The 264126-nt window shown below is 41.6% G+C and overlaps 8 protein-coding genes and 2 pseudogenes across 14 annotated transcripts; 5 read left to right on the forward strand and 5 right to left on the reverse strand.

The window, feature by feature from the left end:
* The first annotated feature begins 2514 nt into the window (after positions 1–2514).
* LDHA (lactate dehydrogenase A) lies at positions 2515–13646 on the forward strand. 2 transcript variants are annotated; one of them, XM_047877546.1, is made up of 8 exons: positions 2515–2633; positions 4662–4811; positions 7398–7515; positions 8463–8636; positions 9081–9254; positions 10563–10680; positions 12218–12341; positions 12892–13646. In XM_047877546.1, the coding sequence occupies exons 2-8, from the start codon at positions 4686–4688 to the stop codon at positions 13054–13056; spliced, it is 999 nt and encodes a 332-aa protein (XP_047733502.1). In that variant the 5' UTR covers positions 2515–2633; positions 4662–4685; the 3' UTR covers positions 13057–13646. The 2 variants fall into 2 exon arrangements, with proteins under 2 accessions (XP_047733502.1, XP_047733501.1); XM_047877545.1 differs by lacking the exon at positions 2515–2633 and adding an exon at positions 4169–4492.
* A 4120-nt stretch (positions 13647–17766) lies between these two features.
* Positions 17767–59061, forward strand: LOC125176309 (L-lactate dehydrogenase C chain). Of its 2 annotated transcripts, none has more exons than XM_047877547.1 (8): positions 17767–17929; positions 18179–18313; positions 25926–26043; positions 34555–34728; positions 47174–47347; positions 48345–48462; positions 51923–52046; positions 58380–59061. In XM_047877547.1, the coding sequence occupies exons 2-8, from the start codon at positions 18188–18190 to the stop codon at positions 58542–58544; spliced, it is 999 nt and encodes a 332-aa protein (XP_047733503.1). In that variant the 5' UTR covers positions 17767–17929; positions 18179–18187; the 3' UTR covers positions 58545–59061. The 2 variants fall into 2 exon arrangements, with proteins under 2 accessions (XP_047733503.1, XP_047733504.1); XM_047877548.1 differs by lacking the exon at positions 17767–17929 and adding an exon at positions 17961–18094.
* LOC125176329 (twinfilin-1-like) lies at positions 21928–24641 on the forward strand (annotated as a pseudogene).
* On the reverse strand, positions 57272–58342 carry LOC125176330 (WW domain-binding protein 2-like; annotated as a pseudogene).
* A 19178-nt stretch (positions 59062–78239) lies between the features above and the next one.
* Positions 78240–117012, reverse strand: TSG101 (tumor susceptibility 101). Its single transcript, XM_047877543.1, has 10 exons — positions 116860–117012; positions 112349–112433; positions 110277–110342; positions 107513–107676; positions 101100–101226; positions 96836–96902; positions 91919–92010; positions 80917–81119; positions 79846–80085; positions 78240–78579 (listed from the first exon to the last, which is right to left on the reverse strand). The coding sequence occupies exons 1-10, from the start codon at positions 116899–116901 to the stop codon at positions 78490–78492; spliced, it is 1176 nt and encodes a 391-aa protein (XP_047733499.1). The 5' UTR covers positions 116902–117012; the 3' UTR covers positions 78240–78489.
* Positions 117013–121691: 4679 nt separating this feature from the next.
* Positions 121692–174576, reverse strand: UEVLD (UEV and lactate/malate dehyrogenase domains). Of its 2 annotated transcripts, none has more exons than XM_047877542.1 (12): positions 174451–174576; positions 166611–166695; positions 162284–162349; positions 156327–156490; positions 152660–152795; positions 151121–151239; positions 147234–147336; positions 136107–136277; positions 134209–134382; positions 127764–127827; positions 125180–125303; positions 121692–122412 (listed from the first exon to the last, which is right to left on the reverse strand). In XM_047877542.1, exons 1-12 carry the CDS (start codon positions 174496–174498, stop codon positions 122245–122247), a joined length of 1422 nt encoding a protein of 473 aa, XP_047733498.1. In that variant the 5' UTR covers positions 174499–174576; the 3' UTR covers positions 121692–122244. The 2 variants fall into 2 exon arrangements, with proteins under 2 accessions (XP_047733498.1, XP_047733497.1); XM_047877541.1 differs by having other exon boundaries at positions 174019–174468.
* Positions 174577–174627: 51 nt separating this feature from the next.
* On the forward strand, positions 174628–190199 carry MISFA (mitochondrial sheath formation associated). Of its 4 annotated transcripts, XR_007156215.1 has the most exons (6): positions 174638–174819; positions 184135–184353; positions 184761–184853; positions 186634–186671; positions 187313–187410; positions 190130–190199. XR_007156215.1 is itself a non-coding variant. In XM_047877549.1 (5 exons), exons 2-3 carry the CDS (start codon positions 184285–184287, stop codon positions 184851–184853), a joined length of 162 nt encoding a protein of 53 aa, XP_047733505.1. In that variant the 5' UTR covers positions 174638–174819; positions 184135–184284; the 3' UTR covers positions 186634–186671; positions 187313–187424. The 4 variants fall into 4 exon arrangements, 2 of the variants coding, with proteins under 2 accessions (XP_047733505.1, XP_047733506.1); XR_007156216.1 differs by lacking the exon at positions 190130–190199 and having other exon boundaries at positions 174628–174819; positions 184761–184865; positions 187313–187424; XM_047877549.1 differs by lacking the exon at positions 190130–190199 and having other exon boundaries at positions 187313–187424.
* Positions 189203–211089, reverse strand: SPTY2D1 (SPT2 chromatin protein domain containing 1). The gene is made up of 6 exons (XM_047877540.1): positions 210833–211089; positions 199420–199534; positions 197077–198657; positions 195477–195648; positions 193617–193694; positions 189203–192430 (listed from the first exon to the last, which is right to left on the reverse strand). Exons 1-6 carry the CDS (start codon positions 210890–210892, stop codon positions 192337–192339), a joined length of 2100 nt encoding a protein of 699 aa, XP_047733496.1. The 5' UTR covers positions 210893–211089; the 3' UTR covers positions 189203–192336.
* A 25527-nt stretch (positions 211090–236616) lies between these two features.
* Positions 236617–240190, forward strand: TMEM86A (transmembrane protein 86A). Its single transcript, XM_047824077.1, has 3 exons — positions 236617–236786; positions 238927–239191; positions 239557–240190. The coding sequence occupies exons 1-3, from the start codon at positions 236766–236768 to the stop codon at positions 239991–239993; spliced, it is 723 nt and encodes a 240-aa protein (XP_047680033.1). The 5' UTR covers positions 236617–236765; the 3' UTR covers positions 239994–240190.
* A 2150-nt stretch (positions 240191–242340) lies between these two features.
* IGSF22 (immunoglobulin superfamily member 22) lies at positions 242341–261759 on the reverse strand. Its single transcript, XM_047823893.1, has 22 exons — positions 260313–261759; positions 258104–258235; positions 257740–257876; positions 256518–256617; positions 256397–256436; positions 256019–256193; positions 255249–255362; positions 254595–254757; positions 253681–253953; positions 252448–252732; positions 251577–251701; positions 251339–251480; positions 250885–251181; positions 249500–249802; positions 248342–248515; positions 248003–248131; positions 246860–247156; positions 246320–246408; positions 245947–246139; positions 244909–245208; positions 243813–244142; positions 242341–242554 (listed from the first exon to the last, which is right to left on the reverse strand). The coding sequence occupies exons 1-22, from the start codon at positions 260419–260421 to the stop codon at positions 242484–242486; spliced, it is 3978 nt and encodes a 1325-aa protein (XP_047679849.1). The 5' UTR covers positions 260422–261759; the 3' UTR covers positions 242341–242483.
* Between the last annotated feature and the right edge of the window lie 2367 nt (positions 261760–264126).

The following is a 264126-nucleotide window of genomic DNA, read 5'->3' on the forward strand; positions in this document are numbered from 1 at the left end:
TAGAAGATAAGGCCAGAGAGGGGTTGTGGACACTGTATTGTAGAACATCTGGTGTGCCTTCCAAGGAATTCGGATTTTATTCTTGATGCTGTTGAATGAGGAACTATTGAACTTTTTTGAGGATGACTGTAACAAATACTAAATGAAGGAATGACTCAGCACTGTATTTTGGGTGGACATCATTCGTTGGCCAGGTCCGTTTTAGGAAAATCTTATATTGGTTGCTGAGCACCACCCATTCTCTGAGGTCAGACTATCCCCTGGTCAAGCCACCTCTTTTGTGAGATGTTCCCTTTCAAAGGGGCCATCCTTGAAGAACACTTGGTTAGTTTGGAGAAGTCTGTTCTGCCCTCTGAAATAGTGCTTTCTGATCCATCCCATGGATCCCACATTCGGCTTGGGCTTTAGTACAGAAATTCTTCTCTTTGGGCTGTATTAGTCAGGGTTCTCTAGAGAAACAGAACCAATAGGAGGTATAACAAAATTTATTACAAGGAATTGGCTCAGGCAATTATGGAAGCTGAGAAATCCCAAGATCTTCCATCTGTAAGCTGGAGACCCATGACAGCAGGTGGTGTAAATTCCGGTCCAAGTTTAAAGGCCTGGAAAGCAGGAGTATGGATAGTAAAAGTACCAGTCTGAGGGCAGAGAAGACTGATGTCTCAGCTCAACGGATGGGCAGAGACACCCAGTAACATCTACTAGCTCTCACAGAAAATGAAATTTACTGAGCCTGGGACTAGCTTCGGCCCCCACCATGATTTCTTAAAAAAATTTTTTTTAAAGCATGTATTCATTTTTGAGAGAGGCAGAGTGTGAGTGGGGAGGGGCAGAGAGAGAAAGAGGGTGGGGGGGGGAGACACAGGATCTGAAGCAGGCTCCAAGTTCCGAGCTGTCGGCACAGAGCCTGAGGCGGGGTTCAAACTCACTAGCCCTAAGATCATGACCTGAGCTGAAGTCGGATGCTTAACCAACTGAGCCACCTGGGCGCCCCCCCACCCCACCCCGCACCACAATTTCTTGACTTTTGTGGAGTCAGCGGTGAGGGGTGGAGAAGGGACAACAGGAAAAATAAGAGGTTGGAGTCAGTTGGTCCTAAAGAACCAGCTGAAATCACTTATTAGTTGTCTGACCTTGGCAAAATAACTAATTTTTCTGAGCCTTGGCTTCTTAACTGCAAAATGGGGATAATTATGCCTACTCCAAATAATTAGAGTGAAGGTATTACCTGGCTTGCTGCCTGACACGTAGGGGGTGCTCAGTAAATAGTACTTGTTTTATTCACATTTGTAGAGTTAAGTAGAGGATATTGTTCTGCATAAGAAGAAGGAAGCTGTGTTTGGAGTGAGCTGTTATGTGCCTTAATTTAGGGAGCTGTAAACTTTCCACCCAGATTATTTTTAGAGGTCATCCCAAGGTCCTCCTCCTGAGTTCTTACCTGTCTCCCCAGCCTACCTTCCATTCTCTGAACTCTGCCCTCTTGCCAGCAGCTGTAGTCACATCTGATAAGCAGGCAGGGGCCCAACCCTGACTGAATGAGGATATTGTTGCAAAGACTGGGGAACCTCGAGAAGTCAGCCCTGCCCTGAGAAACAACGGAGAATTTGTGATTGGCCTTCAGCCTGTCCAGCTGTGTGTTTGAGGTGAGAGCCTAGGTTTCTGGGATTCCTAGAGCAATAGGAAAACTATTACAACATGCTAGACAGATACCCTGCTTTTCTGGAGCTGAGGTTAGCTTGTTCCCTTCAAAACCAAGAGACCCATAATTATGGATCTTTCTCAGAACTGGACTCCAAGTTGGTACCAGGTTCAAAGGAGGAAGTAGACTGATCCATGCCCTTGAAAGAATCGCTGTCAGGTAGGAGAGCAAAGTGACACACGTGTCTAATGCAAGCCAGTTTGAAGGAGTCACAGCTCAGCGGATGCAGAGACAAGGCGGATACTAACTCTGTGTGTGTGTGCGTGTGTGTGTGTGAGAGAGAGAGAGAGAGACAGAGGGAGAGAGAGACAGAGAGAGAGAGAGACAGAGAGAGACAGAGAGAAACCAGATGATGGGTGAGATTTAAAGAAGATAGGGAGGAGGAAGGCAGGCTGAGCAAAGGGGGGTGGGGGGTGGGGAAGCAGCGTCAAGTTTTGGGAACCACTCGACCTAGGTAAAGAGACTGATGCCGTGCTAGGCATTCCCCCCCTTCCAACAAATTGAGTGCCTAACGGGCCAGAAGCTGTTCTTTCCGGTCAACTGGGAAACAACGGTGAAGATTCAGATTAAGCCTTTCCGGAGGGTAGACTTGACTGGCTGGTGGCTCTAGAGGGCCGGGGCTTTTGTGGCCGGAGGCTGCGCGGTTCCGGCAGCCCCTTAGGTCCTCAGGCACACGTGGGTCTGTCCCCAGATCTTCGGTCCCGCTGCGCGCGCCGCCTGAGCCTCCCCACAGCCCCGCCTGGCTTCGAGCCCGCCCCTAGCCCGACCCACACGTGGGTTCCCGCACGTCCGCCCGGCTACCCCCCTGACGTCAGCCTCCCGGTTCCATTTAAGGCCCCTCCCGCGCCCAGCTCCGAGTACGGGAGCCACTGCCGCCAAGTCCGGACCCGACACCGCGCGCCGCCGACGCCCGCCTGCTCGACGTGCACTCCCGGTACGGTCGGGCCCCGAGCGCACTGCGCGGGAGGGTCAGGAGAGCGAGCTGCCTCCGGCTCGCTAGCTCGGCGCTGTCCGCGAAGGGATCTCTGCTCCCGGGGAGTCGGGGGGAGGCAGGGTCCGCACGTGGACTCGGAGGTCACCGCACTCTGCTTTTGCTCTAAGTGGGCACCATGGCCTCTGGTCCGGCTGGGGAACCGAGGTGGCCGCAGCTATCCTGTGGCTGAAAGCCCAGGTGGATGCAGAAGGACAAGGAAATGACAGATCTAAAGGGTGGGGCATACCTCCGGGCTTAAAATAGGCAAACAACGCAGAACTGGAGGTCGGATTTCCAGAGCCCACCCAGCCTAAAAACCCTCAGCAGTCGCGGGTGAGGGATAGAGGGAGGGGGTCGAAAACCGCGGAGCGCTGCTTGGGTCGCTTTTTAACCCTGGGACTCTTCAAGAGGTGGACTCCATGGGGCGGCTACTGCCTGCGGATTATAGGGCGCTCTTTGCGCAAATTACACTTATTAAGCAGATGCTGATGTATCGGGTGCTACGCAAGGCACGGTGCATGCAAAGATGAAGCAGGAAGAGTCTCAGCCCTCCTGCCGATGGTCTTTTGAGAGCAGGCTATCTGGTACCGTCCCCTCGTCTTGAGAAATGGGGGAACCTAAAGCTGGGAGAGGGTTAGGGCATCTCTGAGGTCACAGAGTGGGTGGCAGAGTTGGGGGAGTAGACCCACTTTCTGCAGTGCTCGTCCCTCACTCGTGCCCCCACGTTGAAGGGAGCGCTGGATCCCAAGGTTTAGGTTCTGGTGAGGCCAGGTCTAGAAATAGCAGTGATTTACACGGAGAGATCTGATTCCACCTTAGTGACTCTGGGCTGCCTGCCTGGAAGTCCTCTCGGATATTTTTGCCCTTTGGGGTGGTGTCAAGACCAGACGTGGTGCTTCAGGATGCAACCTGTGATAATCTTTCCAGTGAATGCAGTGCAGGGTTGGATTAGCAGGGCGAAGGCCCCCTCCCCGACACTGGGAATGGAGGATTCCACCAAGTATCTATTAACTTTAGGGCTCCAGGCCTCTGCAGCTATTTTTGCACTTCCTGTACTGACAAAATTTCCTCATATCGGGCCTCACGCCTTTGCAACATGGATCACGGCAGAAACCACACGAGGCGCCTCCCTCCCTGTTGGTTAACAGCTCCTTGGGTCTAGTATTCCGATTTAAAGTCTGGCTCTGCCCGCGGCCAGGGAGGCTGCCAGCTGGGGCACTAGTTAAGTCTAAAGTCCACCCCGGGGCTCTCTGCCTCGTGGCTCTCTCCCTTGTACCCTAAGAGCAGGACAGTTCCCAATTATTTCCGCTCTTGGGCGGGGCTTTCCAGACTGGCGCCTCTGCGCCAGCACCCAGCTCTCGAAAGCCGCGGTCTGTAGGCTCTACTCTTGTCCCCGCCCAGCGCTCGAAATGAGCATGCGCTCAAGTGTCGCGCCGGGCTGGGTGGGGGAGGGGCGGAAAACCCGAGGGTTCCCTGCCAACAGAGCTGTTGGTCTGATCTCCGCCCCATCTTCTGGGGCTGGAGGAAGGAGTGAGTGCGCATGAGCAGAGGTTTTTTTGTTGTTGTTGTTGTTGTTGTTGTTTTTAACATCCTACGGCGTCGCGGTGGTTCCAAGAGGCATTTATGGGAACCTTCCTCACATATCTCTCTACTGTTTTTGAGGGTTTGCAGGACTGGTGATTGGAGTACATTTGGGCAGGCAGTCACAGCGATTTTGTGTGAGGAAAGGCAGCCCCGCTTGGGGTTAATAAATCAAGATGAGTGAGTCCTCAGGAAGTTATACTTACACCCAAACGTCAATATTATTTTTCCACGCCAAGGTGAGATCCTTTACACCAAGATCCTAGCCAGACCAGACCCTGGCTTTAGGCCTTTCAGTATCCCTTTGGCCATCTTTAGGTTTGTTCCTTCCCTCTTTTAGAACAGCCTTTGGTTAATGAGCGTTAATTTAAAGAGGATGCAGTGACAGTGTGTGTTTCCCCCCTATAGATTCCTTTTGCTTCTAAGTCCAATATGGCAACTCTCAAGGATCAACTGATTCAGAATCTTCTTAAGGAAGACCATACCCCCCAGAATAAGATTACAGTTGTTGGGGTTGGTGCTGTTGGCATGGCTTGTGCCATCAGTATCTTAATGAAGGTAAGTGAAAGCCCATCACTCTGAAAGCCAAGGATACCTTGACCCCAACGATCTCCCCACACCTCCAAGAATCGCATTATTACATTGTATATACAAATACTTAGGTTCATGCATTCATTTGAAGAACTTTATGTGGAACAAACTTTAGTAATGTGATGCTATACCGAAAGGGTATCTGTACTAAAAACATTAAAAGTTATAAGGCTGGTGACACAGATCCTTAAATTCACTGTGCTGTATTAACATGCATGAATTGCCTACAAATGAAAACATAGTCTATATCTTTAAGTTAAACATGCCTTTATTTTAAAGTAATTTTTGAATTGAAAATGATACATACATTTGGTAAAATTAAAATCACATGAGAGTGCCTGGGTGGCCCAGTTGGTTGGGAGTTCCACTCTTGATCTCTGCTCAGGTTATGATCATGTGGTTGGTGAGTTCGAGCCCCACGTCAGGCAGGCTCTGCATTGATGGCATGGAGCCTGCTTGGGATTCTGTTTCTCTTTCTCTCTGCCCCTCACCTGCTTGTGCGCTCACTGTCTCTCTCAAAATAAAAAAAAAATTTTTAATTACACAATGTGGGGAATCTTAAGTCTTTCTCCCACAAAAATCCCCAGTGCCCCTCACCTTGAATAATAATTTTGGTTATGGAGTTAAAATTTAGATAGCAAAATATAATTTGAGAATGAATAAAGAATATGTTTTATAGTAGTTGAGCCTGGTTTAAAAAAAAAAAGAAATTGAGGCAGCTTACAATATTAAAATATTTTAAGTTTAGATTTGGAGTTACTAATAAGGGAGTGTAATGATGAATTCTGGGTTTTGAACAGGAAAGGATTGAAATAAGGAACCGAAGGCAGAAATGAGCTATGCAGAGGTTGTGTAACAACATAGGCTGTTTTTTATGTGTTCTTAGGAGGGGCCACATAGTATAAAGGTTTCCCCCGCTATCTGAAAGGAGAGCATTCCTATGAAACCTTTCTGAAGCCTGGTGTAAAGCAAAGAAGCAATTACCATTAATTAATGTGGACAAGTTTTGAACATTCCCAGACCCAAAAAATAACCTTAGGATTTTCTGATATCTTAGGACACATCTTGCTAATGCATGCACAAAACAGAGATAAGGTACAGATGCTCACAAAGTTCAAAGCTATGGCAGCTTGATGCTGAGATGCTGAGTAAAGTTCCTGAGGAACTTGGTTCATCAGGTGGAAGGAACCAAGGTGGTAACTAGGATATGTGCTGCCTCTGTAAGGGCTCACTGCAAAACAAACACTGAATGCTGTTTTTTGTTTTTTGTGTTTTTTTGCCTTATTTCCTAAAGGCAGAAATCCTCTTTGGATTTATTTCAGTTAGGGAAAACAGGTACTAATGGTAGGTCTTTTATAAAAGGGAAGTGGCATAAGGCAAACTTCTGACAATCAGGGGATACCTGCACCAATTTTTACGGCTTTCCACTGGATCAGGAATTGATGCCATTTGTTTTTTCCACACCTATGCCCTCTAACTCAGGTGTGTATAAGGTTATTATATTACAGATGACTTGGGGGGGTAGATCTGTTGCTCAGCTAGTATAACTTACTTGGTTATAACAGTTCACACCCCATGTGTATTAAATCTGTTGCTGGTGCTCCTGATCTGAGATGCACCTATAAACATTTACAGATTCAACTGAAAGGATATTTTTCACCAATATTATTTTGCAAGTGGACAAATCTGTCTTCTTGGAACACTGTTAATGTTGGTTAATATATGGAAAACATATAAAGGAATGATCCAGAATATCACTTTTTAATTTCCAAGTCTTAATACTGGTCAACATCACTTATGTAATGATTAATGGCCTAAAATTAATGTGTAAAATTGAGAGACCAAACAGAGCAGTCTTATGTAATTGGATGTTATTCCAACCATTGCCATCTAGTGTTCTGCTACCACACAGTTGAATGGTGGAGTGCTTGCAGGAGTTGCTCTAGTGAAGGGGCGCCTGGGTGGCTCAGTCAGTTAAGCATCCGACTTCAGCTCAGGTCATCTCACGGTTTGTGAGTTCGAGCCCCGTGTCAGGCTCTGTGCTGACAGCTCAGAGCCTGGAGCCTGCTTCGGATTCTGTGTTTCCTTCTCTCTCTGCCCCTTCCCAACTTGTGCTCCGTCTCTCAAAAAATAAATAAATGTAAAGAAAATAAATTTAAAAAAAAAGTTGCTCTCGTGAAGAGAGAGGATCGGTACTTTTTCCTATGCATGGGTCATCTGTGAGTCACTTTTTAAAGTTTATTTATTTATCTTGAGAGAGAAAGAGAGCATACACACATGCTAGTGGAGGGGGTGGGGGGAGCAGAGAGAATCTCAGGAACTGTGAGATCGTGACCTGAGCCACAATCAAGAGTTGGATGCTGGACTGACTGAGCCACCCAGTCACCCCCGTGAGTCCGTTTTTAAATGGGGGCCTGCCTCTACTTTGAGGTATGTCCTGATACTAATAAAGTGGCAGAGCTCTCCTATGCTAGAAACATAGAAATTTTGCATCCCTTTCTAAAATTTGGAAGCAGCTCTTTTCTATTTGACTAAAAATTTTGTATCTTTTAGGACTTGGCAGATGAACTTGCTCTTGTTGATGTCATGGAAGACAAATTGAAGGGAGAGATGATGGATCTCCAGCATGGCAGCCTATTCCTTAGAACACCAAAAATTGTCTCTGGCAAAGGTTGATTTCAACAAGTTTATATTGTGATCTATGCTAGATTTGATTTTTTTATCAGGCTTGAAATCCTTTTTCAAAGATTTATTTTTCGTATAGGAGCAAAGAGTCTTTGAGCCATTTTGCATTGGCAACCTGTTTATACCAAAGTTTCAATTTCTCGTAATGGAAACCCAATAGTCTGTAATGTGGAAAGCATCTGAATTAGAATGTAATTAGTAATGCTTCTCGGGTCCATATTTAACCACATTGCTTCAAATATTTAAATTTAATATAAATATAAATTTAAACTTCCCCTACTTCCTTTCAGACCCTAAGACAAGGTTGAGAATAAGGTAAATGAGCCGGTTCAGACTTTTCACACTTACGAGCCCTAGTCAGGAAACCTGGCATGTGTACAAATAGTGTTTCTTTTGACACCTGAAAATCACTGACCACTTATCTATGGGCTGGGTTAACCATCCTGTGCCATAGGGTATCTAGAAGCAAGATCTTGATAAGTGTAAAGTTGCCTTTGCTTAAAAAAAAAAAAAAAAAAAAAGGCGCCTATCTCTGTGCTGATATGATCACAGTCAAGTAATTAAGTAGAAATAGGGGTATGGAAGAGTCTGAGCATTGAGCTCAGGTGGCAAAAAATTGGGGGATAATGTCTCACTTGGTTCTTTCCAGCTCCTCCCAACTGTGGTTATATAAAGTCACAGTCTAAACCAGAATACAAGGAAGGCGTTGATGTACTCTTCCTCCATGTTAGGTGGCCACAGTGAAAAAACCAAAAGTTAAAGGAGTCATGGGTTGGGGGGAGGGGTGGCATTAGTGTCATTTATCTTTATTTACCTATGCGTGAAAGGAAGTAAGGGAGGGTAACAAAACACTAATAAAATTGCCCATAAAAAAAAAAAAATGTATGGAAGAGATTAAGACCTTAATCTGGTTTTTGTTTCCCCTTTGTCTAGACTATAATGTGACTGCAAACTCCAAGCTGGTTATTATCACAGCTGGGGCACGTCAGCAAGAGGGAGAGAGCCGTCTTAATTTGGTCCAGCGTAATGTGAACATCTTTAAGTTCATCATTCCTAATGTTGTAAAATACAGCCCAAACTGCAAGTTGCTTGTTGTTTCCAATCCAGGTGAGACCTTTAATTGCACAAATAGATGAGCTTGAGTAACACTGATGGCATATGTCATATTCTGTATATACATATTTATTTCTCGTATTTTTCATTTTCCTCTTGTGAATGGATTTGGTAAAATAGTTAAATTTAACATAGTAAAGGGGTACAGTGCCCCTCAATGTAGTTAGAACTTAAAAATTAGTTATTTTCCCGAGAAGATCTTCGATAAGGGAAAAGGGTATGAATAAAGTGTTCTTGATGCACAATTTATTTTCATTATACTACACTTCTTGAATACTTAATGAATTTGCTATATTATACATACAGGTTTAAAAATATTGACAAAAATACTGATTGGTTATGATCAATATCGAGATTCCTACAGAGCCATGTATCTTGAGTAGCCAAACATCATCTAATGATTTACCTAATATTTTTGCCTAAATGTTTTCTTCATAGTGGATATCTTGACCTATGTGGCTTGGAAGATTAGTGGCTTTCCCAAAAACCGTGTTATTGGAAGTGGTTGCAATCTGGATTCAGCCCGGTTCCGTTACCTAATGGGGGAAAGGCTGGGAGTTCACGCATTAAGCTGTCATGGGTGGGTCCTTGGAGAGCATGGAGACTCTAGTGGTAAGCATAACTTATTTCCTATTTTTGTTTTCAAAAAGATTGTGTAAGATATTGATAGAAGTTTTATTATTAAATCAGAGCTGAAATTAGATATCCATTCATTAGAGTAGAATGATTTCTAAAAATCTATCTATTCAGATTTTAGCTATTTTATGTGACCTCTTATGGCATGGGGGATGGGGAATGAAATTTCTTTTACTTAAGATGATAATTCTTAGGATGACCTCAGTCATTTACTATCACAACTGTCTATATGAGACTTGAACTGTGAGGCTGTGAAAAGGTTAACCAATCCAAATGGAGTGCATGGAAAAATTCTATCACAGTTGAATTCAGTTACTTATACCAAGAAAATTCCCCTTACGATCTCATACTATCTTTATATTTCAAATAGGATTAAACATCCCAATAGGTTAGGAAAACAGGTCAGAATATGGTGAAAATTCTTAGTTTCACATAATATAATCAATGAAAATCTAAGAGTAAGGGCATTGGTAGTCTTTACCATCTACCAAAAGCAGATAATCCTCCTCAGATAAGAAATGAGGATTAGAAAAATGGGTCAAAATAACTAGTCTTGTTACCGAAACCCAAGTTTGGCGGCCTGTTGCTCAAAAGGCCAGCACTCAAGAGCAGAGTTTTGACTGGAAAAAGAATATGAGCTTTATTCAGGAGGCGGGCCATGTGGGGAGAAGGCAGACTCTTGTCCAAAAGTCAACTCCAAAGTTTCTGCCAGGCCCAGAGATTTTTGAAGGTGTCTAATCGGTTAAGGGAATGCAGTGGTCTGTGACATTTCTTGATTACATGCAGATTTGATGATGCCAGTTACAGAGTTACCTCAGTGCTTGGAGTTTGTGCAAGGTCTTAGTTCCTTGGTGCCTGGGGCTGGGGGTGGGGGGTTGTGCAAGAAGGTCTGGTTCCTTGGTACCCAGGGGTTGTGCAAGAGTATTCTGTTCTTTCTACAAAGGAGGGCAAGGTCTACAGATGTACAAAAGGAGGTCAGTAAAGTCATTTGTGTGACCTTAAAAAAGAAAAACATTTTGTTGAAAGATTGCTGGGCTAATCAGAAAGGTGAGGTGACCTCAAACAGACTTGCTGGCCTCTGTGGCCTGGGAAAGTTCTGGTCTTTTATTCTCTAAGGCCAGTGGTCTGCAAATCTTAAAGAAAGTAAATTAGTTCTGTTAAAGATCAAGGGTCTTAAGTCAGCAAACAAGGAGTGAGTTAACTTGAAGCAAGGCTGGCTGGAGTGCTATTATAGTCTGCTGGATGATGTATGGAAATAAATGTATTGTATGCTATTTCTTGTAGTGCCTGTATGGAGTGGAGTAAATGTTGCTGGTGTCTCCCTGAAGAATCTGCACCCTGACTTAGGCACTGATGCAGATAAGGAAAAGTGGAAAGAGGTTCACAAACAGGTGGTTGACAGGTAATAGATTCCATAGTTTGGCAATGTAGAAGATTACAATTTATTATTTTTATTTTAAAGTTGGAAGTTTAATAGCATTTGAGTACTTCTTGTTAGAAAACTTTTTTCTAGGGATGTCTGACTGGTTTAGTCGGGTAGAGCATGTGACTTTTTTTTTTTTTAATGTTTATTTTTGAGAGAGAGAAACTGAGTGTGAGTGGGGGGGGGGGGGCGGGCAGCGAGAGAGGGAGATACAGAATCTGAAGCAGGCTCCAAGCTCTGAGCTGTCAGCACAGAACCTGACATGGGGCTCAAACCCAGAAACCGTGAGATCATGACCTGAGCCGAAGTTGGATGCTTAACCAACTGAGCCACTCAGGCGCCCCAAGAAGTTTTTATTATTTTAAAAGTTTTAGTGAAGTAGTCTTTACACCCCATGTGGGGCTTGAACTCACGACCCCAAAATCTAGAGTCACACGCTCCACTGACTGAGCCAGCCAGGTGCCCCAGGAATAAGAATTTTTTTTTAACATTTATTTATTTTTGAGAGAGAGTGGGCAAGCACAAGTCGGGGACGGTCAGAGAGAGGGAGACAGAGATCCAAAGCAGGCTCAGCACGGTGAGCACAGAGCCCGATGCGGGACTCAAACCCACAAACCATGAGATTAAGGCCTGAGCCGAAATTAAGAGTCAGCCACTTAACCGACTGAGACACCCAGGCACCCCACCCCAGGAATAAGAACTTTTAAATCCAATTTCCTGTTATGGGCTTTATGAATAGAGACATTTGTTTATCCAAATGATTATGAAGTTTCCAGGAACGTCTAGATTTGTAATGGTACTAAAATGTAAATATTAACTCTTAGAAATTGTTGAAACAAGGAAGCTTTCATGCTTGGTGGCATTATTTACTTATTATAAACCATGTGGTCATGTGTGGATCTCAGGTATATAGAATTGAATAATGAATCATGATTGGTTTAGGCAGGGGCCTCTTTGTATTCGCTTAATTAAATAAAACCTAAGAAACGTTGACAGTAGCTGTCCACTAAGTGTAGTGTTTGTTGGAATTAGAATTATTAGTATGTTGGTACTTGGAAATGAGTGAGTTCTGAGCTCCTTCTCCCACTCACCCTTCCACCCATCCCTTACTTGACATAATCTTGAGTCAAGCATACCATACATAATCTTGGATTTATATTCCAAAATTCAGTATTACATTGTAAGAATCATTTATTTTGTTGCATGTCGATACAGTTATTTTTGACCATTATGTAACATTCCACTGTGTTGAATATTTCACTGTATGTACCACAGTTTATCCATTCCCCTGTTGGAGAATACTGGGCTTGTTGCCAGGCTTTTGCTATTACTAACAATACTGTTGTGAACATCCCTGTTCATAATATCCTGGTATACATGGCAATCATTACTCAGGTATATAATGCAACTTTGTGCCATTGTTTGCTGTAAAGCCTGTGTTCAGTGAAAGCGTTGTTGTTCTTCGTTTCTCTTACCCTACTTTTTCCTACCTTCCCTGCCCTTCTGTACCCTACAGTGCCTATGAGGTGATCAAACTGAAAGGCTACACTTCCTGGGCCATTGGACTGTCTGTGGCAGATTTGGCAGAAAGCATAATGAAGAATCTTAGGCGGGTGCATCCAATTTCCACCATGATTAAGGTAGGTCTGTGTAGTGATACATTGTATTTAAATGCCATTATTTTCTGGTTTTTAAAAAAGAGTCTTCTATGAAAGCAGATTAGTCATCAGTCCTTGATTTAAGTGAAATAAATTAATGCACTAACACCTTTCCTTTTTTGGAGAGACATGGTTGCACTTTAGGAATAATGTCTACTAGTACTATGTTCACCACATCGATACTTGGTAACTGACTAATAATAAATTGGGGTAGGTGCACGACCATGAACGAAAAATTTTTTCTTTGAAGAAAAAAAGAAGTCATACTCAAGTTAGAGTTACCAAGATGTTATCCATAAAAATGTGACAGTACTATGGATAACAGCAATAGTTTAGATTTTCTTTTACAACAGGAATCTTGCCAGTATTTTGATGATTTGCACTGTTCATCACATCCTAACTGAAAATGTGGAAAGAAATTTCTACTTACCAAGTTGTATTAAATAAGCATACATATTTGTAGAGCATGGAAGTCTTGGGAGACCCCAAAATGCATAGACAAAACATAAAATATCTTTCATTTTGTCTTCAGGGTCTCTATGGAATAAAAGATGATGTCTTCCTTAGTGTTCCTTGCATCTTGGGACAGAATGGAATCTCAGACGTTGTGAAGGTGACCCTGACTCCTGAGGAAGAGGCCCGTTTGAAGAAGAGTGCAGATACACTCTGGGGGATCCAAAAAGAGCTGCAGTTTTAACGTTTTCTAATGTTGTACCACTTCACTGTCTAGACTACAACAGGATTTTTAGTTGGCGGTTGTGTATATTGTCCTTATTATCTGATCCTTATTCAAGTAATAATATTAAAAATGGCCTAGGAAAAACATCAGTTTCCTAAGTTACAAATAGGAATGGTTCACAAAACCTTGCGGCTACATCCTGATGCTGGACGGTACCCATCTTGCCTCGTCCTAAGTTGGTTAACTTAAAATAGTTCCACCACCTCAGAGACACCACTGCCAATGTGGCATATGCTGCAGTTGCTATTCAAACCAGACGTGTATTTACTGCGTGTTGTATTACTTCTGGTTCCTTCACCCAACATGCCTAGACCAACTTTTTTTTTTTTTCTCTAGCCAATCACCTCCTGGGATCTAATGTATAAATTCAGTATTGCATGTATTGTGCATAACTGTTCTAAAGGATCTTATTTTGTGTCCTATATAAGTCAGAATATAGTGTACATTGCCATATAATGTAAAAAGAAAGATCTACGTATAAACAACGCAACCAACTATCTAAGTGTCATACCAACCAACTAAAATATCAAATAAACTTTGAACAGTGACTTCTCTCTTACTATATTAAGATAAATAAAGCTGCGACTTACTCATTACATTATTGGGACCCATTAGGGTATTCATGGGCAACACTACAGTGGTATTTTTAAGGTGTGTTGTTTACTAATGATCAGACTTTAGTTTAACATGATTTAATATAATTAATAGATGACTAGATTGAGTAGGTTGTTTTGGTACCATTTCCATTATATTCAATCCTTTTACTATGCTAAGCCACAGGATATTAAGAGATAACTTGATAATAGGGCTAATCATAACTGGTACCCTACAAGTCATGTAGATGGCATTCTACACCTGAATGTAAAAATAGCACTTACCAACAACATAGGCAGTGGTAGTTTGTCACTATAGGGAGACACAGATTTTTAAGAACTTTTGCTCTCTGGAGGCCGGTAACTTGATGGTACTTAACAGTTTTAAACCAAATAGTCTTGGTGGTTTGTCCACTCAAAAACTTTTAGATTTTCCTCAAAATAGATCTACAACTATGATCCTTATTCAGGCCCGAATACTTCCAGAGGTTAACTAGAACAACTTTATTGTCATCACTTCTCCAGGATCTTTCACTAAAGTTTCCTTCCTGAAAGCTAGTGAAGAGAAAGAATTATGCTTTTTTTTTTCAGTGTGTCAAATGTAAAAGGAAAAGAATGAACTATGTAGTCTTAACAAGTACTATAATATGATTTGCTTTTTACACAGGCTTTAAAAAAAATAGACAAGCTACAATTTACACATCATAAAATTTACATTAAAAAAAAATTTTTTTTAATGTTTATTTCTGAGAGCCAGAGCACGAGTGGGGGAGGGACAGAGAGAGCGGGAGACGCAGAATCCGAAATAGGCTCCAGGGTCTGAGCTGTCAGCACAGAGCCTGACGCGGGGCTCTAACTCATGAACTATGAGATTGTGACCTGAGCCAAAGTCGGACACACAATCGACTGAGGCACCCAGGCGCCCCTAAAATTCACCTTTTGAAAGGGTGCAGGGGTGCCTGGGTGGTTCAGTCCGTTAAGTGTCCGACTTTGGTTCAGGTTATGATCTCAAGAGCCCTACATCGGGCTCTATGCTGACAGCCTGGAGCCTGCTTCGGATTCTGTGTCTCCCTCTCTCTGTGCTCCTCCCCTGCTTGTGCTCTGTCTCTCTCTCTCTCTCTCTTTCAAAAGTAAATAAACATTATAAAAAAATTTTTTTTTAAAGAGCGTATAATTCTGTGAATTCACATAGTTGTACAACCTCCACCACTACCTAATCTTAGAACTTTTTAATTACTACAAAAACAAACCTGTACTTATGCCTATAGCCTCTTGTAAACTTTGGGGCAACTTTAGTCTAAAAAAATTTATTTACATTTATTCATTTCATATCTGATAGACTAAATTAGTCAATGCCAACATGGCTGAAAAGTCATGCTTAAAGATATATTAACCTAATCTTCCATGAATTTTTAGATTTAATCTTCTAAAGCTTCCTCCCTTTGTGGCACAAAAAGTGTTTCAGGATTACCTTGTATCTTCCTGTTCCAGGCAAGGAATGGGCCAATTCTGCAAAGTCTTGATTCTTTTAAATGTAATATGATCTCAGGGTGCCTGGGTGACTCGGTTGAGAATCCAACTAGGACTCCGTCATGATCTCACAGTTTGTGGGTTCAAGCCCCGCGTTGGGCTCTGTGCTGATAGCTCAGAGCCTGGAGCCTGCTTCAGATTCTCTGTCTCCCTCATCTCTGCCCCTCCCCAGCTCATTCTCTCTCTCTCTCTCTCAAAAATAAATAGACTTAAAATTTAAATGTAATATCTCATTTTAGTCTTAATAACCTTGGGGAAGTGGATTAAATATGCCTTAGTTCCATTTTACAGAAGATACCAGTTAGTGGGGAAGCAAATGGGATGTTCAGAACATAGTCTTCCTTCCTTCCTTCCTTCCTTATTATACATATATAATAATGTATATTATGTATACATAAATAACGTTCATATATATGTATATAGACAGAAAAATGCACATATGTTTTTCACTGAAGCCCATGTTGCCAAAGTATCAGGACTTCAAAGCCATGCTCTTTCAGAATTCTTTACCGCATTTATACTAGGGCAGATGTTGGAATGTACAGATCTTGCCCCTCCTGTATTTTCATTGCCGCACAATCAAGCTGTACAATCAAGCAAAATGGCTTAGTTTGGACTGTAGCCACCCAGAGAGCCCACTCAGGCAGGGGACCTCAAGGGCCAGCCCTGCACTTTGGGTAGGTATGAATGAAGAGCCTTTTTCTTCATCCAGATCAGGAGTTTGGTCATTACCTCCTTCTGCCACCAGATGATCATCCACGCCAGCAGTGTCTCCCTCTTAACCTCCTGGTAAATGAGGTGCAAGCGTGGGGAGTTGCTGTGCAAGGAAGCATACAAGCAAGTGGTAGGACAGGACCAACAGTGGCTACTGTTCCTGTCTACTACAGGGAACCTGTTTCTTGGAGCTGGTAGTTTGTGAAAAGTGCCATGAGAGAAACAGGAGAGATGTGAGGAGGTGGTCCTTGGTCACACATTGGTCAAGGAAAGCTAGAGGAAGTGCCATTTATGTTCCAAACCGAAAACGAGAAATCAACTTTGAGAAGGGCTAGGGAAGCACTTTTTTCTTTTTTTTTTTTTTTTAACTTTTTCTTAATGTTTATTTTTGAGAGAGAGAGAGAGAGAGAGAGAGCATGCAAGCAGGGGAGGGGCAGAGAGAGAGAGAGAGAGGGACACAGAATCTGAAGCAGGCTCCAGGCTCTGAGCTGTCAGCACACAGCCCGATTTGGGGCTCGAACTCACGAACCGTGAGATCCTGACCTGAGCTGAAGTTGGACACTTAACCAACGGGGCCACCCAGGCGCCCCAACAATTTTCTAAATATAGGGAACAGCAAAAAGTCCTGAGCCAAGAAAAAGCAGTCCAAAAGCTGGTGGGGAGTGAGGAGAGAATGTCTTGAGATGAAGTGGGAGAGCTAGGAGGCCAAATCTTTTTTTTTTTTTTTTTTTTTTTTTTTTTTTAGGAGGCAAATCTTGAATGTCTTTTAGGTTATGGTATAAATTGGTTATTTTAAATGTAATGGAAAGCCATGGAAGAGTTTTAAGCAGGGCGATTGATTGCATGGTCTGAAGTACATTAAAAACAAACCATAGGCTTTGAAACAGAAAATGGAAAAGGATTTCAAATGCAAATACTCAACAGAAGATGACCAAGGAGGTTGGTTCCCCTTCTGTGAGTTATAAATTCATGGTATAAATTAAGAACACCCTTAGAAAATTACACATGGCTTTTCCTTTCCATTACTACTTTATGTATGTATGTATACATGTATTACTTATTCTGAGAGAGAGAGAGAGAGAGAGAGAGAGAGAGAGAGAGAATATTAGAGAATCCAAGCAGGCTCGTGGAGCCTGACTTGTGGCTCAAACCCACCAACAGTGAGATCATGACCTGAGCTGAAATCAAGAGTCAGATGCTCCACTGATTTAACCACCCAGGTGCCCCTCATTATTACTTTAATTCAAACTTTATTTCAGCCCTCTGTCCTGAAGTTTCGGAGCTCAATAATAATGTTTTGAATTCCTGCAAATAAATGTATGCACAAGGGCGTGAGAAAGCACATCAAAAAATACTCGTCAAATTCAGGTTGGTCATTCCCAAGCCCAGCCTTAAATTCTTAGTCTTTGGGGGCTCAGGTCCTTTCAGCATGCCCTCTCAGAAAGAGGCAAGTTATCTGGAAGCAGTTTGGAAGCTATGTCATCAGGACGCGGTCTTAAGATGGCACCAACGTAAGAAAATGAGGTGCTCCCAAGAGGGCTTTTTGCCAGTGGGGCCTGAAGTCTCCAAAAACTCGACGCTAAACTCACTCCCAGGCCTAGGCTGGCTGAGGGAAATGAAACGATACCCCAATATCCCTCTCTTTCACACTCTTAAAGAACGCCTAGAATTCTTCACAGGGAAGAGGGCTCAACCCCAGCCACCTGGAAAAGTCCCCCTCCCTCTCCCCACAGGCGGGGAGGATAGTTAACAGCCTGCCTGGGTGCCTGCCCCTGGGCCCGCGGGGGGCGGAGCTTGCGTGCTGACGAAAAGGAATCGTGCGTGGGGGCGTTCGTGCGTGCGTTGGCCGTCCAGAGAGTAGCCGTTACAGGGCTCCGCACTTCAGCTGTCCTTGATGTTTTTCTTCTGATGTTACTTTTTTTTTTGTTTTTTTAAATCTTCCTTAAAGGCGGTGTGTTGTGCCTTCTGGCTAAGTTGTGCCAGGCAAAGCATTTGTAAGTGTCTAGTACTGGGGTGAAAATGGTGGCTCGAGGGCAAGGAGAAAAAAAAGCTTATTGGTTCCCCAACCCCTACTACTGATAGGTAGACTGGTCCTGGCTTTACCTCTCCACACCCCTTGACCCCCCACCCTTGGTTCCAACTTTCTGCAAACCCAAAAGGTAGGTCCTTAGGTCTTCAGTGTAGTTATGACAGTGATCAATTTAGGGAATTTGATTCCACTGAAATTTCATTATCCCTATCAGGTTCTCAACATGTCAACTGTCAAGGAGAAGCTTATTGAGAATCTAATTGGGGAAGAGAAGATCTCCCAGAGTAAGATCACCATTGTCGGAACTGGTGCCGTAGGCATGGCCTGTGCTATTTGTATCTTATTGAAGGTAAGTAAGAAGTCTTGTAGGTGTTGATGAGTTCAGGGTTGTAGGGCTAATCTTTTGATAGCAAATATATATTCACTTATCTGATTTTGACATAATTTAAGAAACATTTACCTGGAGTTTACCATGTAATAAAGTACATGGTCTAGGCAGGCATTGCTAGACCACTTAAATTTATTCATAGGAGACACATTGATTGCGTTATTTCGTTAATATTCTGTTTAAATGATTCCATACCTTGCCTTCCTGGAAGAGTAATGGGTGAAAATCGTATTTCCCAGAAGCTTATATTTAAAAAAGTTTTTTAAAATTGTAAGTATTACATGCTCATTATCCAAGTTCCAATTTGATAAAATAACAATGGAATTCCTTTAATTTTCCTTTCTGTTTACACAGCATCTTTTCATGTGGCTGTTGGCAATTTGTATATCTTCTTTGGAGAAGTATTTATTCAAATTCTTTGCCCATTTTAAATCAGGGTATTTGTTGTTGACTTGTAGGAGTTCTTTTTCTATTCTAGGTATTAATCTCTTATCAATTATATTATTTTCCAGTGTTTTTTTCCATTCCATGGTTTTTTCACTCTGTTGATAGTGTTCTTTGATGCACATTTTAAAATTTTAATGTGGTTCAATTTATCTATTTTTACTTTTGTTGCAGGAGCTCTTGGTGTCATATCCAAAAATCATTGCCAAATCCAATGTCATGAATCTTTTCACTTTTGTTTTCTCCTCAGAGTTTTACAGTTTTAGGTCTTACATTTATATCTTTGATCCATTTTAATTATGTATATGGTGTAAGGCATAGGTCCAACTTCATACTTTTGCATGTAAATATCCAATTATTCCAGTATGATTTATTGAAAAGACTCTCCTTTCTCACATTGAATGGTTTTTGACATTCCTGTCAAAAATCATTTGACCATATATATGAGAGTTTATTTCTATTTTTTAAAGTTTATTTATTTTGAGAGAGAGAGAGAGAGAGAGAGCATGCATGCCAGCAGGGGAGAGGCAGAGAAAGAGAGAATCCCAAGCAGGCTCTGTGCTGTCAGTGCAGATCCCAAAGTGGGGCGTGATCTCAAAAAACATGAGATTATGACCTGAGCAAGATCAAGAGTTGGGCATTTAACCAACTGAGCCACCCAAGCACCCCTGTGAGAGTTTATTTCTGGGTTCTCTATTCCATTGGTCTATATTTCTTTATGCCAATGCCACACTATTTTGATGACTATAGCTTTGCAATAGGTTTTGAAGCATGAGACCTCCAGATTTATTCTTTTTCAAGATTGTTTTAGTCATTTAGAGCCCTTTAAGATTTTATATTAATTTTAGCATGGAGTTTTTTCTATTTCTTTTAAAAATGCCATTGGGATTTCATAGGGGTTTGCACTAAATCTGTAGATTACTTTGGGTATGTTGACATCTTAACAATATTAGGTCTTCCAACCTGTGATCATGCGATGTCTTTCCATTTATTTGTGTCTTCTTTAATTTGTTTCAGCAACGTTTTGTAGTTTTCAGTGTACAAGTCTTTTGTTTCTCTAAATGTTTTAAAGATATTGTTTCATCTTTATAACAACCTTGGGAGGTATGTACTGTTATCTCCATTTATAAACAAAAATACTGAAATATAGATATTAAGTAACTTGCCCATGGCCAAGTGGCTAGTAGGTGAAGGAGTTAGAATTCAAACCTTGGCAGTCTGGACACAGATCCTGTGTTCTTAAAAGCTTTATGATATTATATAGACTTTTTTTTTAAACTGGCAGAGCGAGATGACAAAAAGCCAAGCCAGTTAAATTCCAGAACCCCAAGAAAGGCTTAGGAATCGGAAGTACCAGTTGTCTCACAAGGTGGAGGTGAGGGATGGGAAAAACATGGGAGAATTGGTTAAAAGTTTATATGATGAGAAGGAAAACCACCAGATTCTCTTCTGCACCTTTATCAACCAAGTAACTGCCTCTCACATCCCAGCAGGCAAGGGGGAGGAGTACATTCTTTGGAGTAATTGAATCAGGCATGTTCTACACTTAAGACATCAAGGACAGTAAAGACAGGCATCTTATTCAAAGCAGTAGGATCAGGTAAAAATCTGTATATTGGACAGTGAGGCAAGAATCCCCCTTACTTCTACTGGGCTGCTGGAAAGAAGAATGTCAACAATGGAATACACAAAAGAGATGAAATTAGAGGACCGATCCGGAAGTCCAGTCACTCATGGACGTTTCTAGGAAGCGAAAAGAAAGAGAGGGAAGAGAATTATTCAAGAGATAAAATTATAAAACTGAAGGGTGTGAGTTTGCAGATATAAAGAATTTATTGAATGGGGTGCCTGGCTGGTTCAGTCAGTGGAGCACGCAACTCCTTATCTTGGAGTTGTAAGTTAGAGCCCCATGTTGGGTGTGGAGATTATTTAAAAATAGAATCTTAAAAAAAAAAAAATTTATTAAGTGCTTAGTACAATGAATCATATAAAGCCTCCTCCAAGGCATCATGGAATTTCAGAACTCCAATTGTGAGAGAAGGTCAGTTGTCGGAGCCCATTTATTTCCTGCTAGAATCCACAGTACACTGGAAATACCCAGGTCACATTGATGCACATTGTGGGATAAATGGAAAGTGATGAAGGATATTAAAAAAGATATATTTACATAGTTTATTGACTTCAAGGGACATATGGGCTGTCATGAGTACCATGACACCTGCATATATCATTGAAATGTGAACCTTATTTATTTATTTTTAATTAAAAAAAATTTTTTTTTTCAATATTTATTTTTGAGAGACAGAGAGAGACAGAGCATGAGTGGCGGAGGGGCAGAGAGAGAGGGAGACACAGAATCCGAAGCAGGCTCTAGGCTCTGAGCTGTCAGCACAGAGCTCGATGTGGGGCTCGAACCCAGGAACCTCGAGATCATGACCTGAGGTGAAGTTGGATGCTTAACCGACTGAGCCACCCAGGCACCCCTATTGAAAGGTGGACTTTAAAGCATAGCAGTACAGCCTACTTCCTTGTCCTGTACAGAATTAAGTGGCCGAAGCAGTTTTCCTTAGATTGATACATATATATTTTTTATTCTCTTACTTTTACCGTACCATTCTCTTACCTTACTATAGTTATTCTAGAACTCCCTGGAGAAAAGATCCTGGGATGCTCATAACTATTCTTGTTTTTTTTTTTTTTTTTTTTTTAATGTTTATTTTTGAGAGAGACAGAGTAAGAATGGGGGAGGGGCAGAGAGAGGGAGACAGAATCCAAAGCAGGCTCCAGGCCCTGTCTGAGCTGTCCACACAGAGCCCTTACAGGGCCCCTGAACCCATGGACTGAGAGATCATAAACTGAGCTGAAACCGGATGCTTTACCGACTGAGCCACCCAGGCGCCCCCAAATAACTATTCTTAAAAGATTGTAACAGGCTAAACAAACCCAGACTCTCTGTTTGGAATTCTGTTTAAGAAATGACTCATAGTTAATTCTTAAAAAACAACACTTTTGCAATTATTTGAGTTCTGCCTTTGACAGTCCAGACAAATGGAGCTGGGAAGATTTCCTTGAAAAGAGTATTGTCTTGGCTGTCTGCACTAGATCCGGAGCCGGGAGCCCACGGCCCGGCCATGTCCCATCAGACCGGCACCCAAGCAAGTGAAGATGTTAAAGATATCTTTGCGGGGCGCCTGGGTGGCGCAGTCGGTTAAGCGTCCGACTTCAGCCAGGTCACGATCTCGCGGTCCGTGAGTTCGAGCCCCGCGTCGGGCTCTGGGCTGATGGCTCAGAGCCTGGAGCCTGTTTCCGATTCTGTGTCTCCCTCTCTCTCTGCCCCTCCCCCGTTCATGCTCTGTCTCTCTCTGTCCCAAAAATAAATAAACGTTGAAAAAAAAAAATTAAAAAAAAAAAAAAATAAAATAAAAAAATAAAATAAAAAAAAAAAGATATCTTTGCAAGAGCAAGAAATGGAAAATACAGACTTCTAAAAATATCTGTTGAAAATGAGAAACTTGTGATTGGCTCATATAGTCAGCCTTCAGATTCCTGGGATAAGGATTATGATATCTTTGTTTTACCCCTTTGGCGGACAAACAACCGTGCTATATATTATTCAAGTTGGATTCTCAGAATTATGGATATTCATTCCTTGATCTCCAGATCATTCTCATGTTTGTCAAAAAATGCTGTATGCAGCAACAACAGCAACTCTGAAAAAGGAGTCTGGAGATGGCTACATTAAAGATCAAGTATTTGGAACAGTAAAGGAAGATGTATCATTACATGGATATAAAAAGTACTTGCTCTCACAATCATCTCCTGCCCCATCGACTGCAGCTGAGAAAGAATTATGACAAATTAAAATGAATGAGGTACAAACGGACGTGGGTGTGGACACAAGCATCAAACACTACAAGGAGTAGCATTTCCTATTTCTCAAGCTTTCCAGGCTTTGGAAAAATTAAGTAACAGCTCAACTATGTGCAATTAGAAATAGATATAAAAAATAAAATTATAATTTTGGCCAGTACAACAAATACAGAACTAAAAGATTTGCCAGAGAGGTTTCCCAAGGATTCAGCATGTTACCATTTCTTTCTGTGTAAACATTCCCATGAAGGAGACTGTTTGGAGTCCCTAGTTTTTATTTACCCAATGCCTGAATACACATGCAGTATAAGAGAATGGATGCTGCATTCTAGCCGCAAGAGCCCTCTGCTAGAAATTGTATAAAGACAATTACAAATGGATGTCATTAGAAAGAGCGAGAGGGGCGCCTGGGTGGCTCAGTCAGTTGAGCGTCCGACTTTGGCTCAGGTCACGATCTCGCGGTATGTGAGTTCGAGCCCCGCGTCGGGCTCTGGGCTGACGGCTCAGAGCCTGGAGCCTGTTGCAGATTCTGTGTCTCCCTCTCTCTGCCCCTCCCCCGTTCATGCTCTGTTTCTCTCTGTCTCAAAAATAAATAAACGTTAAAAATAAAAATAAAAATAAAAATAAACTATGGGGATCCAGGATTTAGAATTTCTTCATCTAAACTTTATGCTGCATAAAACATATTAGAAATGGACATTTCATAATACAAATATGAAACACCTTTTTATGCCTTATTATCTAAGGTACTATATGCACCTTTCAAAAATTCCATGTGTGTTCAAGTAAAGCATATTAGAATAATTATAGGTTGACAGGATTTTTTTCTAGAGTTAAGAGTATTTGTGTGGGGTTTTGTTTGTTTACAGATAATCAGATTGTAATATTTAAACATGCAAAATAACTGGCAGTAATGTTGCACTTGTTTTCTAAAGATAAACTTTAACTTGTTTCATGGGTGCCCACATAGACACATACAGACACAAATTACTGCATTGAGAATCCTAGAGCTGTGTTTCAGAACATAGCTGAAGCTGTATTTTCAATCAGAAAGAATGTTAAACCTGTCATGAAGGTATAAAATAATTTGGTAGTGAATGTCTTTTTGTACCATTCATGTGCAATTATAGTCTAAATTTTACACTACATGAAAGTAAATGGACATTTCAGAATATAGATGTGATTATATAGTCTTTATTATTAAACCAAGATTGCTGGAAACCAGTGATACATTTGTTATAGAGTATAACTCAGTGTTTACAGTATGTTTTAGGTGACATCATAACAACCAAAGGTGAATAAGATATTCCCAGTAAATTTATATAGCAGTAAAGAATTACATGCCTTCTATGGACATTTTATAAGTGCATTTTATATTGCAATACAGTTTTTTTCTCTTTAAAAAAAAGGAAAAGAGAATTGTCTGGTAACTTGTTAAGAAAAGAAATAATTCAAGTTGGAAATATAATTTAAAAGCAGACTGTGTTGGTTATTAAATTATTGTCACTCAGCTCCAAATCCAACTTTCTTTACTCTGTGTTGCTGGTGCTGGATCTCTGTGTAATCTTTTTTCTCCTTTACCAGTCAGCATCTTGTTAGGTTCTGCCAATAGGGGGCACTAGAGAGAAGTTGGAAGGTAGGAGTGGAGACATGACCACCTTCTTCCTGTTTGCTTGTTGTGTTGGTCACAGTAGTCCCCTTTGCCTCAGTGGTAGCAGTTGGTTCTAGATTCTAGTTTCTTTTGGACTGCCCAGCCTCATTTTGCTCTTTCAGTGGTATCAATAGCAGCCAGGTTTTGCCTCTTCCAGAGGTCGGAGCCTGGATCCATGAAGTGCCTCCTTTAGTCTCTCTCTTTTTTCCCTCAGTCTTAGGGCTAGTAGCTTCAAACTGTGAGTGCTAGCTCTGGGTTACCTCAGATGTTCCCTTTTTGTCTTTTCAGCCCTCCAGCAGCTGTCTAACCAATTCCCTGTATTAAATACTTTCTGTTGAAATGCTTGGAGTGGGTTCTGTTTTCCTGTTCAGACCCAAACATATACATGGACTAATGTAAAAACTGGATCCATGAACATGAACTCATTTTCTTATCAGTTAGCTTAGAAGTGATATTTGATCCTTCCAGGTGAAACTCCTTATCCTCCTCATAGTCTTTATATATATATATATATATATATATATATATATATATATATATATATGTGTGTGTGTGTGTGTGTGTGTGTGTGTGTGTGTGTGTGTGTGTGTATCACATAATTTAGTATGTTTTAGAATCTACAGTTTTCCAGAAAGGTCACATGGACAGTAGTAAATAGGGACTTTGATCCCTTTCCCTTACTGCTCATCTTTGGAATCTAGCCACTGGAATCTGAGGGGGGAAATTTTCCTTCTATATAGTTCCGTATTCTGTTTCACTTGGTAAAACTGAATTCAAATTAGAGTAAGCAAAAGGGAGACTGTACAGATCTTCCTGGATTTATGATGAGGTTACATTCCAATAGACTCATCATAAGTTGAAAACATCCTAAGTTGAAAATGTATTTAATATACCTATTCCACCTATCATACCTTAGCCTAGCCTACCTTTTAAACATGCTCAGAACAATTATATTAGCTTACAGTTGGGTAAAACCATGAAACACAAAGACTATTTCATACTAAAGTGTTGAATATCTCACAAAATTTATTGAATACGGTACTGAAAGCAAAAAACAGAATGCTGTAAGCGTATTCATTGTTTACCTCTGTGATTGCATGGCTGACTGGGAGCTATGGTCTGGTTATATTCCTGTCTACCCCTAGGTTGGAGGTCTGACATTAAATGTGCTGTTCTGAACCACATAAAAATGTGGGTTCCCACAGGGGAGCACCTTTCTATTTTGGCCATAAGGATGCATACTAAAAACAACTTCAGCCAATTTAAAAATTGGGCATAAGGGTTAAATATAATAAAGTCCTTTGAAAAAATTTAATAACTTTTCATTGTTTTAAAACTATTATCTGAAGTAGAAAAAACCCACTTCTAAAAAACTTAACAATTATATGAAGGCAAAGCAATTAGTAATTTTTGCTACGTTCTATCACTTACTTTGACTTCTGGTCACTCTACGCACATCCACAAACTATCATTTTTATATCATTTTTATACTAAAATATAACTCTATTTTGATTATGAAGTAACCACACAGAAATTTTCCTCAAATTTCTAAAACTGAAATAGGAACATTCTTCCGATCACGTTATTCAAAACTTTGATGTATTTTAGGATTTGGCCGATGAACTTGCCCTTGTTGATGTTGCAGTGGACAAATTGAAGGGAGAAACAATGGATCTTCAGCATGGCAGTCTTTTCTTTAATACTTCAAAGATTACCTCTGGAAAAGGTTAGTTTTAATGAAAAAAAATTTTTTTAATGTTTATTTTTTAAGAGACAGAGAGAGTGTGAGTGGGGAAGGGGCAGAGAGAGGGAGGCAGATACAGAATCCAAAGCAGGCTCTAGGCTCTGAGCTGTCAGCACAGAGCCTGATGCGGGGCTTGAACCCACCAGCAGTGAGATCATGACCTGAGCCAACATTGGACGCTTAACCGACTGAGCCACCCAGGTGCTCCAGTTAGTTTTAATTTTATAGCGTTCTTTTCAGAGCTTTAAAAAAGAGTATGAATTTTACCATATTGATATTCATAAATATAAAGTTAAAAGTAGCACCACTCTCATTAGGACATACAGTTTAAAAGGTTAATTTTTGCTTAAAGGGTTAATTAAAAAAAAGAACATTCCATTCAAATTTGAGGAAACTTGGAAAATATAAAGTATTTATAATGCATAAGAAAAAGGTTTTAAATGTAAAAAAAAATCAAAATCTCTCCTGTTAATGGTTTTGTTTGTTTCTTTTTCCTATTCATTTGTTTTTATGTGTCATATTAGGTAAATGCTTTTTATTTTTTATTTTTAAAAAATGTTTATTTACTTTTGAGAGAGTACCAGTTTGGGAGGAGCAGAGAGAGGGGGAGAGAGGATCTGAAGTAGGCTCTGCATTGAGAGCAGGGAGCCCAATGTGGGGCTTGAATTCATGAACCATGAGATCATGACCTGAGCCAAAGTTGGATGCTCAACGAACTGAGCCACCCAGGTGCCCCTGGATAAATGCTTTTTAAACTTGTCATTCCATCTTATACATTTTCCCAAGGTTATGTCTTGGATACTTTTTGTAATATTGTTGATATACGTATCTATACTCTTTAACCTGGTTTCCTTTTTGTGTTTATAGAGGAACAGTTTTCAAGGCATAGTGTGAGGCCATACTACAGGAAATGGGGAGCTTGGCCCCATTAGCATTAGCATCATCTGTTGACCAAATAAGAAGCCTTAGAGAATTAGGAAAAATAATTATCATACACTAAAGTGCATAATGCACTCTTTGGTGATCTGATTCAATAGATATACTTTCTACTAAAGCCCTCTTACCTAACATGATTGGAACTGAGGGTGGTTACTTAATTTAAAAATGTGTGTTAGGAGCCATCACTGGAGGTATCACAGTTCCAGGTTTCAAATTATATTACAAAGTGGTAGTAATTAAAACAGTGTGGTACCGGCATAAAAATAGGTACACAGATCAATGGAGTAGACAGAAAACCCAGAAGTAACCCCACAATTATATGGCCAAATAACCTTTAACAAAGGAAGAATGAATATCCAATGGAAAAAAGACCGTCTCTTCAACAAATGGTGTTGGGAAAAGTGGATAGCAACATGCAAAAGAATGAAACTGGACCACTTTCTAACACCATACACAAAAATAAACTCAAAATGGATTAAAGACCTAAATGTGAAACAGGAAGCCATTAAAATCCTAGAGGAGAACACAGGCAGTAACCTCTCTGACAGCAGTTGCAGCAACTTCTTACTAGCTATATCTTCTGAGACAGGGGAACAAAAATAAGCTGTTGGGACTTTATCAACATAAAAAGCTTCCAGGAGCACTGGCTGGCTCAGTTGGTAGAGCATGCGACTCTTGGTCTCAGGATTGTGAGTTTGAGGCCCATGCTGGGTGTGGAGATGACTTCAAAATCTGAACAAATAAATAAATAAAACAAGCTTCTGCACAGCAAAGGAAACAATCGACAAAACTAAAAGACAACCTACAGAATGGGAGAAGATATTTGCAAATGACATATTTGATAAAGGGTTAGTATCCAAAATATATAAAGAACTTATACAACTCAACACTGAAAAAACAAATAACCCCAAAATAGGCAGAAGACATGAATTAACATTTTTCTGAAGAAAGCATACAGGTGGCCAACAGACCCATGAAAATATGCTCAACATCACTGATCATTAGAGAAATTCGAATTGAAATGAGATATCAGCTTATACCTGTCAGAGTGGCTAAAATCAACAACACAAGAAATAATGGGTGTTGGCGAGGATGTGGAGTAAGGGCAACCCTCTTACACTGTTGCTGGGAAGGCAAACTGGTGCAGCCACTCTAGAAAAAAGTATGGAGTTTCTTCAAAAAGTTAAAAATAGGACTACCCTACTTTCCAGCAATTGCACTACTGGGTATTTACCCAGAGGATACAAAAATATTAATTCAAAGGGATACATGCACCCTGATGTTTATAGCAGAATTATCAACAATAACCAAATTATGGAAGGAACCCAAATATCCATCAACTGATGAATGGATAAAGAAGATATAGTATATATATACAAGGTAATATTACTCACCCATAAAAAAATATGCAATCTTGCCATTTGCAATGATATGGATGGAGCTAGAGAGTATTATACTAAGCAAAGTAAGTCAGTCAGAAAAAGACAAACATCATAGACATTTTATGTTGACCTAAAACATGGAAATGTACTTAGAAGTTCATTTGTTAGTTTTCTGATTTGAGTATAATTCAGCTAATTGAATTTTGCAGTATCTTTTTAAAAGCACACCAATAGTGATCATTTCAATTTCATTAAAGTACTACAATTAACTTGAAGACATTTATTAAACAGTCACAAAACTCTACTAAATTTTTATTGTTTTCCTTCATTTTTATTTCTCTCACCTAAAAGGACAATTTTTAAACAACTTGATTTTAATATGTCTTTCCAAGGCATTCAACTTAATTTTCTTTTTTCTTTTTTACAGTTTTTAAATTTTTTTAATGTTTATTTTTTGAGACAGAGACACACAGAGAGAGACAGACAATGAGTGGGGGTGGGGCAGAGAGAGGGAGACACAGAATCTGAAGCAGGCTCCAGGCTCTGAGCTGTCAGCACAGAACCTGACATGGGGTTGAACTCATAAACTGTGAGTCAGAGCTGAAGTTGGAGACTTAACCAACTGAGCTACCCAGATGTCCCCCCCCCCCTTTTTTTTTTTTTACAAGTTTTTAAATATTTATTTTTGAGAGAGAGAAAGACAGAGCATGGGGGGGTGGCAGAGAGAGAGAGGGAGACACAGAATCCGAAGTCGCCTCCAGGCTCTGAGTTGTCTGCACAGAGCCTGACACAGGGATTGAATCCATAAATCATGAGATCATGACCTGAGCCAAAGTCGGACACTTAATTGACTGAGCCACTCTGGCGCTCCTCAACTTAATTTTCTTAGAAACAATTATTTGGGGGCACCTCAGTGGCTCAGTTGGTTAAGCATCCAACCCTTGATTTCAGCTTAGGTCATGATCTCAGGGTTTATAAGATTGAGTCCTGTGTTGGCTCCACACTGATAGTGTGGTGCCTGCTTTGGATTCTCTCTCTGTCTCCCTCTGCCCCTCTCCTGCTTGCACACTCTCTTTCTCTCTCAAAATAAATGAATAAACTTTAAAAAGGAAACAATTATTTTAAAAAATTAATTATGGTACTTGACATATAAAAAGAATTTAAGTATAACAAACATCAGTGTATCCAACAGCTAGCAAGAAATAATAAAACATTACCAATTCAGTTGATATGTTCTGTGTTACATCTGTTCATGTCTCAAACCTGAGTATAGTGGTTACCTTTACCATGCATTTCATTCACACTTGTATTTTGGTGACGTACATTGTATTATGTAATTAGAAGATATAATTGGCATAAATACATTTGGATATAAACATGACTAATTCTTGATATGTAACAACTAATGAACAGAAGTACACAGACCTCCCCCATGGAGATGTACTGGTTCAGAGTATTCAGTGTGCCCTGGGTGTCCGTATGTTTTACATCAGTAAATCTACTGAATCAGTTCAGTGGAGTCAGGTTAAAAGAGATCCTGCTGTATTAAAATACTTAAAAAAAAAATAATTCAGTCTTTATTTTCTACTAATGTGGCAAGATAAATACCTGGGTCAATATTTTTGCTATAAATAATAAAATTCCTGCATAAAGTATGAAAGAAATAAATTATCAATCCTTTCAATATTTCAATTTTAGTATATGTGCTGCCGAAGCGAGCACTCCTTTCAATATTTCAAGAATTGATAGGCACTGAGTGAAGTCAGGAAACTAGAGAGTTAGGCCAAGCATTGTAGCTAGTTTTCACTAGCTAGCATTAGCCAAACTCTGAACTTTAATTTTGGCTTCCACTGTCTCATAGGATTTAGGAGACTGGAGACAGAGCTTAATTTGGGGAGTTGCATAGGAGGTAACCCCATAAAGCTGGGACCCCAATGGATACCAGGAGTTAGTCAACTTTTGAAAAAATTATTTATTTATTTTGAGAGAGAGAGAGAGAGGGAGAAAGCAGGGAAGGGGCAGAGAGAGGGGAAGAGAAAGAGAATCCCAAGCTGTCAGCACAGAGCCTGATGTGGGAACCAAACTCATTAATTGTGAGATCACGACTTGAGCCAAAATCAAGAGTCAGAGGCTCAACCAACTGAGCCACCCCGGCACCGCTAGTAAACTTTTTTGTGAAGGATCAGATAGTAAATATTTTAGGCTTTGTGGGCTATACAGTCTCTGTGAAAACTTACTCAACTCTGCTATTGTAATTCTAAGGCAGCCATCAACAATGTGTGAGTAGGTGTGGCTATGTTCCAATGAGATTTTTTTTTACTAAAACAGGTGGTCTGCCAGATTTGGCTTGCTGGCCCTCATTTGCCAATCCTTAATATAAGGATGACCTAGAAATAATTCCTTTCTCCCTACCTCTGGGGACTGACCGTAAAATCAAGTGTGTCAGTTGCTTTAGTAAAGGAGGGAAATAGTGGCTAAGAACTTGTAGCCACCAGCTGGCCCTTATCTGAATTCCAAAAAAACCTCAAGCAGTCTTAGGACTTAAGATAGTCTCTGGAAGAAATCCACTTTATTTCAGGCCTCAAAGAACCTCCACAAGTAAAATCCGCCCCCCCCCCCCACCTGAACATCTTACAGTAGGAATAATTAAATCTACAAAGAAAATACATGAGCAAGAACCAGCAGAGATAACAGAAAAGGCCATCATAGATTTCAGATACTGAAATTATGAAGCACAAATTATAAATTAACTATGATTATTCCATTTAAAGATATAAAGGACAAGCTTGAAAATACCAGTATAAGACAGGAAACTATTAAAAAACACCAGATTTTAAAATAGCCAAATATAACTTCTAAATATTAAATAGAGTGAAATAAAAAACTCAGTTAGTGGGTTTAATAATAGAGCAGATACATTTGAAGAGAGAAATGATAAGTCTAAGGCAATTACACAGACAACAGCAAGAAGCAGAAAATATGACAGGTTAAGAATCATACAGGATAGAGGGATAAAGTGTCATGTGCATTTAATTGGAAAAGTGGGGCAGAGGAAATATTTGAAGAGAGTATGATTGTATAGTTTTTTTAGAGAGAATGTGAGTGGGGGAGGGGCAGAGAGAGAGGGAGAGAGAGAATCCCAAATGGTCTTCATGCTGTCAGTGTGGAGTCCAATGCGGGGCTCAAACTCACAAACTGTGAGATCATGACCTGAGCTGGAATCAAGAGTTGGATGCTTAACCTACTGAGCCACTAAGGCACCCCTGATTTTTGAGAACTAATGAAAAACAACCCATACATTCAAGCCAAATACTCTCAAGAAGGATAAATATAAAATCCTACCTAGACACATTTCTTGTGAAATTAGAGAACACTAAAGGCAAAGAAAAGAAAAAATTGTCACTAGACAAATTACCTACAGAAAAGGGAGAGAGTAATTGATACATCAATAGCACAGTGAAACCAGAATACAGTGAAATGTTATCTTTATTTTTTTACGTTTATTTATTTTTGAGAGAGAGAGAATGAGATGGCGGAGGGGATGGGCAGAGAGAAAGGGGACAGAAGATCCAAGGCAGGCTCCATGCTGATAGCAGAGAGCCAGATGTGGGGCTCAAACTCACAACTGTGAGATCAAGACCTGAGCTGAAGTCAGACGCTTAACCAGCTGAGCCATCCAGCGCCCATGAAATGGTATCTTTAATGTGCTGAGAGAGAGTAAATGTCAATCCAGAATCCCTACATAGCACAAATATCTTTCAAGAATAAGGTTAAAATAAAGACGTTTTCAGACAAAGACTGAGATAGTTGCCGTCAGAACCTTGCTAATAAAAACACAAAAATACATACTTAAGACAAAAGAAAAATGATCTCAGGTCTGAGATGCAAAATATGAAGAGCACAGAAAATGGTAAAAATGAGGACAAATCTAAATAAATGTAAATTGCATAAGACTATAATGTCTTATGGGATTAAAAAATTTTACATATAGCATATAAATCTGGGAACGAAAGGTAGTAGTGGTGAATGAAGTAGTGTTCTAAGTTCCTCAGTCATTAGGGAAAGTGGAAAGGTGATGATTATCTTTGGAGTTGGATAAGTTAAGTATGCGTATTGTAACCTTTTATTTATTTAATTTTTTTAATTTAAATTTTTATTTTTTTACATTTATTTCTTTAAAAAAATTTTTTTAATGTGTACTTGTTTTTGAAGGAGAGAGAGACAGAGTGTGAGTGGGGGAGGGGCAGAGAGAGAGGGAGACACAGAATCTGAACCAGGTTCCAGGCTCTGAGCTGTCAGCACAGAGCCCGATGCAGGGCTCGAACTCACAGACAGTGAGATCATGACCTGAGCCGAAGTCAGACACTCAACCAACTGAGCCACCCAGGTGCCCCACATATTGTAACTTATGTGACAACCTTTTTTTTTTTTTTTTTTAATTTTTTTTTTCAACGTTTATTTATTTTTGGGACAGAGAGAGACAGAGCATGAACGGGGGAGGGTCAGAGAGAGGGAGACACCGAATCGGAAACAGGCTCCAGGCCCTGAGCCATCAGCCCAGAGCCTGACGCGGGGCTCGAACTCATGGACCGCGAGATCGTGACCTGGCTGAAGTCGGACGCTTAACCGACTGCGCCACCCAGGCGCCCCTGTGACAACCTTTAAAAGAATAGAAATGGTGTAACTTCTAAATTAGTAAAGGGGAAGAAGTAAAATTACAAAAACATACCGGGTGAATAAAAAAGAAGGTAATGGAAAAAAAAAACATAACAGGGACAACATATAGAACTAAGTGTTTAGTGAGGGTGCTGGACATGAAGCTATTAATAAAGAATCCATTGTGCTTATGTATGTCAAAAACAAGCAAAAGAATTTAAAGCTATTATTTATGTTTTCCTCAAAAACAGGAAGTGCACGTGAATATATCTAACAAAATATCTTTAAGAGCTTTTATACAGGAAAGAATACAGCCTTATTGGATAATATTAAATACCTAACTAGATAGGCCTTGTACAAAAAAGTCTCAGTATTGTAAGGCGTTCATTCTTTTCATATTGATTATGATCATATGTAACTATAGTCAAAACCCTAAAAAAATCAGTTGTTGTTGTAGATACTAAATTTGTTCTAAGATTCACTTAGAAATTCAAAGGTCCAAGAATAGACTTTAAAAAAAAAAAAATCAAACAGGGCAGCGTGAAGAGGACTTTTTTTTTTTTTAATGTTTATTTATTTTTGAGAGAGAGAGACAGAGCATGAACGGAGGAGGGTCAGAGAGAGAGGGAGACACAGAATCCGAAGCAGGCTCCAGGCTCTGAGCGGTCAGCACAGAGCCCAACGCTGGGCTCAAACCCATAAACTGAGAGATCATGACCTGAACTGAAGTTGGACACTCAACCAACTGAGCCACCCAGGCGCCCCAGCAGATTTCCTTTTTTAAAAGAGTATGGGATTGCCTTGCAGACTCAGTCAGAAGAGCATGCGACTCTTAATCTTGAGGCCATGAGTTCAAGCCCCAAGTTGGATGTAGAGATTAGTTAAAAAAAAACAAACAACAAACAAATAAAAAAAAGCATACAAGTTTTTTAAAGTTTTTTTTTAAAATAGAGATGGGATATACAGATTTTATTTAATTTAATGTTTTATATCCATATGGAAAATAACTTCCAGGTATATAATAACTTTTTAAAAGTCCAGTATGGGATAATGAGCATCATATTATATTATCATTGGATTTAATAGGTGAAACAATTTTATGACTGGTCATCAGACTTATAAAGTAATTTACTTTCTTGTGTGGATCAAGAACTTCTCTGTGATCTCAAATCTCATCCCTTATAATAATTAGAAGTAAATACATGCTTATCCTTAGAATCCTGAAACAGATACATAAATTCTCAGAGTTCTAAGCTTCATAAGGTATTTCTAAGAAACCAGAGGGAGCTGACTTGCATTGACTCAGGTCTTAATAAGAAATGAGAATGTGGGCTAAATGGGTTGGTAGGATTTGTTATTATTTTTTAAAATGTGAAAAATGGTAAGTCATAGTGACAAGGCCTCCTTGGCCTTGGAAAGTCTGGAAAGTCTGTTCATCTGCAAACACGTTTAAAGAAGTAAGGCACAGTAATTATGGCATTCTTGATCCAAGTATTGCCTTTTGTTTCCTTTTTAGATTACAGTGTATCTGCAAACTCCAAATTAGTTATTGTCACAGCAGGTGCGCGGCAGCAGGAGGGAGAAAGTCGCCTTGCCCTGGTCCAACGTAATGTGAACATTATGAAATCGATCATTCCTACCATAGTCCATCATAGTCCTGACTGTAAGATGCTTATTGTTTCAAATCCAGGTAAGTCTTTTATCCTCCCTTTAACTGAATCAAGATGATCTTTCCATAGCATTTTTAAAAAGCAACTTAATTGATGTAACATTTATATACAATAAGCTGCGCCCATTCAAAGTATATAATACAATAAGTTTTTTTCTAGCTTTATTGAGATACAATTGACCTCTCATGAAGATAAAAAGCTTCTGCACAGCAAAGGAAACAACCAACAAAACTAAAAGGCAACCAATGGAATGGGAAAAGATATTTGTAAATGACATATCAGACAAAGGGCTAGTATCCAAAATCTATAAAGAGCTCACCAAACTCCACACCTAAAAAACAAATAATCCAGTGAAGAAATGGGCAGAAAACATGAACAGACCCTTCTCTGAAGAAGACATCCAGGTGGCCAACAGGCACATGAAAAGATGCTCAACGTCGCTCCTCATCAGGGAAATACAAATCAAAACCGCACTCAGATATCACCTCACGCCAGTCAGAGTGGCCAAAATGAACAAATCAGGAGACTATAGATGCTGGAGAGGATGTGGAGAAACGGGAAGCCTCTTGCACTGTTGGTGGGAATGCAAATTGGTGCAGCCGCTCTGGAAAGCAGTGTGGAGGTTCCTCAGAAAATTAAAAATAGACCTACCCTATGACCCAGCAATAGCACTGCTAGGAATTTATCCAAGGGATACAGGAGTACTGATGCATAGGGGCACTTGTACCCCAATGTTTATAGCAGTACTCTCAACAATAGCCAAATGATGGAAAGAGCCTAAATGTCCATCAACTGATGAATGGATAAAGAAATTGTGGTTTATATACACAATGGAATACTATGTGGCAATGAGAAAGAATGAAATATGGCCTTTTGTAGCAACGTGGATGGAACTGGAGAGTGTGATGCTGAGTGAAATAAGCCATACAGAGAAAGTCAGATACCATATGGTTTCACTCTTATGTGGATCCTAAGAAACTTAACAGAAACCCATGGGGGAAGGAAAAAAAAAAAAAGAGGTTAGAGTGGGAGAGAGCCAAAACATAAGAGACTGTTAAAAAACTGAGAACAAACTGAGGGTTGATGGGGAGTGGGAGGGAGGGGAGGGTGGGTGATGGATATTGAGGAGGGCACCTGTTGGGATGAGCACTGGGTGTTGTATGGAAACCAATTTGACAATAAATTTCAAAAAAAATAAAAAAAATAAAGCTACTGAAAAAAAAAGAGATACAATTGACCTATAATGTGTAAGTTTAAGGTATATATACTATGATGATTTGATATACTTGTATATTGCAAAATGACTGCCACAGTAGTGTTAAGATCTGCTGTCTTAACGTTTTTGTTTTTTTGTTTTTTTGTTTTTTTGTTTTTGAGAGAGAGAGACAGAGACAGTGATAGCGGGGTAGGGGCAGGTAGAAGGAGAGAGAGAATCCTAAGCAGGCTCCACGCTGTGAGTGCAGAGCCGGATGCAGGGCTCGAACTCATGAACTGTGAGATCATGATCTGAGCTGAAACCAAGAGTCAGATGCTTAACTGACTGAGCCACCCAGACACCCCTACTGTCTTAGCAATTTTTAAGTATATAATACCATATCGTTAACTATAGTCACCATGCTATATAGTAGATCCTCAGAATTTATTCATTTAATAACTGAAAGTTTGTATCCTTTGACTGACATTTCTCCATTTCTCTCCCTCCCCCAGTCCCTGGCAACCACCTCTTTGTTTTTGAGTTTGGCTTTTTTAATTCCACATGTGACATCATACAGTATTTGTCTTTCTCTGTCAGACTTATTTCGCTTAGTATAATGCCCTTAAGATCCATCCATGCTATCACAAATGGCAGGATTTCCTTCTTTCTTGTAGCTGAATATTAAATTGTGTATATATTGTGTATAGATTGTATATATAAATTGTGTGTGTGTGTGTGTGTGTGTGTGTGTGTGTGTGTGTGTGTGTGTATCTCACATCTTTTTTTTCCCTGGTGCTGTGTCTTTTAATCCCATGACTTATTCATTTCATAACTGGAAGACTGTATCTCTTTCTCCTCTTCACCCATTTTGCCCAATCCCCCATATCACTCCCCTTTTGCAAACATCAGTTTATTCTCTGTATTTATAGGTCTGATTCTGCTTTTTGTTTGTTTATTCTTCTTTTTTTTTTTTTTGGATTCCACTTATGAGTGGAATCATATGGTATTTGTCTTTCAGTCTGATTTATTTCACTTAACATAATACCTTCTAGGTCCATCCATGTTTTCTCAAATAGCACAATCTCATTCTTTATAGCTGTATAATATTCCATTATATGCTGTCTTTTCCTTATCCATTTGCCTATTGGTGGACATTTACCTGGCTTCCATATCTTGGCTATTGCTGCAATAACATAGGGGTGCGTTTCTTTTCAAATAAGTGTTTTCACTTTCTTTGGATAAATACCCAATAGCAGAACTGTTGGACCATATGGTGTTTCTGTCTTTAAATTTTTGAAGAAATTGGTCATACCAACTTATATTCCCACCAACAGCACATGGGGCTCTTCTCTCTCCACATTCTTGGCAACACTTGTTGTTCTTGTGTTTTTGAGTTTAGCCATTCGAACAGGTGTGATATGATATCTCATTGTGCTTTTGATTTGCAGTTCCCTGGTGATAAGTGATGATGAGCATCTTTTCATGTATCTGTTAGCCATCTGAATATCTTCTTTGGAAAAATATCTGCTCATGTCTTCTGCCCATTTTCTAATTGGATAATTCATTTTTTGGGTGTTGAGTTTTATATATTTTGGATACAAACCCTTTATCAGATACATCATTTGCAAATATCTCCACCCATTCAGAGGCTGCCTTTTAGTTTTGTTGATTGTTTTCTTCACTATGCAGAAGCTTTGTATTTTGATGTAGTCTCAATAGTTTATTTTTGATTTGGTTTCCCTTACCTTAGGAGACATATCTAGAAAGAAGTTGCTATAGCTGATGTCAAAGAGGTCACTGCCTGTGCTCTCTTCTTGAATTTTAATGGTTTCCAGCCTCATATTTAGGACTTAAATCCATTTTGAGTTTATTTATGTGTATGGTGTAAGAAAGTGGTCCAGTATCATTCTTGTGCATGTAGCTGTCTAGTTTTCCCAGCACCATTTCTTGAAGAGACAGTCTTTTTCCCATTGGATATTCTTTCTAGCTTTGTCAAAGATGAATTGACCGTATAGTTTTGGGTATATTTCTGGGTTTTCTATTCTGTTCCATTGATCTATGTATCTATTTTTGTGCCAGTACCATACCATTTTGATCACTACAGCTTTGTAATATAACTTGAAGTCCAGAATTATGATGTCTCCAGCTTTGCTTTTCCTTTTCAGGGTTGCTTTGGCTATTCAGGATCTTTTGTGGTTCCATACAAATTTTACTATTGTTTGTTCTAACTCTGTGAAAAATGATCTTGGTATTTTGATAGGGATTGCATTAAATGTGTAGATTGCTTTGGGGAGTATAGACATTTTAACAATATTTTTTCTTCCAATCTATGAGCAATGAATATCTTTCCACTTCTTTGTATCATATTCAGTTTCTTCCATGAGTGTTTTGAGTAGAGGCCTTTCATCTCTTTGGTTAGGTCTATTCCTAGGTATCTTATTGTTTTTGATGCAAGTGTAAAGTGCAAGGACTGATTCCTTAGTTTATCTTTCTGCTGCTTCATTATTGGTATATAGAAATGTAGCAGATTTCTGTATGTTGATTTTGTATCTTGTAACTTTACTGGATTCATTTATCTGTTCTAGCAGTTTTTTGTTTTGTTGTTGTTGTTGTTGGTGGTGGTGGTGGTGGTGGTGTATGTGTGTGTGTGTGTGTGTGTGTTCTTTGGGGTTTTCCATGTATAGTATCATGTTATGTGCAAATAGTGAAAGTTTCTCTTTTTCCTTGCTGATTTGGATGCCTTTTATTTCCTTTTGTTGTCTCATTACTGTGGCTAGGACTTGCAGTACCATGTTGAATAAAAGTGGTGAGTGGACATCCTTGTCTTGTTCCTAACCATAGAGGAAAAGCTCCCAGTTTTTCCCCTTTAAGGATTATATTAGCTGTGTGTTTTTCTTATATGGCCTTTATTATGTTGAGATATGTTCCCTCTAAGCCTACTTGGTTGAGGGGTTTTATCATGAATGGGTGTTGTACTTTGTCAAATGCTTTTTCTGAATCTGTTGAAGTGATCATATGGTTCTTATCCTTTCTTTTATTAATGTGATGTATCATTTTGATTAATTTGCAAATATTGAACCACCCTTGCAACCCAGGAATAAATCTCACTTGATCGTGGTGAATTATGTTTTTAATGTATTGTTGGATTCGGTTTGCTAGTATTTTATTGAGAACTTTTGCATCTATGTTCATCAGGGATATTGGCCTATAGCTCTCTTTTTAAGTGATGTTTTTATCTGGTTTTGGTATTAGGGTAATACTGGCCTCACAGGATGAATTTGGATGTTTTCCTTCCTTTTCTATTTTTTGGAATAGTTTGAGAAGAATGGATATTAACTTTTCTCTAAATGTTGGTAGAATTTGCCTGTGAAGCCATCTGGTCACAGACTTTTGTTTGTTGGGGGGGTTTTGTAGCTTAAGCTGAAGTTTGCAGTCTCTTTCTGACCCACAGATCCAGACCAGCTTTCTGCCTGTGCTCACTAGCTGTTTGACAATGCTCACTCTTGTCAGTGAGAGTGCATACAGGGAGCCAGCCACAGTGTGGGGGCCTGTGGGGTGAGTGTGTGGAATGCTAGGGTTGCCTGTGGGTTAAATAGGGGAGTCCACTAGCAAGGCATCCCCAAGTGGCCCGGGGGCAGTCTTCCTGATAGAGTCTACAACACATTTAGTGGGATCTACGTCCTATAATGCCCCTATGAGAGTCCTGTCTGCCACTTTTAGCTTTTTCTCATTCCTCAGTCGTACAGCTCATGACTCAATACTCTGGATGGGGTGGGAGAGAGATGGGCTTCTTTGGCAGCAATCTGCCTAGCTAGTGAAGGTAGATGCTTACTCACACACTCTGACTTTCATCTGTGGGAGAAATCATGGACTAAGATCTCTTTTAGCAGTGAGCTCTTCTACCTCAGGGGAGGAGTGAGGCAAGTAAAGTCAAACTGTTTCTCTTACCCTCTCCAATACATCCAAACTCATATTATTTTGCCCCAGTGGTGTGCCGGGACTTCTCAGCTAGAACCCTGAACTTCCACAAAGGCTCTCCTGTAGGTGGGTGGATTGTCTAAGACATTGTTTTCCAGGAGCTCCTGAACTTGAGCAGAGTGGGGCTAGAGCTGGCTCATGGGCCATTGCAGGGTCCACAGCTGGGACTGAGGCCCCTTTGCCTATTACATGCCTGACAGGCACGTCTCCTTCTGGGTTCTTTGGTGCATGATGCTGGATCACACAGCTCCAACAAAGGCATTTTGTCCATATGTGGATGCCAGATTGTCATTTTGAGGGTTGGGTGGTGAGTGAGGTATGTCTTATTTGGCTGTATTGCTGACATCATTCCACAGTGAATATTGATAGATGTAATCACTCATGAAACCACCACCATAATCAAGGTAAGTACATTTCTATTACCTCCAAAGCTTTTCTCGTGCCCCTTTGCAGTCTATCCTTTATTCCACCTCTGGCCCCGTTTTCTGGAATCTCATATAATGGAATCATACCAAATGTAGCCTTTTTTTGGTCTGTTTTCTCTCACCCAGCATGATTATTTTGGGATTCATCCATGTAGCTTGGTATTGGTGTTCTGTTCTTTTTTTTTTTTCTCTTTTTTTTTACTGCTGGAAAGTGGTTATTTTTTTTTTAATAATTTTAAATCCTTTTTTGTTTATCCATTCCTATCCATTTATCCATTGGTAGATATTTAGGTTATTTCCAGTTTTTAGGTATTATGAATAAAGCTGCTGGAAACACTTGTAAACAAGAATTTTCATGGGTATATATCATCATTTCTCTGGGTAAATACATGGGAGTAAAATAAATGGTTTATATGGTAGGTATATGCTTAACTCTGTTGAAGCTGCCAAACGGTTTTCCAAAGTGGTTATCCCAGTTTACATTCCCGTAAGCACTCTAAGAGTGTTCTACGTGCTCCACATCCTTGCTGACATTTTGTATTGTCAGTCTCCTCAATTATAGTCATTCCAATAGCATTATGGTTTTTGTAAGTTTATTTACTTATTTCTGAGAGAGAGAGAGAGAGAGAGCGCTTGCACAAATGGGGAAGGGGCAAAGAGAGAGGGGGAGAGAGAATTCCAAGCAAGTTCTGTGCTGTCAGCACAGAGCCCGACGCAGGGCTGAATCTCATGAACCGTGAGATCATGACCTGAGCCACAATCAAGAGTGGGGCTTAACTGACTGAGCCACCCAGGCACTCCAGAGAGTTTTTTTTTTTAATCGTGAATGGGTGTTGAATTTTGTCAAATGCTTTTTTTCTGCATCAGTTGACCCTTTTATCACTGTGTAATATCTTTCTTTGTCTCTAGTAATAATTTTTGAGGTAAAGTATTTTTTATCATGGCAAAATACATATAACATAAATGTTACCATTTTAACCATTTTAAAGTGTGTAATTCAGTGGCGTTAAGTAAATTTTATTTTGTGCAACCACTACCACTGTCTAATGCTCAAGCTTCTTTACCACCCTAAATGGAAACTTTGTGCCCTTAAATAGTCACTTCTCATTCCTTCCTCTCTCCATTCCTGGCAACCACTAATTTGCTTTCTGTATCTATAGTTTTGCCTCTTTTGGATATTTAATATAAATGGGATCATCCAGTGTGTCCTTTTGTAAAAGTATTGCTTCTTTAATTTAATAATGTTTTCAAGGTTCATCCATATTGTGGTATGCATCAATACTTTTTATGACTGAAAATATTCCACTGTGTAATATATCACATTCCATTTATCCATTTATCAGCTGATGGACATTTGAATTGTTTTTACCTTTTGGCTATTGTGAATAGTGATGTTAGGAATATTCATGTACAATTTTTGTTTGAACACCTGCATATATCTCTAGGAGTAGAAACACTGGGTCATATGGGGGTGCCTGGGTAGCTTAGTTGGTTGAGCTTCTGCCCCTTGATTTTGGCTGGGGTCATGATCTCACAGTTGTGGGACTGAGCCCCCCATTGGCTCCCGTGCTGGTCATGGAGCCTGCTTAAGATTTTCTGTCTCCTTCTCCCTCTTGCGTACATGTGTGCTCTCTCTTTCTCTCTCTCTCTCTCTCTCTCTCTCTCTCTCTCTCTCTCTGAAAAGAAGAAAGAAAGAAAGAAAGAAATCAATCAATCAATCCTGGGTCTTATGATAATTCTATGATTAATTAGTAACTGCCAAGCTTTTTTCTTGGTAGCTGTACTATTTTACATTCCCATCAGCAGTGTGTAAATGTTCCCATTGTCCATATCCCCACCAGCACTTGTTATTTTCTTTTTTTACTGCTTATTTATTTTTGAGAGAGAGAGGATGAGCAGGGGAGAGGCAGAGAAAGAGGGGGACAGAGGATCTGAAGCTGGCTCTGTGCTGACGGCAGTGAGCTGGATCTCATAAACCATGAGATCATGACCTGAACTGAAGTTGGACGCTCAATCAACTGAGCTACCCAGGCACCCCAGTACTTGTTATTTTCTACATTTTTTATTTTAGCTATTTGAGTGGATGTGAAGTGGTATCTCATTGTGGTTTTGATTTGCATTTCCCTAGTGCCTAATGATGTTGAGCATCTTTCCTTTTTTTTTTTTTTTTTTTTTTGTATTTATTTTTGAGAGATCACAGCAGGGGGAGGGGTAGAGAGAAGGGGACAGAGGATCTGCAGCAGGGTCTGTGCTGACAGGCTGACAGCAGTGAGCCCGATGCAGGGCTCAAACCCATGAACCGCAAGATCATGACCTGAGCTGAAGTTGGACGCTCAACTGACTGAGCCATCCAGGTGCCCCTTGAGCATGTTTTCAATGCTTGTTGGCCATTTGTATATTTTCTTGGAGAAACATCTATTCAAGTTCTTTCCTCATTTTTAAATTGGGTTGTTTGCCTTTTGGTTGAGGAGTAATACAAGTTCTTTATATATCTGGCTATAGGACTTTTATCAGATCTGTGATTTAAATGTATTCTTCCATTCCATGGATTGTCTTTTTGCTTTCTTGATAGTGTACTTTGTACATAAAAATATTTAATTTTGGTGCAGGCCAATCTATCTTTTTCTCTTTTTGTTACTTATGCTTTTGGTGTCATACCTAAGAAATCATTGGGGCGCCTGGGTGGCGCAGTCGGTTAAGCGTCCGACTTCAGCCAGGTCACGATCTCCCGGTCCGCGGGTTCGAGCCCCGCGTCAGGCTCTGGGCTGATGGCTCAGAGCCTGGAGCCTGTTTCCGATTCTGTGTCTCCCTCTCTCTCTGCCCCTCTCCCGTTCATGCTCTGTCTCTCTCTGTCCCAAAAATAAATAAACGTTGAAAAAAAAAAATTTAAAAAAAAAAAAAAAAAAAAAAGAAATCATTGCCAAATTCAAGGTCATGAAGATTTACCCCTATATTTCTAGCTCTTATATTTAGATCTTTGAGCCCTCTGGAACTAACTTTGTACATGATGTGAGGTAAGAGTCAAATTTCATTCTTTTGCATGTGGATATCCTCTTGTCTCAACTGCATTTTTTAAAAATATTCTTCTTTCCCCATTGAATGGTTTTAGCACCTTTGTCTAAAACTCATTGACCATATATGAGTGGGTTTTCTGGACTGTCACTTGTGTTCCATTGATTGATATGTCTCTTCTTATGCCAATATCATAGTGTTTTGATTACTGTAGCTCTGTAGTTAAGTTTTGAAGTCAGAATGTGAGTTCCTCAGCTGTGTTATTCTTTTTCATAATTGTTTTCACTATTTGGGGCCCTATGTAATTTGGTATGCATTTTAGGATTTTTGTTTTCATTTCCACAAAAAAGATCATTGGAATTTTGATAGGGCTGAGCTGTCAGTGTAGAGCCCAATGCGGGGCTTGAATTCATGAGCTGTGAGATCATGACCTGAGCCGAAGTCAGATGATTAACCAACTGAGCCACCCAGGTACCCCTAGAAATACAAGTGATTTTTGAGTGTTGTCTTGTATCCTGCAACTTTATTGAATTCATTTATCAGCTCTAATAGTTTGTGAGTGTGTGTGTCTGTGGATTCTTTAGGATTTTCTATATATAAGATCATGTCATCTACAAATAGAAATAGTTTTACTTCTTCCTTTCCAATTTGGTTTTTATTTCTTTTTCTTGCCTAATTGCAAGTGGTTCACTTTAGATTTAATGACACAGTAAGTTGAAAGTAAAAGGATGGAAAAAATATTTCATATACACAGGAACCAAAAGAGAGCTGGAGTGGCTATACTGATACCAGAGAAATTAGACTTTCACACAAAAATTGTTACTAGAGACAAAGAAGGATATTATATAATGATTAGAGCGGTAATAAATGCAGAAAAATATATCACAAAATTCAACACCCAATCATGATTTAAAAAAAGAATCAGTAAAGTATGAGTAGGAGGAAATTTCTTCAACTTGAGAAACCTACAGCTAGCATCATACTCAATAGTGAAAGAGTGAAATATTTCTAAGATTAAGAATAAGACAAGATGCCTGGTTTCACTACTTGTATTCAACATTGTGCTGGAAGTTCTAGCCATAATAATTAACGAAGATTTACCAGACAAATACTTCATTTTTGTTTAAGTTTATTTATTCTGAGAGAGAGAGAGAGAGAGAGAGAGAGAGCGAGCAGGGGAGGGGCAGAGAGAGAAAGGGAGAGAGAGAATCCCAAGCAGGCTCTGCACTGTTAGCACAGAGCCCAATGCAGGGCTCCATCCAACAAACCATGAGATCATGACCTGAGCCGAAACCAAGAGTTGGACACATAACTGACTGAGCCATCCAGGCATCCCAGTGGACAAATACTTTAAACCAACCATTTTAAATATATTTACAGCTAAAGCAAGCCATGTCTAAAGAACTAAAGGACATATGAGGCTGAAGTCTTACCAAATAAGAAATATTAATAAATAGAAATTATAAAAAGGAAATAAAATAGAAATTCTGAAGTTGAAAAGTTAACTGAATGTAAATTCACTAGATGGCCCAACAATAGATGGAGAAGGCAGAAGAAAGAACAAGTGGGCTTGAAGATAGGTTAGTTGTTTAAAGTCTGGGGTACTTTAGGAACAGTTTCTGTTGATTGCTTCTTTTCCTTTGTATTGTCTATACTTATTTGTTTCATTTGATGCCTCATAATTTTTGTTGAAAACTAGACATTGGTTTAGTTGAAACCATCAATTGAAAACAAACTGATGGCTACCAGACAGGAGGCGGGTTGGGGGAATCAGTTAAATATGTGATGGGGATTAAGGAGGGCACTTGTGATGAGCACCAGGTGATGTAGGCAGTTATTGAATCTTTATATTGTACATCTGAAACTAATATAACACTGTATGCTAACTGGAATTAAAATAAAAACTTAAAAAGGCAAAAAATTATTTTTTTTAACATTTATTTATTTTTGAGAGAGCAAGATAGAGTGTGAGTGGGGGAGGGGCAGAGAAAGAGGGGGACACAGAATCTGAAGCAGGCTCCAAGCTCTGAGCTGTCAGCACAGAGCCCGACATGGGGTTTGAACTCATGGGCCACGAGATCATGACCTGAGCCAAAGTTGGATGCTTAACCGACTGAGCCGCCCAGGTGCCCCAATCCAAAAGCCAAAAAAATTATAATAATATAATATAATATATTATATATATAATAATCTCATAATATATAATAATATATATTATATATTATAATATAATAATTATAAACTGCAAATCAAATTCTCCCCTTGCAGAGTTTGTTTTTGTTGATGCTTGTTGTAGTAGTTTGTTTCATGACTTTTATGAATTAATTTTGTAAGGTCTATATTCCTTGTTGTACATGGCCACAGTAGTCGTAGGCCACATACATTCATTTGGTGGTCAGCTGATGTTCGAGCAGAACTTTCCTTAAAGTTCTTGTCGTGAACATGCTATGAAGGCACACATGGGTTGTGTCTTTCCACAATGTCAGCTTTATTCAGTCATAAAGCAGGGTTAATGTAATTATAAAGCAGGTTCAGGATTCCAGACTTGATGACATTCACATGTTTAACTTGGCTTCTTGTATGTCACACAAAGCAAAGCACAAGTCACACAACAGACAAGATAGAATAGGGGTAGGAGGCTAACAAACCAAATGGGAAGTCAGTCTGTGGGTGCACAGTTGAGATAAGGCCTTGGTCCAGTCCAGGTCAGCTGTTGGAGTTTAATGTTTATTATGTTCAAGCAGCAAAGGATGTCTGTTCTGTTCAAAGATCAATCAGGCACAACCTTTGGTGGCAGCACCCTTTTTGTTTTTGTTTTTGTTTTTTTTTTAATTTTTTTTTTTTTAACGTTTATTTATTTTTGAGACAGAGAGAGACAGAGCATGAACGGGGGAGGGACAGAGAGAGAGGGAGACACAGAATCGCAAGCAGGCTCCAGGCTCCGAGCCATCAGCCCAGAGCCCGATGCGGGGCTTGAACTCACGGACTGCGAGATCGTGACCTGAGCTGAAGTCCGACGCTCAACCGACTGAGCCACCCAGGCGCCCCATGGCAGCACCCTTTTTGAAGTGATCAGACATAGAGGGGTCAGTGTCTAAGGAGTCTGACAGTTTGCTGCAAAAATCCTCACCTTTTAAAATGATTTAATCACTCTTGGGCCTTTGCATATCTCCTGTTTCTGCTGGTTATCAGTTCTGAGTGCGTCATCAGCTGGTGCTGGTCTCTGTGATATCTGGTCTTAGCTGCACTGCCCATCACTGCTTGACATGAGTGATTCTATCTTGCTCTCTGCAGTTTTAAAACCAAAAAATATCTGCCAGTCCTTGCTGGAGGGCTCTGTGTGCATGCCAGGGCATGCCCTCAACACTAAGCCTGGCAGTTTACAACTGTGGCTTAACCTTCACTTCCTGTTTGCACAAAGCCTCAAAGACAGATGGGGCTAAAGCTTAGGATCTTCTCACATTTTTTCTGAGTATGTTCACATCTGCATATGACCCTGGTCATGCATGTGGCCTTATTCTGGGTAGGAGATGCTGATAGATTAGATGAGGCTGGTGAAGGAAAGGAGAAATTTAAGTGTAGTTAAGGAGGTAAAATTAATTGACTGATTATTAAACAGACAGGTACATGCTTTATCTCAAAAGAGAGATTTTTTTTTTTAATTATGATTGTGAGTAATTTAGCCTTTTAAAAACCCGTATGGGAGATAATCCTTCCTAATTTCTTTGTTGACTTGCTTTACTTTGAACTCTGTAATGAATCTGTATTTGATTTTATGACCATTTACTTATTCAAAAAAGCAAATTGTAGAACGAAGTTACTATTATTTTTTTTCTAACAAATTGTTCCTTCTAGTGGATATTTTGACATATGTGGTCTGGAAGCTAAGTGGCTTACCTGCAACTCGTGTAATTGGAAGTGGTTGTAATCTAGACTCTGCCCGTTTCCGTTACCTAATTGGGGAGAAGTTGGGTGTTCATCCCACAAGCTGCCATGGTTGGATTATTGGAGAACATGGTGATTCTAGTGGTAAGTATAAACCTATTACCATTATGTAATTACACTTCTTATCTACAATAATACGTATTTTCTTTAAAGTCTATTTTTTTTTCTGATATTAATCTAGCTACACAACTTTCAGTTGCTTGGTATTTCCCTGGTGTATTTTTCTATGCCTCTACTTTGTCTTCTGTTCATGGATTTAGCTACCTCTCATAAAACAATGCATGTAACATATAGCTGTTTTAAAAGTCTATGAGTGTTTCTCTTCTCTGGAGATCTTTTTTTTTTTTTTTCTTGAAGTATATCCTGTCAGTTTTGTTTATGCAGAAGTGTTTTAGTTTCACCCCATTCTTGAATGACAGTTTAACTGATACGAGATTCTAGGTTGACGGTTATTCCCTGTCAGCTCTTTGTTACTATTGAGTAGTATTAATTTGTTGCTCTTTTCTCTCTAGTTGCTTATGATATTTTATATTTCCTTATCAATCCTTTTCTTTGTGGATTCTGTATTTGCATCTTGCTTTAAAATACCTTCTAGGGGCGCCTGGGTGGCGCAGTCGGTTAAGCGTCCGACTTCAGCCAGGTCACGATCTCGCGGTCCGTGAGTTCGAGCCCCGCGTCAGCCTGTTTCCGATTCTGTGTCTCCCTCTCTCTCTGCCCCTCCCCCGTTCATGCTCTGTCTCTCTCTGTCCCAAAAATAAATAAACGTTGAAAAAATTAAAAAAAAAAAAAATAAATAAAATAAAATAAAATACCTTCTATACCACACAAATATAAAATAATTCTACTACATATCTTTCTAACACTTTAACAAATATAAATTTTTTAAATATAAAAATATAAATTTTTTAAAATTAAAAATATATTTTTATAATTTTGTTTGTTATATTTCTTTATTTTGTCCATTTAAACTTATTTTTATATTATATGTAAGGTAGTTACCTAACTTTAAAATGTAAACCCATTGAACTCAACTGATACAGTATGAGGAAGAAGAATTTATTCTGAGATCTGTTTCTTTTAGTGCCTTTATGGAGTGGGGTGAATGTTGCTGGTGTTGCCTTGAAGACTCTAGACCCTAAATTAGGAACTGATTCAGACAAGGACCAATGGAAAAATATCCATAAACAAGTTATTGAAAGGTAACGGTACTCATTCAGTGTCTCAGTGCCTTAATAATCAGTTTTAAGAGTAAGATTCACACGCAAAAAGTCTATGGTTGATCTTTGCTTTTTGTGAGATAAAGAATTCTAACTTTTTGGAAATTCCCAAATTTAGACTTATATTCTGCATAGCTTTCTTTGGGGATTATTTTTCAAAAGGAAAATCTGTTTATCATTTTATAAGAACTCATTTGTGTTTGAGGGTAATATATCACAGTGATTTTGATCATGGACTTTGAACCAAGGTGCTCAGGCTTGAAACCTGGCTTCATCATTTATTAGTGGTGTGATATTGAGAACATATTTAAAATATTAAAAGCTCAGTTCCCTCATCTTTTTTTTTTTCTATTGAAGTTTCATTAGCATACAATGTTATACTAGTTTCAGGTATACAACATGCTGATATTGACTGACATTTTTTTTTTAATGTTTTTATTTTATTTTTGAGACAGAGAGAGACAGCATGAACAGGGGAGGGTCAGCAAGAGGGAGACACAGAATCTGAAACAGGCTCCAGGCTCTGAGCTGTCAGCACAGAGCCCGACGCGGGGCTCGAACTCACAGACCATGAGATCGTGACCTGAGCCAAAGTCGGCCGCTTAACCGACTGAGCCACCCAGGTGCCCCTTGACTGACATTTCTATGTATTACTTAGTGCTCCCACAGTAGATATAGTCACCATCTGTCATCATACATTATTATAATATTATTGGCTATATTCTCTATGCTGTATTTTTCATCTTCATCACTTATTTATTTTATAACTGGGAGTTTATATCTATTAATAACTTTTATTTATTTCACCCATCCCTCTACCCACCTCTTCGCTGGCAACTACCAGTTTGTTCTCTGTACTTAAGAGTCTGTTTTTTGTTTGTTTGTATGTTTTGTTATTTATATTCCACATATAAGTGAAATTGTATGGTATCACTATTTCTCTGTCTTATTTCACTTAGCAGTGCCCTTTAAGTTTATCAATGTTATTGCAAATGGTACGATTTCATTCTTTTTATGGCTAAGTAATATTCCACTGTGGTGTAATATTTCACCACATCTTTATCCGTTTATCTATCAATGGGCATTTGGGTGGCTTCCATATTTTGGCTATTGTAAATAATGTTGCACATCATTTTCTTCATATTTAAAACGGGGATAATAGGAGAACCTACCTTAGAAAATTATTATGAAGAGTTAGTAGAGTAAAATGGTTAGAACAGTACTTAGAAATTAAGTGTTTATCAGATGATTTGGTGAAAAAAACATGAAACTGATCAGATGATCAGAAGTTAGCTAATTTTACTTGTAAGTGAAGTGTCTGACTCTATATACATCAGCTTTAATAGCATACATGATTCTTCCTCATGCTTTCGCCAAGTTACATGTTAGTAGAACTTCTAGAACTTAGAAATCACTTTTAAGTTAATGTCTAGCATATAATTATGTTAATACTACAGTATCATTTCCTACCCTTTTCAACACAAGTGTCCTTACCCATATGCCATGTATTTCTAGATATAGGGGCCAGTAAGGGCCAATTCCCAGCAAGTTCAGGAATCAATCTGATACAGAGACAGAACCACAACCCATGCCCTAAGGAATATGTTTTAGCCAATACTGGTTTCCAAGTGTCATGGAGCAGCCCATCTGCTTCTTACAGGGATGTTACAGTGTTAGTCTTTGTCTACCAAATTCCTAATCATCGTACCCCAGGGAATGTTCAATTTGAAACACTGTTGCTATAAGGGAATAATGATTAAGACCACCTTTTCCACTGAAGTCCTGTGTGATTTAAAAACCAAATACTGCAACTTATTACCGATCAGTACTTATTCCAGTTAGTCCTCTCAATAATGCAGTGTCCAAATTAAATTATTTGCCCCTTGGTCATTTAGCAAAGGATCTATAATTATAAAGAATCCTGAGATACTGCTAGTATTTATCTAAAAACAACTCACCACTTTTATGTCATAGCCTCTGATTTTCTAGTGCCTAACCGATTGTAGGGTAATGACATCATGATTTAATAGGATGTCCTTCCAGGTTTCCAATAGAGCAATTAGTTTTTGTCTTAATATAGTAGCCTTAAAACTGCTTGTTCTATATGCTCACTTTGCCTACTTCTTTTTATGCCAGCAGTTTTATTTTCATTAGGATGGTTAGTAACAACTAAAGGATTATATATTTAACTATTCTATTTTCAACCCTTTCTCTTTGTCAATCCATTTTGTTGATTCTTGAAAAAATAAATCTGTCATCCAGATTCCACTGGTAAGATCTTTCCCCATTTATTTACTGCAGAGCTTTCTTCAATTCATATTTCATCAATCAATCAATCAATCAATCACTAGGCAGAGCCTCCCTCCCTTCCTTTTTACTTACCCCACAGAGTCTTGGTCATATTGAATTGAGAGTCTGGAAGTTAATCCTAAATTTGACAGCAATCCTCATGCCCCCTAATTGTGCCCTGGTTTTGGATTGATAGTCAAATTACAATACCACAGTAAGTCCAGTCCAGTCCCAGCTTTTCTGTGTTGAGGGGATCAGTCTTATCTTTTGCTACCAAGTGTATTGTGTGCAGTCCTGGGGCCTTGCAACAGTGCTTCCATGGATGTAAGACCCCCTGATATGCATAATGATGTTGAACATTCTGTTTCCTGTCCTGGATCCTTTTCTGAGAACTAAATAAACTCAGTGCTAAGTTAAAACCTCTTTGTTCTTTGACTTTGACTGTCAATCCAAATCTGTTGGTGGCAGTACAAGAATATGATACATATTCATTGTAGAAAATAAGAAAATTCAGAGAAGTGTAGAGAAGATGATATCACCTGTAATACCACTTAAAAATAATCACTGTTAATAACGTTGTGGACTGATGCAGTTCTAAAGTTCTTATAAATGTGTTATGTTTTTAACAAGACTGAGATAAGAAATTGCATAATGTTTAGAACTTTGCTATTTTCCTTTGAAAATGTGTCATGAACATTTCCCCATATTTCCATATATTGTTGATTTAATGATGTATTCTTATGAAAAATATGTACACCTGACTTACAATTATATAAAGTTACATTGGCACCCTAGTAATAATTTTAAGTGGTCAGCAAGATGTATATGTTAACTTTCAAGATGATCAGATTCTGTGTTTGGACTTAAACAACAATAAAAAAATATAAAAATAGTTTTATCTTTAGTCGCACATATGTCCTAGTATTCTGCCTTTATGATAAGAGAAGGGTGTATTAATTAGTATTTAAAGCAAATAATGTTTATGAGACTAGTATAGAAATTTCTATTGGCTATTGGTAAGTAATTTTGGAAGAAATCTCTGAGAGTGGCATTGACATGTAGGTCGCTTCAAAATGGATGCCTGAAAAATAATATGTGTTCTCTAAGTTGACATCCCATAAATTTGATTTTTTTTTACTTTCTACAACTGTAGTGGCTATCAGATTATCAAGCTGAAAGGGTATACCTCTTGGGCTATTGGACTATCTGTGACAGATCTGGTTGGATCAATTTTGAAAAATCTGAGGAGAGTGCATCCAGTTTCTACAATGGTTAAGGTAGGCTTAAGTCGAATCTTCATTTATCATCTTTTCTTTAACATTTTTGAGTACCTACTATGTGCCAGGCATTGCGCAAGATGTTGAGGATATAGTGAACAAACAAAAGAGAAGCCCTAATCTCCTAGAGTTTAATGAAAGAAATGGACTTAATAAAACAATTATAAAAGGAAATATATGTTAACATATAAATTCTATGATGAAAAATTACCAAGTACTTAAGAGTGTACAAGAAGAGAATTTAGCTACCCTGGGTGGTGGCATGGGTGATGTTAAGGGAAGCCTTCCTAAGGAAGTCAATGTGACCTATTCTGAATGAGCAGGAGGTAATTTGGAAGGCTGAACTAGTAGTCTAAACAGAGGCAATACATGTACAGAGGAACTGAGGTAGATGTAAGTAGAGGGTACTTGAAGTTCTGAAAAAAAGGTCAGTTGTTGAAATGCAGACAGCAAAGGGAAGTGCATGGTTAGGCTGGAGAAGTAAGCAGGGTTAGTCCACTGAAAGCCTTGTAAAAGGATTTGAGTCCTTACCGTAGAGCTATGGAAAACCACTAAAAGAATTTATTTCTTTTCAAGTTTTCATGTTAAAAAGATTTCTATGGCTGTGGTGGAGGGAACAGATTTGAAAAGGACAAGAGTAAACATGGGCAAACTTGTCAAGAGGATGTGCGGTAGCTCAGAATAGAAATGATAGTAGTCGAGGCGAAGAGAAGGGGATAAATTTGTAGATACTGTATTTAGGAGGTAACATTCATAGGACTTGGTAGTGGAATGAAGTGAGAAATAAGGAAAAGAAAGGCCATTTGTGGGTTTCTGTTTTCCACCTTTATATATAGATAGTGGTAGCCACTAAGGAAGGGAATACTCAAGGAGAGCCACGTTTAAAGATCATGTTTGCAGTTATGGACAAGTTCATTTTCAGGTGTTTTGCAATATCCAAGAGGAAATAGGCAGTTGGGTACAAGCTTCTGGAACTTGTAGAAGAGTTTTGGGTTGGAGTTCTAAATGTGAGTCAGTTTGGAGAGAGACAGTTCCTGAAGGGGAAAGAGAGGTTCTGTCAACAACAACAACAACAACAACAAAGGAAGAGAAGCTGGACAGGTACAGACAACAGATATGCCTTACACATAGTAACTGAAGCCAGGAATGTTAATGAACTTGCCTAAGGAGAGCGTAATAAAGTGAGAAGACAGATTGAGATTGAGTCTTGAGGAATTCCAGTGTTAAAATTTGAGTTTAGGGGCACCTCGGTGGCTCAGTCAGTTAGGCATTAGACTTCAGCACAGGTCACGATCTCGCAGTTCGTGGGTTCAAGCCTTGCGTTGGGCTCTGTGCTGACAGCTCAGAGCCTGGAGCCTACTTCAGATTCTGTGTCTTCCTCTCTCTGTTCCTCCCCTGCTCATGCTCTGTCTCTCTCTGTCTCTCAAAAATAAATAAATATTTTTAAAAAGTTGAGTTTATATAGTGTGAGCCCACAAAGTCAAAAAGAAGTGGTGACCAGAGAATTAAAAGAAAAACCAAAAGAACATGGAATCATGGTAACCAAGAGAGAGCAGGATGTTTTAAAGATGAAAGAATTGGTTTTCAATTGTTGATTGATGTTGTGAAGTCATATAAATGAGGATTAAAAATGCCAGGAGGATAGGGTGGCTTAGTTGGTTAAGTGTCCAACTCTTGGTTTCAGCTTAGGTCATGATCTTGTAGCTTCATGGGTTCGAGCCTCACACCGGGCTCTGTGCTGGCAGCACAAAGCCTGCTTGGGACTCTCTCTCTCTCTCTCTCTCTCTCTCTCTCTCTCTCTCTCTCCCCCTCTCTCTTTGCCCTTCTCCCACTCATACTGTCTCTCTCTCTCTCTCTCAAAATAAATAAATAAACTTAAAAAAAATGACAGGGGGATAAAGTGACAGAGGTCATGGATAACCTTAGCAGGAACTGTTTAATGAAGTAATAGGAATGAAAGTCTGATTGGAGCACACTAGGGTTTTCTTAGCCTCGGCACTATAGACTTTGGTCTGGATAGTTCTTCATTGTTGGAGGGCTGTCCTGTGCATTGTGGGATGTTAGCAGCATTCCAGCCTATACTTATTAGATGCCAGTAGCATACCCTCTTTCCCCATTTTTGACAATCAAAAATGTCTCCATATAGTGCCAAATGTCCCTTGGAAGGGTCCCTTGAGAACCTCTGAGGAAACTAAGACAAGTATAAACAGCTTTTTTGAGGTATTTGGCTGTGAAGGTAAGGAAAGAGAGTAATAATTGGAGAGGAAAATCAAGGCCAGGCAAGTTTGCGTTTTTTGTTTAAAAAAAAATTTTTTTTTTTTTTTTTTTTTTTAATTTTTTTTTTTTTCAACGTTTATTTATTTTTGGGACAGAGAGAGACAGAGCATGAACGGGGGAGGGGCAGAGAGAGAGGGAGACACAGAATCGGAAACAGGCTCCAGGCTCTGAGCCATCAGCCCAGAGCCCGATGCGGGGCTCGAACTCACGGGCCGCGAGATCGTGACCTGGCTGAAGTCGGACGCTTAACCGACTGCGCCACCCAGGCGCCCCAAAAAATTTTTTTTTTTACTTTAGAGAGACAGAGTGAGAGAGAGAGCATGTGAGTGGGGGAGAGGGTCAGAGGGGGAGAGAGAGAGAATCTTAAGCAGCCTCCACACTCAGTGTGGAGCCCAATGAGGGGCTCAATCCCACAACCCTGGGACCATGACCTGAGCTGAAATCAGGAGTCAGACACTCAACCAACTGAGCCATCCAGGCGCCTGCCTTTTTTTCTTTTCTTTTTTCAAAGATAAAATTCTGATAGTAAAGAAGATATTGAAGATAGAAGTAATAAGCAGAGGCAGTGGGATCCAGACCATAGATGAAGGTATTAGTCCTAGATAGGAGGAGAGACAGCTATTGTAACAGGAGATAATAAAGAGAGGATAGGCAGTGAATCATGTAGATTTTTAAGTTTGGCATCGGATGCATCTGATGACTTCTGTCTTTTTAGTGAAAGGAGACAAAATCATCTGCTGCTGAGAATCAGGGGATGTGTAGAAAAGTCAGATGTTTGAGAAGATTTGAAGTCTTTGTAGATAGAAAAAGCAGAATTACTGTTAGGTGGATGCTTATTTGAGGTTGGTGTGCATTAATTTGTAATGTGAGTTAAAGATCAACTTTCTTGTGTAGTTTTCTCCAGGGATCTGAGCACAGGAATGGAGAGAGAGCATAGCTGAATTCATGTGGGTGTGGGTTTTACTTGTGGAGTGTGAAAGAGGGGGTGAGGAGAGAAAGAGGAAGGGAAGGGTGGAGGTGTAGCTTTTGGTTTATATACATGTTAAAAATAGGTTTGACTTTCTGCTAAAGCGTCACAGACAAATTCAAGACCTTTGTCCTCAAATATGATCTACATACAAATGAATACATTATAAAAAGAAAATGAATAATAAGGAATTTAAGAACTATTTATAAAATAAAAATTAAAATAAGCAGAGGGTCTTAGTATATGGTGAAAGGGTCACAGAATGAATCATGGGATCTAAGGTGGATATGGAGGAACCCGTAACAATGTCCACAGTAGGATACTTGGGGTGGGAAGAGAAGGTTCTGTGAGATAAAGAAGTCAAGAAACTGGAAAGAAAGGGAATTGGTTATGGTTAGTTTACCCACATGAACAATGAAGTCACCAAGAGTAATCACAGAAACTGGGACAGAGAAGATTGTGAGCCAGGTGTCAGTCTTTTATGAATGAGACAGAGTAGCCAAGAGGTTAGAAGGTGATCATTAAGGAAGAAGAGTTGAATAAGATGAGCCTCGAAAAAATAGGGGAAATGTTAAGAGAGTAGGGGATTACTGTTTTGAAAGAGACAATGAGTACACAATGGATACACACCCCTCCTCTTTTGAGGATACACAGGGGCTGCGGGAGAATAAGCAATTAATTACCCTGAGGTTGCTCCTGAGGAAGAGTCAAGGAGGTGTCAGATGCTCTGAGAAGAGAGTGAGATTGAGTAAGAGGGAAATTTCATAATTTTTACTGAACAAATCAATGGATAAGTTATATTTTATAGGAAAATAAACATTTGACATTAAGAGCATAATCATTCATATACTCTTATTTTTTTTTTACCCAGCTACTTCAGTTTTATTCCTCCACATTTTCAACAAATAAGGGTACAGTTTATTTCATATTAATATGTTGACTGGGGGTTTCTTTTTTTCCAAATAAACAGGGAATTTTCTTAAGTAGCCATTTCCTCATTTCATGGCCAATCCAGGAGCAAATGAGAGCCAATTTTAGTGTATTCAAGGGTCATAGTGTCAACCAGGCATGAAGCTTAAAGAGAAGAGGGGCCTGGGTAGCAGGTCATGGTCATCACACAGGACCAGACAAGGCCAGGCCCCAGGGGCCAGGTGCCTTATTTCCAGCCCACTCAACAGCCCCAAGTGTCATGATGGGATGCACATACATTCTTCAGTTTTAGTCCTAGAAGCCCCTTCTAGACGAAAGAGAAACAGAGAAAGTAGAGGGAAACAAATTCCCAAAACACCAATAGGGAACAGAGGGGCTTCTTCCTCACCTACAGTGGCCTCGTTTCTGATTCCACCCAATCCCTAGCAACTCATGTTAAAGCTCCAAAAGTTACACAGAGGTGGCAACAGAATGACAAAGGACAGGAAAAGGAAGGGAAGGTGAATGTAACTGAAGCTGACCCCTGGCTGGGAATGGAATGTGGGCTGACAGTCTGGTGGGACTGTGGCCTTCCATGGATAGGGACAGACCAGAGTGGAGGGAATGTGAGTATAGCCTGGCTGGGGCCCCCAGAAGAAGACATGTGGCTGATGTGATGGAGCTTGTGAGGTTGAGTATAAAATGCCTACCCAAATGAGGGAGCTGGACTGTGGTGGAGGAGGTGACCAGAGGCCCTCTGTGGGAGACTAGAATGAGATAGGAGCAAGGGGCACACCCTGAGATCCTGAGGAAGTCCCCAAAGATGGGGAGAGGGAAGCTTGGCTAAGTAGCACCTGTGGACTCTGAGCTGTTGTGGGAAGCTGGGAAACACCACTCCATAGTCAAGGGGCCTCTTCCTTCCCTCCATGCTAGTTCCTGGTAATGTTTAATTATAAGGAAGGAAGGAGGAAGAAAAAGACCTTCCCATTGCCTCTTCCAACCCTAAAGTCAACCCCAACCTCTTTCTTGGGAAAGAGCAAGGAGGGATGGAAGGCAGGGAGGTGTGAGGTGTCTACTGGGTCTTATCTTCCATGGGGTAGTAGGAAGGTGGCAGAAACTGGTTTCTGGGCATGTAGGCATTGTGTTTGTTGTCCCGGTTGTAACTGGCTCCAGCAGCTGCTTCTGTGGCCTTGGCTTCAGCTACAGGAGTAGAGGGAACATCAGGGCTGCTGGCTGGAGGTTCCATAAGCACAGAATAGGGTGGTCGCCATGGTTGCAACTATTCCATGTTCATCATGGGAAGTTCTGGATAGAAGTCAGATGGGGGTGATGGATAGAAGTAGCCAGGAGGGTAAGGGCATATTCTGTTTGTAATTGGCAGGGGAAAGACAAAGGCCCTGCTGGGCATATGAGAGTATCTGTAGGCTCCATTGGAGGCTTCACCTTTAGAAGATTGAGATGTCACTTGTAACATCTATTGTCCAACTCAATGGTGCCTGTTGGTGTAAAGGTCAGCTTATACAAAGCGGTCTTCCCAGCCACTTCCTCCTTCAACCTTCACTGTTCTCTTGATGTAGTTTATACCAAACACAGGCTGCTTGATTTTGCAGTCCTTATTAGATAAAATGGCATCATGAAGGACCAGATGGTATCTTTCCTTTGGACAGAAAGATGGACCTGGTAAGGGGTGAAGTAGATGTTGCCTTTCTTGGTCCCTTTGAAGGCCTCTGGTAGGTTCTTTATTTCATTGAACACAAACTCCACAGAGTCATAGGACGTTAAGATTGGTATTGTTTTTTTTTTAAGTTTTTTTTTTTTAACGTTTATTTATTTTTGAGACAGAGAGAGAGACAGAGATGGAGCATGAGCAAGGGAGGGGCAGAGAGAGAGAGGGTGATGCAGAATCCAAAGCAGGCTCCAGGCTCTGAGCTGTCAGCACAGAGCCCGTTGCGGGACTTGAACTCATAAACCACGAGATCATGACCTGAGCCAAAGTCAGACATTTTACGGACTGAGCCACCCAGACCCCCTTAGGATTTGTATTGTTGATAATTACTCTACCACCCCCTGATTCTAGTTGAGCTCCATGGTCTCTCTGGTATCCTCTTATTCTGAAGCGCTTTTGCATTAGCTGTTTTTCCATATCAGGTACTGAACAATAATCTAATTTTGCCTTTTAGGGCTTATATGGATTAAAAGAAGAAATCTTTCTCAGTATCCCTTGTGTCTTGGGACAAAATGGTGTCTCAGATATTGTGAAAGTTAACTTGAATTCTGAGGAGGAGGCCCTTTTTAAGAAGAGTGCAGACATACTTTGGAATATCCAAAAAGAGCTGGTATTTTAAAGCCTCTTAATGTTCCACTGTTTTATAGAAGAAGATATCAGACTGTATATTTTCTATTTTGAAAGTATTGTCATTTGATTTGTAAAAAACTTAAAAAAAAAACATTGGAAACCCATGACATAACTTCAGTCCCTCAAGGCTAGAAAAAGGAAATGGTAAAAATATTTCCCCTCTTTATGAATCTCTTACAACTCTGTTCTAATGATAACCTATACATATGCAAGTAATACTTCTGAAGTATGTAATATATGAGTTGACTTCAAGTTTGGTAGAGTATATATAATAATCCTTTATAATATAAAACTTATGATTCTTCCCATAAAACAACCAGCACTTTTTCTAGCATTGAAATTTCATTCTTCCATTAGGGCACAGGCATATTCAGTTTATATTGCTTCATTAACTTTATGTGTCTATGTGTGATCTGCACCGGGTACGTTAAGTCCATGTATAACAGAAAGAAACAGAAATAAAACTTCAGTGGCATAATCAAAATTAAATGTTTTGAAACCTGTAAGTATTATTCCAATTCATATAAACTCAAATAGCTGATTTGGTGTCTCTGTTGAAATACCACACAGGGAGCTTAGACCATTCTCTAAGTCATTTGTGGAACAAACTTCTGGTACGCTTGTTTGTGTTACGGTCATGAGGTCAATATGACATGATTTATGCCCTCAAGTATCTCACAGTATTTAGGGCACCTCAACTAATTGATTATTGATGTATATGTATATGAGTGCATGTATTTCTAATTTATATATGCATATGCCACACACACATACATGAAATATTTCCTTGATTTCACAATTTAAGGTAGCTATAAGAAATACACAACTGAACAAAAACAAAGAAATCAGGACCAAAGTAATTTATAGACTAGGATGGGACCAGGGCAAAAAATGAGAAGACATATGCAGGCCCTAAGGACTTACAGCGTGTGCTGTCGTGGAGGTGCTCACACTGGACAGAGAGTCACAGTTCATACTCTTATTCTTGCTGTTTGAATAGTTTTCATTCCGGTCCTCTACTGCTGAACATGATTAGTTTCCCAATATTTTGTTCTTTTTCCTTGTTTTCAATTCTTCCCTTGAATGCACAAACAGGATCATCAGAGAGTTTAGTTAGGATAGCAGGGATAGAGGGGTCTTCTGTGGATTTTGCGTTTTTTTTTTTAAAGCTGTTCTTTGTACACCAAATTAAAACTTCATTTTAGTAAATGCTTGCAGGTATTCAAAGCCTGCAAAATATAGTTTCAGTGGGAATACTGTAGAAAGTAAAACTGCTCTACATCGTGTATTCTCAACAGGGGGCAATATCACCCCAAGAGGGTTAAATTGGTTATGGGGTTGGTGGAAAAAACAAATATTACAAGGGTTTCTAAACCCTAAAGTTCAATGCTAGCAGACAACATCTTATTATTATTACTTTTAGATTTTATTTTTAAGTAATCTCTACACCCAACCTGGGGCTCAAACTCACAATCCCAAGATCAAGAGTTGCAGTCTCCACCGACTGACTGAGCCTGCCAGGTGCCCCTGTTATTCTTTAATATTTATTTAAAAAAAAAAATTTTTAATCTTTATTTATCCTTGAGACAGAGAGAGACAGAGCATGAATGGGGGAGGGGCAGAGAGAGAGGGAGACACAGAATCAGAAACAGGCTCCAGGCTCTGAGCCATCAGCCCAGAGCCTGACGTGGGGCTCGAACTCACAAACCGTGAGATCGTGACCTGAGCCGAAGTCGGACGCTCAACCGACTGAGCCACCCAGGCCGCCCCTTTAATATTTATTTATTAAAAAAAAAGTTTTAAGTTTATTTTTGAGAGAGAGCGCGAGCGCGAGCGGGTGGGGGGAGGTGGGGCTAGGGGGTCGAGGCAGAGAGAGAAGGAGACACAGAATCCAAAGCAGGCTCCAGGCTCTGAGCTGTCAGCGCAGAGCTTGACACGGGGGCTCTAACTCAAGAACTTCGAGATCATGGCCTGAGCCGAAGTGGGAGCCTTAACCGACTGAGCCACCCAGGCACCTCTTATTCTTTAATATTTAATTTCATGGTGGGGTGGGTGGAGCTGAACGATTGGGGGAAAATGTCTAAAAAGGCCCTTGAGGGAGAGAGAATGAAAAAAAGTTTGAGAAACAGCTGCTCTACTTCTTAGAAAAGAATTTGTCAGATGTGTATTATGTATTACGATTCACAAATGAGTTAGGAAACACTTAATGAGGTAGAACGTGGTGGGACAAGAGAACAGAAGCCTTGGTGTATCCCAGACTAAAGGATGAGAGGGGAATTTTGGGTTCTGCATTTAACTACCACATAAATGAGTTGAGCTTTCCCATACACCTGTGAAAATTGTTATCAATTAGCCCTGCACTGATCAAGTTCTTAGGGTTTCGTATTTTATTTAAAAAGCCCCTTTGCATAGCAGGTTTTTAAATTTTTACTTATTCGCTTTGTGGGTGGTTAAAAGTAGCACCGAGGTCCCTTTCTCCTGCAGCTCTGGGAAAAAGTTAGCAACGGAGAGTCAAAAAGTCCTATTGGATACATCCAGACAAGGTTTGGTTAGAAATACATTTACTTGGGCTTTCCAGTGGATGGGTTTTGGGCAAGTGGTACCCCATTTGATAGCTGGAGGCTCTCTAATTCATTGTTATCTTTTGCACCTCGTGCTCTTTGAGCCCAGGAGCCCAAGGAGCCTCCCTGAAACCCGCCAACTACAAAAATGGCAGCCCTCCGCTGGTGCAGGTGACAAGCTGCAGGCGCAGGCCGGGCACAGGCCAGGCACGATGCACCAGAACCCTCATTCTGGCCTCGCTTCTGCGCCAGGTGTGCTACGACCAAAACGAGGCCCACGGCGTTGTGCAGCCTCACTAGCCAATGGTTTTCCTTCTTGAGGCCTCAACCAGCTTTTCTGCGGTTTTCCTCCATTCTCTTCAGCTGCCTCTTGAGGGGGCGGCCATGAGCTGGGCTGTGGGAGTTCTGTAGATGAGCTGCAGCGTGGTCGCCGCGGGAGTGAATTTCTTTTGCCTGAGGATGGCTCTGTGTCCCTTGCAGCCTGCACACATCCCTGTCAGAGGTGGCTGGCCCTCTCACCCGCGTGGGTGTGGCCGGAAGTACTGCGTGCTTGGCAGTCCTCGGCCTTGGACTTACGGAGTCTGGGCTGGGTTCTGGAGCCAAGAGCTGGGCGAGGGGGAAAACTGGGGTGGTGAGGGGAGGAAGAGCTGTCCTGACTGTCGTGTCACTTTTGGTGAAGCCGCCCCTTTGCCTTCACTAATTCTTAATCCCTCTTAACTGTTCCACCCTCCTCTTCCTTCCCTTGGTTTACCTCTGGATGCTGGGCAGCTGGCTAGAAACTACCCAGCTTCTTTGCCAGTCAGTTTTGTCATTCCCTGTTGGGTCTGCAGCACCTCCTTCCCCCAGGGGACCCGGGAGTTTTCTATATGCCCACTCTCACTGCAGACCAAATTTGGAAGTGGCTTTGCAGTTTTTCCTCACTCTGTTAGGTTTCCAAGATGGCGACTATCAAGGTGAACTTCTTAAGAATTTCACTTCAGAGGAGGCCATTCATCACAATAAGATCTCCATTATAGGAACTGGATCGCTTGGAACAGCCTGTATAATCAGCATCTTACTAAAAGTAAGTTCTCTGTTCTGTGCCATAGGGTTAACCAAGTTTCCCTTCTTTGGATGTAAGGCTACTGCATATGGTTAGGCAGGTTGTGTTCAGTTAAAAATGGGGTGAGTAGAGGCCTTATTCAGTCCCTGCAGGCTTAGCCCAGAGGCACAGGTGGGCTTTTCTAATTGTTCTACCCAGAGGGGGCTGCTTTCTCTAGGTTTTGGGTTTTTGTTTGCTTGTTTTTGTTTTGTTTTTTGAGAGAGAGTGCAAGCAGGGGAGAAGCAGAGGGAGAGGGAGAGAGAGAATCTAAAGCAGGCTCCATGCTCAGCATGAAGGAAGCCCGGTGACGTGGGGCTCAAGCTCACCACTGTGAGATTATGACCTGAGTGGAAATCAAGGGTCCCATGCTTAACCAGCTGAGCCACCCAGGCGCCCCTGGTTTTTCTAGTATTTATGATGGTATCATATGTGTTAGAATGTTGATATTGCTCTTTCCCCCATGTGATGACAGTATGAAGTACCCCTTTGCTTGGGGTACTTTGTAGGAAACAGCTCATACACGTGCAACGAAGAAATAGGTGGCAGAAAAAAGTGCACAACCTGTCAGTTGTGGTAGGTGTCCTACTACCACAAAATATAATAGTCTTTTTCCTTTAAAAATCTCTCTCTGGTTTCCTCGTCTCTGTCTTTATTCCCCTTCTACCTTACCCATGTTAGGTTAGTTTTAGTGTTTAGTTCTTAGCATTGATGTAGCAGATAAACTTAGCTTCCAGTTAAATGGCTAGACACAGGACTAGAAAGATTCTGACTCCTAAGAATATTACCCTGATCTGAACCCATAATGTTTTAGTAAGTCATAATAAACTCTTGGAGCTATGCTTTGCTTTTATTAGTGGGATATCTGTAAAATTTCCTAAGCTACCTTTCTATAGCCTTTAGTCCTGGCCCTGGGTTTGAGCTAGATGACAGAAGTATCTGTAAGGCACTAAGAACATCAGCTGCTGTTAACTACTGCTGCTAGCAATCATATGAATTCCCAATGGTTCATTTTGTCTGTCAACTATAATGCCTTTGTCAGCGGTGCACCGTTGCTAATGAAGAGTGTGCATACGTGAAAGCCAATACATTTGTTGTCAATGTCAATAATAATGAAAAAGTGCTTTATATATGTTGTCTAATAAAACCCTGAAAGTAATTATTAGATCTGTTTTGTAAAGGAGAAAAAAAGAGCACAGACTATCTCAAGTTGCATGAATAGATAAGTATACAGATCATAAGTGTACAGAAAACCTTGAAGTGAAAGATTTATTTATTACCTCTACTTTGAAGGGCCTTTCTGAGAGGATTTGGGCTCTAGCCCTAAAAAAAAACCAAGATGATAGGCACGAGCTCTCAGAGCTTGAATTGTGTGGTGTGACAATTACAGCATTTGTAGATCTGAGAGAGTGTAGTGCACAGTCCCCTACAAAGTCCCAGGTTAAGGCCCCCGTTCATCTGTCCCTCTTTTGGCCCTAGATTCTGCAACTTCTTCCATCCAAGGAGGTGGTGATATCTTAAAAGCTTCTTGCTTATAAGGAAGGAGTTCTCAGTAGGAATTGTTTAGTACTCTATTGGCAGAAATTTATTGTATAAACCTAGTAGGGAAACAGCAATGTTTTTGAAAATCACTGAATTATACCATAATACATAAGCTTTCACTACTATAATGTGATATTCACAAGGGCAGGCATCTTTATTTCTTTTATTCTTGTATCCCAAGTCTAGCTAGAACAACATCTAGTGTAATAGACAGTAGTTGAATGAAAGAATAGAAGTCAATTGCATGTTAAAAGGGAGAAAGCACCGGATAACGAGTGCAGAGAGTGGATATTTTACCCACTTTCATTTTTATAAATATGGAAAAGGTCCAGAGAGACTGAGTTAAAATATTTTTTAATAGACTTTGTTTTTAGACTTTATTTTTTAAAGAATAGTTTTCGAGTTACAGAAAGGTTGAAAAGATAGTACAGAGTTCTATCTTTATCTCACATCCAGTTATTAACATCATACTTTAGTATGTTACAAATGTATAAATGCTTTTGTAAATGTATAATCATTGTCGTTAACTAAAGGCCATACATAACCCAGATTTCCTTAGTTTATATCTACTGTCCTATCTTCTGTTCTAGGATCCCATCCAGGATACATTACATTTAGTCATCATGTCTCCTTAGGCTCCCTTCGACTATGACAGTTTCTTAGACTTTGTTTTTGATGGCTGGCAGTTTTAAGGATTACCGGTCATGTATTTTGTAGAATGACCCTCTGTTGAAATTTGTCTTGTTTTTGTTTTTGTTTTTGTTTTTTTTTCATGGTTAGACTGGGGTTATGGATTTTAGAGGGGAAAACACAGAGGCCAAGTGCGATTTTCATTGTGTCATATCCAGGGTACATACTGTCAATGTGATTTATCGTGGTTGATGTTGACCTCAGTCACCTAGCTGAGGTAGTGTTAGTGACTCTCTTTTCCCCCTTTCCACACTATGCTCTTTGGAAGGAAGTCTCTGTATTCAGCCCACACTTAAAGAGTGGGAGTTATGCTCCCTCTGAGGGTGGAGTATCTCTATAAATTATTTGGAATTTCACATGGGAGATTTGTTTCTTCCACTCTACTAATTCATTTGTAGAGATTAGTATGGATTCCTGGATTTTATTTTATGTTTTGGGTTATAATCCAATATGTCTTCATGGATGTTGTTTCTCAAATTGTTCAGCTTTGGCCACTGGAAGCTCGTTCAGTTAGCTACTGTGCTCCTTTGACATATCTCATTGTTTTGTTTTAAGTACTTCCTTACTTTCTGGCACTTTCTTCATCTTGTATATCTTCTGCTCCAGGCCCAAAGCAGCCTTTTTTCTAAGGATCTCTGGTTCCTGTTATTGGAGATGGGATTATGTAAATCAAGATGCTGGGCATGTTCTTTGGTACTGGACGTATAGTACATTTTAGAAGCTAGCTTTTCAAAGATAATTTTATCAATACTGTATAATTCTGCTACATACAATTCCAATCACTTTGAATAGTTCAAAGTATCCAGAAAGCATTGGCATCTCATTAAGCAACAATATTTTCCTTGTGATAGAGTTTAGACTTCTAGGCTAATCACTTATGATGTTTAAAATTTAAAGTGCTTGGCTTTGGATTTCCATTATTTAGAATAAAGTAAAATATCCAACAATAAGTTGTAGATGTTTGATCATTTACTTCTCAGTACTAGCACAGTCATTTAAAAATTCTTTTTTTAATTTTTATTTATTTTTGAGAGAGAGAGAGAGAGAGCTGTCAGCACAGAGCCCAACACGGGGCTTGAACTCACAAACTGTAAGATCATGACCTAAGCCGAAGTTGGACAGTTTAAATGTTATTTAAAACATTTTTCAAGAGGTAACACACTCACAAGGTTAAAAAATAAAGCTAATATAAACAGATACTCATGGAGAAGCATGTTTTCATTAACCCTCTCCCTCTATGTCTGTTACAGGCATCCATTTAAATTAGTTTCTTGTGTATCTTCAAGTGTTTCTTTTGCAAATACAAATATGTTATATTCCCTTCTTTCTGACATATAAAGTAGCATGCTAGAAATATATAGTACTGATTGGTTTTTGCAGGTAATATTATCTGATTATAGAACTATAAACTTGTAGAGTTGGAAAGGGCCTTATATTTTTATCCATTTATTTTAAAAACTATTACTGAGCTCTTATGTGCTAGGTAGGTTAAGCACCAGAGTGCAGATGAATAAACACTTCCTATTCTCAAGGAGCTCCTAATTAAAAAAAAATTTTTTTTAATGTTTATTTATTTATTTTGAGGGAGACAGAAACAGCATGAGCAGGGGAGGGGCAGAGAGAGAGAGAGAGAGAGAGAGAGAGAGAGAGAGAATGAATGAATCCCAAGCAGGCTCCACACCATCAATGCCCGATGCAGGGCTTGAACCCACAAAACCATGAAGTCATGACCTGAGCCAAAACCAAGAGTCAGACGCTTAACCAACTGAGCCACCCAGACACCCCAAGGAGCTCCTAGTTTGATGAGAAATTCCTTCTACAGAATCACTGCTTTATCACTGTACAGCCTCAGCTTAAGTTAAAGAGGTGTTCACTACCTTCAGAGACTGTTCTATTTATTAAACGGTTTCTGTTTTTTCCTAATTGTGAACTGAAACGTTCTTCTTTGTAACGTGTATCTCCTCTAGTTGGGGCTTTTGTATCCTGAGATGTTGAACATACTGCGTCTTCTTTGAGCCTAATATAAGATACACAGATGGCCAGTATAACAGTTTTCTTTCACTCTCCACTTAATCAGAAAGTTTACTCCCTCCCTGCTTTTGACTGATTTCTTTTAGGGCTTGAGTGATGAGCTTGCCTTTGTGGATGTTGGTGAAGGCAAACTGATGGGTGGGACAGTGGATCTTCAACATGGTAGCCCTTTCATGAAAATGCCAAACAGTGTTTCTGGCAAAGGTTAATATCATAGTTAAATACTATAAATATTTGAATACTACATGAATATATATGAAAATTGGATCTTTATTTCCCTTTATGAAGACTTCCTCAGTTCTTCTAAAGGTGATTGCTCCCTACTCTGTACACTCATAGCCTCTTGTTCAGATTTCATTAGGTTTTACTTCATTTAGTTTCAAGGTTTCCTACAGCCTCTGAGTCCCTCTGAGCAGCAGTAACAGTGGTTATCATGATAGTTGTCATGAACTGATTGTCTATTTTGTGCCAGAGCTAAGCGCTTTATGCATATTATTTAATACCTAGGACAGCTCTGTGAGGTTTTACAGATGATGCACCTGTGAACTGAAGTTAAATAAAATGGAGTAAGGATTTGAACCCAGTTCTGTTTGACTCAAAAACCTAAGTTCTTGACTACTGTATTTTATTTACTTGGCACCCATGAGATAATCATTTGAAAAAATACATGAACCAAGATCTCCCTGGCCTTTTCACACCACTTCTCTAAGTAAATATTCTCATTTACCAGACTCCTACACATTTTTATCTCTTATTCTATGAAGTACAAGAGGTATGTTAGGTTTTTAAAAAATGTGCAAGAAACATTGAAGTTTAGTAAAACTTAGTGACATTTCTCTAAACTACAAGAGTGTTGTGGGCATTATAGATCCGAGGGAGCCCAGTCTTCAGTAAACACAGTGTGGTGATTGAGCCCTAACAGGAAATGTGTACCTAAATGTCAGATGTTTTCTTCCATAATGTATTTTCTATTCAAATCTTTCCCCAGATTACCTTGTCACTGTAAACTCCAACGTAGTGATTATCACAGCAGGTGCACGCCAGATAAAAGGAGGAGAAACACACCTTGATTTAGTCTAGCGAAATGTGTCCATGTTTAAATGAATGATTCCCAGTATTATCCAATATAGTCACCGCTGCAAACTGATTATTGTTTCCAGTCCAGGTCAGTTTTGTTTTGACTGAATGTTCAGTGAAGAATTCGTGTGTGTGTGTTTGGGGGGTGGGGTGGGGTTAGGCTTGGTAACTTGGTAGAAAAATATATTTAAATTGGAAACTAGTGATATAACCAGAGTCTGTTCTGGTTTTGCTAATGTAACATGTATTTTGCACAGTTGTAATCAATGTATATGTACTATAATGAAGATTTCCTTAAACACTAGGATGTATGATTATATAATTTGCTTAATCATAATGACTTCTAAAGTTTACATTCTAAAGGCTTTCATATCTGAGTTGTTTCCAGATTATTGAGGGTGCAGAAGTGAAAGTAACACTATAGTTTACTGCCTGACTTTCCAAAATTGCACAACTCCTCACTGGTGCATGAATAAAGTGGACAAATTCAAGATATATTTTGGAGATAAAATGTGCAGGATTGTGTGTAGTGAGGGACAGGGAGGGATAAAGACTGACTTCTAGATTATTTCCTCAAGCAACTGATTGGATGGTGGCTCCATTTACCTGGGTTGGGATGCTTTCAAGAGGGTGGGAGTCAATGAGGGAAGTAGGAGAGGGTGTGGGGTTTAGGGGAGAAAAATCAAGACTTCCAATTGGGACATGTTAAATTTAAGATATCTAAAGACATTCAAGAAGAAATATCAAATAGGTAGCTAACTGAATCTGGAGCTCAGAAATCTAGGCTGAGATATTTAGGAAAATTACTGTCATTTGGAGTAGTCATTTGGAATAGTTTTTGTCTGTGGGTAGGCCAAAACTGAGTACCTAAGTTTATTCATTTAATTTTGATACTGAGGAAATGCTTTTAAAATTTTGTTTTATAATTTTATAAAATATTTACATGGCTACAGGAAGTCTAGCTTCTATCTCTGTCCCCTTTTCCCTTTAGTCTCCACTTTAAAATTAGTGGCCATTAAAAATTGTTTAGTTTATAGTTGTGTGTTTCTTTGTACGCTTTTCTCCATCCTCTTCTTTAAGTTTAATACATCATGAAGATCACTCCATATTAGTATTTAGACGTGTCAGTTACTATAGCTTTGTGATAAGTTTTAAAATCAAGGAGGTATTAACTCCTCCAACTTTGTTATTTTCAAGATCGTTTTGGCTCTGGAGTCCTTTGCATTTCCACATACATTTTATTTATTTATTTATTTATTTATTTATTTATTTATTTAATATAATTTATTGTCAAATCAGCTAACATACAGTGTGTGAAGTGTGCTCTTGGTTTGGGGGGTAGATTCTCGTGGTTCATTGCTTACATACAACACCCAGTGCTCATCCCAGCAAGTGCCCTCCTCAATGCCCATCACCCACCCCCTTTCCCCTCTTCCCCAACCCCCATCAGCCCTTAGTTTGTTCTCTGTATTTAAGAGTCTCTTATGGTTTGCCTCCCTCCCTCTCTGTAACTATTTTTTTTTTTCTCTTTGCCTTCCACCATGGTCTTCTGTTAAGTTTCTCAAAATCCCATATGAGTGAAAACATATTATCTGTCCTTCTCTGACTGACTTATTTCACTCAGTATAATACCCTCCAGAACCATCCACATTGCTGTAAATGGCAGGATTTCATTCTTTCTCATTGCCAAGTAGTATTCCATTGTATATATAAACCACAATTTCTTTATCCGTTCGTCAGTTGATGGACATTTAGGCTCTTTCCATAATTTGGCTGTTGTTGAAAGTGCTGCTATAAACGTTGGGGTACAAGTGCCCCTATGCATCAGCACTCCTGTATCCCTTTGGTAAATTCCTAGCAGTGCTATTGCTGGGTCATAGGGTAGATCTATTTTTAGTTCTTTGAGGAACTTCCACACTGTTTTCCAGAGCGGCTGCACCAGTTTGCATTCCCACCAACAGTGCAAGAGGGTTCCCGTTTCTCCACACCCTTACCAGTATCTGTAGTTTCCTGAGTTGTTCATTTTAGCCACTCTGACTGGTGTGAGGTGGTATCTGTTACACATACATTTTAGAACCAGCTTGTCAATTTCTGCAAAAAAACTCTGTAGAGATTTCAATAATGAGTATGTTGAATCTGTAGACTAATTTTGGTAACATTTCCATCATGACAATAATAAGTCTGGTTGATGTCCATAGGATGTCTTCCTTCCCATTTATTTATTTAAACCTTTTCTTTACTTTCAGCAATGTTTTCTAGTTTTTGGTGTACAAATCTTCTACTTTTTTAGATTTTAGATTAGGTTATTAGATCTTAGATTCAGATCTTCTATATACAAGACCGTATTGTCTGTGAATATAGTTTTCTCTTTGTAATCAGAATGGCGTTTCTATTTTTCTTTTTCTTTCTTTCTTTCTTTCTTTCTTTCTTTCTTTCTTTCCCTATTTCTTTCATAATTGCCTTGGCTAGGACCTCCAATACAGTATTGTGTAAGTGGTGAGAGTGGGCATCCTTATCTTATTTCCCAATTTAAGTGTAACGTTAGTTGTATGTTTTTCATAGATCCTCTTTGTTGTATTAGAGATGTCCCCTTCTGTTCTTAGTTTGTTGAGGATTTTTACCACGAATGGGTGTTGGGTTTTAGCAAATGCTTTTTTTGTGTCTCTTGAGACCACCTTTTTTGGGGGGTTTTACTTTATTCTATTAATGTATTGTACCAGTTGGGTTTTGGATGTTAAACCAATTCTGGGATAAATCTCCCTTAGTCATTATGTATAATCCATTTTATTGCTGATGGATTTGGTTTGGTAATATTTTGTTAAGGATGTTCACATTTATATTCTTGAGGGAAAATGTTTTTCCAGAGGAGTCTTCGTCTAACTTTGGGTAATAGTGTCCTCATAGAATAAGTAGTGAAGTGTTCCTTCCTCCATTTTCTGGAAGTTTGTGAAGGACTGGTATTGTTTGACTGTTTAGTAGAATTCCCTAGTGAAGGCACTTGGGCTGAGGCTTTGCTTTTGGGAAGATTACTGATTTGATTTAATCTCACATTTTCTATTTGAGTAGGTTTCAGTAGTTTTTGCCTTTGTAGGAATTTACCTATTTATGTAAATTATCTAATTTGTTGCCTTATAGTTGTTCATAGTACTTCCAAACAGTCTTATTTCTCTAAGGTCAATAGCGATGGCTCCCTCTTTAATTCCTGATTTTAGCAATTTGATTCCTTCTTTTTTTTTGTTCTTGGTCAATCTAGCTTGGCTAGCCTAGGTTTTTCAATTTTGTTGATCTTTTCAAAGAACCCATTTTTGATGTCATTAATTTTCTCTATTGCCTTTCTATTTTGTTTCATTTTTATTTCCATCCTAATCTTAATTATTTTTTTTCTTCTCTCTCCTTTGGGTTTAGCGTGCTCTTCTTTTTGGTTTTTAAGATAGATTAGGTTAATGTTTTGAAATCTTTTTTGTTTTGTAGTGTGGATTAATGGGTATTGATGTCCCTTTAAGCTATGAAAAACTGCATCCCATAAATTTTGGTATATTTTTTGTTTCATTTGTCTCAAGTACTTTTAAACTTAAGATTTTTTTTTTTCTTTTCTGAGGAGCAAGAGCTAAATTTTTTATTTCTTTTCTTGCATTTGAAGTATTCCTTGATGACACCTTTGGCCTGAGATTCTGTGCCATAGTCCTTAACTACCACACAATAGCAACCAGTCTCTTTACAAGGCTTTCCCACTGTCAGTTTTACAGAGGCCTACTCATTACCCTAGTTTCGCATCGTTGTCAACCTTAATTAGGTTAATCTGGTGTTCAGCACAAAGGCGCTCCACCAACTTGACATACATAGGCTCGTCACATTGGAGAAACACACAGAGATGGGCTTAGTGCTTCTCTAAGGCTTCAGCATCTTTATTATTAATTCCACATGCTAGGCCATTGTAGATGAGGGCGGTCCTCAGAATCAGTGCCTGCTATGCCTCCTGCAGCAGAGCCTTCCCGGGCCATGGCCATGGGTCATAGGTGGAGGCAAGCCTTAAGCACACCCGAGCCTCCGCCTCTGTACGACTCGGCAGTGGGGGGAACAGCCTTTTTAAGGTTTTGTTTTGAACCACTCATTACTTAGGGGCATGTGGTGTTTAATTTTCAAATATTCGTGAATTTTTCAGCTTTCCTTATATGTTGTTTACTTCTAATTTCTGTGCTGGCATGAGAATATACTTTGTATTTCAACTCTCTTAAATTTGTTGGGATTTATTTTGTGGCCTAGCATATGGTCTGTCATGAAAAAGATTCCATGTTCACTTGAGAATGTATATTCTGCATGTATATTGCGTCACTTAGTTCTAATTGGTTGATAGTATTTGGTTGTTCAGGTCTTCTGTATCCTTGCTGATTATCTGAATAGCTCTATCCAGAATCAAAAGTGGGGTGTTGAAGTTTTCAATTTTATTACTGAATTTTTTACTTTTCCCTTCAGTTTTGCCACCTTTGCTTCATGTATTTTAGGTGCCTGTGTTTATAACTGTTATAACTTACTGATGAATTTATCTTTTTATTATAAAATGTTTCTAGTTAATTAAAAAAATCGGTATAAATAGAACTAGTTAGGTTCTCATTGGTATGGTGTGTAATTTTCCATCCTTTTACTTTCAACTTGTTTATATATGTTTTATTTTTTAATTTGTTAATAATGTGATATTTGTTTCAGGTGCTATTTATCTCTTTAAATCTACAGTGTGTTTCTTCTACGAAGCAATATAATTAGATCTTATTTTACCCAGTTTGAAAAACTCTGCATTTGAATAGATTTAATTTATTCACATTGAATATTTTATTGATGTTTTGGATTTATTTTGGCCATTTTTCTATTTGCTTTATGTCTTATATTTTATTTTCTTCCTTAGTTCCTCCTTTACTGACTTGTTTGCATTAAGGTGGTATTTTCTAAAGTACCATTTTAATTCCCCCTTTTTTTTTTTTTGAGTGTGAGAGTGTGCAGGGGAGGGGCAGAGAGTCTTAAGCAGACTTCACACCCAGTGTGCAGTTCAATGTGGGGCTTGATCTCATCACCATGAGATCATGACCTGAGCTGAAATCAAGAGTTGTAACTGACTGAGCACCCAGGCGCCCCATCCTTTATTCATTTTGAACTATGGTTTTTGATTTTTTTTTTTTTTTTTTTTTAGTGGTTGCTTTTGGAGTTACAAATAGTTTAAATTTTTTTTTTTTTCAACGTTTATTTATTTTTGGGACAGAGAGAGACAGAGCATGAACGGGGGAGGGGCAGAGAGAGAGGGAGACACAGAATCGGAAACAGGCTCCAGGCTCTGAGCCATCAGCCCAGAGCCCGATGCGGGGCTCGAACTCACGGACCGCGAGATCGTGACCTGGCTGAAGTCGGACGCTTAACCGACTGCGCCACCCAGGAGCCCCACAAATAGTTTAATATACCATGATCTACCTCACATTTTTGCACATTTAATTCCAACAAAATACAGAAACTCTCCTCCATTATAGCATCAATCCCTCACTGACTTTTGTGCTATTTTGTGTCTATATATTACAAATCGACAAGACAGCATTATAATTATTGTTATATATATATAACCTTATGTCTTTTGTAGAAACTAAGAGAAAACTATACATCTGTAGTTTTTATATTAAGCTTTTTATTTCTAGTTTTTTTTTAAATAATGATCAACTCTTCCTCTGCCCCTTGCTCACTTGCACATGCTCCCAAATAAACACTCTTTGTATGCATCAAACTGGTAAGAGATTTGACCAGAGTATTCACTTAATCATGTTTCTCAAAATTTTTTATGGAGTGAACCTACTATGTTTCTGCACAAGGACTATGCAAAGTAGCAACAAAATACTTTTTCATAATATATTTCTATTGGGTAGCTACTGTTGGAATTGTGATATAGTTGGGAGTTGGAATAAAGAACCATGGTTTTTTCCCTCCGATAAAACATCAGATTTAGATAAATCTAAAAAATGTACAATTTTAGATAAGAACTTTTCTGGCATTAACTTTTTCTTCTCAGTGGGTATCTTAACTTAGGTAGCTTGGAAGTTGAGTGCATTTCCCCAAAACCGTGTTATTGGGAATGACTGTAATCTGGACACTGCCCATTTCTGTATCTTGATTGGGCAGAGGCTTGGCATCCATTCTGAAAGCTGTCGTGGGTTGGTCTTTGGAGAGCATGGAGACTTGAGTGGTAAGCCTAAAAGCACCACTGAGCTGTGCATTCTCTGAAAGATATTTAGACTATGTTGATCATAGAGATAGTTCATCATAAAGTAAAATAGTTCCTGAGTGGGGGAAAAAGCACTTTTATTCTACTCTAGACCCTTTTAGTAGTGTATTTAAGCACATTTTTATAATAATCTACCAGAAAAACTCACAAATTTGAAAACAGAACATTATTACAATCCTATGTATGGAAGATTAAAAGACTTTTTTTAAGTTTATTTATTTTGAGAGAAAGCACACACCCGTGAGAGAGTGGGTGAGGGGCAAAGAGAGGGGAGAGAATCCCAAGCAGGCTCTGAGCTCTCCGTACAGAGCCTGACATGGGGTTCAATCTCCTGAACAGTGAGACCATGACCCGAGCTGGAATTGAGTCAGATGCTTAACTAACTGAGCCACCAAGGCACCCCAAGATTATAAGACTTTCTTAATACAGCATTAAGTAATATGATATAGTTTATATTTAACTTGGAACACTCTAGAAAGGTCAGTACTGTAATCCGAGTAACACGAATTCTTTTTTTTTTTTTTTAATTTTTTTTTTTCAACGTTTATTTATTTTTGGGACAGAGAGAGACAGAGCATGAATGGGGGAGGGGCAGAGAGAGAGGGAGACACAGAATTGGAAACAGGCTCCAGGCTCTGAGCCATCAGCCCAGAGCCTGACGCGGGGCTCGAACTCACGGACCGCGAGATCGTGACCTGGCTGAAGTTGGACGCTTAACCGACTGCGCCACCCAGGCGCCCCCCGAGTAACACGAATTCTTAATATTAACAGAGAAAATTACAGAGGAGAGGTGCTGTGATGATAGTGTTTAGTTTTTTCTAAGAACCCTTGAAATCCATTAATATAAAACTTGGTTATGGAAGACTTGAAGTGTTAAAAGTTAAAGCTTATCTCTAGTTGAAAGTTTAAAATTGTCACTTTCTTGTTTGGAGAATCTTCACTGAGATGATACAATTACGGGCTCTATCCCTGGAGATTTTAGTTTAGTAGATTTGGGGCAGGACTTAGACTCTGAATTTTTGACAGTTCTGTCGAACATTGCTATTTGAAAACCACTTGGAGGGCGCCCGGGTGGCTCAGTTGGTTAAGTGTCCAACTTCAGCTCAAGTCATGATCTCACAGTTCATGGGTTCAAGCCCTGTGTTGGGCTTTGTGCTGACAGCTCAGAGCTTGGAGCTTGCTTCAGATTCTGTCTCCCTCTCTCTCTGCTCCTCCCCAGTTGTACTCTGTCTCTGTCTCTAAAATAAACATTAAAAACAAAAACACTCGGCAGTTGTAACAGTTTTGCTAAGGTTTATATAATACCATGTAATAAAAGGACTTTTGATGTCTTTTTCTTAGTTCCTGTATGGAGTGGAGTGGGATCCTTCTGAAGGATCTGAACTCAGATATAGGAACTGATAAAGATCCTGAGCAGTGGGAAAATGTCCAGAAAGTAGTAGTTGCCAGGTAAGACGTTAGTTTTGCATTTTCAGTATTTTGGAAGCTAGATGTGAGCCTGAATTCTGCCAGGGGGATGAGATTAGCTTAAGTATACATTGTTACATTTCCCATACTTTTCATTAGCACTTCTTTCATTTTTGTTTGATCATATTCACCAGATTAAAAAAATTTTAATTTTTACTCATTTTTGAGAAAGTGTGAGCAGGGAGGGGAGGGGGGCAGAGAGAGAGAGAAAATATGAGAATCCCAAGCAGACTCTGTGCAGTCGGCAAGAGCCTGATGTGGGGCTCGAACCCACAAGCCGTGAGATCATGACCTGAGCTGAAGTTGGACACTTAACTGACTGAGCCACCCACCCAGGTGCCCCACCAGATTATAAATTCTTAAGTAGTCCAGGACTGAGTCTGTCTTACTCATTGCTGAGCCTAATCCTAAACACAGTAGGCAATGACTTGTTGAACGACAATATATTCTTTTAAATTGTTATATAGTCTTCACTGTTAGTGGCAAAATTGATTTCATATTAATTATTGTATCTGTATACTTACCTTCATGACTGTTTATCTTAACCAACTGCTATAAGATATTTCTAGGGGAAATTATTGAAGGGAATATTTCAGTTTTGTGGCATTGTCATACCAGCTGCCATACAATGGATGTTCAAATGACAATTATTTCTCCACAGTAGTTACGAGATGATTAAAAAGAAAGGATATACTTCTTGGGAGTGTTGCCCTATCTGTAGCTGATTTAACAAAGTATTTTGAAGAATCTTAGGAGAGTGCATCCAGTTTCCACCATAAGTAAGGTAGGGATGTGCATGCTTGAAAAATTATTTAACGTTAACATAAAATAGGAATAAAAACATTGATGAGAGACAATTTTTTAAAAATATTGAGAGAGAGAGAGAGAGAGAGCGCGCGTGCATGCACGGGGCAGAGACAGATGGAGACAGAATCCAAAGCAGGCTCTGGGCTGTCAGCACAGAGCCCTATGCGAGGCTCAAACTCACAAACCATGATAACGTGATCCGAGCCAAAGTCGGACACTTAACCGACTGAGCCACCCAGGTGCCCCAAGGGACAATTAAAGTCTATTCTTTGTTGCTGCTGAAGAGGCAGAGAAAGGGGGATGGTGGTGGTACAGGAACTTATCTTTGTAGACTTCTGTCCTAGTATTTATTAGATTCAAGTACATAAAAGTGGTTTTTTGTATGTTTATACTGGTAACACTGGGAAACACTGTGGGTAGGTCTTGCTCCATTTTGAACTGCTCTCTAGAGTTCCAATTACGTCCAATGAAGAGACGTAAGAAGGAAGCACTAGTCACAAAAGTATTAGCAGTTAGTCTCCTGGGGAAGGGGAAGTTGAGGCCTGGGTAAGACTCCTTTGCTAGTCTGAATGTGACAGGCTAAAGCAAAATGGAATTACATCACTGGGAATAACATGATAGGAACTTTGAAGTGATTCCCTGAATGGTATGGAGATAGGAAGAGGAGAGTGATTCCCAGCAAACATGGCAAGAGGCTGGGGCCTGTGTAGAAAGATGGCTGGTGGATCTGAACAGTAAATATGTCTAACCGCGTTTTAGATTGTTCTCTGTCCCAACTGGTCTATTTTTCTGCCGCAGTTCATACTACAAAGCTGTTAAATTCTCATTCACCCGGCCGTTTCTCTGCTGTTTCTCATACTGCAGACCTTTATTAGAAGAAAGAAAGGAATAATTTTCAAGCCTTTACTTTCAGAGCCTCTATGGAATAAAAAAAGAAGTATTCCTTGTTGTTCCTTGTATCCTGGGAGAGAATGGTATTACAGATCTCATGAAGGTAAAGGTGACCCCTGAAGAGGAGTCTCGTTTGAAAAAGAGTGCAGACACTCTTTGGGAAATTCAGAAGGAGCTCGAGCTTTCAAGTTACTTAAGGCTGCCATTCTGAAGTTATGGAAGAAGAGACAGTGGTTACAGGATATGTATCAAACTTTCGAATAAACCTGAATTCCTAAAAGTGGAAAAAGGGAAAACAGTGACTTCTCTGTTTAGCAGCTGGGGGTTGGAGGATAGTTTATGCAATTGCTACACGACTGCAGTTCTGGCACACGCAAGCGTGTGTTTGCCATTTGGTCCAAAATGAATGAATGATGTGTGTTTACAGAGGTTCTGATTCTTTTGTCCTGGCTGGCTGATACCTATGTTCATTTATACCCTATAAAAAAGCTACAAGTTCCTCTACAATATAAAAATGAACATACACACAAAAATGGTAGTTCCAAAACTAATATTAAATCAAACCTTGATTTGACCTTGCTTGCTTTTATTCTGGTAATTTTTACAAAAGATCTGAACTGTATAAACCCTTGAGGGATGACTGAGACCAAGGTGGGCATTCTTCTCTTGGGAGAAATATAGGGTAGGATGCCTAGCTTCCTACACATTTTAAAACACTTGAAATTAGAATGTTCCTTTTTTTGTAATCTTGTGAATTTTCTACCTCATTTTGATAGAGAAAATTCTACTTAGAAATTCTGTTCTATTTAAATTCCTGTTTCTGCAGGAAACAGCCCACTGGGTGGTCACAACGTGGCTGTAGAATCACACACCAGGAAGACTGACTTCATGTGACAATAAAAGCAAGGAGGCACTCTACCTTCCTAAACTGTGGCCAGACCGTCTTGCCCAATTAACGTAACTCTCAGGTGTGTAGCCTGCACTTGCCACTCTGTTCCTTTCTTCTTGGTGAGACCGGTTATGGTTTGGTTTGGCCTAGAAAGGAAACAGATCTAGGCAAGGACTGGTAGGAGGGTACCACATAGGACCTTTAACAGAAAAAGCCCCTTACATCCCTCAGTTTCAAATATTTCAAAAGTTAGATTTCCATATGGTATATTCCATATTAAATACAATTCACTTTGTAGATTACAGAATAAATAATGCTAAATTTTAACTTGATGGATATTATGCTTTGTTAGGATTTCACTGATTTTTCCTAAAAATGTTGAATAAAGAGAAAAATTATGCAACAAATTTTATTTAGCATAGTCAGTCCCAACATTCAGCACAAAAAGTTTACAGAGGATAGAAAGTGCATTAATAAAAGCCAGTCTTTACCAAAAGAAAACAGAAAATATATTATTGATTCAAAATATTTTACACTTGAATGATAAACCGCAATAACTTATTCTGGGCACCTACTGATAAGAGAAAGAAAGAGAAGAAAAGAACGCTTTAAGAAGAGCTCAATCTCCAGCTGATATCAGAGAAGTCAGTAGAGGTCACTGAGACCGGCAGTCTTTCTTGCTTTTTGCATTAGTGCCCTCAGCTGGAACTGTTTACGGGACAGAAGACGTACGTGCTGGGAAGGGGAAAAAGTTTCAACAGTTTAGAACGGATTTGACCAAGGCAGGAAGTATCAGACAGTTTGTAACTTAGATGCGATCTAAGAACCCTAAACTTGTATCAACCGTCCTTTGGAACCAATATTTCATTACATGTAGCTTTTTTAAACTCGTTTTTAAACTAGATTGATGCTGGCAGGTTGTGCTATGAGATCCTGTAAAGGATTACTTCACAGGGAAGCATGACATTACAGGATCTGGCTCAGGAGTTTGAACTACATCTTGAGATTAACCAAGATACCAGGGAAACTAGAACTGCAATCCTAACAAAAGTTACTAAAAATGTTACGACCGCCTGCACTTGGCAAAAAGCAGGGGAATGAATGAGCAGCATAAACCAGCTTTTGTCCAATGCCTAGCAACAGCATACCTCTCGGGCCTCTCTGCGTGCACCTTTCCCTAAGCTAGGCCGCCCAAGCAGGAACAGCATATGAAGGGAGAGAGGCCTCATCTTGGGTCTCTGATTCCTAGCCGGATATTCATGTGCTTGCACCAGATCCAAGACCGGTTTGGCCACTTAATCACAGCGAGAGAGGCAAGATCAGCAAGCGACCCAAGCAGCCAGCCGGCCCCGCGTGGGCACTGAAGCAGCTGAATCAAATACCCTAAAAGAGGGCTGCTATTCTCCTAAAACCACACTCCCCGATCCAACAGAGAGCAGTAGCCAAGCTAACTCACTGGCTCTTCACGTCTGTACGTTAGCATTAAGCCTAAAACAACCTTCATTCAGAAGGGCTCTAGTACGAGCAGGGCAGCCCGATACTTTGCAGGGCTGTTCGATCTGGGAAAACAGCTCTAAAGTTAGGCAACTCTAAGAAAATTAACAGGGAAATATGAAAACAGAACCCAAAACGGGTGGGGTCGTCAGTGATCTTACTTTAGATGGTGTATGACTTGAAAGAACCAACGGAAATCTGATTGTATCTGACCCACGCAGCACAGTGGAAAGACACAGGCAGGAATGACTACATTCAGCTTGGTGCTGCCTTGGGGGATGGGAAGTACAGCCACTAGTCCACCTTTCTTCCCCTCCCAGGGGCATCCTCAGCCCTGTGTAGGTGACATCACACTGCTCACAGCCACAGATCTCACTTGCTCTCTTTGGGAACACAAGGGATTTTAACTTCCCCTACGGAGAAACCCTCCTGGTTTGTGGTTTTCAAGGTCAGTGTCTCTAAAGCATGAGTTCTGAGATCCTGGAAAGCAGAGTGAGGAAGACATACCTTCAGGAAGACATCCAGATCTATTACTCCCCGTCTCAAGGCTTCTCCCAGGTAAAAGATAGTGTCTTCAATAGCATTTTCTTCTGCATACAGATTTAGGATTTGTTTGTATAGTGGGGCTGTGGGAATGATAACCTCATCAATATCATTGTTTTCAGACTGATTTTCCATTTTCTCCAGAGCAGAACTGAGTTCTTCATCCTTCTTTCTCAAAAGTTCTATGTTTTTATCAACCTCAGCCTGAAAACAAAACAGTCCAAGTATGAGGACTTCATACGAATTGTACATAAGCATCTACCAGTCAAGCATCTACAACTCAACTCTACAGAAACGGCCTTGCGAAATAAAAAAAGCAATACTTAAACAACACATGGTCGATTTTAATGTTTCAGATAACATATTGGCCACCGGTAGAGGAAAAGGTGTGATGTAATATGCCGAGTGAAGACGGAATAATGTTGAAAACACTACACTGAGCACATCCAGTGGCAGTGATAAGCTTGTCACTTATCAGTGACAGATGATGTTGCAAATTAAGCCATCACACAACGTATTTTCCAGCAGCAGGTTCCCTCCATGAAAATAAAGGACGTCTTTCTTCCAAATAAGTGGGCAGCTGCTACGGAGGAATAACTTGCCTCAGTCTACACGGAGAATGAACCCAAAGAACCCCACACACTTGAACTTTAGTTACAAGATACTGCTGGTGGCTGTGGGCTCCGAACTCGACCAGTCTCTACCCACAGTCTGCAGATCTCCTTCGTGCCTTAGAACTCTCTCAAATTCTTATTTCCCGGTTAACTGTCGGGCATCATCAAGCACTGAAACAATCCTCCACTGAGTCGGAAGCTCATCTCTCAGGGTGAAGGTACAAGTAAAAATGCTCTAAATACCATCTACCTCCCCACTGCAAACACAGGCTCCATTTCTAACAAGCTATCCAGAAGCTATATTCAAATTCTTAACGACCAGAAAATTCGTGTTAATTTTCTCAACTCTTACTAGACCCATAGTCCTGGGTAACCAAGGTGTACATGCCCCAAAATCACAAGTATTCAGTGAGTTACTTACTACTTCTTGATCTAAACGGGTGACCATCTCTTCCAGTTTCTGGTGACCTTTTTTCAGGTCTTCCTCTGTTCGTTTCAAGGCATTGAGCTCGGCCTGGGCGCGATCCATTTCCTCCTTCATTCGCCATCTCAGCTTGTCACTGACTGCTGAGATGAGAGAGGCTCGGATGGTGTCCTCACTGATGGTGCCATCCCTACTGGGACCTGCACAGGAAAAAGGCAGAAACCACTTGCTTATTTCCCAGGCACTTTCTACTCCTTTTGTGGGACAAAATGAGTCGACACTTTCAAAGTGGGAGAAAGGACAAATGGGATAAATTTATGGCAAAGAAAAACACTCGATTCAGGTCAAGGGCATTCTCAGGTATCGCTGCTAAGCTGAAGTAGAGAGGAACCCACCATAGAGGCCAAGAAGAAGACCGAGAACAGGCAGTTTCCTTGATGTAAGGGTAATAAGGCTTCCCTTCAAGACTTTTACTCCTTTACTCTTTACCGAAAGAATAGGAAAGAACAAATGAGCAAGAGAGTGATGTACAGAAAATCCAACAGCTGATAAATGTCCCTTCCTATATAATGTGTCTTCTATAATTTCCTTGCATATTTCATATCAAATAAACTTATCCCTCTGATACTTGCTTCAAAAGGTTCTCCCGATAACAGAAGTATGTGTTTTCTTCATGACTACCAGTGTCCTTCAATTGGGGTCCTGATTCAGCAAATGTGTAAATAATTACATTTATCTGTCACTGCCTGTAGTGAATAAAAACTGAGATTACAGACTAATTTACAAAGTATCACTTCTACTTTGAGCTGAAAATTTTTGGAGACAATTAGTTACACCCACGGGGGGGGGGGGGGGGGGGGAACGACCCCACCCCTTTAATCCGTTTGCAAAATGTATCCAAACTCTTACCATTCATGTTCCCACATCATAGGCCTGTTCCTAGTACCAAAAAGGTGCACTGTTTCTAAAATGAAATTGAGCTTTCCAAATAATAGGCAGCCAGCTCCACATGGGCTCTTCAGTGTCCTGTCTGTCCACAGTTGTTGATGTTCCATAAGCTGGTCGGTCACCCTACTTTTTAATTAGTAAAGCTGTCTTCCTACAGAAGGTGGTTCATACCAGGTTACCCTGAATGTTTTTCCGGCTTTTTGCAAGTAACATTGGGACATTCTCTGGTTTCATAGGTTTTGAAAGGAAGAGTCTAAGTCTAAAGTCTAAGTCTAAAAGTCTAAGTTCTGCTTTTCTTTCTTTTTTTATTTCCACCACAGAAGAACTGTTTTTTCCTGACTTGGGTTTTCTTCTTCTTGTGAGGGAAAATGAGTATAGACAGTGTCTCCATGGCCAGGTTTTCCTAGGAGTGTCCTTCATCCACTTGTCTGAGGACGCAGCTTGCACACAGTGAGAGGGAGAGCCCAGGATCAGCCCCGCAGTGTGCACTCCTTCTCGCTCCAAGGACCTCCCCTCTTCCCTGCTAGAAACCTCTTGCTGAGGACAGCCCAGACGGTATCCATCTTACAGGGTTCACAGAGAGGCAAGAGGCAGTTAATACTTTCTGGCTGATTATTAACATACCAATCCATAAGGTATGTACTTTCCAGAATTCATTTCTCATTTTACAAGAGTATTTCAGCTTATTTTGTATTTCTGAAAAGCAAAAGTGTTAACTCGGGTAACTTGTGCTTTGGAATTCAGAATGGCAAAACAAGAGGGCAACCACATTTCCCCTATGAAGACTGAGCTCTTGTTTTCCACATCCCTGGCCTCTGAATACCTAACTTTTCCAAAGATTCTCATCGATTTACCAACTACTGCACCACCTCTGGGCTCATTCCCCTACTTTTTTCTTGCTGTTTTCCAGTCTGACCGCCTCTGTATTCACATGTTCCCCTACGGAGACCAGGATGACTTGAGCAACTTTCTCCCATTCACTAATTCATGTCTCCATCCATTCCTTCTTGCACCTTTGACCTCTCTTTCTACCACTCCTGCTTCCTGTGAGCAGTTCCCCTCAGCCCTGACTTCTTGCCCATCTCTCAAGTCTCATGGGCAGGCTCTCTGCTGAGGCGGCCTCTCTCACATTCTGTCAGACCACCAGGCCTCCTAACTCCAAAGGCCTCACCTGCCAAACACAACCTGATCCAAATCCTCAATCCTTCTGACTCTTAAAGCTCTAGCCGCCTTTTATCATCTTGCCACAACGGCAAAAAATCCTCAGGACATCTTCAAAGGACTGAAACCATCAGATGGGAGTTCTCCACTCTTCTCCCACTCTCCTTTGAAACAAGAATCCTCACCCCTTTAACTATGGAACTATGGTTTGACTCCTCACTGTTCAGAAGCACTACCTTCCCTTTTACAGGAAGACAACTTGTGTTCCTCTAGATCTTTCCAAAAGACCACATGCTTTTATGCTTTCATCTGTTCTTCCTCCTAATCTGATTAGTCTAAGCACAGTGACTTTTTTTCCCACTCTGCTCTTGGCCAAGGAAAGGTCTGTTTATTCACCTCTCTTCCTAGCCCAGAGCCGTGGACAATCTTTGCAATGCTATTCTCTCTAGTTCTTTCCTCTGAGTTCAAGGCCAGTCTTATCCAGCATCACTCTAACCCATACACATACTCAAGGGGAGGTGATATTACTCCTCTAAGAAGATGAAAGCTGGTTCTTAGAAAGTGAAAACCTCTTGTTCTTTTTATGTATAGAGTGGAGATATACATACAGTATATAAACAGATATATAGTATAATATACAGTATTAACAGTTCACAGGAGGGATGATTAAGGGAAAAAATGTCTAAAAAGGCTCCTGAGGAAGATAATGAAGAAAGAAAGGTTAACACTGCTGTAATCCATCTGTGTGATTCTTGCTTTTCTACCAGATATTTTTCCGGCCTTGTCACCATGTCCCAACCTCATCCCCCAAATTATGGTCTACATTTGTTACAACACTTAAATTATACTGATCACAACCTATGAAAGGCAAACTTCCTGAAGGCCTTGCACGTGCTCTACTTACTTCCCTGCTGGATGATTCCGCTTTTTTCCATAGCCAGCCCTACCTCTTTCATTAACAAACTCTCAAGTCATTCTAACTAACAAAAACAGTTTAATGTTCTTAAATATCAGATCCCACCTTCTACCGTTAAATATGGTTAAGACTAACCCCCCACTAGGTGCACCTGGGTGGCTCAGTCGGTTAAGCATCCAACTTCAGCTCAGGTCATGAACTTGTGGCTCGTGGGTTCGAGCCCCGTGTTGGGCTCTGTACTGACAGCTCAGAGACTGGATGGAGCCTGCTTCGGATTCTGTGTCTCCCTCTCTCTCTGTTCGTCCCCTACTTGCACTCTGTCTCCCTCGCTCTCAAAAATAAAGATTAAAAAGAAAAAAAGACTAACCTCCACTCATGATCTTCCCCCTATTTGCCATAATTAATTCCCAATACTTCTTACTCTATTTATCAGTTTAAGAACATACTTTGAACTTTAAAAATACCCCAGAGTACAAAAAAGAGAAAGGTATATTTTAAAAACTTCCTGAAACTGGAATTTCAAGACGGGAAGGGCAGTGTAGATCTCTGGAAAAGGAGGCACGTGCTAACCTAAATCTGGGCTGGGCCACCACCCGTTACAAACCAGGAATTGGGGATTCCTATACTCTGGAGTTTCTGTTTTTGTTGCAATAGAGACTAGGTCAGAAACTCAGAGGTAGGTTGTTACAGAAACATGTTTATTCCACCCTGTATGAAGTTGTTTCAATAACTTATTTTTCAGATTTAACTGCAATTAGCATTTTTTCTAACCTTTTCAATTTGTTGTGAGAAACCAAAACCATAAATTGGTTTTCACCACCCTGGCAAAAATGGCAGATCAAAGCAAGTCAGAGAGATTGAATTCTGGCAGTATTTCCTGGTAAAAATTTGGCTGTCCCACTGGGGAGAGGAACAGTATCTTGAAAGAATTTGACTTCTGACAGGCTCAGCATTGAATTGTGGTAGCTGCTCAGCCAAAATTATTTGAGTGAATGGAAGCAGTGAGTGTTAAAATGTGCAGTGTGAAATATTTTACTCTATTGTTTGCTTTTCAACACCCCTTCCAACACATGTCCCTTCAAGGCGGTAGAGCGATGTGGCCAATCATATGTAGCACTCAGTGTTCCATTCATCTATGTAGAAGTTATCTGAAGTAATAAAGGATTAAGGGTCTTATTTTGTAACTAGCCAGGGTTTTTCACACACAAACACATCTAATTTTGTTAAATTACACTAAAATGGACCGACTTACACTGATGTGAAGTTTTAAAATTTCTTTTTAAAAATACACATTTAAATTCTGGAATTTATGTTGTTTCTCTTATAAATACACGAGAACAAATGTTACCATACAGCACCAAATAAGGCCACCCAAGTAAGTCTCTAGCTGAAGCCATGAGCACTCAAAATGGCAGCCAAGCTGAGGCAGCAGGTGCCTGCTTTCAATAAAGGTCACAGTTCACCCGAGGCGGGTGGAAATGCCAAGATTAGACCTCCTCCTTTCCTCTACCACACACAGACCTCACATACAGTATATTTAAACATTTAAATCCACCTACTTCCTAAAAAGAAGAGAACTGTAATTAAGATCTGAAATATGAATGCCAAAGAAGAAAATCTATTAAAGTTCAAAATTCGATGCACCTTGACACTTTAAGGGATTGTTTAAACAAACAAGAAAAGAGACTTGATGACAGATTCTCTTCTGCTTGACCACTTTTCAAACCAACATTTTTTTCCTCAAATGTCTTAGGAGAAATTTTAATTTTCTTTGTACCTGCTCTAATAAGCCTTGGGTTAAACAGAGTTTGTGGCAAACGCCATGCATCAAGTCCCCACACAGTGACCTTTACCCATGCAGAGTCAGATTTCAGAAGTGCCCTTCTACAATTGCAGATTAGCAGCAATTGAAAAGGTAACAACGATCTTGGGAAACAGCTGGAAGTAAAACTTCATTTAAATGCCAGGTAGGATTCAATTATTGAACCTAATCCTTAGGAATTACAACATAATTAAAAAAAATTTTTTTTTCTACTATTAGGAAACCAGTACGCTACTCGATAGATCTGATAATTCAACAAATAATTTAGGTTAGTATCTTCAAAGTGCACTAGTATAGACTACTTGATTTAAAACTATCTTTAGGGGCGCCTGGGTGGCGCAGTCGGTTAAGCGTCCGACTTCAGCCAGGTCACGATCTCGCGGTCTGTGAGTTCAAGCCCCGCGTCGGGCTCTGGGCTGATGGCTCGGAGCCTGGAGCCTGTTTCCGATTCTGTGTCTCCCTCTCTCCCTGCCCCTCCCCTGTTCATGCTCTGTCTCTCTCTGTCCCAAAAATAAATAAACGTTGAAAAAAAAAATTTTTTTAAAAAATAAATAAAAAAAAAAATAAAATTATCTTTAAACACTTAATCAGTTTTATTTACCTCCTAACAGTACTTACTAAATGATCACTGTTTCCTGTAACTCAAAAAGATCATTTATATTAGAGAATCCAGGGCAATCCCAAAGTAAAGTACAAGATAACTGAACAGTAAACTTTAAACACATTTAATGTATTTAAAAACAAAAACAGTACATCCCCTTCTCTCTTTCTCCAACTGCTGCCCTCTGGCAACCACCCCTCTCCTGTTCCCTAGATCTGTGAGCCTGGCTGGCTTATCTATTGCTTGGCTTATTTATTTTTAAGATTTCACAAATAAGCAACATCACGTAGGGGTGCCTGGGTGGCTCAGTCGGTTGAACATCCGACTTCGGCTCAGGTCATGATCTCACGGCTCGGGAGTTCCAGGCCTGCATCGGGCTCTGTGCTGACAGCTCAGAGCCTGGAACCTGCTTCAGATTCTGTGTCTCCCTCTCTCTGTCTGCCCCTCTGCCACTCACTCTCTCTCTCTCAAAAATAAGTAAAAAACATTGTAAGCAACATCATATGGTATTTGTCCTTCTCTGACTTATTTATAACTAAACACAGTAAACTTTTCTGAACTCTAACCAGCAAAAGTGAATCACCTGCACAGCATTTTTACTTCAGGATGTTACTCAGTCCACACAATGGTCTTTGGTTTGGCATCTGTGCTACAGATCAAACTATGGAGCCTAAGCAATCCCGAACGGTACTTTACTATCTGCTCAGAAACCGGATCAAGCCCATTTGGATCACTCGATCAAGTCCCATTATTTCCTTTTATAATAAAAACACACAAAAATAGGCCAATCTCTGACATAGGAAGAACATTCAAATAACTATATGGATAAAGGCATTCTGATTCATGCTAGTAAGTGCACACCTGGCAAATTCATTAAGCTGCTTACAAAGGCTTTTATTTATAGTCTTTGAATATGTAAGCTTCTAATACTACTGCCAGCCTCTGTGTGGGTTATGGAACTTTTCTTCCAAAGAAATCAGGGAACCTCAATTTATCTTTTTTTAAAAAATATTTATTTTGGGAGAGAAAGAGTGTGAGCAAGCAGGGGAGGGGGAGAGAGAGAGAGAGAGAGAGAGAGAGAGAGAGAGGGAGGGAGGGAGAGGGAGGGAGAGAGGGAGAGAGAGAATGAGAATCCCAAGCAGGCTCCATGATGTTAGCACACAGTCTGACACGAGAAGCCATCTCACGAACCATGAGATCATGACCTGAGCCGAAATCAGAGTCGGACGCTTAACCGACTGAGCCACCCAGGTGCACCTCAATTTATCTTTTAAACACCGTCAGAGCATTACTCTTTATTTAAGCTCTAGAAAGTCTCTGTAACCACAGTAAGAAAAAAGTGTACTTAAGGAAAACCATCCGTTTACACTTCTTGAAAAAACACACCGCAAAGAAGAGTTTACGTTAGTTTACATAAAAATTCAAGTTTTCAAAAGTAGAGGTGAGTAGGTATGAGCCTCATTAAAGTAGGACGCCAAAGCAGCAGCTACTACAAAAAGACACGGTGCTACCCAATCATTCGATGATCATAAAAACCGAGAGGCGTTACTAGCAGGCGTGAGCACAAAGGCCAGTTAATTTGAAGGACGGTAAAATTCCATCCTTAAAAAAGATGGGTCAGAATCAAAGTCATTCCTTCAGATTATTTTGTGAAAGAGAACAATTTAAAAACCTACAATGTTAGAAGTATCCTATGGAAATAACCCCAGGAAGCCAAACGAATCGGCTACTCATACCCTTCATATACCAAAAAAAAAAAAAGTTAAAATCCAGTATCAATTTAGATAAAGGCCTTTTTTTTAAAGCTTTCACAATTTATTATTATTTTGGATTTCTGCAGCAGAAAAGATTTTAAACATTTAGCACAGCAAGCCCCTTGGCAAGCCCTCACTGACTGCCCACAAGGGAAGAAAATGCTACTTTACCCTGAAGACAAGGCAGGTCTTCCCAAAGGCAGTCTGTGAAAGACTGTGGAGGAGAGGTGCCCAAAGCCACACACAAGCGTGAACCAGTATGCCCACATTGAGCGGGTGCCATATTCGGGAAGGTCAATTTTTGTATGCTGAACTTATGAATCCAGGATGACGAGAGAGGGAAGACCAGTATTAGACAAGACAGTCAAGAAAACCTTGTCATGTTTACTAGTCTCAATCCCCAAAGGAATGTTACTCAATAGGAAGCTTGTTTTCCTTCAAGTTTTTGTTTCTCTTTATTAAATACGGACCAACAACAAATGGAAAAATGTAGAAATAATTCTGCTGCAGCATTTACACGATTTTCTGCTAACATTAAAAAATATATATAGTCTTAATGTTTATTTTGAGAGAGAGAGAGAGAGAGAGAGAGAGAATGAATGAATGAATGAGCAGGGGAGGGGCAGAGAGAGGGAGCAAGAGAATCCCAAGCAGGCTTCGTGCTGTCAGCACAAAGCCTGATGTGGGGCTCGAATTCACCAACCATGAGATAATGACCTGAGCGAAACCAAGAGTAGGGCGCTTAACTGACTGAACCACCCAGGTGCCCCTCTGCTCCTAACATTTCAAAACAAGACTTAACAAACACAAAACCAGCTTCTGAAATGTCTTTTAACAGTACCCTACCAAACTAAATGTTTCTGATCCTTGTTTATGATTGAGTTTAGGAACAAAATCTTAAAAGGATATGACTAAATTCTAATGCTGAGATAATACAGCATTAAGGAAGATTTCCAAAAGAAATTCTAGAGTAGGTATTGGCTTTAACTTTAGGGGTACCATTCATAATTTTCTAGTAAAGAATGGAGGCCAGATTGCCTCCTGTTGTGTCACACACAGCATATGATAACCCAATAATTAAGGACATACTTTTAGTTATTTTAGACAAAATTACATGAATTACATAAGACTGCGTAGGTGTGCTACTTTGGACCTTGCAAACGTATAATAGTTTGTCCAAAATTATTTCACATATAAGGGTATTCATATATTAAAGGCATCAGGGTGAATGTGATGAGTATCATCAATTGAATACTTAACATATTTTCCTAAGCATCTTGTTTAATAACAGCTCCAGCTATCATTTTCCCAAAAGATGACTGACAAGAAACAAAAAATAACGGTGGAGATAAGCACTCATTCTCCAATGTTGCTATTACTAAACTATAATAAACTAAAAATGATACTATATGTATGTTTAAGGGTCTAAAGTCTAGTATTCAGAATTGTAAATTAACTATAATCATCTACATAGCCTCCTGAAATAAACTCCAAAGAGAACTTTCACACTGCTGAGACTAGGATTGAGGGAGTGCCAAACTTTTAAGCCTCCGTGCATTGGACAGGGACAGAGTGGCTGGTGGGGGGAGGGGGGGGCTGGCGTGGGGTAGGGGGGAAGACACCACCTAATGCCTCACCTAGTGCTCCTACCCATCATTTTTTAGGGATCTTGTATGGGTCATTTGTCCTATATCCCACTTGGATATGTCCTATATACAGGATCTTGTATAATATCTATCTTATACACATGTATCTTATATCATGTATCAGTATCATGGACAGAGTCCAATCTTAACTCTGCCAGTAATAAATAAAAATAAAATCTTTGTGCTAAGTATCAATACGTATTACCACTTAGATTTTTTTTTCTTTTTTGCTATGTAAACAGGTTTCTTCCTTCATTACCCACTGACTACCAAAGTATGTAACAAATTCAGTGTGACGTTAAGTAACTTTTCAACAGAGTCTAGACAATGGAAAGAGTCCTCGGGAACTATGGCTTTGAGGTTTTGTGGAAATTCTTTTTGTTTTGTAAATGTAAAATCCATTATAAAAATAAAGTTTGGTTAGCAGACACTGAATAGCTACGGCTAAAACTAATAACAGTATTTGCATGTTCTGCTTTAAAAATAGTCCAAAGTTAAATCTGATTTGGGCCCTAACATACCCCTCTGTGAAATAGAAACTGAAGTCCTATGGCAATGTAACAATGTAAAGGAAATGCTGCGAAGTGCGACCAGTAAGTTAGGATATACCCAATGGCTTTATGCTACTAACTGATAAGATTTTAAAGGAGAAAAACTCTAAGCTAGCCTGCTGGGGTATTTGAAACATGGCTGTGAGATCTAACACATGCAATCATATCACAGGGGAGGGGGACACTGAAGCTAACCGGGCTGGTCAGAAATCACACATAACTGACTCTCCAGCACTAGGATGGCCAAAGCTTATATTGGCCATTATTACAATCAGTTAACAACTCTACCAAAACATTCTGAAACGAGCCCTTGCAAAGTAGCTTAATGTTCTGTTAGGAATAGGAGTAAAGGTATCCAAGTGGGATATAGGACAAATGACAAGATAAACTTGTCCAGTCTCAAAAAGAAACCATGGAAAACAAAGTACACATCATGTGTGTCAAGGGAAAAAAGTTCCTAATACTTAAGATTTATGTAGTTCTTTGTGTTGGAAATACCAAAAGGAGTTGTACATATGAGGCTTGTTCTTTTTGTCGGCTTTTTTTTTTTTTTTTTTTTTAATTTTTTTTTTTCAACGTTTATTTATTTTTGGGACAGAGAGAGAGACAGAGCATGAACGGGGGAGGGGCAGAGAGAGAGGGAGACACAGAATCGGAAGCAGGCTCCAGGCTCTGAGCCATCAGCCCAGAGCCCGACGCGGGGCTCGAACTCACGGACCGCGAGATCGTGACCTGGCTGAAGTCGGACGCTTAACCGACTGCGCCACCCAGGCGCCCCTGTCGGCATCTTTTAAAATAGAGACATTACGTCATATACATAACGCAAAACTTTCCATTTGGAAAGTGGACATGGATTTCCATTTGAATACAGGAAAGGTTAACGACATACATCCTAAAGGCACATCTACCCCTTCATAGATGGATTCAAAGAACTCTTTCTCAAGGTGTGAATTATTACATGATTACTTTCAAGGATGAGAATCTTAACAACAGATCCAAAGTGTCCAAAGAACAGATTCTATTCAGGGTCAAGTCCTAGGCCAGAAGCACCTCATTTTGTTATTTTCTCTCCTCAAAGTTTCAAAACACTTAGGTAAATCAGAGTTGAGACAACTGTAACCACTCTCTGATAAAAGGACATCATTGATATGAGGTAAACCTAGAGACCCTGGCACAAAGCAAGTATGGCCGATAGTACATGCTCTGATAAACTTCATAAAGGAGCCAATTAGTCCACTGACTTTCTTCTCCAAAAGATGCTCATCTGTTTTCACATATATCCAGGCTAGGGAAATCTAAGTACCGTATCTGTTAATAGTTCAACACACGCAAAGTTCATGAAAGAAAATATGTGACCCACAGCAAAGAGTGAAAAGAGTCAATCAGATTTATTTTTATGCCTGGATAGAAGGCTCATTTATATAACGATAGATCAACCACCTACTTCAAGTTCTGGATTATAGGACATTGACCATTAAGAGTTTTTCCTGCAACAAGAAAGAGTATTCTAATATTTCACATGGAAAAGTGAGACGCACTTTTCACAACAGGAGACTCTGACTTTCCTTATGGGAGAAATACAGTTTTGAAGAGTACTTACCAACAGTGGCCACTGGAGGCTGGGAAGGATACTGAGAACTCGCTGTGGCAGGATACGGACCACCAGGTGGGTAAGGACAGCCTGGGTAGCCACTAAAAAGAGAGCAAAAAACATTAAACGTTAATATGACAAAGATAGTAGAGTATCTTTAAGAATCCCATTCAGGAAGTTAAGTTTGACATGTTTTATCAGTTAATGACTTTTAGAGTTACGAGTGTCTTCTCAAGCAAAGTGGTATAGAAATTCCATTAATGACACTGGATTTACTCCTAAGTAAATGGTTAAAATACTCTTGCTTGGCCCTGGTTATTTGAGGGTCATCTTCACAGGAGCAGAAAGCAACTAGAGTATTTCTAAGGGCAGTTCAATGGTATCAGAACTGGAAGCAACAAATATATATATATATATTTGCCTGTGGTTCATTGATAAGCTTTGTGAATATCTGATCTGAAAATTCTCTTTAAAATTTTAAAAATTTTCTTCTCACTCTATGGATAGTTTGTGTCACTCATGTATTTGTATCAGAGAAGGAACTTTCCTTACAAGTATTCTCCTCCAATCTTTTATCCAACACTGTTTTATAAATATCATTAACAAACGATCATCTGACAAATGGTCATACTTTTCTACTCAACACTAAATACCATTTTGATGTCACTTCCAACTAATGGTCCTAAATTTGCATTCTGGAAAACCACTTGAATAGCAGGAGACTTCCAACATTTCCCCCTCTGTCTTGTCTTCTCTTCTTTGGGTGATCTTTTAAATTCCTTCAACCATTCTTCACAGGACACGATTTTTAGGTCTAATCACTCTCCTCTGAATGTTCACTAGTTTGCTAGTGTTTCACTTACGATGGAGAAGAAAAGTAAAACAAGATGACTACTAGCTACCTGTTAGTTTGATAACGAATTGTGATTAGTCACCAGATCTATGACATTTGCAATTCTGATCAATATGCCTTTTACAAGTCCATTAAAATTACCGATTAAAAACAGCCAGTTCAGGAGCAAGAGCTCTGAGTTTGGAGTCAGTAATCCCCTTTCAGTGTAGTGGCTCAAAGATTCTACCAGCTCACACTTTGTAACTTGTCCCCAAGAAAAACATTTTGTACAGTGTGTTCAAGATTCAGTGTAATCACAATACCATCTATCAGTATAAAAACCAAAATCAAAGAAGAAAAAAATGAAGCATTTATGTTCTTAGCAGATACATGCCAAAGGCTACTGAATGGTACTTTTATTTCTAGTCTTTAGTAGCCCTGCTACCATGGTGCAAGGAAATGGTGCCAATCTTACATTTCTTAATCTACAGTTTTGAAAACTGGGATAGCAGTGCCTGGGTGGGTGGCTCAGTCAGTTAAGTGACTCTTAGGTTTCAGCTCGGGTCGTGATCTCATCGTTTGTGAGGTGGAACCTGGCATTGGGCTCTGTGCTGACAGTATGGAGCCTGCTTGGGATTCATTCTTTCTTTCTCTTTCTCTTTCTCTTTCTCTTTGTCTCTCTCTCTCCTCCCCACCTCCCTGCTCACATGTATGGGTGCTGTCTCTTTCTTAAAATAAATAAATGAATAAACATTAAAAAAAAAACTGGGATAAATATGTTTTCTTCTGCGCTTACTCCCATTTTGCACCTTTTTAAAGACAATCTGTGATTACTGCTGAATTTTTCAGTAACTTGGTATAAAACTTTTCTAGGTCTACAGGTATTAGCTTCCAAGAATTCCCTTGTCCCTTAGTTTGTTCCATTTTTTTTCTTCATGGTTATTCTCTATGTTCAGGGTTAATAATTTTTCTTGAGTAAAGAATTAGTTGAATAGTACTATTTTCTATCTTTGTGCATTATTAAACTAGTTGCCTTAGGCAGCAAATCTTTTCCAAACTTTTAAAGAGCCTTTTTTAAACTAAGTATTTAAAAAGAATTTTCCAACATCTAATGTTCCTTTCTCTTGACATACTCCTTCAAATTTTACTTTTTATTATATTTAAGGCACTGTTTCTAAGTGCTTGTGTAGGTGCTAAGATATGAATCCATTTCTTCCTCAGTCCTGATTGGATCAAGGAAACAACAAATGCTAAGTAAAAATTCAAGAGATGTAGAATGGAAAATCACTATCAGAGATCAGGGAAGGTTTCGGGAGATCCGTAACATCTATGAAGGTTGTACCTTTATTCTCTTTAATTCCTTTACTCATAACCCTATATTCTCCAGCCACACTACATACAGTGTTTCCCTATTCTTTCCTGGGATCTGGGGGAGCTATCACACTTTTGCTTACATAAAATGAGTGGGTTGGACTTAAGAATTGGTAAGTATCCCCTAAGTTGTAAAATGTTGTAACTTTTTGCTGCTCTTTGCTTTGGTATTCGGAAATACCAAATTTCCTTTCTTTCTTTTTTTTTTTTTTTTTTAATGTTTATTTATTTTGAGAGCAGGTGGAGGGCAGAGAAAGAGAATCCCAAGCAGGCTCTGTGCTGTCTGTGCAAAGCCTGACGTGTGGCTTGATCTCATGAACTATGAGATCGTGACCTGAGATGAAAACAAGAGTTGGATATGTAACCAACTGAGCCACCCAGGCGCCCCTGAATCTCCTTCTGTAAGGTCATCCTCATGAATCAGTTCTCTCATTTATGAAGCTATTGCTGACCTCCCACTTCTGAAGCAGATGTGAAGTTCTATTTATCGCAGCACTTACCATTTTCTGTCTTTTCTGATACCAGGAACTGGTTCCTAATATCTTATTACATGCTTGCTAGTACACATACCCAAACTGGAACAACTATTCTTGACCTACCTTTTAGGTACCTTGTATACATGCTGCAGGTGCTAAATTAAACTTTCAAAGGATCTTAAGATTTGGAAGAGAACTTAGAGATCATCTAGTCCAACTTTCTATAGCAAGAATAAAGACTCATATTCACTGTTTTAAGATAAAGATTCTTCTTGAGTCACTGATTTATTAATTCTCCTTTAGGACAAAGGGAGAAGAGAAAGAGGTTCTGAAGTTCTTCGGCCGAAACCTTTTATATACAGAAAGAAACAGATGGCAATTTGAATATAGTTACCCTTAATGACTCATTAGCACATTATTTATATTTTGAGATTAAAAGTTACATTTCAAAGGAAAAGACCCATCAAATTTCTGAAAAATAGCTGTCTCAAAAAGGAACTTCTTGGGTGTCTGGGTGGCACAGTTGGTTAAGATTCAGCTTTTGATTTCAGCTCAGGTCATGATCTCACAGTTGCTGACCTAGAGCCCTGCATTGGGCTCTGTGCTGGGGCAGCACAGAGCCTACTTGAGATTCTCTCTTCCTCTCTCAAAAATAAACATTTAAAAACAAAAAACAAAAAACAACAACTTAAAAAAGGACTTCTTACAAATAACCTCACAAAAGACACTTTTATAGTTACCTGAGTAAGATTTACAGTTTTGTAATATTTTCCACCTTCATTTTTATCTATGAGTTTCTTTGAAATGGCTTTATTGTTCAGAAGCCCACTTTCTTACTATACTTCCAACAACCATTTCCTCAGGTCCAAAGTTCTTTCTTATTAGCAACTATTAATTGTAAAGCCTTGTAATTTCAAGGCTTCAGACAAGAAGATCCAATTTCTAGAAGTAAATCGGAAAATTAAAGGCCTCAAGAAATCTAAAACTTATAGCCTGTTTATATATTACAATCATAGGAATCGTTATTGCCCCTGACAGATGTTCATCTAGTCTCTGTTTACATCTCTAATGTAACAGAATGCTTACTATCTTATAAAGCAAGTCTCTGAAATTAAGAAAGACCCAGAAATAAATGAGACTGCCAAATTTCACTTATAAAATCCTGTATATTTTATATGTACATATATCATATATATGTAGCCAGGAAAGCTCGCTACATTTATCTGTGAGGGTTATATGAAGCTAAAGCGTTAAGCAGGGTTAAAAATTTCTTGTTGGGGCGCCTGGGTGGCGCAGTCGGTTAAGCGTCCGACTTCAGCCAGGTCACGATCTCGCGGCCCGTGAGTTCGAGCCCCGCGTCAGGCTCTGGGCTGATGGCTCAGAGCCTGGAGCCTGTTTCCGATTCTGTGTCTCCCTCTCTCTCTGCCCCTCCCCCGTTCATGCTCTGTCTCTCTCTGTCCCAAAAATAAATTAAAAAAAACGAAAAAAAAAAAAAAAAAAATTTCTTGTTAATAAAGTGGCTAGAAATCTCATCTGGGCACCAGTATATGCCAGTCTTGCATTTTAAGTCAGCCCAAAGACCACCTTTGGAATGTATTCCTAGATTACCACTGAAACAAGTACACATGTGAACCATGGGTTAATAATTATTTCTCATTGATTTTCTAGTGTGTCTTACTCATAAGACTGATGTATTAATTTAACTTACCTGAGTTATGTTATCATCAAATGGAAAATAAAGGTTGGTAGTACATGTAGTCTATGAATTAAATAAATAAATGCCTGGGGACAAGACTGACCCTATCATGTAAACCATTAATTCATTCCCTGTAATTTACAAAAAAGGGAAGGTGTTTTTTTTTTTTTTAATAGGGTATTAAAGTATTTTTCTCCTTAGTTGAATTCATTAGAATTAGTATTCCATTAACCTTTCAGCTATCTACACTAAATATATAAAGTTCTTAAAAGGGAAGTAGCAAGCAAGGATTTCAAGGTCCAAAGCCAATCAAAATCATTATCGTTATCCCACGCCTTCCTTCTATGTAAACAGATTGGAGCTGCACTTATCTAGAATTGAAAAAAATCCTGACCTATATACATACGATAACATTTCATCAATAAACCATTTTACCTTCCATTAAACTGAAACTAAGTCTACTTTGGTGCCCTATGCTAGCACCCATTATTTTGATTCTAGAACTAACAGAATTTCTAATATAATTATTCAAAAGATTAATTTTTCATTACCTGGGGTTGGGAGGATATCCAGATGGATATGCAGAGATTCCACTTGGCATGCCTGGTATATAGGAAGCTAAAAATAATTTTTGACATTTTAAAATAATTTGCATAGTCCTGGATACATAGGCTATCAAATAAGACATACATCACTGTCAAACCACTGCAAAATTTCACACAGGTAAAGAATCCAAATCTCAGCACCAAAACAAAACAAACACTCCATCCATATTAGTTCCTTACTGCAAGCAGTAAGTATCTTCAAACCACATAATTCTCAAAGCATTAAATATGAGTTATGACCTTACACATGACAATCCCAACAAGGAATAACTGACAAACAGGTCAACCTGCTCAGCTCTCGACACTCTCCTGAGACAGTAGCTTGTTCAACTGGAATTTAGAGGAAGGTATTTCTGCCCTCATCTGGTCCAAGGTCAGCTTCTTATAAAGTGACCTTTTTATTATATCTAAGAAATATCTTCATATTTCTTGTTAAGACTATGTTGACCAATTTGCACAGCTGGTTTTGTTGGTTTGACTGAGAACTCTCAAACAGTTCAAATTAACTACAAGAAGTCCTTTATGAAACTTAAAAACTTATATTCAGCTAGACTGGTTAAAAACAAAACAAAAGCTTGGAAATACCAGGGGAAAGTTCAAATCTAGCAAGTTTAAGGAATGGTGTATATATATAAAGTTTACTTATTCATTTTTGACAGCATGAACGAGAGCGAGCACACGAGCAGGGGAAGGGCAGAGAGAGAGAGAGAGAGAGAGAGAGGGAGAGAAAGAATCCCAAGCTCTGTGCTGTCAGTGCAAAGCCAGACTTGGAGCTCAACCAGGAACTGTGAGATCATGACCTGAGCCAAAACCAACAGTTGGATGCTCAACCGACTGAGCCACCCAGGTGCCCTGATTTATATATTTTTTAATGTTTTTTTTTTTTAATTTATTTTTGAGACACAGAGAGATACAGAGCGCGAGTGGGGAAGGGGCAGAGAGAGAGGGAGACAACAGAATCGGAAGCAGGCTCCAGGCTCTGAACTGTCGGCACAGAGCCCAACGCAGGGCTTGAACTCACGAACTGTGAGATCATGACCTGAGCCGAAGCTGGATGCTCAACCAACTGAGCCACCCAGGCGCCCCTGATTTACATGTTTTTTAAAGACAACACTAAAGACCTAGAACTAGTTAGTGGTGCCAGGAGACTAATCAACATAGATGAAGAAAAAATTAGTTTTGGCCTTAATTGGAAATGACTTGTCTGAGAATCAATTTATCCTCAGTGAAATTTTTCACACTGAATACAGTGGTGAATTAGCTCTTAATCCAATCATAAATATTCTAGTGCCCTCTATGTGACCGGCACCAGGAATTTGATGAAAAACAAAGAATTCCTGGCTTCAAGTTGCTTATGGTCTAGTGGGAGAGAAAAGCAAGAATAATAGAGTGATAAGTACTATGACAGGAGAAGTACAGAGCGCCATATATGTGTATGTGTGTGTGTCCAACTGAACCACCCAGGTGCCACAAGAAATGAACTTTTTAAGCACAGAATGTTAAGTGGCTGGGAGAAGTATGCTGGACTCTGACCAAGGGCCTTAGAAATCTTTACCAGAGTTGCTGAGTATATACCTACAAGTATCAGTGTTCATAGTCTTCCTGTTAGAATGAACTATAGATATCACAGGTAAATTTCTTCTTAAGTATAATGAAGCTAGGATGGTGATGTTCAATGCTATTTCAGAAAGGGAAATGTACCTCGCAAAATGTCTCAGTTGCTGGATTCCATAAGACATTTTTTCTTCCTGGGCAAAACACAGTTTTGTTTTGTTTTGTTTTAAATTTTGTTTTTAACGTTTATTTATTTTTGAGACAGAGAGAGACAGAGCATGAACGGGGGAGGGTCAGAGAGAGGGAGACACAGAATCTGAAACAGGCTCCAGGCTCTGAGCTGTCAGCACAGAGCCCGACGCGGGGCTCGAACTCACGGACCGCAAGATCAAGGACCTGAGCCGAAGTCGGCCGCTTAACCGACTGAGCCACCCAGGCGCCCTTGTTTTGTTAAGTTTATTTACTTATTTTGAGAAAGAAAGAAAGAGAGAGCACGTGTGCATGCATACACATGAGAGTCGGGGAGGGAGAAAGGAAAGAGGAGAGAGAGATCCCAAGCAGGCTCTGAACTGTCAGCACAGAGCCTGATGTGGGGTTCAAACTCACGAACTGTGAGACCGTGACCTGAGCCAAAATCAAGAGTCAGACACTTAACTGATTCAGCCACCCAGGCACCCTGAGCACAGCTGATCTTTAAGAACATGAAAACATGAGGCTTTTATTAAGTGTCAGCAACACACATAGTCAATTACTGACCCCCATGCTAGTTTCTCTTGTACACATAAACCATCACCTCATGGTTAAAAGCAATTCCGCATAATCATAAGCAATTTTCCTTTTCTAAGTTCTGAAAAGCTTACTAATTCCTTCAAATTTTGATTCTTAGAAACAACAAATGTTATTTGAATCCAAGAGTGTCATGGAAGAAGATAATGAGGTAAAGTAAATTCGCAGCCAGAATAAAATGGAATACAAATACACATAATGTACGGAGTTATTAGAGGGATTAAAGAAGAATGAATACAAAGTGCTTAGCTGTACAGTTAAGAGTATACAGTTATAGTTAACAACTCTGTAAATGTTGACTATCACTGTTAGTTGTCCAAAAAACGAGTTTTGGCCATAACATGTTTTAATGTGACTCATACCTAGCTCAAAGTCATCCTAAAACAGGAGATCAAAAATGTTCTCAGTAATAATAACAGAAGTATACAATTTCTGAACTAGAAGATAATATTTAAGTATATATCCAAATTTCTGGGGTTATTCTTTGGTGTGTGTGGGGGAATTTAGACCTTCATCTCTTTACAGTCATAGCTAATAATTGATATTGTTTAAATGTAAAGAAAGTATTAAAACTGGAATCAATGGACAATAAATTGGTCTCTTCTAGTAATTTATTTACATCAGCTCTAGATTTTTAATGTGATACAGCGAGTGCAAAACTGAACTGCAATAATAATCTCTTTAGTGTGGTCTCTGTCTGGAATGCTGCATTTCCAATGTCAATATAAATAAAACTGGAAGAAACTTAGGAAATTAGAACACTACCTAAACTTCTGAAAAGGTTATCTTAAGTGGTCACTAGCTATGTTATTTGAGCAAATATACATGAATGACAAACTAGGAAGTATTTGCTATTTGAAACTTAAATGAGCAAGAGTGTCTAATCTCAGGTACTAGAGTCAACTGAATTTATTAAGATGAAAACAAATTTCTGGCACAAAAGAATCACACTACAACTTTCAGTAAAAGAACTACTAATATCTAAAACCGAGCTTAATCTGCAAAGGCAGGGAAGGAAAAGAAAATGGGTTCAGAAATTCTTTCTGTTAGAATCCCATTAGGCTAGTGCATTAAGATGGTCCTCAAGACAGAATGGACTAAAAAGAGGATAATTCCCAGTATGAGAAGAATGAAAGTTCACACAATCTAACTTAAGTTTGCTTAATTATAACCTTAAAATTTGTTAAAAAAAAAAAAAAAATCACAGCTCAAAACACAATGAAATCAATACTAAAAGTCAAAACAAATAAGTACAACCAACTCTCAATTATTCTAGGGTGATTTGAAAGTATTAATAAGAATTACTTAAAAAAAAGATATAATAGAGATATAGTCCACTAATTAGGGGAGAGTACTAACCTCATGCTCCCACTTTCTCCACACCAGGTAAAATCAAGAATTGGCTGTACTAAAGAGAAGAAGGCTGAGAGCTAGCTGTCCAGTTGTGTAATAGCCAGAATAGCAGAATGTGGATCATTTAGTTAATTCTGTAATCGATTCTTATCTACAACACTGATTCTACAGTCGCAGAGGAAAGGTCAGACTCCCTTGGAACTTGTATCTGTTTCCAAACCGATCCTATAAGGCTATTCCATGGCATGCATAATTAACAATTCTAGCTCTATTCCAGCATTCTTTCTCCTCCATTCTGGAATCCAGCACACCCATAGTTAGATTTCTACCCACAAACGAAAGCCCAAATGCCAGTCTTTGGTGGCAATCTGTACATGCAGATGTGCGGCCTCAGAATACCTCCAAAAAATCCACTAAATGGGTAAGCTAAAAAGTGAAGTCATTAAAAAAATTTTTTTTTACAAAGTTTTCTGTTTTGTTTTTACAAATTTAAAAATCAAATCTTAATTCTACTTACTATTTGGTGGCCCTGTTGCCTGGTATGATGGATAAGATGCCGAAATAGTAGGACGAGAGAAGACTGGAGGTTCATCTCCAAACACCACAATCATGACCTGAATAAGCCCCAACAAGTCTGACTGTGGCTACAAACAGAAAACAAATTTAAGTCAGCTACAGACTTACTTTTTGGCAAAAAGGAGAAGAGTGGCCATTTCTTACTTGTTTTCAACTGAGCTTGGTAACTTTTTTTGTAGGACCCCAAACATGAAAATTCTACTGAATTAACTTAATAAAGCTAGGTGATTTTCACTTATCACTTATGTGTAGCAAAGCTGTTCCTTCATGTATACAAAAATGACACTAGCCAAAGCAGTATAATGCAAAATTCAGACAGTAGTGTTCATTTGACTCTGTACAGCTAACTAAAACTTATTATATTTCCTATGGACAAATTAAGTTTTCTGGTACCAATTCAGGATGAATGTAAACGCTAGTCACAAATAATATTTAAGGCCTTTAAAAGATAACAATGCTACCTTGGAAACATGTTCCGAGACTAATTTTCATTAGACAGTATTATGAACTCTAAAATTATAGGTATGCTCTGCCTTAAAATCACTAGATCACTGTACAAAAGATACAAATTGTTACAGAATCTTTCCTTCCAAAAATGCTTGTTTTTCCAAAAGGTTGCTAAATTTTTCTCTCAAGTATCTATCGACCACTATTAGAAGATAAACTATGCTAGGCAAAGTTGTTCAGGGCAGCTTATTTGATGGTTCCATTTTCACCCCTTGTTATATTTTGCATACATCTCATCTCATATACTTCATTCACCAGTTCATCAGGTTCGGAAGGATTACTTAATCGTCTCGATCAGCTAATCGTCATCTTCACACCTTCTCTTCTCCTAAGAGAAGTGTTCACTAACAATTTTTAACTTTCCAAAGCACCAAACTCATCTCTTGCGTTTGATTTTCCCCTAACTTACAGACAATGACAATAACACTACGGAAAGCTTCTTGTGAAAACTTGCCAACTCCCACTATTCCCATACCTTTTGTCTGTGAATGTAAAAGCTGAGACTGGGGGTAAGCATGTGCAGTATGTGTAGCACGGAGGGGCATGGGCTAGGATCGTACCTGGCTGAGGCAGCGTGGCTACAGAGGACACTTTTTTTCTCCTGTTAATTATTTGGTTCAACAAAACTCCCAGCCTAAATCATAACTTCATACGTTTTAAAAATTGAGATATAATTTGCATACCATAAAATTTACCTTCTAAAGTACACATAGTTCAGTGTTTTTTTCCATTATCACTAATTCCAGAAGATTTTCATCACCCCCAAAGAAACCCGTACCCATTAGTAGTCACTTCCCATCCCCCCCAAACCCCCACCCACAGCCCTTGGCAACCATTAATCTATTTTCTGTCAATGGATTTGCCTATTCCGCGCATTTCATATAAATGCAATCACACAGTATGTGACCGTTTATATCTGACATCTTTCGCTTAGTGTAAGATTTTCAAAGTTCATCCACTTGTAGTATGAATCAGTACTTTGTTCATGTATTTTCATGACCAGTTTTGCCAGACCTAGTTTTATTTTAATTCTTTATCATACCATTAATCTCACACAAAATTCTTTGAAGGAAGAAAAATTAATCTTTAATATCAGCTTCCTGGCATAATGCAAAGCAAGAGGTCATGAATTCAAACTATTTCAGAATGACTAATTCAGAATGATACAGGATATGAAAAAAGTAGGAATACTGCAGCCTAAGGACCAACTGAAATAGCCCACACCTTTAAAAAATTGCTTTCCCACTGAAACTCCTGCATGTAAAATGCCTCTCTTCTTGAAACCCCCTTTTACTTGTTTTTCCAGCAAGCAATAAAAAGGTCAGATTTTACATTCTAAGTAGTACAGGATACATATTCAGGATTAGGATCAATAAGCAATTTCAATAGGAAGACCAAGCTGAATGACAGCAGCCCCACTTTATGTTCTGTCATGCTAGATTATTGCAGCAGCCTCCCAAGCGGCCTCCAGTTTTACTTACTTAGCACTGGGAATTTTCTATGAAAGTTCAAGCTCCTTCTTCCATAATAGAGAGCTGTTGCTGAGAATCAACTGTTTGGGCAGGGACCATATACTCCAGCCCTTCTTGCAAGTGGGTTTTATCAATGGACCATAAGCAGAGGTGACAACTTCTAAGCCAAGGTGGATAAGAAGGGAGTTGTTCCTTTACCACTCTCTCAATGCTTGTCTTCCTTAACGCAGGGGACTCCTACATCCTGGAAGATGGTGGTACCACAAACTGGGAAGAGCCTCTGTCCCTGGCACCAAGTAGAGGAAAGCTGCTTGCCATGAGGAACACTCTCAGTGGACTATACCGTGGGCAAGAAACTTCTACAGTATTAAGCCTCTTGGCAGTTTGGGATTTACATTTTAAAGCAGTTAGTGACTATTAGAGAGCAAATCAATGTATTCATCTGGTACACTTCATCAGACATTATACCTAATATTCATTGCTTCTAATACACTACTCTTGTTCAAGTCTAAAAAATGACTCCCAACTGTCTACTGAAGGACAAAGTCCTTAGCTAACAATCAGGATACTTCATGGTATAGCCCCGAATACCATAAAGTTAGCCATCGTTGTGCCTTTTCTGTGAGATTTGTGAAATCTGTCATACATACAGAATGTATGACATGTGTAACTTTAAAGAGTAATAATAAAGAAAATGCCTGGGAGCCATTATCCATGTTAAGAAATAGAAGACTGACAGTAATTTAGGAGCTCCAGACTGCATCCCCTCTATCTACTCAAGAGGTAAACCACTTCTCTGATTTAGTGGATAATCATTCCTTTTGTTTTACTTTAAATGTACTACCTTATGAATGATTTCCTAAAGTTTAAACTGGCCTGTTTTTGAACTTCATACAAATTTAACCAAAAGCTGTGTATCTATTGAGATTTGTTGCTTTTGTTTAATGTTTGTAAGATACATTCCTCTTAAAGAGTATAGCTATATTTAACTCGTTTTCATTGGTGTATACAGTAGTAAAAATACAACTTCCTTATTCCTTTTCCTATTCTTAACGGTCAGCAAAGTTGCATCCAATCTTCGGGAATGTAGGCTATAGCGATTCTTGCTGTATTTCTTAGTACGTATGTACAGGGTTACTCTTGTGCAGCGGTTCTCAACTGGGGGTGATAGATTTGCCTCCTGGGGGATCTTCAGAAATGCCAAGAGACATTTTGGTCGTCATGACTGGGCATTATGCTATCGGCATCTCGTGGGTAAAGGCCAGAGATCCTGCATTTTACAACGGACAGGATAGCCCTTCCACAATAAAGAATTAACCAACCTATGATGTCAAAGTGCTGAGGCATATACCTACGTGTGGAACTGCTAGGTCATAGGGTGTGTGGCCACAACTTTACTAGGTAATGCCAAACTGGTTTTACCTCCCACTGGTGGCACTGAGGTATTCTCTTTCTCCATACCCTTTTAGCACTGTCAATTGGTAGTACAAATTTGATGGATATGTAGTGTTATCTCATTGTGATTTTAATTTACATATTTCCCTCACTACTAGCAGGGTTAAACATCTTTCCATGTTTACTGGAAATGAGGATTTCTCTTTTGTGAAGTACTTGTTCAACAGTTTTATTTAAGGGTCCCTGGGTGGCTCGGTTGGTTAAACTTCCGACTCTAGATTTTGGCTCAGGTCATGGTCTCACAGTTCGTGAGATTGAGCCCAACATCTGGCTCTGAGCTGACAGCTCCGAGCCTGCTTAGGATTCTCTCTCCCTCTCGCCCACTCTCTCTCTCTCTCTCTCTCTCTCTCAAAATAAACTTAAAAAAATATTAAGTCTTTAAAAAAAAAAAAAAGAGTTTTACCTATTTTTCTACTGGGTTCTTTCTTTTATGATTCCCAAGTTATTTTTACATTCTGGATGGTATTATTCTACATTATTTTGAGGGTATTAAGTATTACAGATATATTCTTCCAGTTTGTGGTTAGTTTTTTCATACTTTTCAATGTGTCTTTAATAGAAGTTCTCAATTTGTATAAGTTTAAGGTAAAACTTATTATTCTTTCCTTTCCAAAGCATTAGTAAATGCTTTGCGTCTTGTTATAAACAAAAACAAAAACAAAAACAGGGGTATCTGCGTGTCTCAGTCGCGTAAGCAACTGACTCTTGATTTTGGCTCAGGTCATGATCTCATGGTTGTGGGATGAAGCCCTGCGTCAGGCTCCAACGCTGAGCATGGATTCTCTTCCTCCCTCTCTCTCTCTCAAAATAAATAAAGTAAACTTAGGGAAAAAAAAAAAAAAACTTACTGCAAGGTCATGAAGGTAATCTTCTATACTGTTTTTTTCCTTTTGCTTTTCACAATCTACCTAAAATTTTTGTGTATTCTATGAATAGGAATCCAACTGCCCCAGCTCCATTACTGAAAAGTTTGTCTTACCTCCTGTCTTAATTACTAGTTTTATAATACATTGTGACATCTGGAAGGCAAGTCCCTTCTACCTTATTCTTCTTGGAGAGTGCCTTAGCTATGCTCAATCTTTTGCATCTCAATATAAATTTTAGATTCAGCTTATCAAGTTTACAAAAGTAACAAACGAATATACAAAGAAACAAAAACTATTAGGACAAAGACCAAAGTGTAAAGAACCATGAATAAGGTTCTCACTCCTTTAAGTCTTCTTTCTTTAAGGTCTTTCAATAAAATTAAAATTTTTTTCCATAATGGACTTGTAAATCTTTTGTAAGGTTTATCCGTAAGTCATTAGCATTAAAAAATATAAAGTATTCATTTATCAGTTCATTACTTCTCTATTCTGCTGAATCCAATCTGCTACTAAATCTGTGTGTTGAGTTCTTAATTTGTATTATTCTCTTTTCCACGTCTAAGATTTCCACTTGGTTCCTTTTTAACATAATTCTCCACCTTGAACATATTAATCACAATCATTTTCGAGTCTGTGTCTGGTAACTGGAATTCCTGGGGGTTGTGGTGTCCAGTTTCTACTGTCTCTTTGTCTCTTTCCCCCTCTTTGTCCTCTTTCTTGACGTGCTTGATAATTTTAAATTGTATGCTGGACACTGAAAAATTACAGAGGCTCTATACACTATCTTTCTCTAGGAAGGGTTTACCTTATGGCAGGCAGATACTATGAGAATCACCTTAATATAATCAAGACTGAGCTGATTCAAGGCTCTTGGAGTGTGTTCCTCCAGTGACATCATCTAAGAGCCTAGGATGTTTACTTACACCCCTCCTCCTTTTTAAAAAAAGTTTTTATTTATTTTGAGAGAGAGCGAGCGAGAGCATGCGTGCACAAGCAGGGGAGGGGCAGAGAGGGACAGAGACAGAATCCCAAGCAGGCTCCACGCTGTCAGTGCAGAGCCCAACACAGGGCTCGATCTTAGGAACCGTGAGATCATGACCTGAACCGATACCAAGGGTAGGACGCTTAAGTGACTGAGCCACCCAGGTGCCCCCCTCCTCCTTGATAAGGTTCCAAACTCCTAGTGTCTCTTCAACCTGGGACTGCAGAAAACTTGGCTAGGTTTTTCAGAGGCTTCTGCTTAGCTTTTTAACCTGCCTTTGAAGCTTGGAATTCAGCTTATCGCTTGAGGGGGCAACTCAGATGATCTGGTTTGCTTCTTTGTAGCTTCCTCTTCTCCTATTATCTTGGCTCCTAAAGTACTAGCTATGTTAGCAGACTGTCGTCTTTTGAACCCTGTGAAACTGCTAGAAACTCTGTAGGCTTCTTTCCCTCTGAGCTAAGCGCCCCCAACCCAGATTCTTAGTCTCTCACCCTCTATCAAGAATCAGTAAACACCCGTAGGGTAAGTTGGCAGAAGGTTGGTTCATCTCTTTGCAGTTCCCTTCTCTATAGGATCTTGGCCCCTCAAATCCTGATTGCCACAACAGTTCTCCAAAGCCTTCCACAGATGTCTGTACTCTGACTTTTCTAGTTGTCTTTGATGGTAACATTGGTCTGCCAGAGCTATACCAGCAGAGACAGAAACAGAAGTTTCGTACTACTATTCCTACTTGATAGGAATGCTCTGAGTAATGAGATTTGAACAGTTTCACAAATATATGCCACCTACACTACTTGTTAAAATGCATTTCCCATTATGTGAATCCCATCTATTCTTAAAGGTTCAGCTCAAGCAAATAAAATAGTGACTATGTATATTCTGTAAAGTACCAAGCTCTACACAAATATATTGCTTTTGGAGAACCTTTTCCAATCATCCAGCTCAGTGATTGGTATCTCATGTGAACTTCTCTCTCCTCTTGGGAATCCTCTTTGAGTGTTAACAGAAAGTAGATTCTAGGGAGCAAAATAGATAAAATGCAATAAATTCACAGAAGACTGTTAATACTTACGTGTTTCCATTCATGTAGATAAGGAAGATATATCTTCCCGTTTGCATCAACATGCTTTCCTGTTTTAATAGTCATTGAACTAGTAGGTTTAACAAAACAGATAGGGGGATTATATGGGTATGTGTCCAGCAGCCACAGGCATATTGGAATATTATATATATTACCTGAGAGAGAAAGAGAAACTTCAATTACTCTATTATTTTTTAATAATGGCTTAGTAGGTAAGCAAGAGAGAGAGCTACGACTAAGCAACACTTAGAAGGAAAATCACAACAAATATTTTATGTTTCAAAGTTCTGTTTAAGGTGTTTCTCAAATTTTCAGTTTGTAAAATACATCAGCAGGATTAAGGAGCTAACTGATCACTACTCTGCCACTGTCTGCTTGCTGCTATAAAAACATTCTTTGCAAGTTATCTTATGGATAACCTTGCAACTTTAGTCTTGTCATTTCAGTTCATAAGGTTCACTGGGAAGGGATATAAAAGGAAGACTACGGATTATGGTGTCCTATCAGAAAGTGACATAAGAAGCTACACTTGAAACTCCCTTGCCAAAAGCCAGACTATAAGACCCCAACAAACTGCCAAACAGATGTTGATCGGTGGCCACAGCTTGACCGGTCCCTATGGTATCTTCAGCGACAGTTACTCAGAATCAATGTCATCCCTGTTTCTTGCTTTAGGTAACAGAATCTCTCTCAGTTCAGGAATTAGACTCAGTGTAGTCAAACTGAACAGTGTTTCAAAGGAACAACAGTTAACATACTGAGCATAAGCCATCTCCTTTTCTTACTAAGCTCAAAGCCCAATGTCCCAAATAATCATTTGAATCACCTAACATAATTCAGATGCATTTTTCCCCTTTGGAAGCAGTTTCACTTCACATGAATATATACATATAAATTGCACTTAAATCAGACAGCTGTGGGACTTTGGATTTATTTTTTACTCAAAACTACATCTACAATGGAAAAAAAAAAAAAACTCCAATAGAATATATCCTAACATAAAACATAAGTTTATTTCAGTTACCCAGAATTCTCTGCTTTGTGACAATAAAGAATTCTACAGAATTACTTAGGCTTAGGAACTATGCCATATGAACGATAGTAAGGGAAGAGAAAAGGTAGTTTAGATTATATATTTTTCATACATGTTCTAATATATATTTATATATTATACATTCATATTCATATAATATGTATTCATATATACATGAAATATATACATATAATCTTTAATTATGCCATAGTTTCCTGCCTCCCTCTCCCCACCATACGACTATTTCTCCCACCCAAGTTTACTTCCTGAGGGCAAAGTCAATAATTTTGAATTTTACTCAGTCCTTCCTAAATTCATCATAGCTGCTTTATTCAATGCCAATGCTCAAGTGTTTTTTCTCTCTGTCTGGAACATCCATTCTGATATAAATGGTTGACTCATCCTTTTATACCAAATTCAAATTTTATTTCCTCCATGATCCTCCCACATGGTCTTATTCTCCTCTGTAATCTCATTGCACCTTTACATTTTATCATTATACAGCAGTTACAGGACACTGTAAATAACTATTCCCTCTGTTTCTCCTACTTGTGTAAGTTCTTCCCGAGAAGACACATCCTTTATTCACCTTTGTATCCACAGCCCCATCCCCTATGCCTCATGCACAACAGGTACTATATAAAATCAATGGATATATTACAGAGACACAGGTCTTAGGTAGTCACGAGGAATAATTAAGGACAGAACTGTCCAAAAACAGAACAATCGTTTATGAAACTGAATGCTCCCTTATCACTGTAAGTATTCCAGCAGAGACTGGCTAAGAGAGACTTAATTATCCATCATCAGCATTATCACCAACATTATAGCCATAAATAATAGCTACTTTTGATATCGGTTTATTACATACCAGGCTCTGTGCTAAGTCCTTCACATTATCACAATGAATTCGTTTTTTTGAGTTAGTTCTATTATCCAATTGTTACGATGTCCATTGACACATCACAAAACTGACAGGATTACAGAGACAGAAGTGAAACCTCACTCTGCCCTGACTTTAAAGCCTCTACCTTAACCACTATACTATACAGCTTCCCACTGTTGGAAAAGCCTGGACGGGATGGCAGGCTGAACTACAAAGCATCTAAAGTCCCTTTCTAGGGGCACCTGGCTGGCTTGGTTGGTAAAGCACGTGATTCTTCATCTCAGGGGTTGTGAATTCAAGCCCCTACATTGGGCGTAGAGGTTACTTAAGAATAAAATCTTTGTTTAAAGAAATCCTTCCTAGTTATAAGATTCTCTGATTCAATGAAACATCAAAATCTTCCAGTGCACCAAGGCATTTATTTCTTGACATATCTTTATAAAGAAGTCGGGGGGAAAAGGTGAAAGTATTAGGTGCTGCTGCCAAATGAAGTTCAATTAGAAAAAAAGTTAAAAATATCTCTACCCTCAGGGCACCTGGATGGTTCAGGGCATGATCTCACGGTTCGTGAGTTCGAGCCCCGTGTCAGGCTCTGTGCTGACTGCTCAGAGCCTGGAGCCTGCTTCAGATTCTGTGTCTCCCCCTCTCTCTGCCTCTCCCCTGATCATGCTCTGTCTCTGTCTCTCAATAAATAAACGTTAAAAAAACTAAAAAAAAATCTGTATCATCATGAGAGTCATAGAAAGTAGGTTTAATTTACTTGTAACTCTTTGGCAACCTACTAGGTGAATCGCAATGCATCTATACTGGAAACATAAATTACTTAAGATGCTTACCTTTATAAGGCACAGGAATTGTTCCAGTGAGGTTCATTAGTTCCCTGGAACTGCCATCATTAAAAACTGAAAGGAAAAGAATAATGATTCAATCATGAGCATCTTCACAGACACTCCCATATACGTTATTCTTTCAGAAACACTGGTTAAAATTCATGATTACCCTTGAAAGGAGCGAACTTGTTAATGTCCATTAATCATCCATTTTGTCCAACAACAAAATATCCCTTGTTGATTCACTCAATGGGATCAGTTTTTAAATGAGTAAAGAAAAGATCCTTTGAATTACTTGGAAAAAAGAATGTGAGTGCTACAGTCCTGGTCAACATAAGCTCTGGGTCCCCAACTAATATGATTATGAAGTTACTTAAAAAAACACTATCAACTGACACCATACTAAATGTTAATCTAATATCGTTCAGTTTTAGATTGCTCAGATGTTTATCCCTACTCAATGTCATTCCCAATCTGAATGTAGTATCAAAACACAGTATTAAAAAAAGTTCTCAAACATAGTCATCTTTTGATACAAACATTTCTCCTATCATGCAAGTTTTTCTTTCTGTAATTGATTATAATTAAGGCACATAATTTATATTACATGGACTGCTATTATTTGTCATAAGGATTTGGAATTAACACCGTATCACACAGGGGAAAAGCTGTAATGTGCAGTACAAAGACACAGAACTGCAAGGCTGACCTCAGTTCTTTTACTTACTATTGACAATTACAATCTGTGCTATAATTTATCCTGATTTTGTACGTTTCTAAAAACCACCTTATTTAAATTTAGGGCTTTAACTACTTTAAAAGCATGGTGATAATAATGGTTTAGACTTGGTCCAGCCATACAAACCTATATAAAATTTACTGAGTGATGTTGGGGTCTCTGTCAGTTTAGGTAAGCATATTTACTCTTCAGCATCCGGTAAAAACCAAACACTTAAAGTTCTGGCCACAGTCACTTTTTTCCCTTATGGAAGCCATTTTTAAATTAACTCTAATTTTGGTAATATGAGGCTTTTCCCAGATCTAAGTACAACAGTACAGTATGTGGACAGGAAGGAGAATCATGCCCTCGGTTTGGGAGAGGAATTCCTGCTCATGTCTTTGCTATTCGGAAAATTAAGGGCTGACTGCCTCTCTGTTAACCCTCACCTCTTGTCACCAGGCTCCTAATGTTTTCAAAGTCCTTGGAGTGAGTGGAGTTTAGAATGACAGTTTCACCTACAAAATTCGGCTCTTAGCCCTCGGTGCCAAGAGCCTCATGATGGACAGGAGGCAGCATGGGTATTCCCTTGGCCCTGGCATTTTTGGGGTTTATAAGGACACGGAGTTGGAGAGATGACATTAAGATTGGTGAAGAAAAAAAGGTCTCTTAAGAAAAAAAAAAGAACAACTCCAGGTATTGTCATTTCTTACTTAACTTGCAATTTTATTTCATCTCAGTAGAAAGTGGACACACGTTGTCACCTATCTACTCTATAGAATTAAGGACCATATTTAAAAAACTGTTTTCCTCATCTATAAAATGAAAGAGGTAATCCAGAATATTGTTTTACCAAATGTGTTCCTAGGAATATAAACAGATGCTCTGGGGAGGAAAAAAAAAAGGTCCATAGCTAATCAGCTTTAGGGTATACGGTATAGTTGACTCTCTTCTCTTCTCTGTTGGTGAGTATAGGCTCTCAGAAATCTTGCTGCAAAGAAACCCATTTAATTTTGTTTCGTTTATGATTGCTCAAACTGATCCCTCCCATCCCCACAAGAAACAGTCTTCATTAACTGTGGATAAAATTTGGGTAGATGATAAACTAAACTATTTTTAAGATCTCCTCTAGGTCTAAATTTGCATAGTTCTGTTAGAGTATTTTTTTAAAACTTAAAATAGCTAAACAAATAAGTTATTACTAGATCGTGTCATTTCTTGTCCAACACTTGTTTAGGTGGAGGTTCAGTCCTACAAAGGAAACACCAACAAACTTAGAGGAAAATGGGAAACCTACAATTATTAAAGAAAAGAGTAAACTCAAAGGACAGCAATTGATATTTTTATTATATAAACTCACCATATGAGTCCAACACAGGTTTGAGATCTTTGTATAAAGTAATAACATTGACAGTTTCGCGTACAGTTAGGTCTCTGTATTTGTACTGAAAAGCAAAATCACACAGGAATTTAGTTTAAAACCAGTGCACATTATTTTACTGCCTAATTTTCAAAATTCTATTTTCTTAATAGCACTCTTCTTAAAAGTATAATGGTTCTCACTAATCATTAACATTAATTAAAGCCTGAAAGAACCCTGATAGCTTTCTCTCCAGCAACCTATTCAAACCCTTTACTCACCTCCATTTTAGCTCTTCTTTCCAACTGGAAATACCCTCCACCAAATCAAATCTTAACCTTTTTCAAACCTAGCTTTCACCTCTCTCCCCCTTCTTAATGAATCCTTTCCCCAGGGTCCTTTTAGCCCATAATGATCTCTCCCTTTCCTCCAAACTCCATCATTTATTGTCAATACCAATTATTTTGAAAAGTTTTCATTTATTGTACTGTATTTTCATACCCCCACCTTGTACTACTCCACTCCAGGAAAACAAGAACCTGGTTTACACCTTCTTGACGGATTAGGAGAACAGGAGATGGCGACCTCCATCTTCTTACAATTATCGAATCTCACCAACTAACAAGCTCCATCCTTGCACACAAAGCTTTCAATCAGCTTTTAGTACTTCTCGCTTAAAAAGAAGCAATCAGCGGGAACCTACATGGCTCAGTCGGTTAAGCGTCTGACTTCTGTTCAGATCACGAGCTCTTGGTTTGTGAGTTCGAGCCCCGCGTCGGGCTCTGTGCTGCCAGCTGAGCCTGGAGCATGCTTCAGATTCTGTGTCTCCCCCTCTCTCTGTCCCTCCCATGCTCATGCTGTCTCTCAATAATAAATACACGTTAGAAAGTAAGTAAATAAATAAATGCATGCATGCAATCAGTTACTCCAAAAAGAAAGACTCCAAGAAACAGGTCAGAGACCAAAACAAACAGAAAAGAAGGAATTAAGAAGTAACAGAAAAAAATGCAAGGAGCAGAAGAAAACTTCAAAAAGACTTAGCTTTAATACCTTCATTCATGAAATAAGAACACTCGGAGAAGAAAGGACTCTTGGACACAAAAAATGTGACAGTTGGGAAAGAAAGCAGTAGGAGGATTAGAATATATGGTCAAAGAAATCTCACAGAGATTAGTGCAAAAAGACCTAGTGTAGCCAGACAATAAGGGAGAAAACACAAGAAAAATTAGGGAATCAATCCAGAAGGTCTACTGAAAGGAAACCCTTCAGCGTTTCTTGCCTTCTTTCGTCCTGAAGTACCACTTGTTCCATGCTATGGGATCAGTCCTATTAGCACACAAACCTGTTCTCATTTCTACCATCTTATTTGCACAAGCACGCTCCTGACCAGCCCCCTTCCTCAGCAGCTACAACCACACTTCTCACGGTTCCCCTGTATAGCAACTCTTGCGAAGAGCTCCCTCAATTTGCTGTCTGTGGTTGCTCTTTTCCTATTCTCTCTTTTTAGAACTTTTTTATGATGGAACATTTCAAACATATCCAAACGTAGGCAGAATAGTACAATGAGCGCCCTATCTCGTACACCCAGCTTCAATGACAATCAACTCACAACCAATCTTAACCTATCACCTCATTCACCTTTTCCTCCTCCTTTATCATTCTGCAGCAAACTGTAACATCATATCCTGTCACCCATAAAGAGTTGTGTATACCTTTAAACAAACTTTAAAAAACCCACAATACTCTTATTATAGTAAAATAATCCGTTTCCTTAATATTATCAAAGACGCGGTCATATTTGTTTGAATAGAGATCCAGGTAAAGTCCATACATTGCTATTTTGTTTAGATGTCTTTTAGGTGTCTTTTAATCTATAGATTCCCTCTCCCATCCTTCTGTTGATAATAGCTTTGCTGAGATAATCAGTAATTCACATACCCTATAATTCACACATTTAACGTGAATTATACAAAGTTCAATGGTTTTCAGTACTGGGCTGTGCAACCACAATTTTAGAATATTTTCATCACCCCCAAAAGAAATTTGTACCCTGGGGAGTGTGGGTGGCTCAGCTGGGTAAGCGTCCAACTCCTGATTTCAGCTCAGGCCATGGTCTCAGGGTTTGTGAGTTCAGCCCTGCATCCGGGTCTCTGCTGTTGGCGCCACTTCGGAATCCTGTCTCCCTCTCTCTCTGCCCCTCCCCCACTTGCGCTCACTCTCAAAAATAAACATTAAAAAACATTTTTGGGGGCGCCTGGGTGGAGCAGTCGGTTAAGCGTCCGACTTCAGCCAGGTCACGATCTCGCGGTCCGTGAGTTCGAGCCCCGCGTCGGGATCTGGGCTGATGGCTCAGAGCCTGGAGCCTGTTTCTGATTCTGTGTCTCCCTCTCTCTCTGACCCTCCCCTGTTCATGCTCTGTCTCTCTCTGTCCCAAAAATAAATAAACGTTGAAAAAAAAAAAACATTTTTGTACCTTTAGCAATCATTCCCTCATAACTACCCCCTCCCCCTCAATTCACCTTAGACAACTGCTATTTTGTTTCTATCAATTTGCCTATTCTGGACGTTTCATGTAAATGGAATCATATAATATGTGGTCATTTATGATTAGCTTGTAATGTTTATTTATTTTTGAGAGAGAGAGAGAGAGCAAGCAGAGGAATGGCAGAGAGAGGGAGACAGAGGATCCGAAGCAGGCTCCCCTGTGAGCTCCGGGCCTGATGTGGCCCCAAACTCACAAACCATGAGATCATGACCTGAGCTGAAGTCAGAGGCTTAACTGACTGAGCTACTCAGGTGCCCCTACTTTTATTATCCTACTCACTATTCCTACTTCTCTATTCATAGGCTGGATAGAAAAGAAGTTGATACTCAGAACTGACATTACCACTTGTAGGAGACTCAGTTTTTCAGATATTAGGCCAAGAACCAGAAGTTAGGTAGAATGTCCTCTCCCACCTCTTCTCTATGTCCTTTTTTTGTTCTTAGGGAAAAAAGGAGGAGGACGGAGGGGGAGGCAGGTGGAGATACAAAATATCTTCTAAAGATGTTCTGCCTCTGTCTTTGAAGGCAGGTCCCTCTGCAGGAAGTTGAGGAAACCTGATTCATCATGGTTTTTAAAATCCAAAACCATTATTTGAACATTCTTGTCCTTATATATTTCTAGATACAGGCTAAGGAATATAAGTGACTTTAATGACTATGCTAGCAATTTAAACATCAAAAATGACACGGAACGAATACTTGTCAGTTACATCGTATGTAAAACAATGTATTGTCTTTTAAAGTGATGTATAAATGTTTTCAACATAGACCTGGGCCATAATCTACTAGGGTTCCCCCAAATGTCCTCTGCAATTAAGGAGAACTATCAAAAGAAAATCAAGAAGCCTAGAAGATATTAGACAACCAAGAGAAATTTTATTTTGAAAACCAAAACTTTCTCTTTACAGGTTATTTGCTCTTCAATCAATGGCTATGGGGACTGTTTTACTGGGGAGGAATAGTACATTTTTCAAAGAAATAAATTTATACATAATAGTGAGTTTTGTTAATAATGAAAACTGCTTAAACTATTTCGATTCCTACCATTCTTGCTTTGACAAAAGTCTCCAAAGCTAACCCGGTGAACTGGAGAAGAGTCAACTCTCAACCCCCTCACACACACCTTATTCCTAATTAGTAAACTGAAAGAAAAACCCCCACCTGAAGTCAGTTCACTGTTATCAGGGGCCACACTTAAAGTAATTATCAAAATAATTCATGGCTTTAAAATACAAAATGTCTATCTACTTTTTAAGAATTAAAAAAAAATACACCGGTCTTGAACTGTGAAGATTAGAAATTAAGTTCAAAGCAAAGAAGTTCGCGTTGTAAGAAGCCTACAATTCATTAAAGGCGGTTATTCTCAGCAAATCAAAGTCTCTGAGGCGGTCATGGAATTCTATTTATTCCATCGAGGTAGTGAGGTACTGGTATTTAGGCTTCTCTGGACGTTTTTACTTATAATTGAACCGATTCAATCAACAGTTCCTGACCTCCGCGGGTCGGGTGCTGAGCTGTGTGAAAAAGACAAAACTGAAAAGGACACAATCTCTGGGGGCCGGGACGTAAGGGCGAAGACTGACGGATCCCTACACCGGGACAGAAGTGGAGTGCCTCAGACCGAGAATTAAGTCCAACCCCCTCTCTGTGTTTATAAAAACTAGGAAGAAAACTATACTGCCCCACAGACTGTTCCAAACTCTACCCGCAGAGAGGAGGGCGGGCGGCAGGTGGCAGGCGGCCTCGGTTCCGCGCCTTTGTTGACCGTCGCCGCCCCCCAACCTCCCCTGGCCACGTATCGGGGATTCCGGCACAAGGCGACAGGCATCTTGGGGCCGCAAAGGCGACAGAGGACGGCACTGGGCCTCCGGCCGGGGAAGCACTCTGGGCTGAGTCCGGCCAGGCCCCGCCGGGCGCCGAGGGGAGTGGTGGGCGCGCGCCGGGTGGCCGGCGCGCCGAGGACTCACCTTGGACACCATTTTTTTGAGCTGGCTCTCTGACACCGCCATGGCGGCCGCCTGGCGACTCCCGTCCCCGCAGGCAGAGGGTCAGCCGCTCCGGGGCCGCCCCAGGCCGCCCCACACAATCACACACCTAGTAGCCAGCCCCCCACCCCCCCGCCTCTAACAACAGGAAGTCGGCCACCAGGCCAGCTCTTCCGCTTCCCTGACGTCACTTCCGGGTGGCCGGGCGTGGGGTGGGTTCCGACTCGTATCTTGATGGGCTCCGCTCGGTAGGCCGGGTCGGGTCCCAGTGATCAGGACAAACCTGTTGCGAGGGTCGAAACCCTGGGACAGGATAAGGTCAGGTGTTTCACGGTTGCCTTAGACTAAGGGAGCAGGTGCAGGGAGGGGAAGTAGGAAGGTTTTGCTAGTGAGCGTTAATGACCATCAATCACGTGCTTTGGGAATCCTAAAACTGTTGTGCGCCTAACTTGCCCTTGTGAGAATAGAAGGCAAGTGCACTTGTAATCGGGGCTAAAGTTTTCCCCCAACTCTGAGATGAGAGGCTAGCATTACATGATGCCCAGGGTCTCTCTGATTACCAGGTTTTTGTTTTGTTAGCTTAAAAATCTTTCATACTACATTCACAAGGGCAAAGTGCAGAGCCCTGGTTTCCCAGGAATCCAGACGGTGATTTTTTTTTTTTTAATGTTTATTTATTTTTCAAGGAGAGAGAGACAGAGTGTGAGTGGGGGAGGGACAGAGGCAGAGAGACACACACAGAATACGAAGCAGGCTCCAGGCTCTGAGCTGTCAGCATGGAGCCCAACACTGGGCGCGAACTCAAACCGGAAGATCTGTCGGAGGCTCAACCGACTAAGGCACCCAGGCGCCCCCCAGACGGTGATTTCTTCTCTGGGAAACCATTCCGCCAAGTCAGAACTCTGTGCCTAGGCATAAATCTAATACAGGCCGCATTCTGCCTTGCACTACATTTGCATACTAGCCTGCCACTGTCAGAGCCCAAGTCTTGGAGGGCAGGCTCATCTTAAGATCCTCATCCTTGAACAGAGCGTGAGTAGGTGCTTGATCTTAAACTGAATTTCTACTACCCATAAACGTTCTTCATAGTCATTTACATTAGTCATTATTGCACTCACCACCAGTTTTATAAGCACACAGTGTCATTCAAGGTATTTATTTATTATTTATTTTTATTTAAATCCAGATTAGTTAACATACAGTGTAATAATGATTTCAGGAATAGAGTTTAGTGATTCATCATTTACACATAACACCCAGTGCTCATCCCAACAAGTACCCTCCTTAATGCCCATCGCCCATTTAGCCCATCCCCTCACTCAACACCCCACCAGTAACGATGTTGTCCTCTCAAGCTATTTTAAAGCTCGGGTTTGGTGACATGAAGTATGATAATTTGGACGATTTTAGCTTAGTGCCAGTGAGGAACAGGCTGTGGTATTAATTCCCTTCTAATTTTTTTTTTTTTACGGTTTATTTTTGAGAGAGAGAGAGAGAGAGAGAGAGAGAGAGAGAGAGAGAGAGAGTGTGTGTGAGCTGGGGAGGGGCAGAGAGAGAGACACACACACAGAATCTGAGGTAGGCTCCAGGCTCCAAGCTGTCAGCACAGAGCCCAATGCGGGGCTGGAACTCACCAACCTTGAGATCCTGACCTGAGCTAAGCTGGACGCTTAACCGATTGAGCCACCCAGGCACTCTTAATTCTCTTCTAAATTGGCATCTAAGTGAGGTCACAAACACAGAGGGCATAATTGAAACCATGTGGACGTATCATTTTAAATTATTGCCAACACACACATGCACAGGCTATCCCAATAGGTATTATTGTTTTGGATATGGGCACCATGTGTTAGTTAAGCATACAGCACCAGTCAAACCAAATTATAGGGCAGTCTATCCTTCCACTGCACCATTTATGTCACTTAAAAGCAAAGTAGTTTCCAAAGTGGTCTTAAAGCCATAGCTTACTCAGAAGTACCCTCAAAGTAACTGCACTTTATCAACTGGGAGGGTGCAGGTAATACATTGTTTAAAACGTTTTCTTGCTAGGGGCGCCTGGGTGGCTCAGTCGGTTAAGCGTCCGACTTCCGCTCAGGTCATGATCTTGCGGTTTGTGGGTTCCGGCCCCACGTCGGGCTCTGTGCTGACAGCTCAGAGCCTGGAGCCTGCTTTGGATTCTGTGTCTTCCCATCTCTCTGCCCCTCCCCTGCTCATGCTCATGCCCTCTCAATAATAAATAAATGTTAAAAAAAAAAGTTTTCTTGCTAAAAGTAATTTTTAAAAGTTGGAAAACAATTAACAAAAGCTAGTCTCTTACTTTTGCACTTAAGCCACTTAAATATCCTGGGTACTGCATGAAGTGTATAAAAGAAACTTTCTCCTCAATCTGCATAAATTTCCTTCCACTCAATAAGTTAGGCATCTTTGGGTGATTTTAAAGTCAAAGTTTATTTTATTCATTGTTCTTGATATTTGAGGAAAACTACAATGTAAACTGGAAAATATTAATCTCTGCACTATAAAATCAAAGAAGCATTTTAATCTGAGCCCCACTAAAAATCGTAAGAAGAAGACACTGCATGACTTCTGAAAAATTAAGAAGTGAACGTTAATATCACAACCGTGACTGGCAATTATCACCAAATCATAGCGAGGTAATGTGGTGGTACCGTTTCTTACATATGAAACCTACAACACAACTGCTAATAGTCAACACTTAAGGAAATAACTGACAGAATTATTTCTATAAGGTGGGCTTCTGTCGGGCAAGGACTATTACTCAACTTTGAGTACTCAAATTCTAACACAGTATTTGGAATAACAGTAGATGCTCAGTAATTGTTGCATTGCACTGACCTTAATTTGCAATTAACATGGTGAACTCCTGGTAATTGATCTATTACACAGTATCCTGCAGTTAGGTTGTTGTTCAAGAGGGTATTAGAAATTAGATAGTAAAAATTATCTAATTTCTAATTAGATCACAGATATTAGAAAAGGCTAGTTTAAAAAATACAAGAAATGGTTCTTTTAGTCTTACTTCCCTATTTTGTGCAAAAGGATAGTGAGAATACACTGTTAAGAGCGACACCAAAATAATCTACCCATGTAGTGAACTTACACAGAACTAATGCTTATCTCTTCAAACATCCAAGGTTTTATATCCCAGTTGATTCTGGTGGGAATCTTTCCAAACATATTAAATACTCTTCTACATCCTTAAACATGGGACACTGGGTATAATTTCACTTTATCTTTATGATTTAAGCTCATCGTTATAAGCATTCATTACCATACTAGATCAGAATTAGTTTGATTCTTTTTAACTAGGATGTGTCTGCCCTACTGGGCTCCTATCTCTCGACCAGCTTTGGATTTGCCTATTATATGCTTTCAAAGCACTGGGAATTTCTTCACAGTACTTATTACGCTTGCAATTGTATGTTTATTTGTGAGATTTGATTACAATGTCTCCCATACTAGACTGTATGGACCATGAGGGTTTGTACCTAGTCCAGGTTTGCTCACCACTATATTTGCAGTGCCCAGTATGGTGCCTGGTGTATTGTAGGCTTCCAGGCAACACTATATAAATGATTAAATGAACGCCTATTTCATCGTATACTCCTCTCTGCTATTTGCTGAGGGCAAGTATGGGAAGTCAGGGCATCAATCTTTCAAAAAACTCTGTTGGAATAAAAATTAAGTCAGCCTCTACATGAGAACAGAAGTAATCCTTCTATAGTGTATAGAACCCCAGCTTTATGGTCTTGTGGTAACTATTTTGGCTGTTAGGCTTTTCCTTCTAGTGCTTAGAAAAAGTAGAGGCTATGTGTTTAAGTGCCTCTTGGCTGTGACACCTTGGGCACTAAACCTCAATTTTCTCCTCTATAAAATGATAAAACCAACCTCAGTGGATTATTTTCAGGATTCAATAAAATAATAAAATGCTCATCACACTACCTGAAATGTGTTGGGTATTAGTCGTTACTAATTAGTTGTGTGTTACGTCTGTAATAATATGCTACCTTTCATATACGAAGATACAGTTACTGACCCATCACCAAGGCATATGTGCTCTGAATCATTTCTTCAGGAGGGGTTAAAGGATTTGCTCAGAATAGCCAGTCCATCCATCCTCTTCCCCTTACGACTAATGGTTTTCAGGAAAGCCTCATATTTTAAACTTAAATTGCTTGGCGTTTATTCATAATCTGTTTCCACTAAAAATACATATTTCTCGGGGCGCCTTGGTGGCTCAGTTGGTTAAGCGTCCAACTTCGGCTCAGGTCATGATCTCACAGTTTGTGAGTTTGAGCCCTGCGTAGGGTTCTGTGCTGACAGCTTGGAGCCTGGAGCCTGCTCTAGATTCTGTCTCTCTCTGCCCCTCCCCTGCTCATGCTCGGTCTTTCTCTCTCAAAAGTAAATAAACTTAAAAAAAATTTTTTTTAAATACACATTTCTCTATGCTACTAGCAGTATAGTTGGTTTTTGAGATGTTAGAGATCTATTATATATCCCAAGAAGAGGTTATAGAAAATTTCAAAAAGGACAGTCCCACTGGAAATTACTTTTTCTTCAAATATTAAAAATTTTACCTTCCCTTTTAATATTTTAAAATGCACATAAAATTCTTTTTTTTATTTTTCAGTAGCTAGTTAATTTTTTTTAAGGTTTTAAAATTTACTTTGAGAGAGAGAGGCAGGGAGAGAGAGGGAGAGAGAATCCCAAGCAGGCTCTGCACCATCAACACAGAGCCTGATGTGGGGCTTGATCTCATGAACAGGGAGATCATGACCTGAGCTGAAATCAAGAGTTGGAGGCTTAACCAACTGAGACACCCAGGGGTAGCTAATTAATTTAAAGAGGGAAAACAAAATGCTTTCCTATTACTACCGATTTTATTTTAAAGAAGAAACAATACCTTAAGCTGTGGATCTCTTGAAAGCACACCCAGCACAGATTCTGTAAACCAATACTGGACCTTCAGCTTATCATGTTTATTGTAATAAAGAGTAATTTTCTTTTAAAAGTATATTACTTTCAAAATATTCCCAAAGTGCTGAATGTGCTTTTAGATGAGGATCCATAAATTTAAATGATGCATATTGTAGATTGTAGATGAATGTCTACATCTTCTATAGATTTAAAGAACAGTTTAGATATCTCAAGAACGACAAAGAATATTAGATTTCTTCCCCCTCCTTATCTAACTCCCTAAGGATTCAAATTACAGTGCTAACTGGAAACTGTCTACCTTAACTAAGCAGTTTGTAAGGGTAACTAATAAGATACAGAAGTTCTCAACCCTGTATGTGTTGGCAAAATTAAATGACCTTTCCTTTCAGGTAACTCTGTACTTTAGGATCAAAGTTTTAACTGTTGTTGGAGACCATGGATTGATGATGCACTGCTTTGGAGTTTCTCAGTTGCTGTATCTTCCTTCACTGTGCTTTGGATGACTTCAGATACTCCACTGGATCCAAGGATGCAAGGCAAACTTAAAAACACTTCATTGTTTATATCATAATATCCCTGAAATGAAAAAAACCCCAGGGATTATGATAGAGCTAAATCACTGCAAAAAATTAATATCATAAATATGGATAGCTCCTTTGCTTTTCTAGTTCCAGTACAAGTTGAACTTCTAAAAACTTTTTTCGTTATTTAATTTTTTTTTAAATGTAATTTATTGTCAAATTGGTTTCCATACAACACCCAGTGCTCATCCCAACAGGTGCCCTACTCAATGCCCATCACCCACTTTCCCCTCTCCCCCACTCCCCATCAACCCTCAGTTTGTTCTCAGTATTTAAGAGTCTCTTATGGTTAGGGCATCTGGGTGGCTGAGTCGGTTGAGCATCCGACTTCGGCTCAGGTCATGATCTCACGGTTCGTGGGTTCAAGCCCCACGTCGGGCTCTGTGCTGACAGCTCAGAGCCTGGAGCCTGCTTCAGATTCTGTGTCTTCCCCTCTCTGTCCCTCCCCTGCTCACACTTGTCAATCTCTCTCATTAAATAAATAAAAACATTAAATAAATAAAAACATTAAAAAAAATCTCTTATGGTTTGCCTCCTTCCCTTTCTAACTTTTTTTTCCCCATTCCCCTCCCCCATGGTCTTCTGTTAAGTTTCTCAGGATCCACATATGAATGAAAACATAGGGTATCTGTCTTTCTCTGCCTTATTTCACTTAGCATAACACTCTCCAGTTCCATCCACGTTGCGACAAATGGCTACATTTCATTCTTTCTCATTGCCAAGTAGTATTCCATTGTATATATAAACCACATCTTCTTTATCCATTCATCAGTTGATGGACATTTAGGCTGTTTGCATAATTTGGTTATTGTTGAAAGTGCTGCTATAAACATTGGGGTACAAGTGCCCCTATGCATCAGCACTCCTGTATCCCTTGGGTAAATTCCTAGCAGTGCTATTGCTGGGTCATAGGGTAGGTCTAATTTTAATTTCTTGAGGAACGTCCACACTTTTCCAGAGTGGCTGCACCAGTTTGCATTCCCACCAACAGTGCAACGGGGTTCCTGTTTTTCCACATCCTCTCCAGCATCTATAGTCTCCTGATTTGTTGACTTTAGCCACTCTGACCGGCGTGAGGTGGTATCTCAGTGTGGTTTTGACTTGTATTGCCCTGATGAGGAGTGACGTTGAGCATCTTTTCATGTGCCTGTTGGCCTTCTGGATGTCTTCTTTGGAAAAGTGGCTATTCATGTCTTCTGCCCATTTCTTCACTGGATTATTTGTTTTTGGGGGTGTGGAGTTTGATGAGTTCTTCATAGATTTTGGATACTAGCCCTTTATCCGATATGTCATTTGCAATTATCTTTTCCCATTCTGTCGGTTGCCTTTTAGTTTTGTTGATTGTTTCCTTTGCAGTGTAGAAGCTTTTTATCTTCATGAGGTCCCAATAGTTCATTTTTGCTTTTAATTCCCTTGCCTGTGGAGGTGTGTCAAGTAAGAAATTGCTGCAGCTGAGGTCAGAGAGGTTTTTTCCTCCTTTCTCCTCTAGGGTTTTGATGGTTTCCTGTCTCACATTCAGGTCCTTCATCCATTTTGAGTTTATTTTTGTGAATGGTGTAAGAAAGTGGTATAGTTTCATTCTTTTGCATGTTGCTGTCCAGTTCTCCCAGCACCATTTGTTAGAGACTGTCTTTTTTCCATTGGATATTCTTTCCTGCTCTGTCAAAGATTAGTTGGCCATACATTTGTGGGTCCAATTCTGGATTCTCTATTCTGTTCCATTGGTCTATGTGTCTGCTTTTGTGCCAATACCATACTGTCTTGATGATTACAGCTTTGTAGTAGAGGCTAAAGTCTGAGATTGTGATGCCTCCCACTTTGGTCTTCTTCTTCAATATTACTTTGGCTATTCGGGCTCTTTTGTGGTTCCATACAAATTTTAGGATGACTTGTTCTAGCTTCGAAAAGAATGCTGGTGCAACTTTGATTGGGATTGCATTGAATGTGTAGATTGCTTTGGGTAGTATTGACATTTTAACAATATTTATTCTTCCAATCCATGAGCATGGAATGTTTTCCATTTCTTTGTATCTTCTTCAATTTCCTTCAGAAGCTTTCATTATTTAATTTCTAAACTCATTGTTTCAGAAAATTTGTGTGAAATAGGAGGAAGCTGGTCAGAGACAGCCACTTTGTGTGGAGATAAACTAGGCCCCTGCCATATGGGTAGCAGGCTGTGGGCCAAGAAAAAAGATGGTCAGAGTGGATTCCCTGGGGAGGGGCCCAGTCAAATACAGTAACCTGTTTTAAGTTTTCCTTTCCATGTGTTATTTTCATCCTGATATTCTGAAGTTTTCAAGAAAATTGGTTAAGCATTTGTGCCTTGTCTTAGCTGTGCTTTAGGGACTTTATTCTTGGGATAAAGTGGTAAAGGACAAAGTGAACTGGAGAAGCAGACTGCCAACCAGCTAAAACTAGTTAGCACATCAGTCTGGGGTGACATGGCTGGCTGAGGTGATAAATGACTTTACCAGAAGAACCAGAAGAGCTTTATGGAATATATAAACGTTTCTTGAGGCTTCTCCAAAATTACATGGGGGTGAGGGGCAACCTCACCTTTCTGATAGAAAGATTTCTGGTAGAAATCCAGACTTCCCGTAACCAAGCAGATAGAGTTGAGACCAAACTGTCTCTTCCAGTGTGTTACCCTAAAAGCTAATGACATTGAAGACACCTGGGATACAGTCTGAGCAGCACTTTTTCTGAATTTATATTAATAATATAAAAGTTTAACATATGTAGAGTATAAAAACAGCAATTACCTTTGCTAAAATTGATACAGAATGTACTTTCTTTTTATCATTTACAATACTGTCAACCAGGTCAGCCACTGATAGTCCAACAGACCAGGATCTTTGACCTTTTACCCGTAACACCTCCATGGCTCTAGGTTGTCAAAAAAATAAATAAATAAATAAGTAAATCTCAGAAAATGCACAAATATGCACAGTTTTACATTGTCTAAGGTCTTAATTAGATGTATTTTTATTCAGAAATAAGACTTCTACAGCAATTGTTAGGAAAGCCTACAGATAATCTAATGACTAAAGTTTTCTTAAAATGTCAGGAAGGTAGTTCACAGAGAGAAAATACCAATGGCCTAATAACATAGAAAGAAGCTCACCTCTACCAATATTCAACTACATACGAGTTAGAACAATACACCACTATTGCCTATCAAAATTGGCAAATTTAAGAAGATTGATACCTACTTTTGGAGAAGCTTCAGAGAAATAGGCATTCTCTTAACTGCAGTTGAGTGATACAGTCTTTTAGGAGGAAGATTTAGTAACAACTGATCTAGAAATTCCCCTTCAGGGATTTTATTCCACTGCAATATGCTCAAGTATGCAAATATATGCATGTTTGTCTTGGATGAGACAGAAAAAAATTCTGGAAACAACTCATCAAAAGAGCACTCGTTAAATAAATCACTATCCAAATGTAGTACTGTATAGCCCTGAAGAGGAATAAAGTAGATTTATATGACCAATATGGAAACATTTCCAAGATTTATTATTAAGGAAATGAAGCAAGTTGCAAGATAATATGAATAGCATAAACTTATCATTATGCAAGTAATAAAAATAATAATGATAGTTTGCATAAGCACTGGAAAAATGTTTGGACACCTGGACACTAAACTGTTAACAACAGTTGTCTCTGAAGAATGGGATACTCCCAGCTTTTCACTTTCTACTTTATAGATATCTGCCGTATTTGAAGTTTTATAAAAGCAAACATTCTCTATGCAAAAAATAAAAAATGATTTAAGTTAAATAAACATGTTTGAATTTCTTCCTTTTACAATTTCTTCCTTACATATGCAGGATTAGACAGAGAATCAGATTAGAATGGATTATACAGTACACTACTCTTCTCAGTAGGAGAATATTCTTCCCAGTTGTGACAGTCTAAAAACCTTAAGCTGAAGGTTTAGAAACCTAAAAGTCTTGGGGTGGCTGGCTGGCTCAGTAGGTTGAGCATCCAACTTCAGCTCAGGTCCCGGTTTCATGGTTCATGGCTTTGAGCCCTGCATCGGGCTCTCAGGAGCCCACTTCAGAGCCTCTGTCTCCCTCTCTCTGCCTCTCCCATGCACCCGCTCACTCTCTCTCAAATATAGACATTAAAAAAAACTTTTTAAAGCTAAAAGTCTACACCATTCAAACTGCAGAAATGTATGTGATTATGTGATGATGGGAAAACAGATGGCATAAAAATACATGGTGCATGGGGCACCTGGTGGCTCACTTGGTTAAGCATCTGATTCGATCTCAGCTCAGGTCTTGATCTCAGGGTCGTGAGTTTGAGCCCCGCATTGGGCTCCACGCTGGGTGTGGAGCCTACTTAAAAAATACAATACGTGGGGCGCCTGGGTGGCACAGTCGGTTAAGCGTCTGACTTCAGCCAGGTCACGATCTCGCGGTCCGTGAGTTCGAGCCCCGCGTCGGGCTCTGGGCTGATGGCTCAGAGCCTGGAGCCTGTTTCCGATTCTGTGTCTCCCTCTCTCTCTGCCACTCCCCCGTTCATGCTCTGTCTCTCTCTGTCCCAAAAATAAATAAACGTTGAAAAAAAAATTAAAAAAAAAATACAATACGTGGTGTGTGGAGTACAACCTGTAAGGCACAGACCTTGGAAGGTGTCTGATCAAAGGCAAAAATACAAGGATCTATGCATTACACTTTTGTTTTTGCCTGAACCTATAATATGGCTTATCCACTCATATTAGACTAGTTCCCAATTAATACATGTTAATTTTAAGTGGTATGGACAAATTCTACATTAAGAAAATTCTTTTTTTAATGTTTATTTTTGAGAGTGAGAGAAACAGAGAGAGAAAGAGAGAGAGAGAGGGTGAGAGAGAGAGAGAGAGAGAGAGAGAGAGAGAGAGAGCAGAGAGAGGGAGACACAGAATCCAAAGCAGGCTCTGTCTGGGCTCCCAGCTGACACGGGGCTAAAACCCACGACTCACGAGATCATGAGTCGAAGTCAGATGCTTAACCGACTGAGCCACCCAGGCATCCCTATATTAAGAAAATTCTTAATATCCTCAGATGTTGACATATCAAAGTAGGAAATCACTGACTACAAATAGGAAAACTCTTCCACCCTGTATGTGTCCACTGAATATCTGAAATAAAGTTTGCAAAGTACTCTTGGATCTACTTTCAGATAAGAAATCAAAGAGGGGAAAGCACTGCTGCTTTGTACTTTAGAGTTGCCCATACTAGCTAGTTTTGTTTGAGGAAGACTGGTAAAGCAATGCTGTGTACACAGTTGTTATCATGGGAGCTACGAAGTATGTGATTTTCGGTTGGGTAAATGCAGATTGATGCTCAGTGTTACCTGTTGGACAACTGCACTTGAGAGTTATGACTCATCACTTCTTCTTGGCCACCCCATGTGGGCACTAAAATTAAAGGAAAAATTAATTATACTTTGCCAACAACTCCCTTAGGACTAAGATGTCATAAATGATCATTTGCAGTCAAGGGTGTCTGTATTCAACTTGAAACGCTTTCCCCCTTTCTAGCAATAGTTAGTTTTCCACTGGGCTTACTGTGCCAAATGCTTGGGGCCTGCAATCCTCCAAAAGACGTGATCCCCTGAGCCTATCTGCGGCCTCCTCACCTGTGCTCTCTCATCAACCCTGGTTCTACAATGGCAGTGTACTGTCCAAGCAGAAAGCTTTCTTTTCTCAGCAGGCTGCACTGAAAGCACTTGGCATTTGCTCCACTTGGAAATAACACGGAGATTCATTTCGTTCACCAGGTGAGAAATAATTCAGTCACCTATTTTGGCTAGGCTTCCACAGCTGTTAGAGAAGCAGGGTTCTATTTGCTAAGAGGACCTTTTCAGCTACCATTTCATCTCACTATAGCATTTACAAAAACAATTCAAAAATTCAAAACTGTGCATATGAACTATCTACACCACATTTTAATATTAAATAGAAATTGCCAGAAGCATTTTGAAACCCCTTCTAATGGTCATCTATTTCTCACGTGCGTGAAGACAATTATTTGATACAAATCCGTACTTGGGTAGGCAAAACAAAAATACATTTGAATATATAAGACTATGTTTAAGATACAAGTCTTCTAAACTGCATTCAAAATTAGGCCATTTAGCGACAGGTCAGCAAAAAGGACACCCTATGTATCCAGACGACTCTTCTTCAAGCTCATTATAAGCTTGCAGGGAGTAGGGTCCATGTGTTCTTTTGTTTCCTCTCACACATTTTTACCACAGTAAAGAATACACAGGAGATGATGCAGAACCGACTTCATGCACAATCCATTATTATGTTAACAAAGAGGAAAGCATACTTGCAACAGTTAAATTGAAAACTACGAAAAAAAATAAATCGAAAACTACGGAAAAGTTGAAAAGTTTTTATGTTAAAAAAAAAGCAAAACCAAAATTTGTTATATGAAAAATACAAATATATGTGGACAGATTAAGGGAATTTAAAAAAATGTTTTACTTGGACAGAATGGTTATATGTGAATTTTTAAAAAAAAAATTGTTGTGCATTATCGGTATATTCACAATAGGTAGAAAATTGGGGAAATATCTGTAAATGCTGTACTTCAACATTCAGCATGAGATGAATAAAAGGGGCAAGGGAGGAATAAGAGAAGACTCAGAAAGGACACAAAAAATCTGAAATTTAATTATGAGAGAGGGAGAGAGAGAGAGAGAGAGAGAGAGTGAGTGAGTATCACATTCTCTCCTCTCTACGCCCTGACTTATTAGAGCCATAAGGAAAGAATGGAGAGAAGGGGAGAGCTTCACTATGTTCAACTTTGCTTATGACACAGTTATTAGAATTTTCAATTAAGTTCAGATGCACTTTTTTTTTTTTTTGCTCATTTACTGCCCAGTCCTTCAAACTTCCTAAATATATGTTCAGCCTATTTTAAGGAGCCCTTTCAAATATTGTAACTAATCAATCCTGATCTTTCTGGCTCCATTCCTTAAGAACAACAATCCTCTGGCCCCCAAATTTTAATGAACAGTGACCATGGGATGACTCTTTCCCTTGTGTAAGACAGATGACCAAAGCAGATGACCTAACGGTCTGTTGTGAGGTCCAACCCTCAGATTAATCATCATTTGAAGGAGTTATTTACAGTTTACATATGATGTTAATATCATAGCTGAAGAGGGGTGAATAATATGAATGATCTTTGGTCACAAGATAGTATCAACATCATTCATTCCTTTCAAAACACTTTTATTGAGGCCATGCCAAGGTCAAGGAGCTTTTATAGTCTGCTGGAATAAACAGACAGGTAAATATGCAGTTATAACATAATGTGATAATGGTTATAACAGAGTCATGAACTTACTTAACCTGGAGAATTAGGGAAGGCTTCCTGGGAGAGGTGGCACTCAAGCCCAGTCTGAAAGGGTAAGTAGGAGTTAGCCAAGTTCAGGTTAGAATGGAAGGAAGAATCAGGTGCAAAAGCAAGGAGGCATGAGAGTGTACGAATCATTTAGAAAACTGTAGGCTGACCACCTGACTAGCATAGAAGGCCTGGCAGAATGGTGGAAGATGAAATTGGCAAGGGAAGCAAGAAACTGATCCTAAAGAGTTTTGTATGTCATGGGATTCTTCCCCCAGGCTATAGCTGCCATTTACCTCTGAAATACTTAAAGAGAATTCATTTTATTTGCACACCTGCCATCTTACAACTGTTTCCAAATCCTAATGCTGCTTTACTTCAAAGAGTAGTTTTATGTGTCCTTTTGCCAATTTTCTATTCATCCCTGTCTTGTCGATTGCTGTAACAGAAACTACCATTTACTGAGTGTTTACACTATCCCAGATACTGTACTAAATGCTTTAGATAAATTATCTAATTAAGTCACCAGCAATAATGCAACCAGCAAAGAAAAAGCACAGCTCTGAAGTCAGACCAGGGTGCAAATCTTACCAGATATGTAATCTTGGGCAAATAACTTAACTTCATTGTCTTAAGCTTGCTCATCCATAAATTTGGAAAACCCCCATCTCCTTTACAGAGTGTTTGTAAATTTTAATGAGATACGCAACATATTTAATACACATAGTAGGCTTTCAATAAATTATAATTGCTATTATTGTGGTGATGTCACTCATGCAAAAATATAACCAGCTGATGTCTACACATGAAACCAGCAGAGGGAGCCTCTATCCATTTCTGGCTTCAATGCCAAGGTAAGTATACCTATTATGGATATATCTATCTCTGAAACAAAATACAAGACAGGATAAAAAGTGATTTGATGGTGGTGTCTAGACGGGACACAGGGAGATGGGTTGGGGAGAACATTGGTAGCTTCAGTCATATTGGTAATGTTCTTAATTGAGCACAGATTCATGAATATTCTACTATTATGCTTTAACACACATATGTATTTTTTTATATATGCCAAATAGTACAAAATATTATATTTTAGTGATCCTAATGCATGTGTACCTACATCCCTCTACCTCTTGTTCCCATTTGAGGTTCAACACAGAATTACCATATCCCTTCCTTGTATTTTTATCTTACTTCCCTTGGATCTTTCTCATAGCAAGTTAATGCTGCCTTTCATTATAGTCATTTTCTGTATTAGATCTAAGCTTCCTAAAGATATAGTCAGGTTCTTACACATCTGTATAGCTCCAACAGCAGACAGCACTGTGCCTTCGGCTTATTTATCAAGTTGCACTATCCTTTATTTTCTCTTTACAATTTGAAATGTTAATATAACCATATTGTGAAATATTTTTACTCATTAAAAAATTGTAACTTATTAGGGAAACTGGCTAAATAAATTTTGACATATCCAGTAGTTTAAAAGAATGAGTGAGATCTATATATGTCATTATGCAACCATTTCCACGTCATGTCAATAAATAAAAGGGCAAGGTGCAGGATGATGTATGTCTATTTCATATATGTGCTTATCTATGCACAGAACATTTCTGGAAGGCTACATAAGAGACTGGTAACTGTGACTGAATCTAGGGAGAGAGCCTGAGTATCTGGCATCAAAGGGAGACTTATTTTTTACTGCATAGATCTTTTTGTACTATTTAATTTTTTGTAATGTGACTGTATGACTTTTTCAACTAAAAGAACAGCTTAATAATTTACACTTTCAATAAGAACATATGCACACAAAATACTCAAATTGGATCAGAATAAACAGCAGTTTAACAAAAGAATAAACATCACGTTTATTGGTTATATGGTTAATTACCATATAGCTAGCAACAGATTTAGCACAAAGGGGTGAAGAAATCACTGTGGAGTGATGTGATCAGGAAAGGCTTCACAATGTAAAACAAGGTCTAAGGAAAGGCTTCACAGTGTGAGTAAGGAGGGCTTGACCTAGACCTCAAAGGATGAGATTTGAGTATGTGGAGAGAGGGGAAGAAGGGCAAAGTTCCCTGGGGCTGAAGCAAAGCTGTGGGGTGGGGCTGGGAGGCACAACACCTGGGTTTTAGTCCTTCTTTGACCCTAAAACTATAGGCTCTTGGGCAAGTCACTCTTACCATCCCTGTATCCATTGCTGGGTCCCTAAAACAAAATGTAATCAGTGATCCGTTAGGTCCCTTCCAGCTCTCAAATAATATTACTACATCCTTAATTGGGAAAGAAGATTAGGGCTAGATTTTGGGACATCTTGAATGCCAAGCAAAGGAATTTAATAGTTTGGTCAGAGGAAGCCAGTGAAAGTTTTTGAAAAGAGGAGTATGATTTAGCAAGACTGAATTAACACATGAAAGCATATAGTACAATTTTGGCTAATATCATTATTAACTTGGCATCATATTTACAGGGTAGACAAGAGGGGAAATAGCAAACTAAATTGGGAGATCTGCAAGAATCGGAGAAGCAAGAGATAAACATGGCCCAGAACTCAAATGGTACTACTGAGTAAAATATGGGGTCTCAGGTTTGTTTGCAGCCCTGAAGATTCATTACTCTAAGTCATCTGCCCCAAGTTTTTGCTTGCTATCCTTTTCTAGGATCCTATTGATTAGCGTTTAGTGTCAGGGAGCATTTTGAACTTGAAAAGTCATTCTACTCAATCACAGTGTTGGGTTTTGTAAAGGTTTATTCTATAACCTGACTCTTTCTAGTATTGAATTTTCTAGGTAGCCAGTACCAATTTACACAGATTTAAATACTTTTGTATTTTATTAAAATTTTCTCAAAAATTATACAAGTACTATACATCCATAGTGACATTAGAAAACACTGACAAATACAAATTTTTAAAAGTTACCTTTAAGCCAGTTTTAACCACTGTTAATATTTTGTTTTAATGACATCAAAGCACATAGGAACCTTTAAATTCTAAGGAAATAGTTTTGAGAAGGTGATTTGCTTTGTGGCACTGTGGACTGACTCTCATTTAACTTTTAGTGTGCATGGTCTTTTTCCAGATCTCCAGTTAAAAGATCACCTCCTCATAGGCAGAGAAGTTCTTTTTCACATTGTGCTCTACCCCATAGGACCTACATGCTAAATAAAGCAATAGTAACAATAGTAATGTCATTTAAATGATGAAGCAATGATTAACTGCCCCCAAATTACCTTTTCAACATATCACTCTCATGCTCAAATACCTCTAATGCGTTCCCTCTGCCTGAGAATCACTTTCCAACTCTTCAATCAGGTATTCAAGGATCTCCAAAATGTGATTTCACCCAGGCTTATCTGGTTGAAATTCTCTGCGACATCTAGTTTAGATTTTTTTTTTTTCATCCCACGCACATGCCATACTTAACATACTATGTGCCTTTGTCTGCTTCTGATTTCCCATTCCTGGAATATCTTTCCCACTCTTTGCTCTCTATTCAAATCCTATTCATTCTTTCAAAGTCCAGTTCAATAACGGCCTGTACAGAATTTTCTCCAGTCATTTCAATTCAGGTTAAATGCTCACTCATAAGCTTAAGCACTGTAAGTCTATAATACTCATTCTGGCACTTAATGAATACTTTCCTATGCTTTCACTGTTAGCTAAAATATCATGTAAATATTTTTCTTACCCTTCTAAAATAATTTTTAAGTATGATGAAGAAAGAGATCATGCTCTATGCCTCTTTTATTTCATACTAACATTCTATACAGTAGTGAGTACAGAGTAGGCACTTACATAGTTGTTTAAATAAATAAAAATGAACAGAATGAGGATAAAGAGCACTTCTGTCACCTGACCAACCTCACTTTATAGCTTAAGGGAAACAGTAAAGGAGTAAAAGGAAGAGATTCTCAAGTTGAATAGGGAAAGTATTCTTTTGGGATAGGACAGGGGCTTTCCAGTCTGAGGAATGGAATGCTTTTTGTGGTAGGAAGAGAACAAGTGGCTAGTGAAAAAGGCCATGAAGATAAAGAAAGGGTGAAAATCCCGTTTAAAAAGGTGAGAAACAGACAGGGAGGGTGGTACCTAGGAAGAAAGTCTGAACTTAGGAAACATAAGCAACAACGAAGTGTGGGGAGAATAAAGGAAAGAGTTCTATATACGCTTTAGGGTTTTTTTAAACGTGGCTCTCTAGAAAATGAAACTTTCAAATTAATCCTGGACTCTGAAACTCAACTAAAAAATATGAAACTAATCTTAAACTTACAGAAAAGTAAGTAAATGAGAATGACATACTTGAAGAGTCTACTCACAATACAGGGCCTATAAAACAAAAGCCAAGTAAGTACAGCTATTCTGGAATCTTCAGATATATCTGAGTATCATGGCCTCTGGTGACTTAGGTTGTCAATATAACGAATTAAAATATATTTCTTACCTTTGTCTTCTCCCTGCTCACCAATAACCCATACTTGTTTTCCTGACATTTGTGCCTTCAAAACATTTGTAATAATGTACTGTAATCTCTGTGAATCCAGATTACATCCAATTCCAATCACTCGATTTGTAGGAAATGCACTCAGTTTCCACGTCACATAAGTCATGATTTCCACTAAATATTGCACACAAGGTGAAAATGTAAAGATTTTAAAAATACACTTCTAGCCTAGTTCTCATAAACAAAATATTTATTATTAAAAACTTTTTTAATGTTTATTTATTCTTTGAGAGAGAGACAGAACATGAGCAGGGGAGGGGCAGAGAGAGGGAAACACAGAATCAGAAGCAGGCTCCAGGCTCCGAGCTGTTAGCACAGAGCCCGACACAGGGCTTGAACTCATGAACTGCAAGATCATGACCTGAGCTAAAGTCGGATGCTTATGCTACTGAGCCACCCAGGTGCCCCAAAATATTTATTATTTTAATAAGCATAGTAGAGCTTCTACATATTTTTCTTAGGTCCTAAATGCACTTTGAGGCATTTTTAATGTATATTAAAAACACTAACCAGGTTTCAACATGATTTTACATAACTTTGTTGTTTAATATAAATTAAGAGTGGGGGGCGCCTGGGTGGCTCAGTCAGTTGAGCGGCTGACTTTGGCTCAGGTCATGATCTTACGGTCCGTGAGTTCAAGCCCCACGTCAGGCTCTGTGCTGACAGCTCAGAGCCTGGAACCTGTTTCAGATTCTGTGTCTCCCTCTCTCTGACCCTCCCACATTCATGCTCTGTCTCCCTCTGTCTCAAAAATAAATAAAAAAAAACGTTAAAAAGAAAATTAAAAAAATAATAAAATAAATAAATTAAGAGTGGAAAATAAATATTTTCCTAGTTAAGTAAGAAAGATGAAAACTGGGTATAGAAAGCCAGAAAAGAATGTTTGTTTTTCATCGATCAAGTTCTCTTTTATATCTTTTTTTCCTTTCTTTAAAACAAAATTTTTTTTTAATGTTTATTTATTTTTGAGAGAGAAAGAGAGCGTGAGCAGGGAAGGGGCAGAGAGGAGAGGGAGAGAGAATCCCAAGCAGGCCTCATGCCGCCAGCATGGAGCCCAATGCGAGACTTAAACTCACAAATCACAAGATCATGACCCGAGCCAAAACCAAGAGTCAGATGTTCAACCCCCTGAGCCACCTAGGCGCTGCTCTTTTATATCTATATTAAGGTGAATTTCTATTTTTAAATTAAAATAATGATCACACACTCCCACTATGCAGTGCAACATTATGAACAAGCAAAAACACAACTACTTTTTTCTGCCATGCCAAAAGGATGTCAGGAATTAAAGAGACTAGTGTCCCTCAAACAATTACTACAGAAAAACAATCAAAATGTACACCATACCCTTATACTGGGAACATTAAGAAACTCTGTTCGCCAATTTGAGTTCGATACCACCCAATTCTTTGATAGTATTTCTTTTTCTTAGTAAACCAGTTCCCAAAACACTTTGTAATATACAAAAAGTTAGAAACACAGTGGCACGCCCACTAGCATTTTACAACACTTTAGAATTAACAAAATATCTTTCATATAAGCCACTGCATTTTTCTCTTTGGTGTTTAACCATTTTCTCACTGAAGGAGCCATGGCCAACAACCTGGAACAGAATGATGGTGATATGTCACAAAAATTGTTAAGGTAAAAGCTTCTAGTTAGTGCCAGTCATAAGAAGTAACTGGTTGACCGGATATGGACGTACCGTATTGTTCGGTATAAGAGCAATTTGAATAGTCTAGCTGCCCTTTTATAATCTAGTTTTATGACTTTTATCAGTACTGGCAATTATATTGATACACTGGACCATCAGAGTAATTAAAAATAAAACTATTTACCTGGTTGAGATGCAACAAGCAGGATACCATGTTGACTATAGTGTCCCAGAGCTGGGACAAGGGCTCTGAACATATCCACATTGCTTTGTACCACATCAAGGTAGGACTGAGAACTACCCAAAGAGTTGACTGTGAAGATCACCACCTTGGAATGAGCAGAGGCAGACAAATCTAATGAATAAAAAGAAACAGTCTGAGCTCAAGATCTAGGTTTTCGTCAAGTTTTCTTGTTCTTGTTTTTCTGATTCTTTTCTACAAGTGGAGAGCCTTTAGGTATATTTGCCTCCAGATCAATCCATATCCATAGAAATATACAGAGTGCTGAGGTTTGCTTCCAGAAAGGTGATTAAGAGCAAGAGTGTATCCCAAAGGGAGAAAGAGAACAAAGGGGGATAAAGAAAATAAAGTACCGGACTCAGAAGCTAAAAACTAGGGCTTAAGTTTTTTCTGTAATGCACAACTTTCCTACGAAAAATAAGTAACGTGCTATAGGCAAAATGAACCTATAATCAATTAGGTCACTGAGTTTTAAACTGTGAGTTTAGGAGCCTAGAGTTCCTTGACAGTGACTCACAGGCCATGTGGAAGGAGTGGGAATAAGTGGAAAGAAGGCTGGTAGGCACAGCTCCATGCTGTTTACTTTGACCTCTCTAGGCAGAGTAGTTCTGCTTGTATCTGTTTTACTTATGAAGGATTCTACTCGAAAGAGGAAAAAAATGGCCAGAAAATCTTTAAATCAAGGTAAAATGTCTTAGCTCATTTTTTACAGACTTTTCCTTATACTGAAGCCAGTATCCTTGGTTTTAGGTTCCTCTTTCAATGGGACTAGGTAAGCAACTGTTACGACTTAAGAGAAGCTGTTCTCTAGAGTTCGCTCCTCTGATCCTGAAGCACACAACATGCAATTTTACAACTACATCACTCTCTATTACACAATGTGCTCTATAGTTAAGTACATGTCAAAACAGCGGCCAGACTTTATCAGCATCAGAGACAACAGAAAAATAACACAGTAGATGGCATTAGTCAACATTTGTAAATTAATATTAGCATCCCAGGGAGACAAGGAGTAGATTCCAGTGTTTATATTCTTAATTAAGCCCCTACGGCCATCTCTCTAAGCCAGTTTCAGAAGGAAACACTTGTGCAATATATCCTCTGGGAAATGTACTTTCCAAGTTTAGCTCCTATTCTGATGCTGTTGTGGGGATAGGAGATCCAAAAGCTGAGTCCTGGATTTTAATGATGGTTCTTCATGAGTACTCTTAAATAATTCCTGTTGGAATTCCTGTTGGAATTCCTGTTCTAGTGATTAGAGTAGATACCTGGTGATGAGTCAAAACCTCAAGAGTTGGAAGGTATATAGTTAACACTTCCAGACCACTTCTATATGCCAGGTACTATTCTAAGAGCTTTCTATGTATTTACTCATTTAATCTAATCTACAACACACTATGGGGTCATAGCCCCCATTTTGCAGACAAGGAATATGAGGCACAGATGAGTCACTTACTCAGTTGTAGAGCTAGCAAGTATCAGACCCAGAATTCAAGCCCAGGCAGCCTGGCTGTAGAGTACTGTTAAGCACCATGCTATGTTTAGAAACTGAGCCCAAAACCCTCATAAAGATGAGGAAACTGATGTTTACAGAGATTAGGTGACTTGTCCATATTATCAAATTACCAGTGAACAGTTCAATTTATGATCTTACAATTTGGTCCCAACCTATTTTCCGAGGATCATTTTATTTTCTTTCCCCCTTTAGCTTTCTCTACTTTGAATGATACATATTCATTGTATGTATCAAGGTTGCCTCAGGAATAAATAAAGTAGTAGCTGTCTAAAAGGATTTCAAAAGTACAAGAAAGGCTTCCTACTCCAGAAGGTTTCCTAAGCTCCCAGGCCTTTTATTCTCTTCCTTTGAGCCTAGAAGCTAGTATTTCTTGTACTCTCCAAAGGTAAACCTTTGGCTTAAGTAGAATTGGTCCCTATTCTTCCCCACTATGTTTCTCTCACTTTCCCGATAAGAACTTTACTCAAATTCTTTCTTTCTTTTTTTATGTTTATTTATTTATTTTTGAGAGACAGCATGCACATGAGCCAGGGAAGGGCAGAGAGAGAGGGGGACAGAGAATCCCAAGCAGATTCCGTGCTGTCAGTCCAGAGCCTGACACAGGGCTCAAACTCACAAACCATGAGATCATGACCTGAGCCAAAACCAAGAATCGGATGCTTAACCGACTGAGGCACCCAAGCGCCCCTCAAATTCTTTCTAGCTGGAATGTTTCTCACTTCACTCACCACATGCTAGGTAGATATCTGTTTAACTGTCTACTACATTAAACATGTTATGAGCTCTGTGAGAGCAGGGACTGTTTGTGTCTTACTTATCTTTCCATCTCCAAGATCTAGATACTTAGCAACAGCTACATGCCCCCAGGGCACCCCTGGACCCTTTTATTATACCATACACAAAAACAAACTTAAATGCATTAAACACCAGGGGTGCCTGGGTGGCTCAGTTGGTTAAGTGTCTGACTCTTGGTTTCAGCCCAGGTCATGAAATCAGTTTTGTGAGTTCAAGCCCCGTGTCAGGCTCTGCACGGCAGCACGGAGCCTGCTTGAGATTCTTTCTCTCCCTCTCTCTCTGCCCCTCCCCCACTTGTGCTATCTCTGTCTCTCTCAAAATAAACTTAAAAAAACCTTTTTAAATGGACTAAAGACCTAAATGTGAGACATAAAACCATAAAATTCCTAGAAGAAAACATAAGCAGTAATTTCTTTGACATCAGCCACAGATATATTTTTCTAGATAGATCTCCGCTAGTAAGAGAAACAAAAGCAAAATTAAGCTATTGGGTCTGCACCGAAATAAAAAGTTTCTGCACAGTGAAGAAAATGACCACCAAAACAAAAAGGCAACCTACCGAATGGGAGAAGATATTTGTAAATGATGTAACTGATAAAGCATTAATATCCAAAATATATAAAGAATTTATGCAACTTGGGGCACCTGGGTGGCTCAGTCAGTTAAGCGTTCAACTTTGGCTCAGGTCATGATCTCACGGTTCATGAGTTCAAGCCCCACATAGGGTTCTGTGTTGACAGCCTCAGATTCTGTGTCTCCCTCTTCTCTCTGCCCCTCCCCTGCTCACTCTCTCTCTCTCCCTCAAAAATAAATAAACATTAAGGATTTATGCAACTCAACACCAAAAAAAACATCAATCCAATTAATAGGGAGAGGACAAGAATAGACATTTTTTCCAAAGAAGACATACAGATGGCCAACAAGACACATGAAGAGATGCTCAAAATTGCTAATCAGCAGGGAAACGCAAATTAAAACCACAAAGAGATATTACTTTACACTTGTCAGAACGGTTAAAATAAAAAAGATGAGAAATAACAAGCATCGCGAGGACATGGAGAAAAAAGGAACCCTCATTCAGTGTTGGTGGGAATGTGAACTGGTGCAGTCACTGTGGAAAATTAGTATGGAGCCTCTTCAAAAAAGTTAAAAATAAACTTACCATATGATCTAGTAATTCCACCACTAGGTATTTACCCAAAGAAAAAGAAAACACTAATTCAAAAGGATCTATATTTATTGCAGCATTATTTACAGTAGTCAAGACATGAAGCAACTCAAGTGTCCATCAATAGCTAAATGGATAAAGATTGTATATATATATATGTGTGTGTGTGTGTGTGTGTCTATACATATACATATGTACATATACATATATGCATATATATACACATATATATACATATACATATACATATATATACACACACACATACATATACACAACACACACACAATGGAATATCACTCAGCCATATAAAAGGATGAAATCGTGCCATTTATAACATGGATGGACTTACAGGGTATAATACTAAGTGAAATACGTCAGAGAAAGACAAATGTAGAATTTAAGAAACAAAGCAAATGAACAAAGAAAAGAAACAAAAAAATCAAACAGAGGGTTACCAGAGCAGAGATCGGTGGATGGAATCGGTGAAGTAGGTTAAGAGTAAGCTTATCTTGAGGAACACTAAAAAATGTATAGAATTGTTGAACCACTATATTGTACACGTGAAACTAATGTAACACGTGAAACTAATGTAACACTGTATGTTAATTATACTTAAATAAAAAACAAAATTAAGTTTAAAAGAAGTTGCTGACTTAATATGGGGAAAAAAGATTGTACAGTTGTAAAGAAAGTTAAGAACCTTAAGCATAATTATGTGAAGATATGATATCATTTACAAGGTTAAGGATCATAATAAAAGTTTATTCAATAACAATTAGTTCAATATACCTCTGCTAAGGTTCCTGTCATGCCAAGCATAATTATACCAGGCCCTAAGAACACAAGGTTAATGACATATTGTCCTTGCCCTAGATATCATACAGTAGGGCTCAAGGGTTAGAATGGAGGGCTTCAGAGTGAGATTGCCTGCTCCAAATCCTAACTTTACCACTTACTTAATTAGCGTAGTGATGTTTCCTCCTGGGTCAGGGGTGCATCTGGACCTCCAGGACAGAAAACTCTTACCTCTATCCCAGCTGCATGGGTAGCCCAGAAAAACTACATCCTTCCTGCCAAGCCACTGGTTCCCAAACAACAGGCCCTAGACCAGTGCTTGTTTAGTTATAGTAGGGAATATCAATCCATTATCAAGCATGTCAAAAGACCCAGCAAATACTTCATGCTCCGATATACCACTGTTCTCAGATTATGAGGATGATGTTGATGAATGAAATACACACTGATTTTAAATCACTGCTGAATTATTTTATTCAAAACCATGGAAAATCAATCAAATAACAATGTCCAAATGCTGTGGAGACCTCACTGAAGTATTCTAGCTTAGTATTATCAGTCTGAATATACTGGAGACAGTACAAATATTTTCTTTTCTCTGGTATATTGCTAAACCATTCTAACTGTAATAAAAATTACATAAAAATATGTTCCTTTCAAATTATTTTTCTCTAGGACACACACTTTTAGAAATGATGATGACCCTTAATTTAGAAATTGTGTTAAGTTGATAGCTACTAAAAATCTTCCTATGTTGGCAGGGGAGGGAACTACCAAAGAATGACTTCTCAGTAGCTTTGGGCGTTATTTCAGTCAATGACTGGAAGGGATATTTTTGTCTGATGAATAGAGGTAGACTTTTTTTTTTAATATTATACAAGAATACTCCTGTTAAAAAATAAGGTAGGAAATCACTGCTCAGTTCAAGTGAGTGCCTTTAACAATTACTGCCACAGTGGTCTGGGTTTGGAGCTATAGAAACAACACTGAAACTTTCTAAGATTTACTATATGTGGCAAACTAAAGCCATGAACTAAGTATGTTATGCCATATCTCTATCTTTAGGGAGGATTTTCTTAAAAATAAAAGGTATATCTATTGATAAAATGTCTCAGGAAGAGAAAAAAATGATACAACATAAATTTCAATATCAATACTAAAATCATGAAGAGTAATAAGTGATTTGGCATTAGGATTACTCTGGAAGGTTTCCCAGAGAAAAGGTGACTCAAGGTTAAGTATGAAGGGCATGTTGAGGCTAAGGAAGAAGTATTTATCTGAGGTAAGTGTAAAGGGGGAAAGGAGGCAAAAAAAAAAAGGGCTTCAGTCAAGATTCTTTACTTCAATACAGTGAGTTTCAAAAATTTGATTGTGACCCATGCCATGAGATGGACATGCTATGAAATACGTTTTCTATTACAACCCAAGACATAATATATGCATATGTATATATACAAAGCAAAAACATTACAGAAAATACCCTCAATACTACTCTGATATTTTCTGTTGTTCTAGTTCATTTTTATCAAATGCTGGTCGTAGTCCCCTGTGCTGATTCCACAATCTGCAATAATGTCACTACTTATAATTTTTAGAATACTTTAATGAGTATAAGAATTACCTGAGCTACTTATCTAAATGTAGATTCCCAGGCTCCACTCCTAGAAATTCGGGATCCACAGCCTAGGGTGGACGCCAGGCGTCTGTAGTTTTAAGGTGGTTCTGATATAAGAGATTAGCCCACAAGCCATGTTTTATGAACCACTGGCTATTGAGCATATTATGCTTTAGTCAGCAACACTTTATTTTTTATTTATTTTTAAATGTTTTTTATTTTGAGAGAGTATGCACACATGCACGAGTGGGGGAGGGGCAGAGAGAGAGAGAGAGAGAGAGAGAGACAGAGAGAGAGAGAGACAGAGAGAGAGAATGAATCCCAAACAGGCCCCATGCAGTCGGCACAGAGCCCAACATGGGGCTTGATCTCATCCTACAAACCAAACTGTGAAATCATGACCTCAGCTAAAATCAAGAGTCAGATGTTTAACCAACTGAGCCACCCAGGTGCCCCAACAACACATTATTTTTAAATTTACAACTACTGAACACTTTTTTCTCCATGCATAAGCATGCATATATCCACACACACAAACATTTATGCTTGTATATACACAATTTCTGGAGTGAATCATGTGAAACTGGTAACAAACTTACAATTGAAATCCTAAATTTAGCCTCTTACTAACTGCATGTCCTAAGCCACAATCTCTCTGAGTCATTTATAAAATAAAGTAAGAATGGGGCACCTGGGTGGCTCAGTCGGTTAAGCGTCCGACTTTGACTCAGGTCATGATCTCACGGTTTGTGGGTTCGAGCCTCACATCGGGCTCTGGGCTGACAGCTCAGAGCCTCGAGCCTGTTTCAGATTCTGTGTCTCTCTCTTTCTCTGCCCCTCCCCCACTCATGCTCTGTTTCCCTCTGTCTCAAAAATAAAAATAAACATTAAAAAAATTTTTTTAATAAATAAATAAAATAAGAAAAGTAACAGTGTGTGAATATATGTAAAGTATCAAGCATATATTACTGATTCCTTAAAAAAATGGCAACTATTAGGGGCGCCTGGGTGGCGCAGTTGGTTAAGCGTCCGACTTCAGCCAGGTCACCATCTCGCGGTCCGTGAGTTCGAGCCCCGCGTCAGGCTCTGGGCTGATGGCTCAGAGCCTGGAGCCTGTTTCCGATTCTGTGTCTCCCTCTCTCTCTGCCCCTCCCCCATTCATGCTCTGTCTCTCTCTGTCCCAAAAATAAATAAATGTTGAAAAAAAAAATTTAAAAAAAAAGGCAACTATTATTATTAAGAGATAACAGATAAACATAATAGTAAACATAATATAATAAACATAATAACCATGATCAAAATATAGGACAATGATCCAATTAGCTATATTTAATATAGGATAAAAGTAATCAAGAGAAAGGAAAAAGGAGTACTTACATACTGTTGACCCAGAGTATTAATTGGTACAACTTTTTGGGGAACAATTTTAGCAATATAAATTTTAAAAACACGTATCTTTTGACCCAGTAATTCTACTTTATCCTGCTAGTTAGAAAAGTACACTAAAATTTTTGCATTACAATGTTCTCTTCACTATTATTTGTAAGCACAAAAAACCCCCACAAAAACAAACTAAATATCTCCCAACAGGAGATAGATACCCATCTGACAAAATATTATGAAGCTATTCAAAGAAATAGAGCTATTTAGATCTACATGTGCTGTTAATAAAGATCTTTGAGGGGCGCCTGGGTGGCGCAGTCGGTTAAGCGTCCAACTTCAGCCAGGTCACGATCTCACGGTCCGTGAGTTCGAGCCCCGCGTCAGGCTCTGGGCTGACGGCTCGGAGCCTGGAGCCTGTTTCCGATTCTGTGTCTCCCTCTCTCTCTGCCCCTCCCCCGTTCATTCTCTGTCTCTCTCTGTCCCCCAAAAAATAAATAAACGTTGAAAAAAAAAATAAAGATCTTTGAAAGCGTACTATTAATCCACCAATAATTTAAACACAGAATTGCCATGAGCCAGCAGTTCTACTTCTGCGTTATACCTAAAACAAGTGAAAACAGTTATTCAAACAAAAACTTGTACATAAACTTTCATTGCAGCCCTATTCACAACAGCAAAAAGATGCAGCCCAAAGGTCCAACGGCTGACAACAACAGACAAATAAAATGTGGTACATCCATACCATGGAGTATTATTCAGCCATATAAAGAAGGATGTACTGATACATGCTACAATGCAGATGAATTTTGAAAACATCATGTTAAGTGAAAGAAACGAAATACAAAAGGCCACATATTGTATGATTCCATTTATATGAAATATTTAGAATAGGCAAATCCACAGAGCAGACTGACAGCTGCCAGAGCCTGGGGAGAGGGAAAATGGGGAGTGATTGCTTAATGTACACGGTTTCCTTTTGAGATGATGAAAATGTTCTAGAACTAGATAGTGGTAATGGCTGTGGAACACTATGAATGCCCTAAATGTCACTATTGATAAATTTTACGTTATATGTATTTCAGCACAAAATAAAAATAAAGGAATAAAAATATTAAAACAAGTGCAGAACAGTTTCCCATCTGACTCCTGAAGCAACAACTCTTAATAATTTCTTTGTATTTCTCCAGAGTTAGTCTATGCATACACAAGCATAACTGTTTGTGTATATATGCATATGTATTTGCATGCTCACCCGTATATATGTGTGTTCCTCCTCCAAATGCTTTAATAGCTATTTTGAAAAAGTCCAAATGGAGCCAAAGCACAACTCTAGGATGGCCAGTTGCAGTCATCGATACCTGCCATGATGGAGCATTCCTCAAATTTCCAAACTATTGACTTTAATTTCCCAAAATTATTAATATACTTCTCTCCATATTATGGAATGTATTTATGAGATGTTAGTTAACATTATATTTAAAATTCTTCATGTAATAGTGATTAAATTCAGTGTTATCAGGAATATATAATCAAATTAACAAGGGGAACATGAAAGTTGTCCCCAAGATGGTGTGGGCTCATTTGACATTCCTTACTTGGTGGCAAACACCACACACTATACATCTCCTCCGAGGATTCTATCCTTTCAATTATGTGAAACAATTGTAATTGATGGTTAATGAGACACACAGGAAGAAACAATTGTGAGGTCCTAAAAGGCCTCACAACCTCTAGGGTCCATGTATTAAAGTCTCCTGAAGTGATTTGGAAGAGTTAAGAGGTCCCTTAAGAACTTTAGTACTGGAAATGACAGAGAATTTCCAGCTCCCCAAGGGATCCTCTATATGAAGCCTACAAAAGGATCAGTAATGCAAATACTGCACTCTTTCCAGAGAAGGAAAATGAACTCGTTGTACCCTACAGAGATCCAGAGGCTTACTCCAACTAATACACCCAATTTTTATAACCTGTAGGTATAATTTCAACTTTTCTCACCCACTGTTGTTCTTAAGTACATTCAGGCTTGTGACACAATCTTGAGTTTTGTTTTGTTTTTTTAAATATTGTCAAGGAAAGCCAAACAATTATAACATATTACAACTTGACTTTGGCTATATCCTGGTCTACCAAATTTTTTGATCATGCATCTCTAGTAAAAAAATATTTTTGGGGCACCTGGGTGGCTCAGTCGGTTGAGCGTCCGACTTCGGCTCAGGTCATGATCTTGTGGTCCGTGAGTTTGAGCCCCACGTCGGGCTCTGTGCTGACAGCTCAGAGCCTGGAGCCTGTTTCGGATTCTGTGTCTCCCTCTCTCTCTGTCCCAACCCACTCGCATTCTGTCTCTGTCTCTCTCAAAAATAAATAAGCATTAAAAAAAAATTTTTTTTAAGCCCACATCCCCAAATATGGTATTTACCTACCTGTATGTCTGCACTAATACATCATGTATGTTATAAAATAAATTAAAAAAAAAAATTTTTTTTTTCAACGTTTATTTATTTTTGGGACAGAGAGAGACAGAGCATGAACGGGGGAGGGGCAGAGAGAGAGGGAGACACACAGAATCAGAAACAGGCTCCAGGCTCTGAGCCATCAGCCCAGAGCCTGACGCGGGGCTCGAACTCACGGACCGCGAGATGGTGACCTGGCTGAAGTTGGACGCTTAACCGACTGCGCCACCCAGGCGCCCCTAAAAATTTATTTATTAATGATACAAAATCCTTTTGTTCTTATTAAAACTTATTTTAACAATATATTTTTAGTGAAAGTGATGTGAATTTTTTTAAAATCTGGGTTTAACACTTTGCCATATGCCAAGCGGTAGGTATTATTCTCACTCTACAGATGATAAAACTGAACTTTGAGAGGTTATATAACCTGACAAATGTCAGAACTATAATGTGGCAGAGCTAGGATGCAAACTCCTATCTGTCTAACTCTAAATCCAGTGCTCTTAACCAATATATTATGAGAATGGAAGCAATCAAAGAAAACAAAGTTATACTGTAGTATAAGACAAAGACAGAATAAATCCTTCTGACCAATCAGAATGCTATTTGCTCATATGAATTCTTTTTAATTTAATCGATTACAATCTCTGTATGAATTAGGGTAAGTCATTTCATTTATGTGAATCTTAGTTTCCCAATATGTAAAATGAGGAGCTTCGACTAGATGAACCTTAATGTGCTTTTTAAAATTTCTTTTTAATGTTTATTTATTTTTGATAGAGACAGAACAAGAGCAGGGGAGGGGCAGAGAGAGAGGGAGACAACAGAATCCGAAGCAGGCTCCAGGCTCTGAGCTGTCAGCACAGAGCCCGACGTGGGGCTCGAACTCACGGACCACAAGATCATGACCTGAGCCGGAGTCGGACCCTCAACCGACTGAGCCACCCAGACGCCCCTTAATGTGCTTTTTAGCATTAAAATTCTAAGACTCAAGGCACAGAGGATTTTGGGGGTAGTGAAAAATACTATAATGGTAAATACATGTCATTATAGATTTGTCCATATCCACAGAAAGCACAACACCAAGAGTGAACCTTTATGTAAACTACAGATTTGGGATGATAATGATGTATCAAGGTAGGCTTATCAATTGTGCCATTCTGGTGGGGGACGTTGATAACAGGGGAGCCTTCCCATGTGTGGGGGTAAGGGATATACAGGAAACTTTTTGTCCAATGTTGCTGTGAACTTAAAACTGTTCTAAAAAATATATATACTAAAACAATGCTAGGACTCAAATATGAGAGCAAATGAGGCAAAGATCTATTAAGCAGAATAACCAGACCTTTGCTGATCTCCACATTAGGCAGGTTAAAGATGTCAAGGTCCATCACTCCTCCTTTCGTCTCTTCTGAGAGGTCCAAGAGGACCAGTCTGTCTGCAATGCCCTGTACAGTACAATAACAAAAAGAACATACAGCATTACACAAACACAGCCAGTTACTCAATTTTAGTTCATTTAGAAGGAAGCTAAAGGGGAATGCGTGGGCCTAAAATGCTCTCTTATGAAGGAAAAATAACACGACAGCAATAAAAGGGACTTGTAAGCAAGAAATTACTATGAACTTGAGTAATGTAATCCTTTAGGCTTGACTGAAAACTGGGATCTAGCAGGACTTAACTAAGAGGTCACAGATGGCAGGTTTCCTTTGATGGAACAATGCGTAATAAAGATGACTTGGTGCACTCAATATATTTGCTGTCGTTCTTGAGTTTATGTTTTCATTTTGATGTCACAATTTCCATTCTGAAAGTACTTAAGAGTGATTTTTTGGTGTATTTTAGCGCCTCATTTCTAGCATGAAAGTCAATACTAATGCCAAGTTTCTCTTAAAAAAAAAAAAGGATAATAGCCATATATCTAAAATAAAATCCTATTATCATGTAGAACTCTCCTCAGAAATCTTGTGGAAAACAGTCCAGGAGCACCTGGGTGGCTCAGTCAGTTGAGCATCCAATTTCAGCTCAGGTCATGATCTTGTGGTTCGTGAATTCAAGCCTCACATCGGGGTTGCTGCTGTCAGCTCAGAGCCCACTTCGGATCCTCTGTCCCTCTCTCTCTGTGCCTCCCACGCTTGCGCCTTCCCAAAAATAATATTAAAAAAAAAAAAAAGAAAGAAGGAAAAGGAAAACACTACATATGCTTGTCAATGGCTCCCTGGGTACCATGTAAATGATGGCATAGAAACTCCTCAGAATCAGGTTACTTTTGTGAAAGGTCTTTTTCTCAAGTGGTAAGCGGTTTGAGGATCTTTCCTATATTAGAGTGCAGAAGCAAGAGTACCCAGGGATCCAGCAGACTATCAAGCAGAAAGGACAAAAGAAAAGCAATAGGACTCATTAGCTCTGTCACACTGGGCAAGTCACTGAACTTGGCCTTACTTCATGGGGTTATGAAGATTAATTTTGTGACACAGAGCTGGCAGAGAGCAGTCCTTTCTAAACTGTACCTACTAATTTTATTATTGTCAGCCACACTCATAAGACGAATGTAAAAAAAAAAAAAAAGAAAGAAACAAAACTATGAGTTACCATCTTCATTTATGAGACATGCAAAGATTCAAAAGTTAAACATCAGAAGTGTGGGGAAAACAGGCATCCTCACACACTGTGGGTATGAGAATCAACTGGTATAATTGATATGGAGGATAATTTGACAAGTTCTATCAGAATTTAAAAACATAGTAATTCGTTTAATCCATCTATCTCATTTATAGAAATTATCCAACAAGTTTATTAGTACATGTGTAAAAGGATACATTATGTATAAGGTTTTCTTTTTTTTTTTTAATGTTTATTTATTTTATTTTTTTTTTAATTTTTTTTTCAACGTTTATTTATTTTTGGGACAGAGAGAGGCAGAGCATGAACGGGGGAGGGGCAGAGAGAGAGGGAGACACAGAATCGGAAACTGGCTCCAGGCTCTAAGCCATCAGCCCAGAGCCTGACGCGGGGCTCGAACTCCCGGACCGCGAGATCGTGACCTGGCTGAAGTCGGACGCTTAACCGACTGCACCACCCAGGCGCCCCAGAGAGAGAGAGAGAGACAGAGCACAAGCAGCAGAGGGGCAGAGAGAGGAGACACAGAATCTGAGCAGGCTCTAGGCTCTGAGCTGTCAGCCAGAGCCTGACACGGGGCCCAAACCCATGAATGGTGAGATCATGACCCAAGCTGAAGCTGGACACTTAAACGACTGAGCCACCCGGGCACCCCACGTATAAGGTTTTCAAAAGACAAGACACAACTTAAATGTCCATCAGTAACAACAACAGCAATAATGGTATTATTATATTATTATAGCATTATTATGGCATTATTGCAATAACGGTAAACAACAGCAGTATAACATAATGGTTTAGAGAAGAACTTCCCAAGCCTTAAGGGATCAGCATTCAGTAGATCAGTGCAGCACATGGACATGGCGGTGGGGGGGGGGGGGTGTTAAATGCAGATTTACTTCCATAGGTCTGGGCTGGGGCCTGAGATAATGTAATTCTAAGAAGATCTCAGATGTTGCCAATGCTGCTGGTCTGAAAGTCACATGCTGACAGTAAAGATTTAGAATACAGGCTCTATAAATAAGACTGCTTCACTTCAAATCCTGCCCCCATTTATTAACAGTGTGACTTTGGGCAAGCTGCATAACCTCCCTCTGCCTTCATTTGTAAATTGGCAGTAACCATAACATCTAACCCACAAGGCTGTTGTAAAAATAAGTCAAGTGTTTAGCTGAGTGCCTGGCACTCAATAAGCATTCAGTTAAACGCTAGTTACCGCTGCTACCACTACAACTGACACTATTATGACTACTATTGTATCATAGTATTTTATATATTGTACCTTGTATCCAAATATTAGTGTTTATAAAGAAAAATGGGAAAAAACTTCCATTTAGACAGCTTACAGACAAAGGAATACTGATAGTGAGACTCTTCTAACAGCTGAAGGAACATGACTTTAAGGGACCTTCTTGTACTTACCAAAACCAAATAAAATTGATAAAACTCAGTACTGCTAGGAATGTCAAAAATCAGGTTGATGTGCACACTGTTATCAGCAGCATAAATTAGTTCTGCCCTTCTGAAGTGCAATCTAGCAATATGTAGTTAAGTCCCACAAAGACCATTCGTGCCCTGACTCACTAGTACTGTTTTTGAGACTATGTGTACCTAAAAGAAAATTCAGAGGAGAAAATAAGCAACTTGTAAGGCAATGTTTATGGAAGCATTCTGTTTAGTAACAAAAGAACTGAAAACAATTCAAATTCAAATTCCAATTAAGAGGGAATAGTGTATTCACATGGAGGGTGGAGATGAAACGAAGTCAAAAGTTAGCATATGTTATTCTGTGCAGCCAGCTTTTAAAATTTTCTAGCTCCCTGGATACACTTTAATTACTTGCTGAAGTAGAACCTATCTCCAAGACATATGTGAGTCTGAAATAAGAAGGGAAGAATTTAGATGGCAAACAATCAAATTTTAATAGAAAAGAAAAAATGAAACTCCAGCTACCAAATAAACAGAGAGGGACAGCTATTCTACTGTGGGCTACATCTTGAAATGACAGACACGCTGTTACCATGATACTGGGACCCTGGAGCGTCTTCTGAACCTCTCTGGAAGGGAATGTAAGCCTTTCTGCAAATAATTTATATACCAAAGATCTAGTAAAAAGGAGTGGTGGAAAAATAAACAAATTGCAAACTAGTGTAAAATATCCACTCAGAAACTATGATCCTAAGAGAAAGTGGAGTTATTACACCAGAAAAGGCAATCTTCAAGAAAAAACTGTTAATTTTAGAAAAAGCTAAAATTAAGTATTATATTAAATAAGAGTTTAATTAAAGCGGCATGACTCAGAAAACACAAAGGAATTTGTGACTAAGTGGGATAAATGTCACGTTGAGGTTTCCCTTGGATAGGATGATGAGCCGATTGTTCAAGTCACTTTTTTAAAGCCTATTCTGTGACTAAGTACTAATTAAGAAGCAATATCCCTGATGAGAGCTTTCAGCTTTTTTTTTTTTTTGCCAACTTACTAAATATATTTGAAGGCAAAGTGAGGTTTTCCCACATGACAAGGTGAAGCCATTATTTCTTATATGTTAAACACACACTGCTTAAAAGTGTAGCAATATGATAGATGGATTTATAACCACTGTGCTTACGTACCTTTGCTGAGATTGCTAATGTGCAGGCAATTCCCAGTTCTCCACCTCCAACCACAGTAATTTTATTGACTGTTTTATGCTCATGATTTGCCCAGTTCTTTGAATTTATGTCTGAGACACCTAGAAATAAAAGTGGATTATTATGAGAATTTTAAAATAGTATCAAAAATCTTTTTTAGCATCAAAAAAAAAAATACACCAACCTTCAATAACTTGGACAGAAAACATGGTGCTAGTCTATAAGAAGCACTCAAAAATACTTGAACAAATGAAATGCAAGACAGGAATCTCATTAAATGTTATATTAAATAGAGGCTACCTCCTTAAAAAGAAAAAACCTGGGGCGCCTGGGTGGCGCAGTCGGTTAAGCGTCCGACTTCAGCCAGGTCACGATCTCGCGGTCCGTGGGTTCGAGCCCCGCGTCGGGCTCTGGGCTGATGGCTCAGAGCCTGGAGCCTGTTTCCGATTCTGTGTCTCCCTCTCTCTCTGCCCCTCCCCCGTTCATGCTCTGTCTCTCTCTGTCCCAAAAATAAATAAAAAACGTTGGAAAAAAAAAAAAGAAAAAACCTTTCCAAACATTTAAAAAATATTATATAAGACTAAAAACTAGGATTTCCATAATTCTGAAAAACATTCTGATTCTTACTGCTCTGGTCTACAATGCAAAAATGTTTAACGCCTTACTGAAGTTTACAAGCATGGATTTTGCTTTTTGTTCAATGAGAAACACTGAGAATCATGTGTTTTCTGGTCCGATATATTGAATGAGGCAAAAAGCCACATAAAAATATAATGAAAAAGTTTGGGATCATTAATATATATCAAATGATTTGGAACAAAACACAAATTATTTTATCTGTCAGTATAAGGGTAATTCTTTTACATTTTAAGAAACCATATTCATTGGAACTATATGGTAACACACTGATTAATGTGTAGAAATTTTTGATTCAACACAGATATACATAGCTACATGAATATATTTACTTATAGAAATCTAGTAGCAGCGGGCGCCTGGATGGCTCAGTGGGTTTAGAGTCAGATTCTTGATTTTGGCTCAGGTCATGTTGTCATGGTTCATGGGATCGAGCCCCATGTCAGGCTTTGGGCTGACAGCATGGAGCCTGTTTGAGATTCTCTCTCTCCCTCTCTCTCTCTCTCTCTCTCTCTCTCTGCCCCTCCCTTGCTCATGCTTTCTCTCTCTCTCTCGAAATAAATGTTTAAAAAAATTTTTTTAAATGTTTATTTATTTTTAAGAGAGAGACAGAGCGTGAGTGGGGGAGGGACAGAGAGAGAAGGAAGACACAGAATCCAAAGCAGGTTCCAGGCTCTGAGCTGTCAGCACAGAGCCTGACGTGGGGCTCGAACCCACCAACCGCGAGATCACCACCTGAGCCGAAGTCAGACGTTCAACCGACTGAGCCACCCAGATGCTCCAAAATAAGTATTTTTTTTTTAAAGAATAAGAAAGCAAGTAGCAGAGAGTAAAGGATATTAGAAATTGTAAACTCATAACTCTCTGATTAACAAAAATACAAACCTTCAGTGATTTTTGCAATATAGGCTAGCAAGTCTACCTGCCGTGCCTCATCAGACGATGGTAGAGAATACAGGGGAAGTTCCTCTTGAAACTTGGCAATCATTTCTTTAATTAGTCCAACAATGACAGACTTAGGCTGCAGAATACACACAAAGGGAAAAGTGATGCAAAGATTTTGCTCAAGAATACTACCTTATTAACCTATGCATTGTTAAAGAGTTAACCCAAAGAAAGTTTTGCATTATGCTCTTATTTTTTGAAAATTATCATACAAATTCGATGATACTTTTAACTGAAAAGTTACTTAATTCTTTTACCTGAAAACTAGAGAAATGCTAATCCAGCTCTCCAAAAGATGGGAAAATAGCATGACTATGCTTACTAGCAGAGTACCTATATTCAGGAACAGTCTTTTTTTGAACTTTTTATTTTGAAATTATTGCGGACTTATAGAAAAGTCACAAAAATAGTACAAAGGATTTTCATATACTCTTCACCCAGGTCACTCAAATGTTAACATTTTAACACATATATTTTCTCAGTCTGTGTCCCTCTACATATTTTTCTGAACAAACTGAGAATAAATTGTAGATCTGATACCTTTTCACCCCTAAATACTTTAGTGTATATTTCTTAAAGAAAAAAACAAAACAGACATTCTCCTATGTAAGCATTATCAAATCAGAAAAGTGACACTGATAAAATATTATCTAATCCAGTACTGTTTCTTTTAATTTATTAAGCAACCTTAGTGAAATTCACTTAACCTCTCTGAGCTTCAGGGTTATCAGCAATATAATATGAATAATAAATCCCAAGTGGCTATCATGAGAAACAAATGCATGCAAACATATGCTGTGAGTATAAAATATTTATTAGTATTGAAAATATTTAGCAGTTTGCTTATTTTGAAAAGGATTTAATTTCCCAAAGTCTGAGAGATTCATTACTTATATATTAAGAGGATGAAGCTATTAGAATCAAAAGCTCAAACACCTTTGAAGACCAAGCAGATAACATAATGTGGGAAGTTGGCAAGTTTAAGAACATTTGGGAAGATGGTTATTGTGACAAACTGGAGTGTACATACAGGCATTCAAATTCGTATTAAGAGCAAAACAAACCCACTTTTCTGTTCAACAAAATGTAAGTCTAACACAGCACACTGAATTTCTTGGGGAAAACATCTGCAATCTTTGGCCTAGACAGCCTCTAGATTCCTTCCAGCTCCAAAATTCTATGTAATTCTATCACATAATTATAATTCCAACTACGTGAGGAACTTAAAGTTACTGCAGTACTTTTAAATAGGGCAATTTAAGACTAGTTTTAACTTAAAAAAAAAAAAAAGACTAGTTTTAGCTTGTAATAAAGAGGCTCAGAATAGTAAAGTGAAATCAATAGTGTCTGAACTCAAATCAAATACAACTTCAACTAGGTTAATAGGGCTATCTCTAAGTATTTATTAAACAAACAAAACTACGAAAAGAGATGCCAATGAAAACCAGAAAAAGGAAACTGGAAAGATGAATTCCCACAACAGGGAACAGATGTCAAAATATTGTTTGAGGATAGCTGGGGGGGGGGGGGGTGCGGGGTGCGGGGAAGAAGGGTAAAAATGGCTGAAGGCGATAAACAATTAAAAAAAGAAGGAACCTAGGGGCGCCTGGGTGGCTCAGTCAGTTGTGCATCTGACTCTGGCTCAGGTCATGATCTCACGGTTCGTTAGTTCGAACCCTGCATGGGGCTCTGTGCTGATGGCCTGGAGCCCGGAACCTGCTTCAGATTCTGTGTCTCCCTCTCTCTCTGCCCCTCTGCCGCTCACACTCTTGACTCTCTCTCTCTCAAAAATAAACAAACATTAAAAAAAATTTTTTTAAAGGAACATAAATGATCAATATATGAAAAATACTTTAATTTCTCAAATAATCAAACAACTAAACATTAAGGTATCATTTTTGTCCCTCCAGTGGATAAATTTTTATTATGCCCTATTCATCACATTAAACTGGCAATCCTATTAAATAAAATCACCACATAATGCAAATGATGTACAAATTCATAAAGTAAAAGGTCAATGTTCCTGCACCTAAACTCCACTACCAACCACTTGGTGTTCATCCCTTCTTGTATTTTTTCTTCTTTTTAAAGGTTTTACATATATGAAAAATAGAGAAAACTGTAGAAACAAAGTAAAACGTGTCCCTAATTGCATGCTTTTTCACAGGATGTATATAAAACAAAAAGTGATAATCCTAACACCATCCTTTACTCTAATCTCACTTGACTCAACATATTCCTGATCTCCTTCAGGGATCTCTGGTCCTCCTGCCCTACAATTTTCTACGTATATGTATATTATAAATTATCCTTTCATAAAGATCTTAATTACTTATAAAAATGAGAACATATTGTACATCCTTGTAAGTAAATATATAGAGATAAGCAAAGGTTTGTTTTGCTTTAATGATAATACCTTCTGGTTAGGGCAAGAGTGCTGGAAAACTGGCATTCTACACTGATTTCAAGTGATGGTAGAAATACATTTTGTCTACCTTCTGGAGGCCAAGTTGGCAATATGTAAGAATAGCCTTCAAAATATTTCTAAGCTTTGATTCAGTAATTTCATTCCTAGAGATTTATCATTAGGAAATTATTAAATATTTATAATGTATACACATTTATGCTTATATGTATTTATATTTGAGGATGCTTATCATTAAATTTCTAACAACAGATCAATCTGTAAATATATTATGCCAATATCCTTATGCTAGATCATCAGGCAACCAATTAAAGACCATGTATTTTGAACAGATTGTTTAATATGAGACATGCTCAATATAATAATGGTAGATGAAAAATACAGAAAACAAAATTACATAATGTGAGAAATTTAAAGCAAATAAACTAGTTACATATATCATTACAAAATTACATAATGTGAGAACTTTAAAGCAAATAAACTAATTACATATATCATTGTGAATGTATTTTTAAAACTTAATGCTCAGTTAAAACAAAACATGTAATAAAAGATTATATACAGTATGATTCAATTTACATAAAGGTCAAAAACAGGCAAAACAAAAAATACATTCTTTTTTTGTTTAAGTTTTTATTTAGTTATTTTGAGAGAGCAAAAGAGAGAGGGGGCACGTAGGGAGAAGCAGAGAGAGAGGGAGAGAGAGAGAATCCCAAGCAGGCTCTGCACTGTCAGCACAGAGCCAAATGAGATCTCACAAACTGTGAGATCATGACCTGAGCCAAAGTCGGATACTTAACCAACTGACTCCCCTAGGCCCTCCCAAGACTATAAATAAATACATATATTACATAAAAACCTGTAATAAGGAGGGACTAGGAAATAATGCCCAATATCTTGCTAGTAGCTTTTCATGTGCTTTATAAGCAGTAAACAACTATAAAAAGAGAGGGAGCAAATAATAGTTGGCTCCAGACTTGGAGAGAGTGCTTCATGCAGGCTGCTGTCTGTCACTGGGGTTCTGGAACCTAGGTGACTCTAGGGAGCTCAATTTAAAATTACTTTCAAAGACCATACGAGGAGTGTCATTAAAAGAAAATTCACTTATTTGTACCATGAGAAAAATAATTTGTACCACCAGAAAAATAAAAACTTTTACAAGAAAATCCAAATTGATCTTACATGGCTCCAGTTTTGAAGATAGGGCAAGTATATTCTGCCTTGAGCATCCACATGTTTTCCAACTGAGACACCCATATTTGCAGTTGGCTTTAAGAAGCAAATGGGGGGAGCAAAAGGGTGGGAATCCAAGATCCACAAACGAATTGGTATGTTGTATGTATTACCTATTTGAGACAAAATAAACACATCTTCAAATAATGATGAAGCATATACATTATATTTATGGTACAGCTAGGTGGCATCTTAAGACCTGTAGTCTAGTCAAGTGCATATATAAAGAATTTACATAAATCGAGGCCTACTTCTCCATTTTCATGTTCCCACTGAAGCACCAGCATAACATCTGAAGAAATTTAATTAAGACAATGGCCAGCTCATCCAATTCCATTCAATAATATTTACAGGACCTATTGTACCAGGAGTCTGGGATACAGTATCTTCTCTATGTAACCTCTTTGCCCCACCCAAGCAGAGCTATTGTACCTTTCTTTAAAGGTAGTGGACACTTTTATTTTTATACTTATTCTGCATTGAAGTTACTTGCCTACAGATCTGTGTCTCCTTTTACACAGTAAACTTCCAGAGGGTTAGGTATTATTCATTTCTATTTTCCCTACACCAAGTATAGAGCCCAACATACTGATTGCTCAATAAAGGTTTCCTATATGCATAAGAATAAGTGAATGAATAAACACATGAAAAATTAATGAATTAACAAAGACGAATTGGATACATTTGATACTGACCCGCAAATTACTCACTAACCGTCACCAAGCTGGGTTAGATCACAGAACTTAGAGCTGAAAAGAACCTTAAGCATCACCTTGCCCAGTGTCCTGAGAGACAGGAACTTGAGTGCATGATCTTCCAACCACACACGTGTAATGTCATGACTACTGAGAGCCAAAACCTCTGACGGCTCTGGTTGCCAGGAAGCCCAAATCTACGACCTAATAAAAGTGTAAAAACTAAACTTAAACTAGAAATCTGATCAACTCCATTAGCTGTATCTACTGTATCTCCTGATGGTCAATTCCTGCACTCACAGTCTTACTGCATGTCTTTCACTATACTTACAAACATGGCCGCTCGGGACCAAGAATGCCTACGTTTAAACCCTAGTTTCACCCACGACTACTAGCTCTATGATTTTAGGCCAGTTATTTAACTTGTCTGTGCCTCAATTCCTTCCTCTATAAAATGGAAATAGTAATAATAGCTCCTACCCCATAGGGTTGTTGTAAGGATGAAATTAGTTGAGGTATGTAAGATGCTTAGAACAGTACATCATATGGTAAGTACCATGAAGCGTTGGCAATTTTTGCAATTTACTTCAAACCCATGTTGAAGGTTTAACTATAGGGCAGGTATAAATAAAAAAGTATTGTTTTCTACTGAAATCTTTTTCTTGCTAAGAAAATCATCCTTCCACTGACAGCTACTTTTCTCGTCTTGTTTCTTCCTCTAAGGATACAGCAATACTCAACCCTGTATGCACATTAGAAACACTTAAGAAACTTGGAAACATACCAATACCTATGCCACTCTCCCAGTTTCTGATCCAATGGGATGGGGTATGGACAACATTTTTTAAAAGCTTCCCATGTAATGCTAATGTGCAACTAAGATTGCAAATCAGTATTATAGAAATGCCCTAATACTTGTGGGTCTATTATTTTATATCAGCAGTACTGAGAACAACACTCCTCTTCTATTTTTGTCTAAGTATTAAAAAAATTTTCTTAATTGAGATATAACTGACATATAGCATAACAGTTTCACCGTACAACATAATGATTTGATATTTGTACATACTGCAAGATGATCACTACAATAAGTCTAGTTAACATCTGTCACCATAGTGTCTAAGTATTTACTATTTGGCTATCGGCATAGCTACTGATCCATAGATAATTCTGATTATAAAGTCATGTGATTGTAGCACCACAAAGTGACTGACAGGTACTGAGACACCATCAAATTTCTCCAAAAGCAGTTATTCTGTCTAATGTTACATACTCTCTAGAGAGTGTTTTTCAAATAGTGGTCGCAATAAATGGGTCACAAAATTAATTTAGTGGGCTGCAAGCAATATTTTCAAATGGAATTGAAAAGAAAATAGAATACATGACAGGTATTATGGTGTTTATTTTTTTCTAATTTACTTTTGAGAGAGAGAGAAAGAGAGATAGGGAGAGGGAGAATCCCAAGCAGGCTCCACATGATCAGTGCAGAGCCCAATGTGTGGCTCAAACCCGCAAACTGTGAGATCGTGACCTGAGCTAAAATCAAGAGTCAGATGCTTAAACGACTGAGCCACCCAGGCACCCCTGGCAGTTTCATATATTAATGTACATATGTACATTACATGTACATATAATGCACATGTACACATATGAGTGCGTGCACATGCATGTATGCTAGCTGTGTATGTAAAAGTACAGTATTTCTTATTGTGGGTCACAGTCAAGACATTTGAAAGCCACTGTTCTAGGCCATGCAAATTTTCTTGTTACATAATATAGCTGGAGTAGCCAAATCTCCATGGTGTCGCTTTCTGTGTTAAGTACCACACATTAGAGAAAAGGAAAGAAATGTCTATTGATGGTATCTTCCTAGTTGATCAAGGATCTGCTGCCCCCATCAATGCTCTTCCCCAGCAGCATTCATGCATTTTACTAGCCCATGCCTGGCAAAGCAACTGATGAGCCTGATTCCCATGTCCAACTGGTAAGATTTCACTACTGGTGTTCTGCTCTCTTCTTCCTTCTTCTTTCCCATTCTTTTCTGTCAGCCACTGCCCTGCCTCATTCCCTGCCCACTTAGCTTTCGGGAGTTCATTACCAAAGAGTCAGAAATCCTGGTAGAGTCCTCAGATCTGAAGTAATTATATCATAAAAATATAATTTAAGTTAGCTGTAAATAAAATTCAGATGGGTATCACTTATTAAGATGATACACATTTCTCAAGTACAGTGGATGAATAAAAAGTGTCATCATAACCTTCACACAATCTTGGAGAGATAATAAGAAATGATTCAGAAAATGTCTGCAGATACACATAAGGAAATATCAATGGAAGATTCATCTGGGGAATAGGACTGGGTAGGAGGTTAGTTATAAGCTTAACCTCATCCCTTCTCAATTTTTAAGTTTTTTTTTTTTTTAGCACAGTATGCATTATTATTATACTAATAAAACTAAGAACTGAAAGAAATACAGGATTAAGCATCTATTATGTGCCAGGCACTATGCCAAGAGCTTTACTTATGGTAATCCACTTAATCCTCATGTATCTATTATTGTAACATTTTACAAATTCTGGAGTTAGTATCTATTATTGTAACATTCTGACCTCTGATCAGCAGGAAGTAACTAATATGGATCACAAAGAGTTGATATAATTCTACTCAAAAGCAAAGAAAACAGAGTGTACTGCAAAAAAAAAAAAAAAAAAAAAAAAAAAGGTACTTTGGTACCATTACTACCTTGGAAGATCCAGCTTAAGGATCAATGAAATAACTCCTCGGCTTTAGGAAATGCAGAACGCCAATGAGGGGCATTTTACCAATGATATTAAAATAAGATTTATGCCCTCCTGTTACCCCCTCACACTATCTTTGAAACCGAAATGCTATTAAGCAGTGATTCACTTGATGAGCTCCTCTGTTAATATATAATTACCCTTGACATCATTGGGGTGGGTGAGAATTGGGAATGAAATCAACCAACCAATCACTGGGGTGGGCAATAATTCTCTCTCTCTCTAACATCTAATCATAATAAATGCAGAACACAAGTAATGGGGAACAGGTCTGAGTAAAGTTTTCTAGGCAGCCAGAAAAGAGTCTGAGAGTTTGGCAGGAGAGGAACAAGGAGGAAAATAAAAATCAATTCTGCAATTTCTGCAGAGCCCAGCTCACTGCTCATCTACTTCCATCTCGAACCATATTCTTATGTATAAAAACCAAACTGAGGGGCGCCTGGGTGGCTCAGTCAGTTAAGCGGCCGACTTCGGCACAGGTCATGATCTCGCAGTCCGTGAGTTCGAGCCCCGCGTCAGGCTCTGGGCTGACAGCTCAGAGCCTGGAGCCTGTTTCAGATTCTGTGTCTCCCTCTCTCTGACCCTCCCCCGTTCATGCTCTGTCTCTCTCTGTCTCAAAAATAAATAAACGTTAAAAAAAAATTTTTTTTTAATAAAAAAAAAATAAAAACCAAACTGAATTCCTATGCATTTCCTATGCCAAAGGAGGTGTCATAGTGGGACATAAACAGTGGCAGAATAAAACATGAGTGAACCTCATGCAGTGAGTGATCATGGAGGGGCAGAAATTAAGAAGGGTTTGTTAACAGTCTAGGACTACCATAATGAAGTACCTACTTCGAAAAAAGTCCCCCAAAATACAGCTCCTTGGTGTCTTTTGGGCAGTGTCTTCCTATAATACAGTGCTGAGTTTTTTGTAAAGGAGCAAATTCTACCATTCTCTCCCCATTTGTTTTCAGGTCCTCCTCATCCCTTTTTAGTTACCTCCTCTCTCAACTGCCCAGCAAATTCATTTATTACTAAGCCCCTTCAGTCAGTAATCAAATAAACTCAACCATGCAACAAATATTTACCAAGTATTTTCTATAAACACAGCACTATGTATTAGTGATTTGGGATATTAACCCTCTTGGGATTAAAGACCAGGAATAGGTTTTTAGTGGTGGGATTTCAGACACCCCTTCAGAAACTTCTATTAGAACCAAAGCTTCACTGGTTTTCTTCACATCATACCATATAAGCAATCACCTATAATACCTACCTGAAAGGTTAGTCCTCTCGAACACTGATAGAAGTAGGTTTGGACAAATAGGAAGAGTTAAGTATGGGTGAACTAGCGATTTTTTGTTTGTTTGTTTGTTTTTTGGCAAACACTTAGCTATCACTTGATAGCAGGCAGATCACTTGAAAATATGATGCCTTCTTTGAGTTTTAATGGCCCCCAATTTCCTACTGGAGTTTCAAGTTACAGTCTGATACAAGCGGTGTGGTTTTAGGTAAATCGCTTGACTAGGCTAAGACTGAGTTTCACCCATACAATGGGGACATCATACAGAGGGAAACGAGGAAACGGACAGGATCAAAACATTGATGTAATGGAGAAGAAGGTGTGATCCTTGCATTTTGCTATGGAAAGCAAAGAGAACTGTCCATAAAATCAGGCCTGTCTCTGTGTAGGGGCCCAGGGCAGGCTGCCCCAAGATGGGCCACTTTGGCACAAAGATTATTTTGAGTTAAAAGTAATCAAAACTTGGCAGATTCAGGAAAAGCTTTCTTCCTCCCTCTCAACTGCCTAAATTACAATGGGAGGAAGAGCCTGTGCCTGGAAGAGAGCTATTAAAAGAGACTCCCCTTTACCTAGAGTTTAGCTGCATAACAGGGCAACCTTTGTTTTTCCAAGTATCTCCTTTCTCTTCTTGCTAGTGGTCTTTCTCCCTTTTGTGTCCGCAGGCCCCTCCCCTCTCCTTAGCTCAGATAAGCTTCATGCTCCCTCACTGTCCTTGGAATCTCATGTCTGTGTGGATTCCCCACTACGCACACCTACTAAATTTGATTTTCTCCTGTTAACCTGTCTTATGTCAATTTGATTCTAAGTCCAGCTGGAAGGACTACAGGGCAGAGGAAGGTCTTCCTCCCCAACATCTGTCTTACTCTCCTCTGTACCCCAGCACCTAGCAGACTAGTGGGCACATAGTTGATACTCGTTAAGTATTTTTTGAACTGAATTGAATTTGTTGATATTAATCTAGGCCACCTTGACTGGGACAGCATTCTGCTATATGCAATAAGGTTCTGTGTACATCATGTTATATGTGAAAATACTTTAGAGAATGTTATGGGACTAAACAAATGTAAGCTCTTGTTAAACTGTTCTTTTACAAAATTCCCATATTTTCTCAACTTCCACACTTACCATGGTACATCACAGGAATAGTGCCAGTGAAATTCAGCAGGTCTTTCTGGGAACTATCTTTGAACACTGGAAGAAAAATAAAAGCCCCAAAATGTACACTCAAAAGTAGAAAAAACTGTATGAAAGTTTGTGCACACACATACCCACATACAGAAGCACCTCTAATTTTTAAGGTTCATCATCTAGGCATCTGTAACTATGTTGACAAGGGGAAATTACCACATACTTGGCTTTTCTTAGAACGCCAAGAGGATAGCTGAAAGCACAGAGGGCTTTGATACAGAAACTCCAGATTCTAGACCTACTTTCCCCACTTAGACACATGCAGCTTTACTGTTGAAGCTGTTACTTGAATCCCTTTGACCTTCAGTTTCATGATCTATAAAATAAAGCAAGACTACATCATAAAGTGGTCATAAGGATCAAATGTGATAATGTGAAAACATACTTAAGAACTTTAGGACCATAGCGGTGCCTGGGTGGCTTGGCTGGTTGAGCATACGACTTTGGCTTAGGTCATAATCTTGAGGTTCGTGACTTCAAGCCCCACATCAGGCTCGCTGCTTATCAGCACAGAGCCTGCTTCAGATCCTCTATCTCCCTCTCGCTGCCCCTCCCCACTTAAGAGTGCGCTCTCTCTCCTTCTCTCTCTCAAAAATAAACATATAAAAAAAAGTTTAGGACTATGAAACTCAGGGACATCATCAAATAACTGTCACATATTGTTGCATCCACACGACTCCTGAAACAGAATGCTACGGGCACCAGTGACAGTCACAACAAAGTTTATTACGATGAGAGGCAAGGCCGACCGATCGGGACCAACACTCTTGATAAGAGTGCGGCCTCGAACAGACGGGGTACAGAGTTTTTATAACCGATCACATCGTTTTATCATCACCTGGGAACAGAACAAAGAAACAGTTTCCAGATGAGTTAGAAACAGCTGCCTAATGAGGTGTTTATTTTAGACTTTCTGCCTCTAAGTTGCAACCAGTGGATCTCCTTGACCCTGCTTCTGATGCTCTTTTCTACAAACTTTTATTTCCTTAATTGGTGAAGCCTAATTTACAAGAGTATGAGGATAGTTTACAAGAGCAAAGCAAGGCTGTTATCTCTTAACCTTCAGTGTCAACACAAAGCTGTTATTTTTCAAGCTAAGCGTTAGCCCTACACTACAATTTAACCCTTACAATATAAAAGTTATCATCATTTTCAGATACCAGACTCCAACTTTACAATTTTAAGATTTTATAATTTTATAATCTTTAGATGCAATTAAGAAAAAAAAAGTTAGCTTTATTTTTTTTTAAGCTCATTTATTTTGAGAGAGAGAGAGCGCGAGAGCGCACAAGCAGGCCAGGGCAGAGGGAGAGGGAGAAAGAGAATCCCAAGCAGGGTCTGTGCTGATAGCTCTGTGCTAATGGTGAGATCATGACCTGAGTCAAAATCAAGAGTCTGTCACTCAACCAACTGAGCCACCCAGGTGCCTCTGTAACTTTCAACTTAGTTTCACTTTTCTTATTGATTTATGGCTTAAATAAGTAAGATATTTTTTAAAGGAGTGCACTAGCTAGGATGATCACCAGGTATTGTACGTAAGAACTGAATCACTAAATTGTACACCTGAAACTAATATTACATTGTATGTTAACTAACATTTAACATACATACATACATAATTTAAATAAAAACTTAAAAAGAAAAAAAATATCTTATTGGTTTTGTTAATGTTAAAAGTGTATATGTCTGTAGAAATCTATTAAGTTACGGAAACATGAACTAAAGTGTAAGCCTCGCCCATAATTCCTTTATGGAAAGACAACCATTTAGCATATTCTTCCGAAGGCCTTTTTAAAAATTCATAAACTTTTGGGACGCCTGGGTGGCTCAGTCAGTTGAATGTCCAACATCGGCTCAAGTCATGATCTCATGGTTTGTGGGTTCAAGCCCCGTGTCAGGCTCTGTGCTGACAGCTCAGAGCCTGGAGCCTGCTTCGGATTCTGGGTCTCCCTCTCTCTCTGCCCCTCCCCCGCTAGTGCTCTCTCTCTCTCTCTCTCTCTCTCTCTCTCTCTCTCTCAAAAATAAGTAAAGGGGCGCCTGGGTGGCGCAGTCGGTTAAGCGTCCGACTTCAGCCAGGTCACGATCTCGCGGTCCGTGAGTTCGAGCCCCGCGTCAGGCTCTGGGCTGATGGCTCAGAGCCTGGAGCCTGTTTCCGATTCTGTGTCTCCCTCTCTCTCTGCCCCTCCCCTGTTCATGCTCTGTCTCTCTCTGTCCCAAAAATAAATAAACGTTGAAAAAAAAAAAAAAAGTAAAGATTAAAAAAAGTTCATAAACTTTTTTTTACATATGAAATTGTATCATACAGTCTGTTCTGTGAACTTTTTACTTATTTAATTCATTCATTTTTATTCTCTTTGATTCCTATTGTAAATAACACAATTATTATACTTTAAGTTTTATTTAGAAATTGTTCTTTTAATTTTATCTTAACTTACAGCTTGGGTTGTAAAAAAATATGTAAGATAATGTAGATAAAACATTTGGAAACATATCCGGCATTCAATAAAAAGTAGCTGTCATATCCCCGATCCCACTCATTTATGCAGCACCAAATAATGAGGTGCTAATCAAGAGAGGCCAGTCACAGATGGGCTAGAATTTAATAATTTCTTCCACATGTGAAATTAACTAGCTATCCCTAAGAAATACTTCAATAACTCCTCAAAATTTCTAATATATAAATCTGAATGAGATACATTTCTAACTAATTCTAATATAAAACATTCCCATGGAATATAAATAAGTTTTTGAAAACCATGCGTTTTGACTAATTTGTGGGTCCTAAAATCAATTTTGTGAATCTCAATTAGCATTTGTCTTTGAATGAAATGGAATGGAATAGAAAATGCCAGAGTGTACACACTATTTCAGTTATGTGTCTATGGAGTCAGGATATAAAATGCATTAAAAAAATTGTTTTTAAATGTTTGTTTATTTTTGAGAGAGACAGAGTGTAAGCGGGGGAGGGGCAGAGAAAGAGGGAGACAGAATCCAAAGCAGGTTCCAGGCTCTGAGCTGTCAGCACAGAGCCTGACATGGGGCTTGAACCCATGAACCATAAGACCACGACCTGAGCTGAAGTTGGTCACTCAACCGACTGAGCCATCCAGGGGCCCCTAAAATGCATTTTCAAGTGTGGTTTGTGGTCAGAAATTTTAAAAGACAGTGAAGTAAAATCTTTCTTAGGTAACTATAAGTGAACAAGATAACTAAAACTTTTGTTATTAATAATTCAGACTCAACCATTTATGTGGTAGGCAGAATAATGGCCTCCAAAGATGTCCAATATCCTAATCCTTGGTACCTGGGAATATGTTATCTTACTTGGCAAAGAGACATTTTAGATGCAGCTAAGGACCCTGTGATGGGGAAATTATTCTGTATTATTGGAGTAAGCCTAATCTAATCACACTGGGCCTTAAAATCAGAGATATGACTACAGAAGAATGGTCAGAGACATGCAACATTGCTAGCTTTGAAGATGGAGGAAAGAGATCACAAGCTAAAGAATATGGCTAACCTTTAGAAACTAAAAAAGGCAAGGCGGGGTGCCTGGGTGTCTCAGTCACTGGAGCATGTGACTCTTGATCTCAAGGTGCTGAGTTCGAGCCCTACCTTGTGTGTAGAGATTACTAGAAGAAATACATAAACTAAATAATAATAATAATAATAAAGGCAAAGAATTACATTCTCTGCCAGAGCCTCCAGAAAGGAATTAAGACCTGCCAACACTTTGCTTTTGGCCTAAATGTCTAACCTAAAGAGATATGTGTTGGACTTCTGGCCTACAGAACTCTAAGATAGTAAACTTGCGCTTTTTTGAGCTACTAATAAATTTGTGCTGATTGGTTGTTGTTTATTTATTCATACTCAAGTATAATTAACATACAATGTTATATTAGTTTCAGATGTACAATATAATGATGCAACAATTCTACACATTTCTCAGTTCTCATCAAGGTAAGTGTACTCTGAATCCCCTTTCTCTCTTTCACTCATCCACCCTCCCACCTACCTACCCTCTGGCAACCACCAGTTTGTTTTCTGTATTTAAGCCTGTACATTTTTTCTAATTTGTTATGGCTGCAACAGAAAATGAATACAATATAAATTGTATTAACTTAAATTTCCTCAGAAACCACAGGTCACAAAGTATAGTTGAAAATCAGGGGATAAAAGAGAGAAATGAGAAATTACAATTTTGTAGCTCTCTAAGTATAATTCACAATTTACTAAAGTTAATAGTAGAGGTTATGACTCTTACCATAGGTGTCCATGGAATATCTGAAATGTGGGAAAAACCTATTTACATTCTTCAGTTCTTCCACAGTTAGATCTCTGAACTTGTACTGAAAAGAGAAAGATGAGAACCGAGTAAGAATCAAGCTACAAGCTGCAGAACGATTACAATTAACACTGAACAGAACACCATATGCTAGGCCCCTGGCTCTGAGTTTTATGAACATGGATAGTATGTGATTTACTCTTTTTAATAATGACCCCATGAAGTAGGTAGCAGGGCTTATGACTGCTCTACTTTACAGAAGATGAAAATGAAAGCTAGAGAATCAAACTAACTTGCTGAGTTAGACAGTTAAAGAGTGAAGCCAGAGCTCAAACTCTGGACTTGGGCCTTTTATCACTAAATCAAACTAAATTTCCAAATACCTCCTGAAAGCTTAAGAAAGAGGGCAGGAGCACCACCCCTGTCACCACTATTCAAGATCCAAGGCTCCTTCTTGAATACCTCATTCAAGGAATGAGACACCCTGAATTCCCCTCCTAACCCTCCTGGCACGGCATCCTGGGTTTCAAAGGGAGAACAGACATCACTCAAGGGTTTGCAGTCAAGTTGAGTGAACTGCCTCTTTATTCATCCAGATGTACTCCCAGAAATACTACCTTGGCAAAGTCATTTAACTTCTTTGAGCTTATTTCCTCATTTGCAAAGAAAGCCACCTCCTAGACTTGTGCTGAGGATTACATGAAGGAAAGAAAAAGTATGTGAAGAATCTATTATCAATCTCAAAATGAAATTTGAGGAGACAGTTACATTTGCAATAGTATCAAAAAGAAAAAAACTACTTAGAAATAATTTGAACAACAAGATGTAAAACTTAGTGTAGAAACTACAAAACATTGTTGAAAGAAATTAAAGTATATCTAAGTAAAAGAAAGCCATCCCTTGTTAATAGATCAGAAGACTTGCTATTGTTAAGATGGTAATATTCCCCAACGGATTCAATAATCAACAATCCTTATCAGTATCCCAACTGGCTTTTTGTTTGCAAAAATTTACAAATCGATCTTAAAATTCAAAAAATTAAAAACAGAATTACCCTAGCAAAGGAAACAATCAGCAAAACTAAAAGGCAACCGACGGAATGAGAGAAGATATTTGCAAATGACATATCAGATAAAGGGTTAGTATCCAAAATCTATAAAGAACTTATCCAACTCAACACCCAAAAAACAAATAATCCAGTAAAGAAATGGGCTAAAGACATGAATAGACACTTTTCCAAGGAAGACATCCAGATGGCCAACCGACACATGAAAAAATGCTCTACATCACTCATCATCAGGGAAATACGAATCAAAACCACAATGAGATACCACCTCACTCCTGTCAGAATGGCTAACATGAACAACTCAGGCAATAACAGTTGTTGGCGAGGACGCGGAGAAAGAGGATTGCTTTTGCATTGTTGGTGGGAATGCAAATTGGTGCAACCACTCTGGAAAACAGTATGGAGGTTCCTCAAAAAACTAAAAATAGAACTACCCTGCGACCCAGCAATTGCACTACTAGGCATTTATCTAAGAGATACAGGTATGCTGTTTCGAAGGGACACATGCACCCCCATGTTTACAGCAGCACTATTGACAATAGCCAAAGTATAGAAAGAGTCCAAATGTCCATCGACGGATGAATGGATAAAGATGTGGTACAGATATACAATGGAGTATTACTCGGCAATCAAAAAGAATGAAATCTTGCCATTTGCAACTACATGGATGGAACTGGAGGGTATTATGCTAAGTGAAATTAGTCAGTCAGAGAAAAACAAAAATCATATGACTTCACTCATCTGAGGACTTTAAGAGACAAAACAGATGAACATAAGGGAAGGGAAACAAAAATAATATAAAAACAGGGAGGGGAACAAAGCATAAGAGACTCATAAATATGGAGAACAAACAGAGGCTTAGTGGAGGGGTTGTGGGAGGGGGGGGATGGGCTAAATGGGTAAGGGGCACTAAGGAATCTACTCCTGAAATCATTGTTGCACTATATGCTAACTAATTTGGATGTAAATTTAAAAAAATAAAAAATAAAATAAAAAAAAAAGAATTATCCTACAACCCAGCAATTGCACTACTAGGTATTTATCCAAAGGATACCAAAATGCTGATTCGAAGCGGCACATGCACCCTGATGATTATAGCAGCACTATCAACAACAGCCAAATTATGAAAGAGGCCAAATGTCCATTGACTGATGAATGGATAAAGATGTAGTATATATACGCAATGGAATACTATTCAGCGATCAGAAAAAATGAAATCTTGCCATTTGTAACAACATGGACAGAACTAGAGTGTATTATGCTAAGCAAAATAAGTCAGAGAAAGACCAGTATCATATAATTTCACTCATATGTGGAATTTAAGAAACAAAAGAGATGAACACAGGGGAAGGAAGGAAAAATAAGATTAAAACAGAGAGAGAGGCAAACCATAAGAGACTCTTAAAGACAGAGAACAAACTGAGGGTTGCTGGAGGGGTGGTGGGTAGGGGGTGGGCTAAATGGGTGATGGGCATTAAGGAGGGCACTTGTTGGGATGAGCACTGGGTGTCATAAGTGATGAATCACTGGGTTCTACTCTGGAAACCAATACTACACTGTATGTTAACTAATTTGAATTTAAATAAATAAAAATTTTTAAAATTCAGATGGGAATGCAAGAGACCTAGCACAGCCCAAAACAATCCTGTAAAAGAACAGAAGAGTTGGAGGATGCATACTATAATTAAAAGACAGGTTATAATAAAAACACAGAAAACAGTAAGTATAGGAGAGGATGTGAAGAAGTCAGAACCCCTGTATACATAAGCTACTGCTGGTGGGAAAGTGGTACAGCCATTTTGGAAAAGTTTGGCAGTTCTTCAAAAGATTTAAGCATAGAGCTACCGTACGACCAGCAATTCCACTAAGGTATAGAACCAAGAAAAGTGGAAACATATGTCCGCACAAAAACATGTGCACTATTGTTCAAAGAAGCGTTACTTATAATAGCCAACAAGTGAAAACATGCTAAATCTCCATCAACTGATGAATGGATAAATAAAATGTAATATATCCATAAAATGGAATATTCAGCCATAAAAAGAATAAAAGAATTGATACATACTACAACACGGATGGATGAACCTTGAAAACGTTATGCTAAGTGAAAGAAAGCAGACACAAAAGGCCACATATTATATGATTTGTGTATGGAATATCCAGAACAGGCAAATCCATGAAGCAGAGAGCAGATTAGTGGGAGCTTCTCTGAGCCTTAAGTTTTTCATTTGCAAAAGATATACAGCTCCACTGCCTACCAACTGCAACCGGTATGTATGAGGACCTTATGATTAACATATGTAAAAGTAAGATATTAAACAAAAACGCATACAATAGTAAGTACAGACAGGAAGTGATGAATCCACATAAAGCATATCTAAGTTAGAGAAAGGCCTCCAGCAACAGCTGTCTATAATTTGCATTAGAGTCCAGTAGAGTCTAGAAAATGAGAGGGAAGGGGGAGGATCATTTTAAGATAGGAAGAAATTTGGCAGAAGAGAAAGCCCATCATTATGAACAACTTGAGGGCAGGAATCACCTCTTACTCATCTTTGTACCTCCCCACAGCACTTAGCACGGGGTATGCCTCTGATAAATACAGGCTGGATGGGAGTTAGCAAAGAGGTAGATTTGTACGAGAATGATCCACAGGACTGGGCATCAAAACTAAGAAGTGAGGGGCGCCTGGGTAGCTCCGTAGGTTAACCGCCGACTTCGGCTCAGGTCATGATCTCGCGGTTCGTGGGCTTAAACCCCGTGTCAGGCTCTGTGCTGACATCTCAGAGCCTGGAGCCTGCTTCGGATTCTGTGTCTCCCTCTCTCTCCGCTCCTTCCCCACTTGTGCTCTGTCTCCCTCTGTCTCTCAAAAATAAATAAACATTAAAAAAAATTAAAAAAAAAAAAACTAAGAAGTGATCAGTATTAATTACAGCAGGGTGAAATGAGTTCCAGATTCAGGGTCCCTGACTCAGCATAAACAAAAGTGAATGAAATCATCCCACCAATGTACAGAAGGCTGCACTGCTGTCAGCTGAAATATTCATTATGAATGAAAACAATTTTGTTTTGTTTCCTACTTAAAATTATAAGCTGTTTTCTAGATCTTCAATGTCCCATGAGAATGTAATTATTAATGGCATACACACCATAATTGATTTAATTGCAAAACTGTTATAAAAGTGTGTCAAAAGAGGACAAAAACACTCTTCCTTAGGGACTGAATACCCAAATGTCACTAGTATAGTCAAATATGTGATTTGCCTTAAAAACATTTTTTTTAATGTTTATTTTTGAGAGAGAGAGAGAGAAAGAGGAACAGAGAGAGAGACACAGAATCTAAAGCAGGCTCCAGGCTCTGAGCTGTCAGCACAGAGCCCGCCTGACACGGGGCTCGAACTCACAAACCGGGGGTTCGTGACCTGAGCTGAAGTTGGACACTTAACCGACTGAGCCACCCAGTCGCCCCTGATTTGCCTTTTTGACACCTAAAAAGACAGATCTATTTTGTTTGTCCTAAAAATTTTTCTTCACATCATTTTCACTATATATGAAACAGAATATCTTCTTATTATAATATTAAGACACACATTCCATTACTGTTCCTATTAACACCGAAGAGAAGTCTGCCTAACATTCTCTAAGGAAATGTGCCTCAGACAATCCCATGTGCTTAAAGGGTGGAGGCATGCCACTAAAGAGGAAAACTGGCCTGTGAGATTCGAAAGCTAAAATAATTATACTGTCATAAAAGTCAGTAACACTGAGAAAATTGAGAAGTTACGAAAATTTTAGCTTTATCTACTATACTACAGTATTTTTATTTCGTACACTTATATTTATGAAAAGTATGGAAGAGTATTCTTATATGACCTATGTTCAAATGTAGGACACATTGAGGAATATTTTGTGGCATCATGTCATTAAAAAAATGTTAACAGGAGGCGCCTGGTTGGCTCAGTTGGTTAAGCCTCCAACTCTATTTCAGCTCAGGTCATGGTCTCATGCTTCACAGGTTTGAGCCCCACGTCTGGCTCTGCATTGACAGTGTGGAGCCTGCTTGCGATTCTCTTTCTCCCTTTCTCTCTGCTCCTCCTGTTAGCTCTCTCTCCCAAAATTAAAAACAAAAACATTAAAAAAAAAATTGTTAACAGGAAGGTATCTTACAGATCAAGTCCAACTTACTGTTCTACGAGTGAGCAGAGCAAATCTAGGTTAAGTTACCTGTCCAAGGTAACCCAACGAGGGATGTGGGAAATAGGAATTAGGGAACCAGATAATCTTTCTAAACTTAATATCTAAGACAAATTAAAGGATATATACACATATGTGTATGTGTATATATGTACATATATATATAAATACACACATACACAAACATATACACTAATTTTGAAGAATGAACAGCATGCCCCAACTCACTCACATGTGATTTAGAATAGTAACATCTAACAAAACTTTCTGCTATGATGGAAAAGATCTACGTGTGATAGGTCTAATAGAGTAGCCACCAGCCACATGTGGCTGACAAAATGTGGCTGGTGTGACTGAGAAACTCAATTTTTAATTTTAGCTAGTTTTGACAAATAGCCACTTGTGGCTCCTGGATACCATACTGGACAACACAGACCTCTCCAACACCATTACATCTGTCTGAGTACTCCTCTCAACCACTCAACTGCCTCCCCTGAACTGTATATTCACTTTCCTCTGCTTTTGTCCTCTGGTTTTATCATGCATGTGCGTGCATCCCTAAACAACACATTATTTAGTATTCATATTTATTGTTTAGTTTTTAATTTTAATTTTGTTGGCTTTATCAAAACATAATTTTGCATATACCCTCCAATTTTTTTTCACTCAACATCATGTCTCTAAGATTCATTTGTATTGTTGCCATGTTGTAGCTCAGTCGTTTTCATTGCCACATAGTAATGTTTTCCATTGTGTGGATATACAACAAATTATCCTTCCTTCTGTTAATGTACGTTTGGGTTGTTTCTGTAGTTATGAATAATTATGCAGGTATCTGTTGCTTCATACACTATGAATTCTCTATGGTAGCCACCTAGAGGTAGAGGGGATATGAAACCCACATAATCAAATTAACAAGACCCAACTGTTCTTCAAAATGGTTAAATAACCATTTAACCACCAGCAGTGTGGCTGAGGCAAGTGCATCCTCCAAATCATCTAAATTATCTTAATTTATGCTAATCTAATGAGAGAAAAATTAGGAAGTTCTTTTTCTACTCTCAACTTTAACAGTTCTTCCCACTGAACAATAAATACATCATGCTTCCCTCCTTAAAAAACTTGATAGAGTGGTTCTCTGAAGAGGAGACACAAAGGGTGTAATCGTAAGTATGATGATACTTCTCTTCCTACAAGATGATACATCTGCACCTGTCACAGTAGATAAAATCATTCAAGTCACTTAAATAAACATTTCTACTCATGAGGCTTCACAACCCCGCACGGATGTACAAACTGCCCCAACTAAGTCAAATCCAACAAAATGGCATACATGTATGGTTTCTGCACGGGGACGTTTTAAGGAAGCATTAAGAATCACTTAACCAGAAAGCTGGATACAAGAAAAGAATGAAATCTTGCCATTGGCAGCAATGTGGATGGAACTGAAGGGGTATTATGCTAAGTGAAATAAGTCAGAGAAAGATACCATGTGTTTTTACTCAAATGTGGATCTTGAGAAACTTAACAGAAGACTGTGGGTGAAGGCAATGGGAAAAAAATAGTTAGAGGGAGGGAGGCAAACCATAAGAGACCCTTAAATACAGAGAACAAACTAAGCGTTTATGGAGGGGCAGGGGAGAGGGGAAAGTGGGTGGGTGATGGGCATTGAGGAGGAGGAGGGCACTTGTTGGGAAGAGCACAGGGTGTTGCACGGAAGCCAATTTGACAACAAATTATATTCAGAAAAAAAAAAGAAAGAAAGCTGGTGAAAAGGGGGTTGCCTCAGAATATACATTGGTGGGAAGCCAAAGAAACTGGACCAAGTGCCTGGACTAACCTGGAAACTGGAGCTAGTTATGCCCTAGAAACATAGGTTAGACTTCTGGGTCAGGCTTCCCGCTCAACCCTTCAAACATTAAGAGGATCTCTTCTGGGCCTTCAAGCCCTGTCTCCATTCCTATATCTACTCAAGTCTTTCATTCAATGCACAGTTATTTAGAAGCCCCTGCTCTGGCCAGGCACAGTGCTAGGGAAGGGCAACAGCACCCTCTCTGCCGTCAGAGTTCACCGCATGAGTAAATAAATAATTGTAAATAAGTAATTATTCCACAATGTGATAATCCATACTTCTGAAGGCAAGCGGAGCGAAGGGCGTGATTCCATCTTGCAGGGAGTGACATCTGAGCTGAGTCTCAGAAGGGAAGATTGCAAAGCAAAAAAAAAAGGGGGGGGGCAGGCCATTTCAACATAGAGAAAGGCGTGGTTAAAGGCACTGGCGAGCGCTGGGAGCTAAGTCGCCGAAACGCTGGTGGCGTGAGAACTCACACCGCGTGGAGGGCAGGGGTTTCGGAGTCGTGGGCGGAGCCACAGCCCCGACCCGAGGGATGTAGGGCTCCCGAGGGAGAAGCCCGCGGCCTCCCAGGGACCACTCCCCAGAGCCGGCTTCTGGCCAGCCCGCCTCCGCTCCAATCGCCGCGACTAGTCTGGGAACCCCCACGAGGAGATAGCTCAGCCCCGACACCCCGGACCCTCAGACCCGGTCCGGCGGGCTGCCTGCACCTTGCCCAGGAGCCGCCTGAGACTCTCGCAGTCGAACTCCATCTCCATCCACGTCCCGGACCCAGGTTGCGCGACCCAGCCCGTGGATCTCCTTCCGTGCCGGTTCCCGGACGGAGGCCGCCGAGGTCCAAGCCTCCCAGAGCTGTCCAAGGCCACGCCCCTTCCCAGGCTCGAAAGTCCGTCCGCGTCCAACGCCCAGGCTCAGCGGCCGCTCCGCCCGGGAGTCGAACCAGCGCCCCAGCGTGGACCCTGAGCGCCGTCGGAAAGGCGTTAGCGCCCAAGGGGTCACAACCCAGCTTGCTGGAAGGAAACTTGGGGACATCTGTAAGGAGAGGAATAGGAAAGACCCGAGGAGAAGCAGTAAAGGAGGTAGAAGCAACTCGCGCTGTTTTGGAGGAGAGTTTCTAGACGGGTGTGTTAAATTCAGCAGAGTATTGAGAAAGATCAAGACCAAAAATTGTAGTTAGATTTAGGAAGGAGGAGGTAACGGAACTTCAAAAGGAAAATTTCGGGGAGCTAGAAAGGGAAAATGGAGTCAGGAGGAGCCTTGTCGAAAAACTGGAAGATGTGAAGGTTGGTGCAGCATGCGGGGAGGAGTTGCCTTTTTTTTTTTTTTTAAGGTGGGGCGCCATTAACTGTTGGTGGGAGAGAGAGAGGAAAAAGCTAGGTCAGAAAGAGTTTGAGAACAAGAGAGGGGGTGTATACAGAGAGAGGGCGAAGAGATGCAATTTGTTGGCTTTGTCTGGTGTCCTTGGTTTGTGAATTACTTTCCTGCATTATCCCTGTCTTGAACCACTGAGCTTAAAAAGTCTTAGAAGATAGGTACTGAAACTGTCAGAAGGGTGTGTAAGCAGGAGGGTGACTGTATTTACAGGAAGAGCCAAAGGCTGGAATGCTGTGACTCAATTAGGAGAATAAAGTAGAGGCTGGGCAGTGTATTTATTCATTCACCAAACTTTTGCTCAGCATTGACAACTTGCTAGATATTTTTCTGGGTCCTAGGATACAGCAGTGAATAAAATAGACAAAAATATCACCTGTCCTAAGGCTGTCATTCTTTTATTAGGAGGAGAGCAAAACTACATATAATAAGTAAATTAGATTGTATGCTGGAAGGTAATCAAGTGTTGTGGGGAAAGGCAGGGTAAGGAGATCAGAGTAGTCTCCTTGAGAGGTGAGAGAGTAGGTGTTCTATATTAGAGGGCATTCAGTTCAAAGCAAGGTCCTAAGACAGGCTTCAGTTCAAAACAGCAAAGGGGCCAGTGTGGCTGGAGTAGAATGAAGTAAGAGGTGAGGAAACGGTAGTAGGCTAAGTCAGAGAAATAAGGGGAAGCCATAGATGGTTTAGGGAAGTGATTCTTACGGTGTGGCCCCCAGACTCAGCCTCAGCATCACCTGGAACTTGCTAGAAAGATTCTAAGACCCCATCCCCAGACTTAGAGAATCAGAAACTCTAGGGGGAAGGGGGATTCAAGCAATTATTTTTGACAAACCTGGGTGATTCTAATGCATGGTGAAGTCTGAGAACCACTTTGGTGCCTTTGTAGACATTTGTGACTCTGTCTTGTCACTGCCCTCCAGCCAGAGCCCATCGAACACACCCACACTTAAACAGGTTGGGCTGATTATTCCTTGCAGTGAGGGCGCAGACGCTATGGAAAACCATCGGGACTGTTCAGTAAGGCTGTGTTAGAGGGACCTATCGTAGGATTGAGGCTTCGGGTGACTTGGGAGAGGGTTTAATGAAGTGACCCTTCACTTTGGATTGGGTGCTATCAAAGCAGAGACAATTCTGTGATTGGATATCTCCGTAAATATAAGATGGGCAAATTGGAGCAAGGCTAAAGCAGTAATTGGTAAAGAAGTAGCAGTTACTCACTAGCAGACAGAAGAGGATGTTTGGTATTACATGGGCCGCACAATGACCTTGATTTGTCTCTGCTTAGAATTATGAAGTGGTCTTATTTTGTCTCATTTTATCATGGTCTGAGTGACCCTCTCTGATGTTTGTGTTCTGTGAGGTTGTTTCATCCATCAGGAGAATAACAACGTAGCTGTGAGTGCCAGGTCAGCTTCTAGTAACACTGAGAGCTTTCCTAGATGAGTCAGACCAGTTCCCAGATGTCAGGGGTTAGTTTTTTTCTTTCTTAGGCTCTTACCCTGAGAGAAAAAGGAAGGCTCTTACCCTGAGAGAAAAAGGAGGATTTTGAACAGAGAAGTGATGTGATCTAAGTTTTAAAAGAATAGGTCTGACTGCTGCATTGTGAAGAGACTGTATGTGGGGCAAGAGAGGAAGCCAGGAGACCATAGGAGGTGAGAAAAAGGTAAGAAGATGGAAAGATAAGAGGCCTGTAAGAGCAGTTCAGGCAGATCTAACAAACCTCGGAAACAATAGGACTCCCAGGGCCTCTCGGATCTAACAGATCTTGTCAGAAATCCATTAATCAAGGATTAGAAGTGAGGTTTGAGCAACGTTCTTCTTTTTATAAAGGAACCTTTTATGGAAGACACCTTCCATCCAAACAGCTAATTCTCTTCTGGTTTAGTCACTATGAATGACTTATAGACACTGTGAGCACTTTATGCCAGTGTGTGTGTGTGTGTGTGTGTGTGTGTGTGTGTGTGTGTGTGTGAAGCCATCATTTCCTGTGTGGAAGGTACATCGCTAAGAGTTTTATGTGCTTTATCAAAGTCAATCTTCACAAAGCTCTATGACCTAGATAGAATCATCTCATTTCTACCAGTGAGGAAACTGAGGTTTAGTGTTGTGTTACCTATTTCCCTGTTTCTGAGATCCTGTTGAGTAAGAGATGTATTGACAATGTTTTAGGAGAGAAAAGATTACAAAATTAAATATAAATACCCATTTTAACACTTATACCTATTTGAAAAGAGCTAAAATGTGAAAAAGAATGCCCCTTAAAAGAGAGGGTATATGGTATAATTGGCTCCATTTTACAGTCAGGGAAACCAAGACTCAGGTTAAATTATTGCAGAAGGTGGTGTCAGAGATCATGTCCCTAATCTGTGCATTTTGCCGCTTCTCTGTGTGTGAAATTGTGATGAAATTTTGTGATTAGTAATCTCTAGCGAGCTAGAATGCTGTACCTATTGGTACTCAGTCATAAGAGGAAGATTGGGTAGTGCAAACATTGGCTGACTTCTGATAGGACCCCCCCCCCCCTCACACCCAGAAATTGTCACTGTTAGGTCCTGTGACCTAACCAGGCTGAAACTCAACTTTTCCCCAAGCACATTGTATCTTCCTTGCTTTGTGCCTTAATGCCTGCCTGGGATATTTTATCATACCCAACTAATTCTGTCTCCTCCCGGCTTCCTATCCCCAAAGACTGTAAGATCCTGGCAGATAGCTGTCAAATCTCACTTATCTCTGTATTCCCAGTGCCTGGTATGCCTGAACGTATGCATACCTTCAGTCTTCTAATATTTGGTAAGTCTGCTGAATGAATGAAAGTATAGGGTGACCACAGCCATAGGGAGAAGATGTTATAGTGAACTAGTTCTCAGCCTTATTTGAGTTGCAGCCTTAAAAAAAAAATCTGTTGAAAGATACAGGCTTGTCCCAGAAAAATGTGAATGCCAACATAAGCAATCCATTTTGTGCTCAATTTCAGGAATGTTCATGGATGCACTGAAGCCCATCCCTGGACACTAGTTTAAGAAAATGTAGTTGGTGGGAGCATAATTTGCCACAAACTTTGGGCAAAGCAATGTGACCTACCTTTGACTCTATAACTTGACGTTTGGAAATTTGTCTTAGAGGAAAAAAAGTACACAAGATGAGCGTACAAAAATGTTAATTATATTAAAAGGGTAAAAAAGACCCCCAAACTAAGAAATGGGAAAAGTGTATATTCTGCATCTTTGTTTGCAGCTTGAGAAAAATCACAAGAATGGCTTGTTTAAAATTAGATTTTTTTTTCTTGGTGCTCTGCTTCAGATCTCTATTTATAATCCTTTGCTTTCATAGTTATTAGTCCTATCAGACATACTATTCAGGGATGAACTGGTATTCCAAATACCAGACACATGTATCCTTATCATTTACTTCAGTTTCCCCCCTTTTTAAAATTGTGATACATACACATAATGGTTGATTTACTATCTTAACCATTTTAAAGTATACAGTTCAATGGTATTAAATACATTCATAATGTTGCCCGGCCATGACTCCTGTACATGTGCATAATACTTTTTATCTTCTAGAACTGAAACTCCATATCCACTAAATAATATCTTCGTATTCTTCCCTCCCCTCAGCCCCTGGAAAGACCATTCTATTTTCTGTCTCTGTGATTTTGACTTCTCTAAGTACCTCACTAATGGAATAGAATAAACAGCCTAGAAAAAAAAATCCTTGCCTATGTGGTCAAATGATTTTTGACAAGAGTGCCAAGACCATTCAATGGGGGAAAGGACAGTCTTTTCAACAAATGGTGCTGGGAAAACTGGATAACCATGTACAAGAATGAATTGGACCCTTATTTGGGGCACCTGAGGGACTCAGTCAGTTAAGTGTCCAAGTCTCGATTTCGGCTCAGGTCATGATCTCACAGTCATGAGATTGAGCCCTGCATCAGGCTCTGTGCTGCGCATGGAACTTGCTTGGGATTCTCTCTCTTTCTCTCAAAGTAAAGAAACCTTAAAAAAAAAAAAAAAAGAATGAATTGGACCCTTATCTCACACCGTATACAAAAATGAACTCAAAATGGATCAAAGACCTAAGTGTAACACCTAAAACAACGAAACTCTTAGAAGAAAACATAGGGAAAAAAACTTAATGACTTGGGATTTGGCAGTGATTTCTTGGCTATTGACACCAAAGGCAGAGGCAACAAAAGAAAAAAATAGGCAACTTGGACCTCATGAAAAATTTGTAAAACAGGTGCATCAAAAGCCGGTATCCTTTACTTAGATGCATGGGGTTTTTGTTGTTCTTTGACCTACAGCGTAATGTTGCATCTTGGGCGATCCTTCCACAGACATCCTCCATCTTTTATGGCCCTGTTTTCCTGACCTTAAGAAAAGAAGTTGTCATATTTCTTTCCTAAACTAGTTCCTTTCTTGTAAGGATTTTATATATCCTCTCTGTTTTCATACCCTATCTGACCTGGAACACCCTTTTTGTTATCTTCTTGCTGCCTTACTGGTTAACAGGTAAAAAAAACCCGCAGTGCTCAAAAGAAATTGTCAAAGGAGTTTTGTTTGGCAATCACAGCATTGTTTACGGTGGTAAACAATGGGAGAAAACCTAGATGTACATTGTGTCAGTTATGAATTTATCACCCTTCAGCTCCAAGTTCACCATTCACTGCTTGCTCTTCTCTAGTGGAGCTGGACCTTGTAAATATTTGTTCCTTGCTCGTGGGCATGATGCTAAGTTTTATCAATAGAGGGCCTTGGGGAGATACTGTAGGAGGAAGAAACTTCTCTTCCTGGTTCCAGCGTGCTTTTGTTCTTGTGCGGTGTGGCTGCCAGTGGCACATGGGGGGTACCCAGTGGTGCTCACCCCTGTTGAGTTTCAGTGGCCTCTCTGTGGGCTGTTTTCCGTTGAGTTTCAGTGGTACCCCTGCCACTAAAACAGTTTGCCATTGAGGTCCACCACCAGCACCCTACAGGGTGGCTTCCTGGTGTATTCTCCTGGCAGACCCAGAGGCTAGATTCTCAGCAGGGATCCGCAAACCTCCCAGAACCCCCTCTGGAGACTCCCGGCAAATTCCACCAGCATCTAGGGTCGTTCTCTAATTGTTAGGTCTGGCCTGCAGTTGACTGGATGTCTCTACCACCCAGTTAGTCCTGGCCACCACATATTCAACAAGTTTTGGATCTCCGCCCTGGAGGTGAGGGACTCTTCCAAGTTTGTTTCTTTCTTGGGTGCTTTGCCTCAGCCCTAGACGTGGTGGCTGCTCCTTAGATACACTATTTCTGTATTATGGGGAGCTTTCTACCTTTTCCTTAGTTAATAATTCTCTCTATTAAGCTTTCTCTGTGGAAATTGCTGTGTAGTTTCTGTCTCTTGACCGATCTATTCATCGTTAGGAGAAAGAGGAAATAAGTGTGGAGTATTAGGTAAGAATTAAAAAAGGATAAGTTAGATTTCTGCCTCAGCCTAGAAAGGACCAACTGCTACGGGAGTTGCCTTCTCTCCACAAACAAGTAGAAAACTGCACAAAACCTATGAAACAATTGTCTTCAGATCTTGCATAAGAAGCAGCAGCATGTGAACTTTGAAAGACAAGAAATAAAGGAGATGGGCCTTAAAATTGCCCCCGCCTACTGCCCGGAAGCAGTTTTCAGACTGCAGCATGGTGGGGTCACCTAAACCGAGACTAGTCTTGCTCAGTTGTAAAGAAAGACAGCAGGGTACACAGGAGGCCAGAGTGCCAGGAATTTGCAGGATGGAGTCCTGAGAAGGAGTTCCACAGGGAGAGAACTCTGGAGATCTCCGTAGGGGTCCTTGTGAGTCTTTGGCTGAGTTGGTGCATAGATGGGCTCAAACTCCATGAGGCAGGATAAGAACGGCCCAGAAACAGCAGGCCAAGCACTTCTGGGAGCTCCCAAAGGTGCTAGGAGTTGTGGAAAATTCCACAGCATCAGAGAACGCTCAGTGGGCATTAGAGGGGCGGTAGCTCATTAGTGGGGATAATTACCCCCAGAGCAAAAGCTGCCTTTTGTCCACCATAACGAAGCTTAAAACAAGCCCCAGAAGAATTAAACTGATCCCAAGCATCCCAGAAGAAAGTCCCACACTACTGAAAGGAATATAACGAAGTCCAGCACATAGCCTGTAAAATTCACCATGTTGAACATGCAACCAAAAGTTGCCAGGCATTCAAAGAAGCAGGAAAGTGTCATCCATAACGAAAGGAGAAAAACCAACCATCGAAACAACCCCAGAAATGCCAGAGATGATAGATTTGCAGATGGAGTCCCTAAAATGTTTATTATCAATCTTATAAAAATGCTCAAGGATGCAAAGGGAAACATGAGCATGATGTGGAGAAAAATAGAAGAACTTTTATTTTATTAAAAAAATTTTTTTAACATTTGTTTATTTTTGAGAGACAGAGGCAGAGCACGAGAGGGAGAGAGGCAGAGAGAGGGACACACACACACAGAATCTGAAGCAGGCTCCAGGCTGAGCTGTCAACACAGAGCCCAGCGTGGGGCTCAAACCCACGAACCGCAAGATCATGACCTGAGCCGAAGCTGGATGCTCAACCGACTGAGGCACCTGGGTGCCCCAACGAAAGAACTTTTAAAAAGACACACATTGAACTTGAGGAGATGAAAATTACAGCCTCAGGTGAACAATGCATCATATGGGATTCACAGAAGATTAAGACACTATAGGGGAAAAACGAGTGAACTTGAAAAAGCCAGCAATGGAAACTATCCAAAATGAAACACAAGGAGAAACAAAGACTCAAAAATGAACAGAGTAGCAGCAAGCCGTGGGACATGTTTGTCCTGGTTACTGGTCTCCTAGACGTGTACGGGAGGTCATGGAGAAAGGGAGGCAGAAAGAGTATTTGAAGAAGTGTTAGCCGAATATTTTTCCAATTTGATGAAGACCATTAAACCCACAGTTCCAAGAAGCTCATCGAACCCCAGATAGAAGAAACTTGCGGAAAATTACATAGTCACATCAAAGTGAAATTGCTGACAACTGGTGATAAAGGCTTTTTAACAGGCACTTACCATGTGATTCAAATACCCCTCCTGAGTATTTACCCTAGGGACGCTTATGTTCGCCCAGAAAAAACTTCGCAAGTATTTATAACATCTCTATGCATAATAACCCCAAACTGGAAGCAACCCAAATATTCTTTGACAGGTAAATTGATGAATTGCTATGTCCAGGTAATGGAACATACATTCATTCAGTAAAACAGGACAAACTATTGTACAACATGGATGAAGCTCCAGAGCATTATGTTCAGTGAAAGAAGCCAGTGAATGAGCTTATAATTCTCTTTACATGAAGTTCTGGAAAATGCAAAAGCAGATCAATGGTTTCCAGGGGGCAGGGAGGTCATGGGAAGGAGACTGATTGCAAAGGGGTACAGGGAACTTGTGGAGATGATTGACGTTTTTTCTCTCTTGATTCTGGTGGTAGTTACAAGATTGACACATTTTTCAAAACTCATCAACTACACACTAGAAAGGAATGCATGTTATCATATGTGATTTATACCTCAATAAAGCTTATTATTTTTAAAAAAAAGGGTGTGTTTAGATTTTTTTTGTTTTTTTTTTTCAACGTTTATTTATTTTTGGGACAGAGAGAGACAGAGCATGAACAGGGGAGGGGCAGAGAGAGAAGGAGACACAGAATCGGAAACAGGCTCCAGGCTCCGAGCCATCAGCCCAGAGCCCGACGCGGGGCTCGAACTCCCGGACCGCGAGATCGTGACCTGGCTGAAGTCGGACGCTTAACCGACTGCGCCACCCAGGCGCCCCAAGATTTTTTTTTGTTTTTATCCATTGACTCAAGAGCCTGTCCGTGATGTATTATTGTGAACAGGAGAAAAGCAAGTTGCGTGGTAGCATAGGTAGTTTGATCACCTTTGATAAAGCAACGCTGAACAAAACCCCTCTATATCCCTCTACGTGTGTACTGATGTTTGCAAGCTGATGGAAGATTCTTTGCCAGAAGGGTACACGCCAGGCTTGGTTACATGATGGGGTTGGGAATTGAGGGGGAAAAATGGGGAGGTTGTTAAATTGTTCTTATATGTCTTTTGGGTGGTTCCATGTTTTACAATGAGCACCTGTTATTTTCATATTTTAAAAAAGTATTGAGAGTAAAGAGGATATCAAAATAATAAATAGAGAGGTGTGTCTGTAGGAAGAATTCTGGTGGAGGGAAGGGTCCATTGTGACAGTACAGGGAGGTCAAAGGGATGAAGGTGAGGTCATTAGACTGGGACAAAAAGATCTTTTGTAACTGCTGAGAGCATCTAAGTAGTGGTGAGGGGGCCAGAAGTCATAATGTGATATATGGAGGAAAGTTGGAGATTGGGAAGAAAGGCTCTGAGTGTGGGCCATTGTTTAAAAAGTTTGGTCATAAAGGGAAATTAAAAAAACAGGTTAGGAAGGAACCACAGCATCGGTTGCAGGTTTTTGTGAGGGAAGGACAAGGATACTTGTGGCTTCTTGAAGGCCAAGAGAAGAGAACCAGCAGAGAGTTATTGACCAAAGGTACTGAAGAATGGTATAAAATGCTGGTGACAGAGCCCTTGAGATGATGAGGGCTTTGCAGGGACAGAAAGAAGAGATGTCTCACTTCCCTAGAATTCAGTTTATTCCCTTCACAGCTGTCATAGACCTAGGAACACACCCTGCCGAATCCCTGTCTGTAGTCTAAGGAGCCCAGCTTCCTAACAGATAGCTGGGCCCTGAGTCCTGGCTTTCACATGGAGCATCGGCTGTGTGACCTAGTGCCAGTCACTTAGGCTCTCTACACTTCAGTCTTCTGATTAGTAAAATGGACTTGGTAATAATACCTACTTCCTGTTGTTGCTGTGAGGGAATACATACAAAAAGTTTAGTTCGCTTCTCAACCACTGGTCTGGGGGCAATATCTCTGACATGTTATGAGTCTGGGCCATGTGACCAATGATGTCACAATGCCCTACTAGACTTCATCTTCTCCATTAGGGCGTTGCGGATCCTTTGGAGCCAAGGACTGGAACTGCCATGCAAGAACTCTACCAACTGAGGGTTTCATGAGCGCACTCCCCTGCCAAGATCTTGGTGAATAGTCTTTCACTGTGCAATTGTGTCTTAGACATTGTTTTACTTGTTATCATGATTGTGCTTGGCTGGATGCTTTTTGTTGGACTTGCATGTTACATGGGCACATTTCCAGAGTTCACGGTAAGTAATGACCCTGCCTGTGAATCCCTGGTAGTAGTCAGTCCTGGCTCTGACTCCACCTCCCAGCCAGGGTTTCTGACCAAATGGGAAAGACAGTTGAGGCCTCATCACTAATTAGATGTCAGGGTGCAGTGGGAACAAAGTTGGCTTCCCAGGCTACTTCTCAACTCACTGGGATTATCTTTAAATTCCACCCACCCCTTGGGTACAGAACATTACTTATTTTAAATTTATAAGGGGTCTGCTGGAGAAAGTGGATTTCAGGCAAAGTAGATCAATGGTCGCCGGCTAGAAAGGGAAGGTGGGCATTGGTGGGACCTTCAACAGTCACAGTCACAGACAGAGGCAATTACCTGCTAGGCCAACAAGTAGAACCGCTTCTGCCTTTAAATTTCTTTCTGACTCAGCCTCCAACCCTGAAGTGGAAAGAGAAGTGGCCTGTTCAGGAGAGCAAGACACGACTGAGGAGCCTGACTTTGGATGAAGAACCACAACTATGAGTGAGTGGTCAGGTCTGCTGGACTCAATTCCTCTCTTTCCAGAGAACATGGCAACCCCTTGAAATCTCAGTAGGAAGTTTATATTCCCCTGGGAAACAATAAACTGTAGAAAGGGAAGTGGGTTGAGATACGTGGTGGGGAAAGAGAATTCAGTGAGCACTGCTTTGGACAGCAGGCCAAGGCTCAAAGATTTGTTAAGCACATCTTACTGGTATTCTTTCCAAAGACTATTCCTGTCTATTAACTTATTCTCTCACAAACTCTGTAGTAAGTTGGACCAGCGTTTTTAGCGCCCCTTTTGGCAGATCCCAAGACAGGTTCAAGTTCTAACTTTGCAACTCACTAGCTACGTGACCTTGGGAAAGTTTAATCTCTCTAAACCTCAGTTTCTTCATCTGTATAACGGAGATATCTGTGTATCTTACTGTTTTTGTGCGGCTTGCATCTGGGAATTCATGTAAAGCATTTGATGCAAAGCATTTACTAAATGCCAGCTTAACAACTAAGCAAAATAATGAACGGGTCCACAAAGATTTAGTGGTGACAGTAACCTCAACTATTTACCCAAGGCCATACAAATCAATTCCTTTGAGAAGCTGGGATGCGAGCATAGTTCGACTTAACAGCCTCTTGCACTCGTTCCACTAGACCAGCCTGCCTTTAGGAGACAGGAATAGCAGTATCCTTTTCACAACCGTCTCCTGGCTTTCTTCCCTCCCACTCCCTTTCACTCAGATCTGGTTTTTCAAAGGTGTTCCCACCGTTAAAGAAACTTTACTCTGAGAGTCTTAGTAATGAACTGATAACAGGAGCAGATTTTCTGGGAAGCTACTCTGGAAAGCAGTGGTATCAAGTCCTAACCCCAGGTACACTGAGAGCAGGGCATGAGGGTTTGTTTGTTTGTTTGTTTGTTTCCATCGGCCCCAGAATTCCCATGCAAGTGTTGACCCAGCTCGGTCAGATCATTGTTGGGGTGGGGACGTAGATGGAGGCCCTGGGCACTTGCTTAGCTGAGGCACTGCCACCCTGATCCTGACCAAGCCACTGGAAATGTTCTGTGCCTCAGGTTCTCCAGCTTTGAAATGAGAAGGACAGCCTAATGCCCTCTCTTCCCTTTCCAGGGAAGGGAACCCTACACGATGAGGGTTTAATTGTGACATTTCGCGAAATGTGAGATGTTCATTTGTTTGGTTTTTTGCGAATAGCCTAACGATAGTCTATAAAGTAATTGCTCATAGCATACCTAGCCAATCCTCCCAATTAATCCAGGGTATTTTCTGTTTTGTTTTGTTTGCATGGCACTGCTTTTTGCATCTGATTGCATGAAAGCAACAGTTAATATTTTGACAGGTGATGAGTCAATAAAGTTCTGATGCCAGCTAGATCCTGACCGTGTAGAGTCACCAGAGAACAGGGCCCTTCTTTTAAGGGTTCTTTGGCCCCAACACACCAGGCATCCTGGCCAGTTGTCCCATAGTTACTCACTCTGACGGGTCCCTCCAAGGTCACAGGAGCTGATGTCACAATTGGTGTCTGAGCTCTGCCCCCTAAAATGGCCATGGCCAGCCATTTCAGTTCACACTAGACCACGAAGCCCCTCAGCCAGGAGCTATCATGCTGGGCGATCCGCCATCCGGTCTGGAATGAAGACAGCCCAGCTCCCAGGACTCAAGGAATAGAGCGCCACACCTTTCAGAACCACCTGTTTTCCCCAGCACATCCCACCAGTGAGCAAGAAGCCCCACAATGATTGTTGTTTTATGGTTGCTTCTCATTGCAGGAACCATGTGGAAAGGATATAAGTATCCCCCAGGAGGGGTAAGTGTGCTTTCAACTTTGTTCTCTGTTCCTCCTTTGAAATTTATTCCCCCAGATCCATGAGCTGAGCATCAAAATCCAACTTTAGAAACAAATCGTCTTTTCTTGATTAAGAAAGTGGTGGTAGCTTACCTGCCTCTATTGTTGCTCGCTGAGAGTTCCCTCTTTCACGTCTTTCTTTTATACATATTTTCCTAAGAGTCTTTACTCTTACATTTTTCAGTTTTATATAACCTGGAGGTAGAGAGGCAAAGACTCAGGCAATGCTGTCTGACATGGGTGACCTAGTCTTGTGCTCAGGGGCCATTTTCAGTGCTGGGGTCTTCAGTCCCATTTCTTAAATCAGCCCAGACCAGCAACCCACCCTTAACTCTCCTTCATCAAGTAAAGGGTGGTCTATAAAATGGTTCTGGTGCTAGAAATCTTCTCTCGTCCTATTAGACCTTGGATATGTGTCCTTTCTCTGCCTCTTGTCCCCTCCCACATGGCTAAGCCCCTCTGGCAGTTGAGGTCAGAGACATTAAGAGACAGAATTGGACAGAACCACGTCTGCCTGTCTTTGGCAAAGAAGGCAATTACCTCAGCCGCACACTCTGGCAGACACTAGAGAAGGCCCACCTGACATTCTTTTGTCCCCCCAGACCCCGGTGGAAATAAGCAAAGATGATCCTGGTGAAGTCATGCAGCTCTGAAGCTCACCTGGCCTGCTGTAGAGCTCCTGTTGTTGGTTTCGCATAAAGTAATTGCACATTATTTTGTCACATTTTATGTAAAAAGTTACCGTACTTTTTAAGATGAAGAGCTGATATTCTGTTAGCTCAAAACAGGGAGATGGGGGAGGGTAGTTGGGTTAGACGAACGTGATTGGGTGCCTCTGTTTCAGTCTCTAAGACTGACATTAAGACTAAAATACCTAGTTCAGTTTGTCCCCTATTCTGAATCCTTAGGGATAGAAATTCTCTAAAGCTCCTTTGACCTAGTTCCCGGGTGTAGTCTTCCTCCTGCATCCAGGGTCCAGGGTCAAAAAAACGTTCAGAAAAGGCTAGAGATTGCAGCAACTTTAAGCCTATCTTTTGGGGATACTCCTGTGTGGCCTTTTCTCAGCTGTTACCAACAACCTTCTGTGGCCTTTTCACAGCTGTTATCAAGAACCGAAGGCTTACACTGTGTGGGGGAAGGGATGTCATTTTAATATGAGGTGCTAGATACTAAATTAAACATTACTTTAATTCTTATAAGCTTCTGAGCTGGGTACTAGCCTCATTGAACAAAATGTTACAAATGAAGTTGAGAGACTCAAGTATCTTACCAGCTGCACAGCTCTGGGTTGGAGTCAAGATCAAGATCCAGGCCTTTTCCTTGGCATGCTTTTATGTGCCAAGGAAAAGAGCCAAACAAGAGACTGGAATATCGAAGATCTTGGCTATCTCTTGGCTCAAGTGCCCCCTTCATTTGAATAGCCAAGAAGGTGCCTGATGATTCTTTTAGCAGTAACCACTGCTAATACGGGGCAGCATGCATACATAGAAACAAAAGCTAAGTGCTCAGTCCTCAATATGATGCAGTTTGAGTTTGAGACCAAGTATGGAAACTTAAGTATAAGACCCATGCAATTAATCTAGGTGTTTCAGCCCTAGGATATTCCTCATAAGCCCTCTCTAGGGGTGGTTTGGAATTTTCTGACCTTAATGGGGTTGGGGGGGTGGGGAGGGGGAAGAACCCAACAAGAACAAGTACTTCTAAAATAAACTGTATGGAATTTTTCCCATTCTGTGGCTGCTTGAGGATGACTGATAGTTCCATCATTCAGAAGTGCATCCTTACCACCAAAGTAGATCTTTTTGGTTATGTAGATAACATTTTGTTGAGGACTATTTAGCACACATTTGCTAAACTATTTTTAAGTGGCCCTTTGCACTGAATGAATTGCCTTTTTTTTTTTTTATGGAAAGAAAAATGAATTCAAAATCCATTAGCAACACTGGAATCCTGAATCCAGGATACTATCTCTTATAAGGCTTCTTATATGACCTAGACTCAACACATTCCATTGAGCTAAGTGCCTACATTTTCTGGCTCCATGGCTATACCAACTTGCCTCCTGAATATCCCAAAGGACTCATCTTGTCAGTTGTTTCAAGCTCTTTTATTACAGGGGATCAGAACCTGTGCTCATTTTCTTGACAAGAGGAACTATACACCCAGTTCTTCTTCCCTCTGGTTCCCTGAATATACCTCCAAACAGTTCTCGGGCCTTCAGAGTAGCTCTCTTAAGCTGGTGGGGTGCGGGGAGATGGGTCAGTTGTGGGGGTTGAGCAGAGGTCAATGCGTCAGAGGGAATGAACAGGTGTGTGTGTGTATGTGTCTGTGAGTGTGTGTGTGTGTGTGTGTGTGTGTGTGTGTGTGTAAGGAAGCACACCCCATCTCAAGTCTGATGAGTCAGTCTACTGAGGTTTCTAGCTGGAAAAATGTTCAGGGTGATGAAAGAAGGAATATCTGAGTTTTGGTAAATAAATGCAAACCAGTGAAAATATCAATAAAATATTTTTAATGCCTACAATTTCTTTTATACATAAATTGCAAAACTTTCACCTGTATATGCAAAAGTAGATTCTCTTGCAGGTCAACAGCACCAGAAAACAAGCTAAACTATGTAAATGTTTTTTTTTTTTTTTAACTTGATTTGTCCATTATGTAAAAGACATGATGGATTTAATAACTTCAAAGAAATCTATATCCCACTCTTAATCATACACTAAACACCTGAATATTTATTTTATCACATCCACTCACAAAATAAATAGTAGTCTAATATATTCAGCACATTGAAAATAAACCAACCAGTTTCTCTTCATATATTTATTCTCTTTCCAAACATGTTTTGGTCTCCTGCTATATCTCAGAAATGTACTAATAGCTGCTTTTAAGTTACAAAATACAAAACAGTAATTTCTTGGAGAAAATCTTGGGGTAACATTAAAAAAATGGTATTTCGAGTTCCCATAGACTTTCTTTTTTGTTAACAGTCTTTGAACCTTCTCATGGCACACATGTAAGGCTGTCTGTGACATGTGGTACCCTGGCCTCCAAATGGACGTAATTGCATTTATAGTTTAGAGAAAATACAAAGACAAGTTTTTGAAAGTAGCCTTAAAAGAAGAGTGCCCCTTGCTTTGACATAGCAATATCAAAAGCAAGTGGGACTGTGCAATCAGAGCCATATGAGTTTTATGAAAACTACTTTCTTTTCACATCATCTGTTAGAGAATGCCACACCCATGATCATGTAACATTACAATCGTGAAATAACATTACTACATTCGTGAATTAACATTACCCAATAAAAGGCACATCTTCAGATATTGAATTAATAAAATCTGAAAATCAAAACAGTAGAGGATACATTAAAAACCAAGCACTTAATTTGTAAACCTTTATAAAATAACAGCTTATTCCAGTTTCTTCAAAGGTTTGTGAGCTTTTTGTAAGAGCCGTCAGGAATTGCAGAACAAAACGGAAGACAGGATTTGGAAACAAGGCCAAGATGAATTTAAAAGACTTTCTCAGGACTTTCTTTTTAAATGAGCTACAGAAGTGCCCTTTTATAATGTTGATGCCGAGGAATAATATAATCAACATCTGTAGAAGAAATGCACTCAAAAGTGGTAGATGCCTAAGGACACGACCTGACTCTTCCTATGAAGTTCTAGAACTTTTATCTAGCACAGTGGTGCCTTTCTGTACAAATAACTGCACGTCGAGTAAAGTGCTAGTAAACATTAAGCCACCAGAAATCTTTCAGCTATGATAAGCACTTGATTGTAATAGATTTTCAAAGAGTCTAAATACTGAAAAAATATAGCCCAGAAAACAACTTTTGTAGGGGTGGGGCGGGAGGAAGCACAAAAGTGACAGCAAAGGAAATAATGTTCCAAACCTGTTTTGTTACGTGGAACACCACACTACCCTTAAATCAATTTCACGGAAGATATTTTGAGATGGGCGAGAGGCAGTCAACAGGATTTTCTGCCAGTGTGACAATTCTATGTAGATCATTAGAGTGTTACTCCTGGTGATGAAGACCTCTTTCAGAGGATCCAGCTTCAAAGTTAAATGCTTGCACTTTCGAAATGTGAAACTCAATTCGAAATGAGTCAGAGTCTTAAGGGACTAGGTCAAATGGTTGTCCCATTAAGGGAGGTAACAACAGTAATGTATACCACCCAAACTTGGAGAATAAAGAAAGCTTTATGGATAAAAAGGAATACACCAAAACAACTTTTGGAACTGTTCTTCAAGCTTATGTCCCACTGTCCCCAACCCTCCATATTTAGAATTAAGGACAAAAGCTCTCTAGCGTCATCATATCTCATTTTCTGTTGCTGACTTTTCCTTGAGACTTGGCTTCTCTCCAGCCAGAACCTAGGTCAGCCTGATTGGAATTGCCTGGGTTTGAGGCTTAAGAGATCTCAAGTGTAAAAACAGGACTTGGAAAAAAGTGAGAATGAAGAAAGTTCCACAGCCCGGTAAAGCACCAGCAGCAGGGAACGTCCTTTTCTACCTGGGAAAAAAATCTCTTCACAGTGCATAGTTCGAAATAAAAGTGCAATATGGGCAAAAAGAGAAGGTGGTGCTCTCAATACACGTGAATTTAGTTTTTGGCTTTTGGCATTAATTGCTAAAGAATTTAAGATAAAATGCAGTCGTTAACATCAAGAGGTACAGGGGCACCTTTTTCCAAAATATCTTTATAGAGAGGGAGGAGGGGAGTCTCACATGTCACTTCCTTATTTTTTAAACTATTACTCTTCCAAATCTAATGTTTGAATAAAATAAGCATTTTTCTTCAGTATAAAAATGACTTTTCTTAGATAAAAATCAATCAGCACAGTGACCTTGTCTATTTTACGCTAAAGCCAACGTAACAGTAAATTTGAAAGGAAAACCTGGAAACAGATTATTTTTAAACTAAATGGCATAACTTGTATTTTAACTGGAAAAAAAAAATTCGTTAATTGCCTTACCACCTAAATTAGTGAATAAGAATGCTCGGCATCCAATCCATGAATAATGTAAAATACGATATAATTTATTCTACTTTTTACTTCAAAGTCACAGAGATGACATCCATACGATAATTATAGAGCCTACTCTACATTTTCAAGTTCTCAATCCAAACATATACATTAGGACAGGTCACTTTATTGCTGGCAACATTCATGGAAGGGCCAGGTTCCTCATTAAAAGACAAAGTTTGATTGGGAGCTGGGCAGTGCTCTACTCACACATCAGCAGAACATGAAGAGGCAATCCTTTTTTTTTTTTTTTTCCTTTTCAAAATAGCAAAGGAACAATGTAAGATTGGCTGACAGTGAGCGGCCCCCGTTAGAGTGCATAGCTCATCAGGATCAAGGCGGGCACCTGTGAACAGTTAACTGCATAAGCACGCTCACTGGGCATTCTATCATCTGCATTAGGTTCAACCCTGGAAAGTATCTGAAAATACTTTATGCTCCAACGACAGCCTGCAAATAACAGTATGCATTCCTTCTCCTTGAGTACCCAAGTAGAAATTAAAATCATAAAGGGGCTTCTTCATTCTGAAGGCAGGACCTCCTGGCAGCAGAGTGTCTCCAGAATTTCACAAAAATAATAAAAGCAGCAGCTAACGCTTCTTCAGCTTCTTGGCCTTTCGACGCTTCATTTCTTCTTCTTCACGTCTCATTTCCTCTAAGTCCTCCTGCATACCTAGTCTTAAACTGTCACACACAAAAAAAGAAAAGTACTTGTCAATATACATGGCATTACCAGCCTCTTTAAAAATTAAGAATGAAATTTCAACTGGGAGCCCATATGGAATGTGCTGAGGCATTAAAAACGCCTCAAGGCTTTACCACTGAAAACAAACTAGCAGGAATATTTTTTACTAGGAGCCTCGGCCACTGATTCAACTTCTAGCAGAAAAAAGACCTCACATAAAACCTCAACATAAAATACATTAACATTCCCATTAAAGTAATAAAATATAAATTGTTTATCACAATGGCTTTTAGAAATAAAAGAAAATTTATTCAATAAATAACATTCTATTCTTATCCCTTCGCATCACTTTAGTTGGGTATTTTATGTAGTTACATGAAGGGAAGGCAAGAGGGAAGAGGTTTAATATTCTGGGTTGAGACTGAGGGGAATTACCTTACCAAGTTAACACTATAAACAAAGCAATCTCTTGTTACCCTACCCTAAGAACTTATCATGAATTTTATTATCAGGTAGCCAAATAGGAATTAGACAGAAAGAATTTCATATTCCTCATCCGGTCCCTATGGCCAGCAGTGGTACAGGTCAGCAAGACTGAGATGTGTTTGATGTAGAAAGGGAATTAAAGATGGGGAAAGAAAAACAAGGAACTTGTTACAATGGGATCAGAGGAGGCCTCCAGCACTGACTGTGTGCCTATATAGGTGAGGCACCGCACTAAGCAACTTGTATACTTAATGTGATACCTCAATGGGTAAAAAGAGTAAATTCTCATTTTACCCATGAGAAGACAGATTGAAAAAAAATTTTTTTTTAAGTTTGTTTATTTTTGAGAGAGAGAGAGCAGGGGAGGGAGAGGCAGAGAAAGAGGAGAGAGAGAATCCCAGGCAGGCTCCACAATGCCAGCACAGAGCTTCACGCAGGCCTTGAACCCATGAACCGTGAGACTATGACCTGAGCTGAAATCAAGAGTCGGATATTTAACTGACTCAGCCACCCAGGTGCCCCAAGAAGACAGACTTAGAAAGGCTAAGGAATTTGTCTAAAGTCCCACAGCAAGTAACCAGGATGGGAATTCAGAAGCGAGGGGCCCCAAACCTCTGCTCCCAATGGTGTAACTGAAGCAGCAAACAGAAAGGAACGATTAGGACATTTCTGCACAAATGTGTTCAGTTTTGTGCTTACCTCTTTGCTTCTTCCTTCTGCTGCTCTTTCCAACTACTCTCCATGTAACGTAAGGCATAATCACTTTCATCTTTGTATCTGATAAGAGGAAATCAATGTTGTTAGGGAAAACACCCAAATTCCCAAATATTTAGGAACTGCATCCTCCTGTTTTAAAAATCAGTATCTTTATAACTAATAAAAAACACAGGATTACTCTTCTTTCTTTGGCAAGGAGTGACAGAGGCAGAGGACGGGTAGCAGTGGGTTTCTGAAGTCAAGGCAAATTAAATGAGCCCTCACTACTCCCTGAAGGCAATTATTCCTGAATCTAATGTCAATGAAGGTACTCAATCCAACAATGCTTACTCACCTCACTCGCCTCTAGTTACAGAATAGTTTATATTAAAATCCTGAAAGCACACCATATATGGAAATCATTTTGTACATATTAATCTCATTTGAGCTTTGTGAGAAAGGACTTTAGAACACAGACTGAAGCAGGCAGATTAATGGTTTGACCAAGAACATATAACTAGTCAATGACATTACTAATATTAGGTTTTTATTAAAAAAAATTTTTTTTTATGGGGCGCCTGGGTGGCTCAGTCGGTTGAGCGGCCGACTTCGGCTCAGGTCATGATCTCACGGTCCGTGAGTTCGAGCCCCGCGTCGGGCTCTGTGCTGACAGCTCAGAGCCTGGAGCCTGCTTCAGATTCTGCGTCTCCATCTCTCTCTGACCCTCCCCTGTTCATGCTATCTCTCCCTGTCTCAAAAATAAATAAATGTTAAAAAAAAAAAAAATTTTTTTTTAATGTTTATTTATTTTTGAGACAGACAGTGAGTGGGGGAAGGGCAAAGACAGAGGGAGACACAGAATCTGAAGGAGGCTCCAGGCTTTAAGCTGTCAGCACAGAGCCCGATGCGGAGCTTGAACTCACAGACTGGGAGATCATGGCCTGAGCCAAAGTCAGACACTTAACCAACTGAGCCACCCAGGTGCCCCATTAATATTAGATTTTTAAATCTGATTTTTATTCCAATTCTTTTTACTACTCTTTTTACCAAATTTTTTTTTAAACACTTTGTCTCAGGATTGCCTTCTAATTTCTCATATCCATGGCTTTAAAGGAGAGGGCAACTGTCAACCGATATGCACTATCCCTTCTGTTTTACATATAAAACATATGTCCCTTCTGTTTTATCTCATTTAATCCTTCCAGATGTCATTCTGAAAATAATTTACTCAAGTTTATCCAGCTAGGAAGTGGTAGAACTTCTATTCAAACCCTGATCTTTCATCTATACTAGTGTTCTCAAACTTTAATGTGCATTTGAATTACCTGGGAACCGTATAAAGCTGATTTAGATTTGGTAGCTCTGAAGTAGGGCCTGAGAGCCTGCATTTCTTAACGCTGTTGTCAGGTGATGTCAGTGATGTTGGTCCCATACTGACTGCTGTCCAGGGACCACACTTTTGAGCAGTAAAGCTTTTTACATCAAAGAAAAGCAGATGTCAGATCAGACCAGCTTTCAACACAGGTCTGTGATGTCAGATCAGACTAGCTTTCAACATGGGTCTGTGGATGGCTTTCTGAGTTCAAAGCCAATCTAGTTCTATTCCAGTAAGCTGCTTCACTCTCATTAAATATACATCTTACAAGGGCAACAGTTTAAAAAGGTATTTTTTGGCATGCAACCACACAAAAAATTCTGAGTTAACCATTAGGTGGTGCCAAAAGAGTAAATCTTAAACAATCATCCAATGGTCCCTAATTAAGAATTTTATTCAATGCCTCTGCTATTAATGTTTGCTTTTCCCCCATAGCACGAGTCATTCAAAATAAGTATATCATTTATCTAAACCACCTATAGCCTTACTTTTTTCGGTCATAGCCAAAGATTTCTCGAATGTGCTTGGATATTTCTTCCTGAGGTTCTCCTTCATCTTCAATAAAATCTTCCATTTCAGAGTCATATTCATCATCATCTTCCTCCTCTTCATATTCTCGTTGCCTTTTGTAACCACTAGGGAAGGGAAGCCTTTGAGTACCTAAGAATAGAAAAGTCATTATTTATAGGAGCATTAAAACTGAAAATAGTCCCAACAAAGTTTTACATAAACTGAGATTTTAAGAATTCATTAAGACAGTATCCTCAAAAACCAGAGCCAGCAAATTGGCCCATAGCATGGGCTCATTACGAAATCATCCCTGCTGCTTCATGTTGTCTACAAGGAGTAGAATTTCTATTTATCCCAGGGCTTACCAGAAGCATCTGTCACATCTTGTAGCCTAACAGCTGCCTTCCTTCTGGATTTAAAAGACTGATAAAATTAAAAAGAAAATTGCAAATAGCTTACAGGATCTCTAACTTTTAATTCTGCCATGAAAAAGACACCAAAAGTAACAACCTACCATCTATTATCACAATTTCATTCCTTTTTTTTTTTAGAATTCCAACAAAGTATGAAAGATTCCCAGAATTATGGATAATTATTGAAATGAGTAAGTCTGACTTTAAAAGAAAATCACTACATTATCATTATTTTGTCATTTTGCCAAAAGACTGAATAAAACTTTGCAAAAGACAGGCAATGATCAATAGAACAGCATCTGGGAACAACTGCTTTCTAGTCCTTGATTACAGACACTCCTTTTATTGATCTACAGTTGTTTTTAATACGCATGGCTTGTCTCCTTAGCTCGGCTCAACTTCTGCACTGTTGACATTTTGGGCCAGATCATTCTTTGTGAGCAGACTCTCCTGTGTCCTATAGTATAACAGCAGCATCCCTGGCCTCTATCTACTAGATACCAGTAGCATCCCCTGGGCCCAGTGGTGTCAGTCAAAAATGTCTCCAGACACTGCCAAATGTTCACTGGGCATCAAAATCATCCTTGGTTGAGAACCAATGTTCTAGCTGAACTAAGAAGTTAAAGCATGGAATCTTACCTAAGTAGATTCATAAAGGACCAGTAGCTAGGGCCTTGATGGGCTGCCCACTACAAGGAGCAGAAACACAAGGGCAGTTCCTGGTACATTGTGGATACTTAAAAAGTATCTGATGAATAAATAATGCACCAAAGGCTTCGAGCTTACAAATACACTCCAACTTTTGAAGAAAGGTCTCTCTAGTTCTCATGAAAAGGTAAAGATGAATTAATTCATTGAACCATATAAGGCATATTCACTCATCCTGTCTCACAAATCACATAGCCAAGTTTCATGCACTTGGAGACGTTACAGGGGTGAACACAGAGGGTCCTAGATAACTCTCTTTCTAAAGCCTTTTCCAAGTTATGATCACTAAAGGGACTCTCAGGCACAAAGAGAGACAGAGCATCAGGATTCTATCAATACAGGAGTACATTAAAGGGCACATGGAAGGGTTCACAGGGTCTCAGTTTATGTAAAACAAAGTACTCTTTCCAATTTCCTAGTAACAAGTCAATATCCTTAGGGTGAAGGACAGTTTTACCTTGGGCAGATCTGTAGCCAGATAAGGAAGGCTTCATTCCATTCATCTGTCCATTGCTGGATCGGCTAATTATATTCTTGGAAGAAATTGTTTCTGAGACAACGGTACACTTGGGTTTTAGGGGGAGACCGGAGCTACTAACTGTTCGCCCAGGTCCCAAGCTGCTCACTGGTCTTCCAGGGCCTGAACTACTGACCGTCCGTCCGGCTGGAACTGAGCCACTGACTGGCCGCCCAGGGCCACTGACTGGCCGCCCAGGGCCATTGACTGGCCGCCCAGGGCCACTGACTGGCCGCCCAGGACCACTGACTGGCTGCCCAGGGGGGCCAGAGCCACTCACTGGTCGTCGGAGGTCATGCGGACTGCTCACAGGCCGCCCAGGGCCACCAGAGCTGCCCAAAGACTTCCTAGAATCACCTGAGCCAGTGGTGGGTCGTCCAGGTCCACTTGAGCTATTTGCAGGATGCCCAGGGCCACTTGTACCACTGAGTGTCCGTCCAGAGAGATTTAAGTCACTGGCTGGCCTCTTGGTCCCACTGACTGATCGCTCAGGTCCTGAGCTGGGGCTGCCATTCTGGCGCCTGGGCATGGGGCCAGAACTAACTGTGGGCCGAGCAGTCCCTGTGCTGGGCCGCCCGGGAGCTGAGCTGGAGCTGCTGCCTGGCTGCCTGACGACACCTGGACCCTTGGCTTTACTGTGTGGGGTAACCACAGGCCCAGGCCTGGAATGGCTAGGATGGGGAGGAGATTTTTTGGCTTTGTGCTCAGTAGCAGATTTCTGAGGCCCTTTAGCAGAAGTCTTTGGGACACTTGGTGAATAGGTGCTGGAGTGGGGCTTTCCAGCCCCATTGAAAACAGGTCTGTCATGGCCCTCTCGAAGTAAGGGCTGGGAGCAATTGCCAGATCCTGCTTTGGTCCTCTCTCCTGGCATGGATTTGGATGAAGACACACTTAAGTGTTTTTCATTGGCTGTACTGGGTCTGGATTTCTTCTCAGCATGAGGGAGGGGTGTACCCCTGGAGGAAGGGTGCTTGCCAAGTTTTGTGCCCACACTTTCTTTCTGAGAAGGTGCCTTTTTGGCTGGAGGTAGTCTTGCATCTGTCTCAGCTCTCTTTTTCCTCTGTTTCCGTTCAAGGAATTCTCGCTCCCTAAGTTCTTCTGCAGTCATAGGCCGCTCTTCTGTTTTCTTCACTACCTTGATCTCCACTGGTTCATACTGCTTTTTCTCGGCCAGCCTGAGTAGATCAGTGAAGTTCATGAGTGGCGGGGCACTTTTAAGGGGGACCTTTGGTTTGCTTTCAACTTTGGGAGGTTCTTGCTCCTCCTCATACTCCTGCTCTGACTCTGCTTGATTGTACTCTAAGAATTCATCATCTTCTTCCATCCCATACTCTTGTTCTGTTCCCTGGCTAGTGTGGCTTTCCATCACCTGCCTCTTCTTTGACTTTTCCTCAACGGGAATCCCGTTGTAACCATGGAAATTATCCTTTGTCCTCTTGGCCATAGCTCTTGCCTTCTTATCATGTTTTAGCTCAATTCGCTTTTTCACTAGTTCTTCTTTTCTCCTTTTCTCCTCTAAAGCTAAAATGGAGAAAACAAGAACAAAGTATTTCAAGGTCTGGAGGTCTCAAGTATGTTCATCCGAAATCAGTAGGTGGCCAAAACACAGGCAACATTCAAGTTACAGTTTGAAGACATCTAGGAATCAAAGGAGGAAGTCCTTTGAACAAGTATCAGTTGAGTCATCTTTACATAATGAGTGGGTTACATATGGGGTTTTCAATATGACAAAGCAAGCGAGAGACTGGGGTTTTAGCTTTAAATATAGAAAATAATTCATACCAAATAAAGATACCAAGTTAAGGAAACAGTAGGAACCACTTCACAGTCATTATTAACTATGAATAAATGAATACTTAAATGTATTAAATCAGTTTCCTTGTCATTTGCATGAGGTAAAACTACTGTTTAAGTTTGCTGGTCTTCAAAAATTGCCCCTATTTTTAACCTTTAAGATAGCATTCTTGATAATTAAAAAAATTAAAATACAAAATACGTAGAAGCAGATTCAGAATGAAGGTCAAAGAATGGAGTTCTTATTGGGACCTAGTGTGGCCAATTGCAAGATATGGCCGCTGTCCCCAAAAGCACTAAGAAGAAATAAAAGATAACATCCATACAAATGATCAGCATGGGAACACATGTAATATGCTCTAAATACAGCTGACTCAGGCACACAAATCCCTTAGCCTATTAAGTTACTACAAGCATCCGCTAGTTAAGTACAAGCTAGTTGTGAAGGTAGAAGACTTTAAAATTGACAATAAAGCTATAGATATGTACCTTTTTGCCTGAGCTCCTCTTCTTTTCGTCTGAGAAAAGCCTGAACAGCTGCAGATTGGACACCCTTGACTTTTGGGTCTTTTTTGGGAGGCCCCACTGCCAAACTATACCTTTTCTAAAAATAAAAAAAGTAAAAGTTAAAAGCAATTCAACTTTACAAATGTATTTGCTACTAGGTGTAAGGCATTGTACCAAGCAATAGAGAGGTTTACATACTGACTGAAAAACGGATTCTGAATAAGAGATCATATAACTAACATGGAAGCTTAGCTATAAAATTTTGGTCTAAATAGGATTATGCATGACTGTTTTTAGGTACAGAATTTCTTTGTAACATCCTAAATAATGCACACATGAAGAATTCAGAGAAATGGGGACTTTTAAAAAGAAATCATCACTTAGAATGGACTGTTTAAAAATTCTGAATAAAAAAAAATCGACCTTTAGAACTAAGCATTTCAAAGTGTAACTTTTCAAACAGAAAAAACTACTCATAAAATGTTTTCTCTCCTGAATACCTTATTCCAGACTATTTTCTAGTAAGACTCACAGCTACACGGGTTATTTTGCTTACAGTATAAAACACTGAGATTTTACTTTGACCATAGGCAAAGCTGGTGGCAAACCAAAGCTAAAAAGCATTTCAAGGAAATCTAAGCAGCAAGAAGTGCCCAATTCTCTGTACTTTTAACCACAGCTCTTATGTTCATTAAATATTAATTTGTTACATAAACTGTTTTAGAAAGGTTTCCATATCACCCAAAAAATACTAATATTATCCTGGCACAGATGATATTAATCTGGGTTTTGATTTTTATGTAACTACACTGGGAAAGGACTAAAACCATAGTAAAGTTAATTTGAACTACAACAGGGAAAACATTTCCATTGTATAAGTATCTATCATAAGAGAAGTATGATAAACAGAATAACTCAGACCAGGATGATTCATCTCAAGGACTATTGCACATTAAATATATGGATAGAATATGTTTTCACTCTTATGATGATCCTGAGAAACTTAACAGAAGACCATGGGGGAGGGGAAGGAAAAAAAAACAAGGTTAGGGAGGGAGGGAGCCAAAACATAAGAGACTCCTAAAAACTGAGAACAAACTGAGGGTTGATGGGGGGTGGGAGGGAGGGGAGGGTGGGTGATGGGTACTGAGGAGGGCACCTGTTGGGATGAGCACTGGGTGTTGTATGGAAACCAATTTGACAATAAATTTCATATAAAAAAATTTAAATAAATAAATAAATAAATAAATAAATCTATGGATAGCAAATAAGTTTTTATTTTTTTTTTTATTTTTTATTTTTTTTAATTTTTTTTTTTTTCAACGTTTATTTATTTTTGGGACAGAGAGAGACAGAGCATGAACAGGGGAGGGGCAGAGAGAGAGGGAGACACAGAATCGGAAACAGGCTCCAGGCTCTGAGCCATCAACCCAGAGCCTGATGCGGGGCTTGAACTCACAGACCGCGAGATCATGACCTGGCTGAAGTCGGACGCTTAACCAACTGCGCCACCCAGGCGCCCCGCAAATAAGTTTTTAAATGCTCTCCCTCTTTTGTTAGGCTGATGACATTCTTATCCACTAAACCTGTTATTGTGCTAGTTAAAAAGGAAACACTAACCCCCCTGAGCACAAATCCAGCTACTTAAAAACCAAAAAAACAGACTCCCCAAATGTGCATGAAATTCTTGGGAGGAAAGCCAAGGATCCATGCTTACTATGTGGCTAGCCAAATACAAGACATCCGAAACAGACTGGAAGTTCCAGCTAAGTTAGTTCACCAGTGAAGCAGGCCCTAATCCAGCATGAAAATCCTGCACGATAGCAATGCTGTGACCTGACACATCCCTGACAGAAATCCCAAAAGAGAGCACCCAGATTCCTCTCCCAGTCAGCTTGGTTGAATCACCATAAAACCCAGTAATAAGTCCCTATCTTTGTAAATTTAGTTGTAAATGCTTTCCATTGTGGATTGGAGCCCAATATTTAAAGAAGAAAAGGAGAGGGAGGGCACACTGAGGAGAAAGAGAATACTGCTTTACCTAACTGCCTATATATAAGTTGTCCTCGTTTACAAGAACCTCAAACACAAGCTTTATCTACAAAAAGTTTATATTTTCTTAATGGAAGAGCCACCATGAATAGGACTCAAGTTGCATAAGATATACACAGACTCATAAGCAGAGACATATACTCACTTCACCCTATCCAGTTAGTAACATTTGTAAGAGGAAAGATGGATTTTTTTTTTTTTTTTGCCAAGACTTAAGATTTTCCTGTCCCGCCAACAACCTAGTCCATATGTTCACCTGCCAAATCAAAGCTTATACAAAGCAACCCCCCCAACCCCGCCCAGCCTCAAATGCCAATATACATGTTAGTGTTACCTTGAACAGCACTGGTTCATTATCTACATATTACAGCAACAAGCACTTCCTAATTTGACTTCAGGATAGACACATTTCTTCCTAACCTGAGACTTCAAGGGATAGGTAATGGGATATGACTAGCTGAAAAGCTACTCACGACTGCATACAGGCACCAACAGCGTCAATGGAGTACAGTTTACTAAGCTTCAGTCATTTGCATAACACCTGCATAATTTTTGCCCTTTTAGTATACCATCTGCATTATTATTTACTAATTTTAAGAAAATATATAGGGGCGCCTGGGTGGCGCAGTCGGTTAAGCGTCCGACTTCAGCCAGGTCACGATCTCGCGGTCTGGGAGTTCGAGCCCCGCGTCGGGCTCTGGGCTGATGGCTCAGAGCCTGGAGCCTGTTTCCGATTCTGTGTCTCCCTCTCTCTGCCCCTCCCCCATTCATGCTCTGTCTCTCTCTGTCCCAAAAATAAATAAACGTTGAAAAAAAAATTTTTTTTAATTAAAAAAAATTAAAAAAGAAAATATATAGACCTAACACTATGACTTATTATTATAGCTTTACTTCAAGCAATAATATCCATGAAATGATTGGCTTGAGGGCTAGTTACATTTCTGCAAATCATGTTAAAATATAACCATTAAACACACACACACACACACACACACACACACAGCATTTTGGAAAATGCCAAAAAGGAACATAAAAATACAGGAAAGGCAGAACACAAAGAAGAAACAAGGGAGTGGAGTGTTCAGGCTCTCAGATTTACTCAGAAAAGAATTGCAAAGATTACTTTTAGCTTTTTCTTTTTTTCATATTAAATATAATTTTTTGTCAAACTGGTTTCCATACAACAACCAGTGCTCATCCCAACAGGTGCTCTCCTCAATGCCCATCACCCACTTTCCCCTCTCCGCCACCCCCCATCAACCCTCAGCTTGTTCTCAGTATTTAAGACTCTCATGGTTTGCTTCCCTCCCTCTCTGTAACTTTTTTTTCTCCCTTCCCCTCCCCTATGGTCTTCTGTTAAGTTTCTCAGGATCCACACATGAGTGAAAACATATGGTATCTGTCTTTCTCTGCCTGACTTATTTCACTTAGCATGATACTCTCCAGTCCCATCCACGTTGCTGCAAATGGCCAGATTTCATTCTTTCTCATTGCCAAGTAGTACTCCATTGTGTATATAAACCACAATCTCTTTATCCATTCATCAGTTGATGGACATTTAGGCTCTTTCCATAATTTGGCTGTTGTTGAAAGTGCTGCTATAAACATTGGGGTACAGGTGCCCCTATGCATCAGCACTCCTGTATCCCTTGGGTAAATTCCTAGCGGGGCTATTGCTGGGTCAAAGGGTGGTTCTATTTTTAATTCTTTGAGGAACCTCCACACTGTTTTCCAGAGCGGCTGCACCAGTTTGCATTCCCACCAACAGTGCAAGAGGGTTCCCGTTTCTCCACATCCTCTCCAGCATCTATAGTCCTGATTTGTTCACTTTAGCTTTTTTCAAAGCATCCACCTATTTTCAACCACTCACACTGCCAATTTTAAATTCAGCTTTTTTGTTTTAGCACCTTTAATACTCAAGGGTATTTATCAAGCTGACTTTACTTTTACCCCAACAACTCTGCAGTACTTTTTGTTCTGTCCTATGATGTAGAAGGGATTCAATAAATCTATTAAAAGTCTCATTTCATGGGTCTGCTAGGAAACAAGAAGGGCAAGGTCCTAACTTGATGAGGCTTAATCTTATTCACTGACATGAGCTGAGTCATAATTAACAGTTTCTTACATCCGCTGTAGCTTGATGCACTCAAAAGCAGATACCAGGAAAATATTAAAATATTCTCTTAGGCAAACTTTAGGTCAAAACCTAGAAATCTGGGGTTAGAAAAAAAAAGGGGGGGGGTCCTGTATCTCCATAGGAAATATTCTTCTTTCTTAACTGTTTTGAGATACAATTCACATACCATAAAATCCATCCTTTAAAACAAAATTTTTTTTAAACTTTAGAGAGAATGAGTGAGCAGGGGAGAGGGGCAAAGGTGGTGGGTGGGTGGGAGGGAGGGAGGAAGTGAGGGAGGGAGAGGGAGGGGGAATATCTTAAGCAGGCTCTTCGCTCTATCAGTCTGGAGCCCAATGTAGCTCAATCCCATGGGATCATGACCCTGGGATCATGATCTGAGCTGAAACCAAGAGTCAGATGCTCAACTGACCAAATCACCCAGGCACATAAAATCCACACATTTAATGTGTACAATTCATTGGTTTTTAGTACATTCAGAGTTGTACAACCATCACTACTATTGGATTGCAGAACATTTACATTATCCCAAAAAGAAATACCCTTTAGCAGTCATTCCCCATTCCCTCTCTCTCTCCCCTCTGCCCCTGGCAACCTACTTTCTGTTTCTGTGGATTTGCCAATTCTGGACATTTCATATAAATGAAATCATGTACCCAGTGTACCATTATACAATAATATTTATCACAATATAAGGGAAAATTTACAGGCCATAGACAAATGGCTATATATGAGTGATTATACAAAATATTAAGATTTTTCAAATTTGAAAACACTTGTTAATTTTCACTTGACTCTATTATTAAGTTTGAAAATAGACCCCTTCAAAGGCCTAGAAAATATCCTTGAGAGAATGCTCTGTAAGTTAGTTCCTTACATCACTGAACTGAGAAATTATAATTATTTCCCTGGCTTATGGAAAATTAAGAAACGATTAGTTTCTACGACCATTACGTGTTTCAGTTTCAGCAAAGGTATCATTTTAACTCTTTTGGAGTAAAAATAGAATATACCTAGAACCTTAAAATGACAATTATGTAATACCTAAGTAAATTTAAATGGAGATAATGTAATTTTACTTTGATGTCAGTGTTGGCTTTTCTATTTTTTTTTTTTTTTTCTCAAATAAAAACTCTCAAAGAAACAAAATGAAATCCTACAATATGTGTGGCTGCCATGGTCAGTTTTACGTGCCAGCTCAGCTAGGCTATAGCAGTCAGTTATTTAAATCAAACGCTAATCTAGTGTGGCCGTGAAGGTATTTTGCAGGTGTGGGTAACATCTACAATCAGCTAACCTGAGGTAAAGCAGATTACCCTCCATAATGTGGATGGTACTCATCCAATCAGTTGAAGGCCTTAAGAGCAAAAACTGAGTTTTCTCAGAGAAGAAGGTATTGGCCCTACAAATTTCAGACTTGCCAGCCCGCACAATAACATGAACCAATTTCCTAAAATAAATCCAACTGGTTCTGCTTCTCTGGGGAGCCCTGACTGATACAGTGGCCATTTGTATCTTGGTAGTTTCCCTTAGTACAATGTTCTCAAGATCCATGTTTGTAACATGGATCAGTACTTCGTTTCTTTTTATGGCTGAATATTTCACTGTGCTGATTTACCACATTTTATCTATTCACCAGTTGATGGGTATTTGTTTTTACTTTTTGGCTATTATGAATAATGCTGCCATGAACACTTGTGTACAAGTTTTTGTGTGTGTGAACATCATTTCTCTTGGGTACAGGGCGATAGATCTTCTTAACCTTGAGCTAGCCAGACCTTTTTAAAAGGGGTTGCAGTCACACTCTGTTCAGTTGAAAGATCTGAGATTTGTTGTAACAGAATATTGTAATAGATAATCCCCTCCGCCCAAAGGGGTAGCCCAGTAGAGAACAATGCTTTTTTAAAAACATAAAAATAAAAAGCCTCAGGCCGGGATTACATTATATTCTATTTAATAAAGCAGAAGAACTATTTGGCACTTTCTCCTGCATCAGATGGTCACATTTAGCTCTAGCAGCAGCACATTGAGATGCACCCACCAATTCTGAATCTGATTCAAGGCACCAGGCTGCTTCATTGTTTGAGCTTCATGAAAAGCAGCTGGACAAGAGTTTCTTTTATCCTAAGTGTATCCATTTTATTATACTGCAAGCCAACTCAGTCATTCTGCTGGACCCCAATGAATGATCCACAGCAGTGAAGCTTATGCCATTTAAATACAGTATCAGAGATTTTGCCAAGATTTGTAATTCTGAAGCCAACAGACCTAGAAAACATTAACTCACTTTAAGACATATGTGTTCCTTGCACTGGAATTATACTGTCATGGTCAGATTAGGAAAATGAGGAGTTTTCTGTTCTGGAAATATGTGCTAACCAAATACGTTACGTTGGAATCAATAGTCAATCCCTTCTTGAAAGTTGTTCTTTACTCAGGAGAGAACAACATATTGTTGTAATTGTAGAAAATATAAATTTCCTGATGGCTTTATACATATTAGAGACTTATTATTAGAGTTAGGAATATTCAAAGAATATATCTTTGAGTTTAATAATACTACACAATTTCACAAAACATCATAGGGAATAAATGCAGGCCTGGAAAATGAATGGTTTGCATTAGGCTTGCTTAGCTGGGTGGTTAAGAGAATGAAAATAAAACAGTCAAAAAGCACGCTATTCAGGATTGCTATAGGGTCAAATGTAAATTTACTATTATTGTGTTTATAAAAATATACCTGATTATAAAATGTAGCATCAGATAGGTACCTCAGAGTCCCTAGCCCAACCTCTACGTTAGAAGTGGCCCAAAAAGCACAAGTGTGTATTAACTGGTTGTCACTCACAATTTGTAACAGAGTGTGAATTAGAATCTAAGTCTCCTGACTCAGGTTCAAGAGTATTCCCACTATATGTCTCACTTCTACGTTAATCCCAACACTGTCATCCAGCTCTAACCTCAATTTTTATGTTTACTTTGAGAGAGCGAGCGAGCGAGTAGAGGGATGTGGGGGGGGGGGGGGGGGAGGGGGTGCAGAGGGAATCCCAGGCAGGCTCTGCACTGTCAGCCCAGAGACAGACACAGGGCCGAACGCATGAACTGTGAGATCATGGCCTGAACCGAAACCAAGAGTCAAACACTTAACCGACTGAGCCACCCAGGTGCCCCTCTAACCTCAATCTTAAACACCCTTCCCAACTTTCCATCTGCTTCTTGGATGGTGCCATGACCTCCAATAGGTCCACCACTTAACTTTCTATCTTATCCACCCTCAATCTCACACTATTTCTGTCAACCATACTGGCACTCTCCCACCACAGGCTGTAAGTCTCTCTCTACCCACCAATTTCCAAATGCTGTTGGTTTGCCCTTTAAATTTCTCTCCCATCAGACTTTACTGTACATTGACAAGTGCCATAAAAACCAACAGTTATTGCCTAAGGCTATATTATATTGGGCTGGAGTTGAGGGTAGGAAGCTGGATGGGTTCAGGCTTTATTAAATGAACAACTGTCCTCATATCCAATAGACTCTTCACTTAGCACAGGGTCATGATTAAGAGCAAGAACTCCGGAGCCAGTTAGCCTGTATAAAATTCTCTGCTCTACCGTTACTAGCCCTGTCACTTTTTGGCTGAATGACTTCAGACAAGTTTCCTCATCTCTCTAGGCCTCAGTTTCCTTATCCATGAAACAACCTTCCCTATATGGTCATCACAGTGATTGAATTAATCAATGTACATAAAGTGGTTAGAACAGTGCCTGGCACCAAGTAAGCATTATAAATGGCAGTTGTTGTTGTTATCATTATTATTCAGAAAGAGATTCTCTTAGGTAGTGACGGGAAGAAAAATAACAATCTCTGGTGGTAGAGTTTCTAAAAGACCCTCTCCTTCCAACACTGGTTAAATAGTACTACCCCTCAGGCTAGCAATTCAGAGCTACTTCAGGCCCTGGCAAACTCCTCTTCAGATCCAAGCATGGGAGCAATCCAGTTATAGCCAATAAATCAAAAGTTGCAAAGTGATTGCAGAAACGTTTTTGTTGGCCCATACTGTTCTTTCAAAGGAAATATAACTACTGTAGCACACGGTAGGCTTCTTTTGAATGCAGAGCTTGACACCTATTATTTTATATCTAGACTACTTCAAGAGCTTCCATTATTATCATTTCATATCCAGGCTACTTTAAGAACTTACATTATCTACCTGGCCCTCAGGACATCTGAACTTGCCACCCCAGTTAAAGTCCCTGAGCTCCTTTCCCAGTACCGACATTCTTATCCTCAAGGGGCTATAGCCCCCAAATCCTCATATGTTTAGTACCACATAAATGCTTCGTCTTTACTTTTTGAGTTGACGATCACACCAGAGCGACAGCATCTTCTCCGGGATGATTTTCACAGTATGACTGTGAGAAAGCCACATAAGTCATCAATTAGTTACTTACAACCTACAAGACCCATATTCTAAGCTCTACCATTCTATCAAGTCAAGATACTTGTTTTTCGCTAGAGGAACCAGGGAGAAAAATTTTAAGTACAAGTCCGAGGTTACCAAAAATATCTTTTCTCCTTTAAATATAAACAGAGCTTGCGACGATAACTGGTTACATCACCTTGATCAGCTGTTTTTTAAATTCAGTTTTCCACTGGGAAATGATAGCATGCCTAATATTGCTAGGCATGATGCAATCCTTCCTTTGTTTTAATAAAACATTATAAAAATAACTATTTCTCCTGAAAAGAAACAACAGAAAAGAGTTTCCATTACAGAAATGTTCATTGCTTCTCAAACCAGACACAATAGATACCTCTTAAAAGTGAAGCCCTGGAGGGGCACTTGGGGTCAGCTGGTTAAGTGTCAACTCCTGATGTTGGGTCAGGTCACGATCTCACAGTTTTGAGATGAGCCCCGCGTCGGGCTCTGCACTGAGAGTGCAGAGCCTGCTTGGGATTCATTCTCTCTCTCTCTCTCTCTCTGTTTTCTCTCTCTCTCAAAAATAAATAAACTTAAAAAACAAAAATTCAAAGTGGCTGTCCAGGTGTTTTATATTTTAGCCTTCCTTGGAGTTAATCAGTGCTAGTCACCATAGTTCCTTTCTGTAGCAAAGTCTGACATAGCTATGAACAATGAAGACTGAAATCTCAACATCAGCTCTGATAAGATGGAAATGGAAGGTGGGGAAGAAGATGGCTAAAAGGAAAATATGAACCAAGCACTAGAGTGGGATGCAAAGCCTCTGTGGTTCTCAGACCATCATTCAGTCAATACAGCTTATGTCAAACATGGGGTGCATGTGTATGACTGAATTGTTGTTTCTTGACTTGGATGATGGTTTACAAGGATACCTGCTTTGCCACAGTTTATCACACTGTACAATATATATTTCACAACTGATGGTGTGCTCTCAGAGGCTTTATTTACTTTGAGCTGATAAAGCAAAGTAACAGAATAATTAGATAAACCAAGTGAAAACAAGATCATGGATTAAATTTAACTGTCTTGCTCTGTTTCTCAATAGTTTCTTCTGTGACACATTCATCTGATGTAAAAAAAAAAAAAGGATCAGAATGCTAACTAAATCAAACTTCTAGGCTTTCTAGCTTTTTGTGGGGGTTGAGGGTGGGGAGGAGAAAGTATGCTTTCATAAAATATATGCCTATATTCATTTACTAAATTTTAAATGATCTCACCAATTCACCTTTCTTTTCTGCTTCCAATCTTTGTTATTTAATAGATTTGTTGATAATGTACATATTCTAAAACATACACAGATTTTGAAATCATCTGCTCTAGTAATATCTGGTTTTTAGAATAACTTGGTTCTGATTCTCCCTCAGAATATTACTGGGTATCAAAGCTAGTATTACCTATTTTTGACCTCCACTGAAATTCAAGAAGATCTAGAATAAAATATGGACCTAATTATGCAAAGATGAATGGTTACGGGATCCAATATTGACCTGTCTAGGAAATGCACATAATTTGCAGAAAATAAATTTGGTTGTTCAAGGTTTCAGTGGTTTAAGCCCATAAGTTCAACATACAGATCTTCGGGCTCATGGCTTAGGGGGGATGATTATTCAGCGTACTTGGGATGAAAGATGAATATATGGGAATTTAATAAATATTAAAATGACAGATACCAGTTTCATTTACCAATTATTTTACTATCTTCAAATCAATATTTTCAAAGGGTAAAAGAATGGGCCAGACTCAGAAGACAAGAAAAGTGTAGAAGTGGGAAAAACAAAACACTGCAAATACACAAAAATCTAAGAAATGCAGAACGCATAGTGAGAGCTCAATAAATTCCAGTTGAACTTTGACAGAGAGCTGTTCGAGGTCTATACTTCACTGCTCAAACCGCAAGTATCACAATGCAATTTGTCGGTTTACAGCTGTGCTGTGGGTACCATCTGAGGATCCAGAAATGATTAGTTTATGCAAAACAGCTACACCCCGCAGACTAGGCACTCTCCACCACTTCAGCGTGTAGATTTTTAAAGTCTTACATCGCTCTGCGAATACGGGCGAATTCGCAAAATTACTGAGCAAATGGGACATAGATTTCAAACAAAGGCAAACCTGGAAGGCCACAAGTAAACGGAAGTTGAATAACTTACCCATTCTGTTGGCCAAGGATTTCGTGGAATCTGCTCAACTTCTCTTCCCAATACATAAGGTATTATTAAATCTTTGGGAGGTTTTAATTTAATCATCTCATCAGAGAACTTGTTCGAGAAATCACACAATGTTTGACCCCATCTTAGGCGGGAACTCACCCAAAAGGCTATCAGACCACATCCCGAAAACCCCTGAAACTCCCCAACGTACACGCTTTCTTTCCATCCTTTGGGCTGAAGTTTATGCCAAAGCCAGAAACTACTAGCGCTGGATTCCACCATGTACCAGGCACGGTTTCACTCACCAGCCTTCACACAACTCTAAAACACCCGCACTGCAAAGTCCACGTTGCAGGGGTGACTAAGCCGGAGAAACCTACTCGCCGGAAGGCTGCCACTTCGCACCTCAAGCCCCTTTTACCCATTCCCCAAGAATGCACGCCCAAGAAAAGCAAACAAGGCGTCCAGGTCTTCCCTCTCCCGGAGTCGATAGGCGGATGCCTGGAAGTTCCACGGGCCAGAAATTCCAAACTTGAAGATTAGGGTCTCCTACACTGGTGCCCGGCTGGTACTTACCGGCACGTTGTTGACACCTTGTCCTTTGGAAGCTATCAGGAGAATTTCCCTGAAATCCATGTTGACAGAGGCGGAGACACTGGGCCAGGCTCTCGGAAAGAAGTGAAAGTACGCCTTACCGAGGCGCCCAGCTACAGCCAAGTGAACTGCCTGGCCCACCCCTCTCCCACCCCTCCTCAGCACGACCACTTCCGGCGCCTTCCAATGCCGTCTGCCCGCCCCCTTTCCTCTTGCGGCCTATATTCTTTTAGGTCCGCCGCTCAGCTCTCGAGTCCCTGGCGTAACTTCCGCCTTTAGGCTCCAGACACGTAGGAACGTGGTACGTGGCTGCTGGCGTCGGCTCGAAGGGGCGGGACTAGGCCCTTCACGGACCAAGGAGACGCGGCCTAGTAAAGTGAGGGGTGTGGCTAAGGGAAAGATCCACTTCCCTGGAGGCCGGGGCTCGCGACCTGACCATCTTGGTGTTTCTTGTGACCTCTGAGTAGGGAAGGCGAGGGGGTGGGGGGTTACCTACCAGGCCTGGGTTCGCTGGGTGTCACGGGTGGGCGCTCAGTCCGAAACGGCAGGGCCCCAGCAGCTGAACCGACGGATCTCGGGCAGGGGGTTTTAGTTACCGGTTTCTAGGCGCTCGCGAAATTGCGCAGGCGCACATGGCACCGACTAGTCCTCTCGTGTACACATTACTCATCACATCCTGGCACAAGGTGTGTGCTCACCTCCTGCGCAGATGCATGCATGTCGTTCGCGTATAGAGACACAGGCTTGGTGCTTTTGCCCCATCTAGATAATAAGCTCCATGTAGTGGATAAATGAAGGAACTCTTTACATACAGTCCCAGTCTGAACATACTTGCGCACTAACGAAACATACATGGCCCATATTCATATTAATTTGGAGTCCAGTCTTGGGTTCCTTTTAAGAGTCTCTGGGGCCTGTAAAGTCTCATTCAGTAAAATAACGCTAATTAGACCTGGGGTGGGAATAGGCCACGACTGGCTGCCAGCTAACAGGGCAGATATTTTCAGTGTGATGGAAAGCCCGTTCCAAAACTGGATTGTGGTGATGATTGTAAGTTTACTGAAAGTCCCTGTACACTCAGAACAGGTGAATTTTCCAATTATATATCAATACAGATGTTTAAAAATATTAGGCAAAGCTGGTCTTCTTTACAACTGAAGTTTTAATGCTGAGTTGTGGCCCTGACTACGTTTTTCCGTTTAAGGCTGCCCAAACAACAGACCAAGATGAAGTCTTCCTCTGATGACAGACCTGGAATTTTCAATTCCCCTATTCCCTCTGGGGAGCCCAGCATAGCATACAGCTCACCTATGCTATGCATTCCTTTCAAATACATGCCCACCTACTTAAGTAGATTAGGTAGAAGCTTGCGTGTAATGTACTGAAAAAACTAGCAGACCTCAGGGGCCTCAAGTGTAAAAAATTAAAACTAAGATTTTTGAACTTCCTTCAAGTGATTTGCTCTATTCAACAGGTAGAATCCTCTTTCAGTGTTTTCTGATTGTTCTTAGGATAAAGACCAAAATTTTAATCCTAACTGTGGCTTGTAAGGACTGCCATGATTTGCCCTGGCCCACTTCTGTAACATCATCAGCTCTCCTTTTTCACTTCTTCGTATGTTCCAGGCTCTCTTCCACTCCAGGTCCTTTCCCCCTTTCTCCCTCTGCCTAGTATGTTCCCCCTAAACTGCTGGGCCAGCTCTAACTCATCCTTCAGCATCACAAGCCTTTAGTGAGTGGTCATCAGGGTTTAAGCCCCAGTTCTGTTGATTTCTAGGTATTGTATGACCTTAGGCAAGGTTTAACCTCTCTGTACATCAGTTTAATGTAGAAAATAACAAGGATAAGATGGCTGTAAAATAACTCAAGTAAGGACTATAGATTAGTACCTGGCTGTTATGGGTTCAATTGTGTGCCCCCCAAAATTCATATGTTGAAGTCCAAATCCCCAAGATGTCAGAATGTGATCATATTTAGAGATAGGGTCTTTGAAAAGATAATTAAGTTAAAATGAGGTCCTTAAAGTGGGCCCTAATCCGACATGATGGGTGTCCTTATAAGAAGAGGAAATATGGATATCGACAGGTACAGAGGAAAACTTTGTGAAAACACAGAAGATGGCTATAACTCAAGGAGAAAGGTCTCAGAAGAAACCAACCCCACCTATACTTGATCTCAGACCTCTAGCCTCAAAAATGGTGAGAAAATAGGTTTCTGTTGTTTAAGCCACTCAGTTGGTGGTACTTTGTTACGGTAGCCCCAGCAATCAAATACACTGGTGTATGCTGAGTATTCGTGAAATGTCAGATATTATTTCAAGGAAGCTTTCTTTGAACTAGGTCAGGACCCCTTTTGTAAATTCTTATAGCCCCCAGTGTTTAACTTTGTGGAATCGTTCATGGATTGTAATTACATATTTGTGGGTTTTTTTTTTCTAACTCTGTGGTTATTGCTCATGCTAGACTGTAAGATCTGTGAGAACAGGGACCACACCCATTTTACCCATTTCTATTCCCATCATTGGCAACAGTCCCCTGCTCATGCACATAAAAACACGATGCATCTTTGAAAGTTGTTAAAAGAGTAGATCTTAAAAGGTCTTATCACAAGGAAAAAATTTTTGTAACTATGGTGACAGATGTTAACTAGACATACTGTGATTCACAGTATCTACAAATATTGAATCATTGTGTTGTATACCTGACACTAATGTTATATGTCAATTATACCTCAATAAATAAAGCAAAAAGACCTACTGTCAAAAGACCTCCACATTTTGGGACCAAATGAATGGGTCTTTAAATGAAAAGTCTTCAATATTCAATGTCATAATAGCTAACATATATTGAGCCCTAACTATATACTAAGTGCCTGGCCTGGATATCATCTGATTAAATCACAAGTGCCTATAGTAAGGCACTTCTTGTTACTATTTTATAAATGAAAAAAAGTGGATTAATATTGTACGCTTAGTCAGTGGAGAAGCCAAGGCTTAAATCTGTTGGGACATTGGCTACCATGCTACACCACCTTTTCATATTTCAATTAATCCATTTAAACTGGTGTCAATATATACAGATAAAATTATAGATAAACTAAGAGGGTTTGGATTAGGTAACTAATATATAGTTACTCAGAATCTTCAAGAACAGCAGCTGGAAGTGGGAGTGAAATAAGGAATGAGAGGAAGGAGTTTTCCCATACCCAAATAAAAGAAAATGTGTATCACTGAATTCAGCAAATATTTCCTGAGGAACTACCGTGTGCTCAGCCCTACACACAATACAAAGGAAAGACCCAACCCTCGCCTGGTCAGGGCTTTCATTCTTGTATGAACACAAGTAACAATGATGTATTAACCGCATTAGGGTACAAAGTACTGGGGATAGGCTTGCCAGATTTAGCAACAAAATAAGATACCCAGCTGAATTTGAATTTCAGATAAACAATAAGATCACTAGAAACAGTCGCTTATCTGAAATTCAAATTTAACAGGGTGTCCTGCATTTCACGTGGCAAGCCAAGAAGTGACAGAATTCCAGTCTGAACATAAGCAGAGACAGAGGCAGGAGAGCTTCTACAAGGGTTCAGAGAATAAGTAGGTGATGTATTTAAAAGAAATAAGAATAGGAAATAAGGCCAGAAAAGTAGGTGAAGCCATGTTGAGAAGATCTTGAGAGCCATGGCAGGAGAGAAGGAGGAAGAGGAACCAGTAAAAGACCAGTTAGAAAGGCAGGTGGAGAACCAAAGGAGTAGAGTGCAGTGTTCTGGGAAGCAGTAGAGAAGACTTGCCAAGGAGAAAGGGACAACCTAACAGGTCTGGTCTCCAAATGCAAATGTCACATGCTCCAAGGAGGTTCAGTAGGAATAGGAACCATGAAGCTCACTGAATTCAGCAACTGAGCTTATCCGATGAAAATTAAAATCACGAGGATGGGTAAAAGGGTACCCTTTTTACCCATCGGGTTAACAAACTTCAACAACTTTGAAAAGAAGCAATGTTGGGGAGTGAGGGTGAGGGAAATAAGACGTGATGGTGGGAATAAAAATTCTTAGCCTCTTTGAAGGCAATTTGACTAAATAATCAGTGTAATATACTAAAGGCCAGTGCTATGTGTATATTGCACACCAGGTGCTCTTCTAAGCAGTTTTATGTGTATTAACTCATTCAATTTTCACAGCAACCCTATGAGGAAGGTACTACGACAGATGGGGAAAACTGTTGCCCAGAGTAGCTAAGGGACTTGTCCACGTTCACCCAACTGGTAGTGGCAGAGCCAACACTTGGCTCCAGGCGGTGTTCTACTATACTACACTCCGTCAAAAGTCTAAAATATAGCTACTCTAACACAGAAATTCCCTAAGAATATGTTCTACCAGAATATTTGCACATGTGTGCAACGGCAACTGAACAAAGTTATTAATTACAGCATGGTTTGAAAAACAATCTGAATGTCCATTAGTAAGAGACTAATTAAATGCATACTGGGAGCACCTGGGTGGCTTAGCTGGTTGAACGTCCAACTCTTGATTCGGCTCAGGTCATGATCCCAGGGTGGTGGGACCGAGCCCTGTGTTGAGCTCTGCACTGAGAGTGGATCCTGCTTAAGATTCTCTCCCTCTCCCCCGCCCCTCCCTCCTGCTCTCTATCTCTCTCTGTAAAATAAAAAGAATAAAAAATAAACCATATTGGTACAACCTTACAGTGGAAAACTATGCAGCTCTCACAAAGAATGAAGTAGATCTATACATATGCGTATTTCTGAGATACACGGTCATCAACCAATCAATATCAGTCTCTGAGATACGTGGTTAGGTGAAAAAAGCAAGATGTTGAGCAACGTGTGCTACTAAGGCAGTCAAAAAAAATGAATATAGATGTACACACACACACATCTATGCTTGTACATACAAAGATTATCTTTGAACAGATGTGTGCCGAGGCGATCCAGAAAACAGTTGATTCCGTGGAAGAGAGTAGTCAGGGACAAGTGGGAGGGAAAGAGGCTTACTGTCACCTCATTCCCTTTGGGGCTATTTGAATTTTTCTCCTTGTGCATGCACTGCCTTTTCAAAACAAGCCAAGTTTTTTAGGTTTCAAAAAAGGGATCCTGGCAGCCAGTGGTCTTGTAGCTCTCCCCACTTTATAATGTGCACTCACGTGCATGATTTTTTTTGGATCCTCAGTCTTTGAGGAAAGCCTGATTTACTCCTTTCTGGAGAGTCGTTTTACAGACATGAAAAAGTCCAATCGGAGACATCCTTCTGGAATGGCCTCTCTGGACCAGCAGAGCTGCTGTAGTGGTGCTTTTGTTATCCTTAGTGAGAGGCAGAGGCCTGTGGGGTTAGCTGCCTCAGCACGCAGAGCTCCCCCCAGTAATTAAGCAACCCCAAACCTGACTGCAAGGCTTTTATAAGCAGCTTCTGCAATGTGGTTTGGGGAGAACAGAGTGACTAGGGGTTAATGGAGGCGGGTGGGGAGAAAGGACTGCTGACTATGGTCTTTGAAGAAATTTGGTGAGGAAAAGGAGAGAGACATGAGGGCGGAGAAAGGCAAACTCAGAGAGATTGTGTGACCAGTCAGTAATGGGATGAGCTGGGTCTTTGCCAATCACAGGTCTAGTGTTTTATCTTAGCTCTGCTGGAGGGAAAATCATGTGTCCTTAAGCAAGTTACTTTTTTTTGTTTTTAATGTAAGTATTGCACAGTATTTGAATACAAGTCTTGATGTAAAAAAATTTCATGCAATGTGAATAACACAAAAGCCCCATCAGCCCCACTCAGTTTCACGTTCCTTACCAAAGGAACCTACCATATCTTATTGCTGTGGGTTCTTCTGAGATGATTTTATATGCACAATTATGCCTAAGGTATAATATATGTAATATATATATTGTATATATTATATATATATGGCACAACGTATATAATATCTACATATCAATATAAATGTCCAATATGTGTATTTGGAAACACAGTTTGGTTTACAGAAATGAGATCATTCTACGTATGTGCTTGTATATGTACATATGTACATGTAATTTTTTTTTTGTTTAAAATATGTCTTGGGTCTATTTTCATGTCAGTACATATTGATGTACTTTATTTTTTTTATAGCTGCTGCATCATATTCCATAAAATGTATTTAGCATAGCTTATTTAACCACACTACTGTTAATGAATTGTAAGGCTTCTTACACATTTTTACCAACATGAACAATGCTGCGGTGAATATCTTTGTGCATGCTTTTTTTTTTTTTTTATTTAAAAAAAATTTTTTTTCTCAACGTTTATTTATTTTTGGGACAGAGAGAGACAGAGCATGAACGGGGGAGGGGCAGTGAGAGAGGGAGACACAGAATTGGAAACAGGGTCCAGGCTCTGAGCCATCAGCCCAGAGCCTGACGCGGGGCTCGAACTCCCAGACCGCGAGATCGTGACCTGGCTGAAGTCGGCGCTTAACCGACTGCGCCACCCAGGCGCCCCATCTTTGTGCATGCTTTTATGTGCAAACATTCCTCCTGTTTTTCTATGTTAGATAGTTAGATACCGAGAAATTGGGTTGCTGGGATGAAGGGTATGCACAATTCAAATTTTGATGGCTACTACCTAATTGTCCTCCAGAATGTGCATACCAACTTAGATTTCCACCAGCAATATACTGGAGCATTCTTTTCCCTATATATCAGCTCTGGACTTTATCAACCTTAAATTTTTGCCAGTGTGACGAGTGAAAAATATCTCATTGTTGTTTTTTATTTTTCCTGTCCTCAATTACTAGCCAGCATCTTTTCATATGCTAATTGATAATTTGTTGTTCTCTTTCTTCTTCTGTAAATTGTTCACATCTGCAGTGGATATTTCCATTATTTCACTGGCATCTGCCCCTTTCCCTCTACGATTGTATAGCAGAAATTCCATCTGGGTGGGACAGACCCTGTTCCCAGCTCTAGTGAGTGCCATAATCTAATCAGCACAACCTTGCCTTCATTTCCCATGTGATTGAATCAAAAGCCCTGTGTATCCAAGCTCAGACCAATCAGGCAGGAACATGTATGTATTCCTCAAGTATAGTAGGCACAGTGCCTAGGGCCCACAGTCTTTTTAAAACTTAAGAAAATGTCTTGGGGCACCCGGGTGGCTCGGTCAGTTAAGCATCCCACTTAGGCTCATGTCATGATGTCACAGTTCATGGGTTCGAGCCCCTGACAGCTCAGTCTGGAGCCTGCTTCGGACTCTGTGTTTTCCTCTCTCTCTCTCTGCCCCTCCCCTGCTTGTGTTCTTTCTCTCTCTTAAAAATAAATAAACATTAAAAAAAAAGACAAGAAAATGTCTTCATTTTTTCCCCTAGAATTAAAAGGAAAAAAATGAACTTTTAGGTTAAAGAAGAAGCTTCAGTATTTGTTATGGACTGAATTGTGTTCCCCCCAAATTCATATGTTGAAATCCTAGTCCCCAGTGTAATATAGTGTGCCTATATTTAGACATAGGGCCTTTACGGAGGTAATTAAGGCTAAATGAAGTCATAAGAGTGAGACCCTAATCCCACAGGACCGGTGTCCTTCTAAGGAGAAAAAGGGATACTCAAAAGTTCTCTCTCTCCACGTCCACACAGAAGAAAGGCCATGTGAGCACACAGCAAGAAGGTGGCCATCTGAAAGCCAGGAAGAGAGGTCTTACTAGACACTAACTGATGGGCCCTGCAGTCGGGCCTTGGCATTCTCTTGGAACAGGCCTTTAGAGTAATGACAGGGAAAGAAGACTGCTCTGGGTTGTTAAGTGTGCTAATGTGAGGCTTGGCCCGGCCGTAGCCACTTTGCTATTACAAGGGAAGCTGACGTACTGACGAGGATAAAGGTCACAGAAAATGCAGTCAGAGCTCTGAGCCTTCATACCTAAAAAAATTAAGAAAAAAATTTTTCTTTACCAAGTAATACAAACATGCATTCCATTTTAAAAGTTAAATAGAAAATTTATTTATTTAAAAAAAATTTTTTTTAACGTTTATTTATTTTTGAGGCAGAGAGAGACAGAGCATGAACAGGGGAGGGGCAGAGGGAGAGGGAGACACAGAATCCAAAACAGGCTCCAGGCTCTGAGCTGTCAGCCCAGAGCCCGACGCGGGGCTCGAACTCATGGACCGCGAGATCATGACCTGAGCCGAAGTCGGCCGCCCAACCGACCAAGCCACCCAGGCGCCCCTAGAAAATTTATTTTTAATAAAAGTAGTCCTTGGTGGCTCAAACACCTGACCCTTGATTTCAGCTCAGGTCATGATTTCACGGTCTTAAGATTGAGCCCCTGTGTGGGGCTCTGTGGTGAGCGTGGAGCCTGCTTGGGATTCTCTCTCCCCCTCTCTCTCTGCCCCTCCCCTGCTCGCGCTCCCTCCTCCCTCTCTCTCAAAAAAAAAAAAAACTTTTAAAAAAGCAGTCTTGGGGCGCCTGGGTGGCGCAGTCGGTTAAGCGTCCGACTTCAGCCAGGTCACGATCTCGCGGTCCGGGAGTTCGAGCCCCGCGTCAGGCTCTGGGCTGATGGCTCAGAGCCTGGAGCCTGTTTCCGATTCTGTGTCTCCCTCTCTCTCTGCCCCTCCCCCGTTCATGCTCTGTCTCTCTCTGTCCCAAAAATAAATAAACGTTGAAAGAAAAAAAAAAAAATTTAAAAAAAAAAAAAAAAAAAGCAGTCTTTTATCCCACCCCTTTCCATCCCCACCCCCCCCCCCCCCAGTGGCAACCTCCCTCATCTCTTCTGGATGCTTCCACAGTATTCATGTGTCTTTATAATTGCTGTTTTTGTTTTTACTCTAATTATAATAACAGGAACTGACACATGTAAAGTGCTTAATAAATGGTAGCTTTAATGTCAGAAATCATCAAAGCAACCCAATGAAGAAAATATTATTATTCTCTTGATGAGGAAACCTGAGCTCCAGAGAAGATGTTACTTTCACGAGATTTCACACCTTATAAGTGGCCGGAGTCAGGATTCAAATCCAGAGCCCAGGTCTTAACCACAGTGATTTATGTATCACCTGCAACCATAGTTTTGAAAACTGCCAGGTTGGAATGTGGCATAGTAGAACTTGCTAAGAATAAAGGAGGTAAGGCGTGGTGACGATGGGGACCCAGATTTAGCGGGAGGCCTTAGAATAGGGTTGCCTGATAAATTACCTGACACCTAGTTAAATTTGGATTTCAGATAAACCATGCATAGTTTTTAGCAATAAGTAGGTACCAGCCAAAAAGTTATTGGTCGTTTATATGAAATTCATATTTAACTAGAGGTCCTGATTTTTTTATTTGGGAACTAAGGGCATGATTCCAACTGGGAGTTAAACCCCCAGCGTGGAGCCTGCAACTAGAGCGTCTGCGAGGAACTGTGGTAAATCCAACCCCTGTCACTAGGCGGCAGTAGAGAACCGAGCAGGACAGGGGGAGGGACTACAGGTGTGTGCAGAGCAGGTCTAGGGAAGGGCCTTGTGACTGCCAAGGATCTCAAATCAAACCACAAAAGAAGAAACAGGCAGGTCACAGAAAGAACAGCTTATGCATGACTAATAAACGTGAGAAGAGGCTGAATCCCATTCATAATTAAATGAGGAAACCTAATGAGATGTTTCCCACCTCTCAAATTGGCAAAAATAAAAATATCAAAAGGATTAGTAACACTCAGTGTTGTGAAAGTGTGAGGAAATACTATGTGAGTGGAGACTGATGCATCATCTTCGGATTAATATCAAAATCAAAAATGCATGCTGCCTTTAGCCAGTGATTTAGCTCTTTCTTAGGGATTTATCAAACAGCTTTGCTCATACGCAGACATTCATTGTTGTACTAGCCAAAACCTAGTACAGCCTAAATATCTACCCACGTGATTAACACGTGGTAACATATCCAGGTAATGGGATGCCATGCAGCCATTTAATGAATGGTGTAGATCTGTGGTATATACATCTGTCGGTGAGCAGCACACATACACTGATGAGGGAAGAATTCCAGGATATTCTGCCAAGTGAATAAAGCAAGAGGAACATCATCATACATAGTTTTTCCTGTTTGTGTGTAACGGAGAGGGGAGGGAGGAGACCGATTTAGAAATTCATTGAACATTTTGTAAGGATATCCAAGAAACCATCCACAATGGTTCTCCCTGGGGAGGGAGGCAGGGGGTGAAGGATGGGAAGGAAACTTACTGTGTACTCTTCTCCTCCTCCTTCTTCTTCTTTACCACAGACAGGTATTACCTTAGAAATCGAAAATAAAAAAGAAGTTTGAAAAAACAGAGAATGTCAGTGTTAGACTAACAGAAAGAAGGAAAAGTATCCAAAAAAATAAGATGGAGAAAGAAATGGACTCAGCCTTGGGGGGCCTGTGTGGCTCAGTCGGTTGGGCGTCAGACTTCCGCTCAGGTCATGATCTCACGGTTCGTGAGTTCGAGCCCCGTGTCGGGCTCTGTGCTGACGGCTCGGAGCCTGGAGACTGCTTTGGGTTCTGGGTCTCCTCCTCTCTCTCTGTCCCTCCCATGCTCATGCTCTCTCTCTCTCTCAATAATAAATAAACGTTAAAAAAATTAAAAAAAAAAAAAAGAAATGGACTCAGCCTCTGGGGTTGGAGTGAGTCATCAGGCAGTAGCAAGCTGGGCAGGTCTGTCCAGAACACCTAGAAAAAAACCTTTGGTTTCCAGGACGCCTGGCCTGGCCTCCCTTGGCATAAGCTGGGAAGATGCTCACAGTTTCAGGACTCAAGAAGCTGCTGGGGGGTGGACCCTGCCCACTGGCCCCTTCTTGGGCAGCTCGAGGATAAGATGACATTCATAAAAACTGTAGGTGAGTGAGGCCAGCACAGGGCAGGGCCTGAAACCTCTTTTCACCTGAGTACCTTTCTTCAACTAACACAATCTTGGACATCACTTACATTTTAAATTTCACGAAGAGTTCGTGGTCAGCTTAGCCACTCAGGCTAGAAGATGAACAGTAGCAAGAAAAGAAATGCAGGGGGGCCTGAGGTATGGGCAGTGCTAAGGGAGGGAAACAGGAAGAAGTTTAGTCCAGGAGACAGAGTTTAGAATGAGAACAGTGGGTCTCAAAGTGCATACTCCAGACAGGGCCCTGAACATTGAAAAACATAGACTCTACCTCCTACCACTTAAGTAATTGAGAAATAAAAAGGTATATGGGGCACCTGGGTGGCTCAGTTAGTTAAGAATCTAACTTCAGCTCACGTCATCATCTCATGGTTCATGGGTTCGAGCCCCGTGTTGGGCTCTGTGCTGACAGCTCAGAGCCTAGAGCCTGCTTTGGATTCTGTGTCTCCCTCTCTCTGCCCCTCCTCTGGTCACACATTCTCTCTCTCTCTCTCTCTCTCTCTCTCTCTCTCTCTCAGAAATGAATAAATGTTAAAAAAATTTTTTTTAAACAGGTATGGAAGTCCAGCAAAGTTCTGAATTTTCCCATTGTGATGACTCTGATCTTTTAAATACCAAACATAAAATTCTTTTCTAACGTTTCTGCTTCCCTTATTTGCTGAACTTGTGCTTTAGTCTCTCCACTGGATAACTCCTCACTGTCTGCAGACTACTGGTATTAAAATCATCTGGCTTTTTGATGGCTACGTCCGTGCTACTAAATGGGAAGCTCTAGAGGTGGGTCCAGGAAAGTGAATTTTCACCAGATGAAGAAATAAGAGCAGTAATAAATATGGTCATAGCTGGTCTCCAAGGTGCCTCCATGACTTTCACCTCCTGATATTCACACCCTTGTCTAGTTTCCTCCCACATTGTACCGGGGCCAGCATATGGCAAAAGTGAAGCCATGTCACTTCTGAGATTAGGTTATGAATGATTTAGGCTTCCATCTGGAGTGTCCGCTTTCCTTCTCTTTCTTGGATCTGTCACTCTGGAGAACCCAATTTCTGTGTTGTGAGCAGCCCTGCGGAGAGGCCCAAATAACAAGGCTAAGAAGCCTCTGTCCTGCAGTGAATGGATAAGGAAGATGTGATACACACACACACACACACACACACACACACACACACACACGCTGGAGTATTACTCGGCGCTCAAAAAGAACGAAATCTTGCCATTTGCAACTACGTGGATGGAACTAGAGGGTGTTATGCTGAGTGAAATTAGAGAAAGGCAAGTATCATATGACTTCACTCGTGGAATTTAAGATACAAAACAGATGAACATAAGGGAAAGGAAGCAAAAATAATATGAATATAGGGAGGGGAACAAAACATAAGAGATTCTTAAATACAGAGAACAAACTGAGGGTTGCCGGAGGAGTTGTGGGTGGGGGGATGGGCTAAATGGGTGAGGGGCATTAAGGAGGGCACTTGTTGGGGTGAGCACTGGGTATGATATGTAGGGGGTGAATCACTGGGATCTACTCCTGAAATCATTATTGCACTATATCTAACTAACTTGGATGTAAATTTAAAAAATTAGAAAAAAAAGGAGCCTCTGTCCCACTAAGAACTGAAACTTGCCAGCAACCAGGTGACAGGTTGGGAGTGTATGATGAGTATGGAGATGACTATTGTCCCAGGCCACCAGCTGACATCTTGGCAAAAACCTCATGAGAGACTCTGAGCCAGATTTCTTTATCTCTGCTAAGCCACTTCTGGATTCCTGATCCTTAGACACAGTGAGATAATCCAGGTCTATCTTTTTCAGCTGCTAAGTTTAGGGATAATTTGTTAAGCAGAAATAGATAACTAATACAAGTACCATTTGTTGAAAGCTTACTATGTATCATGTTCCTTCCAAGTGTTCAACAAACTTTATTCCACATGAATTTCTCAACACATTTGTGAGGTAGGACTTATCAGACCCATTTTACAGGGGAAGAAACTAAAGCTCGACACCAGGGCTGACATACCACAATTGTGTATATAAAACTCAAAAGAGAATATCCAAAATGTTAAGGGGAAATATCACAAACTAGTACTCTAACATATATATATATATATATATATATATATATATTACCAGAACCATGCTTGGGTGCAATAATTATCAGAAAAAAATTTATATTTCTTGCAAAAAATGCACTCCCAAATGTCCTCAGAGGAACTGAATTAGTTGACCATAAAGCATAATGTTTTCCATTTAAATTTTGGAGCATTCCTGCCAAATGCCGCGTTTTAAAATTTAGGCACAACGTGGCACCAAAACAGACACATAGACCAATGGAATAGAATAGAAACTCCAGAACTAGACCCACAAACGTATGGCCAACTCATCTTTGACAAAGCAGGAAAGAACATCCAATGGAAAAAAGACAGCCTCTTTAACAAATGGTGCTGGGAGAACTGGACAGCAACATGCAGAAGGTGGAAACTAGACCACTTTCTCACACCATTCACAAAAATAAACTCAAAATGGATAAAGGACCTAAATGTGAGACAGGAAACCATCAAAACCTTAGAGGAGAAAGCAGGAAAAGACCTCTCTGACCTCAGCCGTAGCAATCTCTTACTCGACACATCCCCAAAGGCAAGGGAATTAAAAGCAAAAGTGAATTACTGGGACCTTATGAAGATAAAAAGCTTCTGCACAGCAAAGGAAACAACCAACAAAACTAAAAGGCAACCAACGGAATGGGAAAAGATATTCACAAATGACATATCGGACAAAGGGCTAGTATTCAAAATCTATAAAGAGCTCACCAAACTCCACACCCGAAAAACAAATAACCCAGTGAAGAAATGGGCAGAAAACATGAATAGACACTTCTCTAAAGAAGACATCCGGATGGCCAACAGGCACATGAAAAGATGTTCAGCGTCGCTCCTTATCAGGGAAATACAAATCAAAAAACCTCACACCAGTCAGAGTGGCCAAAATGAACAAATCAGGAGACTATAGATGCTGGAGAGGATGTGGAGAAACGGGAACCCTCTTGCACTGTTGGTGGGAATGCAAATTGGTGCAGCCGCTCTGGAAAGCAGTGTGGAGGTTCCTCAGAAAATTAAAAATAGACCTACCCTATGACCCAGCAATAGCACTGCTAGGAATTTATCCAAGGGATACAGGAGTACTGATGCATAGGGCCACTTGTACCCCAATGTTCATAGCAGCACTCTCAACAACAGCCAAATTATGGAAAGAGCCTAAATGTCCATCAACTGATGAATGGATAAAGAAATTGTGGTTGATATACACAATGGAATATTACGTGGCAATGAGAAAAAATGAAATATGGCCTTTTGTAGCAACGTGGATGGAACTGGAGAGTGTGATGCTAAGTGAAATAAGCCATACAGAGAAAGACAGATACCATATGGTTTCACTCTTATGTGGATCCTGAGAAACTTAACAGGAACCCATGGGGGAGGGGAAGGAAAAAAAAAAAGAGGTTAGAATGGGAGAGAGCCAAAGCATAAGAGACTGTTAAAAACTGAGAACAAACTGAGGGTTGATGGGGGGTGGGAGGGAGGAGAGGGTGGGTGATGGGTATTGAGGAGGGCACCTTTTGGGATGAGCACTGGGTGTTGTATGGAAACCAATTTGTCAATAAATTTCATAAAAAAATAAAATAAAATAAAATAAAATTTAGGCACAACGAACACTAAGGCAGCCTTTCTGACAATTAATTGTCATTAAAGCAGTTTCCCTCTTTTGTGAGTTTGTTTACTTATTTGCGTCAATAAAATCACGCCATCAGCACGAATGACCGAAAGGAAAAAAAAAAAAAAAAAAGGCCAAGAGAATTTAAATGACTTACATGGATTCTCACAGTGGTTAGTTGACATGCTAAGCCCGGAATGGAGCCTGGGCCTTTAGACACCTGCACTGGGGCCAATGACTATAGCTTGAGGTTTTCTCTCTTTACTTGGTGAGCTCCTATCCGGTTCCATGCATTCCAGTCATATACACAAGGTGGGGCTGGGCTGCAGGTCCTGAAGGCGCCTTGGATGTCAGTGTAGACTTTACCAGCTGCCTGACGTGACCTTTGGGAGGAGAGAGGGAAGCTGTGGCTTAAGGAGCTGAATGGTATTAGACCCCTCCCACCAGCTCCTCCGCCTGTGCTCATTTCTGCTGCGCTGGGAAGCCCCGGTAGAACAAGCAGGGAGTGTGAGAACCATCTACACCTGACATCAAATCCTGGCTCTCCCAGTTTCTTGCCCTGTGATCTTAGACTAGCAATGTGGCCTTTCTCTACCCGAGCTCCTTATTTTCACTAATTAATTAATGCATTCATGCAATGACACGTTTAGTTAAAAATACTTATTGAGGGGCGCCTGGGTGGCGCAGTCGGTTAAGCGTCCGACTTCAGCCAGGTCACGATCTCGCGGTCCGGGAGTTCGAGCCCCGCATCAGGCTCTGGGCTGTTGGCTCAGAGCCTGGAGCCTGTTTCCGATTCTGTGTCTCCTAGAGTCTCTCTGCCCCTCCCCCGTTCATGCTCTGTCTCTCTCTGTCGCAAAAATAAATAAACGTTGAAAAAAAAATTAAAAAAAAATACTTATTGAGAACTTACTAGGCATAGAATTACGTAGTGGACAAAACAAAGTCCCTTATCTTCAAGAGCTTTCATTTCAGCAGATGTGGAGGGTCGTTGGGGAGGCAGACAACAGGAAAACTCATAAATTATGTCGCGTGGGGATGGTTGTAGGTGTCATTAAAGACAATAAAAAGAGGGTAACATGATAGAGTGACTGGGGTGCTGCTTATCTGTAAAAGGAGATGGTAATTCCTACTTTACAGGGTTGATCCAAAGATCACATAAGATGTAACATACGAAGCGCTCGGTGTTGTGCCTGAGACAGAGTACTATAATGGTAACAATTATTGAGTCCTTGTTATGTAATAGGCACCATTCCAAGTAGCACAGCTATATTTTTTTTTTAATTTTTTTTTCAACGTTTATTTATTTTTGGGACAGAGAGAGACAGAGCATGAACGAGGGAGGGGCAGAGAGAGAGGGAGACACAGAATCGGAAACAGGCTCCAGGCTCCGAGCCATCAGCCCAGAGCCCGACGCGGGGCTCGAACTCCCGGACCACGAGATCGTGACCTGGCTGAAGTCGGACGCTTAACCGACTGCGCCACCCAGGCGCCCCGAGCACAGCTATATTAACTCATGTAATCACCTGGTTTTAGGGATGAGCTAAGGCACAGTTATGTTGCATTACTTTCCTAAGGTCAGATAGTAAACAGATAGTAGAGTTGGAACACGAACCCTAACATTCCGACCTCAGAGCCTATGTTTTCAATGGATTTGCTAGACGTCAGTGGTTCTCTCTGCCTTCTATAACTTGATTTATGGAAGATGGAGGGACCCAGAGTGGGGCATATTCAATTTTGTTGGAGGTGGGGGGCTGGAGGCCAGGTGGGACCTAGGGCAGCTTGTGGAGCAAATGCAAGGGCATCTGGAGAGTGAGTAACCATGTGACCTGGTGATGCAAGTAGATGACAAAGAAGTTGACAGCTGAGGATAATGAAGTCATGAGACACTGGGACGAAGAGGGTGCTTAATTAGCTCAGGCTGCTGTCACACAATACCATAGACTAGGTCACGTAAACAATAGATGTTTTGTTTCTCGCAGTTCTGGAGGCTGAAGTCTGAGGTTAGGGTGCCAGCACAGTTGGGTTCTGCTGAGTACTCTCTTCCTGGCTTGCAGACTGTTGTCTTCTTGCTGTGTCTTCAACATGGCAGAGAGAGAGGACAACCTCTGTGGCGTCTCTTATGAGGGCACTAATCCCACCATGATAGCCTTACCCTCATGACCTCACCCAACCCTAATTACCTCCCAAAGGCCCCATCTCCAAATACCATCACATTGGGGGTTAGGGCTTCATTAGAAAAACTTGGAGAGGCCTACAATTCCGCCCATGGCAGAGGGGATGGACAGGACCTATGGAACTTATTGCCAGAATCTAGATCCACAAAGCTTTCACGGGCAGGAATCTAACAGAGATTAAACATGATAGGAGAAAGGCCAAGCCCTGGATTTGAGGCAAAAAGTTGCAAAGTCAAAGACTGGAAGAAAATATTTTGGATTTAACTAACGACAAGTTCAGCCCAAGCAGGTAGGAGAAAGAGCTGACCTTTCTCCTCTGGCCAGATGCAGACATTCTTGGGACAACATCATATTTGGGCACTCCTACAACACAGTCCTAAGATGTTTTAGGAAGAGCTGTAGTATGGGGGTCTCCCTACCCCTAGCACCTCAAAAAACAATTCAAACAGACTGTCAGCTTATTATTTGTCGACTTTCCGAAGCGTGGACGTATTAATTTTTAACTATGTGTTACATAATGTGCCACTATATACTAGGTCTTTGTATGATAATAGACAGCAGGACTTAAAATTTAAGAAAAATACCTGAAATTTTAATTTGAGAAAATTACAGTTAAGAACAAGCCCAGGATTATTTTATTTTAGTGGTACGAAACCACTTTCAGTTCACAGAACATTTAGGAATCCCTGGAGTCCTGCAGGGACACTGTTTGAGAACCATTACTTTACAATCGTCTCTATTCTTTTTTTTTTTTTAATGTTTATTTATTTTTGAGAGAGAGAGAGAGAGAGAGACAGAGACAGAGCAGGAGTTGGGGAAGGGCACAGAGAGAGAGGGAGACACAGAATCCGAAGCAGGCTCCAGGCTCTGAGCTGTCGGCACAGAGCTCGCACTCACGAACCGTGAGATCGTGACCTGGGCGGAAGTTGGACGCTTGACTGACTGAGCCACCCGGGTGCCCCTAATCATCTCCATTCTTGTCAACAACGTCACCGCCTCATTAACTGTGGACTTTTTCCCTCTGGCCACAATATCCAGTCCTTCCCCTTCTCTCTCTTCATCATTTCCCCCGGACCTTCATCATTTCTAATTCTCCTCCGTCCATGGGACCCCGACGGGCTATATGGCATGTATACTCAAACATTCATTCATTCATTTATCCAGCAAGTATTTTTGAGAACCTACTATGTGCCAGGCTCTATGTTAAAAACTGATGGTACAACAATGGCCAGAACCAGGCATGGTCTCAAGTCTTATGGGACTTCTAGTCTAGTCGGGGAGAAGATCAGCAGGTCCAATTAATTACGCTCATGATTTTAAATTGAGATGACATCTACGAAAGGACAAATTGAGGGGCGCCTGGGTGGCTCAGTGGGTTGAGCGTCTGACTTCAGCTCAGGTCATGATCTCAGCGCGGAGCCCCTGTTTCAGATCATCTGTTCCTCTCTCTCTCTCTCTCTGCCCTTCTCCTGCTCACGCACACTCTCTTTCTCTCAAACATAAATTAACTTTGAAAACGACAACAACAACAACAAACCATCTCTCCATAAGTGACTGGATAAACAAATGGTAGCGCGGCCATAAATGGAATATTATTGCAAACAAACAAACAAAGAACAAATTGATACAGGTGTGAAAAGGGCAAATACCAAAGGCTGCTAATAAACAAGTTCGGTCACCTTTATTCGTAAAGTTACAGAATCATAAGGTAGAGAAGTCATAGGGAGATAATTATCACAAGGTGGGGGGTGAATTCAAAGTCTTAGGATAAACACAGTATATAACTTTGAGTAAATAACCCAGTTTCACAGCACAAACATTGTAACAAAAGTAGTTTCCTATAAATATATTTATGGTCTCAAGGTTGTTAGTCAGCAATCCTTGAAACCATTAAAACCAACCTGTCCTATTATAAAAGTCATTTGATAGTAAACAAAAAACTCAAGTTTATAATGACAGGATATAAATAAATATAGGTTTAACAGAAACTTTACGGTAACTGACACATCAGTATTCTCCATGCTTTTCGTTATCCAAGATGTAAGGCCAGCTAAGCACTTTATCTCCAAGCACCTATGTCCACAGTCTTAGAAGATTCCTCACTGGGGCACCTGGGTGGCTCAGTCGGTTAAGCATCTGACTTCAGCTCAGGTCATGATCTCACGGTTCATGAGTCTGAGCCTGTCATCGGGCTCTCTGCTCTCAGCACAGAGCCTGGTTTGGATCCTCTGACTCCCTCTCTCTGCCCCTCACTCGCTCATGTGCACGTGTGCTCTCTCTCTCATTCTCTCTCTCCCTCCTCCCTCTCTCAAATATAAACAAACATTTAAAACAATCATCTCTCAACCCTCTACTGCCACTACTCCGACTTACATCTTTTCCGGCTTTCTCCTGAGCTACTAGGACAGCTTCCTGATTGTTCTCTTTGCCCCCAATATTGACGGTGCCATCCCACTCTCCATACTGGTTGCTTTCAAAAAATGAGCTTTCTACAGTGAAAATCTGTTCGTTCACCCCCATCTGCAAATCTTCACGGCTCTCCCTGGACTTGATCATGATTTGAAACTTCTTGGCAGTGCAGGCCCGCCACAATCCAGTGCCCGGACACACACCTCTTCCTGCGTCATTTCCCACCACCCGCCCTGGCACCCTATGCCCCAGACGTACCTAGTCACACTCTGTCCCACCTTTATGTCTTTGCACATATCCACTGTTCTGCCTGGTAGACCTGGCTTAGTCTCCAAGCCCTGGGAAACCTTCTCAGACATCTGCGGCTGCGGCTGCGGGTAGTGTAAGTTACCCTTCGGTTAACCCTTTCTTTGGTGCCTCTTTCATCACGAGTCCCCGCAGCTATTTATTGATTTATATGCTTGTATCCAGCACAGAGGTGCTCAAACTTCAGTGTGCATATGAATCCTTTGGGGAGCTCATTAAAACACGGATGCCGGAGCTCCACCCCAAAGCTACCGAGGCAGAACTCCTGTGTGAAGTTCCGTCATCTGTATGTTTAATAAGCTTCCCAAGTGACTCTGATGCACTGCAAAGCTTGGGAATGTTGAGAAGTCCCACTTCTCTTCGGAAAAGACTGTTGCCTAAGTCACTGCAGGCAGATAAATGCACCCCACCCCCGCCCCCCAGAGGAGGGTAAGCACTATATACCGAGCACTTATTCAGATCAGGTACCTTATTTACTTTTCTCATTAAACTCCCACAAAAACTCTCTAAGGGAGCTATTCATTTCTCCAAAGGAAATGGAGACTCAGAAAGATTAAACCATGTGCCCAAGAGAAACTGGGTGGTGCTGCTGCCCTCCAGAGCTGCTTCTATGACATCCATACTGCCGTGGCAAGTGCCTCTCTCTCTCTCTCTGTGCCTCATTTTTCATGGTGCCCAAACGCCTGCTGCTGGCCTAGAAGAAATGGGAAAAATATAAGTAATATGGCCCTGTTCACTAAGCTGATGTCTATTTAAAGGATTGGCCTCAATTCTGAGATTTTCTTTTTCTTATTTTAGGGTTAAAATGCTTTTTTTTTTTCCTTTACAAAGTGATGGTGATAGCATTTGTTTTCCCTTTTTTAGTCTTTACGCGGCAAAATAAAAATTTGGCAACCCTGGTTCAGTGTCCTTTTTTCTTAAATTAGACTTGTTCTGGAAATCCTTAAATGTGGCACTGCTGATTTTAATGCAGTCTTCCGTCTACAGTGTGAGCCTGTTTCCCTGGCTCATCCTGCAGCAAGTGGAGATCACTCATAACACTTCTCTGCACAATGGAGTTTTGGATATTGTTGCCCAGTGGGATATGTATGTGTCCGTGTGTGTCTGTGTTAGTAACGGAGAAGAATGGGCAGATTTTTCAGGGATGGGAGAACTGCTCAGCATCCCCACTTGACTGCTGCCTTCCTTCCCTTTCTGAGCCTGGCTAAGTGGGGTGGGGGGTGGGGGTGGGGAGCCATTACGGTCGGGGGTGGGAAGAGGGGCATGAGCACAATTCTAGCTCTTTTGTTTTGCAGTCTAAACCCTATTGTAATATATGAGCACAACATGCTCCCAAAGCCCTCTCTTGTCCTGATGGGGGGCAGGAAGCCGAGCTGGAATAGGAAAGGGTTTGGAGAGGGCTGAGGTAACACAAATAATTCTACTGGCCCCTGCACGGGGTGCCTCAAACTTGCTGCCTTTGCCCTGGTCCCATTAGGAGGAATCCCCTGGAGAAAGTCCAACCAGTCACTGTTGTCCCTGCCCAATTTTCTGGTCTAGGGAGATCTGAGGAGAAGAGGCAGCATGGAAATGGGAAGCTGAGGCCATGGTCATTACGTTGGCCGTTCCCCCTAGACTGTGAACTCCATGAGGACAGGGAAGGTCTGTTTTGTTCATGTCTGTGTCCCAGATACGGCCTGGACTATTGTAAGTGGTTAGTAAATACCAGTTACATGAATGAATGGTTTTATCTGAGTTGGGTAACAGAAGAAGGGCCTGGGCAGGGGACATCATCTGGGAAGATGGGGTCTTTGAGAGGAAGAGACAGGAGGGTCTGCTCTGGCCTGTTACCCTAAGACTGTTCCTCAGGCACTGGTGTTAAGGGGATAATTACTCATTCAGGGTTCTGGGGCTTAATGAGTGGGATCATCTAGGGTTTTTGTGTTTTTTCTTCAAAGACTATCCTCTTGCTCAAACCCAGATAGTTCTCCTTTCTTGTTTCTACTTCCTCATATTAACATCCCAACAAGGAAGAAGGAACAACACAAAAAAACAACCCTCAGAGCGTAGGGTCTGGATGGAGAGGGAAGGTGATGGACTGAGGTTGGTGAGACAGCTGAACTTGGGTGACCCCAATGTAGGACTGACTAAAACATTTGAACTTCACAGAGCTAGGGACTCTAGAAGCTTGGGTGTTAGAGGTCATCCAATCCCATACACCCCACTGAAATCAGGGATCCCTCCTGGGGCATCTCTGGTATTGAACCACATTAGGAGACCCTTGGTTTGGTAGCTTTACAGTCAGAGAAATCCACTTAGGTGTCAAGGCCTCATGATGCCCTTGTCAACAGACAAAGGAAAGGAAAGAGGAATAAAAACCCAGCTGTGTCTGTCCCCAAGACCAGAAGTCAACCAAAGATCTCAGAATGTCCTTAGGGACACTGACCCACATACTATCTCAAGACAGCATTAAAATTTAGCCCTGAGTGGGGCACCTGGGTGGCTCAGTCAGTTGGGCGTCAGACTTCGGCTCAGATCATGATCTCGCAGTCTGTGAGTTCGGGCCCCACATCAGGCTCTGTGCTGACAGCTCGGAGCCTGGACCCTGCTTCTGATTCTGTGTCTCCCTCTCTCTCTCTGCCCCTCCCCTGCTCACACTGTCTCTCTCTGTCTCTCAAAAATAAATAAATGTAAAAAAAAATTTAGCCTTGAGTGACTGGAAAGATGAGTCCTGCTAAAATCTTTGTCTTTTTTCTAAAGGCTCCAGGAGCAGACCCTGCATCATGGGCTACACCAGCAACTCAGGGCTCACCTGCCAGGCCCACGTGGGCTCCAGCATGACAGAGGCATTCTGGAATGGATGTCTTCACAGGAAGGGTGACACGGGGATTTTGTTTGTGTTTTTTTTTAAATTTTTTTTTAACGTTTATTTATTTTTGAGACAGAGAGACAGAGCATGAACGGGGGAGGGGCAGAGAGAGAGGGAGACACAGAATCGGAAGCAGGTTCCAGGCTCTTGAGCCATCAGCCCAGAGCCCGATGTGGGCTTCACGCCCAGTGCAGAGCCCAACTCGTGGCCTGAAGATCAAGACCTGAGCTGAGATCAAGAGTCAGATTCTTGGGGCGCCTGGGTGGCTCAGTCGGTTAAGCGTCCGACTTCGGCTCAGGTCATGATCTCACGGTCCGTGGGTTCGAGCCCACATCGGGCTCTGTGCTGACAGCTCAGAGCCTGGAGCCCACTTCAGATTCTGTGTCTCCCTCTCTCTCTGCCCCTCCCCTCCTCATGCTCTGTCTCTCTCTGTCCCAAAAATAAATAAAAACGTTTAAAAATTTTTTTTAAAAAGTCAGATGCTTAACCGACTGAGCCACCCAGGTGCCCCTAAACTTTTATTTTTGAAACAAACAAGAAGTCTTATCCATAGACATGAAATTGCATAAGCTCCTTCTTTTTGGGAAGGGGGCATCACCTTTGCTTTGTTGGCAACTGTATCAGTCCAGGTGCTTGTACACTCAAGAATACAACAGAAGAGGGGTGCCTGGGTGGCTCAGTCAGTTAAGCGTCCAACTTCGGCTCAGGTCATGATCTCGCAGTTCATGAGTTAAAGCCCTGCCTTGGGTTCTGCACTGATAGATAGCTCAGAGGCTGGAACCTGCTTTGAATTCTGTGTCTCCCTCTCTCTCTGCCCTTCCCCCGCTCATGGTCTGTCTCTCTCTTTCTCAAAAATAAACATTAAAAAAAATACAACAGAAGAGAATGTAATGACTCTTAGCAGAGATGTGGGCAGGGTTAAGGAAAACAGTTAAGGCTGGAGAGGCACCTACCTAAAGACCAGCAACAGCAGGGAGAGGTTGCCATCCCTAAGTCTGAGGTCCAGCGCAGGAGCCTGGAGGTGTAGCCATGGAGAAGCACAGCCATTGCCAGAACTTCAGCTCAGCCCAGCAAGCTGGTGAGGGGGAACCCCACCCACACTTTCCTTCCACCTTCAGATCTGCCTCTGACTCTCATGAGCCAAGCTCAGTCAGAAGCCAGAGGGCAAGTGAGACCTGGAAATACAGTTCATAGAGGTCAGTTTCCAGGGGTAGGGTAGAGAAGGGCCGAGAATGGAACTGGGTAGTGAGAGGACAGAGAATAACCAGCATTGGGGGACATGCCCCTGCTTTGCATGTGACCCATATATATGACTATTGCCTATTGAGTAATCAAGCATTGGCTCAGGCCCTGCAGATGACATTTCTAGGTCTTATGTAATTGGGTATTTGGGTATCCAAGCTTATCAAGATCTGTGCCACTCAATTAGTAGGTCTGGGGTAGGACAAGGGTATGTATGTTTTTAAAAAGTTTCCCAAGTAATTTTGACAGGTCTCGCTCATTAAGAACCACTTTTATAGTCCCATTCTCTCATGTTTATCACAGGGAAACTAACATGAAGAAAAATGAAAAGTGCCCTGACTCAGCCATGCTCTGAGAACAATCCCTTAGGTGACAATAAAGGGTTTGGCTGGAAAACTGAAATGTCTGCACATATCTTCTAGCCCTATTTCTCCATTTTCTGATGAGGAAACACAGGCTCCAAAGATGGAGTGATGTGCCCAGTTACACAGCTAGGGAGTCACAGAGATTTACATAGCTAGTAAATCACTAGCACTAAGTACAGTATTGGTAACTCTCAATCCAATCTTTTTCCTAGGCAGGACACTGCAGGAAGGAGTGTGTGTGTGTGTGTGTGTGTGTGTGTGTGTGTGCGCGCGCGCGCGCTGCACCAAGTCCCCAGGGCAGCAATTCTAGTTTCCCATTCTGGTAAGGTAGGTCTCCCCACAGACCCTGACTGGGGATAAAGCAGGGCAGGCAGAGTTCACTGCCCACTGAGGCTCTATGCAGAAGGGGCCTGGAGGGGATGGGGGAAGGCTGTGGGTGACCCCCAATCTCAAGTCTTGATTCTCACCCTATTGCCCCTGGCTCTGAATCTCTGGTTGTCAATTCCATCACTGAAAGAGGGCTCCTCCCCACTCCAAGTGGGTGTCAGGTCAGCACAGGCTTTGGGGAAAGCTGGGCAGGTCCCAAAAGAGAAAGAGGCCCATTGTGGGAGGCTCACAGAAGGTAGCCTATAGGCTTCTCCTGGCCCAGGATGAGGTTGGGGTCCAGCTCTAGGGCCTTAGTGTCATCCCAGGATGTTTAAAACTCCTTGTTGGCTTCTAATTAGGGCTAATTAGGGCTGCTTACTCCCTCCCACCCAACCCGAGTCCCCAAAGCCTGGCACACAGCTACTTCCCTCCTACTGCAGGTCAAAGACCCCCGATCACACTTTAAGAAGTATCTGAAATCTCTGTCTTCAGGAAGCCTCTTGGACTTGTATTTCCTGACACCAACAGCCCGCTCGTCCCCATGCTACACAACACGTTGGGCTTGGGAGGAAACTTACAGATTATGCATTCATCTTATATATAAGGAAATCAAAGCCAGAGAGGGGAAGTGATTTGCCAATCACACAGCATGCAAGTGGCAAAACTGGGACTAAATTTCAGTCCATTTGCATACCTGTCCACCCATGGAATTCCCATGATTCTGATGAGACTTGGTTCCAAATGTGCCTGTATACCTTTAGTCTGTGTAATACAGACATTAAATTTGCTTAAGCTGGATTTTTGAGAAAGTTAGTATACTCCTTCGGGTCCTTAAGTATGCTCAGGTCTGCCTGTCAAGTCATTCTGGTATGTTCTCGTGTTACTGTCTTCTCTGAGCTATGAGAGGCATGTGCCCAAGAGCAATTAAGTATCGGTGCTCCGGAGGCTGCTGCGTGCCTGTATATGTGTCCCTGTTTTTACCGTGAGGGATGGGAGTCCAAATGCGGTTTCTGGGTTTGTGTCTGAGTACTTGTATGATGCCTAAAGGTAATTGTGATTCTGTACATGTTTGTATATACGTTAGGACTACGAGTCTATGGGCTGCTGTGTACCTATTTGAGTGTCTCTTTTCAGCTTGAAGATTGTGTGTACCCTGCCCATTGTGTGTCCTGTAGACGTGTGTGGGTACGCAGTGAAGGTTGTGGGTCTAATCGTAACTATGTCCGTGTGTGCTGCATGTTTAAAGACGGGAGGGAATCGCCTTGCATCCCCAGGGTTAGGAGAAGATGTGTGTGGCCGCATGTACACTACAGGAATGTGTTTGTCTCTCGACCGAGTCAAGCTCGGTCCTAGTCCAGGGCCTGGGGGGGTCACGGTCACGTTCTGGGATGCCCTGGCACAGGTTCCCAGAGGGGCGGGGTCTCTAGCGCCCCGCCCCCCGACTCCAGGCCGCTCATTGGCCGTGGGTGCTATGACGTCGTGGGGATCGCAGACAGAAACCCCAGCGCCCGGCAAGCGGGAGGTATTGTCCGTCACCCCGGGCTTTGTTACGTCTTCGCCTACTCACCTGGCCGCGGGCGCGTCCTGGCCGCTGCAGCCCGGAGCGGAGTGCCAGCCGCTGCCGCCGCCGCCGCCGCCATGGTGTCCCCAGTCACTGTGGTGAGTGCGCGAGCGAGCGAGCCAGTGTCCGGCGCCCACCGGCCTGGGGACTGGGCTGCGGCAGGCCAGGCCGCTGGGGGCCGTGGAAGGGGCAGGGATCTCGCGGCGGTCGGCGTCCCCGGGAGGGAGGTGGGCGCTGTCAAGGCCCCCCCCCACCCCACCGCTCCCCGGACCCGCGGCGCCCCTCCTCCACGCAGCCCCTGCCCGGCCGCCCGCCGGAGGGAGGAAAACAGTGGGCATGTGACTCGGAAGCGTGACTTTGTTGATGTCTGTGTGTCTGACGCGGGTCGGCGGGCTGGTTGCCGGGGAGAGGTAGAGGACAGCAGCTGGTCGGAGGTTCTGCGTGGGCAGACCACAGGGAGGCGTGGGAGAGGGCGTGGGAGAGGGCGGGGAGGGCAGGAGGGTGACTGGGCCCTCCTGGGAATCCTGGCCCAAATCTGTTCCCTCGGTTCCTTATCTCATAAACAAGTCTGGGGCGGGGGAGGGGATGTCCCTGAATCCAAGCAGCATTGGTAATGTGCTGGAGGAAGAGGGGTCATTCTCTCTTGACATTGCTTCCCATTCAGACTTTCTCAACTCGAACGTCTGTCTCTTTTCCCCACCCTTCCTCTTCTAGTGTTGGATTCTCTATGATTGTCAAAGTCTCGCCAGCTACTACTGCCTGTTTCTCCTCATAGGACACATGGGGCTGGGGGACGGGTATGGAGCAGACCTTGATGCTTCCAAGGGCAGGCTGGTGGTTGATGGGGAGAACTGGGGACTGTGTGGCTGTCCATCTCCTCCAGTCTCCTCCTCCACCCATGCCCCTGCCCTGACGAGCCTGGATGGGGGGAGATCTCCATAGGAAGGGACTTAGTCATCTTTTCTCCCTGCTCTCACTCCCGTCAGAGCAAGGGCAGGCTTGGACCTTGGACCTACCCATCTGCCTCTTCCCAACCTCCTTCATCACAGTCCGATCAGCCGTCAGGTAACTGGCAGTCTGGAAGTCAGTGTGCTCCCAGAGCCTTGTGCTGGACAGCTCACCCAGCCAGAGGCACAATCATTTTGGGCAGAATGTGGGTATACAGGGAACCTCAACCGTTCTGAACCATCCACAGAGACCCTGTACCAGAAGCCCAAGCAAAGGAGCTTCAGGGTGTCACAGATTGAGGATATCTGCAGTAGCCCCCCTCCCTAGCTTGGAGAGTACCTGCAGTGGCCTTAGACACACCTTTCTTTAGTGGCCCTCCCCCCCCCCCCCCCCCCGATCCATCTGAGGCCAAGTCAGCTGCTGTTACTTCCCCCTTCTCAGTCCCACATCTCCTCCCAGCCAGTCTGCTGGCTCCAGCGCAAAAGCTGGAAAGAGAACTCCTCCCCCGCTTCCTGCCTCTTTCTGATGAGCTCTTGAGTTGCTCTTGTTCTCAGAGAAATGAGACTGACCGACAGACAACCCCCTGCAACTCCCCAATCCCTGAAATCCTTCTCTAGCCAGCATCTGTATCTCCTCTCCTTGCCCTTCTTGGCACCTTTAGGCTGGTACCTTTAGGGGCAGCTGGAGTGGAGGCTGAGGAGCAGACTGGCCAAGGAAAGAGCCTGTGGGGGCTGAGGTGCCCACCCTCACACATTGCTGGCACTCACCCGGTGTTGCCATGGCCCTAAGCCTGTGCCCTGGCCCCACTGCAGAAGATCACAAGGCGGCTAGTTGTGGCGTCTCTGTGGTTTCCTGCTGACTTCACTCCATTCCAGACAGCTGGTGGCTGATGGTGGCAGAGACGGGTTAAAGGGGTTTTGGAGGGTCAGGGAGGGGCCAGGAAAGGAGAAGCATTGGCCTGCCGGAGGGGACTTTGTCCCGAGACCTGTTTTCTGCTCAGTGAGTGACCATTCTGGTCCTGCCCTAGGGCCAAGAGTGGATGTGGGCAGCAGGAAAGCGGAGCCCCTCCCTTTCCTAATCAATTAAGCCTCAGGGTGATGATGGGCATGTTCACACTCTGCTGGCTAGTTGGGACAGGCCAGACTGAATTTCTGCGTGTCAACCCTCCCTACTTGGAAGGTGGGCCTGGCTCTGGGGTATACGTCTGGGCTGAGGGTGCTGGCTCTGAACACCTCTGTGATCTTCTGAGCTCGTAAGTGCTGAGTGCTGCCCTTGTCCTATGTCCTCCAGGTGAAGAGTGAGGGACCCAAGCTGGTGCCCTTCTTCAAGGCCACCTGCGTGTATTTTGTGCTCTGGCTGCCCTCGTCCAGCCCATCGTGGGTCAGCGCCCTCATCAAGTGCCTGCCCATCTTCTGCCTCTGGCTCTTCCTTCTGGCCCATGGCCTAGGATTCCTGCTGACCCACCCCAGTGCCACCCGCATCTTTGTGGGGCTCGTCTTCTCCGCTCTAGGTGATGCCTTCCTCATCTGGCAAGACCAGGGCTACTTTGTGCACGGTCAGTTGCCACAGTAGCTGTTTGGGAGGAATCCTGGGGCTGGGCGCTAGAGGGTCTTAGGTGGCCAAGGATTTGGGAGAGGGAGCTTTTGAACAAGAATATGGGGCATCTGAGGGGTTGTGAGGCCAAAGACCGTGGGACTCTTATTGGAGGATTACCTTACAGAGGATCTGGTGATCGGCTCTGGAGTTCCTCAGGGGAGGGGGTGGTATCTTTACCTTTGTGGATTTCTTCCCACCCCTGGTACTCCCCAAACAAAGTTCCTGGGTTATCCTAAGCACTCCCCTCCCCCCCCCCCCACCCCATGTCTCTCATTACTCATCCGAGCCTGCCCTCAGCATCCCCTCATCCCCTCTCACTCCCAGGTCTGCTGATGTTTGCTGTGACCCACATGCTCTACGCCTCGGCCTTTGGCATGCGGCCACTGGCTCTTCGGACAGGTCTGGTGATGGCAGTGCTGTCGGGCCTGTGCTATGCTCTTCTCTACCCAGGCCTCTCAGGTGCCTTCACCTACCTGGTGGGGGTCTATGTGGCCCTTATCAGTTTCATGGGCTGGCGGGCTATGGCAGGACTACGGCTGGTTGGGGCAGCCTGGCGCTGGACTGAGCTGGCAGCAGGCGGTGGTGCACTGCTCTTTATCATCTCAGACCTGACCATCGCCCTCAACAAGTTCTGCTTCCCTGTGCCCTACTCGCGGGCACTCATCATGTCCACCTACTATGCTGCCCAGATGCTCATCGCCTTGTCAGCTGTTGAGAGCCGGGAGCCAGTGGAAGACTACAGACTGAGCAAGGCCAATTGAGAAGCCAGGGTGTGGTTACCCCTCTCTCCTCCTGGGGGAGGGGTCCATAACCTGCAAGAACTGAGTCAGGATGGCTGCAGGACTGACCTGGAGAGTAGATACCACTGGGGAAATGTACACGTTTGAAGGGGCGTAAGCAGGAAAAGGTTCTCTCTAGCAAAGTTGGCGTTCCACAACAATGCTTACAGTTAAAAAGAGCCAGCCTAATTCTCCTTGCTGGAGCCAGAATTAGACATCTCCCCACCTCTAACCCCATAGGGGCTGTCAAAGCCCCTCCAGAGGGCAATGGTGCTCAGCGTCTTGACCTCCCCCCGCTTCTAGATGGAAGAGTCTGACTCACCCCACTCCCATTCTTTCTGATCTGCACAAGAGTCGAGTGAAGAGGGGAGAAATCTGACCTGAGATGACCCAAACCCAGGGCTTGAAACCCGTTTCACAGGCCCCTAGGTGAGAAGACTGGATGAGAATGGAATCTTCCTTTCCCTCATCTATCCTTGTTACTTGAACTATCTCCGTTTCTAAGTGGTGGGTGGGAAGGTGAAGGGGTGTCTGCCCAGGTAGGGAAGACTGGGGACTTCACTGGCCTAGGAGCTTGGGCTATCAATGATTCAAGTTGGTCCCATCTCTCTCAGAGGCCAGTCCAGAGCTCAGGCCCACCACCACCACCGCCACCTTTAGACCCTATCCCCAGGGTTAGGGTGAACTATACCAAAGGAAGGGGCCAGCCTGTATGTGTGTCTGTGCGTGTGAAATTTCTGTGCGTGTGTATGTGTGTGTGTGTGTGTGTGTGTGTGTGTGGTCTGTCTCCCAGACTGTCTGGGTCTTTCTGTGCCATCTGTCTCTGTCCTGCTGTCTAAGTCTTATAGGGAGAGGGCCTCAGGGAGTTGCTGAGGGGGTGCTGAGCCTGGCTTAGAGAGCTGGGACCCCATCCCACCACCATCAGTGCTTTCTTCTCTGCCCCTTCTGCACTGGGAGCAAGAGGAGAGGGCTCCAATGACATTCTAGGGTCATAAGACCTAAGGCACATTCAATGCAAAAGGAGCAAGGATGGGACAACGCCATCCTTTGCTGTTCATGTGAAAAAAATAAAAACCAAGGGCCATTGGCTGCTCTGCTTGTCTGCTTGTGTGGCGTGTGCCTGTCCTGGAGAGAAAGGGGTGGGGGCATGGTGCCAGGGGCCCTGGATGTCCTTACAGCCTGGGTCACAGTGCTGGCCAGTGCATCTTGGCGCCAGGCTGGCTCCCTGGCTCTGGTGACATGGTGCCTGTTGGAGTGGGTCTCCCTTCCCTGGTCACGTGTATGGGTGTGGATATAATTCAGGAGGGTGGGGGATGGGCAGTATTTGCCACCATCCGATTTTGTCTTTGATGCATTCCCCTGTGCACGGACACCTAGCACCTTTGCTGACTCTTAGTGACCCAGTGCCCTCTACTGCTGCCCGCCTCCTCCCGGACCTACTGCCTGGTCCAAAATGATCCAGATTCCCTTCAAGTGTTTCTTCTCTCCTTGAACTCTGGGCTCCATTAAACAGTGGGGAGGAATAAGATTAGATTAGCTGATTTGTACTTTAGATGGGAAGCTCTGGCAAAATAATGTGTCACCCTGTTCCAGGGGCATTTGCATCTTAATGGGCAGTGCTCTGACCCAGAAGCAGAGAGGAAAGCCTTGGGTGGTGGTGAATATGCCATTAGTAAAAGGGTTGTAGAGTCGTGGGGACAGGATAGAGGAGGCTCAGCCCCGTGTGGGTGGTGGGTGAATTAGTGATTTTCAGTCTAGGATTTTTACAGAGATACCTGGTGGGAGACAGGAAGAGGATAAGTAGAAGAGAGTGGCCCAGAGACAACCCCCCCCCCCCATCCTTGTTTGGAGTCCAGTAGTTTCTTACAATTTTTTTTTAATGGGGAAGATTCTGCAGTAAAACCTAAGTATGAGACCTAGTGAGCTGGATGACCAATCGTTTCTAGCTTTGAGAAGCATTAATTCCCAAATACCAGGAACTCTAGACACTAAAGAAGCAAGGCCCTGATCCCTTCAAACCCCAGAACTCTTGAGGGCAGATCTACCTGGTGAAGAAGTGCTGGGGGGGGGGGGAGGTGAAGGGGGGAGGACAGGGAGAAGAATGAAGCCTATAAGATGCGTCCTCCCCTGCCCTGAGGGGAGGGGAGGGTGCAATGTCGCTGCAGAGGAGGGGAAGTCAAGCCAAGGCCCAGTCAAAAAGCGGCTGGTCACCCCCAATGCAGGTGGGTTTGGACTAAGCTCTGGGGGTGCGTGTCCTCTGTATCCCCATCCACTCCCAAGCCCATATCCTTGGTCCCTGCTCCATGCCAACCTCAGGAACAGGCAGGGGTGAGCTTAGTCACTTTATTGTCCCATGACTTCACTGACAAGCACCAGGGAGCGAACTGGGCCGCCGTCACTGGGGACACACACAGGACAGGCCCAGAAACCACCTATAACAACATCCTCCTGATGCCTGGGCTGGGCCGGAGATCACATAAGGTGCTTGGACTTCTTCTGCAGACTCTCGGTGACTGACGCTAGAATTGACTTGTCATCCTTGTCTGAAAGAGCAAAGCAAGTATTTGTCAGTGTTGCTAGGGGGAAGGGAAACTCCAAATTGCTGGACTTGCAGTTGAGGCCCCCGTCTGCCAAGGTCAGCTGAGCGTGTGGGGCCAAGAGCTGCCAGTTATTCGGAACTCAATATTTGCCAGGCATTGTGCCAGTCACTTCTGCGCACTATCTCATTTAAGCCTCAAGACAGCCCCCAAGAAGTAGATGAGAAAACAGGCTCAGAGTGGTTTGCCAAGGTCACATGGCTGGACGGTGGTGGAGCCAGGGCCGTGGGCCCACGTGCTTACAACCAGAATTAAGCTGTCAGGGATTTCTCTAGCTGTGGAATGAAAGCTGGATGTCTCCCACAGTGCCTTCCCTGGCCCAGTTCTGTCACACAGTTCAGCAGCCGCCCTGGAGGCATCATCTCAGGGCCAGATACCTAGCTGAGTACTTGAGAGACAGAGCGACAGGACGTGGTCCTTCCCCGAGGAACGGGACTTACAGCAGGACACCAGAGGACCGCCGAGGAGGGTTCAGGGAGCGGCAGAGGATGAGGCTGGAAAAGTAGGTGTGGGGGACAGGGGAGACAGTGTGGGGAGCCTTGCTGCTTGGGGTTTCCTCCAGAAGATCATGGGAGAGTCAGGGAGTTTAAGTAAAAGGGAGCAGGGCAGGTCAGCTCTGCATTGGGAGAGGTCCTGCTACTAGCTGTGTGGTTGTGAAAAGAGTGTGTAGGAAGAGAAAACACTTCCCCTGCACGTACACACGTTGGGTTAGAGGTGTGGCACACCTGTGCAGAGGAAGGGTCTCCACTAGGTTCCGTTCCGTCCTCCCATTGGTGCTTCCCACCTGTCCTTATCCTAGACCAGGAGCTTTCAATCTTGGTCGCACATCAGAATCACTTGTAAAATCTCGTAAACATAAAAATTCCTTCCAGAACCCGGCCACGGAAATTGTGCCTGGCCAGTCTGGGTTAGATCCGATCACCAGTATCTTTTTCAAAGGCAAGTCTAGGCCCACTAAGGGTTGCACACTACAGTCTACCGAGGGATTGCAAACTCCCAAGCCTGGAGGCTCCAGACATGTAACAAATGACATCGAGAGGATGGGGGAGAGGCACCGAGTACGGCCCGTTGGTGAAATGTTTACACCACCTGTTGGCAGAGTAAATGAAAAAATGCACCCCGAGACGGCCATCCTGCGCCTCTGGCCCAGATGGGACGCAGGGCCGCCTCCCCGCCCCCAGGCGGGCTCTGCGGGTGCCCTCACCGTAGACCGTGAGCGCGCAGCTGCTGCGGTCCTTGCCCAGCTCGTTCTCCACCAGCACGCTGTACTCCCCGCTGTCCTTGAGCGTGCAGGTGGGGATGACGATCGTGCACACCCCGCTGGTGGAATTGTACCAGAACTTGGAGTTGGCCGTGATGTTGACGTCGCCCTTGTAGAGGGTCACCGTGGGCCGCGGGTTCCCAAGGAAGGCGCACGTCATGGTGCAGTCCTGGCCGCGCAGCACCGTGTGCGGCTTGAGCGGGATCAGGAAGCGCGGTGCGTGGCGCCAGTCCTTCTGCTCATACGGCTTCAGCTTGGCGCTCAGGTCCTCGACTGCGCGGGCGGGACGCGGTGGGCTGTGAGCGCGCCTGGGACCCCGGCCGATGCCCGCCCGCTGAGAGCTCAAAGGCTCCCCGGAGCCCCCCCAGGCCTGGGCTACATTCCCACGCCCTCTCAACTCTGGGGCCCCGACGTTACGCCGGCACCCGAGGTTCCATTCGGCCACCCTCCCACTCCCTTGTCATTCCAGGGCTCCACTATCAAAACCCAGTGCGTGGGATTTCACGCTTTTCCAGACCCAGGGGTCCTAACTTCTTTCCAGCTGCCAGCTTCCTGACCGAGCTGTTAACTTCCATCTGAGCTTTTCCAGCATCAGGTCAGCCTCCGTGGTCTCTGCTAGTCTCCATTTAGCTCTTCATTTCCAGTTTCCTGACGCTATCTCCACCCCTAGCCCCTTCCCTCCAGGGTTCCTGGACATCATCCCCAGCCCTCATCCCCGTGACCCATTGGCTCAGGGGACCACGTCTCAGCTCTGAACAGCCGGCCCGCCCCTGTCATCCCCGTCCCCAAGGGTACCCCCACCTCCACTGTCATCCCCACCCCCAAGGGTGCCCCCCACCTCCACCCCCTCAGAGTACGTACAAGGTAGTTCCTCCTCTAGGCTTCTGGATCACTACTTCTCTTCCCAGCATCCCTGACGTTAGCCTTTTCCGCCTCAGTGGTTCTCAGATTTTACCTCAAACCCTGGGTACCCCTGGCAATCCCTATGTCATCCCTGCCATCAGGGATATAACCCAAACCCCCGAGTTTCCTGACTCACTCTTGTCCTTGACGATGAGCCAGGTATCCTTGGAGTCGAGTGGGTCACTGTCACCGATTTCGTTCCGGGCCACTACTCGGAAGTAGTACTTCCTGCCAGGGAGTAACCCGGTCACCGTGTACTTGTTGCTGAAGACGCGCTCCGCTGCTGTGAACCAGGTGGGGCTGCTGGCATCCCGCTTCATGATGACGTAGTGGGCCTCACTATCCTCCTGCACGTCAGGGCTGTGGTTCCAGGTCAGAGTCACCGTGTTGGGGACCTCCTCAAACAGCTGTAGGTTTGTGGGCGGCCGCGGAAAATCTGGAACAACCACAAGGTCCAACAGCCACCCTTGGGGGCCTGAAGAACTATGCCCCACCACAGCCACCTGCCAAGCCCCATGGAAGATGAGACGGGGAATGTCCCTTCTTTGAGTCTCAGGCCGCTGGTATTTTGGAGTCAGAAAGAACTATTTCTGAGGCGTAGCTCCGCCATTTACCAGCCCTGTGAACTTGGGCAAGTTACTTATCTGTTTTTGAGACCGGTTTCCTCGTTTGCAGAATAGGGCTCACAATAACTATCACAGAAATGCTGAGTAAAGTGCTTGGCACGTAAGTAACTATTCAATAAAAGTTTATCCCTTCATCCCTTGGGAGTTTAAGGCTTTATTATAAAGCTTCTAGCCCTCACTACTATGAGCCAACTGCAATTATTAATGGACTCATTTCCATCTATCCCTCCTGATTCCCACTCATTTTCTGCTCTCTCTGCCATCCGTCCTCTGCATATGCCTCAAAGCTCATCAGATACATGTGCGGAAACTGAAACAAGGATTTGGTCCTTGTTCAATGCCTCTAGGGCTTCAGGGCATTGAGAAAAAGCGGAAAGAAACCTTCCCATTAAGGCAAAGGCCAATAAAGTCTTGTTCTGTGGTGCCAGACAAGACTTCACTACCTTAAGGCCTGGCTTGGCAGCGATAGGAACTCGAGCAGCAGTGGGGAGTTATATTTTGGAGTGTGTGCAAGGATACCTCCCCAAGGCCTCTGCCTACTGTCATACCTGCCACACGCACGTGGATGTCATAGGATGCCTCTCCAAACTCATTCTGGAGCAAGATGCGGTACACCCCTGAATCAGAGCGCTTGGTGCTGTTGATGAGGAACTGAGAATGGTTTTTGCCCTTGGTGATGGTTTCTTTGCCCTTGGTGGGGATGCCGTCTTTCTGCCAGATCACGTTAGGTGGTGGTGAGCCCTGTGGGGTGACAGGAGATGGCACTGGGGTCACCCAGGTGATATTTGGGGCTCCCACTGTTGAGGAGTCTCCTGCCAGGCTCTAGTGCCAGGGTTCTGGCGAGGGGCCGAGACAGAGACTCTGATAGCTACAGCAGCCGTCTCGGTGGGCATCTGGGGGCCAGGATCTGGAACAACTCACAGAGAAGGCAGCATGGATGCAGAGGGCTGTCCCAGCACGAACCACCATGTGACTCTTCAGTCGCGCACTGAGGTCAAACTTGGGGGCAGCTGAGAGGGAAGAGACCAAGGTGGGGCCGTGGACCTCTCTCTCTCTGGAAGACTCAGCTTTAAACCTCCCCATCCAGAGCCTTTCCCAACCTCTCCTCCATGCTCTTGTTAGAGCCCATACAGACCGTTAGCAGCCCCAACACTGTGAAGCATTTATTTGTCCCTCGTCTGTCTTCCCCTATTAGTATGTAAGACTCTAGGGCAGGTCCTGTGTCTTAGTTGTTTCTGTATTTCCAACACCCCTCTTGGCACACAGTAGATACTATTTAGCATACAATGAGTGGGGGTTTTTTGGTGGGGGCGGGTCACGCCTGGCTCTGTCCAGGCACAAGTATGGACGACTTCTTGCCCATAGCATCACCCAGTTTTCCCCTGTGGGATGAGGTCCTAGGGAGGAAGGTATGGAGCTGGGATGTTGAGGCCTAAACCCCAGCTCTCTCTGCGTCCTCACCTGGTGGTGGCATGGCACGAACCCCCTCATCCAGTTCCACAGGCTCCCCAACCCCAGCCTCATTCACAGCCCGGATTCGGAAGAAGTATTTCTGCCTCTCGGTGAGGCCTCCCACTGTGTAGCAGGTGCCTGAGATGGGGATCTTTGTGCACTTGGACCACTCCTTAGTGTCTTCAGCCCGCATCTCAAGGATGTAGCCAGAAGGTGGGTCTCCCTCTGCAGGCTCCCGCCAGGCCAGGGAGATACTGGAGTTGGAGGAATCAGACACGTGCAGACCCTGCACCAGGCCTGGGGGCTCTGGGTGGCAGAGACATCCAGTCAGTCTCCCAACTCATCCGTACTCATCCCCGTGCCCATTCCCACACCCGGTACCCCTAAAACCTAGCTGTCAGCACTTCTTCCTCTGACACCCAGTTCACACCTTCAAGGCCAACCTTGCGCACTCAACAACCTCCAAGTTCAATTCTCTCGCTGGCTCAACACTTTCACCCTTGAAGTCACTACCCTCCAAATTCAACATACCCTACAGCCTCAATTTCCTTCTATTCTTTTTTTTTTTTTAAGGTTATTTATTTTGAGAGAGAGACAGCGAGAGCAGGGGGGAGGCAGAGAGAGAGAATCCCAAACAGGCCCTGCGCTGTCAGCCGTGGGACCCCACGCGGGGCTCAAACTCATGAACCGCGAGATCATGACCCGAGCCCAAACCGAGAGTCAGTCACTCAACTGACGGAGCCACCCAGGCGCCCCATCAGTTTCCTTGTGTTCTAAAGTCCACCCTAATTTAGCCCAACCATCTCCACCGCCTCCGTTCGTGTGCGGTACCCCCATCTCATCTCCCAAACTCAGCCCCCTCCCGACCATCCACACTATACTATCCCCCTGCCCAATCCTCAGACCTGCCTCTACCACCTCGCCTAACCAGAAATGCTCAAAGTTTGATAACTTTTTTCCCACCCTGCCCAATCTTTATTTGTTGGTTTTCTCTTATGTGTGAATCTTGTCCCTCTATTAGGCTGGCAGCTCCCACAGAGTGGAGACTGTGTGGAGGGGTCATCCTGTTAGGCTTTCCCAGAGAAGAAGTCGGCTGTCTACCTCGCATCAGATAATTCTACTACGTGCTGGGGTTTGGCACCCCATACTCACTGACAGGGTCCTTGGCTACCACTGAGTTGGATGCCATACTGGGCTGTCCAGGGCCTGCCTTATTCACAGCTATAACTCGGAATTCATATTCTGTGTCTTCCAGGAGACCATCCACAGTGCACTTGGTATCTGAAATGGGAGTTTGAGGGGTCCTGAGGCCAGGGGGTCCATGAGATGGGAGACCATAGGGTGAGAGGGCATGGATTAGGGGGTGGCGGGATGCTATGAAAATCCTCAAAGGAGTTGGGGAACAGAGTATGTTCAGGGCAGCAGAAGTATACAGGTCCACCCAGCAAAGCCTCTCTTGGTCCTCCTGAGCCTCTCTCCCTAGGACCTCACCTTGGATGGGCTCCTTGTTGACCGGCACCCAGAGGCTACTGCCTTTCTTCCTCCGCTCCACAATGTAGCCGAGCACTGGGGCTCCCCCATCCTGGGTAGGGGCATTCCATGTGATGGTCATGCTGTCTTTGGTCACATCAGTCACTTGAGGCTGGGAGGCAAGACCAGGGGGCTCTGTGGGAGACAGAGGGCAGAGGTTAGGAGGGGGAGCATGTAGACATTTCCCACCCCATGTTGATCTCTGGCTCCCTCCTTAAAAAAACAAAACAAAACAAAACACCTTAAACCAATGATTCTTAACTAATGTCTGGGTTTTACCTCCAGAGAGTTTAATGTAATTGGCCTGGGGGGTGGAAGCCAGGCATGTTTTTAAAGACATCAGGTGATTCTGCGGAGCCCAGATTGAGAATCGCCAACTTGGTTCTTTCGACCCTTGTCATCCCCAAAGCCACAGTTCCTAATGTACTGTCTTGACACATGGACACATGGAGACTAGTTGGGAGGGGTGTCGCCAGAAGTTAATTAGCTTTCATAATTCAAATACCCATGTTGTCAAGGGGCTTCTTTGGGGGAAAAGTTAGAACAGATTCAAGGTTATCTCTAAAGTAACACTACTCATGGGGCGCCTGGGTGGCGCAGTCGGTTAAGCGTCCGACATCAGCCAGGTCACGATCTCGCCGTCCATGAGTTCGAGCCCCGCGTCAGGCTCTGGGCTGATGGCTCGGAGCCTGGAGCCTGTTTCCGATTCTGTGTCTCCCTCTCTCTCTGCCCCTCCCCCGTTCATGCTCTGTCTCTCTCTGTCCCAAAAATAAAATAAAAAACGTTGAAAAAAAATTAAAAAAAAAATAAAGTAACACTACTCTCACTTGAATTTGGGGTGATTTCTGGAATGGAGAAACAAGTGGAGTCATTTCCCTGCAATTGAATGCAGTTCTGGACATACACACGGGGGATGTGTTGTGCATGTGATCTGACTGGGAAAAGTAGAGAATTCCTACCCAAGATAATGTTCTGCTCGTACTCCGGATTCCATCTGTCTCATCGGATAGCCACAGAGGTGACCCCACAGAATTCCCCACAGACTAGCATCCCTCACTGGCCGAAGGCCTCCATCCCGACCCCTGAGTTTCCCACTGAGCATAGGGCTATCTCACTGACCAATGGGATTTCCTGCAAACACTTCATCTGTTTCCAGAGGGTCGCTCACTCCTTCTGAATTAACCGCCAGGATGCGAAACTGGTAGGCTTTTCCCTCTTCTACCTTGTTGGTGGCAAATTTCGTGAGTTTGCTGTCCACCTCGCCTATCTTAATCCAGGACTTCTTGCCGACCATCCTCCGTTCCACTATGAACTGGGTCACAGGCCGCCCACCGTTGTCTTTGGGGGCCTTCCACTTCATGTGCACACAATTACCCGAGAGTTCCAGAAATTCCACCCGGCCCTGGGGAGGTTTCGGACGGTCTGAGGACAGAAGATAGCATCACAACAGGGACCAGGAAGGCTTTATCCCACTTGCCAGAGGTCCACCAAACTGGGGCATAGACTTCCCTCGCCCTTCTCTGTGTTCGCTGTGCCTCCTTGTAAGACTTGCCCAAAGGGTTTGATCTTTGGCCACCTGAGACTCTTACTTGCCTAGGAATAGGTGGACTGGGGACCCGGGGAGCCCCTGTCTCAGCTGATTCACCCCTTGTCCCCTTCCACACAAGATCTCCCCCTCCTCGCAGCTTCCAGAACTCCAGTGCTTTGTGATATTATAGTTCATCTTATGTTATAATTACACGTTAGCCAGTTTTCATCCCTTTTGGGTTGAGAAACAGCTGGAATACTTCCATCCCTGTATCCTCAGAGCTGAGAACACAGAAGAGGGGTTCAGTCATGCTGTTGAATTGAGTCAAAACCCAAACCTTCTCACTCCACAGCTTGATGGCATGGGCGTGTGTGTGTGTGTGTGTGTGTGTGTGTGTTGCATGTTGACCATGAGCTCACTAAGGTCAGCTCCTCATCTCTTGTATTCCAACCCATCCCCAACCCCATTCCTACCCCCTTCCATCTTTCCAGCTTCATTTTGTCCTCAACCCCATTCACCCACCCTCACTTCATGTCACTTCCAACCCCAAAACTCACGCACCAACCCCGCTTCTATCCCTAAATGCCCCTCTTTCACTTCATTTCTACCTTATTTCCAACCATGTCCTCATCTCCAAGTCAGTAACACTGGAAGGTCTGCTATGTGCTGTGCGCCCTGCTATGTGCTTTAAATTCACTTGAAATAGATGCTGAAAACAAAACTCCTGACACAACAACAACAAAAACCAAAACCAGCCCCAAATCACCCCATGGCAAATGAGAAATGGAGGCTTCAGTAGGTTCATCCGCTTGCCCAAGGCCACCTAGTGAGGAACTTAGCGGGCTTCTGGTGCAAAGCCAGCACTCAGATGCCATTCTCAACCCCCAACTCCAGCTCCCATCCCCAGCCCGCCTCCCGCCCTGAGCGCAGAGCAGCAGATGCCCTCAGCTCAGCCCAGTGGGGGGCCAGCCCTCACCCAGCACGCTGAGGTGCAGAGTGGCTGTGGCTGTGCCGTAGTCATTCTTGAGCTTGAGCAGAACGAGGCCACTGTCCTCACGCACGCAGTTGGAGATGGTGAGCAGCGCCTGGTCTTCCCCGCGCTCCATGGACACACGTTCCTCTTCTGTCACCTCCATGCCGTCCTTGTACCACGTCACTTTGGGCAGCGGCTTCGCCCGGAAGGGCACCTTGATGTTTGCCGTGTGGCCCACCTTCACAGTCACGGGGTGCGCGGCCAGCGCCTCCAGCACCGACGGGTCGATGGTAGGTGGATCTGGCGGAGGGGCGGCAGTAGGGCAGGCTTGCCCGGTAGGAGTGGGGGGTGGGGCGATGAGGGGTGGAGGAGATCCCATGGGGGTGGGGGAGGAGCCCTGAGCACGTGGGCTGGCCCGGAGGGGTTGAGTCTTGCCTACAGCGGGCAGTGACCTTACCTGCAATGAATACGGAGGCCTCGCTCTCTGCGCCCTTGGCCCGGAAGGTGTACTTGCCCTCGTGCTCCGGGCCCATATTGGGGAAGATGAGCTTGTGCACTGCACCCTGCTTCACGATCTGCACGCCGGGCAAGTCCGTGATCTGGGGGGGCGAGGGGCAAGGGGCGGCCATGAGTGCGAATGTATGGCCAGTCCACCCCTTCCTCCTTGGCCCCCTTCTCTAGCCCTTGCCTCGGACCTCCTTGCCATCCTTGAGCCACACGCCCTCCACCTTCTCGTCGTTCAGCACCACGCACAGTTCAGCTGGGCTCCCGGTGGCCGCATGCACGTCGGACATCCCGCTCTTCACCGTGGCCAGACGCTCTGGGGGAGAAAGGGAGCAGGTGCTGGGTGAAAGGAACTCACGTGAAAATGGCTGGTGGTGATGGCCATGGGAAGGGGCTGGGGGGCCATGTCTGTCAAAATAATTTATGATGAGCAGGAGATTTGGAAATGGTCAATGGGCGATAGGAGAATGGTCAGGGAGGGAACTGGAGCAAGTAGGTGGGAGGTTGGGGAAAAGTCCAATTAGCATTGGGAAATGGTTAATGGGGGCCTGCTCATCGGAAGATGGTCACTGGGGACTTGGGATGCTCAGTTGAAGAAGAAGAATAGATGGTGGGAGTGTAGATGGGTAGAGCAGTTGGGATGGTTAGTTGGGGTTATGCTAGACTGTGGGATGCCCAGGGTTTTTAGGAGTTGAGGGTGGTCAGGGTCAGTGGGGACCGATCAGGATTAGTGAGCAGGGGCTGGTCAAGGTCAAGGAGGATCAGATGATCAGGGCTGCTGGGGATGGTCAGAGTCTGGAAGTAAAGGATGGATAAAGTCAAGGGATTTTGGATAGGGTTCCAGACATGGGGTATGACCAGGGTCTAGGAGGTAAAGATGTTCAGGGCCTGGGAGGTCAGAGAGGGTCAGAATTTGGTAGATGGGGGTGATTAGACTGGGAAGTAGAAACTGACCATGATTTGAGGAGGCTGGAGTCAGCAGGGGGCTGATCAGTGTCCATGGCAGGGGACCACCAGGACTGGGGGGATTGGTCAGTGGGAGCTGACAGGGTGAGCACGTACCCTCCACGGTGACCACAGCAGTACTGTAGTATTCAGTGGGGTCTCCGTCCTGCATGGCCACCACGGTGTACTCGCCACTGTCACTGAGCTGTGCGTCCTCAATGACCAGCTCTGCTCGCTTGCCCTCATGGCTCATGCTGTACTTGGTGCTGCGCTCCAGCAGCCGCCCATCCTTCTTCCAGTACAGCGTCACGTCCTTGGAGGTCAGCTCACACTCAAGGCATGCACGGCTCCTCTCTTTCACACGTACGTTCTTTAGGGTTCTCACAAACTTGATGGGGATGCCTGTGGACAGATAGACTGGGATCTGCATCCAACCCCCTACATCCCTTTCTGCAGCTACATGCTGCCCTACTCCTCTTTTTGGTCCCAGAAACACAGGGACTTGTGGCATTGAATGTGTTGTGTGCAACACGTGACCCACAGAGGTAACCGGCAGAGAGAGTCCCAGCTCTGCCCCTTACTTGCTAGCTGGCTGTATGCAATGCATTCACTCTCTGGGTCTCAGTTTCTTCATATGTAAAATGGGCTAACAGTTTACCCCCTCACAGCACTGCAGTCAATATCTCTCGTGGCCCTTTGGAACTCCAGCCATAATTGCCTTGTCTTTCTGGTGTCTGGGCCTTTATACACCTGCTGTGCCCTCTGCTGGGAATTTCCTGTCTTCATCCCCATTTGCTGAAATATGAACTCCTTTTGGTTCTTGGCAAGACTTGGCCATCACCTCATCACATCCTTTCTGACATCACTAAGTGGTGCTCCTTCTTTGGGTGCCCACAGCCTCTGTGTCTCCCACCATCACAGCCATGATGATTCCACGTTACAGGAGTCAAGTGCGGTTCCCACGTGTGACATGCCTCATGTGTAACTCTCCAAACGAATTCTAATGTAGGAATGCAAGTGGTTAACAGTGATGTGCTATAACATATAAGGTTAGAGCCAGAAAGGCTAATAATTTCCTGACCCATGATCTCCCAGCTGGTAATAAGACCCCAGTCTTGACTCCCTGCTTAAGAACTGATGTTCCAAGTCCATTTGGTGCCTCCCCCACTACACAAGGAGTTAGTGGAGGAGAGAACCCTCTGTCTTTCTAGAACCCATCACAGGGCTTTGCAAGGAGAGATGGATGGATGGATGGATGGATGGGTGGATGGGTGGATAGATGGATGACTGCCCGCATGGAGGTGGCTGGGGCATGAGGCCCACCCCTCAAGCTCTGGCCCAACCACTCACGGTCAATAGTGAGCTGGGCTTTCTGTACCAGGTCCCCCGCCTCAGCAGAGAACTCGCCGGCATCGCTGAGTCTGGCATCCTTAATCTTAAGTGTGTGGGTCAGACCATCCTCAGACACTGTGATTTCATACTTTTCATCCCTCTTCAGCTCCTTCCCGTTGAACTTCCACACAAAGTTGGGCACTTTCTTGGAGAGGCGGATCTCAAAAACAGCTGTCTGGCGCTCTGTCACCTTCATTGGTGTCATCTCTCCCAAGAACTTCAGCGGCTCATCTGTGGAAGAGTAGGAGGGGCAGTCGTTGGGCTGCAGCCCTGGTCCCTCCTGAGGGGTGGGGTGATGGAGGGGACATGAAGACTCAGGGGTCACTGGCCTCCTGTAGCCCACAATTGGGGAAAGCATCCTTCCTTTCGGTCTGCTTGTGAATCCTGGAGTCCCCTCCCATGATGGTCATATGGTCTCCTCCCCAGTAACGTTAACACAGCAATTTTAAAAGGCACTTATGTAGTTTCAGATATGTGCCAGGCACTCTTCCAGCCAGTGTGCACATAGGATGCATCTAATTCCCATATAGATAGATTTTACTATGATCTCTCATTTTACATATGGGGGAACTGAGGCAAACAGAAGTGAAATAACTTGTCCCAAATCACAAGCTTCTAAGTGACAGAAGCTGGGATCTGAACCCCAGCAGTCTAACTCTGGAGACTGTGTACTTAACCATGATGCTACACTGCCCCATGGCACTTACTGTCTCATTCTCTCCCTTGTGCCCCATGTTTCCCTCCTCCGTTAATGTCCATCCCCATGCAGTCCTCTCCTGCATGGCCCCGCCGTCCTCTCTCCCACATCCCTGGCAATTCCTCCCCTGATCTGACAGCATCCTCCTTGTTCCCCCTCATGCCCACATTCATACCCAGCACTGTGAGCTCTGCTCTCATCTTCTTGTCACCCACGGACAGGCTGTAGGTTCCTGCGTCGTTCATGTTCACATTGGTAATAACCAGCATGTACTTGGTGCCTATCTGCTTCACATCATACTTGCCTAGGGAGTACTGGATCCTCAGTGGCTCATTATCCTGTCTCATGAAATGGGTAGAAAAGCTGAGGGAGGAGTTTAGGAGGAGGCTTCCAGAGGTCCCCATTCCCCGAGGCCAGCCTGAGCTGGAGGGTACGACGTCTGCCTCTCTAAGATCCTCAGACACACCAGAGGCCCCCGAGATCTCTTTAGCCACATCATCTAGCTAAGCGGGACCCTGGGTCCCTGCCTCCCTTGAGACCTGAACTCTTAATGTTATCTTCAGGACTACCTAACTCATCCTTTTCAGATGGGTAGACTGAGGCACGGAGAAAGGAAAGTAAGTATCTCAAATCAAACAGCAAAGTGATGAAACAGCTAAGAATAGAGCCCAGCTCCCAGTCAGTTTCAATCATCCCAGGAGGCATCAGCCTCTTGCTGGAATAGAAGAGGGACCTGGTTGACGGATAATGAGAGTGTCTGTGAAGGGAGGAGGTGCAGAGAGGAAATGATATTGCCAGGGCAGGCCCTGCCTAGGTGTCCCCTCCCCACCTTCATCCATATCATCTTGACATTGGGGTCCTTCAGCTCCATGATGCACTCAAAGACCACAGTGGTGTCAATCTTGGTCTCTATGTCTTCCAGGGGCTTCAGAATCCGGATGGTCTGTGAGATTGTGATAATAAAATGGCGGGTGTCAGGGACATCTGGGGCCTGCCCAGTCTGTTAACCCAATTCTGGAGGAGCTCCTTAAAGGTTTGGGGAGAAATGACTAGGCTGATTGGACAGCTGTGCCTCCCCCAACCTCCTGCCACTGCCTGCCTGCAAGATTTAGGGGCAGATAGATATGATGGACCACGAGAAAGGAACTCCATTCATGGAATAGTCACCATGGACCATGAGAAAGGAACTCCATTCATGGAATAGTCACAATGTACCTGGGCCCATTACATAAGTCCTCTAATTCCAGCGTAGATGCTCAATAATTGTGAGTCGGTTGAGTGAATGCATGATGACAACACAAAAACATATGAAAGAGGAAAGTAGAAATTTCATTTTGCAAATGAGAAACTGAGGGGAAGTTCACACAGTTAATAAGGCAGTAGAACTGGGGCTTGAACCCAGGTCTATCCTACTCCAAAGCCTATGCAAACACATTTGAGGGTAGTGGGGAGAGAAGTAGAGATCCTTTCTTGCTCTTGCCTTTGAGCATGTGTGGACAGGGTGGAGAGACCTTGCCACTGGGAGACACACAGGCACCAGCACTTTCGGAGAGACCCAGACCCCTGCCTGCAGACCCCTGCCCCTCTATGGTCACTGACCTCCACCTCCACTTTCTTCATCTCTTTGAGCTTCTTGAGCAGCCCCCGGAAATCAGTGAAACCATACTCCATGCAGACCTTCTCAAAGTCCTTCTTGGGTACCTTGGACAAAATCTCCAGCATCTCTTTCTCACCTATCCCCTTCTTCTGCTTCTTCTTGGGAGCAGGGAGTCCCCTGGGAGGGGGTGGGTACCAAGCATGGGCTCAGCACCTCCCTCTGAAGACAGAGGGAGGCTCTCCTAACCTTGAGATTCCCTTCCCTAATTCATGGGTTCTTGGAGCCTGGGCCATTAACTCAGGGCCCCAAAGGCCTTTGAGAAGTTCTGGCCTGGAGGGTGGAGGGACAGTACCCTGGGGAGAGGAGCCTCCCAGCCTCACCTCTTCTTCAACATCTTTTTGAAATCCATTTTTTCATGACCTGAAGACAGAAAAGGGGACAGGGTCAGACAGAGGAGTCTGATCCCTACAAAGAAAGACCAGGAAGAGGGAGCTGGCTCACCTTCTGTCACCAGCAAGGACACAGTGTAGATGGCATCTGCATGGTCATTGCTTGCAATGCACTTGTAGTTGTCAGAGTCATCGGAGGTCAGTGGCTCCAGCTGGATCAGAGTCAAGCCATTAGTGGGGGAGTGAGGAGGACCCCAGGGAGACTTTCTGTGAGGAGGGGGAGTGGGGCTGAGTGTGGGTATATGTGTGGAGGACTGAGCAGCCTCTATGATGTGAAGGTTCCAGGGAGCCATCAGTGTGAGTGTGTGTGTTTGTAGCCTGATTCTTCACAGGATTCTCCCTCTTGACTGTGAGCTAGACGACAGGGATTTCCTCTGAGTTGTAACTGTGTGCAGTTTCTGCCACTAGGCTGAGTGTTCCTTCCTTTAACACATATTTACTCCTTTGTACAGGTGCCGGACTGAGCCTGAGGAAACCGGTGAATTAGGCTGAGGAAACCGGTGAATGTTGGTATCTGCAACATGGCACTCACAGCCCAGTGGGGTCTCGGAATGAATGACTTTGTAAAGGGGTGGCCAGTAGGGGGACCTTGGGGCAGCCTGTGTGTACTATGTGGGGCTAAGGGTCCAGTAATGGGGCCACTGGGAGAAGGAACGTTCTGTATGGTGGGGAGAGGGGAGGCTTCACAATGGTATGTCCTCGCAGGACCAATTGGGACATGTTTCCCCATGACCCATCTCTCCTTTTCCTCAAGGGTCTGGAACCGGAAGTTGCAGAAGCTGGTTAGATCTAAGGATGATCAGCTCTTGGCCAGAGTCTTCTAGAAGTGTCCCCTGAAGAGCCCAGGAACCCTGACCTTCACCCCTTCACTAGGATCAGTTCCTCCCTTGGTGCCTGGCCGCCCTGATTTAACCTGGCTCCACCCACTACGGCCACGCCCCCTTCTAGCCACGCCCATAGCCGTGGCCTCCCTTCCCTTTTGGCTCTCTCACCTTCTGGAAGAGATGGGTCTCCTGCCCCTCCTTGGCTTTGCCCTAGCTCTGCTTCGCCTCACCCCTAATTTTGGTCTCCTGCCCACTCTAGCAACACCCCAACTCCTGATTCGGCCTCTCTTATCCTGCCCCTCCTCTAGGGCAACGACAGCTTCTTTCCCCAGGGCCCTTCTTGGTTCGTTCAGCTGTGGCTCTCTCGTCAGTGATGGGGCCGGCGGCATGCCCTGGGGTCCCTGCCTCTGGCCTCGTCCGTAACTGGCTCTCTGGCTCGGGTCCCCGCACCTTCAGCACGTGCTCCTTGTTGATGCTGTCGTAGAACATCTTGGCCGACTCCTTGATGGGGATGCCGCTCTCCCTCTTCCAGGAGATGTTGGGTTTGGGGTTCCCCTGCACCCGGGCTCGGAACACAGCTTTATCCCCTGCAGTGGGCACGTGACACAAGTTCACCTCTTAGCCTCCAGGTCGGACCTTCGGACCCTGCCTCCTCCCAGGGGTCTCATGTCCACCCCGGCAGGCGAGCGCCCCTGGGCCTGGGGCCGCCAGTGTTTGCATTACTGGGGGACAGTGGGGTCGTGGTGCTGATTGGGGCACCGGGAGAAGAACAGAAAGCAGCCAGGGGTTTGGGGACACACGGGGAGCGACACACCCTCGGGCGCGGTGACCGGGTGAGGCTTCTCCACGAACTCGGGGACGCTCTCGCCTGCAGGGATGTCAGTACTCCGAGTCACCAAGCTGAAGAACTCTACAGTGCTCGAGGACTTCCTTGTCACGACTTCCTCTGTGGCGACAGGCAAGAGGTCAGAATGGGCCTGAGACTGGAGGATTGGCCTTTTCTTGAGGGGACGGTGGAGCATTTTAGGGCCGCGCGGGGACTTTGGCCAGAAAAGGAGGACCTTTAGTCAGTCGGTCGTTGTGTTATGGCACGTTTCAGCCACCAGGGGGAGCGACCTCCTCTTCCAGGCCTCTGGTCAATCACGTTTATCGGGCCACGTTACGGGGTCCCAATTGTTTTCTTTCCTTTTTCTTTTTTTCCAACCTTTTTCTTTTTTAAAAAGGAGATTTATTTTGATGGGGGTTTCTTGGCCTCTTGGGCTTCTCTCCTGGAAATCCTAGTCCCCCAGCAGCCTTAAGAGGGGCCCGGTGGCTTAGTTGAATTCTGCTGTCTGCCTTCCCCCTAGCCCTTCTGTAGTTTAGCATTCATTGCTATGGGAGGAGCAGTGATTCTTGAGCGAGGGACAGGAAACATTCCCAGCCCAGAGGGGCTATGGGTGGGAATCTCCTTATCTGAGAGAGCATATTCAATGCAGTCATGTAATTTTATGTTTGGAAAATGAAAAGTTTTTTCAGCACAAACTACAGACCGTCTTGTTGGCTAGTGAGCTGACAGTTAAAAACAATTTCTCTGATTCACAGAGCGCGTTCCTTTTGTCAGGAACCGTGCTAAACACAGTTCGGAGGTTATGTTATTTAATCCTCACAATACTCCAGCAAAGTAGGTGCTTCTTTATCCCCACTAGCCTGAAGGACTGAGATGAGAAAAACGTGTTCCGACGCACTTTTAAGTAGCCATCAGAAGGGTCAAACAAGCAGTGTGCAGGCTGCCCGTAACCTGCAGATGTTTTAATCTCTACAATGGTCAAACAAAAAGTAGCCCTACATCTAAAAAAATGAGAGATTTCACATAAAAATTCACATTTCTGGATTCTCAACATGGAGCTCATACCCCCCATATGGCAACGATGGGGGGCAGTGAATAGCGGCTGCCCCTTGAGGTGGGGGATGTCCTCTGCAGTTCACTTCGGTCTTTTTTTCTGCATTTATATTCCGTGCCTGGACCCTGCTGGCCAGTGGTTTTAAACTCTGGCTACATGCTAGAATCTCTGGAGAGCTTGAAACACACACACACACACACACACACACACACACACATACCCATACACCTGATTTAGCAGCTGGGTGAGACTTATGTATCGCTATTTTTTTTTTCATTCCCCTTCCTTGCTCCCCGCTACACTAAGCCAATCGAATATGCAGCCGGGGTTGAGAATCACTGCTATCATCACGTAAGTTTGCAACTTCTGGTCTTGAGCCCCAGCTGTTCCACTTGCCTGGCCTCACTGACCAGGAGGGGTTGGGATAGAGTGTTCATCTGGCCCTGACCTCTGTGCACGAGGACTTTGAGGGACTGTGTCCCTCCAGGACTTTGAGGGAGGGGGCAGTGACTGGGAGGGGATATTGGATACTTTGGCCTCTGGCCATCTTTTAATCTCTTTTCACTAGAGACATGACTGAAACAATCTGTTCTGCTCTGAGACCATTTCTCAGCTTTCCCTTGGATCTGTTTTGCCCCAAGTCCGGTCCCCAAGGGTTGAGAGCCTGGAAGCTTAGGTCACTTGTTTATGTCTTCATCCTCTCCACTGGCAGCTCCAAATCTCCTATTTCTGAAGTGGAGCAGGGTCAGCATTACTCACATCTAGATAAGGTAGCTACTTCCCTAGCTTCCTCCATGTCTGAAATTCTGCCATCAGAGATACATCCATTTGCTTCGGGCTCTGATCTCCTCAAGCAATTAAGTTCATCAATTACACACATGCATGTGACTGACTTTCCTAAGCTGTTTTCCTAGAGATCGGATCTATGGGTAAGCATCCCACTGGCTGAAGCTTTATCAAAGTACAGATTAGAAGCACAGGTTAGGAGAGGGTTGTCCTTTGTATATTGGGCTCCCGAGGGGCCCAGAACTCATAACGGCTGAGCGCCCACCCCCGCCCCTCGCCCCGTCGCCGCCCAGAGGCTGGATCTGGAGAAAGAAAGGCTGCCCTTTCCCGATTTCCCCTCCCATCCACTCTACTTGCCTCCCACGATCCTGGTTGTCTGGGAGAAGGTCTGCACGTGGGTGGTGGAGCTGGAGAACTCCATGGACACGTGCTCCTGCAGCATCTGCTCGTGGTGAATGGTCGTCATGGTGACAGCAGGCGTGGGCACTCACCTGGGAGGACCAGGGAGAGGATGAGGCCATGAAGGAAGGGCCTAGGAGGGAGATCCAGAGTTGCTCTTCTGTGTGTGTGTGTGTGTGTGTGTGTGTGGCGGGGGGAAGACACGGGGCAGGTGAACACAAGGGGAGACGACTGTGCACAGGAGAGAATGAGGAGAAGTAGGGCAGCAAGCTTCTCTCGGGCCTTTTTCTTCCCATTGTATCTCACCTTCCCAGGCTGGTTACAAGGACCAGTGGGCCTGTCACCCACCAAGTAATCGCAAACCATTCCAAGTTCTCAGGGGGAGAGAATGTAGGGCTGAGATTTACGCAGGGGGAGCTGGGGATTCGTATTCATAGCTACTTGGAACTAGGGAGGCAGTGTTAGCTGTCTCATCAGGAGGCAATGAAGTCAGACCTAAGAAGGAACTTCCTGACTAAGCCATACTGCAGTGGGCCTTGGAAGGAAGCTGGGGATTTTCCTCCTGTGCCCTGGGGACCCCTGGCATCAGTGGAATGCTAAGACGGATAGATGAGAGTGTGTGTCTGCAGCCCTGCTTTCACTTGTGACTCCATAAAGACAGAGGCTGAGGTTTCCTTTCATTTTTTTTTTCTTTAAAAAAAATCAGTAATTCGATCTCATCGTTAATACGTGAAACAACATCCACATCCATATGAAGAGGCCCCTTCCTGAGCCCCCATCTCCCGGCCCTCCCCCGACACGAACCACCCACCCGTGGTCGCTCAGCAACTTCTGGAGCTCCTTCATGCAGAGACACATATGTTTTTGTCCTCGTCCCCTCTTTACACTTCAGGTACACACTATCCGCTATTCCGCCCTTTCTCTTTCACGGAATCCATCTTGGAGATCTCTCCGTATCGGTTCACGAGGGCTCTCCTCGTTCTAACAACTACACGGTATTTCCAAGAATGGATGTTCCTACCATTTTTGTTTAACCAGCACGGCAGTTTTCCACCTACACTTTGTGTGTGAGGAAACTGATGTCTGCAAGAAATAACCTGTCCAAGGTCACTCAGCCTGGAATCCCGGCCTCCTGATTCCCAGTCCACTGCCCTTCTGAAAAGGGCCTTGTTCTGGGCAGGAAGGTGGAGGCTAAACTTTATCTCCCCCACCCCCCCGTATCTCTGCCTGGCCTATTTCCACCTCTGAGTTCTGAGACTGTCACCAGCTAGACCCCAAGAGCTGACCTTTACTGCTCACCTGCTTGGTTCCACTGACCTTTGTCCCACATTCTTCCTTAAACTCTTCTTTCTTTATTTTTAATACGAAATTTATTGTCAAATTGGTTTCCATACAACACCCAGTGTTCATCCCAACAGGTGCCCTCCTCAATGCCCATCACCCACCCACCCTCCCCTCCCTCCCACCCCCATCAACCCTCAGTTTATTCTGTTTTTAAGAGTCTCTTATGGTTTGCCTCCCTCCCTCTCTCTTTTTTTTTCTCCCCCTCCCCCATGGTCTTCTGTTAAGTTTCTCAGGATCCACATAAGGGTGAAAACATATGGTATCTTTCTCTGTATGACTTATTTCCAGCTTATCTCTTAACTCAGGCAAAAGACCTGCGGGGCAAAATATCCTGTGATGGAAACTGAACCCCAAGCAGTAACAACTGCCTGGACAGGAGCTCTGGTGGCCCAGACCACCCAGACCAGTTTAAGCTTAACACCTACCCTGACTCACACCTGTGCAGACGGACCCTGGCGTGGCCTACAGTTACCTTTACCTCCTCATGATACTAAAATCTCCACCCAACGAGCCTCAGCCTCATTTACGTTACAATGTACGTATGGGCATGTTTCCTTAAGGAACAGGGGTTGACCTTCTGCTCGCCTGTACATGCGACGACATGGCTCCCCGTCTAAATGTTCATCCTAAATAAAAGAAACCTACTCACCCTCGTTCAGGGAGTCACGACTTTGGAAGATTTTCCCCACGATCTCATTTGCTGCAAATAAAGTTTCCTTCGTGCGATTACCCACCTGTAGGTTCTACCTGGGACCCCCCCACCCCCAAGGAGCGAACTCACACGAGTTAGCTTACTCTCACTGTCCTGCTCTGGGCTCCGAAGGTAGCAGGTTCTGCACCCTTCTTGAAGAAAGAGGGGAGCCTTACCTTTGCGTGACCTGTCCCTCCTAACCCTTGAATGCTGTGTCCAGGGCTTTGGGGGTGCAGCTACGCCTGGGCTGTAGGCGGGCAAGTCTCCTTCTTTTGTCCCAACAGTGGAGTCACCGGTCCCTTAAATGTCTGGCCCCTTGGGGGCGATCCCTTACTGAGCCTCCACAGCTGCCCCAGCTAGATTGGCACGCTGCTCTGGTGGGGGAGGGGAGGGGGGAAGTAAGGCTGGAGCCAAGGCTGGAGGAAATGCTGGGGACCAGGCGTGTGGGCAGGAGACTGAGGGTGGTGGTCCAGGCTTACTTTTCCTGTTCTCTTTCGCCAGAGGTTTTGGTTCTCACTGCTGGTGGGCGGGACCTCGCTGAGCTGAGGGGCTCAGGGTAGCGTGTGTGTGTGGGCACACACACATACATACACATATGTACATGTGTGCACAGTCCAGTGGGGCCGGAGTCAGGGAAGTCTGCCACTTCGCATACATCCAGGGGGCACCGTTCATGTCGGACTCTATGTGTGGTGCCTGCACGGCTTAAGTGGCCTCACAGGGCCACCCTGGAGGAGGAGATAGACATGTTAGCTCCCCTCCCCCTTCCCACTCCTATAGCTCAATCCTTCTCTAATCCAGGTAGAGGGTAAGAGGGCCTACCCTCCTGTTGGAGGATGGCTGGAGAGCATGCCCATCCCCCGCTCTGGGACCTGCATCCCAGCTGTTCAAAGCCCCTCCCCGTTCTTTCCTTATTGTCTGCACGCTTGGGACAGTCTACCAACACACATGAGGTTCTGGTGCTTTGTAAGGACTCACTGGTGGGTCAGCAGCCCTGCCCTGGATCCTCCCATGCCCTGGAGTGACCCCTGCCTGCCAGCAGCAGCATCACAGCTACTTTTGCTGCATCCCTGAGGGCAGGGGTAAGAATAGAGCAGGAGTGTCCCGGTGGCTCAGGATCTGAGCCCTGGGGCAGAGTCCCTGGGCGGTTTGGGGGGGGAGGCTACTGTCAGCCCAGGCCTTATAAGGGAAACGTCCAGGTTGCAGCTGCTATTGGGACCTGTAGGGCTCATGGGATAAGTGGGCTGGCCTACAGGGAGGAGCCTGGGTGTGACCTGAAAGTCTCCCTGCCCGAGCCTTGGCCTCTCTGGCCCATCTGTCGGAGCTGGTGGCCTTCCAGACACTTTGCCTTCTCTGGAAGCCTCCCATACCTGTCCTTGAGGCTCCTCATGGTCCAGGCCTCCTGGATGGGTTGGAGGTGAGGGTGCAGGAGACCCTGCCAAAATCAAATGGATTTGGCCCATACTTCCAATCTCCACAGGGGGCACTAGGGAGCTGGAGGGTGTGCCTCTGCGTGTGTGCGCGCGCGCGCGTGTGCGTGTGTGTGTGTGTGTGTGTGTGTGTTGTGTGAGCGTGTGCATAGAGGGCGCACAGAGACCAGGCGCTAGGGACCTTGAGTGTGTGAGTGTGTGTGTGTGTGTGTGTGTGTGTGTGTGTGTAGAGGATGCACAAAGACCGGATTACAGGGAGGCAGGGAGGGGAGAGGCAATTATATGGACGCAGGAGGCTAGTTTTGCT

The sequence above is a fragment of the Prionailurus viverrinus genome, chromosome D1 (genome assembly GCF_022837055.1).
Source record: "Prionailurus viverrinus isolate Anna chromosome D1, UM_Priviv_1.0, whole genome shotgun sequence".
Classification (NCBI taxonomy): domain Eukaryota; kingdom Metazoa; phylum Chordata; class Mammalia; order Carnivora; family Felidae; genus Prionailurus; species Prionailurus viverrinus.

What these genes read in the sequence shown, in the direction of transcription:
- LDHA (XM_047877545.1), top strand. Translation starts at nt 4,430, where the DNA reads ATGAGTGAGTCCTCAGGAAGTTATACTTACACCCAAACGTCAATATTA. An exon ending in AAAAATTGTCTCTGGCAAAG is followed by an intron (nt 7,516 to 8,462) that starts GTTGATTTCAAC and finishes CCCTTTGTCTAG; the next exon opens with ACTATAATGTGACTGCAAAC. An exon ending in CAATTTCCACCATGATTAAG is followed by an intron (nt 12,342 to 12,891) that starts GTAGGTCTGTGT and finishes TTTTGTCTTCAG; the next exon opens with GGTCTCTATGGAATAAAAGA.
- LOC125176309 (XM_047877547.1), top strand. Translation starts at nt 18,188, where the DNA reads ATGTCAACTGTCAAGGAGAAGCTTATTGAGAATCTAATTGGGGAAGAG. An exon ending in AAAGATTACCTCTGGAAAAG is followed by an intron (nt 26,044 to 34,554) that starts GTTAGTTTTAAT and finishes TTTCCTTTTTAG; the next exon opens with ATTACAGTGTATCTGCAAAC. An exon ending in AGAACATGGTGATTCTAGTG is followed by an intron (nt 47,348 to 48,344) that starts GTAAGTATAAAC and finishes TGTTTCTTTTAG; the next exon opens with TGCCTTTATGGAGTGGGGTG.
- TSG101 (XM_047877543.1), bottom strand. Translation starts at nt 116,901, where the DNA reads ATGGCGGTGTCAGAGAGCCAGCTCAAAAAAATGGTGTCCAAG. An exon ending in GGATATCCTCCCAACCCCAG is followed by an intron (nt 92,011 to 96,835) that starts GTAATGAAAAAT and finishes CTCTCTTTTTAG; the next exon opens with TGGCTACCCAGGCTGTCCTT. An exon ending in CCCGTTTAGATCAAGAAGTA is followed by an intron (nt 80,086 to 80,916) that starts GTAAGTAACTCA and finishes TTTTGTTTTCAG; the next exon opens with GCTGAGGTTGATAAAAACAT.
- UEVLD (XM_047877541.1), bottom strand. Translation starts at nt 174,132, where the DNA reads ATGGCCTGCCCCCCCCCTTTTTTTTTTGCTTTGCAATCTTCCCTTCTG. An exon ending in GCTTGTTGCATCTCAACCAG is followed by an intron (nt 134,383 to 136,106) that starts GTAAATAGTTTT and finishes TGCAATATTTAG; the next exon opens with TGGAAATCATGACTTATGTG. An exon ending in CAAGTGCAGTTGTCCAACAG is followed by an intron (nt 125,304 to 127,763) that starts GTAACACTGAGC and finishes TTGACAACCTAG; the next exon opens with AGCCATGGAGGTGTTACGGG.
- MISFA (XM_047877549.1), top strand. Translation starts at nt 184,285, where the DNA reads ATGATTGTGCTTGGCTGGATGCTTTTTGTTGGACTTGCATGTTACATG. An exon ending in GCACATTTCCAGAGTTCACG is followed by an intron (nt 184,354 to 184,760) that starts GTAAGTAATGAC and finishes TTTCTGACTCAG; the next exon opens with CCTCCAACCCTGAAGTGGAA.
- SPTY2D1 (XM_047877540.1), bottom strand. Translation starts at nt 210,892, where the DNA reads ATGGATTTCAGGGAAATTCTCCTGATAGCTTCCAAAGGACAAGGTGTC. An exon ending in AAGGTGTCAACAACGTGCCG is followed by an intron (nt 199,535 to 210,832) that starts GTAAGTACCAGC and finishes TTTTATTTTTAG; the next exon opens with AAAAGGTATAGTTTGGCAGT. An exon ending in TGGCTACAGATCTGCCCAAG is followed by an intron (nt 195,649 to 197,076) that starts GTAAAACTGTCC and finishes TTCTATTCTTAG; the next exon opens with GTACTCAAAGGCTTCCCTTC.
- TMEM86A (XM_047824077.1), top strand. Translation starts at nt 236,766, where the DNA reads ATGGTGTCCCCAGTCACTGTG. An exon ending in TGGTGTCCCCAGTCACTGTG is followed by an intron (nt 236,787 to 238,926) that starts GTGAGTGCGCGA and finishes TATGTCCTCCAG; the next exon opens with GTGAAGAGTGAGGGACCCAA. An exon ending in CCAGGGCTACTTTGTGCACG is followed by an intron (nt 239,192 to 239,556) that starts GTCAGTTGCCAC and finishes TCTCACTCCCAG; the next exon opens with GTCTGCTGATGTTTGCTGTG.
- IGSF22 (XM_047823893.1), bottom strand. Translation starts at nt 260,421, where the DNA reads ATGACGACCATTCACCACGAGCAGATGCTGCAGGAGCACGTGTCCATG. An exon ending in GGTAGCCAAGGACCCTGTCA is followed by an intron (nt 247,157 to 248,002) that starts GTGAGTATGGGG and finishes TCTGCCACCCAG; the next exon opens with AGCCCCCAGGCCTGGTGCAG. An exon ending in GCTCATCGTCAAGGACAAGA is followed by an intron (nt 244,143 to 244,908) that starts GTGAGTCAGGAA and finishes CCGCCCGCGCAG; the next exon opens with TCGAGGACCTGAGCGCCAAG.